Genomic DNA, 217,859 nt, shown 5'->3' with positions numbered 1-217,859 from the left:
ACAGTACGATCTGGCCATGACATGGACTCCACAGACCAAGATCCTGTTTGTGTAGCGCTACAGGCAAAGGGACAGAGAATCCACTACCAGGAGGAAGAGATCGGTTTACTCCGAAGAAGAAATGAAGGAAGCATCAAAGCGGCATGAGACAGCATATTCAGAACTTGCTGCGCAAATGAACTTCCTCATTGATCGTATTCAAAGTATGGCTGTCTTGTCTGCTGCCACCGAGGGTGCTGCAGCTCCGTCAGTTACTCTGGACGCGACTCCGTCAACTTCCGTTCCAACGATGTCACACATCCGGTTGGCCAGCTCTGAAAGATTCTCAGGTGAGTCAGGTGATTGCTGACCGTTCTTGTCACAATGTGAACTACATTTCAAGTTTCAAGTGTCGTCATTCCCCTCTGATCGAGCTAAGATAGCTTACATCATTTCCTATCTGTCTGGTCGTGCCAAGGCTTGGGCTACAGCTGAGTGGGATCGGACATCGGCCCTATGTAATTCCCTGCCCCTTTTTGTGAAGACTTTCACACAGATTTTTCAAACTGACACCTGGTCGTGAAGCGAGTTTTGCACACTAGTGGCACATAGTGGGTGGAATCAGCTTTCTGAGACTTTGAAAGATCAATTATTTCCACTGGACCTTCCCCCTGAGTTGGATACCCTGATTGCATTAGCTTCAAAGACTGCGAGACTGAGTCTCACTCTCGCAGTCACCCAGCCCTGGTGGACTTCGGTGCTGATGCTGATTTCATGGACTTTGCTCTAGCAACTGAATTGAAGCTTCCTAACTTGCCCCTCGCTCAGCCATTGACTCCCACTGCAAGCGACAGGCGCCTCCTATGTACGGTAACCCATCACACCACCCCAGTTACCTTAACCTTCTCAGATTCTCACATGGAACAGATCAGTTCACCCACTCAACATCCGCTCAGCCTGGGGTATCCATGGCTCATCAAACACAATCTTCACATTGACTGGTTTACAGGCAAGATTTTGTCCTGGGGAGTGGACTGTCAGTTCCTCAAGAAACCTTTAGAGCCTGCCTCACCAGGATCCCCTAGTGCCATGAGCACTACTAAGGACTCCCAGTATTCTGACCTTTCGTCTGTTCTGGGGTTCTGTCTAGAGTCTAAGGAGGTCTTCAACAAGGCTTAGGCAATCTTTCTCCCTACTCATTGCCCTTATGACTGTGCCACTGACCTGGGGATCAGGATGGACCCAGAAAACGTCCAGGCAGCGAAGGACTGGCCCACTCCCTCCCCTTGGAATGATGTACAACTATTCTTGGGTTATGCTAACATTTACTGAATGTTTATTATGAATTTCAGCACTATAGCTGCTCCTTTGCATGCCCTAAGCTCTTCTAAGTCGCAGTTCTCCTTGGCCTCCCATGCCAATGCCGTGTTCCAGCGGTTGAAAGACTGTATTACCTCTGCTCCAGTGTTATCACTACCAAACACCTCTCGCCAGTTTGTGGTTGAAGTGGACACCTCTGCTCTGGGGATTCGAGGTTATGTCTCAGAGGACAGTGAAAGACAATAAATTGCATCCTTCTGCCTTCTTATCTAAGAAGTTGTCTCCAACAGAGCAAATCTATGATGTGGGGGACCGGGAGCTGCTAGCCATTAAGGTCGCATTGGAGGAGTGGAGACACTGGTTGGAGGGAGCAGAACAACCTTTCCTGGTCTGGACAAATCATAAGAACTTTGAGTATCTCAAGACCGCCAAATTTTTGAATCCTTGGCAGGCCAGGTGGGCTGTTTGTCTTATCGTCCTGGATCCAAGAATCTAAAACCAGACACCCTTTTGAGACTGTTTTCTGCAGATACAGAAACTAAATCTAGTTTGCCCTTCCTGTCCAGCCCGTCTCTTGGGAGCCATCACCACAGGGAGTACAACATTACAGACTGTTTGTACCCCCTGAGCTCAGGGGACAAGTAATAACCTGGGCTCATTCTTTTCTCGTCTCTCGTCACCCCAGAATTTGCAGAACCCTTTTTAGGATTAAGGAGAGGTTTTGGTGGTCTTCGACAAGGAAGGATGTCACCGAGTACATTGCTGCCTGCACGGTTTGCTCCCAGAACAAGACCTTCTGTGTTCCTAGTTCTAGTCTCCTGCTCCTCCTGTGCCTCTGTGCCCCTGGTCCGACATCTCACTAGACTTTGTCACTGGACTGCCTTTGTCTGAAGGTAACACCACTGTTCTTACAGTGGTAGATAGATTTTCTAAAATGGTACGATTTATTCCATTGTCTAAGCTTCACTTCGTCAAAGAAATGGCAGAGGTTCTGTTGACTCACTCAAGGATGTCAAGTTGACGACTTTCCTAGGAATGTGTTCCGGCCTTGGAGCTGTGTCTCATTCTCTCCCTCTACAAGTTCAATAAGGTGTGTTTTCCTTCCCTTCTGTGCCAGATCGTCTCTACCCCATTTGAGTGCTTCAGCATTCTCTTGTGTAGTCCCTCATATTTGTATGATTTTGCCTTTTTTTGACCAGTGAGTTTTGTCTGACGATTTTGATACTTTTGCGTGTATCGTGATTCTGATTGACCACCCGTGTACTGAACTATTTTTGTATTAAAGACTTTGAACCTTTTCTCGTGTGCGGGTCTGTTTTGGGAGCCATTCGGTCTGAGCCTGACAACTGCTCTCTACAGAAGCAATATGCAGATAGGACCTTTACTTATTTGAACAAAATTTTGTCAAGAACTTACACAGATAAACACATCCGTTTTACAGTATAAAAAATTGTAAAGCCACAGAAATTTAATTTCTGTGCAAACTAATTTTAAATTTGAAGTAACTACGCTTGCTAAAAAACAGAACTAAAATTGAAGCCAAAATGCAGTAATTGCACTCTGGCTTGGAAATCTGTGATCTATAACACTCCAGTGCACTTTACTGAACTCTCTGACAGACATAAGATTAAACTAGACAACTAAATTAAGAGGGCTGAATCGAGGAAATGCTAGCTTGTGACTTGTATGAGATGGTGGAGGTTAGCATTAGCTAAAAGTAAAGCTAAAGTTACATGATGAAAAAACTAAATGAGGCGGCTCCATATGGAGAAAAACAATACAAGATACCACTAAAGCTAACTCAGTAGCTGCTATCTTAGCTTTTGTCCCACTGAATTTCATGTTATTTGGTGTGGTTAAGATAAATAACATACTTAATATATTTTATTGTCAATTGGTTATATTGATTTCAATAGAAATTGTACTTGAACAGAAAAAAACATTAAGTAACTTCAAATTACTTCAAGCTATTGACAGTAGATCAAAATAAAGTTCTTAAACAATCTACTTAAAATGGACAAGAAAGCTGAAAGAAATTATTTTTTTTGTAAGTAGTGCATTTTGTGAGGATTATTCAAAGGCATCTAATTTTTTTATATATGTGCTTTCTATGGCCCATGGCTTTGTTGGGTAAAATAATCAGCCTGAAAAACATGAAATTACATAATTACAACTTTTCTACTGGACAGTTTGCTGTCCAGTCTGAAAACAGAAGCACAGATGGCTGACAGCAGGTTTTATATTATGGAGAAATCCTAGAGTGGCCATGTCTGTATGGTCTTGGTCTCCAAAGTTTAATCAAATGCAGATTCATCATTTCCAGATGTTCTGTATCTTAGGGTGTTGAGTTCACATGGCAATGACTGTGGAAGATCATTTTTTGTGTGTGTGCCTGAAGGACTTAATGATCTTTTCAGCCTGGGTGTCTTTCTTCAAATGAATAAATCAATAAAATGGTAGATAAACCTGATAAAGTGTGCCTTATCACTGCTGCACCTTGTTTGGTCTATTAAACAAGTTGATTTTGTTGTTTGATGGTCTCATTTATTACTACCTGACCTAAGTAACGGGCTTAAATACCAACTCTGGTTATATTAGGAATTCAAATTTCCTTTTTTTTTGCATTAAAATGTGTACTTTTACCACAAGGAGAATTATGTGTATGCAAGTGAAGTGTATAAAACAAAAGATTGTAGTCGACTAGGTGAAGCTGATGTATTAGAATTGAATACCAGAAGTTAGCTAAGGTAAACTTGTTTCCAAATTTAAGTTACTATGACAAAGGAAACCCTATCTTTAGCAGTGGCCTACTATAAAAGTGTTGTTGTCGCACCATGTGTTGTAGATAAATCATCAACTTAATAATTCTTTGTGGGTGTGTGGAGGAAAGATAAACTTGTATGTGCTGTTCACTAAGGAAAAGGCATAGGTCTACTTTATAAAGGATTTGTAAGTTGTAGCTAAAGGCTTTAATAATTTATCAATAATTTGTCATTTATTGCATAAATTGCATTTATTCATGCTTCATTGATGAATTGGGCATTAATAGAGTAAAGCTTGAACTGACAGATAAAAATAAATAAAATCAATTTAGTTGGCGTGTATCATCCTCCAGCTCATGCTGTTGTTCCAGGTAGCTCCTCATATCATCATAAAGACTCATTACCTTCTGACCAGAATCTATTTATTAGCAACTTACCAGCATTTACAACTCCAGTCTTAATGGTTCATTAGAAATTCAAAAAGTTAGAGCACTGCATTAATCACTTATCAGCATTTATCACTGCAGAAATAATAGTTTATTAGATAGGAAGACATTACTAAACGGTCACATCAGGGCTGAAATTGTAAATGCTACTAAATCATTAATAGGAACGTGAGTTGGGGACATTCAATCTAACTCACAATCTTCATCAGTAGATAAAGTCCACTTACTTATCATGGAGATGTCTCAGCTGTCATTACATGAAGAGTATGTAACTTCATTCAAAGTCCAAAGTCAATAGTTTTTCCTCTACAGAATCAATATAAGTTTCAACTCACAGTATAAACCCCTATTTAAAGAACACCCTATTAATAAGTGGTGTTAAAAACTCAAAAGATACTGTTGTTAATATACAGTATAAACAATATTTTCTGTACACTAAGATAATATTCTTATAAAACAATTTTATAAAGGATTTCATAAAAGTTATTACTGATATGAATGTTTTTTATAAACCACTGCCCAAGACAAACAGGTTGTACTTAAGAACAGCTGACTACCGAATCTGCTGACATAACTGTGGTCACTGACCACTCTGGGTGTTGTCTCATATAATCCACATGTACCGTAAAATGATTAGATGCTGATTTTTTAGAGGAAACATCTGTACATGTCATCAGATAGGAAGGAAAGGAAGGATGTTCCAGTAAAAAATAAACTGGCACAGTCAGGATTTTGTATGACAAATAATGTAAGTAGCTTGGCACAGAGTGTCATGAGTTATCTTCTCTCATGTATGTGAGTTTGCAGAGTACCATGATACGAAGGCTGATCCCTGTGCAGTTACTGGAAATTTTAAGTAATTCTGATACAGAGCAGGAAAAAAAAGTTTTAGCCGAGTTGGGAAGCTTTGTCTGTTAAAACCTTTGACTTATTTGTAGTTTGAGCTAATTTCAGTGCACAGTTTCTTTCATTAAGAATAAATTCCAGGCCTCCTGCTAAACTAAATGCAGGCTCTACAGATTATCCATTACAGGATTAATAGACATTATTTTATTGACTTTATGTTGCAATCCTACATCACGATCAGAATTTATGGCCTTTCGTGTATGAGTTGGGACTACTTGAAATGTGAGACTGCTGGGAATATTAAAGAGTGTCAGGGCAAGATGTTCGTTGTAAATGTTGCTTATCTTTCACAACTGCTCTTTGAAGACAACTAACCAGAGTCTCTTTTATAATGCTGCACTTTGACCTTTTCTATTATCAAATTGTTCTTGCCTGTGCAGAAGTGATAGCTCACGTGGTCTGGTAACCACCCCCGTGGTTATAATTAAACATAAATGACACACAGAGAGAAAAGTTGAAGACGCAGTGAAATGGAAAATACTGCTACTACTGTAAGACACATAGGACATACAGACAAGACTGAGAGACCAATAATAAAAAAGGAGAGGAAAACAGTAATACCATAATAATAACCTCAAGCAAGCGAAGAGAAAAAAGCAATAACAGAAGGGACTTGAGCTTTTGACTTCATATTGTAGGTACATCTTTGATCCTTCAATATACTGCAGGTACTGCAGTGAAAAAACAAAGAGAAAAAAACACTGATCCTGTTTTGTACTAAAAAGCTGCAGTTTTAATAAGAAGAATTTGCTTCGTCCAGTGAGACATAACTCATTACAAACAACAGTAGTTCTTTGTATTCAGTTACTAACACAGGTATATCATTAATACTTGCTAAAACAAAAACTCATTGTGTTGAGAAATACATGTATTCACTTTTTTGCTGAGATTTAATTTGATACCACTATCATGACTGTATGTTACAACCAGCACCTAGTTAGTTTAGCATGTAAGACCTGAAACAGGGGAAAACAGCGGACTCTGTCCAAAGGCAACAAAATCGGCTCAATAACACCTCTAAAGCTGCAGTGATGACAGATAACTATTGGAGGCTCCAAGAGGTGACTAAGCATGACCAAGAAATGTTCTGGTATATATCCCCAGTGAGAGCATGTGGTTAAACAAATCAGACATAACATGTTAATAAGTGAACTTTTCTTCTGGCGGGTGGATTTCGTAGTCTATGGACAGAGCCAAGCAAGCTGTTTCCAGTCTTTGTGCTATGCTAGGCTAACTGGCTGAAACTGGCAAAACATACTGTTGCTCAGTTCAATACATTCAGTGGGTTTAGCAGTTACTTGCATGGAACAACCATGAAAATGGACATATTCATTTAAGTGACACAGTGAAAAAAAATTTGAATAAAAATCTTTATTATCATCTTTATAGTTTCTTTTACTTTTTTGTCAGTGTGCAGGCAGTTTTTCTATGAATGGGACTATTTATTTTTGGCCACACACATGACACAACAACACAGACTGTACGCTATTACTTGACATTTATGAATCTGATTGCTGCTGAGTTGCAGACTAAATGACCAACTTATTCCAATGTTTCCATTTCTCCTTAGGTGTTATGAAAATGTCTTTTTTGCCATGTTAATCGCTCAACCATTAACTGAGGAGGGAAGACACTTGTTGTCCTGGACGATCACAGACTGAGACCCCTTAGAGTCCTGCTCTGACCTCCTGAAACGGACATGGGGAAAGTCTACTATGTCAGTAAAAATGTGGGCCTTGGGTTGCTTGTACTGGCGGCCACCGCTTTGGCAACGATAATAGCTTTGTCCATTGCCTATGACAAGGAAAGGGCCAAGAATCAAGGCAGGCCTGGAGATGGAGGGGCAGACAGCACCAGCATGCCTGAACCTGCTACTACCGCCTCCACTCCAAAGGAGCCCTGGGATCGCTACAGACTTCCAGACTCCCTTGTTCCTGTCTCTTACAACGTGACCCTGTGGCCCCGGCTGGAGCCCAACACAGACGGCCTGTACATCTTCATTGGACATTCAGCGGTGGTCTTCAGGTGTATGAAGGAAACAGACCTCATCATCATCCACTCCAATAAGCTGAACCTCACCAATTTCCATGGGCACCATGCCAAACTGAGTGGCCTGGGTGAAGTCGGTGCACCTGCTATACAAAGGTCTTGGCTTGTGGTGAAGACAGAGTATCTGGTCCTTCAGCTGCAGCACAGACTAGCCGTGGGAGCGACCTATGTACTATACACTGAATTTCAGGGAGAGCTGGCGGACGACCTGGAGGGCTTCTACAGGAGTGAATATGTTGAGGATGGTGTGAAGAAGTAAGCAATGATATATCATAGCATAACGGTGCAGCATCCAACTGCTCTTGACAGTGAGAGTTAATTTTCATGGTTCCAGTGTTACTCTTTGTGAGACTTTCACTTGGTTGGTCTATTTTGTGTTAATGTTTAATTGCAACATTTTGCAGAGTTGTTGCTACCTCGCAGATGCAAGCAACGTTTGCCAGGAAGACCTTTCCATGCTTTGACGAGCCGGCCATGAAAGCTGTCTTCAATGTCATCATCATCCACAAACCAGGCACCGTGGCTCTGTCCAACGGCAGGGAAAAAGGTCTGTTTTAAAGATACAAAAAATAAGTCTTTTCAGAATTTTTGTTGCATCTTAATTCACTGGGGAAACTTGGCCTGCACAAAAGCAAATTATAAAATCTAATAAGGACAACAAAACAAACTGAAATTGAAATTTTATGTTTATTAACTTCAACACAAAGACCATCAGTGGTAACAGAAAAGTGATTTTCAGAGCAAATGTCAGGTACAAACATATGTTCATTAATGTGTGATGAGTCAGTTTCATTGTAAATAATTAATAACTTGGACGACATGTTACAAGAAAATCAGCAACTAGATACTGTTAATGCTAACAGAGTGTAAAGGTCTGTCTCTTCCTCTCCCCGCACAGATGTTGCAGACTCTGTTATTGATTGGATTCCTGTCAAAGTTACTACGTTTGAGCCCACAGAGAGAATGTCCACATATCTGTTGGCATTTATCGTCAGTGACTTTGTTAGCGTTCAGTCAAACCAAAACCACAACTTGTTGGTAAGAAGTTTTGTGTTTGTATATCATAGTTGTTGTGCAAGGGTCAGAGGTCACGTCATCCATAGTACTGTATATTCCTGTGATGGTAGAATTAAATTAACAGCCTTAAGACAAAAGATGTTCTGTTTTTTGATCCATTGTTGTGGATTACAAGCTTTCAAAATCTTTGCAGATTCGAATCTGGGCTCGAAAAAAAGCCATCGATGAAAGACAGGGTGACTACGCGCTCAACGTTACTGGGCCGATCCTTCAGTTCTATGAACACTACTACAATGCAACATATCCACTCTCCAAGTCAGGTAGAACAACTTAGCATCAGCATGCTGTGGCAAACATTTTTCTGTAAAGACAGAAATATCAGTCATTTCCTTTATGTCACATAACCCAACATTCAGCCTTTGTACTTAGAAAGAAAACATTGCATATAACACATGTCTAAAGCCATGCGAGTAGCTCTGTGGGGCTGTACTTACACAGGGTAAATGCTACTATGTAAATGTTAACATTTGCCATGCTAGTGTACACACAATGATATTGCTGATATGCTTATGTAGGGATAATGTTTTATATCCATTGTCTCCGTCTAGCGTGTTGGCAGCTAACAGCTGAGGCCTGTAACACACCACAAAAATCTGGCTCCCACACAGTGCAGCCTCAGCAGCAACACATTTTAGTGACTATTACAGTAGCCAGTCATAAAGTGTTACATATAACACGTTTTCATCCCTTTTGTCAACATATTTTAATTACTGTGTGACGCTTTTACTTTTGTCTTACAACAATATAGGACATTATTTGTGCCACAGTTAGGTATATATTACACCTTTGGCATAACACCCCATAAGTCGGGCCTATAAATTAGCCCCTATACTGAGAGAGGTTACTGTATTTCAATTCAGTGTTTCATGATAAGACAACTGTGTAAGATTCCATGGAATAATGTTTTGTTTGCAGAATTAAGGAGAGTTGGTTTCTAACAACTTCTCGCCTGGTCTCTTGCAACAGAAACCCTAAGCCACAATCTATAAAAATAAGTTGCTTCCGTCTTAGTATACCAAAAACACAGAAATGGGTAATTAATAATAATTTTGCAATTATTTGGTCATAAATCAAAGTATGGTGCAAATTAAAAAAAAATAACCTGATGATGGTACCATATAGAAAAATAAAGTAAAAACGTTTAAGTCAAATTGCGAAAGTTTTTACAATCCGTATCCAAGAATGTATCAAATTTCAGGACAATCCAATCCTGTCGATATTTCACTCATAACCACAAATATCAACCTCATGGTAGCACTGGAAGAAAAATCAGTGGATCAACCAAAGTCATGAGGATTCAACCTATGGGGACCGTATACAAAATTACGTTCCAAACCATCCAGTAGGTGTTGAGATATTTCAGTCTGAACCAAAGTGATGGGCAGACTGACCAACCGACCGATATATTGCACATTTCCAAGGGTATTTCTACCTCAAATTCCTTCTTTTTTCACCAACTATCTCTGTCAAGTACATCCTATAAATGTTGGACAACCAAACAAATAAAATTTTATTGAATCAAGCACCAGTTGGTGGATCTCATGTATGCTAAAAACACCAGTCTATCTGATATACAAAGTAACATTAAAGTGACTTTGGTGAGACATCCTTTTCATTCAAAAGGAAATGGATGATATCGGGGTGGTTTATGGGTTTGGTGGTGTCCATTTCTAACACACGCAATTTGTCTTTGAATTTCTGATGTCCTTGTTTTGTCTAGATCAGATAGCTCTGCCCGACTTCAATGCCGGGGCGATGGAGAACTGGGGTCTGGTCACATACAGGGAGACGGCCCTACTCTTCGACCCCATTGAATCTTCCACTGGAAACAAAGAGAGAGTTATAACGGTCATCTCCCATGAACTTGCGCACATGGTAGGCCATAATATTTCTGCCAAGTGGCTCTCATCACTTTTCAGTTTTAGTAATCAGGAGAAAAAGAAAAAAAAACATTGTAGTAAGCTGAAACAGAGGTTGCAAACTCAATCTCAGCTAGGTCACAGGAATGCTATACATAATTTAGCCAGAGTGCTAAACCTCCCTTTGCAAACAAAAAGATGACAGATCATCACCAGGGGACAAATGAACCCTGCTCACTTTTTAGATGTGTTTAAAGTCTGTCATAAAGATGGATGTGAAATTCAGTGGTTGGGAATTTTCTTAAGCCCCTGCTGATTCAGTTTTTATATTTCTTGGAGTGGAACTTTAGTGGTAATGTTGGCCAAAAGCTTCATGCACTGTCAGAAACTGTGTTTGCGAAAAGACTAGTTTCCTGAGAATGTGCTGAGACAAAAGGTTTACTGGTTACTGTGACAGAGCTCTTGATCGCTTTACTCTATAAATATATATATTTTTAGTGGTTTGGCAACCTGGTGACTGTGCGATGGTGGAATGACCTGTGGTTGAACGAGGGCTTTGCGTCATACGTGGAATACCTGGGAGCTGACTATGCTGAGCCCACCTGGAACATGGTAAGAGCTGTACTTGTCCCCTCAGCAACTGGGAGCCTTGTGACCTCTTCATAAGAGATGTGCAGTTGCATTTCACAGATCCACAACCTCTCACAGACACGGTTTGGTTTAAAAAAAAAAAAAAAAAAAAAAAAAAAGCCCCTGCTAACTCACCTCTCTGCTTGGCTGCAGAAAGACCAAATCATCCTGTATGACATGCACAAGGTGTTTGCTGTGGACGCCCTGGCCTCCTCTCACCCGCTGTCCCGCCGAGAGGAGGAGGTCAATGAGCCTGCCCAGATAAGCGAGATGTTTAACACCATCTCCTACAGCAAGGTTTGCTCCTCTGACATTAGTTTATTCAGTATCTGATGTCGACATAAAGGATTTATTACAATTTTGCCTTTTCACATTTTTCTAAAACCAATTACAGGTAATATAGATAAATTTATTTTTAGGAATAAGGAACTCCTGTGATTGAAATTCTCAAAATTAAAAAAAAACAAAAAAAACAACATTTATCACAAACATCAAAGCCATATTCTGCCATAAGGGCAACATCTTGTTTTAATATTTGCTTTTGGGTTGAATGCAAAATACTTTGCTGATATGAGAAATTCAAACCAACTAAATTCTGGTGGTTTCTGTGTTTGTTGTTTCCAGGGAGCGGCCGTCCTCAGGATGCTGTCAGAGTTTCTCACTGAGCCCGTGTTTGCCAGAGGACTCAGTGTGAGTATTAACCCTGTTATAGGGCCTCATAACTTAGTTAGCACTGCCACTGTGTGCGTGTGTTTGTGGCACTGATGATGACAGAGTTTGTGGGTATGACAAATCAAAGGAAGTCTTTTTGTTATTATGTTTGGTGTATGAGTAACCCTCACAGTTACTCAAGATGATTTCCTTTAAATTCAAGATACCTCATTTCCTGTGTGGATAAATGACTGTCTGTGCCTGACTGCTTTGTCTCCGCAGTCTTACCTAAACAAATTTGCCTTCAGTAACACAGTGTATACAGACCTGTGGGATCATCTCCAACAGGTCAGTTCTGCTAAAAAAACAAAACAAAAAAAACAACAGATGTGTTGTCCATGGGTGTGAGTGTTTCCTCTAAATTCTTGCTGCCTTCTGTTTGTTTTCAGGCTGTTGAAAACACACCAGGTATTCATATACCACACACTGTCCATGACATCATGAACCGCTGGACTCTCCAGATGGGCTTTCCAGTGGTCACTATTGACACCAGGACAGGAAGTATCACTCAGAAACACTTCCTGTTGGATCCAGACTCTGTAGTGGAGAGGCCCTCTCAGTTCAAGTAGGAATCAGTTTTACCTTATCCTGTAAGTTCATACGGATGAAAATGAACTAGTTCATGTTCATAGTTCATTTTTTTAAATTTTGAACTGAGTTCAGTTTCAAAAATGAACTAGTTCACGTTCATTTGTTCTGTTCCCCCCCCCCCGATACTCTTTTTCAACCTCCTACCTGTAACCTGATCAGGTCTTGGCTAAAACTCGAGCTAAATTTAAAAACAAACCCGACAACGCCACCCTGGGCGTTCCACCCAGGGAATACACAGTATTATTGAACACTACTTTGACCACACAAGTAAGTTCAAAGATTTAACAGAGACGTAGTTTTGAGATAGAGTTTTCTTTTACATTTAATTTCCTTCAGCGATGCAACGCTTAATACAATACAGTGGCAATAAAATAACATCAAACTGAAGATTGGTCGGTATCTAGGCTTCAGTGATCTAAGAATAGTTCAAAACTGAACTAAGAAAAGAACTATAAGAAAATCAATAGGGAAGTGGAGAGCTGGACTAAAACAGAGGGGTTGCACTTCTAGGTAGGCGTTAAAACTAGAACACAACAAACAAATCACCGTAAAATATAAAAGAGCACACAAAAAAATAAATAAACAAAATCACAAGGCCACCTTTTAAAGATAAGCACTAAACCACTTCTGTATGAATCAAATTATTTTAAAACAATACGTTATGTAAGATAAGCCTCACCACTAGACCAAAACATAAAACAAATTACAGATATACTAAAAACATAAATAGACTAAAAATCACTGAAGAAAACCTAGTACTTAAAACTCAAAAAAGGAAATTAAAGGTTTTATTGAGTTTCAACAGGTACAAAGCAGCAGTGGCAATCACAGCTGTAGAGACAGAACACAGGTTAATCAGGTTAATCTTGTCTTCAGTACATTTACTGAAACTTACAATTGATTAATACAATTACCTTGGCTGTATAATACCCAATCAATGCTTATGATGTGACAACCATGGGGGACCACAGGCAGCATTTGTTGGTTCCACAAAGTGTAATGGCACCAAACCAGGAACAGCAGCAAGAAGATCTGAATGGTTAGTGCTACCACCTGTGTTTATGTGCTGCTAATTGGGGAACTTGCTGCAGGTGTGGGACCGGAAGAAGCTGGGATGCTGCAGTGGTTACACAGCAACCCCCAGTGGCGGGGAGGACATAACCTACCGGTTACATACCCATCCATCACCAGCCCCAAATCATTGCCACTCCCAAACTAAATTAGTTATTGTATACCACTGAAAAAGACAGATACAAAAACAGACATTAGTTACATTTAAACTCTGTATATAAATATAATCCGTCTGAGTCTTCACTTGTCTGTTCATAAAACTGCTTCAAGTGCTCAGGCAAACTGGCTTCAGCAGTACTAGATGTATCTGTACCGTCTCTACCGCTAGCACCAGTCTAGCTGGGCCGTATCTATGGAGACGTCATATGGCGTGCAGTAAACTGTCGTAGAATGTGAGCTAAAACTGTTGTAAAACGAACGGCTCTCACGTTCATGTTCATCATTTGTAAACCGATTCGTCAGTTCAGTGTTCACTTAAAATAATATATATATTCAATGAACACCGTTCATTGAACGCGTTCATGCACAACACTGACCTTGGAATCATAATATTCTGAATACTTTAGGTCTCAATGTTTGTTAATGAGACTACACTTGGCAAAAGCAGAGCCTTTAGTCTTATTAACAAACATTTGTTGAGACCTACAGTATTTATGATATTATGATGCACCCAGTGCAAAGCGGCCCTCAGGAAGTCAAGCAGTTTTTGTGGCATATTGTGTGTTACACAAGATGAAACACACAAATGAGGCCCTGCAGAGAAGCGTTCTTTCTTACTACCTGGTCAATCCACCACAGTGTTTCCCATCCATCACCTAGACTAAATTTATCCCACCACAGATGCATAATGAACTTAAAATGTATTAACACTTCTCATAATATAACATAAAAGATGGCTATAATTGAGATTTGTGCTGTTGTTTCTTTGTGGAGCTATGTGCAGCTCATTGATTCGCTAAGCCCTTCCTTTCCCTTCAGGGTACACCGAGCTGTTGTGTGCGTGCGTCAGGATTGGGATCACTGGCCAGTCACAATATGTAATCAGCTCGCACTAATAGACTGTACAGAATCTGTGTGAAACACTGCGCCATTATAACAGCAATGAGCCAAGGTGCAAGCATGCCTGGCTTTTAGAGCAAATGGGAAGTGGTACTCTGATTGGTTTATTGCATGTTACGCACAAAACACTTCCATGAATAATTCAGAGTAAAACCCTTTTGAACTATGCAACTGGTGCAGCGACCGTTTTTTTTTTTTGCCGTTAAAATAGCAAAAGTAGATATGAACATTTGCACCATGCTCTTAAGACCATGCACTTTGGACGGTTGAAATAGAGTCCTAAGAGGTTACAGCCATGCTAGCAGCTTTGTAAGGCTGTACTTTGGCACAGCAGTGCGTCAAGAAAAATGCTAATGTGGGTGTGCTTACATGCGCAAAAGGACAATGTTAGAACGTTGACATTAAACTGATGTTATGTTTCACATGTTCACCATTTTAATTTAGCATGTTAGCATGTCAGTGTCAGATGATCACCAAAATCATAAGGATCCATCTTCTGGGGACGATTAATGTCTATTCATGGCAATCCATTAAATAGTCCAACAGAAAGACCAACCAATAGACTAACATTGCTATCCCTGTTGCTATGATGCTAGCATGACTAAAAAGCAACCTTTTTCCACTTTTCTCACTGTCTCACTGTCTTTGTCTATTTCTGTTCAGTTACATATGGTTTGTCCCTATTACATGGATGAAGACAGGTGTGGAGCAGCAACAGCACTGGCTCCTTCAGAAGACAGGTACGATCAGAGTTACACCCTCTGCTCTTCTACATTCAACCTGTAATGTAAAACGTCCTGCCAAGTTGATGGACTCAATCACTGGTCATAGTGTTAACTGAGTATTTTGAAGCTTTGGCTTCTCTTTATTTTATATTTTTGACTAGATACCAACAGTGTGATGCAGGTGTCAGGACAGGACTGGGTGCTGGCCAACACTAATGTATCTGGATACTTCAGGGTGAACTATGATCCTGACAACTGGAACCGTCTGCTCTCCTTGCTCAACACCAACCATCAGGTGAGTGGCATGTTCTCACACCTGTCGAATGTTTTTGATACCATGCAGCGACAGTTTTGTTTGTGCTTTATATCCACTTTTAGATAAATACAGAAAATGGTAAGATGTACAATATGCATTTTGATGGAGGTTGCATACTTGCTCACTTTATTCTGTACTTATTGTGCTTTATTGTGTAAGTTCAGGTTTAAGTTTATTTGGCCAAACAAGTAAAAGGTTGATTTGGTGCATTGTTACAGTGCAGAATGGATAACTGTAAGGCCTGTCCGAGGGCAAGGATTTTATTTACTTAACTAATTCATTTTTTGGACTATTTCCTGTTCTGCACATTTATAGTTTGAGTTTGCTCATTGCTCAGTTTTCATTTGGTCTTAAACCATAAGCCCAGGATCCAATAAATGTGTTTGAAACCACAGACACAATGACTTTATGAGGAAAGAATAAAAAAGGTTATCAAGGCTTTTGGCAGAAGTCGCACGTGTTCGGTTTGCTTCACCTCATGATTGTCTATATATGTCAATTTGAACATGCAATTTTTTGTGTGTGACATTTCTTTCAGGCTTTACCAATCATCAACAGAGCACAGATCATAGACGACGCGTTCAACCTGGCAAGGTACAGAAACATAAGTATTTAAACACTTCAGACATTGTGTGTCTGCAATGCATGTGAATGATTTGTTTCCTTGGTGCAGAGCCAAAATAATCAGTACAACATTAGCGCTGACAACTACCAAATACCTGTCCAAGGAGAGAGAATACATCCCCTGGGAGTCAGCTCTGAGAAACCTCAACTACTACACCCTCATGTTTGACCGCACTGAGGTCTATGGAGCTTTACAAGTTAGTACTGCCTCACTATCAATAGTAATACTAATAGTTATCCTGATACCAATAGGAGAAGTGTGTAGACCACTGGATATAAAAGCTACTGTTGATGTATTTTTAGAAATACCTCAAGAGACAAGTACAGCCACTTTTTGAGTACTTCAAGACAATTACAGCCAACTGGACCAAAGTACCAGCAGGACACACTGACCAGTAAGAATTCTTATAACAGCAGATACCATTTTAAAACAAACGTGTCGGGTATCGTTGTTCAATATTGCAGTTTTTCAGTTTCTCAATCATCTTAATTTTCAGGTATAATCAGGTCAATGCTATTGGGATAGCCTGCCGTATGGGTGTTGGGGGCTGCAGGGAGTTGACCAAAAGCTGGTACAAACAGTGGATGGAAAATCCAAGTCACAACCCGTGAGTACAGAGCAGTCTAAGCCAGTTCTGTCTAGTTTTAACATTTCATAATTGCACAAATTTCACTGCTGGACTGGTTCTGTCCCAATCAGCCAGTGACAAAACTGCAAATAATGCACAAACCAACTCTGTGAGAGTTGTGAACCTGTTTGTTCAGAATTTTGTATTCATTTTCTGATCTACTTTACCTTTATCTTGATGTTGACCAGGATCCATTCCAACTTGAAAAGCACAGTTTACTGTATTGCCATAGCTTTTGGTGGAGTGGAGGAGTGGGACTTTGCCTGGACAATGTTCAAGAACGCCACTCTGGCCTCTGAGGCTTCCAGGCTCAGGTCAGCCATGGCCTGCACCAAAACACCGTGGCTTTTGAACAGGTGCGTGCAGGGTTCGAATATGTGGAAAAGCCTCAATCATGGAATTTTGTGGATGAGACACTTATCTATATGTGTACCTTTCCAATGTACAACAATGAACAATTATAAAGTGGATTTTTTTTTAATCTATCCTCTAGACCCCTAGTTTCAGTTTGTTGTATCCTGGACTTTTAATGAGTCCCTGAGAAACACAGTACAACATGCTGAAGGTTCCTACCCACATCATCATCATCAAGGAATCTTTAGCATGTTCTACTGAGTTGCAAGGGGGACACAATAAATGTCTGAGAAATAATGCGGCTGTTTGTCCGGTGCTTAATCGAGCCTCCAGGTATGTTTCCAATGTACAGACAACAGAGCACCCTCTTCAGCTGTGGCAGACTCACTTGTTGACATAGAACACATCACTACAGGTGCACAGTGCGGAGAAGTTGCCACAGACACCAGATTTAAAAACACCGAACTGCAGAATACAGAGAGATTTATGACACTGATAGGCTGAATCAGCATTGTGTGAAGTTGTTTGGCAACAGCTTGATTTTAACTGTAGTTTACTATTTAAAATTGTAAGTAACCTGAACATAAAGGTAACAAATGTTTCACCCTTTTTACTTGCTATTTGAAATATTGACTGATCTTCAGCTAATATTTTTCTTCATGCATTAAATTTGTGTTTTGGAAATGACTTCTTTGTAAGGAAATGTTTTGGTTGAGCCAGGTATCTGGAGTACACCCTAGACCCGACTAAGATCCGCAAGCAAGACGCCACCTCTACCATCCAGTACATCGCATCAAATGTTGTGGGGATGCCCCTGGCCTGGAACTTCATCCGAGCAAAATGGAGTTACATTTTCCAGCAGTAAGAGCTCACTCCTCAGAGGAGGGTTTGTTGTTAAAACAGTTAGCAAGTTGAAGAAATTAATTAAAAACAGATTATTATTATTTAGTATTTAATATACAGCATTAATTTTCAACTGAGTGCTAAAGTCAAAAATAATGAGGATTTCAAGGTAGAAATGTGCAGTAATTTCTCCAAGTGCACATACTGCTATTTCTGCCCTGTTTCCTCATCCAGTTTGTGAAGCATTTCTCCAGTCCTGCCCTAGAAGAGGAGTTAGCTAATCATGAAGCAAGAAAAATAATCATGAGGCTTAGACAATGAGGCCTGAAGAAATGTTTCAACTGTTCTCGAGACTTCACACAATTTCCCAGAAAGATGTTCATCATGATCAACAGAATTATACGTATTTTCCCTCTGCTGATCGCCATGATCACATGACTACATCTTTAAAGTCAACTTTATGTCTCTTTATGTTTTAGGTATGGAAGAGGATCGTTTTCCTTCTCTAATCTCATCAATGGATTCACAAGGAGATTCTCTACAGAGTTTGAGTTGCAGGAGGTTTGCAGCCCACACAGACACAACCACACTGAAATACACACTCCATTCCCCTGAGGGTGATGGAGGAAAAGAAAGATGGCAAATGCAGATGTTCAAGTTTTTGTGTTTGTTTTTGTCTTTCTCTCTCTCTCTCTCCAGCTGAAGAAATTCAAAGAAGACAACCTTCATCTTGGTTTCGGCTCAGCCACATTGGCCCTGGAGCAAGCCATAGAAAAGACCACAGCCAACATCAAGTGGGTGACAGAGAATAAAGCCAGCGTGCTTAAGTGGTTTACTGAGGAGTCCACATGAGAACATTTTTTGCCTTTTTTTTTTTTTTTTTTATTGTCAGGGATATGTAATGTGTAACAATCATTATAATTATCAGGAGCAACAAATGACCAGCCTCTTTTCTGACAGTTTCACAAAGACAACTGGTTTGACTATACATAACTGGACATCAGCTTCAGTGTAAAGCAACAGACATAGGTTGATCAGTGGACCACGGGTTTCACTATGTATATCAGTGATGTAGTGTGAAATAAATAAGTTGAACTCTCACCTCTAGCTGTCGTTTTACTCAAATAACTTTTATTTTTACTGCCAGAAATTCATTAATTTATGTTTCTTTTCTATTTTTCCCCCATCTACTTCACTTTATAATTTGCTGCTTATTATGATGTATGCAATGAATTTATACCATGAACATGAAACGTCATACTGTATTTTAAAGAGATGGCATTATGAATAAAGTTGGATGTGTGTGGACCACATGTGTGTACCACTGCAAATGTGTGATGACAGCTTTTCTCTTTGCTTAGCAAACAGCAGAGCAGAACGTCTGTTAAATTCTTATTTCCTGAAGTTTAGTCATTCTCAACACTGGATGTTTTTTACATTGAGAATCATTTTGCTCTCAAGTGGTAGGAGAAAAAGATTATGTAAAACATTTTCTGAGAAAATTACTCAAGTACTTTTCCATATACAAAATACAATAGTACACCCCTCTGGAACATTACTGGACCTCTTCCACTTCAGGACAGAGAAGTACGATTAGCACAGAGGAGAAACTTTTCTCTTTCAGCCTGTTTGAAACAGATTTTGTGACACTGATAGTTCAAGGCGATAGCACGAGCTGACTCAAGGTTTTACTGACCTTTTATTACCTGTATAAAGTTGAAAATAACAATAAGGTGAAAGAGGCCCGCCACTGATTTTACCTACTGATTGTACCTCTGGGCCTGCTTCAGGTACACTCGCACAGGGCCCAAGTTATAATGAAAATGCTTTGATTATATTAGGGAATATCAGTAAAAAATCTTACAAAATATTTTTAAAAAGAGGGGATCACACTGATTGGATTACTTAGGGTGTGGTTGGAAAAAGAAGTGAAACAGAGCAAAATGTGGTGATTCCTTATAAGTCTATGTGGACAAGAAGTTGTTATAGTCACCGTAGTAAGAGAGTTTGCAAAAAAGGTCTGAAATCTATTTCCTCATTAATATTTTATTAATAAATTGATAATTGATACACCAAAGCATCACATTTAAATATCCAGTAAGTCTCCCTCAGAAGTATTTCCACCACTCCCTTTCCAACGCCTCACAGTGCACCAGATGTAAAAGCATTCACATGGGCAGGTGTGTGGTACACAACATATGTGGAATTGCAGTTAATAACATGTTTATTCTACCAATTCCCTCTGTTGTATGATGTTGGAGCAGTGATTACAACTAGTTTGCAAACATTTGAAAGTGCCAATAGGTCTCTCGAACCAGTGGCCCTGGGGGCTTTTTGGAGTTTGTGGCCATTGTATTTTGCATTGTAACATACCTTCATAATTTCAGTGAAAGTCTGGAATCACTTTAACATCATGGCAGGTAACTGTAGTTAAGTGCGTACATAAGAAGGGAGGACAGAACATTTTCAACAAAGTGGAGAGAACATATTTTGTTCGATTGTGACGCATGGTTTACAAGAAATACTGTAAATCTTATTGGAACCTAGTTGTATTTTGATTTTGAGAAATTCCAATATTCCAAAGCTTAACACATGATTAATCCTCAAGACGAGACACAACAGGTTTATGAAAAACAACAGACAATAATTATATATTTTCTGTTCGAGGATTGTGCAATATCCTGGTGTGTCATTTCAATAAACTGAAACTGTGTTTTCCTGGGAAGTTACACATTTTTCCTGGCCTGGTATAAATAGTATTCCCTCCTGAAGTTTGTCGACTAAGCAACAAACTGTTGTTCAGTTTCAGGAGACATGTTCTGGTGCACAACTTCGTAGGTGGCTGGTTTGGTGAGGTCATGTGTCGCTGCAGGTACCAGTGAGACAATTAAATATGATCCAGGAAGGCCAGTTTAAGTGATAGAGCCATTAAATTGAAGGTTTTTTAGATATCAAAATACTAAGTTTTATATTTGTATGAGAAAAGAATTTTACATCCACACAGCAACAATCATTTTATCCTCTTTCTCCACAATCAGCAAGCTAAACACTAGTATTAGCATGTTCAGTATTACCAAGTAATCTACCAGGAATGGGTGCTTGCATGTATTTGATTGTATTTGTCACTTGCAGTTTTTGCTGGTGTGGCTGATGGAACAAATTGAATCGATATAGCTGTCTATCCAAAGCTGTGTATGGCTCTTGTTTCACTAGCTGTTTAAGCAAATAAAAGACTTTCTTTTTTTTTGCCTTCAACTTTATTTTCTTCCATTTTACATGCTAACATAAATTGATTATACGATGGGTATATGGGGAGATGTGAGCAACCACACAGCATTACTGTGCCTGAACGCATCCTGCATAGTCTGAAACAGCACTTCTGATTTTCTGTTTCCACTACGTCACCTGTGTAGACATAACATCAGTATCTGACTCATTTAGACAACAGTGCAACAAAGTTCGCAATAAGTTACTTGACTCACTGCCTTTGTCCATGAATACATTTGACCACAAAGGGTTGTGGATTTTCTTATAAGAAGAGATGTCAGACTGTCAGATCTATAATCTTTCACTCAGCTCAGGTGAGTGCTGATACCTCTGTTTAGCTTCTTGTTATTGGGGAAGAGTTGATTGATTGTACAGTCTGTGGATTTATGTAAGTAATGCATTTTAATTTTTTCTTTTTCTGTTTGCAAATCAAAAATCAAATATGAGGATCTCAGGATTTTTTTGTTGTTGTTGAGTTTAACAGCCTATGCAGAAAATATGTGAGGGCCTCAAATTGTTTTGGTTAACCAAAGCAAATAATGTTTTTCAAAACAATTGAGAGTAGCTCATTGCATAATGCAATACTTGTACAGTATTGGATAGCCAGATCTGTATACACTTGACATTTGAACATTGTACACACACACACACACACACACACACACACACACACACACACACACACACACACACACACAGTTCTACTTTTTTCCCACTACCACACAATTTACAGCAGTGAATAAACAGAGACAACACAGGCCAACTTGTAAAGAGGGCCATTATTCAGAGTCATTCTGCAGGTATAAAGTTCACAGATGAGGCAGAGCTCGTTCTTATCTCAAGGACTTTTTACAACTCATTGTTTTGGACTTTCAGCTGTTTTCCCTGGCCAGAAGATCAACCATTAACTCTGGGCTGAATCTAACAAGGCAGGACATAAATAGGAATCAGTTCCCCTCTTCTGTCTTCTTCTTCTCTGGTGGAGACATGGGGAAAGGATTCTACATCAGCAAAGCGGTGGTGGTAACCTGTGTGGTAGTAGCCATCAGCGCCGTGGCCACCATCATAGCCCTGTCTGTGGTTTACAGTCAGGAGAAGTCCAAGAATGAAGCTACAGCTCCATCCACTATCAGCCCAAATACCGCCACCCCCAGTACCCAGCCCCCCGCCACCACACCGTCCACTCCAAAGGAGCCCTGGCAGTGCTACAGACTCCCAGACTCCCTCGCTCCTATCTCCTACAACGTGACCCTGTGGCCTCGGCTGGAGCCCAACGCAGATGACTTGTACATCTTCAGTGGAAACTCCAAAGTGGTCTTCAAATGTGTGAAGGAGACCGACCTCATCCTCATCCACTCCAACAAGCTGAACCTAACCACCTTCAAGGAACACCATGCCACGTTAACGGGCCTGGATGGAGCCACTGCACCTACAGTGAAAAAAACCTGGTTGGAGGCTCCCACCCAGTACCTGGTGGTCCAGCTCAACAGCCCACTGCAGGCCGGCAGCATATACGAGCTCTTCACTGACTTTGTTGGAGAGCTGGCCGACGACCTGGGTGGATTCTACAGGAGTGAATACATTGAAGACGGTGTAAAAAAGTATGATGTTCTTTTTAATGTTCCTTATTTTTAAATTTCATTTCATTTGTTTGAATTATTTCAGTTGAGTTTTAAGAGTGATGTCATAGTCGGGATCTGACCATGTATGTTGTAAAGCAACAACTTTACAGGCATCTCAAACCTTACATTTAATCTAGACCTTTAACTTTAAAAAAATATTATCACAATACTTTGGGAAATGTACTTTTTTGCTGAGAGTTGGATGATAAGATTGATATCACTCTTGTGTCTGTTGGTCAAATATGAATCTATAGCCAGCAGCTGGCTAGTTTAGCTTAGCACAAGGACTGGAAACAGGTGGAAACAGCCAGCTTGGCTCTATCCAAAGGTAAGAAAACCAGCCTACTAGCACCTCTAAAACTAACTCATGAATATGTAATATCTCACATTTTGCCTCTTTCCAGATAGTTTTGCGAAGCTAAGCTAACTTGCTGCTAGCCTCATATTTAACATACAGACACATTTCAGTCCAAGATACAAAACCTTACTTTACAAGATAGTAAAATGAAAAAAAGTAAAATAAGAAATAAAATAGAGAAATGTTTAAAGCTGCTATGTGTAGGATTTGAAATACTCTCACTTTGGTGACTCCTAGTGGTTGTATCACGAAAGACACCGTGGCAAATGAAAATGCATACACAGTAAACAAACAGCTGGTGATATTTTTAAACCTTTTGTTAAACATAATTTCAGCTAAAACCAAGTTCACACCCATTTTCCACAGTTTGCTGAAATTTATAGTACAACCACAAAATAACCCAGAGAACAGGGATTACATGTGAGTCTGAGAGTGTGTAAGGGTGGGATGTTGCTTTGACATTTCACATCTTAATGTGGGCATCTGATATTGTCAGAGTTGTGGCCACAACGCAAATGCAGCCAACAGATGCGAGGAAAGCCTTCCCCTGCTTCGATGAGCCAGCTATGAAAGCTGTCTTCCACATGACGCTCATTCACCCCCAGGAGACCGTAGCTCTGTCCAATTCCATGAATTATGGTAACTTCTTGTTTCAGTATTTGCTACTTCATCAATTACACACTTTTGTATATTGCAACTACAAAAAAAAAAAAAATTCAGCGTTATTGTACTATAGGAACACAATGAGCTTGTTGCTCCTCATTTCTTCATTTGTAATAAATCTGCTACTGTCTTTGTCCCCATACAGACCCTGTCAACATCACTATGCATGGCCTGAATTTAACCCAGACAAGATTTGAACCCACAGAGATTATGTCAACCTACTTGCTGGCTTTTGTTGTGTGTGAATTTACCTACATTGCGTCGAAACCAGAAGCAGATGTTTTGGTAATTATTTATTACATCTTACAGTCAGAACCACACCGATGGAAATTGGTGGAAATATGTATATTATTTATATCTACAGGTGTTTGAATTATATCTTACAATTTACAACTTTGTTGTATTTGATATTTAATAGTTATTACCACTGTAGCACTTTGAGCTGCTGAGCTGTGACCTCCCTGTAGAGTAGAACAAGAGAAAAGAGGATTTTGTGAACAATGAGCCCTAAGATTAATAATCAGCCTTGTGAACCACACTTTGCCCTAAAACTACTTCACCTACTAATACTGGATTCTTTGCTACTACTGTCTGCTATCTTATATTACTACCACACAGTACCACTGTTGCACCTACAGCTTGAATAAGGGCCAATAGTTTAAGATTTAATCCCAATAAAGCCTGAACTTTACTGTCAGAACCCAAGAACTTGAATTCTAACAGTTTTTGGCAGTACGCTGTGTTGTGTATTATTGATAGCAGGAAAGTAACTTGTTGTTAATTGTTATAATGCAATCATCATAAACTACCAACTGCCAATCTAATTTTTTTCAAATTTTGATATCTCAAACATTTCAAACAACCAGCCTGTTAATGAAATCCCTCTGTGCTGGCTCATCAGTTGTTTGCCGCTCTGCTCTGTTGGTTGGTTGGTTCTATGCTGCCCTCTGCTGGACTCTGGGGGAGGCTGGTCTGATCAGGATTCTGATCCACCACAATTTGTTCTGTTTTGTTAATAAACCACTGTTTTCGTCCAGGTCAGGATCTGGGCTCGCAGGAAAGCCATAGAGGAGGGCCAAGGAGACTATGCCCTTGAGAAGACTGGACCCATACTGGCATTCTTTGAGAAATACTACAACTCTTCCTACCCCCTGAAAAAATCAGGTAGGAACCACATAAACCCACAGACCCACACATGGACCCTGAATTAGCCTAAATTTTTGCACTACTAACAATATGGGATCATAACCACTTTATACACTACGTATTTTCGAAAATGTAGCTGTCAAAAAAATGACCAGTTTTGACCCCTGTAATCATTTTAGATCAGATCGCTCTTCCTGACTTCAGTGCTGGAGCCATGGAGAACTGGGGCCTGATCACCTACAGAGAGACCGCCCTCTTATATAATCCTGGTGTGTCGTCCAATGGAGACAAGGAGTGGGTGGCAACAGTCATCTCCCATGAGCTCGCTCACATGGTAACACACTGAACAACACCCAGTGGTGTAGTGCCCCCCAGGACCAATCAAATCTTTGATAGTGATTTTTCTTAGCTTTGAAATGTGTTCACCAGTAAAATAATGGTCTGTCCTCTTAGTGGTTTGGGAACTTGGTGACCACGAGGTGGTGGAATGACTTGTGGCTCAACGAGGGATTTGCCACCTACGTCTCTTATCTTGGAGCCAACAAAGCTGAACCAACGTGGAATATGGTGAGTTGCTGCATACTGTCCACTGAGTAGACCGAGACAACCCTGTGTGAGCCAATTCCTGACAATACAACATCTAAACATACATGTGTCTGGTCATGCAAATATACAAAATACAAACACTTCTCTGTTTATTTTTCAGAAAGATTTAATAGTTCTGAATGAAATCTTTGGTGTGATGGCTGTGGACGCTTTGGCCTCCTCCCATCCCCTTTCATCCAAAGAGGAGGACATCCTGAAGCCAGAGCACATCAGTGAACTGTTTGACTCCATCACATACAGCAAGGTAGAGTATAATTGAGGATAGCACATTACAACAACTTTAACCCGATGTATTGTTCTCCGCAAGCCCAACTAAGCAAGACTGTGACCTCAGATAAACACAGGAATAATGATTTATATTTTTGTACTTGTTGTTGTTCTTCTCTTTTATTATGGGTGACCCCGATCAAGGACTCTTGTTACTCTCTTTGAGGACTAATGAATAAAATTAATAATGAATCACATTAACAGATTGCTGTAATTCTGTCACATCTGATATGTCACTCATTAACACTGCTGATATCCGTCTCTTTTCTATTGCAGGGGGCTGCAGTCCTCAGGATGCTCTCTGAGTTTATCACTGAGTCTGTCTTTTCCAAAGGACTCCATGTAAGTACAGCTGATTAAGCTGATGACTATCATAATCTGTATGTGTGGTGAAAGTGATCCAATTAATTTTGTTCACCACAAAAGCACAGCCAGAGTATAACCAATGGTTTATTATCTGTCTGCAGACATACTTAGAGGAGTTCAAGTATAATAACACAGTCTACACAGACCTTTGGAAGCACCTGCAAATGGTAAGATAGCACCATCATCATGACTGCTCTCTTTACACAAAACATCTACTTAATCAGAAAATGCCTTCAGAACAATTTATTTACTGCAAAAACAGGAAGCTATTTGGCATGGCAACTGAATGTGTATATATTTTTAACAGGGGTGACCTGTGTAAACCCCTTACTTCTCAGTAGCACTGGTAGTTTGTGTCTCCAACTACGGTAAATGTGCTGTTTTTAGTTTATTAGTGTACTTCATCATACAGATTAATATTATAAAGCTCCACATAGAAATAGTCTATATACTCTTGTTTTGATGCTATTTATACTATTAAAGCAGTAGTGATGGATCTTTTTCCAACTTAGGGGCAGTGGAACAAGCTGTAAACACAACATTGACATATCACCAGTTGATAGGGCTAACGTGTTAGCAAACAGTTGCCAATTTAAACATCCAGGAGCAGACACAGAAACATTAGTATTTATTTGGAGTCGTGTCAGGATTTTCATTGTGAGTCCAATATTCTCTCTCTAGTAACTCCATCTTGTTCTCCATCAACTCCAGAGGGATATGTCTGGCTCTTACTACACTATGTTCACCAGCTAGTCACTAAATTAGTTTTCTCTGTTGTTTGGTTCTGGGCAGGTGACGTTATCCTTCAGTGAGTTCACTAATGTGCAATGTGAGACTTTTATGTAAAGATAATGATTGGGGAACTAATTTTGAACGTTTGAAAGAAGAAATAATACTTTCATCCGCTTAAAAATTTAAGGTGAATTCATAGAAGACAGAAATCACCCAAGTTTAGTTTTATCCACTCAGGGGTTTTGATGCTACAACCTAATGGCTAATGTTAGCTAGTGTTAGCAAGCTTCAGGTAGATGTTGCTGTGTACCTGACATTACCACTCTTTTTTCTGACTTCATAGCTCTTTTCTACTGGTTCTGCTGTACACTGCTTTTTACCATTTAACACTCCTATCTTGTAATTGCCACATTAACCAACAAAAGATATGTAGGTTTAATCTGACTTTTTGTTGTGACTCAGTGATCAACGGTGAACAGTAGAATAAGTCAGTCCTGAGATCAAGTCTTGGCACTTATTGTAAAAAAGAATATAAAAATAGAAATATTAAAATGCTGAAGAAATAGGTTCAAAAAATGAGTTGAACATGTATTGTGTTTGATAACTGCCCTTTGAACTACTTGTCAAAAAGGAAAAGAGAATGCTTTGACAGGGAGCAATGAATTATATTATTAATATTTGAATATTCCTGTTCCCAGGCAGTGGATAAAGCTGGCATATCGCTACCCAGCCCTGTGGAGGTTATCATGAACCGATGGATCCTACAGATGGGATTCCCTGTGGTCACCATTGACACCAAGACTGGAAGTATCACTCAGAAACACTTCCTGTTGGATCCAGACTCTGTAGTGGACAGACCTTCACCGTTCAAGTAGGAACCACTTTTTAACGTTTCAGTGAATATGCTGAATATACAGTATGTGGTTACATATAACTTTGTTATACTTAAATCTCCTGCTCTCTCTATATACTGTGTTCTCCAGTTACGAGTGGTATGTTCCCATTACATGGATTAAGACTGGTGTAGAAAAAGAACAGTACTGGCTTGTTGCCAAAGAAGGTAAGATTTATCTCAGGTGTATTTTCAGAGCAGATCTAAGGGTGATGAACACAATGTGAAAAAGATGCACTCATTTTTCATCTCGTTCCAAACAGCTACAAACAAGAACATGACTCTTGGTGTTGATGAGTGGTTGGTGGCCAACATAGATATGAGAGGCTTCTACAGAGTCAACTATGACTCTGACAACTGGGAGCGTCTCCTCACCCAACTGGGCTCCAAACATACGGTACCTGCAACTGGAAATTATGCTGCTGCAGTGTTCCTAAATGACTACCCATGCCTCCAAACTCAATTTTCTAAATCAGGTCTGTGTTCACTTTTCAGGATATTCCAGTGATCAACCGGGCTCAAATTATCGATGATGCTTTTAACCTTGCAAGGTGAGATCATTTACTCATATACCAACAATGCCTTTTTTTTCTTTTCTTTTCTTTTTTTTTTATTTTATACAAATAATTGTTGTCAAATATCAAATATTGAAAGAGAGAGCTGAGCAGTTATATATGATCTTTTTAGGGCAAAGATGGTGAACACAACTCTGGCCCTGAGGACTACTAAGTTCCTCCATGAAGAAGTAGAATACATGCCATGGCAGACAGCCAGGCGCAACTTGGACTACTTCTACCTCATGTTTGACCGCAGTGAAGTGTATGGACCCATGCAGGTTTGTAAAGAATACTCAACAGCATACTTGATAAATTAATTGATTCTGATGCTGATCCTGAAGAATTAACAAAGAAACAAGTGTTTAATGGCACTTGTAGTGTATTTAAATTATACTGTATAAATGTAACTCTAGTTAATTATCTCTGAATGACACATTTATCTTTTCAAGCAGAAATACAAATTAACAACTGACACTATGTTCATTCCTCAGGCTTACATAAAGAAACAGGTCACGCCTCTGTTTGACTACTTCAAAGATCTCACTGTCAACTGGACAAAGATCCCTGAAAAGCACACTGACCAGTAAGGATTTTAACATGCCTTCTTAACACACATGTATCTGTAGCAGGATTGGATTGATACATTATTGTCATAATGTTGCAATGATCATGATATATAACTAGGGATCAAATAAGAGTAAATTGCCTGAAATGGAAACAGAGTTCTGTTGCAGGACTTTATGCTGTTGGTAGATGAGGTAGGTCAGACAAACCACACTGAGGAGTGCAGATAAAGATGATGGCAGATTTATTCTGTTTTTTTTGCACCCCTGATAAATGCCAGAAAAAAGGAAAACATTAAAAAGCAGTGTAATATCCCATCAATCAAATGATGGCAAACAGAAGTGTGTTTGGCTCTGTTTCTGCACTGCAGTCATCCAGGATACATGCTGTCCTCTGGTGCTCTCTGAAATTTTACATCAAAATCAATTTGATAAATTATTGTTATTCTTTTTAAGATGGTGAGTAGGAGCGAAAATGCAGGAATTTTCTTTTATCTTTCACTTAAGTCCAAAATGTTTCTTTTAGCTCTTTGATAAATACAGGCTCTGATAAACATAATGCCTGCTAAACGTCAGCATGTTGTCATTGTCAGTGTGAGCTTATTCGTATTTAGCTTAAGTATATGTATAGCCTCAAAGAGCTGACTCTTAGTCTTATTTGGTTGGGCCTTGTTTTAATGGATGACTTCATTTGTTCGACTATTCTCTTGACCCTTGTATTCTCTCTTGTCCCTATCCAGGTACAATCAGGTGAATGCAATCTCCTTGGCCTGCAGTACTGGCGTAGAAGGCTGTAAAAATCTGACCACTGGCTGGTTCAAAGAGTGGATGGAAAACGAAGCTAACAACACGTGTGTTCACACTCCTCACTTTCTTTCTGTTCCAAATGCTCTTGATTTATTATGTGTCCCTTTTCCTCTCATCCTCATTTTCACTCGAGGTATTACTATGTCACACTTTTCTAAACTTGTCAAGTGCATTATTTTAATTCAAGTATTGTCTTTGCCTTTCATCACTTTGTGCCCAACCATTTTCCCTCATGACCTCCCTGATCCCATCTTAGCCACTGCTGACACCACCATAACTCTTTCCTGTCTTTTTCAAACCTTCCAGGATTAGTCCCAACTTGAAGTCCACAGTGTACTGCAGTGCAATCGCAGCAGGAGGAGAGGAGGAGTGGGACTTTGCCTGGTCCATGTACAAGAACGCGACGATCGCTTCAGAAGCTGATAAACTCATGTATGCTCTGTCATGCACCAAACAGCCCTGGCTGCTGAACAGGTCAGTAGCACTGACATCATGCTGGATGATGTTTCCTTTTCTTATTGTTTGCTTCTTATAGTGATGTTACACTCTGCAGCCCGCTCTAAATGAGAAGACCTTCTGTACTTAGTGGTTTTTTGTGTGTTTTTGGAGCGGTCACTGCAGCATTATGGTGGTGCGTGTTTGGCTTTTGACCTCACTGTGAATGTGTTTCAGGTATCTGAAGTATTGTCTGGACCCAAAGAAGATCCGTAAGCAGGATGCCACCTTCACCATCGTCTACATTGCTAGTAACCCCATCGGTCAACCTCTGGCTTGGGACTTTATCAGATCCAACTGGAACCACATATTCAATGAGTGAGTTTGTGCTGTGTATCTCAGCTAGAGGAGGAAAGCAGTGCCAGGGTTGACACATTGCTATGGAGGAAACACAAATAAGAACAACAAAACAGCTGGGTAACACAGTCTAAAATGATCTTATCTTTGTCTTTTCTTTTCTTCAGCTATGGTGGTGGATCATTTTCCTTTGGAAGACTAATTGATGGAGTGACCAAACGTTTCTCCACTGAATTTGAGTACAAGCAGGTACAGTTTCATCTATATTTGGTTTTATTTGCAGGACCTAATTTCTGATGGAATTAACATTGATGACATTGATTCCAATGTGTGTCAGGTACCAGTGGTGGAGGAAGTATTTTTTTAAGTAAAAGCGGCAATGTGACGCTATGAAAATACTCCATTACAAGTAGTCATACAAGTATTATTAGCAATATGTACTTAAAGTATCAAAAGAAAAAATATTCAATGCAAAAAATGCCCCCTGTCAATGTTAAGCTATTATATTATATCATAAGATAATTCTTACTGATGCATTAATGTCTAAGCAGCATTTTATTGTTGTAGTCGGCTGAGACAGGAAATGATCATGTAAATGTTAATGAAATTGTGACAAATGTCCTTCACAAGTTCCCTGAGACCAAAGTGACATCTTCAGATTACTTGCTTTGTCCAACCAATACTCGAAACCCACAAATGGTTCAGCCCACTTTAATGTAAGAAAGGGAAACAGCAAATCCTCACATTGAAGAAACTGGAACCATGTAATGTTTGGCATTTTTGCATGAAAAATGACTTAAATGTAGAACTGATGATTTTTTTATTTATTTTTATTTGTAACTTAATTTTCACACATAGAGTAAAAAATACAATATTTCTGTCCAAACTGTAGTGGAATAAAAGTATACAGTGGCATTAAATAGGAAAAGTTCAAATAGCTCAAACTCTATATCCGAGTGTTGTTATATAAGTAAATGTTCCTATGACTAAAGGTTGTGCTATAGTGTTAGATGTTCTGTACAATACTTGTTCATGTGGACACACTACACTACATTACACATGCTGTATGTCCCAGAGTTAAATCCCAATCTTTTCACCATGTTCCTCTCTAGCTGCTGCAGTTCAAAGAAGACAATGCAGGGAACTTCGGCTCGGGCACCGCGTCTCTTGAGCAGGCGCTGGAGAGAACCAAAGCCAACATGAACTGGGTGGCCATGAATGAGAAACAGGTGTTTGAATGGTTCACCAAAGAGGCCTCTTCTCCAGTTTAGTAATGCAAACAAATTTATTCTTAAATATAATGTATATTCTGAATATGATGGAGATTTACTTTTTAATGTAAAGTTTTGATAAAGCCTTTATGTGGTTTAAGATTATTTGATATCTAAATCTGGTTTTGTATGTGGAAAATTTGTTATTTGATGTATGTACTGTCCCTGACAACATTTGAAATATCACAGAATTTAGCAACACAAAAAAAGGTATATTCTGTGCTCACTGTTTTTTGTTTGTTTTTTTTTTGTTTGTTTTTTTTTTTTGCATTTTGCCAGACTGTGAAATAAAAGCCATTTTAAATTATGACATTATGTACGTTCACATTTAAACAGCACTTTGAACAATTGCCTCTGAGAACAAATAGAAGGAGAGCAAGCTGGGATTTTTTACCAGCTAGAGGTTGTAGAACAGCTGCAGTAGATATCTGGACAATATTGCACATCAGATTGTTGACATAAGAACAGTGTGAAACATCAATTCAGAAAGTGGAGCGGCCATCTCCCACTGTAGACTAACAAAGCTTATGACCATATTAAGCTGTAAGTCATGTATGAATCTAAACACAAGAGAGGTGGGACAATCAGAACTGGGAGAGAAATAAAACCTATTTGACAGCGTAATTGGTCAAGTCTCTGAACCTGGTCGAGCGCCAGTTATTTATCATGAGGTTTTTTTTCAAGGTCTCACGAACCAGACATGTTTACGACGGATAGAAGAGGTGCCAGTTAACTGGTCCTAGTTCAGCTGCCATCTCTCTCAGTAGGGGTCTTTCCTTAAAGTCTTTAGAGGGGATGTGCTCCCTGTTTAACACCTCAGTGTCCCGCTGACAGCTGCTGTGTTTGTGTAAGGAAGTGGAGTCAAGCATCAAGTCTGCATGTGTTTATATGTGTAGATTGTAGAATTTGGACTCATAAAAGGAAATACCACAATAAGTGCAAGAGTTATTATGAATAATAATATTTATTCTGTTCACACTGTGACAGCTCAATAAATATACAGTTTTATATACAAAAACACATAGAAATACATTTTGTTCAAAATAACAAAAATGAGAAGTTTTGTCCATAAATACTGATAGGGGTCATTGTTGCAATGAAAATAGCTGAGTGGACCGACAGTCATATGTCTCAGCACTGTCCAGAGAATGTGACATTTTCTAGTTGTTGCTGTGGCGACCAGTACTGTTCGCTGGTGAAGCAATCTCCACTAGAAACCTGGTAAAAGAAAACAGAGTTTGGTTAGAGACTCATTGAACTATAACCCTCCAGAGAACAACTGTAAAGCATATCCTCTACCTAAAATGTAAATGCTTGTAAGCATGACTTGAACGTACCTGATATGCGTGCTGCAGAGAGGAGAGCTGGGCTGTGCTCATGGTATTACAGCTTGATTCCTGTGGGCTGTAGCTGGCTGCTGGCTGACCCAGGAACTGGTTGAGGGTTTGGGGCTGCTCCATGAAGCCCGAGTATCTCCTCTGCTCCAGCGCCTCCTCACTGAGGCCCAGCTGGGCCGACAGGTAGGAGATGTAGCGGATGGTGAGGCGTAGCGTCTCGATCTTGGTCAGGGTCTGGCCGGCAGGCGCCACTGAGGGTGGGAGGTATGTCCTGAGGTGATGCATTGCCTTGGTCAGGTCCCTCATCCTCAGCTTCTCCCTCTCACTGGCTGTCTCGCGCTTCTTCCCCGGATACCTGGACCTTGATTTCTTTGTGGTGGAGCAGGGCAGAGTCTGTGTCTCGTGGGTAAGACGAGGCGCTTCAGAGCTGCTGAAGAGGAGACAGTCCAAGGCGTCTTGTTCATTTCCGGCAGCCTGGAGGGAGGTGGGGGAGAAGGAAAAGGAGTCCACAGACGAGGTGGGAGACAGGCTGCTGCCTGCGCTGAAGTAACCAGGGTCGGAGGCTGGATCGTAGGTCACAGGATCATAACATTTCTCCAGCAGGGACTCGCAGTCAAACAGGAAAGAGTTCTCCATGGCTGTAGGTTCTTTGAGCAGTGAGCTGTCAGTGAGTTGCTGGTGAGGCAGTCAGAAGATAGTGAGGAGGAAGAGGGAAGCTACTCCATATATGTGGTGGGAGGTGTGAGGTTGCACCTCCAAAAGCCACCTCTGGTCCTGAGAAGCTCTGGGAGCAAGGCTAACACCTTGGCCAGGGGGTCCCATGGGAAACCGGCCAGCTCCAGTGCAAGGTGTGACCTGGCAGCTCGCACGAGCATCATAAAGTAGTCTGATTCACACTATACACTCCTGCAGCCTGGGAACATGACCCCGTCATGACAGGGGTTGTACCTGGGTCTCAGGTCTGTCTGTGAACCTGAGGGATTTGTCACCAAAACATATCCAATTATGTTTTTATGAGTGTCAGATTGAATACACTAAGAAGGTTCAGTCAAACACAGGAGTCAACGCTGTGTCCTTTCAACATCCACATGTAAATGTTGTTTAGTGTGACACTGAACATAATTTAGCAGTTCTACATGTTAAAGCTGCTCTTTCTGCCGTGGTATCTGATTCCCTGTGAGCTCAGGCTGGAGAAGTGTGCCGGGGCAGCTGGGAGGTGTGAGGAGTTTACACCTCATCCTGTTTGGACAGTAGTAGGCCTCACTGGTCTGGGAACCTGGATCCTCATAGAAAGAATGTGCAGCATCAGTAACAACTGCCAAGCACATTATATATCTTAGGACTGTGTCTGTTATCTAGTCAGACTTTCAGTCAGGTCATTTGCAGAATAATCTTGTTAAATTCAATATTTCATATATAATATAATATGTTGTAATTCTATATTTATATAATAACATTTTTAATCACATATCACACTGACTGTCTATTTTATATTCTGTATTCAGTGTACAGAACCAGCACGTTTTAATGTCTTTCACTTGACTGATTGTGTTTTTATATTTTCTCAAGCCATGCTGCAAAAAAAGAGGGAAAAGAACAGAAACATAATCCTGAACTTGACATCTCACAAATGTGACTCTATAGCAGTAACTTTTACAACACATACACACAAAAAACACTTAAAAAAAACAATTAGACTAATGCCCAATGGTGTATTTTGTTTTCAGTCACACAATTCATATTCAAGCAGAGGTGGGGTTTTATTTTCCTGACCCCTGGCTTCTCTCTGGCAGGTCTGTGGATTTGAATGTCAGGTGTGGACTGTGGATCTGAGTCCTGAGCAGAGTTCCCACAAACCACCGTGTCACATTTTACTCCTGGTGAACCCCATGATTGGGACGTGTGAATCGGTCTCGCACACACAGCTCTCCACCAGCTCACTTATGCAAAAAAACCAAAAAACAACATCAGCAACAACAACAACAACAAAAAGATTTAAGCAATGATGAAGGTCTTCTGAGGACAGGATTTGTTGAACTACCAGTGAAAATGATTTTGCTGAAGCAGTGGTTTTGTTTCTCTGTTTCTTTTATCATTTTCCTCGAGCAGGAAAGTGTGTGAGGCGACACCAGACTTGACAGCTGACCCAAGGACTACTTCCTCCAGTGACCTTTGAATCCCCTCCATCTTTTTGTGACATGACATTAGATGAGTCATTGGAAAAAACAAAACTCATATATTCATATGTTATATTGTTTATAAGTTATATTAATAATTTTCTTTTCTCTTGTTACATTGTGACTGTCATTTCCCTCTTGCTCCCTCTGTTGCACTGTAACATACTGGTTACTGTCCTAAAAACACGTAAAAATAAAGTCTGTATCATCTGATGAAAGAGTGACTGATAGAACTTAATGCAACTAATCATAGCACTTAAATGTTTGGTTGATTGAAGTTTGAAACTGTAAAGATCCTTGCAGTGTTCTACAAAAAAATCTTCAAAAGGAATTCCAGATATTCATTTTTCTGCCTAAATATTTATTTTATTTATCATTTTCTTTTCTTTTCAGAAGAGAGCCTCTCTAATTCTACTTCTGTATCAAATTATAAACTGTTATCAGTTAATTATTTATTCATTAGGAATTCCCCCAGCTGTCAACTTTCTTTTCCCCTCCCAGGCTGATGATAGAGGGGATCTTCCTTCTCTTAATCCACATTAGCTCTGACGGTGTTTACTCACATGTAATGAGGGAATAATCAGCACCGAAGTGCTAACCCTTTCATCCCGCACCCTTTTAGCCAAGAGAGTTTATTAGCTTTACTGTGATGAAAGACCTAAGTGAGTATATTAGGCTTTGTGTTAGGTTTGCTGCTTGCATATCAAATGAACTGCATGTAGGTGGCAAGCTAAACACGCAGGCCTAATTCTCCAGCCTGATATGCAGATCCACACTTCTCTATGAATATTAAAGGCCCCTCCGTTGGCTTAAGCAGGTAATTAGGGCTGTAGGTGAGAGAAGGGGGCAAAGAGTAGAGAGGATCTTATATCTTAGTCTAGACTTAGCGGTGCCAGGGACCTCTCTGTGTTTGCTGAGCCACATTAACAAAGGTACACTAAATAAACTAGATAACCCATGGCAGAGGCTGATCTCTGGTGTGCTACTTCGACTACTCACATGTCACATGCTTCAGACTGTGACAGGAAATTACTACAATGGTTCTGGAAAGACCAAAGTCTCTGATAGTCTCTCATAGGATTATGTGCAGCTTCTCTGTGCCATAGTAATAATATAATATAATATAATATAATATAATATAATATAATATAATATAATATAATATAATATAATATAATATGATATGATATAATGTAATATATTTATACAAGACATTATCAAACTTATGACTTATCTGCTGCGTGTATGACTTACATACGACTTACGACCTACACTACACAATGTTACACAATAGTGTTTTATGAAAGCCCCCCTCCACACCCCTTCCTCAAAATCCAAAGTATTTATTGTTTTTACATGTTGCAATGAGTTTCATTTTCTTGTTTAGTATCATTAATATTGATTAACCGTTTTATTGTTCATGTGGGCACATGACAATTTATAATAAACAATAATTTATAGACAGACTTGAAAATGATTATTCAACCATTTTAAAGCTACTTTATGTGAAACAAAGGGGCAAAGTGAGGCTTTAACCTCCATCTGACAGTTTCTGTGACATGCAGCTGTGAGCTGAGTTGTCTTTTGTCAGTAGGAGGTATGAGCTCCAGGTACTGATAACTGCAAATGATCACTGCCTCTAATGCTTAATCTTTATCTTGTATCATAAAATAACATATCAATAATCCTTTATGTGGTCAGCATGTGCGTACGATTTGAACAAGCTTTAAATCCCATCCTCTTTTACATATCCACTTCATTTCATACTGAATATTTTGTTGTGGCAGCTACAACATGATTAAACAAAAACTGACTGGGAGGCTTAGCATTTTATTTTAATTGTGTACTTTTGTGCTTCACTGTGATCACCATCATTAAGAACACTGGTGTTTTCATCCAGATTATAAACCCCTGTTGAGGACATGCAGATCCACTGAGCCTGTGTGACCAGGAGAGGGCACTCTGTTCATTTTCCCACAAGCACCAGCCTCATCCTGCCTCATAACACTGGGTTAAAGAACAGACAATCCCCCTGGATTCTTTTTATTTATTTAATTAATTTTTTTTTTTTTTTTTAACAAACTGCTTATACGCAACCATTAGTAACAGTTATAATGAATAATGAATACCTTTCGGAATGATGAATGAGAGAAAGTGAATTGCATCATGGGAAGCAATAATGACAAGACATGATGACATTTGAATATTTTATTATAAATAGTGGTATAAAGAAATATAAAAATAGCTGTTAGACATATCAATATTTACAAGGAACATTTCATAGGACAAAATAAATAAAATGTAGAATAGCATATACAGTATATTTCAAATAAATTACTTGATTCACAGTGAGGCAGTAAAAACAGTGAAGTAGTTTGTGTCTGTTGTTGGACGATGATCACACAGTGTTGGAGTGTTTAGCCCCAATACTCTCTGGGAACCAGCGGGATGCAGAAGTCTTTGCCACACATCTGTATAAAAAAAAAACAGGAAATATCTTAGCATTTTGTACAATCTGATGCTGCATGTGTGATGTTACATAAATAATGTGTCACAGATAATGTTAATGAGTAAATGTTGACATACCTGACAGGAGGGCTGTGTTGTTGGAGCTGACTGCATGATGGTATCCATGTTGATGTCTCCCTGAGGAGCTTCACCGTACTGTTTATTGTACTGATCCACTCCAAAACTACAACTCCCAGAGTGCAGCATGGTGTTCTGGCTGTGACACTGGGCTTGGTACAGGCTTTGGTTGAGGTTGAGGTTCTGGTTCTGGAGCTGGGCCTCCTGACCTCCCATGGAGCCGTGCTGGAAGTAGCTGAGGATGTCAGGTGAGGAGGTGTCGCTTGCCGAGGTGTCTCCTTGTTCCCTTCGCTGAAACAGCACCTCCTCGCTGAGGCCCAGCTGGGCCGACAAGTAGGAGATGTAGCGGATAGTGAGGCGGAGGGTTTCAATCTTTGTCAGAGTCTGTCCGGCGGGGGCAACCGAGGGCGGGAGGTAGGACCTGAGGTGATGCAGAGCCTTGGTCAGATCCCTCATCCTCAGCTTCTCCTTCTCGCTGGCGCTCTCCCTCTGTTTGCTGCGGATCCGGTTGGCTCGGCCCGACTTCCGGCCACGTCCAGACAGGGAGAAGGTGGAGGATTTGAGGCTCTGGGAATATCCAGTTTTCGCTGCCTTAGGAGTGGACTGTGGAGGCTGCTGGTAGGAAGGAGACAGGCTGGAGTCCATAGAGTGGAAAGGGGAGAGGGTCTCTGAAGAGGAGATGCTGGACAGGTCTGAGTCCGAACACCACTGGTACTGCAGGCCGTAGTTGAGCAGAGGGACCGAAGAGGTATCCATGTTGTGTGGAGGGACTCAGTGGTCTGACTGGAGAGACTGGGAAGCTGTGACTGCTTCTCAGCTCCTTCACACTGGTTTATAAGTCCAGGCCAGGCCACAGAGGTGTTAAGTGACACCTCCGCAGATTCTCACAAACCATCAGTGTCTAAAGCAGAGGCCACTGCCCCTGAAAACACACACACACACACACACACACACACACACACACACACACTCCCTCACCGGGATCCTGTCTCTGTCTCTCTCCCTCTGCCCCTGTCTCTGCCTCTCCTCTGAGTCTGGGAAAGTTCAGCTTCAGGAGTGGAAGTGTGAATTTTGACTCCTGCTCAAAACAATAAACAGTTTTTGCTTTTTGGGTTTTTTCCCTGCAGAAACTCAGATGTATTTTGCACATGTTGCATGGATAGGGTTTGTTTTGAATGATCTTTTTTTTTTTTACACTACAGCCTAAGAACTGGTTCTCAAACTAAACAACATAACAGGAATGTGTGAAGAAGCTATACACTGCAAAAATAAACCAGTGACAAACCCATACAGAAAAGGGCTGCCTGTACACAGAGTCACTGCTCAACCAGCTTTTAACATATGACCAGGAAGATCTATTCAGTACATACAGTAATATCCTGCGAAGGTACGGGACCAAAATTAAACATTTCCATCATTTATGTCAACAATTAATCCAAAATATTTACAATATAGGAGAAGTATGTGAAACTTTATGAAGATTTTTGGATCCATTACCACCAAATACATATCAGTCTATTGTAACAATAAATAAAAATGAGGTATAATTCTGATACACTTCACTTGAATAATTAAACTTCATATCACTTGATACTTTTAGTTCACAGCATTTCAGAGGGAAAATATACTTTTTTACTTCACCTGTCATAATAACATGGCACTTATCCAGATTCAGATTTTACATAGAAACATACATATGACCAGTCTAAAATATATGATGCAAAGATGATGCAAGTTAGAATTGACTCGACATCAATCAACCGCAATATAAAAAAATGCTGCTCAAATGACGTTGTTTTATTTTATCATTGTGGTGCTACATGTACTTAAATATAGAGTCTGAGTCTTTCCTCCACCACTAATCTTTAATTACGCTATTAAAGAAGAAGTACGTATATAATTCTATTTGATAAAAAGAAAAAAAAAGATCAATAAAATGACCTTTACAGAAAAGGTCAAAAATCAAACTTTCTCATTCAGTCTATGTGAAGACACAGTGTCAAGAGTACAGTATATATAGGATGGTAAGTAGGGGTTTAGGGTTTTACACTGTGCGCTTTGTGCCTGAGAAACATTAACAAAAGGATTGTTGGATTTTTACATATATGGTATTGGGATGTGCATAAATCATATTGCTCTATTTGCCGACACTAGCTGAGTTAAAAAATGCACACCATCATGTCAGTGGCTTAGAAGTCTGGAGTTTTCTTATCATTAAGAGAGCAGACATGATCCTGTCCTAACTCCTTTCTTCTTCCTCATCACCTCACTCCAACCTTGAACCTGACAGCAGTGATTTCTACCCTTCTCTTGATCTTCTCTACTTTATATCCCACCATTTCTCACCAGCACGATCATTTTATAGTCACAGCAACTCAGGCGTCGGCTGTCATCTCTAACCCTTCACTGTCTTTATCTTGAAGCTTATCCTACTGCTGCTCCTGTTCTCTGTTGTTCTGGACAGAAAACCTATGTCCCGCATGGTGAAAATCGAAATGTAAATACGCTGAGGTTTAATGAAGCATAATGACTTGTATTATCCAGTTAAAGCAGAGGTGTGATGGTTTCACACTGATGAGAACTGATGAGTCTGGAGGCGTCACTTCACACCTAAGCTGTGAGAACCAGGAATGCTGGAAGATGCTGTTGCTGCTAACCTTCTCTGTCCCCATCGCCTCTCTCTTTTCCGCCTTTTCCTCAATCTCTTTTTTTTTTTTTAAATTTGGTCTCAACAAATTAGAGAGCAGTAGAATATTTATAATATATATGTACACAAAGCAACCAGTCTGGGTGAATGCTGAGTGTGTGTATCTATGCTTTTTGAGTTATGAGCAAATTTGTCTGTCATTTTTTGTGGAGTCTCTGTGGTTTATTAAATCATCTTAACATCAGTCCTGTCATAAAACCTAACCCTGCTCGATGCAGGGGACGATTCTGGTTGTTCTCAGCTCAGTTTCCATGAAGCATCAGCACTGTGGTTGGCTCAGTATCAAGGTATTATCCTCCCTGGTGGAGAACTGGCTTGCAGTAATGCAGATAACAAAAAAAAAAAAAACTCAATTGAACAAACAGAGGAAACACAAAACTGTCTAAAGTGCTGTTCGTCTGGCGTTTACAGATGAAGAGAACTCAAGTCCTTCCAGCTCCAGGGACCTTAGATTATGAAAAATAGGTTGAATAGAGGCGATAAAGTGCATAAGATGGATAATATTACTGAATCAGCTGAGGATAAAATACATGACATGACTTTAAACAAACTAATGTAAAAATATGTGCTGTGTCAGGGCGAGGGCAGGGTGAACTGGGGTTGAACTCGCTGTGCGACCCTGCCGGTTACCCTGACCGAGGTGAAGCTGTGGGAGCCTGGCTGCGAGTTTGGCACCTCTGGGTGGATGCCCACCCACAGCAGGCTTTGAGGCTGGGCTGCCTGCCACCTGTCTGGGCCTCCCATGTCCATCAACCTCACCACAACCTCCAGTGTGCTCCCTTCGCTTGGAATTAAATCAAATTTAAATGATTTCTGTGGGGAAATTGGGCTGATGCCACAGCAAATAGTTTCTGAATGAAAAAAAAAAGATTAGAGGAAAGGAGTGAAACAATTGACCATATAAAGTAGAAATGTATCAAGGAAAGTAAAACGATATAGGAGGTGTTCAATTTAGTCAGAATACTGAGTAGTATCAGTCTGAGTGAAAATATTAAAAGTATGAGAATATATAAAAACAAGCAACAAGCAAATCAGTATATATGCATAAAACAGTAAATGTGAGAAACAAAATGCTGTTGAAATACTTTATTTTCTTTCTTTCTCCTTTAAGACCTTCTACTAGGAACTCATTTCAGCAGAAAACCAGTTCAGTGTGGCCTGTTAGGATGTAAGTGCAGCAGTTCACTGTTGTGAATTTCCTGAGTTTAGTGGTATCCTAATTTAGGTAAACTCAAATTCTACAGACACTAATTATTTTGGACTCCAAAGTTAAGAGAGGGAAAGAAGGTTTTTTGTTCTTGAGAGCTTTACTGTTGTTTTTCTTTAAAAAAAGTGAAATAACTAACAGCTTTTACACACTGAACCATTAAGAGAGCGCAGACTTAGCATTGTACACCGATAACACTGTCGGACTCACCACGGGCAGTTACACGTAAGGATGAAAACTGATGCAGCAGAACCAGATATACCAACATTTTTATACCACACATTCTTCTTTTTTTGTCAAAGTCTAGAGACTACATTACCCACAATGCAACCCCACGTATGGTAATAGCAGCTAATGTAGGCTTGAGCCGCTCGCAGAGTCGAGGAGCAGCTACGGAGGTCTGGTGAACTCACTTCTTTCTAACTCTACACACTCTGATTTTTTTCATTTTCAAACTTGTAGTCTTTCAGGCCCAGCTGATGCTACTCTTGTGGCTGCCTCTGGAGCCAAAAAAAAGCTTAATACAACCTTTTCCACATAACCAGTAGCACTGCAAAGAGCTCTGAACAAAATTTGATGTGTAAAAAATGTGGAGTTCCCCTTTAAAATAGTTCCTGAATTTATTTCAGGGAGATTTAATGTCTGCGGAGTGTCCCTGGAGACCTGACAGTGAAAGAATCACCTTGATCTCTGACCACTAAAAGAAGTGAAACCCTCACAGAGAAGAGCTATTCTTCACTGAAACATATACTTGTGTAGAAATACACAAGTATAATCTATTAGAATATGTTGTTTTGGTTGATATTTCAGAAAGTCTGCTTCACAGTATTAGAAGGGAAGACTTGATGAAGATAGCCAACACTCATTCTTGTAACTGCATATTAATGTGGACTAATAAAGGCATGTTTAGTGGTTAAATAAGCTGTAGCCTGTGTTGAGTGGGCACTGAGGTTAGTGACAGCACTTTTCCTGTTTCCAAGACCACTGCCAGACTTAAGTCTTGGTGAGTCTTGGACCGCTTTCCAGTCGACCCAGACCATGGCAAATGAAAATAAAACCTAAGTTGTAAATGCAGCGTCACTTTTCTGAATTCTGAATTAGTCTCATTTATCTCAGATTTGTGTGGCAACATTAGCTATGTTTAAAACTTCAGTGTGGTTCTGTGTGTGTGTATCCATGTCAGCGGGAGAGGTGGCAGGTGAGAGGGATAAATTCTGCACCTTAGGTGTGAAACATAGCTGGTACTGGAGGGGTCGGCCAGAGGTGGACAGTAAATTTCATCTAATTGTAAGAGACTGACATTCGCAGAGTGACATAACAGGATTCAACAACACAACAGAATAGACTGAAATAAATTTGATTATCTCGTCAAAGCAAGAAAATAAAGAGTTGACAGCTGACTTTTTAGGAATATTGATATTATTCTATTACTGTGCTCCTCCTGAAATGGTAAAAACTGTCATCCCTCATTAATGTAAACTACAATGATTGACCAAATCTCTCTCTAACTAAAGTCAAACAAGGTGAAATTTTAAACATTAATTCCAGAGAAAACACGAATCCTCATATTCGCTGACCTCTACTGGCTGACATCCTGATAAACCTGGTGGACAGATCAGCAGAGTGTCTTTCACACCTCTGTCAGAGTAAACACATCCTCCTACTACCGGCACTTGCTCACACTTATGCTGCTATGTTTTTACAAGCCCTCCTTACTTACACCCCTCCATGCCCCCACCCTTGACACACAGCTGCCACACTGACATGGGAACAGTTATAGTGGTAAATATATGTATGTGTGTATATATATATTATTCATATTGTTATCAGCCACTCAAAGCACTTTACACTATATCTCCCATTCACACACACGCACTCACACACTAATGAAAATTATTTTTACATCACAGAACAAAACAAAAACCTTTAGGTTCCTCTGTATCTGTGATAGAAAAGACACAGAGTGCGACACAGCAATGCTAATATACCCTGTCCTCTAAATGAACATATTTTAAAACTTTGTGACATTTTCATAATAAATATGTGTGTGTGGTTTCCTTTGAAAGCTTGTTTTCATCTGTTAATCTCTCTTTAAGTGGACAGTATGAAATGTTTTGTGCTTAACCTGCTCTGACATCTTTACATGTCCTGAGGACCATCATGAAAATTCACCATCATATCTGATGGGATTCTATTTCATTCCTTACGTGTATTTAAGGTTTTCATTTTGACATTTTGGTAAATAGGCTTCTCTTATTTACTTTATTGCAGTGAGACATCTGTGTATTAAGCATGGCTAGAGCCAGCTGCTGGTTAGCTTAGCACAAAGATGGGAAATAGGGGGAAACAGCTAGCCTGGCACTGTGCAAAAGTAAAAAAGTTAAAGTAGCCACTTTTATACTTATATGACTGCTGGTCATTTGTGCTTACTCACCCCAAATGAACCACAGTTAGCTGTAAACAAAATCCTCACTCAGTCTTTGGGGGTGACCAAGTGAGGAGTGAGAGAGAGAGAGAGAGAGAGAGAGAGAGAGAGAGAGAAAGAGAGAGACTGTTAGTTTGTTTGTTGTTTGAGTAATACAATGTCTTGCTGCTCACCTTAAACCTGCATCTTATCAGTTTTTGCTTCCTGTCCTGTCAGGCCACTTTCTGTCTGCCTCTATCGCATTGTCTCTTTACACTGGAAGTGCTGTGTGTGTGTGCACATACACACACATGTGTGTGTGAAGCATCATCTTCTTTTGTTTATTATGTGGTACAGCACCACTCTTATTGTGATGAATGCTTCTCCCCTCAACCGAGTGTATTGATTAAACACAAAGTATGAGCTTGAACTCGTACTAATGGATGACAATTTTGGGGGGTTTTATATTTCCCTCTTCAGTCCATTGGGACAGTCATGTCCTCCAGTAACCCTGTGGCAACTACACGTATGGCTGTAAGCTAGCTATCAACAGATGCACAGAGCAACATGTGTTTGTGTTTACCTCAGCGTCTGACTGATCTCTGAACTCACCAGAAACTCCTGCAGCATCTTCCAGGGCTGAAAAATGAAGCCAACACAGATGTTCCAAAAACTGCAGTGCCCGAACGGCCACATGAGGCTGGCTCTGAGAGCGAATCAATCTCCATAGACTCCCATGTTAAAATGCCCAACCAACTTTACAGCAGTAATAAACATGTTTACTGCGTGGTACAAAAAATGGTTTTGGTCTCTAAAGCTAATTTCCTTCTTCATGACAACTGTGGGTGAATTTTTATATAACTCCCTCACTGGGTGAGCGTATGTTTGCCACAAGCCGGCGTGCATTGAGGTCTCGGCTCCACACGCACCCCTCCTCTTTGCCCACTTTTGGATTAGGCGGTTAGTTAGGAGGAGTCAGGCACTACCAAGATGGCGACGACGGAACGGCCCACTCTGAGCTTCAAAACTGCTCTTCAGAAACCTGTGGGTGACGTCACAGAGGCTAAGTGCATCTTTATGTATTTACAGTCCATGAACAGAACATGAGGAAGTCTAAGCTAAGCTAATAGTTCTCATTTTTTTATTTCCCGAAATGTCAAAGCTGAAACTCTCTAACATTCACAGTGTTCACACAAGTGTATAACTTGTTTCATATGTTAAGTGTACATTCTGCGACTATTATTAACCAAGAAAAACTGGATCACGAGCCCTCAGCTTTATTCAAGTCATGATGGAGCTACTATTTTACAACTAATATACACAGGTCTACAATATGTACAACAACAAATATAGTATTGGTAATCAGACTATTGTGTTTCAGTAAATTCACAGACATGTGGATAACAACCACACACACGCACACACAGCTCAGTCATGCCAAAAAAGTAACATGCTCCTTAGAAATCTTGACACATGTTGTCAGAAATGCAGCAGGTTCTGTAAAACAGTTCTTCATCAGAACGTTATAATAAGAGCATCATATCAAAACATCTAGTCTCACAGTTTTGTATCATTCTCTTTTTTAGAAAAAAGACGAAAAAATAATTCAATAAACAAATAGAACAGTTCCATACACTTTGTCATGGCAAGATGTGACAGATAAGACTCTGATTCTACGTTATCACCACCTACAGAACACAGCTCTACAGTTAAGGACAGACACGACGTCTCAGAGTTGAAGACAAGACGACAAACAGGAGGAAAATCCAGTCGGCTGCTCAGGTTGGATTTGGATCAAGTGGAAGAAATGAACAGCAGTGGATTTGGTTAAAAAAAACTCCAACATATGATAAAATGGTCAATCCAGGTTTATGTCTAGAGAGAACAAACCAAGTAATAACATGTGCACTAAAGAAGACTATAGACACCACAGGACAGTGCAGAAAATAAAGACTGGGTGAGTGAAAGAGGTGTTTTCTCTGAACAACAACACCAGCATTGATATTGCTGCTGAGCCTCAGCAGTGAATACAACAGGCTTCAAATCCAGTTCAAGTCATGACTACAACTTATATACCTCTGTCTTTCCTTTTGTCTCAGCAGGGAATGAAATCAAAGCACAACATGGTAACATGAACTACATCACCTTTCAAGTACAGACACATTTTCATCTCATATTAATCTTTCTTTTACACAAACCTCAAACAAAACAATTGTTGCTACACTGTGTGTGGATGTGTGTGCATAGGGGGTGGGGGTGGGCAGTAAATGATAAAACGGAAATGACAAACACTAATTTCATATGATGTGTCAGAAAAGCTGGGCAGCCTGAGGAGCTTACAGAGGGAACAGAAAGCAACCACAGGTCCATGTAGGCAACCAAATAGGTTTTCAACATTTCTTTAATTACACTGTATAACCATGACAGACTCATAAACACAGCTAGCACAGCGTGGCCTTTCTTCCTTGTCTTTTCATTTCAGTTTAAGCTGATAACTCTTTCAAAAAAGCTTTCCCCCCCATAGCTACACTGTGTTTGGGGCCTGGAGGCTGCAGGAGTTTGGCTTTTCAAGACAGGATTTTCTCCCGGGTTTCGGGCAGCTTGAGAGCCACCAGACCTCCGCAGACCAGGGCAGCGAAGGCCAGGAAGATGGGGATGATCTTAGTGATGCCGATGAAGGCTGCAAAGATGAAACTGGCAACGATGGCTGCAAACTTACAGATTCCATTCAGGATACCAAACGCCGTCCCTCTGTAGAGTCAGAGGAAAGACAAAGAAAGATTACATGCATAGTTTTACTCGGCCATCTGTTCAATAAACAACAAACAGTTTTCTCGTCAACAACCATAACTAGTCAAGCTCTGGATTTCTTTATATGCCAAAGTGGTGAGTGTGGGAATGTAGTAAGCGTGACACTTGGTATCTGGGGAGTTTGCACTGCATCGTGCTTATCATACTGTACTGTACACAATACTAAGGCTAACTATTCCTACCCAGCAGTATTCCTCCATTCCACGTCTTCATCATGAGGGGGAAGATGCTGACCTTTTGCTCGGGACTTACTTTAGCTTCAGTCTTTTAACATGATATCATCTATGTAGCCATCAAATGTATATTTAAGACCTTTATTTACAGGGTTCTCATTTTCTCACAACAAGTAAGCCTGAAAGGAGGCTTTCGACAAACTAACAGGACTAACAGTTCCCATTTCAGCCAACAAAACTCACTGTTGTCAGCTGGAAATGAAACCTGCTTTATCTTCTACCTCTACGTGAAATGAAGGATTCATTGTTTAACGAAATGAAGAATTTCTTGAAAATTATTTCTAATGAGCTGTCTGAAATCAGAAAAGCTTGACGGGAGTAGCAACAGTAACCAAAAGGCTTAGTGACCCGTCATTTGAATATGTTTTGACCTTTGCAAGACCCAAGAATAAGAATGGTTATGTTGTATGTTACATACAAATATACACATATATGAAAGGATAAGCGGTATGGCTAATGAATGAATGAATGAATGAATGATTATTATATATAGCAGTACCATTTGTACTGTATCTACAGTATTTGTGCAGGGGTGGAGTTGGAAAGCTGACTGTGGTGAAGGTCAAGGTTCAGTTGGATGTTTACAGTAACACAGAGGGAGAGAGTTGGACTGTACCTTTTAGAGGAGGGATAGAGTTCCACAGAAATGACCTCTAGTCCGTTCCAGGCTGCCACGCTGGTGCCATAGAAGAGACACTGCCAACATATTACAGCTCCTTGACTGAAACTTAACAGCAAGAGGAAAGTGCAGGCAGACGACGCCAGCATAGAACCACCTGCATAGAGATAGATAGATAGATAGATAGATGATAGATAGATAGATAGATGATAGATAGATAGATAGATAGATAGATAGATAGATAGATAGATAGATAGATAGATAGATAGATAGATAGATAGATAGATAGATAGATAGATAGATTTTAAATACTGAAAGAGATAGAGCAAAAACCACAGAATGACCCCACCTGTCTGAGGTTACTTATATTGTATTGACACTTTCTGCTGATCTCACCTATTATTCTGATCCTTCCTATCTTGTCCATGAATAATGCAGAGATGATGTTGCCAGGCAACACGGCCAAACTGCCCAGGAAGCTGACCATGTAGATGACAATATCGTTCTCCTCCTGGAAGTTCAGATGGCAGCCTTTCTTTGGGTGGAGGAAGGTGGTGTTCTCCATTCGACAGTCTTTGAACTTTTCCTGCCAGAGGTCTGGAGAGAACAGAGGCGTGTACGAGGAGGTGACGCTTACAGAATATTGGTTTATATTTCACATCAGACTGTAAAGAGAAGTTTTCTCATCTTAGTGCTGGAGGATAAACACACACACGCAAAGAGTTGCTGCTTTGACGAAGTTGACTGTTTTAGAGCAGTGTTAATGTTTTCATATATATTCTATATGACTAATGAGTACAGTTTCTTTGAGCCCCGGGCCTTCATGTGAGAGTGGTGTGAAAATACCATAAACATTCATTCCTAATTCTGTGAGCTACCTGTGTTGTAGAAGACAGTGTTTTTGATGGTGCAGTTCTCGAAGAAGGTGTTGGTTGACTTGACATCCTCAAAGTAGCAGTTCTCAAACAGAGAATCCTCGAACTTCACAGACTTAATCTCAATGTTTGCAAACCTGAATGAAAAGAAAAATGAAATTAAGCAGAGGTAAAAACAAATAGAGAATTGTAACTTTAAAGAGCATGACACAGAGGGGCTGCGCTGAGGGAACCTACTTGTCATGGATGTACTCTCCCTCTCGGTGGATCTGGTTGACCAGAGAGAAGTTGAAGTGGAAACGTTCGACCCGTTCCCGGTGGAACACTCGGACCTTGGACTCGTATTCCTCATACTGCATGTACTTGATCATATCAGGGAACCACACTCCCAGCCCATGGTAGCTGATACACGGAAACAAGACATGGAAAATCTGAACATAGAAAACCAAAAAAATGACCTGCATATAGGCAACATAACACTACTGGGGTAAGTGAGAAAATATGTATGTATGTTTTTTTTTTTTTTCGTTCGTGCACATCCAATTTTATCAATGAGATTCCTTCTATCTTCAGGTTAGCTCTGCCTCGGAGAAGTTTGTAAACCTCCACCGTTTTCTGAAAATGCATGATTTGAATGTAAATCTACCAGTAGCGGGATAAATGTATTCTATCAGGTTTTCAAAGCCTAAATCTGAGCGTGGCTTTCCATGTTGAATATATAATATTTTTACCTGAAGGCCAAGCAGAACCAGACAATAACCAGGAAGAGGCCTTGCAGTCTGAGCTCTGGGGCTGATAATGACATTATGTTAGCCATCACCTGAAAGATGGAGAGACACAAACATGTAATTTCTGCATGGAAAAAAAAGGGGAAGAAACTTGTGGTATTAAGTGCGAGATAAGCATCGCAAAGCTCGTCTTATGTTCTAATTGTACTTTAGTGAAGGGGGGATTTGGAGACCTGTTGCAGCATGGTCATGTGTCTGACGGTCCAGCGCTGGAAGGCGGTGCCGGTCTCACTCTGGATCTCTATGAACTCGTCCTCCTGAGTCTGTGGGGTCTTGATGTTTGTCACCTTCATAAAGAGACGGGGGTGGGAACATTTAATTAAGGCTGTCTTCTTTATTAACATTTAAGAGTGAATCCCATTCTGTTTTTTTCAAAATATCAATAAATAGCATTGTTAATAAACATTGTTATATTTCTCATTTGCCTTTGTATTTTGTTGTCTATGTAAAATTTGCACCAATATTTAAACATGTCAGTTATCTTCTTAATTATCTTTTTTCTGTTTCTTTTTATTACATAACCTTTTCTAATTTAAGCGTAAGTATTGCTTAGATAAGTTTTGTGTCTGCTAGTAGTGAGCACCTCCTTTCAGCTCAGTTGAATGAAACAACTTTTTATATGGATTAAATAAATACCATATGCACACATTATGAAGTACAATATCATATTTGTGACATAACTATAATAAACTCCTGAACTATATTGCACTGTTATGTATGAAGGGGACAAACATACAGAACGTCAATCTTTGACTTGTGAAAAGCTGCTGCCAATTTCAAATTTGAAAACCTCACAAATAGCTTTTTCGTGTTCTTCTTATTTTGTAACAGCAGACATTCATCACAGCAGGGAAAGCTGGTGGTGTAATGAATAACATTAATGACAGCTACATCCACAGTGCTGCAGTAAGCCATGACAGTGATGTAGCTTCAGTAACAGCCAACACTAGTGTCATTAATTACACTTACGGTATTGATGCTACAGCATGTCATGGTGGATGCTCATTTACTGTCATGACTTACACTTGAATAATTAATGTTATTAGTGACACCCATGTATTTCCTGCTATGATGACAGTATGAGATGTGAGGTCTTTACTGTCCATCACCACCACAATCACAGATCAGGCTGTGTAAGCTGGCATTTGAAGTTTTTCTTAAAGGTCCCATATTGATATCCATAAGAAGACATATATTTGTGGTTTTAAGAACCAAAAACCATCTCAATGTAGTTTTACATCTCCTCTCTCAGGTTTTTCTCTGGACCTCAAGTAACAACAGGTTGGTGAGCCAATCAGAAGAGAGGAGGCTCTGAGCCTCTCTTCTGATTGGCTGACTGTTTTCTGGGTGATTGAATAAAAATATAGCAGATTTCAGGTTAACACTCGAAACCAAATCCTGCAAGGTTGGATGTTGAGTCTGGGTGGGCGGGGCTGGGGGCATGGCTGAGAGCAGTGACTGCTTTGTTGTGACATCACAAAGTTATAGAAGTCCTGACAGCTCATTTTAAGGCTCAGTTTCTGAATACAGGCTGTGTGCATTTCTCTGTGGACTGAGCACTTTGATACTTTCAATACTTTATAATAAAAGAGGATGTAGAAATCTCACTTTATACAATATGGGATCTTTAAGTCTAAAGACTTACAGTGAAAACTCTCTCTGGCTCCCCTTTGGCCTTCCAGTTGGTGTCATGAACTCGTCGCAGGATCATCCAGGCCTCATCGTGTCGAGCATTCTGACAAAAAATTAAAAATAAAAGTATCATACAAACTCTCCTGTGAATGATGAATGTCAACATATGCAAAGTGTTCTGTGAAAGTAAGTTTAGTATACATTACTGTACTATACATAAGAACATGTATTTCAATCATAGATTTCAGTTTGATGACTGAAACTTTCCCACATACACTGTAGCCAGATAAGCAGCTGAGTAACAATGTTCCCATGAGGTCTGTGTCTTATCAGTGGGGGCAATGTGTGATTATTTGGGGGTGTGTGATATGAACATGTTGGAGCAGTAACATACAAATACAAGACCACATGTGGTTAAAGGTCTGACAATGTCCTGGATGAGAAACAGGGGTGGGTGGTGTTCTGGTGATGCCTTAGCAGCCCTTCGCTACCTTTGCACAGCAGTGGGATATTGCTGTGGTGACTGATGACTCAACATTTCTTACAAACAACAGCTTGATGTTTAATACTGTGCACTGGCATAATGAATATTAAGATACAGCGCTTATAGTTCATCGTAAGAGGTTCCGGTGTCTAACCTCCAGGAGGAAACGTGGGCTCTCCGGCATGAAGATGACTCCGATGAGTGCAGCGAGCGCAGGGAAGAGACACACCAGGATAAAAAGTCTCCAACTGTGGATCTGGAACTCTGTACCGATGGCAAAGCCCCAGCCTGGAAAGCCATTCAGCAGAGAACAAGTTAATATGTCAAGACTCAATCTTTCTGGCATATTTTATAATCCAAATCACAGAATTAGTATAGTGTAGCAAAACACAAAAAGAATCTTTATTGTATTTTATATATTCAAAACTTATTTTATGCACCAGTCTCTCCATTTTTGCATAAGTCATTTGCATTTGAAAGATTACATTGATTAAAAAGTTGACAGTAAACACACAGTCAACCGTGACTTTGTTTTGGAGTCCTGAATAAATAATTTTTCTAGTCCTGATGCTGCCAAGATGTTCAATTGTTTTAATGTGAATTATTCATATTTAGCAAGTAACAGCTGAGATAATTTCTTACAATGAGTCATATTAGCAATCACAAAGAGGAGCTAAGAAAATAATTTAGCCACATGCTGATGTTGATCCAGACTGAAGAAAAAAGTCCTGAATTTCAAAGTGCTCCTGCAGTTGTTTGAATTTTAATTATAAGTCAGATAAACATTACATCATCTCTGTCTTCTGAGTTTATATTCAGGATATTTGAATGTATGAGTGCCTTTGTGTGACTGTACATGCACATGTGTGTTAGTCAGTGTGTTTGTGTGTGTGTGTGTGTTACCATAGTGAGGGATGATTCCCCAGGCGGTAAAGGAGGCGTACAGGCCTCCCAGCATCCAGAACATGCAGAGCCAGCTCAGATGTTCTCCACGTTTATCCATCTGCAGGAACTCAGTGAAGTAGGTGTACACTATCGGGATGGAGCCGCCAATTCTGGAGGGGGAATCACAAGATATCTGAGTCTTCAAAAAATGATTCTTTTCTTCTTTTTTTTTATAAGGATTGTCCATCATCTTCTGAGGATTTAAAGGAATATTTATTATGATTTCTCCAATATACTCATTCATTTAACAGAAAAAATCTAATGTAATGATGACGGTTTTAAAAACATGATTTTATACTTATGCCATGAACTTATTGTGGGAACTGAATATTTAGTGGTTTGCTTCAGTGGTCAGTTTGTTCAGAGAGCTCTCAGTATGATGCCAGGACTGACCAGGCCAGAAAATGGGGATATTGACTCAGAAATTGCTCATATGAGATTAAAAGTTTAATGGCTGAATCCTGCTGACAGGGAAGTCTCAATGCAGGTGTTGGTCGAGGATAAAAGGCACAATAACAGCATCTCTCTTTCATTTTAACGCAATGTTTCACCCTTTGCGTCAGTGCCACTTCCTTTACTCAGATTGTTGGCATCTTCTGTTACTGTAATAGATTTGATATCAAGTGTAAGAGATTAAAACTGGTTTAATCACAAAGAAATGGAAAAAACATATATTGTAAATTCAGCTGAGAAATTACATTTGAATAACAGAAAAACCTTAATACCACTACAATATGTTTAACATCAAGACAATGGTTGTCATTTGAGAAGATTTCTCAATTTTTTATTATGATGATGAATCTTCTTAAATGGGAGTGTGGAGTCTGCAGGCTCCTTGTGTTTTGTGAAGCCAGCAAAACGGGCTCAGTTCTTTTGCAGATGTGAACGTTAATGACTAACATGGGGCTCATTATCACCGTGAATCAGCAACAGCTGAACGTTTTATTATGGTGACCTTGTATTCTTTTGGCTTAGCAAAAAGCTCAAACATCAATATTGCAGGTCTGGGAACACTCAGGCTGTAATCATTATCAAAAGAAATGTGTCTTTGAAAGTTGCAAAAAGCAATCTGTGCACAGCAAAATTTTCACCCCAAGGTGCTGGCGACAGCAGGATTTCAGCAATAAAACTCAAATCAAGCAAAGATCATTGTTTTCTTCTTTTAATTAGTGTAATAAAGAAATGCTCTGTTAAAGTAAATACAGAGATTTCTCCTTCTCGTTGCGCAGTGTCTTTGAGTTGGTATCAACAGAGCTTGACTGTGTGGTGGTGTGTGCCAACATGCAGCACATGGCAGCGTGGTGGTATGTAATTATTGTGCATCTATTCCGCACCAGACTGACAGCTGATGGAGCCCACGGAGCAGCATCATTTTGACTGCACAATAGAGAAAGGGCAGCAAACTTAATCTCAGTGAAGTCCAATGAGACACAAATAATGCTCTAGTTTTTGAATAGGAAAACAATTAGATTAAACTAATAACCGAATATAGTCCATTAATACAGAGGCAGCATGTAATGAAGCCCTAAGCAACATGACCAGTTAATATTACAGTTCTAGGCTACAGGCTTTAACCCTTTAGGCACTGCAAATGTAGAGCAAAAATAACCATCTTTTGCTGAACTGAATATCATGTAGTAATCAGGTGCCTGGGATCAGTGCGACTAATTTTAAGATGCCTGCAAATGCAAATGTCAGATTAAGGAGAGAAATAGATTGTGAAATGTAAATGTGTTATTTTAATGAGGAAAATAAACTAACAAGTAAGCCAACCGGTGTGTTTAAACAATGTCCTCTCTCCCTCCATGTTGTTTGTTTGTTTCAATGGAAGTGCCAGCTATTATTCATCTTGCTTAAATGTCAGGTGCCTTATTTTGGAACAAATATCAAATACAAACACAGGGATGTGCTCTGCCCTGCAAAATGCCCTGCAGAAAAACCCAGACATACTTATTTCCACTAAAAGCATTATTTATGGCAAAATGTCTGGCAGTATAAAAAAAAGCCTACTGAGTGGTCTTTTGTTAAAGGAAGGGCTGGAAATGGAAATGTGAACACAAATGTAAAAGTGTCTCACCCGAAGCCTGAGCAGAACCTGAAGAAGAGGAAGAAGCCGTATCCCTGGGCGAAGCAGGACAGGAAGGAGAACACCAGGTCGATTGTCAGCACGTAGATCAGACACTTCCTCCTTCCCATCTTGTCGCACAGACCACCCCACACCAGCGCCCCCACCATCATGGCCACGTACACCAGCAGACCTGCAAGTACACACACACACATACACACACACACACACACACACACACACACACACAGAAACAGTGACACATTTGGAGACGTTAGACTTGGTGCACTTATAATCCAGTTCTGTGTTTTACTCATGAGACACACTTGATCTCACTGAAAGCAACAGAGCAGACTCATATTATTATACACATATATATATATATTTTTTTTACAGGTCAATACTGCTGTTAGCCACAAGGGGGCTCCCTTTACACTTTTATGAGCATAGAGGAACACTATGAATCACTAAGGATCACCACTTCCTGCTGTGGTTCAGTGTGATGCATCGACTTTCAAATATTCATAATGACAGTCCAAGAAAATACACCTCCGCTGATAACACCGTTCTCAGAAATCTGACAGAGAAAGAAGGGTCATCACTTCCGCCACACTCAACTTCCATGTTGTTAAATCTGCTTTCAGCTTTGTTCAGATGTGATCGCTGTTGCTTCGATTGTCTTTGCTTTTAAAGAATTTTTCTTTTTCAACATTTTTTTTTTCGTCACTGTGATTAAATGTTTGATGACTTCAAAGCTCGTTTTCTTCCCGTAGTCTCGCACTCTGAGTCGCAGCAGTCTGGAGTGTATCCCAGCATGCAGTTGACAGGTAGTCTAGTCTTCCATTTCTTTTTGTTGTAACGCAACAGCCCGTAACAGTGACCAACTGTGCTGCCCATTACTGCACCAAGGAGACAATAAAGATTATGTACTTCCTTTTTATGTCTCTGGAGAGAGTAATACTCTCTCCCCTGCTGTTGTTGTAAGGTCTGAAACCTACAACCTCAGCCATCCTCTCCACCGTGTTGTTTAAACCTTTAGACCCATACCTCCTGCCTCCTCTGTGTTTTTACTACACACAGCCCTAATTACAGTGGGACTAAGCAGCTTAACGGCACGTGGAGCCATAGTGTGCACCTTCCCCGTGGATTACTAGACTATCCAAATGCTCTGGTGCTCCACACGGCAAGCTGCACATCCCGAACTCATTCAACAAGAGACTGCTCAGGGCACCGGGAGACTCAATCAAGAGTCGAAGCTAACACGACTGTGACAATATCATTGCTCTCCCGGAGCCAGTTGCAGCAGCTGTCAGCGAGTTCAAACTTAGCCTCATTATGTCGCATGTGTGGAAATTTTACACATCACTGAATTAAAACAGGTGGCATCGCACAAGCTAGTGTTGATATCTACAGCCAGGTACAACTATGGCATAGCGCTCTTCTGACCTGACACTTAATCAAAAATCTGTTTAATAATGTTGCAACCTGGGAATATTTTAAATGACGAAAGCTTTATGCCAATAAATTATCAAATGGTAGCAGTTACCTTAGTATAATCACATTCCAGTCATTCAAATTTGTATGAATACTACTCACTGTATGCACAAACTAAAATCATTTATAAAGCATTGGCAATAAAGTTTAATATATCACTATCACTATATCATCCTCAAGTTTTAATGGTGCAATCTGATGAAGTACATTGAGAGCAGCTGGTAGTTGCAAGGACCTTGGAGAGGCCTTTTCACACAAGCTGGATTTGCAGAAGTTGTGTATTTCACGTCATACAACAGTAACAATGTGAGTAAATAGAAAAAAATAGTTTGCATGAGCCGTGAAGTTATTATTGCCTTAACAGACCAGAAAAAAATCCCCAGAAGCGTGTCCAAAGTCAAATTCAATCAAAGGAAAAAGAGAACCTGGACATCTTTGCATGACTGAAGTGATGTCCGACAGCTGCAGTGCAGAAACACTACAAAAATAAATGCTAAGCATCGAAGATATTCTGGATCAACATTTTCATTGCAGGAGGCAGGCCACCTCATAATTTATGCATGACCATTTTAATTGCAGTTTGGATTTTATTCCAGAAATGCATTAGCTGCAGTGCACGTTTGGCAACTTCCTTGAGATAGTTGGTGAATAAATCTCTGCAAACAGATCAAGTGTGCATTTTAAAAACTGCCAGAACTTTCTCTTCTTTGTCCCCAGAATCGTGTCTCCAACTATAAACCTCTTGTATTTTCACTCTATAGATTAAACAATAAAAAATGCTTTTAAAGGTAAGTGCACCAATCATCCTCCTCTTTTTAACAATAGGTTCGGAAGTCTATCTGATGTCCAAAGACAAAGGTTAAGATAAAACACATTTCTGCTCCTGTGTGTCCGCATGAGCATGAGCATGAGCATGAGCATGAATCAAACAGCATCATTCTGCAGATCTATTTCATATTCTCAGCCAATGATCTGTGCTCCCCACCCGCTCTGCACAAACAGACGCTGTGATTTCATTTTCGCCAGGCCTTCCTCCTGTTACCACAGCCTGTCAGAGGCCTGAAGCGTATCTGACAGCTCTGCACCGGGCGCTGCATGCCGCCAGGCTCTCTGACTGCTGCAACATGCTCCATATTAGCCTGGGAACACACACTGAATACAATCACCACCGGGTTCCTCATCAATCTCTTGCAATGCTTCATCCCAGGAGCCTGTTGTTAAAATGAAATGAGCGATGTGCAATCTGCCACATCGTCTGGCTACACACGAGGCCTGGGAAATAAGGTGAGAGGCTTTAATTTGCAGTTTAGATGTCTGCACAGAAAGGGAAGAACAGACGTTTTAAAGGTACACTTCCCAGTGAGTGAGTGGTGTCTGTGCTGCATACAAATTTCAGTATGTTTTCGGCGCGTTTACGTCAGTGGTACACTATTTGGGAGCGGATGAAGCTAACAGGAAACTGGAACAAAGGGAACACTCCCCTTAATGCACAATATGTAAAAAAAAAGATAAATTTCCACCATAATTACACACTTAACATGTGGTGTGACGCCCCTCAAATCACCTTCTAGATACTTGTACCAATGCCAAGGCTCAGTGAAGCTTATCTGATGGCTGACAGTGGACCCGTACTCTATTAGGACACACAGTTGTTCTGTACTTTTGCATTTGCCTCAAGGGATCCAAACAGTGTTTTTTTCCCTAATTTATCCAAGTGGCTGCTGGGATACGTCTGCTCAAAGCAGTGGTCTGCAACCATTTGCCATCAAGAGCCAAACATATGCAGGATTTTGTTCCAGCCAATTCACAACAGCAGATCATTTCATTGATGAGTTCCTCCTCTCTGGGTAAAAAGTGGAGCTCTTCGACAGATGATAGTAATTAGCTGCTCTTGTGGGTTTCCAAAAGGCTGTATATCTGTCCTGGCTGTATATACGCGTGTGCTAAATCAGTCTCCAGCCATGCTAGCTGCAAGGCAGTGTTGGTCTATCAGTCAGTTCACTTTTGATCCAGACTGAAATATCTCATCAACTGTGCACTCTAATAACTCTGGTGAACCTCTGACTTTTCCTCCGGCACCATCAACACGTCAGAGCTTTAATTTGTCCAGTATTTTGGTTTATGATCAAATACCTGCAAAACTCATGACTCTCCCATCAGCCTCAGCTGCGTGTCCCTGGAAATTATTTTACATGGACTACATTCTTTTCAAATGATGTTTGTTTCACTTTGGAATGAAAAACAATGAAAGTTTCCACCACATGCACTCAGCAGAAACCTCTCCTCACATCAGTGACCTCAGTTTTTCCACCCCACCCACTTTTTCTGTCACTTACCCAGCAATCCTTTGTCGGCGTTGGATATGCACATGTCCTTCTCAGCGCTGGGCAGGACGAATCCCACCACGAAGCCATCCACTCCGTCAGCCATTAGCGCCAGGCCCAGCACGAAGAACAGCATCCACTGGAAGCGCCCATGGCCACAGTCCTCCATGATGGTCTCGTATTGCTCTGGCAGGTTCTCTTCCTCCTCTTCCTGCTGGGCAGCCTGACGGGCTTTCCTCCTGGCCTCCATCCTAGCTGCCCGTCGCGCCTCCTTGATCTCGTCAGGGTGGGGGATGCCCTGGTACTCCCCCTCATACATCTGTTCATCATCATCTGCCCCTTCTGTGGCATCACTAGCGGCATCCTCGTCCTGCGGAGGGTAGTCCGCCTGGTAAGGGTAGCCGTCCTGACCGCCTCCATCCTGGGTGTAGGTGTACTCTCCGCCCTCTGTCACCTGCTGGTTCACATTGTTTTGATAAGGGTCATCCATGGTTCCTGCCGCGTATTAAGGAAGCAGGACTGACTTTGCCTTGTTGCCGTTGTGTGCTGAAGAAGCTCAAGTTGTCAGCTATAATGGCATAATCCTCCCCAGGAGCTGTGAGTTACTCTCTCAGGTGTCAAAGGGGAACTGCAGGTTTTCTGTAGGAAGAGTCAAGGTCTCAGGTTTAAGGCCTCAGCAGTGGAGTTGTATTATCTTCTTTGATCTGCACAGAGCTGCATGCTGAACCTAAAACACAATTAACACCGCACATCACAGATTGTCAGCATAACAGCAAAAGAAGAACACACTTGTAGAGCAGAGACATTGCTATGCATCACTGCCCATGAGGACTGCTTGTGAGTGACCTGCCAAGTCCAGTCACACGTACAGTCTCAAAGGGCTTCAAAACATTTGTGTAAAGAACATTAAAGCCACATCATGATTTCCGACCATCAAATGAGAAGAGAAAAACTAGAAAAACTAGAGGAAATGCCTACTATATGTCATTGTCATTATAGATGGGCAAGACATTTCTTAATTGTTTTTAATTTCATTCCCACTGTTTATATTGATTGTTTCTGCCTTGCTTTTCTAACTCTGCTTTAGTTCCCTCTCCGAGAAATTGATCCTATTTTGTGTTATTTGTTACTGCTTGTAAAGCAATTTAAGTTCTAAATAAGCTCCAGAAATGATTGTAGTCAGAAGTGAAAAGTGTTATTGAGCAGGAAGAAGCAGTTCAGGACTCCCAGTCTCTCCTGCAGGCTGCTTGTCCTTCCACACAGCCAGATAATCTCATCGCCTCCCCGCTCAAATGCTCTGACGCCATTTTGATCCATCACACAGCGCTGCTGCAACGATGACACATTCAGATCTCTCTTGATTTTTTATAGTGACCAAAGGCCAGAGCCACCAATAGGAACACAATACACACAAATTGCATTGCATTAGAAGAATGTTTTGCTGGCTGTGACAGGGAGATATTCTTCCAAAATCAAGCCATGGTTAGCCTGAGGCTGGATCCTCTGTAATTTAAAGATAGCAAATGATGTTGTATTGGAGAAACGTTTTGTGTCAGACAACCAAGCTGCATAGCTGAATGCTAAACGCAGCACACAGCTCATGAGAAATTGACTTACTTCAGAGTCGCAAAAGTGTAAAATAACTCAAACCTTGATTTAACCTTCATGTGTCTCCTAGAGAAGAATCTTTAGTTTCATTAACACTGGGGGGTCTGCAGGGTAACTGTGGTCCTCAGTGCCTTGTTCAAGGGCACATTGATAGCACTAACTTTAAAACTAGCCTCGTAACTTTTACAGTTGAAAATACAGACTAATGGGGAAAGCTAAAATGTAGCTGTAACAACAGTAGCACAAGTCTCAACTGGCTCAGTAATGTCACTTATCTAACATTAGCCACCATAAGCTACTGCTCATACCAGACCAAGTAAGGCTGTAGTAGCAAAAACCTCCAGATGTTTTATGATGACCAGGGGTGTTTTTCATAAAAATCCAGGCTTTAATTTGTAACTTCTTCTTTCAAAAGAAGAGAATGTAGAAGATGCAGTGGAAAATGAATCCAGGAATCTAATACCTGATTGCTACAGTGTGTGGCATCAAACATCTATAGCTCAGCAACAACAAAAAAGCAGGGAAACTGGTTGCTTGATGACACCAAACAGGACGACTGAGCTGTTTCTCCTGAACAAGCCAGACCTAAAGCTTGTAGCATGTCTTGCATATTTGGAAATAAATGACATGTTTATGTGTAAAAAGAAATCCAACATGGATATTCTTTTCACTACAACAGCACAGAGGCAATATTCTCTTTACAACAGGGGCAGTTTTTGGGTGATGGAATCCCGTTTTTGAGAAGTGCTAGTGCTGATATTGGTAATACCGCTGTGTGAGAATTACTTTTCAATTTTCTTTTTTTTTGTGGTGGTTTTGAAATTTAAATTAGGCTCCAACCATTTGCTGGAAGCAAAGGTTTGGTTTAATCGGCCATTTAGTGGGCTATGGTATCAAATTGCTTCTGACTGAATGTCTGTATAAGTGCATTTTGCCTGAAGTTACATGATAAATTATAAGCGTTCTCTCCAAAAGTACAGTTATTTTCAAAACTGATGCAATTTTGTTTCAGATCTTTTTGTGAAGCTATTCATGAGAAATATTTCCACATCCAGATTTACCTCCAAAATCCACTTTCTTCACACGGTTATTACTTGTTACATGTGTTCCTCCGGCTCGATCCAGACACAGTTGCAATCTTATTATGTTGGTTTGGTTTGGGTTGGTCTGTTCTGGTTTGGAGCCAGGATGACGAACACTGTAATTTAATCCAGATTAAGACTGCAGATTCATTTTGCCCTTGTTGCCTCATATTATTGTTTCATCACGAAACTCATAGAGGTGGCTGATAGCGGCAGTGGATTATGGAGTCTGGACTGAAGCAGTGAAATGTACTTGCTGCTCTCGGATATGTAGTTTTGAAATCCCATCGCCAGTGTTACAACGTATGCATGAATCTGTTTTGTTGCCAGGAGTAATGAGAGGAATTGCAGTGCCAAGATGTGATGTGATTTTCTTTTCTTTTCTTTTTTTTTTCATTTGTTGATTTCCTTCAGTAACATGAATAATACATGAAGAGTTCAGGAGTGAAAGTGAGAGGATGGATGCTCGGTCTGGTTGAGGGAAGTGGTGTTGCTTTCATCATCCTACTGCAGCTCTTTTACTCACACAGCTGGCACTTACATAACAGTTAGACCGCCTGTACTCACCCTTTCCCCCCTCTGTCTCCCTCCCTCTCCATCTCTCCTCTAACTTATTGATCTTTGTATCTGTTTATGAATGTATCCACCTGACCCCCCCACCCCTACACCTCACACACACACACTAATTCAGATATCAAATCAGCATTTATGCCTGTACAGAGTTTGAATAGGTCATGATCTGCCTTCCTCTGAGAGTGTCTCGGTGTGTGAAAAGTTAAAGAGCCCCTTTGAATCATGAAAATCGATGGGAGACTGAGGTTTGACAGGAACCAGAGAGGTCACCGCATAATTTACAGAAAGCTAATTCAATCTCACTAGTGACCTTTTACTGTTCAGATCATTTATTAGTTTGACTGAGCCAAACTCTGTCATCTGCGCTTCATCAGTTTCTGGAGCTCGTTCTGCAAAGAGCAACACTCATATGGAGTTACATATTAATGCTGTGATGATGGACTTATAGCTGCACACACACACACACACACACACACACACACAGTTGATACACCAGTAAAGCTGCTCTGTGGTCAGCAGTTTAAGACTTTTCCCAGCTACAGTTCTCATATTTAATTCAAGCTGCCCAGTACAACCACAGCTCCGAGGGCCGTGTTGAATATACTGTTGAGCTGAAGGGGCTTTCAGTGCTGTTTTATCTTTGGTAAACCTGGAACCTCTGCTATATACACCAAACTTTAACACAGGAGTTTGACCCAACAGCTGATTTACTTCATCGTACAATAATGTTTGCATTGCATTGCAACACCTGAAGAGTTTTTTTTATTTGCTTGAAAATGACCAACATTGCACATGATGTCATAAGCATAACTGCATGACCAGATTCCCTCAATAGATTTTGCTTGTCCAGGTATAAAAAATGGCTGACCTCCTCTACCAGTTTTCACCGCCAGGGTTTAACTAAGTAGCAGGGTGAGGGCTTTGACTCTCACTCAGGATTTTACAAAAGCATTTACTGTTTCTTTGGATAAAAGTGACAGATTGCATCTAGTGTATGCATTATATCTGCGGGTGAAACAAGTCCACCATCAAAGCAGTGAGTTCAGTCTAATCTCGGCTCCTCTGTGACCTCGAGCGGTCAAAGAACAATCCTGTGTGATTTCTGGGGACGACCTGTCTGCTAACCTGTCAAATATATTTATTAGCAACCAGTTTCCTTTGACACCACTGCCACTGGGTCAGTTATGCAGCTAGAGTTGCCATTGTGGGGCTTATCAGATGTGTCCCTTATGATATTCTCATGCCAAAACCATATTCATATCCAGATCCTGATAACAGAGACACTGGATTCCTCCCTCATGCAGTGGAAGATATTCAGCCTGGTACGAGAGTATCTTCTTTTTACACATCAGCTTTGATCAAAAGCTGCAGAATCTGACAAATGGTAAAATGTGCAAAATATCTAAACATGTTTTTTTTATTTATTTTTTTTATAAAATAGAGGGAGTTACTTAAGATTCACCAAATCAGAGTCTATTAATGGATGGGGACTTCTCTGCATATGTTTATGGATTTTTATCTAAAGATGGTAATGTTGATGGCTGGGACTGGACTTTTGCTACATGTTGATGTTGTTGCAACAAATAGAACTTGAAAAAATAAATGATAGCTCTGCAGGTATTTTTAGGTCTAAATTCCCTCTCACTTCTTCACTAATTTGTTTGTCAAAACAACAAACTAAATAGCACAGTGCAGTAAACATAAAAAAAGTTTTCTTACCAGAGTTGGCATTCCGTTATTATAAAAATATCTTCAGAAAAAAATAAAAACAAAAACAAATAAAAAAAATGCTAAAGTCCAAGTAGCATTTTCACATATCCACAGCCTACATGTCAGTTTATCCTGAGGCCGTGCTGCAGCCAAGCCTGAGGGATTAGGATCCAACCTCCCGACCCCCCCTCCACCACACACACACCACACCACACCCCCCTCACCAGGGCTCATCCCCACAGGAAACTCCCCGGAAGTAAACACCCCCACAACTGGGACCCAATGGTACAGCCCTAAAGGTTTAAATAGCAACAGGCTGCACTGACACTGAGTGTAAACTGTGTGGATACTCTGCACGGTTTTGTAATACTCTTGAACTGTGGAAAGGGTCCTCCACTCCAGAGTCAGAGGTCAGCTGCCAGAACAGCATCCCTGGTTGAGATTGTGTGTGTGTGTGTGTGTGTGTGTGTGTGTGTGTGTGTGTGTGTGTGTGTTTGCTCAAGGACACTTCAGCAGGGCAGATGCTTGTTGTCATGGAAACCTGAATCCAAGCCTTTAGTGGTCTGCTGTCATTGGGAATAGATCTCCAAGAGTGTGCATGTTTCAGATTCCATTTAAAGACTTACACACCACATCAGGTGGTTTTAACTATTCATGTCATCCCAGTAGTGGACTGTAATGGCATATTTGGATAATGGTTGTCTATAGTTACACCGACCGGGGAGAGCGTTTTTGTCCCATAAGCAGAAGAGTACATCCCTTCAATAGCTGTGTGTCCTGTCAAAGTGTCCTTGAGTGAGACATTGACTCGCTACAGTGGCTGCTCATCCATCCAGCCAGGCGCTCTGGATAAGCATCAGCAAAAATGGCTTAAATATTCATCTTCCCTCCAAGCAGGAAGGAAGGTTCTGGTGGTTTGATTTCTTTGGGTGTGGATGGGTGCGGAGGTGATTATGGATGTGTCTGAGTGGCACCTGCTGTTGGAGATGGCTAATCATAGCTCTCCTACACCACATATCATTCCAGTGGTTTACATACAGAAAATATCCAGAATCTGAGGGAGGGAAGGACAGAGGCCACAGAGGGAAGAGCAGTCACAGCTGGATGATGTGGTGGATTGATGCCAGGCTTCTCCCAAATTATAGTACATTATGTAATATATTATATAATATAAAAAGCTATGAATCTAGAAATCTTCTACTTTATTGGAGTATTTTGAGTGTTCATTGAAAAATCATTAAGTCTTAAAATTATAAAAATACCTATATTCAAACAAAAATAAAATTGAATTAAGACAAAGAGAAAACAACAGACAAGCTGAAACTGGGGATTATGTAACATTTTGTAAAGCAAAAAAAAATTCAAATTATACATTTTCTGTTGATTACCTAATTGATAAATGTATCAAATCAAGATGTAATTACCCGACAGAACCCAGGTTGCGTATAAGATAGACATCTCATGCTTCTGCTTTCCTACTCTGGTAATCATCTTGCAACCTTTCAGATTTGTGACCCCATATGGAGGCTCTTCCCCCAGGTTGGGAACCACCCATCAACAGGACAGACCTGCTCAGTATGTGAGACAGTGAAACAAGAATGTAAATTGTTATGTAAGTCGGTATGCAGCAGCACTCATCATGAGGTCCAGCTAATTCTTACTTTCATACATGTTTACTGATGCTCCCTGTACACAACACCAAGTTTCACTATTAAACAATACAATACAATACAATACTACTACAATATTACAATACAAAGAAATCTATGTAGTAGACACATAGTGTGACTGTAGTAATGTAATCATATAAAAATAATACTGGGGCAGTATATAATGTAGGGGATAGTTCCACTATACAGCCAAATATTATTATTATATATTATTATAATATCAGCAGTATATTTGTCAGTAAATGGACAACACTATAGGATGGTACTGACTCTATACGTACACTGCATAGCAAATAGTGAAGGAGTTTGTCCCATTAAACAAATTCTTCATTCATTCCAGCAGCCAGTCTGCCGACTCACACACCCCCACCCGTGAGACATGGTATGGCCCGCTATGGGACATCATTATAGAGAGTAGATGTCTTGCATAGAGGCAAAGCTCTCTAATCCGAAGGCCAGATAATTCGAGTGCAAAGAGGATTAGCTCCACCCCAGAAGAGCCATTGGCTAAATTTAGCCCCCATACTCTCTGTCTTCACCAGTCTCCATTTGCCCCCTCCTCCGAGCCCCGCCTATGGTTCCCGTTACCCATCCACCCGGGCACGCTCTCCACCAATCACACGCCGCAGTTCATCATTACGCCGTCATGACATTGTTGGACCTCTCCAGACGAATAATCCAGTATTTAGGGCCCAACAGCCAGGCCCTGCATCCTGGCAATATAAATGATACAGAGTGAAATCACATCACTGGGACACCATCTTGAAGTGATCATGTAGATGTGAGTTTTTCCTGAGAGGGAAAGTTAAGAGCTGTGGCTGCTAGCATGCTATTCTCCCTAATGTCTCTGCCCTTCATCTGCAGAGCTCTTCGTCCTCTGGCGAACACACTGGGATTATAGTTGATGGTGCCGGCCCCCCTGCACAATCCCTGTGATGGCGAGCAAACTGCATCGCAGAGACGTCTCATGCAAACATCCAGGAAATTAATAGCTTTCAGGGGGAGGATTCTGGGAAAGAGTGATAAACCGGCTCCCTGTGTCCCTGTTGTTCCCTGGTTTAACTTGAAACCACTGTTTGCTGCTTAGCTTTATTATTTTGCTCCAGTGAATTCAATGATGAGTCCAGACTCCAGGGTCATAGGGATGTTTGTTTCTGTTTCTCTCTGATACTTGACATCCTCACTGGCAACCGCTTGTTGATGATCTGGGATTTAAAGCTTATTCCACAGAGTCAGTGAAATGCACATTATTTAGAATACAATATGGGATGTGTTGACTTGGGTTAAGGAAATTATTTACTTTTGCTTCTTTTCTTTTCCGTCTAACATGAACACTTGATAAATGTTGAGGTTGTTTGCTTTCAGTTAGATTTAGTTTTTTGAAATATTGTTTATAAGCCCTTCAGGGTTTCTGTTTCACCAGCTCTCTTTCCTTTTTAAGTGCCTCATCCTTTGGATGTCGGCAGAAAATAACTTTAAGATAACAAGGCGAGAAGAGACACAACAAACAAAAACCCTGCTGGTACAATTACTGCTACGTAGTTTTGTGCCATTTTTCCTCTGCTAACAGGACCTTAATGGAATCAGTGTCACATTTTTTTTTGGCTGGTGGTGGTAATGGGGGGGGGGGCTTGTTGTGGCTCATTTTCCCTCTCCTTGCCTGTATGTTCAGTGTGCATGGGGTGAAGCATTAAAAGTCAAATAAACAAATGGTGAAAAAATTGTCACCCTGTGATTGATAGTGTAAAACATAACCCAAATGATGGTACTTTTTAGAGTAAGTGACTGATTCTCTGACTGTGGTCTCTGTAATATATGAAGTGTATGGTTCTTCTCTCCCACACTGGATTAATATTGTTTTTTATACAGTACATTTAAAGCACCAGACTGATGTCTTTACATAGAAATATTCAGAGAGATAAAATCTGAGAGTATGTGTCAGCAACAATACATCAGGCCCTCCCTGTTTATTTCCCGGACCTTGCTTCTTTGAATTATGTGTATGGAGTCACTGTGTCTTCACTCCTCCTGCTTGCTCCTAATTAAAGAGGAGAGATCTGCCAAAGGTAATCTGCTGGGCTTTAGTGAATGGAGGTGGGATGTGGAAGTGGGTGGGAGGCAGCGTGGATCCGACCTCCCAAATCCCTCACACCGGATTGGACGCGGTAGCTTGGCTTAAGTCACCTGACCTGCTCCCTGGCATGCAGGACTGAATGTGTGGGCATCTACAGTACATGCAGGGATACATATAGACTTAGATAAAGATGCAGAGGTTGGGAAACTTTCTCCTAAAGTCAGGCACTATGAGGCGAAAACAGAAAGCTGGAGAGAGAATTCAAATTTCAATCTTAGTGCAACTACATTAAAAATCATTTGCACACTCCATTGTTAGGTTTGAAAATGCTCTGAAAATGTTATTTTACCATTCTGGAAGATTAGTGTAACACACAAACACACACACACACACACACACACACACACGCACACACACACATAGAGGTTGTGTGACATTGATTTGTATTGTGGTGTGTTTAGACTCCACAAATCCCAGCTGATGGGATCAGCTGGACTTACTGACCCAGCTCCACAGACACTGACATCTTGTGGAGACCACAGGGACTGAAATAAATGCTGCTAATTACAAAAGCGTGATTGATTTATCACGTAGAGACTTGAAGAACAATAAAAGGTCAATTGCTTTCTGTCTTTGTCTCCTCCTGTAAATGTTTTTACTTTATGTTTAAGTCATAACTGTTAACGTTATAATAAATGCCTGTTTTAGTTGACTAATTATATTAATCAAGGTTTAAAGCTGCACCATTCTTCACCTTGACACACACATTAGTGCCAACAACTTTTGGTGACAGTGATATTCTCAGCCATTCTCAGTCATTGCCGACCCTTTTCAGCTGTGGATGAATACACATCTGTTGCTCTCGGAGCGCCTCTTTGTAGTGAAGGCATCCAGGCATCAGTGCGGCTTACGGATGTGTTTTTAATAGTTTTTGAACAACTATGGATGGAAGAAGCTTCTAGGATCAATTTATTGTTGGATTTCATGGGATTTGTTGACAATAAAAAAATGAAGACTACCACCAGATTTATCCTTTAACAAGAGCACACACATTGGCTGTGGGATGGCAATATTGGATGTTACTCACTCCAAGCAGCTGAATGACAGCAGCATGACTGGTATATTGTTTTTCATGCAGTTACACCTTGTGATATCAAGATAATTCTGTGGTACATTTTGATGCTCCGAGATACTTTTACAAGCTGAGATGAAAAAAAAGAGGAACTGATGGAAAAATCACACACCCAGAGACAATTTAAAGTCGACAGTTACACAGTAACAGAATTAGAATGAAATATCCTGAGACTTGTTGTACCTGTAGGGTTACCATGCAAAAAGCTCTGCTAAAACAAATGGTGGGTGGCAGTTGAATGAACATTGTTGCCAAGAAAACAGACAGCTTCAGCCCAGAGGAGGATTTCAGAAAGACTTCTTGATCTTTACAATGTCAGAACTTTATTTGCTGAACATGTCTCAACTTTACCAAAATAACAATGAACAGAAACTTTAAAGCAAAACATGTCAGGGCATTTTGTGTTATGATCATTTTTAGATAGTACCAGTCAAATATTTAGATACACAGAGATTTTCTCTTTTTTTTTTTTGTTTCAGCCTTGATACATTTTCAAGCAAATGGCTACAGTTGACAACAAATGACTGTGTGTAATGTGAGCGGGGTCATTCATAGTGATGAACCCACAAACAATTCACATAACTGTCCCTCAGAGATGTTTAGCATCTTTTAGCTAACAGTTTTAGCTCCCACACCTTTACTGTTTAGCTTCACTCTCACTGTTCTCATCATCAGCTCGGTTCTCATTCGCTGCAGGCAGCTGTTCTCAGCAAAACAGCTTCGCTACCTGCCAAGCATTAAATAGCAGAATGACAAAGTTACGGACTAAAAAGTCAAGCATTTAGAGGCTAAATAGCCAGATATTTCCTCAGTGGGGAGCAAACAGAGATGAAAGAAGAGAGAGTATTGGACTTACGGTTGCCAGGTGGCCAGAAACATGACTCCAAATAAATGCAAATGTTACTGTGTCTGCTAGTAGTGTCAAAAAGAAATTGTTTGCTGGCATGTTGCCACAAAAACAAAAACTTATATATACAGTATATGTATATATATATATATGTATATATATATATATATGGTGTTAATATGTAAATTTAGGTTTTCATCTTGAGCTGCCCCTAAGTCACTAAAAAATAAGTAACTGCTTCTCTAGATTACGCTGGTATGAAGGAAATAAAACACATTTTGTCCCTATAGATGCTAATTGGAAACAGCAGAGTCGAGGTGGTAGACATTATTGTACTGTATATATTCTGTTTGGCCTCCAAATTCTGGGAATGTCCAAGATAGTCCAGGATGAAATTAAGAGTCACAATAATGAATTTATTTCACCGTAGTTTTTTAACTTCCCATATGAAATAAAAGTGACCCCTGCTGCTATTTACACTCATTAATACAAAGTAAGTCATCACTAATTATTATGCACCATCACTCCATTTATTTTTCTGGTGAGGTTCAAAGCTCATTCTTGACAAAACAAACTCACCTCAAGAGACCTGATGAAGATCATGTTATATGGTCAAAAGCTGCGAAACACGTGACACGTGTGACATGATCAAAAGTACAGGAACAGCAACTACATGGCCCTCGAGGTGTGAGTTCTGTAGTTCTGGTGTGTGGTATGGACACTAGCTTGAAATCATTTGAACTGAAAATAAGTTTAAGAGTGGTAAAAGTTAGCGTTATACAGTGGTGTTTAAGTGATTGCAGACTGGTCAGAGTGTTGTTTTTGTACAACTTAGCTAACATTTTATTGACAAATGTTACATAATTTGGGTATTGAAGTTCAAACAGCTTCAAGCATTTCCCTCTTCCCTCTTTTGGGACTGTAAAAGTTTCCCAGTGCAGCTTTAACTGAAGAAAAACAACAAAATCCTCACGGTCCAGACTTTGCGAGAAGAAATGTGGACAGTGCTGCAGAGTGTAAGAAGCTTTCCACTGAATTGTGAGACAGTGTATGCAGCACTCTGAAGGCACTTCAGCCAAATGATATGCCTCTCGCTCCTTTCCTCTCTCTCCCTCCTCCTTTCTCTTGCAACTAGTGTGTTTTTGTCTCTATCCAAGTGTTTACTCTGGCTGGGGGGTTTTCAGCGCTATCTCTTCCATCCAAGTCCTTCAACTTACAAAACCTCCTTTTATCGCCACACAAAGGCAGCTATGTACTTCTTTGTGTCATGCTTGTTTCCCCGTCTCGCTTATGTTCTGGCAGTCTGCAGACTGCCCTGCTTCAACATTCCCCTCACGTCCCTCCTCTCCTCCTCCAAGCTCCAATAATGTGTCTAAGGGCAGCTCAGCATAGCGGTGAATGGAGACTCTTTTCAATAACACCTGCCATTTATCTAACCCTCAGTTGGCTACAGGTGGAGGAGAGAGACAAAGCTTTGAGCTCAGATGCTTATGATGGGAAGACGGCCTGGATGCCTGTGGGGACTCTGAATCAACCTCTCTGTGGTTAAATTTCACATACAGTTGGCGTGTGTTTGTGCATGTGTTTGATGAGGTGCCAGATGCCAGCTTGTTCTGCAGAAAGTTGATCTTTAAAGACTGCAATAGAGTACATCTTTATAGCTTTAGCTGCAGTTCAAATATGTGTGTGTAATTTAGTCAACCAGTGACATAACAGCTTGTGTCCTCTTTCATTTTTGTACGCCCACAAAAATGCAGTAATACCCACTTTTCCGCAAATGTGCAGAAATTTCATTTTAGTCTAAAAATGTTCTAAGATGTATTCATGCCCCTCCATCCATCAGGCTTAAATGTAAGTCTCTATGTTCTGCCTGCTGCAGCTAAAGACACTCCATGGCAGAATACAGGGTATGTATTGTGTTTTTTCTCTTTCTGGCAACAGACATTTATTTGGAAAAGCTAGCAGACAGTGGTGTGATTCATTGGTAATGCTTTTGTCACAGTTATGATCCATAACAACAGATAAGCTATGCTGAGAGTGGAGTGCCAACAGACACAAACTCAGATTCTGAATGGAATCTGATAGGTCAGCCTGCTCTTACAGTGACAAGTCATCAATCTGGACTCCGAGTTGCCTCATAAAATGATCAAAATACAGTACTTCAAATCTTTTAGGGTGAGCGCTCTCAGACTCCCTGTCTGCTTTGTACAAGACTTTTCTACATTTTTTTATGTGATGTTTCTTTGCAAGCCTTAATGAATTTTATTGATTTTTTAAAGGAAATAATGGAAGCTATATGAACCTTAATTTGGTGTACTAAAGCTGGAGAATGAATGCTCCGTTTCAGCATTGCCCTGCTTTGCACTCATACATTCCTTTATGTTAAGAAACCTGATGAAAAGTAAGTTTTGTACTTCTGTGTATGACAAACACACAAGGTCTAGTAGAGCACATTTCATACCAGTTGGCTGCTGAGGAATAGGGGCATTTGAATGCTAAACAGTGCTTGTCAGTGCCAGGGCTAGGAAATCATTTATACTGAATGAAACCATTTCACTCAAGTACAGATATGCTATGAGTTGTTTTGTTGTGAAGTAAAACAGCACTGTGTTTGGGTCTGCTTTTTTAAGGGGTCTGTGTGATAAGTAAATATGTCAAACCACCTCCTCTCTGATTTTCATTTGCTCCTGCTTGCAGAGATCATTGCAGGAAGCCTCTTGAACCAGCAGGGGGCAGTTCAAACCACAAGAGTTTTCAGCCCTGTGGCGTAAAGGTGATGCACTGCATGCAGTCACAATGAGACAGCAATGAAACATCCCTGTAGAGCATTGCAAACACCTACCTAATGTTTGCAACGCTGGACAAGCCAAGTATCTGTGATTCATACTTTAATGACAGTTGGTTACACTTTCCACCTCTGACCACTGGCCCAAAACATGGACCAATACATAATACATCTCTGTCCTGAAAAAAGAAAGAAAGATAAAAAAGGAAAGACGCCTTACTCCTACAGATTCATATAATGTGTCTGTTATCATCAGTGACCTTTATTGTACTGTATAGCCTGCAATCACTGTGGGGTTTCATGATATTACTACAGACACAGTGTGCTGAACAGTGTCCTTAGAAGTTAATGCATTTAATCTCTGTATAGTGATACTGAAGGCTAACATTACTACAAGCATGTGATTTATAGTTGCTCTTTCAGGATGGTGTAAAGCAGCTATCAGTTACAGTGAGGGGGGAATGTGCAGAGCTGTAGGGAACTGCTCTGCCATGAGTCTGAACATCAGTGTGATTATATTGTGGTTCAAGTTTTTACTTTAGAGTTAGTTTAGCAACAACTACAACAGAACATATTGTGCAATAACATTATATTTCAACATCTGTTCCTTTTTAATACTGGAACATGATAAAAATCTCTGTTAACGGAAGTTGATGGTTGAATGTTTGTGGATTCCGGTTTTACCTTCATAATTAAAAGTACACTTAAGTTGAAACGACCGTTTAGCTACAGCTGGTATAGTACTACTACTAATACTACTACTACTACTACTACTACTACTACTACTACTATAATACTGCCTGTGTACTATGGAGTCTTGCAGTTATCAGTACGAAAAAACAAATGAACTCTGCTCCAAAACGACAGTGAAGTTGCAGACTATAGACGAAGGTTTGAGTTGATCTGGAGTAATATTCGTATTTTACGCAGCCATAAATGACACAGAAGCAAGATACATTGAAATGGAAAAAAAATATGCCTTGAATAATCAGAAGAAGTTAAGAAGTAATAAATTCAACTCATTGTAATTGTTCATACCCTCGCATCAGTGAACCTAAGGATAGTCAAATCGCATGAGGTTACTTCTTTTATTATGAAAAATAGAAACAGGAAGTTAATATAATTTTGCAAGCTTTATCATACTGTTGCAACCATGACAGTATCTCCTTATTTAGAAAAGTCACAATAATAATGCTGACGTGTATTAAAACAAAATAAAACCTTCACTAAAGTTACTTTGGCATTCCCCGATGACTGCAGCTGTACTTCCTCTAGTCTGAAACTTAACTCCTACAGAAACCCCAGTGCAGATGGGGCTTATAATAGCACCTCCTGCAGACTCCTCCCACCGAGTTGTCCTGGGAAACACTAACAACTGTAAGAAAGTGCACGCAGACCCCCTGTTACTGACCCGAGGACACTTTAGTAGGAAAACCACGCCGCTTCTCGTTCGTTTCACTGTTCAGTGCAAAACTTTTAAAAGAATTGCGGCCCAGCTTCAGACACTGCACGTCGATCCACCAGCAGGATTATTATGCGTCCAAAGGCTGCTGCTTCTTCACGCTGAGCTTCATTTGCTTAAGGTAAGAGGAGTCATTTAGCATGTAGCCCGCTGTTAAATGTAGACTATCATGAATGGACTCATACTTTGTTGCCTCCGGTAGTGTTTTACACTGAGAGGAGTTGTTTAATGGCTGTGGGAAGCTGGGTTTTAACTTGTTGCTTGGTAGCCATGACATCCTCATTCACAGCCTGTAGGGCCAATGTGGGAACTTCTCACGTTTCTGTGAACTCAGTCGTCCCATAGACATGTAAACTGATACTAAACAAAAGCAGCAAGCATGATACGCTACACAGTTAAAGAAAATGCGCCTTAGCGATTAAAGTTTGCTAACATCAGTAAAAAGACGTTAAAGCCTTTAAGGAGTATTCTGTAGGGGATTAAAAACACTTAGCATGATTACATGTGGTATGTAAAAGGTATTCAAATATAGGGGTAAGTAATTAGCCTAATATGACAGAAAAAAGGCCTTAAGATAGATAGAAATGTTATACCTGCTCTCAATGCCGTTTTGCATTAACACTGTTAAACTGATTTTTCAGCAGGATTTCACAAGTAATTCTGTGAAAAATTGCATTCAGTAAATTGCTAAGTGCTATTAATCAGTATAAAAAATGATATCATAATTAATGATGTGTGATAAAACAGCTTTCCACATCATAAGTGATGGTACTTGTACTGTCTTAACCACCTTCATAGGAGTAAATAATTACACTGACAATATCCCAAATAAAACTCTCAGCACAATAAGACCATTATAAATCCACTGTTGGGAAGTACTTCAGATCCCTATGGGGATATTTTTTGTCATGAAGGAAGACTGGTTACACAAGCTGATTTCACTTCATGCTTTATTTTTCATGCCTGTGGGAGAGTCTGCACACATGTAAGGGAAAACAGTAGCCTACTAATTCATTTACACTCGCTTGACCTCACCCACTTAACCAGGCGCATAAACATGGCAGCCCCCTGGTTTCCCATGTTGTTACACACCATAGTGTGCATTGCTCAGAAGTCACATCATCGCCCTCATCGTTTTCACTTCCTGGACCTTTTGTCACTCTGTCAGAGCCTGCAGACTGATGCAGTGAAGATGCCCAGTCAGAAACTAGAGGGGAATTTTAGTTTTGTTATATAACCCAACATGTCACATTTTTACAGTCTTTCAAAATGATCTTTTGCTTCAAAACTGACACTAATATAACAAGTGATTGCACTCACACCATAATAATCATATTATATTTGGACTAATGGTTCATGTTAAATGATTATCAATTTTATCCTCTACCCTGACAAAACTAGGAGAATGTAAAGGAGCAGCTGGAAATACAGGTTTTACATAACTTGTTATAATACCTTCTTCCTCACCTTACCTTACCTCTCCATACCTTCTTATCACTCCTCTAACATAGTGGCATGAGCTTCATAATCACTGGTATTGACTCCTCAAATGGTTTGTGACAAGCATCAGTTCCTCTTGCTGTCATTGCAGGAACTTGTTACAGGCAGTACTGCCATAGAAAAGGCTCTAGTCTCTAGTCATTGTTGCTGTCTCCGTGTGAATGCTTTTCACTGTGGCCTGTAAATCTGAGTCGCTGCCTTTTGAATGTTGGCATTCGTCATCCATACAGTATTATGTTCTAAAGGGAAGAAGGAAATACACCTGTTCTAACTTCTTAAAGGTGTGTCCGATTTACAGCATCACTTAAGTATTTAGTACTAATAATTTTTAACTTTTATGTGTCAGTGGAAATCTGCCTGAGCTTAACTGAAACACATTTAGGGACTGTCTAACTTTCCTCTGCCATATTGTGATTCACACCATGATTATATACTTGTGTGTTTGCATAATTTGACACTGTTGGGTAGGGCTGCACAATTATGGCCAAAATGGTAATCATAATTATATTGATCGCTATTTAGATCATGATTATTTATCACAATTATTCATTGATTTTTAGGGACAAAATATTCTTATTGCACTTTCACATTTAAATAAACAGAGCACTACTTCCACTTCCATGTTGTGCTACTTTCCTGCTAATGTGCAAATCTTTATATCAAAATAAGACTGACCTTTATTCACAGTGCATCTCATTGTACCAAAACTTGAACATTAACAACATTATTTTTCTTGGCCTTCATGCATTCACGGTACTGCAGTTTGTAGCATTTTTACAGGTGGTTGAACAAGTTAGTTGTGTGGCTTTACAGTGCAGATACAACGCCCTTCCAATCTGTACTTATGATTTGTTCTTGCATAACACATTACTTGCCCTAAATCCAAAATACTTCCAAACAATTGATGATCTATTTTGGGGACTAGCTGTTCGCCTTCTGCTCCAGACATTTGAGTTTTGTTTGGCCCGTCTGCTCTCTGTTGTTACATTTCCCCACAAGTGAATCCAAAACATCTCGGTGGCTGCCTGTTAGTTTTACTTAGAGTTTTCTAAGAATGGAGCACACATTTTAAACGTCATTATCGCAGACAATCATGTTCATTTAATTGTGGGAATCCAAAAACGTGATCAAGATTAATATTCAATTTATTGTGCAGGCCTACTGTGGGGTCTCAAAATGTCAACTATTTATGACTTAAAAAGTTATCTGAGTTATGGCAAGTACAGTTTTAAGTGTATTTTGAAAATGTAGGTTTCTAAGGTTTTTGGGTTTCATAGAGATGTTAATTGAATAAAATTCACCAAATTTTAGTTTAGAATTTAATTCACACCATGATTTAATTTCACATATAATTTGTAATGGGTTTATTATTAGATGCTAAATACCAAAGGAAATGCTGCTATCTTTTACAAGTAAACCATACTTTCTTAAAGGAATAGCTAAAAATTTGGGGATATACACTTATTCACATTCTATCTGAGAGTTAGATGAGAAGGTCCATAACCTTCTCATGTCTGTTCATTAACTATAAATCTACAGTCAGAAGGTAGTTAGCTTATCTTAGCAGAAAGACAAAATCAATTATATTTTGTTTTTTTAAAGGAGCTATTTTTAAGTTTTGCAATGGCTACATATCCAACATTAGCATTAACAGCTGTTTACTTACCAGTCTAGAAGAAAACCATCAAACTTCATTCCTTCACTCACTCAATGCTAATGTTAGCTCTTGTCTTTATCATGTCTTTTCTTCTACTTCTACTCGTCTCTTTCCGACAGTGACTAGCCTCCAATCTTTCCTGAGGACATAGCGCTGCTCAGAGGGTGTATTATAAACTTTTGTGTTACAAAGACAACGAACGCCATCACCATCATCTGCTCCTGCCAGGAAACATTGTTCAACAGCAGAAAAAACTTATGAGAAGCCCTTTTTAATCTACACCTCAAATGCAGAAGTGTAAAGTGTGTTTTGCGGGGTGTTATGTGCCAGATGTTTTCTTGGCTGGTAGCCGTTGCCAAGCAACCATTGGTGATTGTAGGAAGTAACTGCTCAGAGCCAAGCAATTGTCCAACATATACCTCCCAGTAAAATGGCATTTCCCCATTTCCAGTCTTTATGCTCAGATTAGGTAAGCTAAGCTTTAGCCTGATATTTAATGGACAGCCATGATAGTAGTATCAATCTTCTCTGACAGAGAGGGCATAAGCTTATTTACCAAATGTTGCAATGGGCCATCATGTTGTCAGGATAGGTATAATTTTTGTTCAAATACTGGTTATGTAAATTGTAACAACAAGCTATGCCTCTCTCTGAATGGGAGATGCTATTAACCAGAGACAGTGAGTGCAACAATAGAGCGAGCTGCAGTTGTGTTGTTAGATTGCCAACACTCCACAAACCAGTAAACATCCATCCATAGTTACATTTTTCTTCATAAGACTGAAACTGTCAGGAGAGAACGTCTGCGCTATGCTTCCACTAAACAAAAGCTTATTAGTCTGCTCTCGACAAATCTCCCTGCAAACGTTAGGCTCACTTGTGAGGCCTTCCCAGGCAGAAATATGTATTTGCCTCTAGTACAAGAGACAAATGAAAGAGGAGTTGGCCTCCCATTTAGCGTACTGTAAATTACCATGAGGATTCTGCTGGCTCCATGTTGAACCCAGCCAATTTCTCATCTTCACAAACCCCCTAATTTAATGATGATGGAGGATACGCACAGTGTCAGCCTTGTAATTACACTGTATTTACTGTTGAATTGAAGCATTAGAGGAAGTCTTACAGGTACGAGTTCATGATGTAGTGCCGTCTCAGAGATGGGGTTTTGTATGCCTGGGAGGGCGACTGCTGAATTCCCTACTGATATTTACAATAAAGCCTTGATTTAGTTTTTGTTAAGACAGGAATTGCTGGAATCCTCTCAGCATGCCAAACAGCAGCCGCACTCCCTGTTCCAAAACAGCAGCCATCTCTGCAGCTTGTCCAAGCTCGGTGTCCTGGAGTAGTGTTTCTTTTCTCCTGGAAATTATCAAACAGACTTTGTTGTTGATGTGCCTGTGGTGATACAAAGGTTTTTTTCCCCATAATATGCAAGTACTGAGCTTGTCAAAAAAATTGACAGCATTTGACATTTGACAGCAAAATGTGAAAAAACAGCAGGTGGTTTGATAATACTTACTTCTATTTGGAGGACATTTTCAGAGGCCTTTATGCTCCTGCTAAGAAAAATACACTGTAGATTTTTTAAATGATTTTTGGGGCATTTTATGCATATTTAGATAATAATAGTGGAAAATTGACAAAAATAATTGTTAATTAGAGAGAGAAATGAAACAAAGGTCCCTTGCTTAATTTGAATTTGGGATGTTGCAGTTCAGAGTCTGCATAAAAAATTGTAACTCCATTTCTTCAGCCGAAAAAAAGGAAATAAGTTATAGTAAAAGGTAATAATGTACATTTGCTTGCAGCAATTGTCATACCCAGTTTATAAGTCAGGTCAAATGTGCTCCACCTTGGGCAGCAACACCATTTAAGTACTGCTTACATTCGTCATAATGAGTACTGTGTTTTTATACTTTTAAGAATCTTAACCTGCTGGTTGAGGCTGCAGGTAATAATTGTTTTCAGTACGGATTAATCTGCTGAAGATTTTTAATCTATAAAACAGAAAAGAGTAAGTGCTCATCGTATTTTTTGAGAGTCTAAGGTGACTTCATCAAATGTCTTGTTTTGTCCGACCAAAAGTCAAAATCCCAAAAGATTAAATTTACTGGTATGTTAGACTAAGATCAGCAGCAAATTCTTACCTTCTTAATAAAACCTGGTACTAGGGCTGGGCGATATGATTTCAAATCAATATCATGTGAATTAATGAACCATTGCCTATAAGTTTCTCATGCCACGTGGCTTCATTGTGTGACCTAGAGATATGGCGTCTCACCTATTTTTCATGTGTGAATATACAGGGAAAAGTCCTGTTAGTACCTACCCAGAACTATTACTTTTTTTACATTTTAGCTTGAACAATGACCAAATAAATTGTCTGAATTCATCAATTATCAGAATTGTTGCAAATTCATTTATCGACTTATCTTCAACTAATCATTTAATTAAATTGAATAAAATTTGGAATTCAGGACTTGAACTGGCAGTGGTTATGGTTTTTATAGTGTGGTATTGGTGCTTTTACAGTGTAAATTATGTAGATTATTTGAACACCTTCTCCACCACTGGGCAGTTGGAATCAATATACACATGTTCTCTGCATGCCTGGTGCATTATCAGAATAAAACTTGAAAATGTGGCAATCATTACCAATACCCCAGAGCTTTCCCATCATTCAGTGGTTTAGGTTGAGCAGCTGTTTCATGGACTGTCCCATCAGCACCACAACATTGTTGTTGGCCTAAGGAGTTAGTGGTAGTGTGAATCTTCCAATACTCAATCTACAACACTTCTGAGAAGAACATGGTCAAAGAGCAGAGGCAGGATAGTTGGAGTTGCACCATTGCAGTTGCAGTAGACACCTGACCTGTGGCCTGTAGGCTCCGCCTCTCCCCTCTGACATCAGGGCTTTGATCTGCCTACTGTCTGTGTTAGCACAAAGCCATATTTAGCTCAGTGTAATCAGTGTGGTGAGAGCTCACATGCCCGCTGCTGAGGATACCTGCCTAGTATAAACACACCTGCTCTCTCTGATGGGCTTAAAATGAATTTAATGTGCACTTGAAGGAGTCCGCGTGCAGCCATTGCCATCAAATAGACTGCGGGTAAGGTTTTTCATTAATGCCTTCATGTGTGGTTTGTTAGCTGAGACAACTGCTGTTAAAGTTGCCCTGTAGTTTGAGGTGACAGAGTTAGAAGAACAGTTAAATAATCACAGCTTTTAGGTTGTAGGTGGTGATATTAACGAAAGAAAAGCATTATAATGTATGAAGCTACACACTGAGGTTGAATTTTTTTTCTACCTTGTTTTTGTTTTGATAATATTCCTCAGGGCAAAGTCTGACTGTGATGCAACTACTGTGCTTAGCAACGTCTGCCCCAGTGATAATGCTTAATGGATTCAATAAAAACATGTGTGACTAAAGAGTTTACTGTTAAATTAAGTTGTAATTGGGCTCTGTTTATGGGAAATTACATAGTTTATCTCTGCGTGTAACAGATGTGCTTGATACAAGATACAGGGACTTGAATGTAGGCATTTAAATATTGTTGAATTTTATGCAAAGTTAAAATCCATTCCAATGGACCATGTGATTCTAACTTTTAAAGGGCGCTTTTAGAATGAAAAAGGGCAAAATCAAAGCAGCAGAGGCTGGGAAATTCTGCAGTGCAGTCACTAGCATGGTTCAAGCACCAGCAATGTCCTACATTTCCCATAATGCAACTCAGTAGTTTCTGAATCTTCTATTCAATATATTTGTAGCTTAAGCCAGAACTTAAGTTGATGTTCTTGAACAAGTTCCAGAGGTGTACTGAATATATTTACATCACATGTATTGGTCTCAGTTATAACTCCATCCATTCATTTATTCTGTGTTTGGTACATAGATTGTCTTTGTGGGCTGAGTCCCCTGTTACACAAACAGGGAATCAGTGGGGGAAGTGAGTAATTCATGCACATCACTTTCAATTCTGTTCCCCAAACCACTGCAGTGGTTTCAGCGTCACTTGTCTCTGAAACACAACCACTTTTGAAGACTTTGATGACTGAGAGTTGATTGACTGTTATGTGTCATCTGGTTATCGTGTAACTCATTGGAAAGACCCTGGAGAGGTCACCATTGTATCACAGGGTAAACACACACAAACATGTGCATATTTGTGGGGAATTCAGAGTTTCTGATTGACCAGACCGGCATATCCCAACTTCACACAGAAGAAATGTGACTCAAATATGAGTATAATGCTCCTACTAGCCACAAAACCACTATGTGGTCACCAACAAAGCTTTGGACATACCTTTATACATACCATTATTGCTTCTGTTGTATCACTGTCATTTGATATGTTTCAGTTAAAGTTGGTTTGTTAAGTGACATGACGTAACCTAACTATACACATCAGCCCTTACTGCAGTAGGGGGTAATATTAATCTGATCAGGCCTGCTGTGAGACTGAGGTTAGCATTGCTCAGGCTAAACCTCTTACCTCCCAGATGGGACTAACAGCCACTTTCATTTTGTAAAACTTGCTTGTCTTCCTGTCTCTCTGTGTGTTTTCTTTCGTCCTGAACTATTTTGTCTTCTTTTCAATGTCAGTTTGTTATTTCCCAACACGATGGTCAAATGAGTAAGAGCAGTAAGTTGAAAGTTGAATGTTGTATTGACCAATTTGAAACAGCTTGTAACCAGTGTTCCCCTCTCCAAATAAGGTTTAATCCGCATCGGCCATCAGGATCCTGTCAGAGATAGGTTACAAAGTGCAGCTGCATTCGGACAACTGAGATTGCCCTGCTGATAAAGTAATATGTTAAACACAGGCAAAGGTATACACGGTGTATAAATTCCTCTGCAGGTTTCTGGGCCATAGTGAGTCTTTAAGCTAAACATTTCATCATATTGCCATAACACTTTTAAAACTTCACTCAAAATATCAGTCCATGCCTTTTTGAAGGGGTCACCATGCCTAAAACATGGCAGCAGCACTTGCCACGAGTTAAATTAGAACATTGATACCACTCACATGCTTAGTTTAGCATGAAGACTGGAAACAGGAGGAAACTACTAGCTTGGTGCTGTAAAGGTAGCAAAACTGCTTACCAGCACTTCTGTAGGTCACTAATCAACATACGTTACCTCATTTATTAAATCAGTACAAAAACGAAAGGGTAAAGCGAGTAAATGATTTGGCATATGCCTGGTCAAACTACAAATGGCTGTTTTTACACCTTGGTTTTTATGTGATCTAGGCTTGATTTCCCCCTATTTGTGATAGCTTAAGTTAACTGGCTGCTGGTCATAGCTTCATGTTTACTGTAAAGATGTGAGAATGGTATAGATCTTCTTATCTAATGCTCTGCAAAAAAGATGAAAATCTATTCCCTTTAAAATGACCACAGAGCACCTGATGGCCTCATGGTAGTGGAAACACAGGGGGGAGGGGGTGGCATCAAACCTGGGGAGGAGCGCTGATCAAGGCTCAGGCCCTGATTACAGGCCGGCCCCCAGTGTGCCTCACAATAAGATAATGCTATCTGGGCCCACAGGTATTTGGTTTCAGTGAAGAGGGTAATAACTGTCACCAAACACTAAGGAGACCTTTCATCCCTTGGCCTCGTGTTGTCAGCCAGCGTTTGTGTGCAGTCTCTGCACAGAGGCAGCTTTTGTGTGGCCGGGTGAGGTCGCGTCACCACGAAAGCCTCATATCTGTCCATAGAGACAATACCTCAGTTTGATTAAATCAAACAGCCGTGACTATCTAAATGGTAGTCAACATGGTGTGTCCAAGTTACTGTGGTGGCGTTGTTAAGAATGTGACGTAGCCCTGACTAATTTAGCTGTGCCCCAGAAGAGCAGAGCTGATAGTGAACCATAAAAAGATTCAGATGAGGTTTCAACACAAAGCAGACGCACTTTGTCTCTCTGGAGCTTTGTGCCGTGGGTGAGTGCAGTCGGTGTACGTCATGTTCCAGTGGTCGGCCGGTAACTAGTGGTTGACCAGGGGGAGAAAACATGAGACGTTAAGCAAATATCTCAGTTAAAGATCAAACCTCTCTCAGCCAGAAAGAGCCTCAGTCCTCCCCTAGTCTCCCACGTTTGAAGACTTTGATTGCCAATGTTATGTATTCATTGAGGAAACTCTGTACCAGGGAACTTGTCATAAGTTTGAGAGGTATGGTCATCAAGAATTTTAGAAGTCTTGCAATATGTGTGATGTTATTCCTTTTTAGAATTAAACATGTAGACATTTGCCCTAAAAATGTCTAGTTTCATTCTGTCTTTATTTCTACAGCAGTTTTAAAATAGAAACTTTTATTCAACATACAATCCTAGCTCCAGCACTTTCAGTTCTAATAAAACGTGTAAGGTTTGACAAAGACAGGTGGATAATAAAAGAATAAAGGGAGGGTAAGAGGAGCGAGGATAAAGATCAGAGAACTGTTGGACATTTCATATGAACTCTTGTCTCTCACCAGGATTTAAACCATTTAAACCAGCCGGAAAGCTCTCCCTGGCACTCTTATCTGCCATGTGGTGGTAGAGGTTTTTATCCAAAGCTCCTTACGGTGCCATGAGGTCTTACAGCTGAAGCAATAGTGCCGCAAATGGGCATTGAACCCCTTAAACGGGCCGTGTTTGTGGACAGTTCCTTCAACATACGGAAAACTAGCAGAATCCCATGTGGCGGTGATATCAAGACAAAGTGATGTTTGGCGTATGTATGTATCTGAGTGTAAAATACAAAAATAGACCAAAACAGACACAAAGACCGAGGTATCCCAGTCATGTTGTCCTATCTAGTTTATGTTAGAGGGAATGGGGAATAGGTGGGGTACAAACTTAGTTATGCTTCCCCCTGAGACTTAAGTCGTCATCATGGAGTCCTGGTATTGGATGACACCTCAGATCTATATTGGGGTCCCGTCCCTCTTTACAGATGTCTCCATGTCCTCGACTGCAGCTCCCAATGCACTGCCAAATTCAGAAAGCTTCACCGAGAAGCAGCCGAAGGTAACTGTCGTCCCCATAACACGGATCTCCATTGACATTCTTGAAGTTAATTAATGGCCAATGGGAGGTTTGTGACCTAGAAAGACTGCAGTATGAAGCTTTGAGGTGATAAAACACTGATGTTCATTACCAGTTGTGCACACTTTGTTTATATGATGTGACCTATTTTACTTCAAGTATCTGTACTGGATTCTGCACACTAGACATTTGAGCAGCTACTGTCTTCTACTTTGTGCTTTTTTGGGGGGATTATTTGTCTAGGAAAGGTTGGATAAGTCCTGTGGTCTTTTTCAGCAGCAGATGTGAAGATTAAAACCTCTGAGTTGTTAAGATAAAGCATTATTTGATCATTTTTTATACCTTATCGAGAATTGGGTGGTGTTCACTGGTGTGTGGCTCCTATAAGCTCCAGTCTGCTGACTCTCATTTGCAACACAGGCATGATACCAGAGTTGGTTGAAAATATTCATTGTTCTTTGAAGGACAAACTCATGGGCAGTTAGGAAGCGTAGTGAGCTTTAAAGACACGCCATGAAATAGATGTAGATGCAACTGTTGAAATTCAGCAACGTTGGAAGCATTTTAACGAGATGCACTGTTACATAGATTCTTAATCTCACTCAGCAAATACAATGAGACGCACTGAACATGGTCATCCTGAACTTTTTTTTCCACGGTATTGATGCTTGTCGACAAGATTAGTCAGCACATCACCAAACTAAGGTGTGATAATGACCCTGTAAATGACTAAAAGAGCAATGCTACTGTGGGAATGGTGAAAAAATCTTGGTTGTAGGGTGGAGATGGCTTAGCACCTTTTGGGTCATACATGAAACCACGATGCCTTTGTTTCCTGAAGAAATTTCCCAGTAACTGCTCGAACCTTGACCTGCAGCTAACGAGTGGGTTTGTTTTAGTAGTTTAAAGAGTTGTGGCCTTTGGATGGGAGTACTCAGATGTTCCTACAGGAAGTCTCTGAGGGAGTGGTGCTGACAGAAAAGATTATGTTGATGCCATCACATGCCTCTAGTCACCTCTGATCTACCCACTGTTCACTGTTCCTACCACCAGTTCATTAGGTTTGAATGTGATCAGATCTAATGTAAAGTAAACGATTAAAAAAAAAGTTGACCTGGTTCATTTGTCATCATTATAAATTATCATCATCTTCTATGTAGTGGAAATATAAAGAACAACTTAATATTTCCATAAATCTGGATTGTAGTTTGGTTACATTTATTTTGTTTTGCTATGGTTTCAAACATTTAAATTACTTTAAGAATTGGTTTTGCAAATATTCGAGGAAGGAAATAGATTCAGCACCTTTGTTAGTCAAGTAACACTAAATGTAAACATAACTTTTGTTGGTTTAAAGAAAACTCCACAGGGCCTTTAAATTGTGTCAGAATCCAGTCAAGTTTGCTAAAAAGGCACCCGATTCAGTGATCACAGTGAAGCTGTTCCTGTGGCTTATATTGGACCCAAACTGGTGTTTACTTGACTGTGACATTCGCCTGCGTTGGATGCACCTCTACCACAGGGAATCGCTGAATCGTGTGTGATGGCAGGCTTGTTAGTCCCACCAAGAAGATGGATCTCTTTCCCTGAGAGAAAACTTGTCACAGACAAAAGCAGCACATTTACAGACAGAGCTGTGGGAAAAGTGTTTGATATTGGTTAATAAACTGTAGTCATAGTCTGTCCTGTGCATGTGCCTGTGTTGGGGAATCCTCAGCCTCAGCTGATCATTGGGAAGGGTGTAGGAGACAGTCCGATTAATGAGTTGTGAAGCTAATCCTATTCATCCTCCCACTCACGCTGCAGTCACATGGCTATTATGGCTTATTTTGATAGCCAGGGGACCTGTGGAAGCCATAACAGGTCCATTCACATCCCTGACTCGGCGCATTACCACTCCTATCCCAGCATTGAGGGGCTTTTGTCTCTTGATTTATTGGTCCATTTGTGACGCCTGTGCACTTGAACGTGGCTGATGCCGTGATTCTTTGTGGCCCTCCTGCAGCAGAGGAAGAAAATTCTCTTTTAGTAGCAGTTCAAAGGCAGTTTCTGCCATAATGAAGACTCTAAGGAGCTCGGCTGAAGGCTGGCTGCACCCAGTGTTTTAGGTGGAGTTAATGGGTTGTGCAATCTCTATAAGCAGGTGTCGGGTAGCTGTAGGTTGAGCTTAGAGGATGTGATTTCTCAAGGTGCTTCTGTTACCAGAGAAGGAAACAGTTTGGTTAGGATAGAAGAAGATCTTTTCCTGAACCAAATGAATAATACACTGTTTTTTTCCCATCTTGTTTGAAGAATTGTAAAGATAAGAATATATGTTTGATGGTATGAGTTGGTACAGAGTTTGAGTCGATTATTGCCTGATGATAATGGGTTTAACTAAAAATATCAGTTTCGCTCCGGCTCATTCCTCTCTTAAGTAAACCAAAAGTCTAACATAATATTGCCATCTGTTTAGTTTAATCAATCTTGGACTTTGCCCAAGACAAGATTTTCATTGTAGGGTTATGTGTTTTTGTCATCACTTGAGAAAAAGTAGAAACTGTTGTACTGTGTAAGACATGTACACTGTAACTTGACCTACAATCACAAGCATTTTCCACAGCACCAAAAATATCTTGTTGCAGTAAATTGCCTGGAACTTGTTTACCTCTGAGAAAATACTGCAACCTTTTGTGATACAGGAATCAATGTATTCAGTGTAACCATTTCTGCAGTTTTCTGTATCAGGAATTGTAGATATAAATGACCTACAGATGTAGCTATTTCACAATTCCCTCTGTGTGCTTTCTAAATTATTTTTGCTGGCCAAGAGGAAGTGTATGACCAGATGAACTGTCACACCCACTCTACTGTAGGGTCATGAGGCTGACTGGAGAAAATACACTAAAGGCAGTGTGGAGAATAGATATCAAACCTGCATTAAGGGATATGTTTGATATGATATGAAAGAATGAAGTGAATTCAGGTAGTGAAAGAGTCTCTTGTGGTCATGAACATACAGAGAATTAACTCTCATCTCTGTGGATCCACACAACTCGTAGCCTCTTTTAGCTCATTGTTTTACTTTGGTTTGATTTACTGTCTGGTTGAACGCCTCCTCTCTCACTACACCCCTCATATAAATCTGTTGGCAGATGGTGACAGCAAAACATGAACCAAAATAGACTAGAGCCTGGTACAGTAAACATCTAACGTGGTACATGTGCAGTTAGTTTCTCAGGAGCCGCTGGATACCAAAGTAAAACTTAAATGTGGCTGAATATTAGACATTCATTCATCAGGTGCTGAGACACATGACTGTAGACAATTATTTACTAACACATTAGCCTTACCTGCTTGATTAGCTGATGACTGGGCTGTGTTGCTGTGAGACTGCATTGGAAACCTATCATGGAATTTGTTATTAGCCCTATAAACGTTGGGCCAGACCGATGCATTAGTAGGTCCTGCAGTTTTTGAATTGCACTATAGACAAAAAGGTAAATACTCCATCTTCTTACTTTTCTTGTTTTCCTATCCATTAATAACAGGGGTATGTTAATAATTTTGTGTTTATACGTAGTATTTTGTTAATTCTTTAAATGCATTTAGGCTATAATGGTACCTGATCAACTATATTTCAGCTTTACTTCTGGATTACACAGATCTACTGTGGTGGGAGGATGTTTGCTTCTTTAAACTGGCTAACTAGCTTAGCTTTACAGCCACACTAAAGAGGAAGTTTTGAAAGTATGTTGTAATGTTACAGCCTGCTCCCCCTATGAATCCATAGTAACCAGTGGAGCGGCTTCATCCTGTGATGATGCAGTACACTGAATCAGCTTCCTTTTATCTGTTAAAGAGCAGGGGTGGCTGAGGAGTAGGTGGTTTGTTTTGAAAAGCCTGGTGGTTGAAGCCCATGTGTTTCTTGCTGAAGTATAACCAAGCTTGACCTGCTCACTTGACCTACAATTAACTTTTTCAACAGAAATGCCTAAAATGTGAGATAAAAGTATTTTTTTGGTATTTGAAAATGGCACATGGACCCACACATTGTGCTGTTGATAGAGTAATTAAACCCTGTATTTACTGTTTAATGTACTGACTGACTGATTGATCTAAAGAATAGTCACATCCCTCCTGCTATACAACCATTAGGCCAACTGACTAGTATATATTTAGTTACAGAGCATGAAGACATCTGAAGCTGTAAATGCCATTATCCCTAAAAGATAATCTGAAACTAAAAACATCAACTGAAGATTTTTTCATGAAGAGAAAAGATTCAAAGCTTTAACATATTTTTGATCGCAGGTGCACACTCACAATGTCCTTAACAACTGCTGACGTGCTCCTGAGCTAAGAAAGCGACCGTTACAGTTGCAGACTGAGCTCTTATGTGCAGCTGCCAGGTGTGAATATGTAGATGATGTAAAGCAGGGTGGAGCTGATAAAAGGCACAAAGCGGATGAATAAATGTTATCAACTCCGTCCTCAGCAGTGAAAACTGTGAATGTAGCGATGCACTAACTTCCTACCAAATATTTTCTTATTGTGCAATGAGTTGGGTTATCTAGGGGCCAATAAGTGAAGGGTGCAAAGGTCCAACACCTGCAAGAGTCGACAGTGATGTAGATCGAAGTGCCCTTTGAGTAAGACCCCAACCCATGCATGCTCACATGCTGTGCATTGGTCATAAAGCAGCAACAGAAGGCAAACGTCCAAAATATCAACACATTAAAGAAGCAGTGAGCCAGTTGGGGACATTATGTGAGAGTCTTATCAGTCAAAGTCGTGCATGTTGTGAGGAAGCTGGTCCCTGGCCCAGTGCACTTAAGGCAAGAGGATTAGACTTCAGAGTATTATTAGAGCTACTGATTATCCCCTTACCTGATCCGCCTAATTCTAGCTCGAGCCTATTTATTTAGCAGAAAAGTGGAAAAATGTTTGGTTTTCGCTGCAGAAAGTGAATTGGCCTTGCTGCACTTCAGCGCTCTGTCGAGTCCAACATTGACTCTTTTGGTGTACTCTGCTGAACCCATTAGGTCCTGGCCTTTTGTCTCCGCCTCCTCCGCTGTGGGGTGCATGTGATTAATGCACTGCTGACCACTGAGGCCAACAGCAAGGACTTGTTTTAGTGCCAGGGAACAGCAAACAAAAGAAAATTGTCTCTCTAAATAGCTGAGGAGAATGCAGGCTCTCAAAGCCGACCAGTCCCTTGCCTCATTGATGAATGCAAGCAGGCCAATATCTCCTCAAGAAAGTTCAACAAAAAGGTTTCCAATCCATTTGTCCTCAAGTCTATAGCTGTAATGCGTTTGTTTGGATGTAATTACACACCCACTGCATCTGACCTTGTGCCCAGAAAACGGCTTTGAGGCCTGCGTCCCAGACGGGGAGTGGGGAGTCAAACGTGAACATGAGCCGGTAAATCCTGCTAACTGATCTTCCCGGCATAAACCCATGCCGAAGAAGCAAAGTAGTGTGTTTTAGTGGTTTACCTCCGTTATCATTTTTTGCTCAAGGAAGAGTTGATGGGTGATTGGAGAAAGCAGGAGCCTCGGAGCTCACAAAAAGTTTGTTATCATTGCTGCGGCATCTTTGTGTAAACATGCACAGATGGAGAACTGGCAGTTTTGGTTGGATGATGAGAGTGTGTGCTCCTGTGTGTGTGTGTGTGTGTGTGTGTGTGTGTGTGTGTGTGTGTGTGTGTGTGTGTGTGTGTGTGTGTGTGTGTGATTCAGTGTGTGTATGTTCTGTACTCAAGCACTATCAACCTCCCACAGAGTGTTGGGCTGCCAGGGTCAAGCCTAATGTCACCTTGTCGAAAACAGAGTTCTGAGTAGATGTATTGTGTTGGAAAAAGTTACCTTATGTTTTCAAGAGAAATTTGTTTGCAGGTTTAACTTTAGTAAAACACTAAAGCAGCTCATTTGACTAAGAAAAGAACAAATCTGATATTTTAGAAGTTTGACCTAACTTAATTAATATCTGATCAAAGGTCAGGTCTATGTAACTGTAAGTTAGCAGCAGTTGACCAGGATTATTCAAAATAATAGGTTGTAGTCAAAGGGTCTTACTTAATATTATAAGTACATTAAGAATAATGTCGCTTTAAAGCAGTAGTTTGACATTTTGGGAAATGTGCTCATTCACTTTCTTGGTGAGAGTTACACAAGAGGAGTGCTGCCACTAAACCAGGCTACAACTGTTAGCTTAGCTTAGCACAAAGACTGCAAACAGGATATGAGGTGTTAATTACAGAGCTTTAGAGGTGATGGTAGGTGGACTATGTTACATTTGGACATAGCCAGCCTAGCTGTTTTCCTCTTTTGGGCATTTATGCTAAGCTAAGCTCACTGGCTGCTGACTGTAGCCATATATTTAATGAAATATAAGGTACTGCTTGTTTGGCTGCATGTATACAATGTTACGCATTATTCCAAGGTGGTTAACCAGAGTCCTAACGTTGTAGTCACAACAGATAAACATCCTAAATTAGCTTCTGGTGTTGTGTTACATATTTGTAGAAGTTTGTTACCAAGTGAAACCAGATACAAACAGGGTATAGCTCCTATAAAATGAGCGGAATGTATTTTATTAGTGTTAATATTGGATTCTCTTTCGCCTGTTTGTTGACGTGTATGTATCGTCAGTGTCAGAAATTCCTGATATGTCAGTCTCTGAGTCACAAGTTGGAGGTTGACAAACAATATTGTGTGAATGTGACATTAGTGGAATAGGTATTTAGTTAAATCTCCTCCTCAAGTGGCCTTTTCATTTTTGGATGGTGCAAAATATTTTGTATTTTTTATCGATCTTCTCATTCAACTCTTGGTACCTGGGGGCACTATAATAAGTTTAAAACAGAACCCATAACATATTATCACCTCAGGAGCTTGTTATGGCTGATTTGTTAGCAAACCCTTATTAAGACAGGCACTGAACATCATTTGAAGTTGTGTTTATGGTCACCTGGTGAATTTAAGTTTGATATTCACCAGGCTTGTGCTGATTGGTGATCAGATCATCGACTGTTTTTTTCAATCAGTGATGACTGTTCACTCTGTGCTATGATTTGAAACCACGCTGTTTTCCATCTGTCAACTGCTTGAGATCTGTAATACTGACATTCTCATAATAATGTTATAGTTAAGTAATATTTACTTATCTTTTAGTCATGTGTTGGTGTACACCAACATCCAAGGTAACTGTCCTCCACTCTGTTCACAAGCTAGCAGCTAACTATACTGTCTGTCTTCCATTTGGCACTGAGCGGGCAGTATGCAGTCAGTTTACCTGAGTATTTGAAGAACGGCTCAAATTACTCTGTAATGTGAGAGGAGTCACTTGTAGTGATGAACCCACAGTGAATTATTACCAGCCACAGCAGGCAGTTGGGTTCAGTGAAAAACCTCTGATATATCCAAACTGCTGCACCTACCTGTCCAGCATCAAACAACAGTGATGACTTCAGCAGCTTCAAAGCCAGATATTTCTCTCAGGAGTTGGTGGAGAGCAAAGCAGAGCTAAAATGAGAGTGAATATTAGACTTACATTTGTCAGGAAGCCAGACACATGTCTTCAAATGTATGCTAATGTTGCTAAATAGGCTACTGTTTGTTAACATTTTAGCCATATCAACTTGCACTGCTCCACGTAGCCCAAAAGAATCTATTAATATTGCTTCAAGACATAATCCTATTTCATATGAAGAATGCAGTATATGAACATAACAATGAGCTGTAACTACTCATTCTCTCTTCTCTTCACAGTGTCCAGGGACATGAAACTCAACCCACAGCAAGCTCCATTGTATGTAAGTATAACCATTCATGCTTACACAGACAGTGTTCTCCAGTGTACACAGGTGTCTTGACTGTGTGATTAAACCTCTGCTCAGGACTATGCTAGTGTGGAGCAGAGTGTTCATTTGCTGCGGGACAACTTACACCTTCATCATTATTATTAGTATAGTTAGTATAGAGTTTGGTGACCTCATGTCATTCCTAGAATATCTCCCCCTGACTTCAAAGTAGGACTGTCACGACATCAGATTCTCACTACACAATTATCATGGCCAAAAAAAAAACCATGATAATTATTATTATTATTGCGATACTTGTAGAAGAAATGAAATGATAATAATATAAGGATAATAATGATAATGAAAAATGTCAGTCAAATTCATCTGGAACTCTTTTTATTATCTGTTTTGTCTGTTTTTTGGCAAATGACTTTGAGTGTAGGGAGGTGCAGAGAGAGTCTGTAACCACATCTGTACAAAAGTGGACAGAAAGAACAATTACACTTAATGGATAGTGAAAAGGCAACAAGATGAACTGATTATCAAAAGATCCACAAGGCCTAACATCTGCACATCTATTATTAACGCAATATTAATATTCGATTTTTTTTAGATATCACGGTTATCAGTCAATGATGTTATACTGCGACACCCCTGCTTCAAACTGGAGAAGAGGTCATATTAACTGGAATAACTAAAAACAACTGTGTAGGTGTATAGGGCCAGAGAAGAAGGAAAACACAACATGCATGCAAATCAACTGGCTGTTTAATGTTTGCTGACGAGCAAATATGCATAACAGCCTGCGCTCTTCATACTGTCCTCCACTGTGTATTTTAGTGGTCATGTTTTACATGGTATCAATTAAATTAAATAAGAACCACTTGATGGTCTGGTGATTTTACAAAAATAGATCCAGATAATTTAAGAAATGACTAACATGTGACAAAAACAAGACTACTGATATGACAGCATAAAGCATGGTGGATTCATCCATTCATATGATTTATCTCTCCCTTCAGGTTTGGGTTGAAAACAGCAAATAGCAACAGCCCGATCAAAGAGTGGTCCATTTAGGGGCCTTGTGACTTAAATAATTCTTCAGAAAAGGACTATTGAGTTATAGTTTACCAGGACCTGTGCCATTTTTCCAAATCAATAGGTGAGCAGGTAATTACAGCAAAGAGCTCGGTGCCTTGGTGCAGAGAGGATGCATGACCTCTTGATTGCTGGATGTTCTTGTTAACAGTGAGCTGAAATACTTTGATCATGCAGACCCTGTGTGTATAAAAGAACATGCTGTACTTCAAAATTAATTTTGTGTAGGTACAGTGTCTACTAGTGTATTGGATGTTTGACAGAGTAGTAAAAGGCCTTCATTGTGCAGTAACAAGGATTTTAGACAAGAGAGATGAGCAACAAGAGAAACTTTGTGGATGTGGTGGATTCATTTCTCAAGCCTCAACCAAAGTTCTAGCGTGTTATCTTTCCCCAGGTGTTGGGGATCCATTAACTCTCGGTGTTCTGCTGGGAGAGTTGTTTTTTTATTTTTTTTATTCAAGTTGTCCCCTCAGTCGATTGTGCTGGATAAGCCTTCAGAGGGAGGCACCTGGGTGGTCTGCTACCCAGTGGAGCCAGATGAGGTGGTTCATGTGTAGGAGGTGCAGCTTGTTGCTGATGCCCTCTCACATCGCTGAACTACCAACTGTGTCATGCAGAATGTGGCAACCACCCTGCAGAGGTTATCTCAGCAGCCTCAGGCTATATCCACACTAATACTAATTTCGTTTTAGAACTAATCACTTTTGCTATGTTTACGCCACGTTTTTAGCCCCTAAAACTGAGACTTCCAGTTTTTAGTTTTAGTTTGAAAACTTCAGGGGTGCGCTTCAGTCTAGACAGGCAGAAACGGAGACCTTTAGAAAACGATGGCGCAGACACCCACATTCGCTCCCTGATTGGGTCTTATCAGTCACAAAGTATCCTTCTCACAATCCATGTTTTCTGCTGCCATGACCGCCTTATACTCATGGTACTTTAAGTAAGTTTGTCATCAATCCTGGCAAAGAAATCTCTGGTCTTACTTTTCGCCATTGCTGTTCTTCCTATTTTCTGCAACTTCAACAACCAACTGCAGAGTAGGCAATCTGCTTCCTGTTTACACCGGCATGCACATGCCAAGTGTACATGAATGGTCATGTGATATGCATTTTCAGGCATGTTAGGTATGGACAGAGATGATACAGAGCTAAAACAGATGGAGATAGTTTTAAAAATGTGTAAGTGTGGATGCAGCCTCCTGCTTTGTATATACCTAAAGCTTCTTACCATAGGTGAGGGTCAACTTATGAACTGAAAGTTTATAAAATACCCTGGTTGCCATCACAGGCCATTATACAGTGCAGCTTTCTGCACCCAGTGCAACTTCACGATCCTTCTTACCCCCACTTGTGAATGAAGACCCGAGATGCCTGATTTCCTCCGTCAGAACATGACAGTTTTTTCCAGAAATAAACCATAGTGTTAGGTAGGGCTGCACAATTAATCGAAATATAATTGAAATTGCAATATGGGCAAATGTAATATCCAAATCGCAGGCGCTGCAATTTCCTTGATAAAGGTAATATGTCTCAAAAAATAAGCGTTGTGGTGCTACAGAGATATAAAAAATCATATTCTCCAGACATAAGGGAACATGCTTGTTTGGTACAAAGCCCAACAAAAATCACATCATCATCATCATTTTAAAATGTTTTTCATTGAAAATGAAATACAAAAACAATCATTCCAACTGAAACACTGACTCATATGGCAATTCCAATATCTGCCAAAATAATCACTATATATATATGTATGTATATGTATGCATATTAGTTTCTGCATATCGTTCAGCCCTAGCCTCAGGTTTGTTTTGCTTGTTTACAGCTCATTTATAGATACATACTTTCCTCAATTCTTTGAGGTTTTGAATCGGTTTTAAATACAATTCCATTTAGCATTAAAGCTATCTCGAAGATGTGTCTTTACTTTGGCTTTGAAGAACCTGCTTTCAGTGATTAATATTTACTGAGGTGTGTGTGTGCGTGCGTGTGTGTGTGTCCGTGTGTGAGTTGGGGACATTTCTGGGGTGTCTGAGTGGTCATACTGGTCCCCTATCACTAGCAGGTGAGGAAGGCACACAGGAAATGAGATAAGTCAGACACATGTGTGTTTTTGTGTGTGTATGTCTCTGAAGGCGAGACTGGCTCACACATTAATCATCCAGACAACCTTATCTGTGATTTACAGTCAGACTCTTCAGTGGAACCAGGCGGGCAGTCAGGCCTCATTAGACATCAGATTTTAGACACTTATCACAGCAGCTCACAGTGAGATAGCTCATAGGGGTTAAGTAGTTGGCCTGTAATTATATGTTTTAAAAATACACAATTTGGGAATTCTGCCACAGAGTGACTAAAGACAGTGGCCCTAGTATGTAAGTCTAAATTTCTAGTTCATTAACTTAGAAACAAGCTGTAGGAAGGAGACTGGAGGCAATGGCCTTCATGTTCTTGCAGAATTACTTTGGCTAAAGAAGGATTTCTAATGAGGAGGTGATAGGTAAAGAATGTAAGTAAAGGCTGATTCTCTTTCTGTTAATTGAGGAAGATCCTTAAAGTAAGAGTGAAACTCTGCATGATAAATATGCTGTTTAAATTAATGGCATTTAGCACACTATGTTCACCAGTGTGGCTTACAGTTAAACAAGCATTTAGGGGTTCAGTCTCCATCACAGGACATGTGACTTGGAGCGCAGCAGCAGCTGTGATGAAACCTGTGACCTCTCTGCCATTTGGTGAAATCCAACTGTTCTGCTGAAAAGATAAAGGATGCTTGGGATGTGAGCAGCCTTTGTGCATTTTCAATTGGCAATCAATCTGGCAATTTTACATGTCAGTGTTACGTGTGAACAGGAGCTGATTTAATGCGCGTCTGCCTTCCTCAACTTGCCGACATGCTGGTAAGATTTCCATAAATTGTCTTCTTAACTGTCTAGTGGAAACAGAAGCATCAATGTTTGTGGGTAATCCTTGTAAAAGGTTTTAGTATTCTGCTTCCAAGAAAAACCTTCACTCGCCAGTAAAAATCATACGGTGTGGCTCCATTTCAACTGCAGCAACTAGGAACCTTTAAAGGAACTCTGTGCATTTCCACCACAGGGACCAGGTACCCCCAAAAAGGTCCTCCCTGATTGGGGGGTAGTGCTTTCCGAAACTAAACGAACCTTTGGTCTGGGGCTTGCAGCGCTGAACATTTCTGATTGGTGGAGTACTCCAGCATTTGCAAATCTGTAGAAGAAAGCATACAACAGATAGACCAACAACAAAGTCCAGGCCCCTTTTAAAATTCATGCTGAAGAGGAGATCCAGAGGGAAATGGAAATGCGACCCACAGTGACAAAGTATGCTGCATGCAAAAATCTCCTGCAAGTTAAGCAAACTGAACATTATTCACACTGTGAAACAGTGCAGCCAGGAGAAGCTTAAGAAACTGAAACAAGACCTCAGAAAAGTCCACAATAACAGAGGTAATATGGCGTCATCGTTGTTGTGTAGTTGTCAGTAGGCTAATTAGCCTAACCTTCTTGTGTCTTTAGACCGCAGAGGAAACACAGGCAACCAGCTGTTTGAAGGAACCTTTAAGTTCTTGGGACTTAAAGTTCAGGGTACTTTTGGACATAATGTAGGGTATGTGTGAATGCCAGCAGGGATGACTCTTGCTGTTTTCACATATGACCTCTGGACTCTGGAGTTGCTCTATAACACAAGTAGCACACATCAGGAGATTGTCCATGGCGCCTGGGTAGAGTGTACAGGAGCGCCATCAACACGCCCACTCTTTCTCTGTGAATTCTATAGACAATCAATCAATCGAAAATTACACTGACTTTATACTACAGCGCTGGCAGGGTAAAGATCGTTTAATTTCCGGTCCAACTGATTTGGACATTTACATTCACATACACCTCCCCCGAGTCATGTCTAGATACGTTGGTTGCCGTCCATGTGTGTTAGCACTATCACACTGTCAGGCAAGTGTAGTCATAAACTTTTAGTTTTAGGGTCACCGTTGATATGTTGTCAATAGGCTGTTTTTCTATTGCTATTGTAGCAGTTTCTATGCAACAGAACTCAGTAAAAGGTAGAAATTTCTAATGCACTGAAATAACTGATGAGAAAAAAATGAGCGTGGCTCATGGATGTCTTGACAGGTAGTTTGGGCACTGAAATGAATCAAATCCCCACATTGTGCTACAGTAAAAAACCCAGTCAATGTGATGAATATTAATTGATATTAAGCTGCAAAATAAGGTTGAAAGTGTAAAGCAGCCATGGTGAGAATTCATGACAATACATCTGAAGAACTTAAACAAACCACTGCATTACCTGGATAGTTGAACCAGTACAGTAGCAGGATGTGTGGAAAGGGCTACACTCAAACATGCATATTCAAAAAGAGGGGGTTGGGTTCATAGCCTCCAGCTGTTCTTTTGATGTTGCTTAAAAGCTGCCTATTCTCCGCCGAAGTTCCATGATTAGCAGGTCAATACCCCAGTAGGTCACTTTGTTAAGTACTTATTACCAGCAGAGAGCATAGTCATACCGAGTGGCTGAAAGAAATTCATTAGTGCACGTCACACAGCTTCGAAACCATGGGTTTGCTTCTCCGACTTAAGGTGGACATTGTTTTGCATTTAATTTATTGTTGTTATCATAAGATTTATTGTCGGTAGCTGCAGTTTGTGCATGTGCTTGTTTGCATGCTTCGCAAAGGTCGCTGCGTGCAGCTGTGTTTCCTGCTGGCTCCAGCAGATGTTTCACATCTCTGTTTCTCTACCTCCACCCCCCCGCCACCACATGTGTCTCCACAAGGACTGACAATGATCTTATTCAGTCAGTATTTTACTTTACTCTCTCTCCTATTGAAATACATTTCAATTTACCCACGTTTCATTACTGATGAGGTAAAAAGCAATAAAAGCAGAATGAAATGTGTTATGTCGACATCACTGTGTGAATTGTAGTATTTATTTAATCTGTTTTCAGGGTTTTTTTTTCTTATGACAGTATTTGGGTGAATATTAATTTAGACAAAATAAGAGGCCACTGTGCTGCTGTCACAAATCATTTGAGCAGCTATTGTGTCAAAATGCTGCAGGTTGGTATTGTGGCTGAGGTGATTTGCCACCGGCCTTCAGTAGTGGAGAGAAAGCCATTTCTCCTTTCACTTCTCCTCTCTTTGTAGTGAGGAGGTAGAACTTATTTCATACTAATGTGTGTTCATTTTCACATGGAGTGCAAACTCACAAATCCACTGAGGTACCAATCCATTCACTAGCAACAAACCTTAATTTCCAATCTGGGCTTGGGATAAGAGATGAGTTTTTAATGGAGAGAATGTCATGCCTGCTGGCTTCCACCCATCTACAACTCATTTACGCCGGTGCCTCTGCTCTGCTTGTTAAGGCTGAGACTCGCCGTGCATAGCAAAGCCTGCATCCTTCATGCTGCATGTCAGTGTATTCAGTCCTGGCTCTCAGAGTGTTCCTGCTGGCTGTTTCTCTTCCTGTGGCCTCTGGGCTACGTGGTCGTCTTTGAACACATTTTTCCCCCTCATATTGCTCAGCAGCAGCAATGGCTTGCCAAAGACAGATCCCAAGGTTGCTGGTTAGCCTCATTGCTGTCAACTCACTGATCCTCCCTGCATGGAACAAGGCCTTGAGGCTACCACTTTATAAGAGAATGAAGAAGCACCTTTGACCCTGACTGTTAAACTCTCCTCGACACGAGCCTTCACTGGCTGCCAAGTCAGGCTGTTCATATTGGACTGGGCTTGTGAAAGGGTTGCAACATTGGTCAGATTAAGTGGGATGAAATGTCCCATTATCCCTCCTTGGTGTCAACAAGCTGTAGTCCCACAGTGGAAAACAGCTAATTTTGAACAATATCCCTATTTTTTGTTGCTTCTCCTCCTCCTCCTCAGTCTGTCCTCAGATGACACCACATCATCACCCCACAATTCCCAGCCACAACACGACCAATTGTCACTTTGGAAAAAAAAAGAAGCAGGCTGCACAATGAACTGTGCATAATTGTGTTTTCACATTGGAACATCAGCACTTTGGCAAGACATTTGATATTATCTAGTAAGAAAAATATAAGGTAGCTGAGAAAAAAGATGTAGACAGAAATTGATAGAAATTGATTTTAAGTCGAATTTGGTTCTAGAATTTGCTGAGTCCCGCCCACGTTAGCTACTGATGCTACACCTGTTTTCATTTCAGTACCAGTTTTCTGTTCTCTATGGCACACATGCAGGTTATAGTGAGAGTGGCACATTTTGAAGCAATGTTAGTGGCTTCAGATGTGGGTAGACAAAAGTATACTTCTCTTTTCGAGTCAGTCACCATTGGTTTTTGCCAGCTGAAAAGACAAATGGATCCGTACAAATGTAGCTAGATTGTGTGCAATTATAACAAAGCTAACATAAGCTTTCTGAATTGGTTGAAAAGGCTGTTTCCGGCTGACTTGTTTTTAAAAAGAGAATCCTGTAAAAAGAGTCTTAAATATGCATTTGATGGTCATGCTTAAGTTAAGCAGCCATGTTCATGTTTTCAATTGGTTTTTACTTTGCAAGAGAATGGGCTTTTAGGCTGAGGACTAACCACTGTATATCTTAGGTGACATGCTTCTCTGGGGTTTCTGCCATGCAAGGTTCCCTGAATGCAGAAAAGAGCAGGACAGAGTTGCTATAATATTTGTGTAAATCCTGAGCATCCAGGACCAACTTCCACACAGCGCGGAGATACTTAACAGTGTGTGTGGTAGTGGTGAATGAGATGTTGTTGAATGTAACTTGTGACCCTACAAACGAATGTAGTTAGCTAATGGTATTGCTAACTCTTGGCCTCTGAAGCAATGCTTGGGTACTGCTGTGGGCGGTAAGATAACTAGTAAGCCACTTAAGATAATGTTCGCACCTTAGTACATAGTACACTCAATGTAATTAGTACACTCAATAATAACCACCAGTGCAGTGTACTTCAGGTGAAGAAAGATCTGAGTATGAAGTAGGACTCTGGAAAAGAGCCTTGACCTTGATTAATGTTCCATGGATGCATGAGGGTGGAGTATTTAAAAAAAACCCACCAAAAAACAAACAAAAAAAAGCACCAATAGATTGTTGCTGTTAATCATGTCGCCTCCTCCTTCTGTAAAACGGTTTTATCATCCTCCGTCTGCTCGGCGGGCTGAAACTGACTGAGCTCGCTCATCCAGTCTTCACAAAGTCAAGCTGCTACTCCGTGTTTCATCACTGTCTGGTGCCTCCGTGTTTGTTAATGACGTGATGTGCAGCATTTTAACATCAATAAATCATTACCATATTAACTTTGAGGCATTACTTTAATTGCTGGTAAACAAGTGTGGTTGTGTGAAGACTAGAAGCCTCCACAGTATTTTTACTGGCTTGGTTTAGATCTGGTTATCCAGATATCCAGTTTATAACTAGATCCAGTTGTGAAGGATTGTAGCTCACACCTGACATCGGAATCAGACTTTATTACATCTTAAGTGACTAACTGTTAATGGACTTTACTCTCCTGATCACATTTGATTTTATCTGTGGCTAAACAGATAAACTGACACACTTGTGCTGCTAGAGAAGAAGATTGAGGTAGATTAGGTGTGGTACTTTTTGCCTCGTTTGTGGATTTCAAAACTCATATCGTCACATATGTTCAATTATACACACACTATATAGTCTAACTAGTCTTTTAATGATGTCAGGGATGCATAGATAAAAAAAAAGAGCTTTTTTTACGGAACCAGCTACAGTTTTTTGTCAAAAATGACTCCAGTTTCACTTTCCAAACTGCAGAAGTTCAGTTCAGTTCAACCAAAAGTACAACACAGACACAACTCAGATTCAAGACAACCAGTCATTTCCTCTGCTTTAATATGATGGAATAATAATTTATACAAATTCACTGTGATATCTCTCTAAATATCTGTTGCTTATTTTTCTTGCTTGCTCTCTCTCTTTGTGCTTTTCTCTATCTTATTTCCTCTGGCTGTCTGCCTGTCTCTGCAGGGGCGGTGTGTTATCACAGTGCAGCTCGCTGATGAAGAGCTGGCTGCGGATGAAAAGGGCGTGGACTACTTCCTGCTGTTTGCTGGCAGCACACAGAGGCACCTGACCAGCACCCTAAGAAGCAGTCATGACACCTTGCAGGCAGTGTGTCCCGGTAAGCCATCCCACCCACAATGCCTTGCGACTTCCTTGTCACATCTAATGGACCTGTGGGAAGGCAGCTCCACCTACAGTGTTTTAATACATGCTAAATCTATTTTTAATTCTTCCCTCCTGTTTGTCTGTGTTCAGTGATAGGACAATATATTTACATAGATTAGTGTGTGTAAATACAAACATGAAGTTAAGGCTCTCTGAAGGCAGCATCGTTGCAAACTTCAGTCAGTATCACCCCATAAATATAATCATATTTACCAAAAAGTGAAAAGTAAGATCTCCTTTAGTGGTCAATCCTCTATAGCCATCATGTGCTATAGCCAAAAATTAACATTAAGGGGTGCCAAAAGCCAAAACATCCCAGACTGTGCAAAACAATAATTGTATTTAAGAAGGGGGTGGTGTTATTCTGCCCTCGCGTCACAAGGAGAGCATTGGACAGTCAAGAGTTATTATAGCTGCGGAAGAAAGTCGAAGTAATAAATGATTAATCATCCACCACCACTGTCCTCGTTTTTAAACTAATGTTGTGTTTTGGAGAGAGAGAAATCACCTCACTTTAGGTTTTATAGAGCCCGGCTCATTTATCACTCCGCTTGGAGCACATCCCACTTACTCTACTCGCAAAACCAAACGTGTTTAGCCAGTGCTGTTTTTCCGAGATAGTTTCTCTCAGGTGAATGAGCCACAACAGGCAGCACGGAGATCAGGGGTCAAAGGTCACTGTACGCAGAAAATACTTGTGACTCTTTATTCAAAATGGATCGTAGCCATGTGTTGGGAAAGACATAAGATGTGAGGTGAAAGGACAAATTAAAAAAACATTGTTTAACTCATTGTTTTCCTCAAGGTTCGGCCTTCTCCACGGGGAAAAAAGAAGGCTGAACATGATAAACTCTGTTATCTTGTTAAGAGCTCGACTGAATTACAGCCGTCTGAAGAAGGGGGGTGGGGTGGGGGGTGAAGAGGTGTTACTCCAGATTAGCTCTGCTTCACTGCTTCCTCCATCAGGACATGCAGAGCTCCAGAGGACCGGTCCCGTGACCGACCTGAAGGTCGCAGGATAGAGTTCTCAGGTGGCCTGGGAAATCACTGCAGAGGCAATGAGTCAGTACTTCAGCTTGGACTGAGGTGCCCTTGAGCTGAACCTTTACGTTAATGAGCTGACAGAGTAAATGATAGAAAGTGTACTCAATAAATGGCTCTGATATAGTAGGAATAAGATGCAGAGGATGCTGTGGAAGTTCAGCACTAGTTGATAGAGTGACAAGGAGTCCTGCACCCAACAGCACTTTACTTGGCATTTGGTGAGGAGGCAGATTAATGGAGAAGGCTTGGTAAATTAGGAGCAGGGAGTCTGTCAGCGCTGCATCACAGTGCAGCCGTGTAGAGCCTTTATTCTGTGTTAGCTGTGTTTTGACACTGGCCACCATCCTCTTTGTTCACTCGTTTTGTTGTGAGAACTGAAAACAAATTTGCCTGAACTTTCATTTAATTGATAACATGTTGTGTTGTTAATTTGTTGGTAGGTGAAGTTTGATTTGTGATTGCTGAATCAGTGGGATGAATGCATTTCACCGAGTGAAATAATATTATGATTTATTTGTATTAATTAGGTTTGGATTTGAATCAGCAGTGCAAGTCTACACAGTGCTGCTGCTGATTATTGTTAAAGAGTGGTTCTTGTTGTACAAATTTGTGATGTCAAGTGAATAATATGTTGTTGGTTTAATGTGGGTTTTGGATTGTGATTGTATGTGATCGTTTCATCTCCTCTCCTGGATAAACCTGGCTAAAGCACAGAAGTTATGCAAACAACAGAACATCTGAGAGCCGACAGCTCACAGGCTGTGTTCACACCTGGCACTAACATTAGTCTCAGGTGATCCGATCACAAGTGGACAGCTCTAAGCACGCCAGTTCACACCTGGCATTAAAATGTGTCTCGAGTGACCACTTGTGGTCAGATCTCACCGCCGGCTCTATGCACAGAAATACATACATCGTACCAAATGTGTTGTTTGATTTTACATTGGCATTGATGCACTGATCAACCATTCCCCTCCATTCTTTCATTTTTTTTCTCCTCAAAAATCGCCTGGTTATGATTTGAATCTTCTAGTTTTCATCATACTGATCAGGAATCCGTTTTGCCTGTAGTTGTTGTCGGAGCCTTCTTCTCCTTCTTCTTCTTTTTTGGTGTTGTTGCTGCACCTAAATATGATACAGTTCGCGTGCGGATGAATACATACTTCCAAAGGGACTATATTCAGACAAACTCTGAATTTGTTCTGAGTGATTGGATCTCAAATGCATCGCCTATGCGTCTTGGGTGCGTTCACAACTGAACTTAAAGCTGTCCACTTGTGATTGGATTACCTGAGTCAGATGTTAATACCAGCTCTGAACAGGACCTTGTATGTATTTCTTCAGCTGATCTTGTTGATATGATTGAAAGTTTTCATGAAGGCAGGGATGTTAGGATATTATTGTACATTTACTATCACAGTTCTTTCTTTGCTTATTGATTTTGCTTTCACCATTTTTATACTTTCTGTGACTTGCTGTGTTGGTGATGCAGTGACTACAATGTTGCTAAAGTTGACTTGCTAGCCACAACTAGCTGGAAACAAGTAATGCTCATACAACACAGAGACATACTTATACTTAAAATTGATAAAGGCCAGACACAGACGGACTGATGATATTGACTGTAACCTTTTTATTTGTTGTTTTGTTCTGTTTCCTCCTCATTCCTTCCCCTCCCCTTCTTCCTGTCTCCCTGTCTCCTTCCTCCTTGTCTTGTCTTGTAGCTCATGACTGCTGCGAGGCGGTGCTGGTCACCTTGTGTTCACTTAGCCGAGGCATCCCTGAGGCCCCTGAGGACCTAAAACCCTGTCTGGGTCATGTGGCACCGCTGGCTGAGCATCGATTCAGCTTCGTCCAGGATTTGGCTTTTGACATGGCCCAGTTTCTGGTGAGCAACAGGACGACGTGTCATTTCCATTTCTAAATCAGCTGTAAAATGAGCACAAAAACTGAGGCTTGTCACAGAGCGGGAGGAAAGTGGTTACCAATGGTAACAAGTGATACAGCAATGTGGGCAGAGTGATAGTAAAACAAAAAGATAACCATGTCAGTGTTTCTTCCCTGACAAGGCCTGATGTCTCACAGTACATGGTATTCAATTAATTAATTTTTTTCACCACAGTTTATCATCCCATAGACGTTTTATATAGAGTTTGTTTTTCCACAGAGGAGGATGAGATAAAATGTGTCTTGAGCACTCAGACCTGAAGCTTCTAATAAAACATTTTTCACTTTTTTAATCTGAATATGATTTGTTTTTGTCAACACAGCGCAGGTCCAAATTGAGCTTAGCCCTGATACACGCGTGTGGATGTGTCTTCCTACATTTACATCTTACATTTTAGGCATTTGGTTAATGCTCTTACGCTGAGCGTCTTAAAACGAGTGCTTCCAGTAGACTAAGCCTCAGCTCCTCCTCTGTAAAACTTGACTCATCTTTGTAATCACCCTCCACACAGGTGAGCACAGCGGGCCGGGCCGACGGCCTCGATGGGGCGCTGCTGCTGGATGAGTGTCAGATTCCTCTGCAGGAGTGTGAACGTCTGGACGAGAGCCTGGCGCTCGCCCTCCACCACCTTGCGCTGCCTCCAGGATGGAGCCTACTGGGAAACAAACTAATCAACAGCACTGGTGAGACTGAGGGGCAGTTGGCTGACTGTTACATGTAATTTCCTCACACAGTAAAATGTACAAGAGTCACACAACATGTCCCGGCACTGGTGCAGAGACATATTGACAAATTATAATTGTGCAGCACATAATGACACACACGGCGCCTCTGTTCGTGTGTATGTCTGTGTGCCACATATCGTTCCCAGTGCTTACATTTAACGATGAAATTAGGAAGACCGCGCACTCTCAGCATTACGTTTTCAGAACGGTGCCACAGTTACTGGTCGAAACAACGACACATTGCTAGTGATTGCTGCGGGGCGTGGATGTAGGCGCACGACTTGCACTGTACTATCTCCATGTTCTGTGTGCATGTCTGTGTCTGCTAATTCATGGACGTGACTCCTGCTTAACTTCTAGCTTCTAGGCTCCGGTGGCTGATTTGAGTGTTGTGCTCTCAAGCACAGCCACCGTTACCACTACAGTGACGGAGTGGAACTGCAAACATTTTACACTGACAGTGGAAGCACTGATGTTTAGTTTTCCCCTCCAACACACAAAGGTAATCTGTGTGAATGCGGTTAACTTAAAGTGATTCGGTCTCAAAACACTAGTCTGTAAGCCTGGTTATGACACAGCCTTTACCCGACCTCCACAGTTTGGATGTAAACGTGCTGTGTGAAGTAAGTTAGATGACTAAGCACAGCAGGAATTACTTGCAAGCTCTCAATTTCTACATTAAAATTCTTTTTTAAAAACCTGGTGCTGTAAAAGGGGAATTTTAGCCAGATAAGGTAGTAAGACGTGTAGTCCTCTGTTAAAACTGAACTACAATTTGTTGAAAGATGTAGATTATAATCTTTATTTTAATGGCATTTGATGACTGTATTTTCAGTGTAAAACCTTGTTCTATGGGATTTCCTGAACACATTTCTTGGCAGAGTTGCTTAAAAATGAAATCCTTTACACATATCAAATTAAATTTATTGTAATACATATATATTTTGATAAAATGTATAATATAATAATCTAACAACAAAAAGTTATTAGGAGGGTTAGAACTTATAGTCGTAGGCTCAGCTGTATCTATGTGACGTGCATCACCTCAGAAATGCGACTGCAAGTCACACGTGACGGAGATGCCACATTGATACCACAATGATTGCTTTGGCTGATTGTGTTTTCTCCCACAAGTTTCTAATACCAGTGAAGATTATCTGCTCCTCTTCAATAACACGTCACACAAAACCATCTCCACTGCAAAACAACTGCTCACTGTGATCACGTTTCTCTGTATCACGCTGAATGAAAAATGTTGACAAGGCAATTGCACAGGAATAGTCTCTTATCACAAAGTAAATAAAGGATTGTAAATGCAGTATGAGGAATATAATTAAAGCACAATATGGCCTGATCACGTATGACACATCTATCCAGTGCTGCAGTGGTGATATTACCTCCGCTGTAGATTTATTGTTGAAAAACCTTCGCTGTAGTTGTCTATAGCAGCACTGCTGTTAACCCCTTGGGCAAAACAGAAACCCAGTTTTAGTTGGAGCAGTAGCCAAAAAACTACTTTTCAGGTATTGGAGAAGTAAATTACAGCATTTGTGATGCTGTAACCAGAATATAAAGCCATTTTTATTTGATAAAAGACTCTTTAATAAACTGTCTTGTAACCCTCTGTTAAGCACTGCATGACACTCACATACACATCCCCCTGCAATTACTAATAGATTGCTCATGTGCGCTCAGTGTAGCTGGTAGTTTGTATTTACAGAAGGACACGAACACGACAACATGTCTCTGCTGGACTTTGATCCGAATCTGGCATTAGTATGAACAGAGCAGGTCCCTGTGCTGCCTGCAACCCATCCAGACAGCAGTTTGGCTTGTGAGAAATGGCCGTGTCAGTCCAAACAAACATACATTTTTATTAAAATCAAAGTGCCAATTTTCTCCAGCCATTGACTCTGATGACTTTAATCAGTTAAAGGAAGCCAAATGAGCTGATGGGATGATAAACTCTGCAAGGTAATTGCTCTCTCTGAAGCAGCATAAACAAGACTTTTGGGAGTAGTTAGAGCACTGCTGCTGCCTGTGGCTATTGTTAAGATAATAGCTTATGGTTTAACTTGGACTTGGATATTAGACCAAACCAGCAGAACCAGCAGGATTTTAGTCTTGTAACAGAGAAAAAATGAGCTGAGAAAATTGAGTCAGTGTACAGTGGAGATTGAAAGTCTACACACTCCTTTAAAATGTTTTATTCAATATTATTTTGGAGCCTGGAAAGAAAACTCATCAAATCAAATTTTCAGTAATGAACTCCCTCCTGATTAGATAAGATCCTCTATGTTACTGTTGTGAAACGTGTTATGGCTTTTAAGAGATGGACACACACACCCACACACACACACACACACACACACACACTGGCTCCTTTGCACTGAAGTCTGTTGTCATGTTGTTGATGTGGAAGGCGGCTTCCAGCTGCGGTGAGTGATGTGAGCTCTAATAGGCTGTGCTCCACAATATGTCAGCGCTTCAATACAAGACGCTCAACTGCAGTGAACTGTGGGGAGGAAGAGGAGTGCAATTCTGCTCTCCATTTATCAGATCTGTCAGATGATGGATAGCAGCAGACTACAGGTGGAGGTGACGGTGGTTTATCTCAGTCATCCTTTACGCTGTGGGCACGCAGCAGTCACTGATCTCACCATAGCCAGCCATTTATTGTCCTCCGGGAAATTCACTTCTCTTGGAAGAACTGTGCATGTTATTGAAAATGGTGAACGACGCCCACGTAATTCACCAGTTCTGAACAATTAATAACATTCAGTGTCAGATTAGCTAGCCTATGGTTTGTCAATGAACACCAGTGTGGTGGGTGTTTGTGAAATAAACACTAGTGTCCATAGGCCTTTTTTGTTTCCCGCTGGAACTATTATTAGATATGTCCATCATCCATTTTAATTGTTAAAAACTTTTGATAACCTATTAATTGTTCTGGTCAGTTATCAACAAGACTAAGAGTTTGCAGCTGGCAAGCTATCTAGCTAGATCCAATACTATAGATAGATTGATACATAGACCGTTGCTTTAAATGAAAAGTATATAAACGTTCTGGGCTTGTGCTCTGATTAAAGATTAACATGCTATCATCATCATGTTTTTAGCATTTCTGTACCAACTTTCAAGGCAATCCATCCAATAGTTATTATAATTATGCAGATATACTCATCATTTCAAAAACAATTGACAGTTAAAATTGATAAATAAAATTAATGTTTCTTTTATTGCTTGTTAGAGTTGGTTTCAGTAATTTGACAAAGTAAGGAAACATTTGACCATTGTGTAGCTAGCAAAGCTAACTAGCAGCCAGCTTGTTAGGATCTCTGCCAAGCTGTTTTGGAGACTCACGGTGACCCAACATAATGTTAAGCCACTTTATGTAGGGTATTGCTGTACTGCAGCAAGTAACTGTAATTACATGTAATTCCCAGACGAGCCATCCGGATGCCATCGTACAAAAATGTCATGGGTGTTATGGCAGTCAGTTTTAAGGAACCGCCATCAAACTCAGCAGTAAAGCATTTCCTGCTGCTGTTTGGCACCTCACATTCCAGTCCAGCATAGCTCAGCTAAGTAGAGCATTAAATTTGACCAATTAGCTTGTGGTTCATCAGGGCAGGCTGGTACAGACTGGCCTGCTGTAAATGGAGTGAAACCTCTCATCAGCAGACACAACCAGCATTGTGAATGTTGCCTAATGACTATTGTGGGGCTGATCACATAAACTAAAACTGGTGCAGATATTGTTGGTGCTGTTGTTGTTTTTTTTTAATACTATTTTATAACTGATTATATCATACTGTTGAAACCTATAAAGCCACAGTTTAAAAGTCCTTGAAAAAAATCACAGAGGAGTTCCTGTGTAAGTGGAAAACCATGAATTTTCCCTGTTTTCTCAAAAAAATATCTGTTTTTTTGTATGGACACTGGAGAGAGAAATGTCCTCTGCTCGCAAGCAACGACAAATGAAACCTAAAGCGTAAAACTTAATGTTATTAATAAGGCAGAGGCACAGCAACAATTGTAGATCTTTTCTCTTCCCTGTAATTTCTGCTGTGTGAAAATAACCACAGACCAGCTGGTTTGATAAACATGAGCATTTTATGTGCAGTGACTCTGCGTTTCAACACATCTGGGTAGCTGAGCATATACAGCTGTCTAGAGTTTTAGCTTATTAAGGTTTTTATTGCTCTCTAATGATCTGTATGTTCCACTTTTCATTGGGAAATCACCATTTATTGAACTTCACTCACTCCCAATCTCTGGTACCCCCTATCTCAGGGTGCCCTTTTAAATTGACAATACATTTGCAATTGGTTGGGCAGTAAAATATGCCAATATTAACAGAAATGATTGGGCGACTCATATTAACAAAACACAGATTCAATCTGAGATGAGAATATTTCTGAAATAACCAACACCCATTCGTGTGTGTGTGTGTGTGTGTGTGTGTGTGTGTGTGTGTGTGTGTGTGTGTGTGTGTGTGTGTGTGTTTCCATGAATCTTCATTACTGTCTTTGTGGATGTGTAAAGGAAGGAATTCAGTGTTTGATGGTGTTATTAGGAGTCAGACTGATAAATGGGGCCAATAATGAGCTTTAATTAAAAATGGGAGCCTAGTGCACTTAGTGTGGCTCACCTCTGGTAAAATGAAATAGTGTAGTTTGATTTTCTTAAATGTATCATTATTGTTGTTGTTGCTATGATTTGTTTGTTTTGTTATCACATATTAGATGCTGCTTCAGATGCTTTTCCTGTCCTGAACAGTGAAACACAAAAACTTGACATATTCTATCATTTTGTGCACAAAAATGTCCAGTTTAATAATAATGTCAAGTGGTGTGTTGGCTTTAATCCAGAAATGACTGTATTGGCCTACATGCATTGGTCCATTGTTACAGACAGACAGAGACAAGCTGTGGTTTTATCAGTGTGTAAATGTGTAAAGGTCTGCTCTTTACTGGGTCACTTTAATTTAACACTGTGGTGTTGCCAAGCTGCTGCAAGTGGTGGTATGTCAGCTACTACGACACAAACTGACTGCCTGGACCGCTGCACTCAAGTGTCTTTCTCCGTTTCTTTCCTTGTTGCTCTTATGTTCTCCATCTCATGTAGTTTTATTCTCTCTGTAATACTGTACCTGTCATCCTGTGTCTCATCCTCAGACCTGAATCCTCAGGAGACTCTGCTGCACTTCTCAGCTCGGCGGGGTCTGCTTCGGGTTACGCGCTTCTTGCTGCGGCAGTCTGGAGCTAGAGAAGCCCTGCGACTGGCCAACAGACAAGGCCACACCCCAGCCGCCGTTGCTGCTTTACGGGGACACGAGCGCCTCCACGAGCTCCTCATGAAGTAAGTACCAAACCAATTTCGACATGAGGATCAAAGGCTGTTCTGTAACAATGACACAGTATAATAGTAAAACTTTTCATTGCAGTCCTTTTTCAGTTTTGACATAGCTTCAAAAACAATTAAAAATAAAACAAGTAGTATAAAACACGCAAATGAAATACTGAAATGCCTTGTAATTGTAAAAAATTGACAAACGCTGATATCTGTTATTTTGAATTCATGCTGTTTCCACTGTTGTTGATAGGATTTATCACATCGGATGCTTAGTTTCAGGTGTAAAAACTCTGCACAACACCTACCCCTAAACTGTCTAAACTGTCTCCACAGTGTTTGTCGCTCAGTTGCTCAGTTTCAGTGAACATTGCCCTTTTCTCCCCCAACAAACAGCCTCATGTCAATGTATCAGAGACTAGATGGCGTGGTTCCTCCACAGCCCTCTCAGACAACATTGTTTGTCAGTTGTCTTGATGAAACAATGGAAGTATCCAAAGAACATCACTACAAAGCCACACCACAGCTTATAGTTTAGCACTCTCGAGCTGCAGTCAGATAGTTGAGGGCAAATTGAAACGGTGTGGGCTGCCGGGATCGTTCCAAAGGAATCCAGAAGGATGGGAAACTATTCCACAACACAAAAGCCTTGGATTACGACTTCTGTGTCTCCTGACCTGCTGTAGAACCTCCCCACAATACAACATCTCACTATGTGTACTGTAAGCCAAACGTACAGCAGTATTGTCTCTGTAGAGCATAATGGCAGGGAGATGTAAGTGTTTTGTTTGCAGTTGTCAGGTATAATCCCCAGTAACGCGTTCTTTCTGAGCGACTGGTGAGGTCAAATTCTTTTATAGTGAAACATTAAACTGCAGGGGGAAAAAAAAAACAGCTTTTTGGTAAATGAACTGAGACATGGCTTAAAGAGGAAATAGAGGCCTTTTATGTCTTTTAAGCGCTCCACTTATCTGCTGAAGAATAGTTTTCACTTAACTCAAAATGAAGATGCCACAAGCTGAAAGACAACTACCACTTAGTGAGCGTGCTTATTGCCAAGCGTGCACTGGAGTTGCTTTACAACTTACAGCTCTCTCTCTTTATGTGTTGGTAATTACATTTCCCTCATGAAAAAGTGAAGTCACTCGTAGCCTGGCTATGTGACCTCAGCTGCTGGGCCTCGCAGTTAAAGCAATCCACCCAGGATTACGCAAACATTTTAGGTGTCTCCTCTTTACAGCGCTATCTTCATGAAAAAAAAAACACTGCACATACTTTTACCTTCAACACTTAGAGCAAATGCAGCAGGGGGAGTGAACATTTCTTGGAAAGCTTATCGACTAGGAGTGGTCTTTATGTAGGCTATCACAGGGTGGATTTTACCGCAGGGAAGGGAAGTAACTTTTTTTTTTTTTCTTTTGACTGTCGACAACGTCTGGAACTTTTTAACATTTACAAGCTACTTTATTACCTGACAGTATCTCTGTAGGTTGGTTGATTACCTGCTACAAGGCCTGAATAGACTAAAATAACAACCACATTATGGACTTCTGGCCTTTCCCACTCTGGAAATAAAAAAAAAAAAAAACAACCTAGCAAGCACGTGGACTATGGAAGGAAAAGTGTGAGTGTGGACCGGCTGACATCACTGTTAAAACCTTCTCTGAAAAGCAGTTCTGTGTTGTGTTAGCCAATCACGCTATAGACCAGTCGGGATGATCTAAGTGTTTATTTCACGACAGGGCTGACACAGACACAGAGACGGACGAAGGCGCTGAGAGCGTCCACCTGGTCCCTACAGATGCCCGCGTAATTTGCCACCTCCCCAGGCTGAACACGCACACCCTGACACTGAGAATCCACCCTGGGCGCGAACCTCCGACCCTTGAGAAGAGTGTGGAGCAGCTGCTGCACTTGATATGCCATCTCCATGCCAAGGTGAGTCACACCATCCTGCCCTTTTAGCACGATATCTCTACTCACGTTGGCTTCAACCAGGGCCCCTGCTGCCACTGAACATTGTTGGACATTGTTTGTCTTTTCACTGCCCTCATTTTTTTAACCTTCAAACTTAGTTTGTATAACCGGTGGAACACCTTGTGCAATCACTGAGTCGGCGATTGATAAGACGTAGAGAGCAGCTCTGTTTGTTTCTCTGAGGGAAAAGCTAACGTTTATCCTCCTCCTTTTTCTATATTCTGCAGGGAGTTTCTGAACTGGAGCTGCAGGTTGAGTGTCTGCACACAGCTGCTGAATGTTGTGATGGTGTCAAAACGGAGATAACCTGTGTGGAGCAACTACAGCAGCCGACTACAGCGTCAGATTGCTTGGATACAACAACTGAAGGCAGCTGGGTAGAAAACTGCCCAGTGGAAAGCAGTGTTGTTGACTGTGAACATAGTAAACCTGGGAATGCGGAGAAAGACTGGAGTTTGTCTGTGAGTACTCCAACATCAGAAGTACGCCCCCAGGAGCACGGCCTTGGCTCCCCAGAGGAGCGGGTGTGTCTCAGTTCAAACACTGAGAGAGATTACTGCCAGACAGAGGAGGAGGGAAGGGAGCAGCCTGTTGTTTCCACCCAGAGTTTGAGTTTGTGTGACAGGAGTGAAGAAGCACAGAGTGAGCCAGAAGGGGCAAGCCTCACTGTGGGAACATTACCACCAGCAGGCTGTGGTAAACAGGCAGAGGAAACTGATAGAGGAGAGGCTGTGATCCGGGAAGGACAGGAGGCCACAAAGGGAGTGGACAGATGTGAGCAGGAAGAAGAGGACAGCACAGCCTGGAGGAGGGAAGAGGAGGCCAGCTCTGAGTCAACAGATCTAATAACGACTAGTGGAGACACGAAAGCTTTAGTCATGGGCCAATCCCCGTCGTCAGGCGGCTCAGAGGTGTCAGACAACTCTGATTGTGAGGTGAAAGACTGCTCTCAGGAAGGAGAGACTGTCGAGGGAGAAGAGGTGAAACTGATCGAGGATCTCTCGGATGGACTCTTTTACGAGGAGGAGAAGGTAGAGAATGAAGAGTTAACAGACCCTGTATCAACCCCAGGGGACCTCCCCAACCCATCGCTGATAGACTGCGGTGGTGTAATCGAGGATCCTGAACCTGCTTTTTCACGTCTCTTGATAGAAGGCCTCCACAAGGGGGAACCTCCACCAGACATAAACAGCCTGGAACAAAACCAGGAAACAGCTGGTAGGGATTACGCCACAGAGCAGCAGCAGGGCCGGGCTCCAGAAACTTGTTGTCATTCTGGGAATTGTACTGGAACAGCTAGTTGTAAAGAGCTAGATGGTGAGGACGTAGCCGAACCTTCTGCATGCAGTATAGAAAACATTACTCTTACTATGGATGAACATGACCATACAGAGGATTGTCAGTCTGCTGGTAACTCCACGGAAGAGACACGGACTGATCAAGTCGACTGTGAGCAATCACCTGAAGTTGTGCCCAGCTCTGGTGATGGACAAGCTGATCTAGATTCATGCATGGCTCACGGCCTCTCCAGTGATGACGATGGCAGTTTCCGATCAGTTGGAAGCTCCACAACAGAAATATTCCACTCCACTCAGGACAGTGCCACTATGGAGGAGCCAGATTTGGACATAACCCAGACTAAGATAGCAGAACTTTCCTCAGCAGGATCTATGATGGAGGAATCAAATGATGTGAGCCCTGGTGAAGGCGATGAACATTCACTTACTGTGGACGCAGGGCTCCCTTCGGAGCTGGGCGCTGTCAGTGCAGAGACAGTGACAGACTGCAACCAGACTGGCACTGAGCCTGAATCGCAACTGCCACCCAGCCCTCAGACAATGGAGGCTTTGAATCCTGAGGGGGCAGGAGAGGAACTTGTCCCAGAACTTTCCAAAGAGGATCTGTTGTTAGGTCCTGTGTTGTCAGAGAGCGAGGGCTCTCCAACAGTGAATGTTGATGCAAGTGAAACTGGAGAGTCCAACAGCTCTGACCTGAATGCAGAGACTGAGCATCCGGCATCAGAGGTTACCAGTGGGGGGTCATTTGAACGCGGGCACTCAGTTGCAGAAGAGACTGAAGTGACCAGCCCAGTTGGAGGTGATCATCAGTGCCCAGAGACTAGTGATAGATCTGTGGTGGCCTCAGGAGAGGAGAGTGGACCTGTGCAATCTGTGCTACAGCAAGAGAAACAGGATAATTTAGAGATGACAGCAGATGAAAGGTCACCTGACGAGGGATTAAGACACTCAGAGAATCAGATCGATGCTTCTCCATCTCAGAGTATCCCTCTGCTTTCAGACAGTGCTGAAGTAGAGCTGTCATGTCCAAACAATGAGGCATCCAATGAACCTCCTGTTGAGAATGAGATGACTGAAAGTCCAAAGACTCTTGATACAGTGGATGGAGCCTCAGAAAGTCACAACAGTGAAATCCAAGGTGGGGGAAACGCTGAAGTTCTGCTTTATTCTAGTGCCACACACTCACATACATCACAGGGCAATATGTTTGTCACAGTCTTATTCCTAAAAAAATATGCTAAATCAGATTCGGTCTTCCTCTAGTGATTAATGGCAATAGCTCCACGAAGCTAAATGCAACCTAGACCATCATAATTGCGCTCACAGATATTTTGGGCTTTTGTGTGACATCCTGTCTTGATATATTGCTGGTGCGAAGACACGTTCAGGTTAGTCATTCTGCTGTTTTTGTTCTAATTGTCTTTCTAATGAGGATTTAGCTTTTAGTCATTCTTAAGGATTATTTGAGGTTATTTTAAAACACTTTTCCTAAAATGTCACAGTAGCACATTAAATTTGCCGGATCATCGTGCTGGGACACTGAGATGCATGGTGACATATTACGTAACAGGCAATACTGAGCCGGGTTACACTTCGGTACCTAAGGCCATGCATAGTCTGACAACACTTCCCTTTATATTCATATGTTCTCTGTTAGGCTCTGTCTCATGCACACTTGCATAAACTGTGCTACAGTATACGTCAGCAGGCACAGTCACATTACCAGTGCATGTGACCGAGTCTTAGACGCACAGCCAGAAGGCTGGGTCCTCCAGAACAAACATACTCGAGCCAGCTGATGTGAGTATGGAGCAGGAAGTGAGAGCTGCAGAGTCTCTCTCTTCTCCAGCACTCTGTCTGCAATTTTCACTCATCAGGAATAATTGTACTGGACCCAAGTCCAATAAAGAGAGGTCAAGGGCAAGGTCGGTGCTGTGCGTCACACAGAGAGTGGGGGTGTCATAATGAACGAGGGGATACGTTTACAGCCTGATAGTGGACTAGCATCAGGTAACATCATGAGGACATCAGAGACAACATTTCTGTTGTTTCATTGTTTGTGTATGAAGACGTGAACATGCACTTTGATTCTAGTGGAGGCTTAAAAACAAAACAAAGTCAAAAGTTATGTTCACTCCCAAAAGCAAACCAAGACAGATTCCTTTAGCCCATCCTCAGATAATTATATAATAGACTGGACCATTTGCTTTCTGTTTTTCTAATCAGAGAATGATAAATTAATTTATATTCAAATGGTTATTTTCCCCCATGGCAACTTTTCCTTTCAGGAAAGTTTCAATAGTAAATAAAAACTATATACACTAGCTGCTGCATCATTATTGTACACCATCTCAACTCATCAGTGGATCTGCGGTGAGGATAGACAAGTCTCAGTTCCTTTCACACGGAAACACTTGTTATTGATTCCTGTATTTGGAGGATTTGCCTTTGGACTGATTGCATTGTGTTGTGTGTATTTCTCCAGAGGTAGATGTCATTAAGTCTGAAGACACTGTAATTGCTGCAGGGGAGGAAGAAAATGACACAGCGGAGGAAACTGACTTCTCCACGGTAAGCTCCTACTGTGGTTGAGAGCTATCACGCTCTGCTTTGTTGTTGATTAACACGAGTCTAAGATGAGTCATTGTTTGCCAATGTCTTGAAACACCCTAAGTAACCTTTGATATGAAGATGTGAACGCGGAGGTAACCGGTTTCCTGCTGCTGCTATATGACCTGGGGTAAAATGTGGCGTTGATCCAAAGTTTTTACACAGCAGATATTTTGACTTGTCAAACACAGGTATATTTAATAACATCACTAATTGCTGCATGGCACTGTCATTAGGAGTCAACGTTAATGTAATCAGTTCCACCTGCTATGACAAGAAGTGCTGTGAAAAACTATTGATTCATTTATGGAAGTACAAAGCAACAAGTGTGCTCTGATGCTAACAGGGCGATGAAGAAAACAAAATAAAACAGAACGTGCAGTTGAAGACGAACAGACTTCCGTCAGGAGAGAAAAGATAAACAGGTGATGCTCATCAAGCAAACATGTCAGTCAAATCCAAAATAGGAAGAAGAGCATGAAAACCTTCAGTCTTTCGTGTTTGTAAAAAGCCTGGCAGTTAAGGCAACACTAAAGTTAGAACATTTTAAACATTTTTGAGCACCCATTACCCAGTCCACCAACACCATATATCACCATAAATCAACAAATAATATAAGCAGTAATAATGAATAGTGGTGACACACGGATAAGCAGATTATAAAAGATTATAAAAATGTGTTAGGTGAATCTCTATAGTAGACTTTACTATGAATTAGAATAATAATTTGCATACATTGACAGTGGGATTTATCAGACAGGCACAGTGAGTCTACATGTTGAGTGTGATATAAGGCACGTTCAGAGTCACCATCTGTTGTTAACTTGGTCCAAGGATGGTTTTCAGGTTTTAGCATCCTTAGAGACTGAATACCTCTCATTTATAACTTGCAGTGCTGGACACAAGTTCTGTCCAGTGTTCAAATCATGAGTGTGTCGCCGATTTATTTAATTATTCTGCATCCGGTTTCCATGGCCAGTTGGCACCATAGTTTATTAAAGCCATGCAGCTGTAGATTTAAGACAAAGTTAAACTTGCACCTCTCATGTGCACAACAGAAGAGAACAGAGAACTATGCGTAAGAAGAGGAATGCGATTCATGTCCAGTAAAATTCAGCTGGTGTCCTTCGCTACTATGTTTTGGCGAGTAGAAACTTAAGTTTATTCTGTTTTTGACTTTCCAGAGTGTCACTTTACTATGTTAAATGTTATGTTAAGAGTATGCACAGGTCATTATTGCGGAAGAACTGTATTTCAAAGTTTTTTTCCCTTGCATAAACAGTGACACCATTTAGCATCTTATTAAAAATTTAACTCTTTATTTAAATTTGGCATGAATAGCCAAAGTAAAGAAAGAAAGAAAGAAAGAAAGAAAACTATATCAAAAATTTGGGGGGAGAGGGGAAGACAGGATTTGCTTACGAGAGGCTTGATGTGCCAACTCGAGATTTGCAGGAAGTTCAGGAAGAAAGCTGTCTGGAACATTTTTCCCTCTGAGTAAAAGCTCTCAATTTGAGACTTGCAGCTTACTCAGCTCTTTTTTTGTACTTTCGGTGAGTACAGTCATTAGACAAAGAATATATTACCTGCTAGTGTGTAGAGTGTCCTTAACTATGACCTCTACGTTTGCTTTACCGTTAAATCCAACAGGATCTCTGCCTCATCCTATGGGATTGGTGTTGTGAAGTTAATTTTCTCTCTCAGCCACTGAGCACATGGATGCGATCTTCAGTAGACGGGACTTTACTCTGAAATGTTGCTGACTGACAGATTCCTCAGCAGCCATAGACTGGAGTGGCTCTGCTTATTCCTGGGTTGTGGTCTGGGTCAGTGGCTTGCTCTGAATGCCAGATGTTTGACTGCAGGAGGACATACACACACACACACACACACACACACACACACACACACACACACAGTGAGCAGGGTGGTGGGGTCGCCAGCAGAGGGCGACGTAGCATCAGAGGCATCGCTGCAGCTTCTCCTCTTGGACAGAGTCAGGATTTAATGACCTGCATTTTGATGCTTTTGAAATTTCCTGCATCTTCTATGATGAGCATGTGACTTGGAGGCGTTGTTGTTCCTAATAATGCTAATAATAGGGATACTAATAAGCATTAGAACAGATCAATCACAATTTAATCATAATATGTGAAACAGTTTGTAACATGACATAAAATAAACCTTAGAAAACAGTGTATGTAGTGGATTATAAAAAAAAAAAAGGGGGGGAATAAAACAGACTGGATAACAGAATCTAAATGACAGTAACTGCCAGCCACCTGAAATGAGATGCAAGGTTAATGAAGTAATTAAAATCACAAAGAGTGTGTCGATGTTTTGACAAGATGTTAGCTATTTAGACAGCAGATAATTTAGTCCAGGATGATTCAGCAGGCGTAACATCTGCATTTCATATCTCAGAGTACTGGAACTTGTAGTTAGTGAGTCCACACAGCATCAAGCTCTTCAAAGTTCTCTAAATCACACATCAGAGCGGAATAACATGGTTTTCATCCACAGCTGTGAGTCCTGTCAAAGTGCCAGAGAGAGTTAGACACTCAAGACATGAGCATGAGATAAATTTAGATTATTCTGAGATTTGTTTTGCAAATGAGATTCATATAAACGTCTGCAGGGAAGTCAAAGCAAAGTTCCAGTACTGTAAGAGAAGAAGGTAATAGTGAAGTTAAATGTGCTCTCTGTCGAGGCATGTTCAGTTAACACATTTGGCCACTGATGTTTGCTTTTATTTATGTGGGGAGTGGCTGCGTTCACAATGTGATAACAAGGATGTGGGCAGGAGCAGCTTTTGAGATGCTAGTTACATTTTAGCTGCCATTTTGCTACTTAGTTAAACGGCCCTTCAAATGAGTGAACTTCACAGCCAAGGGGCAGATGAGGAAGCACTAACAATATTCCTCCAACAAGATGAACAGTGTGAAATACCTCTATCAAACCAGACTGGCCAGGTTTAACTGATCAGTTATATAGACAAGCTGCAGCAGCTTTTTTACTGATATGAATATGTCACTGTGCCTCACATCAACATGAATGATCTCATTTCTCCCATGTCTATCCAGCCTCTCTTTATTTGTGTTCATTAGTTCTTTAGCTCCTCCCAGTCAGAACAAATATGATATGAATGTGGAGGAATTACATTTGATTGATTGATTGATTGATGGATGATTTGGTGACAACTGAATCTCTGGCCACTGACGACATGAAGATATGGAGAACTGTTCTCACTGAGAGAGTGTTAAAAAGATTATTGTACAGTCACTGGTTAAGGCTAAGAGATTGAGCAGTGTTTTTCTTTTAATATGTTTTAATATGAATCCTTACGTGTGTGTGTGTGTGTGCGTGCGTGCGTGCGTGAGTGAATGTGTGCTTATAGGCTCTTACCCATCTTCATAATGTGAAAAGTCGAGTAATACAGGCTGGGAGGTTGTTTGAACACTCATAGGACTCCATGTAATATTCCGGCTGTACACTATGATCTATAGCTTTTGCTGAACTGTGAGACACCTGGTAGTGTGTGAAGGTCAGAGTTTTGATTAGAGCAGGGTTTGATTTGTTTGTGGCCGCTGGGATTCACGCTTTTGTGATATTGGCCAGCTAAGGCCGGGACCTGAGGGGATGTCAGATTCTCATGTCAAGGCCAACCACACGTTTACATGGATCTAAATATCATCCGGGAGGAGCTCAACCACAGGTGTGCAGGCTGCCTCTTAAACCCACTTTGATTTGGGAGGTGGTTGCTTCACAAATGTATCATTGACTTTTGTAATTTATCTTGTTTGTTTTGTTTGTCATAATTTATCATAGATGTGACTACAATTGATGCCATGATATAAAGTAGCATACAAGAGATCTGATGGATGAGAGCAACCAGGGGAAAGAATATTCATAGATGATTTTGTACACTCTTGACCAGCTGCTGTCCTGCAGAGTGGCAGAGAGAGGCACATTTCCTGCTCGCTAAGTAGCATTTTTTCATCCTGGAGCGACACGGGAAGCCACCATAGTGACAATATAATGTTCTTTCGTTTCTTTTCTTTCTGAAACCAAAGTTATACTTTTCACGTCTGTTTCACAGTGAGGGTCCGCATTAATTTCACTCTCTGTGCGCACACACACACACACACACACACACACACACACACACACACACAGAGACAGAGCCGTCTGTCAATCCACTGTTTGTGTCCATGTCCATTTTTGGGTGTATCAGGGCTCTCAGTGCTGCCTGTATGGAAGTGGAAAAAGTTTTGCCTTTGAGCTGGTTTGGAGAGCAGACAACAGATTCATTAGTAACTTTTAGTATACAGTAAGAAATAATGACGACAGGGTGATTCAGTTTCTATATGTACAGCATAATCTTATCAAAATGATATTATCTCACATTTGACCAAATTACAGGAGTTTTTTTCAGTTACAATGTACAATGATGTAACACTTTTTTGCCATATTGTGATACACACACACACACACACACACATATACATTGAATTTCAGAAATATTATTAATATAATTTTCTTAAATGCAAAAAATCCCTGTGTGTGTGTGTGTGTGTGTGTGTGTGTGTGTGTGTGTGTGTGTGTGTGTGTGTGTGTGTGTGTGTGCAAAATTCTGAAGTGCGATCTGCACTGCTAAGTAACCACTAGTGGATGAATATGCATGTGAGACCATTTTTTTGCACCACTCCCAACTTTTTTTCAACACACCCACTTAGAGGGACATCATCTGAGAGAGGTGCAATCACAACCAGAAGCCACCTCTCTGGTGGCCTCCTCCAGCAGGGGGTGTTCAATCTCAGCAACATAAATTCTGAGTAATAATGGCCTTCTGTCTTACTGTAACTATCTGGTACTTTGGAGGGCTGTTTCACAGGATGAGAGAGCAACATTCACAGCTTCTTAGAGAGAGAGAGGGTGAGATAAAATACAGAGAGAGGCAGGAAAGGCATGAGTCAGGCAGAGTCTGGAGAGAAGTTGAGAGGCGACAGAGGAAAGGAAAAGAGAGGGAGGGAGGGAGGGAAGAAGAGAAGGAGGGAGGGAGCAGAGCTGGAGTCTGGTATAGGAGGCTGCTTCTGCGGCCAGATGTGAAGCTTAGCAGGCAGCTTCAGCTCTCCTCAAGAGTGTTTCTCCTGGATTTTAACCTTCTGTTCAGTAAATCTGCTTCGGATATTTAAAGGAAAATGTATGAACGCCACAAGCGGAGGTACAGTCTCTGTGCCAAAGGAGAGAGAGCTGTAGACGTGGTTTTGATAAAGGTAGGTTACCTATCCGTACAGCAAAGTTGTTTGGTATTGTAACGCTGCTACTGCTACAGTAATAACAGTCATTTGAACAGAGACTTTGAAAACACAGTTGTTCAGTGCTTCAAACAAATAAAAAGTAATGGCAACAGCAATAAAAGCGAGGTAAGAAATGTATAAAGGTTAAAACATAAAAGTAAAACAGTAAAAGAGACGTCAAAGAGAATTAATGAGATTATTACGTTAAATCCATTAAAGAGAATTTCACCAAGTGATTTAGCAGCTTAAGCTCCTGCGGTTGTTTTTAAAGGCCAGATCAGACTTATTCTGAAAAGCTGTCCAGGAAAAAGTTCTTTCTCAAGTTAAACATAATCATAACCGTCACAAAGTGCTTCAGTGTGCTACGGCAAACCTGTAGTCGTCTGCCAGGCATGTTGTGAGGGGTTTTGCTGTGTTGCACCCTGGGAGATGATTGCATGGTTGTTGATAGTGGCCCTCCAGACGCAGAGTGCTGATTATTTTGGGGTGGAGTGTGGTTTTTCTGGATGTACACTGCATGGGTATGCTGTAAGCGACACCAAGACAGATGCCTGCACTCTGTCCATCTCTGTGGAGCAGCTGTGTATGAAACTTAATGAGGCTCAGACAGTTTAAAGTCTTTCTGGGGTTATTTGGTCAGGACTGAGAGTAGTTGCCTGACAAGCTATGAAGCTGAAATAGAATAGAAGTCTGCCGATGTGCTTACGGTGACTTGTTACACTGGAAAAATTAGTTCCTTTCTGTTTCTCAAAGGTCCCGTTACTGTATCATAAAGGTTCAATGTCAAACCATTTGAACTGGGGGTTCAATGGAATCTTTCTAAATGGGATCTTTTATAGCTCCCAAATGTTGTGCTATTTAAAGCCCACATGTCAGTTTCCCTGCACTACATATACAGAGCCCTTTACCACATTTTTTTTTCTAGGGAGTTTCCTTTCTTGATTGTTGGTATTTAATTATTAATCATAAAAAGTTTCAGTCAGTGAACCGACTCCAAGCCAGATTTTCACTTTTCACATTTCATGTTCAAAAATATGAACTATAAAGGAGACAAGAATCTAGACTAAACTTAGTATTAGCCAACAGCCATCAACTAAACCAGACAGATTAAACTAAGCTAATGACTCAAAATGGAAATATTCCCTAGTGCTTGATGACCACTATAATCTAAAGTAATAAACACATACTGTTCATTACAATGCATAAACTAAACTATGAACTGCACCGCAGTAGATGTTTGACATGTCGACTGTCTGCTGAATGTGACATCCACAGGCAGGGCAGAGCGGAGGGGGAGGTGAAGAGAGGAAAATATTTATGAAGTGGATCGCTCTGGTATATGTAACACCTCTCTTTAGTCTATTGTCACTTTCTAAACTTGTTCCTGATGTCAGCCTCCTCTTTCACCCAAGGGGTGAAATAGCAAGGATGAGAGAGTGTCTGTGTGTGTGAGAGAGAGAAAGAGCGAGAGAAAGAGAGGAAGAGGGAAAGTGAGAGAGATATGACGGTGTGGGAAAAAGGCAGCGCCGGGCTAACGGTTTCCTCTGGCTTCAGATGGAAACAGGCATTTGGCCAAATGACTTCATTCCAGCCAGCGTTTCACATCCCAGCATCTCTCCTGGCCTTGAGTCACAAAACACATCATCACTCCACTTACCAAGTTCAGTAATTGTGGATAGGCCTTTGCACAATCTAGCATAGTGCTATAGTATATACAAGCACATGTGGGTTCAGTAGACAGATGGCAAACTGGCAGAAAATAACACATCTCCTGATCTCCTTGTCCTTTTTTGGGCACTTATTTCCCAGTATAGTCAAAGTGCTACAACCTCCGACTCTTCAGCCCTTTGCTGGAAATGTTGGTGATCCAAGATGTGAAGGTTATTCTACCACTGATCCCAAAGGAAATCATGCTGCGTGAAACCAAGTGTTCTGGTGTTTAAAACACCAGAGGACCTAGATTCAATTCTGCACCATGCTGAAATTTTCTACAGCAAAAACTGTGTCCTTCAGTTCCACTTGTGCACCTTTCTGTAGTTGTCTTTGACCTCCGACCTCAACAGAATTTTCAATAGACTTTTAATAGAACAGAGCACCTCATAAGTGTTCTCAAAATCTAAAACAAGATCCACGATAAATCCTGTACCACAGTGGGGTCATTGTCTGAAAGGTGATATGTGTGCTTTTATCCAATTGAAGTGTTTTGGAAGTTGAATTCAGTGCACTTCCAAAGTGCAACAGAGAATAGCTTTGCCCTCAGGTCTGCCACCAGCCACCCTCAGGGATCAAATGGTGTATAAATACCTGGCTGGAAACAGTCATTCAGTCAGCCATGGCATCCTTCAATGCTGCGGAACCTCTCTGGCTGCCTGCCTGTTCAGAAACGAGGCAGTGGTCCAAGTCTTGCCTGCCCCGGCGTACACACGCTAGCCCGCCTTTTTATTTTTAAACCAGATGTGTTTTTACTGGGTACAGTTTAGATTCCCCCGACACTACAAATATGCACTGGGCTGTTCTGAATCCAGGGTACCAGCTTTCAGATGGGGGGGTGGGGGGGTCAGTTCCTCGCTCCCTGGCTGACTGACCAACTTTGGCTGACTGGTTGAATAAGTGGCTGCCAAACTGGCTGACACCTTGTGCCTCTTGGTTTGTATTGGACAAAACACATTTACCACCTCATTGATCTTACTACATTTCAAACCTTAATTTTTCCTTTTTTCCATGGTGCTTCTGTCAGGAAAAAAAAAAGAAGAAGCTTTGTCTGTTTTCAATGTGCACAGACCTTTTACCTCCTGTGACCGAACCCAACCCGGACATCATCTCTTATTCTTCTAACTTCTTTTTGTCTGAGCCTTGTATCCATGCTTTAGTAGCAATAGCAAAACTTGTACAGCTCCTTTAAGTAAATCACTGATTTTGTAGCAGCTTCAGCGTTTCTCTGTAACTGGCATCACTGAACTGAGTTATGATTTGAAATAAGTTGATGCTGTGATTGAAATTGTAGAGGCTGCTGGTTTGTATAGAGTGAGCTGTATTCTTTCATTCTTCATTCATGTGACCACCATTCCCATTCATCCTTTCACCAAATCATTGGAACTGCAGCACACTGCCAAAATAAAGGGTTAATAGCATGTACTTCCACATATGTACATCCACTCCGAGGGACAAGTATCCACTTCATATCCCATTATGCTAAGGGTTCAGCCCATTTTATAATCATTGCCAAAACACACAAAGGCAGTTCTGGTGGTTCACAGTGGGTAAACAGTCTATTAAAATACTTAAAGCTGCTGTTTCCTTTACTTTGGCTTTAGTCTTTGTTTTACTCAGAATCCTTTGTTTCTGTTTGAAGCTGTGCTGTCACTTCTCTCCTCTGAGGTCAAGCCTAGTAGCCTTTTATAATTTGTTGCAATCACTGGCAATCATTTCACTTTTGCTTAGAACCTGTGCATGCATTTATGTGTGTGTGTTCATCTGTGTTTGTGTGTTGTGTCTGTGTACTAGCGCCCTCTGTGACCAGCTAATCTTTCCTCGTCAGCGTGTTTGTTCTCTCTCAGCGGGCTCTGTTTGATATCTGAACACAGCTGTGAGAAAAGAAAAAGCCTGTGTGTGCTGTCTGTGGATGCAACTGTGTGTGTGGGATTTTGTTGTGTGCACGTGAGGCTTGATGAGTGAAAAAAAAGGAGCATAAGTGAGCGTTTGTGATGTCTGTGCACGCATGCACCACTGTCGGCTGATGGAGGTGCAGTTGGTATGTAGCTGTCAGTGCATTTGTAGGAATGTGAAAGTGTGTGATCACAGTGGGTGCTTTGACACACACACACACACACACATACACATACACACACCCACGCACCACTCCCAGGCTGGGACAACAGAGCTCAGTGTTTCTGTGGGTCTCAGCAGGCCTGTCAATAATATGCACTGGGACAGTTGAGGGTTAGTTGTTTAGAAACTGTGCTCAGCCCCCACACTCCTCACACCCAAAGCATTCTGGGAGGGTCAGTCTTGCTCATTGGTTGGGACTCACTCATCTGTCTTTCCTCTTTCTGACTTACCTCCTTTTATTTCTGTTTGTGTTCTTCCTTTTTTCAGTAACTGCAGTGTATGTGGGCCAATTTAGTTTTGACATCTTTCTTCTTTTTGTTTGTCGCAGTCTCTGTTTTTGTGGCATTGTCTTAAAGTGAATAGGTCAGTAATTTGCTACTTTTCTTTGTTTTTAAATCATTGAAAATTGAATATATTTGGATCTTGGACTCTTGGCCTTAAAAAGGCAATTTGAACTACCTGAGCTCTGGGAAACTGTGAAGGGCTTTTTCACTTTTTCTTTTTGACATTGTATAGACCATGCAATTGATTGATCAGTCAAAAAAGTAATTTGCGGACTCTCCACTTGTTGCCTGGCAACCTTGTGGTGATGGCAATACTGCTTAAAGATGAAGTTCTTGTTCTTTACCAAGAAATAGTCTGTCATACTGTACAACCCCACGTAAAGCCACCAATTTTCATGTTTACACTCTGGTTTTTGTCAAACAAACAAGATATAACATGTTAATTATTGAGCTTTATATGTGCTGGTAGGTGGCCTTCACCTGTTTCTCCTTGTTCCTAGTCGTGTGCTAAGCTAAGCTACTGTCTCCTGTTTCATATTTAACAGACAGGTATCAAACTTCTAGTCAAACTCTCTAGTGAAATCAAATAAGTGTATTTCCCAAAATATTTTATACTGAATTTCTCATCAGTTAGAAAGCTGAACATTGACTTACATTTCAGTGAATTAGAAATGATAATATTCATATGAGAACCTCTCAGCATAACAGAAACAAGGTAAATTGTATTGTATTGAACTGTCATGAACCAGAGAATTGTTTGCATCTGATAAATGCAACAGGAACCAGTGTCTGAAACTCAACATCCGAGTTGGTGGCCTGTGGTGGAGCTGCATCTTCGTTTGTTCCTCTGATTCCTCTTTCAGATGAAAGGTTCTGGCCTTTACATTAGCGAGCTGTTTATACTGTGTCATGAGGTTCCTTTGTACAAGTCTCACACAGCCGAGTTTAAAGGGCCACGCTAAAGCCTGCTGATCTGAGCCGGGCTTAACCCAGGTTTACTGGGGTTGCGAGTTAAATGGGAAGAATTAAGGAGGGGAGGAAACAAGCTACGGTAAGAAAGGAAGGAACAAACTGTTTATACAGGACAGACTATAAACACCTGAAAGGAAGTAGCATCCATCCTCCATTACAGAAGGTTTAGCTGTAGTTCAGAAATCACTTGTAGCCCCTGAAAAACAAAGCCATGTCTTCAACCAACAAGGCTTTTGAAATAGGGGTCTCTGGTGAGGAGCTTGGTTTTGCTAATCTGTCTTTGTTAATAGGTTGTTAATCTGTCTTTAGCTCTCTCAGTTTGTATGAGAGACACATTCAAAGTCAAAGCTCATCATCTTTATCTGCGTCTCATTGATGGAGTTCATCAAAACACAATGAGTTTCTCCGAGTCTCTGTTAGCTTCACATTCAGAGCTGTCAGTCAAGTCTGCGCAGCTTTGGCCAAACTGTTAAAGCTTTTGTGTTGCCTGTGAAGGGGGGGGGGGGGTGCCTGTGGCTTTTGTAGCTCTCTCTCTCTCTAGTGCACACACACACACACACACACACACACACACAGCTGTTTTATAGACATTCAGACCACAGAGGAAGCAGAGCCCCAGCGTTGTGTGTTTACAGCCAACCACAGGCAGGCAGAGTGGGCGTGTGTGTGTGTGTGTGTGTGTGTGTGTGTGTGTGTGTGTGTGTCTGTGTGTGTCAGTCAGTGTGTTTGAGTTGGTGTCAGCGTGACTGTTAGTTGCGAAGGCTGAAAACAGACCAAAGTTAGATCTTTGCAAGCAGTTCCTTGAGGAGATGGAGCCGGAGTGCAGCTACTAAATCCTATGAATACACTTAAGCCTGCTTTTATAAAGAGTGACTTATCGTTGCCTCCCATCCTGTGTACCGAGCAACACTTCCTAAACAGACACGCTGGTCTGCATCATTATTTCTTTGTGGGTGACAATCACATGTTGCTGAGGCTGATTCAGTGTCTTCCTGTTTCTCCATAGATCCACCGAGACAGAGAGGCGTCGTTTCATCAGCCCTGCGACACTCAACACTCAGGTAAGAGTCATCGCGAGCCACCAAAAATCCAGACTTGCTTCCCAGAATGTTTCTTTTTTTCTTTTTTTTCTTTCTTTTTTTTAATTAAATAAGATTTATGTTTATTGCTATAAGCCGCGCTGCAAAGTTACTTTGCTTTCAGTGACAAATTCGCTGCACTGGGTCATTTATGTGTTACTGTTTATGCTGGGATATTTTGTATCCTTTGTTTCATGAAACCTATTTGTTTGAAGTGAAAGCAAATGGATGTCTGTCCTGGTGACTTTTCAAACAGTCTGGTTGAAGTGTCACTGACTCAAAGCACAGACACTTGTATTGTTTGAGCCTCACCGTTTTAACAACAGACCTTTTTGTTGGATTCAATGCAGCAGCTTAACAGCCTCTGTTTGCCAGTTGTATTTCTACTCTAAAGATAAAATGGAGACTCTCAGATATCATGTAGCTGGTCTTACTTTGACCCACATGAGATCTTGTTGTCAGATATTGGTATTTTCCGAGGCCTGTAGTCTCTGATTGTGCTTTTCTGCTGATATTAAATATCTTTGTTCAGCCAGTCTCGTGCCAAAGAATTTCAAGTATTCACCCAACTTTACAGAGGCGACAACTATGATCAGCTGTGGTTGTGTCTGTATAACTTTCAGGTCTTTTGTCAGCCAGCAGTTGAGTTGTGGGTTGGATCGTAAATCTGCTGCGAAAGGTGTCAGCCATGGCACATGGCTCGGAGAGGCTTTGGGTGCAGACATAGGTTTTATTTCGTTTTGTTTGTTTGAAAGTAGTTGTACGTTAGCACATACGGACACAGTTGAGTGAGCAGACTCGGGCCAGTGCTGTACCACTTAAGATATTGTGATGGCAGAACGTAGAGAGAAGGAGGATTATATCAATAAGACCTTACACAGTGTTAGTTAGAGTTGTCTGTGGAACATTTGACCATTATTTGGGCTATAAAGCAAAGTGTTGCTGAGCTGGACTCTGTCTGTCTGTCCCTTTGTTTGTATCTCATGCTCAGACAGCATGCACACAATGGATGCACGCCACAAGCATGGCAATGATGTGATACATATTTTTGCCAACTGCACAGGGTGGTAACAGTTGGTGGGATTCCAGTTGACCCTTTTTGTACTCCATTTGACCCTCCAGAGATTTTGGAAGTGGCCCAGTATGTGTAACAGAGCTTATTAATGTTAGTGCCAGTGGTGTCACAGAGAAACAGCAGGATGGGCAGTAGAAACCCTGTGGTAAGAGGTGTGGTGTTAGCTCAGCAGTTTAGATAACAGTAGGTTCCTCAAAGTCAAACTTTGTCTTGGCTTTTTATGCATGTTGTCTTCACTCCAGTTTAATTTAAGTTTTAGTTCATTCTTCTCTGTTTTGTCTCAGTTTCTCCTTTGCTTTTATAAATAACTTAACAAGACTAAGAATCTACAAGCAAGTTAGTGGCTCTTTGAGGCTGTAAATCTCAAATGTCAACACACTGGTGTTTGTTTACTATGGTCACCATGTTAGTTTAGCATGTTAGCATAACACTTGCTACAAGTAGCACAAAATACAGTAGTAGAGTAGAGCCTAGACTGATGGACAATTGGGTATTCAGTTATAAACTCAAGTTTGACCTCATGGTGGTGCTAGGTGAGCAGCAGGGGATCAGCACTGTCATGAGGATTTATCCTCTGGGGACCATGGATGTGTGAACCACAGTTCATGTTTAATTGTCAAGACCTTTCACACTGGACCAAAGTAATGGACCAACTGACCAATTGACGGATGTTGCCATTCCTCGAATCTCACTTCTTTTGCGGCTAAAAAACAACATGAGCTTTCTTGTCATTCAAGCGAACAGCTCATCGGTGCCTCTGCAGCTGTGAATATATTTCAGAATGAAAGTAGGAGAAACCTTAAACTGAATATTAGGTGTTGACACATATACAGTACGTCTATGTCTGGGCAGCAGCCAGAGCGAGATTAAAGAAAAAAGGATTCTTTGACCTCCATAAGATGAGACTGTCGGCAGAGACCAGTCTCAATAAAAAAAGACCAACAGATCAATGAACTGGATCAGCCTGAAAACAAACTGCCTTTTATTTGTGTGGAAAACAGATGAAACATCACTCTGTTAGATGGAGAGGAAGAGAAAAAAGAGGTTGGAATCAATGAAATGAAGAAATACTAGGGAAACACAGGAAACACAAAGGTGGAAAGAGAAAGATAAAGACTGAAAAAAACAGGAGTGTCAAATGGAAGTAAAATGAATGCGTGTTTGAAGGAGGGATTTCCCGTGCAGCAGCTGCAACAAGTCAACATCACTTCCTTTTTGGTGGAAATATACGTCTCTCTTCCTCACTGAACCCACCCAACTCCTTCAGCCCCTTTCTCTATCTCATTATTTATTGAGGATGGCAACAGAAGGTAGTAACAGCAGCCACAGCAGGAAACTGACTGACTGCTGGTAAATCTCTAGTCCCATTCCCTCATAGCAGCAGAATACAAAGTACAGTAAACATTACATTTCTAAATTTGTGCCTGAAATCAGCCCTTGATCTATTTAATTTACTTTCAGTTTACAACTGTACATGACAAGTGTTTCAATTCACTGTTCACAATCAAGCATCCTGGTGAGTTTTTAGCCATGCGAGCAGCGCAGTTCTGTGGATGACATTGTCGGTCTGTCAGTCACTTTGGTTCAGGGTGAAATATCTCAGCAGTTACTGGATGGATCTTCTTGAAATTGTGGACATTCGTGGTCCTCTGAGGGATAATCCTGAGGACTAACTTTTCCTACAGCACCAAGCAGGTCAAAAATTCCACTTATTCTGTGAAATATCTCAACATCGACTGGGAAAGATTGGCATTACATTTTTCTCCAGCACCACCATGAGATTGATATTTGTGATTTTCTATCCAGTGGATTGCCATGAACTTTGGCACACACTTTCATGTCCCTCTCAGGACGACTTGTTATAATGTTCGTGACCCCTAAACTTTTCATCTAGCACCATCATCACATCAGTTTTTAGTTTGTCCAGTACTTGTTGTTTGGTTTATGAACAAAAATCAGCAAAACTAATGACATTCCCATCAGCCTCTGTTCTGCTTTGTGTTTTGTGTTAATTAACAAACATTAGCCTGTGGACATGCCTAACTAAGAAGGTGATCATGGTAAATATAATACCTCACTGAGCTGCTAGCATGGTTGTAGACTCTGTGTTGTTATTACCTAAGGAATAGTGTATCAGTGAATGGGGGACTAGTTTCAGACTTGGCTCAAAACTCAAAAGAGTCCAAATGATACTGATAGAAAACTATTAACTAAATCATATGAGTAAAGTAGGAATTTGACCATTTGTCAAAACTCAATGTAAATTGTCTCAGGAAAAGTGACTTGCAAAATCTCCCAGGTCAAGGTCAGGCCAGAGACCTCAGTGATGCTCTGCTTGAGGGTTACCGGTCAGTGTTTAACCATATTGTTCAGCCAGTTATTTCTTGAATGTTTTCTGTGTTTGTTAATATCAAATGCTACAGTAAGTCATACTGTATAAATGACTAAGCACACCAAGTTGTGATATGCAAAGCGCAGGCACAGGAGCAAAGACAACACAGCAGGAACTCAAGAGCACTTGATCTTTATTTACAAGTTTGTGCAAAACCTCAGTTTGCTGATTGAATACAGAAATTTAATTTGACAAGCTAACAAAAAAAAAAAACAAAAACAAAAAAAACAAAGGAAAAAAAAACACTGGCTTGTTCATGTTTGTACAGAACATAGTTGGTGGTTTAGTATGGACCCGGACCACCATTACATAATATAGCTGAGTCATGCTGCTGCTTGACACTGCTGTTTGTTATGTTGCATATTACATTTATCATGGGTGAAGCCGTACCCTGTTTTTGCTCAACTCGGTTCAGTAACCCTTATTTATACAGGAGGAGACACGCTGGGTGTGCCATGGTCTCAAGGCAAAAATAATACAGTGAGGAACAAAGATATAGGAGTAAATCAAAGTGAAGGTTTAAATTATAGTTTAGTTAAGTGCACGCTCTAAAATGTGAGCAAGGAAGACAGCAGAGGACAGATTTTTATTTCAGGAAAAAATGAGAGGCTATGTGTCAGCAGCCTCTTAACAAAGTCGTGAGGACTTTTCATCAGGCATTTCAAAAAAATTTTTTATTGTGATTGTTTTGTTTTTCGATTGTGTGTTGCTCAAATTAACACACTGAACAGCACATGGTACCGTGACAGCTGATGATGAGCTCATTCAGTGCACTTACAGTGCAGTCGGAAATTACTCAGACCCCTTCTGGAAGTTTCTCCAATCTCCACACAGGATCTCTGGAGCTCAGCCACAGTGACAATCAGGTTCTTAGTCACCTTTCTTACCAAGGCCCTTCTCCCCCGATTGCTCATTTTTATTGCGCAGCCAGCTCTAGGTAAAGTCCTGCTTGTTCCAAACTTTCCCTTTGAAAAATGACGAAGGCCACTGTGCTCTTGGAAACCTTCAATGCATTTTCTGTGTCCTTCCACAGGCAGTAAAATCTCTTTTTGCTTTTTGCAAAGACTGCAACATAACAAAATTAGCAAAAATTGAAGGGGTCTGAATACTTTCTGAATGCACTGTACTACAGGACATGCTCTACTTCTTCAAGCTATAACAAAAAAAAGACATTGGTGTGGGACAACTTCAGATCTCAAAGTGTATCCCGTGTGATCAGCCCCTAGTGGTTTCTCAGCTTTGTCTCCTTGGACCTGCAAAACGTCAGCCCAGTTCCACAAAGAATGTTGTGCAAATTTAACAAGGAAATAAAAATAAATAAAAATAAAAGAAAATGTTTTATCAGTAAGTGCTGATATTATCTGCAGGGGAAAACACTTAAGGTAGCCTCGGTGGCGACTTATCTCGACTAATAGTATGAAAATGTGCAGAGGAGAGGTGTGAGAGAAAGGGAGGCCTGATAGATACTTTTTGATCATATCTACTTTGCAATTTTTCCTCTTCGGCAGTCATCTAACAACACACACGTCTCCTCCTGAATTCTGCTCGGCTTCCTTTTTCTTTTCCAAACATTTCAACCACAGTGAAATTGCCAGCGACAGTTACTGTTTGGATTGAGAGCAGAATTTTATGGACCCGAGTAGATGCAGCGTAAGCATGGCAACGTCTGAGCTGTGAGCAGTGTCTATAGCATGACAGTATAGTGATATGGTTCTCCTCTATCTAGATCAGCCATTTTTTGCCATTGGTTGCTTGCACCTGTGATGAGAAAGGACTCGACGCCTTTTCTGCTGTAGATCCCGTTTGGTTTCTCTAAATATAAGTCAAATAAATGGTTAAAAAATATGTTGCACATTGGTTAATGTAATGTCTACAGTTGTGTGAACTGATTCACATTAACCAACAGCCTCAACCACCCACTGACTCATCAGAGGGCTTTACACCTGTTCTCTTTGCCTTTTCTCTGTGTGTGTGTGTGTGTGTGTGTGTGTGTGTGTGTGTGTGTGTGTGTGTGTGTGTGTGTGTGGGTCTGTTTGAAAGAGAGGGAGGGAGACAGCTGTCAAAGCTCACAGTCTCCTGCTAGTTTTGGTGGACAGGTGTGAGGGGGTGGAGTCCGAGAAAAGACTCCCATCATCCACTCTGGTCACCACTACTTTTCACTTCTCCCCAAACACACACACACACACACACACACACACACACACACACACACACACACACACACACAGGCACGTGTCAGCTTTATATTTTGGACATTCCACAGAGGAACGAAGAACAAATGAAGAACAAAGGGTGAGATGTTTTTGCATGAACTTCCACACCCTCTTTGGTGAAGGTTAAGCTCCGCTGCAGCACCTTAGTCAAAGGTCTTTGTAGTTTTCATGTTTGGCCTGTGATCTTATCCACCACACTGTAAAAGCAACCTGCCTCTAATGAATTTGTGAGGTGACACTCTATATAATACATACAGCCCTGTTTGTGCAGTGTTCAGTGATCATTTGACGAAATTAAATTTCTGACCTTTGTGCTGCATAAAATTTTATACACTTTTCCTAAGAGAGGAAAACATTAATAGTCCTCTGCCTGTCATATTGTGGCCAATAGAGTCATAGAGCTCAACATTAATACTAATTTCCTGAATAAGATTTAAACTGACACCTCTGAAAATTGAGATACAGAATTGAATGTTATGTCATTTCTTAGCACTTTTGAGCTCTGTAATTGCAAATGATGGATATTGTATAGCATCACTTCTCAAATATGTGCACCACTGTGCAATTGAGATACAAAATTTAATTCCAGTCAGATATTAAAACAGTTGATTAGTTTGCCCTCTCAGGTTAAGAATGTGTTAATTAGTGAAATCAATCTGGGAATATAATATATGGAAATCTACAGTTAGTTTGATGCAGGAAGTCTCTTGATCGTGCAGCGTGATTTAGTTGCTTATTCATGCAGTGTAACAGTTTACTGTAATGTCTGGCCGAGTGACGGACCACTCCCACTGCAAGGCCCCCTTCCCACCTCCCGACCCCCTGATGGCCCCCTCCTCAGAACAGCTGACTTGAGCTGAATTCTGTAGCCTCATGTTCCTACCAGCCTCAGGATTCCCTGAGCAGCTCTTTGCTGGATATTGAGCTCATTCAGTTCACCTGCTGTAGGACCCATTCTGCCATTCAGGCTTCAACAAAGGCACAGCCCTTGAAGTGTATCCCGTGTGGTCGGCCCCTAGTGGTTTCTCAGCTCTGTAGAACGACAAACTGGCTGCTGTCAAACACACACTCCTGTCTGCAAAAAGTCAGCCCAGTTGCACAAAGAATTTTGTACAAATTTAACACACAATGTTCTCAAAAATAAAAGGGTAAAAGGAAAAAATAAAAAATGTTTTATCAGTAAGTGCTGATATTATCTGCTGGGGAAAACACTTAAGGTAGCCTCAGTGGCGACTTATCTCGACTAACAGTATGAAAATGTGCAGAGGAGAGGTGTTTTGAGACAGGGAGGCCTGATGGATACTTTATCTTGTCTGTTATTTTTTTTTTATCATATTCATTGCTACAGACTGGATGATTTTTTTTTTTTTTTTTTGATCATATCTACTTTGCAATTTTTCCTCTTCGTCAGTCATCTAACAACACACACCTCTCCTCCTGAATTCTGCTCGGCTTCCTTTTTCTTTTCCAAACATTTCAACCACATTGAAAACACCAGCGACAGTTACTGTTTGGATTGAGAGCAACATTTGATCGACCTGAGTAGATGCAGCGTAAGCCCCTGCTGCAACAACAATGGAAGCTTTAATGCCTCATTCTACCTAATTAGCCACACAGAATTCAGGTTATTGAGTGATGAGCATTCAGCCTGGATGCGCGCACACACACACGCACACACAAGCGCAACTTCCTCTTGCTCACATGAGTGCAGGGAATGTAAAATGTTCCTGAGGGATAAAGAACAACTTCCGCTTTTCAGGCAGAAATAGACATGAGAAATGATGCAAAATAACAAACTGGGTGAATGATCTCACCCAGTTGTTCTTGGCAGCTGGCTAAAGTAAGCCGACTGGTATACGTTTATGGCTGGGTACAATCTTCCTCTTTTAGTTTGCTCGGGGATATTATCTGTACATGTCCTTACATGTACAAAAAATTACAGCTGCAAGACTTTGTTACATAAGAAATGTTACACTGTGTTCAGACATCAGGGTGGATTGCTTGTTATTCAGTGAAAGGGGGCCTGAAAAAGCATCTGAAATAGTGTGTGCAAACTCAAAAACAGCTCATGGTGGGCTGCTGTTGTTCGGTGGTTAAGACGCGCTGGGGCTTGATGAGAAGCACTGACCTGGGATTTCAGGCCGACGGTTTAACAGCGAGAGAAGCTTCTTGAGTGTATTAAATGTGATACATCACCGGCTTTGATTCACTTAGGAAAGTGACTTACTGAAGTGCACATCACTGCGGCTGATGTTTGCTTGAAACTGTCTGCATGATATCTCTAATTGCCGCTCACCGAAGAACTGTTAACTGGAGTGAAAATGACTTGTAACTTTAAAGCTGATACAAAACACACTGCAGAAGGTCCTTTTTAAACACCAGCGTTCTCTTGGCCCCAGGGTCACTAATGGTATATGTGATGCTCCTCTGCCACTCTGCACTCACCGCAGCACCGTTAGCGTTTTCAGTTGTCATTGTCTATAAGTGAGATTTTCATTTCAGTTATGCCCTCTGACCCTTTTTAAAAACACACAAACAGTAATTGTTTGCCTTTACAGTTCGGCGCAGGACTGTCGGCCATTGATTCGCCAGGCTTTTCACACCTTCTCAGATTCCCAGAAGTCTTTTTACTGATGTCTAACAGACGTGCTTGTGTTTTAGAGCCGGGAACAAAAATATATTATTTTGGAAACATGGTGTTTTTTTTCAGTTAAACAGCTGAGTACTCTCAATTAAAGAAGTGAATATGACGTTAATCACACAAACAGAAACGTCAACAATTCTTCTGTTATCTTTATATATTTTTTTCAGATAGTTCAAGTGAAACAGTTTTCCACTTGATATTGCTCTTCCTCTCTGTGTTTAATTGTTAACGAACTATTGTTGTGTCTTTCAGGATCCTCACAGTCTTCAGCGTTTCCCAGTTTGCCCAGTCGGACTAGCAGTACGACCAGTTGTCCCTCCGCAGCTCACAGAGATTCTGGCAGCGACATAGAAAGCTTCCTGAACGCCGAGCCGGGATATGACAGCGTCTTCAGAAAGGTCTGACCCACTGCCGGTGGATTTTCTCTTTGTAGCTGGGGTTGCGTGGGAAAGCGTCTCCTCCAGGACACGCAAACTGCACTGGTTTGCGAATTACACCGTCCTTACCACACAATCCACTCCCTGAAAGTCAGTGTTCAGGTGTCCTTGAACAATTACCTTAAATTATAAGTGTCTTCATGCGAGGTGAGCAGATTTGTGGTTAAAAAAAAACAAGAAAAAATAGTACTTTATGTGAGTACATGCAGTTCAGTTTGAAGCAGCTTGCTACAGAACTCAATGAATAAATGTAAAAAAAATAAGAGAAAGTATATTAACTTTGATTCAGCTCTCCTGGCTGCAGTCCAAAATTGCAGCACACTCATGTTTAACAGCAAGAAAATATTTTGTGTTTGCCCCTGCAACTAGTCCTGTAGGGATTATATACTATAAATGAAGTAGCTGTTTTGTCAGTCTGTGCTTGGCTTTTTTATTTATCAGCACCCAAGGCTGAGATGCCAAACATCTACTAAGCATCTTTTTAAGCCAGTAGCTGTGCACTGCTGCTGGGGAAGTGCGAGCCGTGGTCCCTGCTGTCACTCTGCCTCTGTTGAAAGTCTGTTTGAAGCCAGGCGCCCTTTGGTTAAAGTTGAAATACTTGTATTTCTCACTTTTTGCTGTGTTGAGCACTTGAAACATGCTCATGGTAATGTGAACTGTATGTCCTTTTTGTTGTAAAGAACAATGGAAGAAGTAGGTGCAGAGAATCTCGGCTGCCTGGGAGTAAACAGTATGATGCTGAGGGTTAGGACGCTGTAGATAGAACAGTGATGGGCAAAATGTGCCATGAAGTCCATAAGCTTTGATTCCAAATAAAGACCAGAGTTAGTTAGTTAGAGAGGATTAATGTCTTCACTGCTCTCTGTGGGGAAAATGCACGATGCAGTGCTGTACATTTTTATATAACCCTAAGGAAGGTCATAGCATTGATAACATGTCAGTTGAGTGTGCCCATGTGCCCTTCAGAGGACATTGCAAATTTAAATGCTCACTAATTATATTGCGCTGGGACGGGAGCATCATCTAAAATATAAAAACAAGTTTAAAACCCAGCTGAATCCTCCTCCTAGCTCTAAAGCTAAAGTCACGTGACTCACAAACATACACTGCAGTCACATGCACTCTGAATGTACTCACACACACACACGCACACACACACACACACACACACAAACTCATGCATTCTCTCACTCCCAGAGGAAGTTGTGTGCGCAGCATAAAGCAGATCTTTCATTCCCAGCTCTTTCAACAGAGGCAGCTCTATGCCCGACTCTCACGCCGCAGCTGGCTGCACAATAGGCCCAGTTAAAGCTCACACCTACAAATTAGCTCTAAATGGACTATCCCAAACCTGTGTGTGTGTGTGTGTGTGTGTGTGTGTGTGTGTGTGTGTGTGTGTGTGTGTGTGTGCGTGTGTGTGCATGTGTGTGTGCGTGTGTGTGTGCGTGTGTGTGTGTGCATGCAGGAGCTCTTTCCCACCAGACCCAGGCCATAACACATTTACCAGTACTATTTGTTTTCAGAGTTTTATTCATTGCTTATATTACAGAGCTGTCAGACCAGTCAAGGACAATGAAAGCAGTCCTAGCAAATTTGGCCTTCACCATCATAAATTAAGCATTTTCTCATTTGCAAAGATCTTTATTATCTGACAAATATATCAGCTAAGTTCTGCAGCAGTGATGTATAAACCTAGACTATATATACATTAACTTAAAAACATTTTCCTGGGAAAGGTTTGTTTTCACAAGGTAGCCATCATTTAATGGAGCTTGTTTTAATGTCAGTGTTGCTATAAAGTGGCTCTGGCTCATTATCCCTAAGCTTTGCCATTTGGTCCTCATTATATCCCATTCCTGTGGGTTAAATAGCTCCTCCAGCATTCTTTAAATTCATCTCCTGCTCCAGTTAAGAAATGCTGATGGATATACTATATAACACGATATGCTTGGTAATTAACAGGAATTTTAAGGACATATGTTCTGTTCTGTTCTTTGCATCTGATATAATAGTGAAACTGGCTTTATGGAGGAACATAGCTGTTTTCCTGTCCAGGGTTAAAGGTGCCACTTCTCTAACACTGCCTGTTATAGTTCACTATGGTTATAGTTCCCTCTCCACAAGAGCACTCATTGATTAACTGTAGCGTGGAAGTGAAGACTTAAAAAAAAAAAGACACATCTGGTCCCTGAAATAATAAATCAATCAGAGTTTGGCATTGAGTTCAGTCATTTTTGAATTAATGAAGCCTGATGTTTTTGAGGCTCATGATAAACTATCACTTTGACAGTTCCCTGTAGGTACACGGTGCTGGGAAGTGTTTTTTTTCTTAAATAATTATAGAATATGTATTTTTTATTTTTTCTAATGTCTGCAGAACGATGAACCAGTGACAGGAGGAGACAGCACCAGCGAGGTCTCTGTCTCCTGCTCCTCCACAGACGACACCGCTAGCGTCGGCCCGTCCAGCTCCAGTCCCGAGGGCAGCCAGGGCCTGGGCTGCAGCTGGAGCCCAGAGGAGGGCGTCCAGACAGGGGCTGCCACCTCTGCAGGACTGGATGGTGGAGGAGGAGGAGGAGCAGCAGGAGACGCTGAAGAAGAGGCCAAGGACAGAGTGACTGAGGTGCCGCGACGCTCTTGTCTCCTCCGGAACAGCCTCCGCTCCCTGTCGCCTCTACGCCGCCACAGCTGGGGTCCTGGAAAGAACAACGGAGGAGACACAGAGATGAACCAGAGGAGGTGAGACTGCGAAGGCGTCTAGATTATTCCATTCTTTAAGATGAAGAATTTCTAATTATAAAGTGGATGAAGTCGAATAGATTTTGAAAAAGCAATGCTACTGCTGCTGCTGTTAGTAAATGTCAGTAGACCTTATTTGTGCAGATGTCAGGATTATTAGAGCTTGTTGATGTCACTCCCTCTGTGCCATGTTGAGTTTTTCCTCTTCCTGCTGTGACCAGCTGTGCTGCCACTTGTCTGCTGTTGGTAGGGAGCTACCAAAACTGTACACACACAGATGCATACACACAAAGACACGGAGATACATACCTCGACTTAAACACATGCACACACAATCTTGAAACCACACACTCACAGCATCATGTGCAGTGGTCATCAGTTAACACATACTACTTCACACCTGTGTTGACACACCAACAATGCTAATAGAGACAAGACAATGCACACAGACACTGTAAGACCTTGACATCCATTTCGTGTTCTGTGCTTGAACAGCAGCCTGTCACAGAATATCTGCAGTTTAGCTGCCTGTGCCATGATGTTGGAGAAACAACAGATAAACAACAGCTTTAGGCTCTTAGTGTTATGACATTCAGGTTTGGGAGAAACAGCCATAACCACAGAGCTTCCATATGTACAGTAGTATTTCTTTAGTATTCGTATATCTGCTCTAAAAGTAAGGAAACACTCAGACAGTCAGAATCTCCACGAGCTGAGGAACCTTTACTGACCGAGCAAGATTACCGCGTCTGTGGGTAAACAATGTCATATTGGTTTGCAGAGTGTGGCTATCGTTAGCAGTGGTAGCACCAACAGCCTTCTTCCTGTCCAGTGGTTATATGCCAGTTTACTCTGACACAGCCCACATACAACCCTTTTTTCAGTTTTAGGATCAAAATTCTGCCAAATGGCGCTGCTTTAATGAGAAGTTATCCTTCCCACTTTCCAGCTTGGTTGTTTACAACATCCGGGCATTAGCACAGGGAGATGTCTCATCTTAGATGCAACAGTTACCCGGCGTTGTATTTAATAAAATAATAATAATTAGTTCAACCGACTAATATGTCTGACTAGTGGCACTATCGTTTAGTCGAATAATGTAGCACATCCCTAACAGACAGACCAGTCTATTTTTGACATGAGATGACCTTTATAGATAAACATGATCTGAAGATGAGAAGCTTGCCAAGTGGTGGGAGACAAAACATTTGGGAAAAAGTTCCTCCTGCTGCTGAATGTGCATGCTGTGTAAAGTATAAGTTAGTTAGTTTCTGTGACATAGAGCTATAATGCACATACAAGAGTTAATCAGTGAGACAAACACATGGCATCTCCACTACCTGCTTGATTTGTCCCCTTTTACTGTTCAGTATCATTTTAAAGGAATAATATGACATTTTGGGAAATATGCTTTTTTGCTTTCTTGCCAAGATTGAGATGAGAAGGTCATGTCTGTACAATAAATCTGAAGCTGCAGCCAGCAGCCAATTACCTTAGCTTAGCATTAAGAGTGTAAACAGAGGGAGACAGCCAGCCCGGCTCTGTCCAAGGACAGCAAAGTCCCTCTATTAGCACCAGTAAAGCTCACTAACATTTTGTCTTGTTTCTTAAATCCATACAAAAATGACAATTCGTGGTTTTATGGAGGGTTATGCACGGGACGTTTTTCTTCACTGCTCTCGGCACATAATCCCCCTGTAAAATAACTACATGTCATTTTTATGCTTTTTTGCTTTTCTTTTAACGAGTGCTTGTAGGTGGATTTTGTTGCCCACAAACGAGCGGTTTCCAGATGTTTTGGTGTTTATGCTAGACTAAGCTAACTGTTTCCTGGCTCAGCTTCATATTTAATGGACAGACATGAGAGTTATATCAGTTTTCTCATCTAACTCTTGATAAGGAAGCAAACAAGTGTGTTTCCCAAAATGTCTTTTCCTTTAACATCACTACTCTGAACAAATGTCATTGTTATCACTCCAACATGGTGGCGTGTGCTATAGAGCTTTATTCACAGACTATAGTGCTATGGATATCCAGCCCCCTAAAAAGATTATGGACACCTCATAGTGTATTCATTCATTGATCATGCTCTTATTGACCTGCCATCCCCTCATATCCCAACTCATCTCACCCATCATATAACACTTCCTGTCTGTGTCTCATCCATCACCTCCAGTTCCATCCGTAGCCCTGGTGAGGGGAAGCCGACCTTTCACAGGAGAAGGTACTAATAAATCACATTCATCAGTTCATGTATTGTAAAGACTGACCTGTTGCTAGGTGATGTGCAATGAGAACATTAATTTAAGTGTAGCCTTTGTGGTTTCCCCCCTATCTTTAATGTATGCTTGCTGAACTGCTGCTGCATTGTGCTCCATCCCCGCAGGCTACTGCACTGAAAAATGTCGCTCTTGTTTCACCCCTTGGAATGTGCAAGAAATACTGTGGCAAATAGATGGTTGAGACACACTGGTGTTTTGTATTGCAGTGGTAATAACAAGCAGCCACACAGAAAGAGGGAAGAGGGGAGTTTAGCTCTGCAGGCTCAGAGGACTGTGTTGGCCAGAGATTTGGAACAGGGTTTTGTTGTTTTGTTTTTGTTTTTTTATTTTTTTTTTTTGGTGTAATAAGTTCCTGTTGGGAGGGAATTTTTAAAGACAGTAAAGACATCAGAGGATTTTTGAATTCAGTCCTGGAGGAGATGGTGTGCCACAGCAGTGAAAACAGGATGGAAGTTGCAAGAATGGCTATTGACTGTATGAAAAACTGCACTGGCAGCAATGAAGAAAGGGTCAGTCTCATCCACGATCAAGTGATCTTGATGCTATGACCCAGAGTGAGGTTGTTTAGAATGAGCCAAACCCTGTGAGGATGATCTTGCGGCTGTAATTGGCCAAAGCCTCTGTAGAGCGGGCTGATGATAGCGGTCATAAGTGTATTAATCTGTCACTTCCACTCTATATGAGTGGATTCCATTGGTACTTGAATGAGCCAATGAGAGACAGCGTCGGTCAGTTTTTTAGGTCAGACATGCCAGTCAGCGATTTCTCAAATTGAATTTAATCTTGTTCTTCTGTAATATTTCGATGTCAATCTGATTCCTATTCAGAGATTCTTGGTACTGGTTATTCTCTACAGTTAGCTATATTTGCATCACAGCTAAAACCAGACCAATACTGGAATAATGCCGATAGATTGTTGATATTTGAGCTGTGAAAGACATTTATTGACCAGGTTCTTCCTTATTTGAGATTATTTTATTTATTCCTTTAGTTTTCACTTATACAAAATTTGGTTAGTAAAGAATTTAGATCAAGACCCTGTGGTGGGCAACAACCTAAAAACATATTGTATCCTAAACATATGTGTAGTGATACAGATATAACTGTGAAGAGCTAATAATGAGCACTTATATCAGCTGCCTCTCTATCTGCCAGATTATAACTAAGTCATGGCTCTTATGGTTAGAGACGGCTGCTCTAACTGGGCCACATCAGTTACCACAGTGCAGTGTTACAGTACCTATGCTATTTTAACAGTTCTGCATTTCTGGGAAACAACTTGAGTTCAAGTTAATTTCCTGTCTGCTATTGATGTTATGATAACACTGCAGCAGGAAATAAACTGGAACACAATTGCATTATTTATGTTTGACTGTGTGAAATGATCAGCTGTAGACAGTAGACTGTACTATATACAGCAGTAGTTCTGTTGTGGCAGAACATTGTCACTCTTCTCAGACATCCCTGTAACCCCTGTCCTTCTCAGATCCTCCTGTCTACATCACTAGTCCTCTGCCATATGTGCTTGTCCATCTTCCCATCACTCCTCTTTATCTCCACCTCCATTCTTCTCCTGACTAACCCCTCCACCTCAAACTCTGTTAGCATCAGCTGGTGCCCTCCCGATGCTCCCCACAGCCATGGTGTGGAAGTAGTTAGTTCCTTCAGGTACTGTGTGTGTGTTTGGTGTGTGTGCGCGTGCCCGTATGTGCGTACATGCGTACGTGCATGCGTGCGTGTGTGTGTGCTGTTTCATTTTCTTTGTCTTGCAAAGAGCACATGACGTACTTTGAATTAGGTGTATTTAAATGCTGCTTGATTTGCATTTGCCGTTGTTATGGGCGTACATACCTGTGTGCATGCATGGATGCCCTGCCCAGTCAGTGAGTCAGTAACTTCCTGCAGCGGAGAGCTGCTGGTGTTATTCATGTTTCAGTGATGAGGACCTTCTGCTCTATAGGAAAGTATGTAATAATACTGGCAGGAAAGCGGCTTTAATATGACAAATATAGTCATCTACATTCACAGCCCTGAGGATAGGTGAGTGCTGCTCCATCACTGGTCACTGATAATTACCAAGTCATGGTTCTTTTGGTCCAGTTTAGGTTAGTGATGTTTGAATGTGTTGGACTGATGATTTACTGGATAATGGAGTGCCATATAGACCCAAGGGCTGGAGATAAGAGAGATTTACTGCTGGAGCTTTAACTATCACAGAGTCTGTCCTGAAGCGAATAGAGCTGCAGCCGCGCAGCATAGCTCATCCTGAAATGTAGCTGTAGTTTTCTTCTCCATAATCATTGTATTGGATTTTTCAAGGCCTCTTATTTCCAGTCATAGATCGATGTAATAGGGTTTGTAAATCACAGCTGCAGAGCTCTCTATGCTGATGCTGATGTTGAAAATCATTTGCTGCTGCTTCAGCTGTAAATCTGCTCCGAAGCCCAGTGATAACTCAGCTGGCTAAACACTGTGCAGGACCAGCTGTGTGGTGTGCATGTCTGTCAACAGGTGCATGTGTGCATGTCTCTGTGTTTGTTTGATGCAGCACTAGTTGTGTGTAACAAGAAAACTGTAACGAGTGGAGTGCACAGGGCAGTCGGTTCCTCCTTCACTGAGGTCACCTCTTGCTTTCTGTTTGCCCAAACAGCTACAGCCTGGAGGGGCTCAGTGGGGGGCCAGAAGAGCTGAGGGGCCCCACCACCCAGGGGCCCCGAATCCTAGAGCCCTTAAGGATGCCCCGACAGGACAGCGATGACAGGGGCTCACTGGTTTCCCTGACAGAGGAGCAGGAGGAGCTGGGGGATCATGGCAGACTTCATGACCCGGTCAGCTGACACACACACACACACACACACACACACACACACACACACGCACACACACACACACACACACACACACACACACACACACACGGTCTCATCAAGTTTGTCCTTTAGATGTCATATCTTCATACGTTCACACATTGGGCCCAGAGGGATCCTCATCCTCAGAAACATCCTCCGACTAATTCACACGAGAGGATAGATGGATTTGAAAAGCTCGTACATAAACAACAGTCGGGGGAAATTTGAAACTTTCCAGTTTGGGGATTAGTAAGATTTAATAACATGACTTTCCTCAGGCGGCTTGACTCCACTCTCATTGAATTTAAAAACAAATTGTGAACACAACATCACAAATCATTTGTCAAGTTTCTCCTTTTAGGTTTTTGTTCCTGTTTCCTTTTTTCCTTTTTAGTGACTGGTGATGTTTTGTTCCACGTTACATCTGCCTTCGTTACTTCTTCTTTTTTTTTTTTTCTTTTACAATGACATTCAACCTCAGACTGAACCTTGCGTCTTCTCCTGCAGAAATCGCGGCGGTATCGGCCTCTGCGAAACAGCTGTCCTCCCATGTCCCTGCCCCTCACCAAGTCTGTATCCATGCTCGCCATCAGCCAGAGAGACATCGATGGTGGGTGTCAAGCTGAGAAGCTGCTTTTCTTTCAGTGATTCACTATCTAGATCATGGCCAATACTTCAATACTTCAGCGTCTTTGATCTCTTCATCAATATATTCCTCTCTATTATCCTGCTTTGATGTGATAAGATGGTAAAAACTGCAAGTAGCACACATTAAATAAGTCAATAAGTGGTAAATTTCTAACATGCAGGATTTCAAATTTGCTTCTAAGTGAACTTCACATGCTCATATTACTGTATTATTATCCAGTATGAGTCATTTTTAAAATGTAGAATTCATTATCTTGTCCCAGTATTAACCCCAAGAACGATGGAGAAAGCTGGATGCGTAAATGGAAAGATATCGTGTTGGTAAAAATAGAAAATAAAAATGTTCCCTTTTACAGAGTTGCTAACCATTTCAGCTGTTAGGTATTACAGTTTTTTCTTTATCTTGACATTTCTACCTCCCATCCCTCGTCCTCACTACTTTTATGAAGTCACTTAAATGATCTGTTCTTGCTCTGGCTCTTTCCTCACTGCCGCCGCCCGTCCCCCTCAGCAGTGGGTCGCCTGAGACGTAAGAGGCGAATCTCCTTCTCTTTCAACCTTTCCCCAATCCTCACCAAATCTAAGTCTCAGTTCGTTTACGGGGATTCTTCGTCTAGCGATGATGAGGATAACTTAAGTGAGTACTGTAAACGTAGCTGCAGTAGGAAATAGCTGTGATGTCAGAACCCGAACGCTACCTGCTCCTGTTAGAGGTGTCATTACTACTCACTGTGTGAATATGAAAGTAATGATGGCTTATGCTGCTGAAAAGGGTCCAAGGTTGTGTTTTGATCAAGGCACACAGTTACACACTTAAAACCTTCATAGACAAGTAGTTAGCTGAGTGCCCAGATTTATGTCCACACGTGACTGGAAGTAGTGTCTGTATGCACACCTCTCTGGAAGTGTCAAAAGGATTTCTAGAGCCGCTCAGACAGACGAAAACAAAGTTGGCTGAAGGAAAACTGGCTGCACTGAAAAAAAAATTATAATTTTCAATCGCAAAATACACATAACGGATTGTACTGAATATTATGTGTAGTGTAAACTTTGGTACGACCTTTCAGTTTTTACAGTTTTGAACTGGGTGAGGGCTCGCTGTAGGATTTATGCTGTTGCAGCTGAGCCTGAACAAAACTAGATACTGAAGGCAGATGAAGCCCAAAAGTTCAGATGCAACAAACTTTTCATAAGGAAACCACTAATTACTGCTGATATTAAGCTGCTTGCAGTGTGGATGTGCAATTAGGCTCAGCTTGTAGCAGAATCACTGGTGTAGAAACCCACCTTTCACCTAGGCTGCAGACTTTGTGTTAATAATTCCAGCTGACAGCATTAAATAAGACCTTGGCTTCTCTCGTCCTCCAGCCAGCCCAATATTTAGCTGACCTTTACTTAAATCAGACTTTGGTTTGTCTATTTGCAAAAAAACAAAACAAAAGAAAAGAAATGCAATCAGTAGAGAAATAGGAAAAGAGTGATCATAAACAGTGCAGGTGAACTGAAGGAGCCCTTTCTTCCCTCCAGATAATGTGAGCCTGTCACCTTTAGTCAAAGACACGGAGCCATTCTCTCCCTTTTTTTTTTTTTAATCTGTGAGATATTTCCATTAGTGTTCTGTTTTCTCCACTGTGTTTTTGGCAACACAGGGAGGCCAAGACTTTGTCCTCATTATCCTGTTTTTGGGTTTTGACTTTCTGATGCAGAGCAGCCGAGTCAGGCTTTGCATATTTCTGTGTTTTGGTAGAAATGATTGTTTACAGGGAGGCAGAGTAGTTCCTCAGCAAAGATGCATGCCTACGTTCAACTAATGCCAAATCAGTAGACCGCGGTGATTTTTTTTTTTTGGTAAATACTTAACTGCATGCATATGTGTAATCAGATTAAACTACAACTAGGTCAGAGATTTATTGAGTAATATCAACATTTTGACAGTTAACTGAGGCCAGGAAATCTGAATTAGCATAATAGGGAGTTTGGGTTGAAAAAGCTAGCAACAACCATTGTAGCTTTGTGTGATTGGCTGAATAGCCAAGACACAGAAGAAATTAAATGTAGTTATGTATTGAGATCATCATTTTTTGCGTGGGGGAGAAAAAACTGACTCTGTATTTGGAGAGTTCATGAGGTTGGGTGTCTGTGCAGCCAGAGATATTTTGGCGCCAGTATCCAGCAGCCATTAATGGCACTGGATCTAAAGGCAGAGCTGGCGTCAGCTTTTGGCCTTTTTTGCCTGCCGCCCTCATCGGTGCCAGAGTCATTTTGTTGTCAGCCTGCACACACCTCCACGAGGGTAACTAGAGGTTAAGTACTTTGCTTAAGGGCATTATTCTGTTCTCTGTCCGGTCCCTGTAGCCAGGACATGAACTGACAGCCTTCTGGTCTAAAAAAAAGGTTTTATTAACCATCAGGTCAGTAGGGTCACTCAGTTACTTCAGGGAAACCAGGACGACACAGTGGCAAGTTTTCTCTACCTTAAATAGAGGCAGGAAGGACAATTTCCACCTTGGACAACAAAAATAGCAAAGAAAAAACACCCTTGTCCTATTTATACCACTGTCCTACTGCTCACATCCTCTCTCATTTCTTTCCAGGTATGAGGTCGTTTTCCAGCACCTCTGGGTCACTAGCATACAGGTCAGTCCAGCTCTGTACCTACACATTACCAGAAAACACAGCTTTAGGTTTCAGACCTTTATGGTCCTTTAAAGAAACTGTGTAGAGAGAGTCTTGAAGCAGAGCCATTCTCAGAATGTGTGAACAGGTAAGTGCCTTGTGAATGCAGCTGTTTATGGATAAAATTATACATGTGTGTGCACGTTTGTGTTCCAGTATATCAGAGGAGGAGCCTGGGCCTCTGCGGAGCGACACTGAGGGAAAGGGTGCGACGAAAGTCAGCCGGACCTTCAGCTACCTCAAAAACAAGATGTACAAAAAGACCAGGGTGAGCGAACATGACGTTTTTTCTTTTTCTTTAATAAAGCTGTGTTATACTCTGTTTACTACACTTCACTATATACTATTTACTGCACTGTTTCTCATAGCAGTGCCTTCATGTGTGCAGTGTGCTTTGGCAAAATTCTGTCTTTTTTCATAGCCCTCTCCTCCTTAAACATTTATTCCTTCAAGCTAGGATGACTGAACAGCAGGCTGCTTTTCAGCCTCACACTGCTCCACATTCACATGTCTGCACACATCTATACTGGAAGCTGCCCTGTGCATCTTCTCCTATCGGTCTCTGTGCAGCTCCAGTCGGACAGCTGGAGGGTTATGTATCTTGCTTTAGGGCAAGTCAGTGTTTCTTGTAACTTCCCCCATTTCCCCAGTAGGTTTGGTTTTGAGCCCACAACATTTTCTGGTCACAGACCTGAATCTCGGGTGTGTGATGTGGTCAAAGTCACCTTTATTTTACATCCAGTACAAAGCCATGTGAGGTGATTGGCCTAAAATGTCATTTTCTATGAGAATATACGAGTTATTTCTAACTGCATTGTGAGCAATGATAATCCTGAATCCCTCGCACTGATAACAGAGTGTCTGCAGGTCTTTAAAACCCTAAAAAATAATTGAATACAGTTTCCTCAGAAGGCCCTAGAAGGTATCAAAAAGTCTTAAATTTAATTTACAAAGGTCTTAAATACTTCCCCTTGCCTGCCATAGGCTGTAATGTTAGTTATAAAATGTTTTTGTATCCAGCTGCAGGCTGTCAGCAGACATACGGCTATAAAGTAAAAGTGGGGTTGTTGCAACAGTAGACTGTGCACAGTGAAGGCAGCACCATCAGATCTATAGCAAGTACTGTCACCCAACACACAAATGTAATATATGTACATAGATTGAATTTCCATGTATGAAATACATATACAAAAATAAAAACATATATGTAAAAATTATATATAAAATCTATAAGGAATTGAAACATTTTCATATATTGACATATATGTCCAGCCCATACAAATATGTATTTTTATATATGTATGCTTATATTGAAGACATATGTAAAATACATAAATATCTATCCCAAAGCCTGTCAATATATGTTAATATTATATACACAGGGTTTCAAAAGTCTGAGACCACCTTCCTAGAATGGGAAGATAGACATGTTTAAAATGAATGAGAGATTAATAAGAAAAATGTATATGAGCATATAGAATTTTTATATGTATGATGTTTTAATACATTTGCATATATTAATTAAATGTGCATATAGAGATTGTACTATGGCTATTTCATATACGACTGAACGAATTTGTCATTTTTAAATTTCTAATCCATCTGTCTATGTTATGTTGCTAACAAATAAATAATTCAAGGCGATTATGTTAATTATCTTTGTCTATTATGGAAAAAAAAATGTGGTGAACCCTGTAAGTGGGTGTGCACAGCTTTCTGTAAATGTGCCGCCCTTGAAAAGAGACACTGAGGGGTGAACAGGAAGTAAAGCAGGAAGGCGGAGTGAGTTTTTGTTCTATAATCTCTTTTCTAATCTCAGTCGTTGCTTCGCTTTTAAAGTGACAGAGCTCTGAAGCCTGTGGCTGCTTGCTGCCTGTCAAAGATCAAAATTATTGATCAGCATGTTATAGAATCCAAAACAATTAGCAAAGCTTTGATGTTCAGATTGGACTCATTTTGGCTGTGACAGTCCTCGCCAGACTTGTTGGATTGCCTCCATAATTGACAAAATGTATTCAGTGACAATTAATGCAGTTACTAACCAAATTAAAACATTTCTTTATTGAATTAATGTGAACAAGAAATAAAGAATGAAAAGCGTTCAAATGTCTAAATCATTTCTCACTGCTGATCTGGTTTTGGATGTACTGTAGAGATCCAGGTTTGGCACAGTATCAGAAGTCTGAGACATACTGTAGTTTGTGAGGTGTTGTCATAACGTCTGCACCAGAGTGAAGGATCGTTGCAGAAATAGCACCTCCTGCAGCGATCCAGCCACTTCCTCATTGCAGCTTTTCTGATGCAGCCTCATTGCTGCTAGCAGATTCAGCCACTCAGCCACAGTCAGGGATGTTATACAGGAGATTCACAGGGAGCCATGGATTCTCACTGAGATGGAAGGGCTGGCTGGAGGTAGGCTAACAGAGAGCTCTGCTTTCCCAGTCAAATTGTAGAGAAAGAGACTGTCACAATATCATGTTAGAAGTGACTGGTGCTCCCTTCTGGGCTGATGTCTTTTTCAAGTGAAGTCATTGCCTGTTATGTTATTTTTCACTCGAATGTCTTCTTGTTTAAATCTCTGGTTTAGATGTCACAAGTGATTACTTCCTCTGTTGTGTTTGCTTGTAGCCATAAGAAATGTGCTGAGAATCTTTGCTCTTTGTGTTCTTCCAATAAGTTGAACTGTTTGAACTTTTTTAGATATGAACAGGCCTAATATCTCAAAAATGATTCTTACTGCAGAGAAGAATACTTTTATGGGGCTTCTAGTTCATAGAGGCTTTTCAGTGCGTTTCACCACTGGTGAGGCAGCTGTTGTTGCAGGAAGTGAGAACGAATGCCGAGCGTTGAAATGGCTGTGAAACATGCAGGCTCACTGTGGTCCAGTCAACCTTATGGTATCTTGAATTGTATGAACCGAATGAGCTCTTGTATGTCAGAGTTCTGTGGTCCCCTCAAACCAAGAGGCCCAGGGCTGCCCATTAAAACAAGCTGGAAACTCCATTTTCCCATTTCCTCTGGGTTTGGGTGGAGGCTCTGTGATGTAAATCCAAGAGAATAAGAGCTCTGTTCTTCTCTGCATCACTTTTATGGGATTGTGATTCAACGCAGCGTAAAGAGATGATCAACAGCTGAGGATGACCTCGTCCATTAATGCAGAGGCAGCAGAAAGACCGCCCTGTTATTGAAAGGTCAAAGATTTGATTCCCAGACAGTGTGTCTCCATCAGTAGTCACTCATCCTGCAGGAGCGTCTCCCCCTGCTCATTCATTAGAGGATGGTATGAATAGAAGCTTTTGCAATAGCTGAGAAAACAACATATGTAATATGAAGATTTGCTATAAATGGCTACTGTTTGTGCTGCTTTACCCTCATCTCTGAGATTATAGCAACATCTACAAGTGACATCTACCAACTGATCAAATTATCTTAGTCTTAGAAAGAAAAGCTGCCTGAAACAAAAACGCACTACATTTAAAACAGTAACAGTAATGAGACACTTTGTTGTCAGCGTAAATAATGCATCACTTAATATGCAAAGCCCCCTGCTGTGTAGTACATCAGGATAATAATGTCGCTCTGCTGGATTCAGACTGGAATTTAACATAATCAGCCGGACAAATGCACAGATATTTTGTCGATGTCTGCTACATTAGTCCAAACTAAGCACAAGTCTAATTTCTTCCTAAACATCTAATTGGCTGAGATAATAGTTTAAGTAGTTGTTGAAGTAGTCGGTTTGTGTCCTTAACCACGATAACTCCGTCTGTGCAGGAGAAGGAGCGAGACAAAAGGGAGAAAGACAAGGAGGGGAAAGAGAAGGACAAGAAGACTGTGAATGGTCATGTGTTCACGCCAGTCGGTTCGGCCCAGGCAGCCCAGTGTTCCCAGTGCAATAAGGCTTTCAACAGCAAAGAGGCTTTCCACTGCGCACGTACGTATCTTTGTTCATGTCTTTTTCCTTCTTTTTTTTTTTTTTTTTTTTTTTTGCATTGTTCTTTCACCCCAGGTTTTGTTCTTTTCATTTGTGACTGATAAGTGCTCCTGTTGCTTTAAGTCTAATCAAAGCTCATTAAGTTCTGCGATCCTTTATTAAAACAATTAATTCAACATAAATTCATGTCTGTTACTGAAAATGAACTAAGTTGCACTTACACCCTGTCCTGTCGGAATCATACAGTGAGTGAGTAGAAAAAAGAAACCACAGTGGAAAAAGAAAGGGTCCTCAGTGGACATACATCATCAGACATGAATCATGCTATTCAACTTCCTGCAAAGGCTTAGTCAGTACAATTAACACTTATATTAAAATGTGTGATTAAAAAGTTAAGCCTCATTACTTTGTTTCGCCATTGATCATAATTGGAAAGGCCTGTTAATTCCTTAAAACACTAATAACTTGCATGCATGTTGCACAGTTACCGGGTCAAACCTTGTATGCATCGTCTACTGTACATGGGCAGTTAGCGGTAAGCGGTCCACACTTGTCTGAAAGACGTCTCATGATCTGTATGAAGTAGTGAAACTTCATAAAGAGGTACTTCTAATGTCTCAGTTTCAGCACAGACAAACAAAACCGTTTTTTTTTTTTTTTTGCATTGCTTTCCACTGATGCAGCAGCAGTAGCTCTAAAGAGGATGTAGTTTATTGCACAAGCCTTTTGGCGTAAACCCAGGAAGAACCTAAAAAGGAGAAACCAGTTCTGCAAGAGATCGCAGCAACACAGTGACCCTCTCAGTGGTTACAATCTGCCTCAGATACTCAGAGACTCAGAGAAAAAGAAAAACAGCTCTGGTTGTGTTCAGTCGTTCTGGTTGGGATTATTGGAGCCACAGACGGTTCTGAGGCTGTTTTTTGGAGGATTGTACTCGCAGATGTCTGGCTGGTGTCCATTCAGCAGACAAATAACAGTGATCCTTTGTCTCAGATTAGCTGGAATTAGTTGGACATCCACAAAACACAGCCAAATACCCGATAAGACCATTTAAGAGGAAAAAAATCACTGCAAGAATTTAAGATGGTTTTACTGTGCTGGTTATAGTTTGATATATCACACAATAAACTTATTTTTTTTACTATTATACAAGCACATATTTTCAGGTTATAGGTGGAAATGAAAATGGAACTCTGTTACTGCCCTGTTATATTTGCTGGATGATTTTGTCACCCTGACTGTGACTGTAAATGTGTTGATGTAATCCCAGGAGCGGAAATGTCATGCGCCTTTTAGCATGGATGACTAGGTCAGATAGTGTGTTTGGATTTCACTTGTGCAACACGACAGTTTAAAGCTTTTCTTGTCTTTGAAAATTAGTGGAAACTCGGTGAAGATTGTTCCTCTTGCTGCCACTTCCTGGTCGACAACTTCAGTTTTTCACTTGTATGACAGGTCTCTGCTCTTATAAAATGACCGAGGGTGTAAAATATAAACACTGTATGTTAGTTTCTAAAGGAAAACAGAAGAAATGAGTCTTTGATAGACTGAACGGGATCAGATTACAGAGCAGATCTTATTTTAGCACTCTCACATGATGACCCTTGTTCCAAAATGGTGATTTGGGAATGTTTACATAAATGAAATTTTCCCATGTAATTCAGTTTTTATGCCTGTGTGTCATTCCTCCGCCTATCTCTTTTTTTTTTTTTTTCTTTTCCCTTCATCGTCTATGAGAAGAAGTATTACATCTCGATTGCATCACATGCTTTGCTCCAGTCTGGCTTTCATTAGTGGGCTGGTGGAGTTTCTTGGCCGGCTATGAAAACCAGTCAGAATTTCTAGCCCCCACCTTTCCTCCCCACCTCCATCACCAAGCTCATAGTATTCACTGAGTGTACTGTTGCTTTTCTTTCCAGACTGCAATGCTTCCGTCCACAAGGGCTGCAGGGACAGCTTGCCTCTCTGTGCCAAGGTGAAGATGAAGGTAAAAGTTCCCTCACAGTTACTCCACCACTGATTCTGTAGTTTCCTGTTGTCTTGAAGCCAATATCGATTTGAGCTCGTCATTTATGCTTTTATTCTCTGTTCCTCTGGATAGTTACCCAAGCAGCAGTTTGCAGTACCAGATTCAAGCCCTTTTCCTGGAGTCACTATGAGGAACAAATGTGAGTGTCAAGCCAAACTGGGATTCCTAACGTAATCATTACGCCCCGTGATCATTTGCAGAACAATTATTTGCACTACATGTAGCAAAACGTAGAGCTTGTCTACCTACTGAAAACAAGTTGTTCCTTTTGGGATGGTTTTGTGATCCAGGGATTTGGTGTGTCTGTCTCTTGTGATAATAATTCAAAGTAAAAGAGAAAATATTTAAGTGCAGGATTTCCTACACCAGTATCTCCAATTTGAGCAATTTCCATGTTTTTAAATCAGTTAAAAGGTTATAAGACCCTTCCTCACCTAGATTCATAAACCTTTTCAAAACCCATCGGATCATTTCAAAACTGATTTGTCAAGAAGCTAAACAAAAGGTGTTGTTGTTTATTTGTTGAAAGGTTTTTTTGTTGGGATTGAACTCTGTGATTAAAAGAAACTGTAGCAATAGAAAACAACTGAGGCAGATTGAAGAGGTTCCTCAAGTGACATTGCCGATTGGAGGGTTTAGAGGCTACTGCTAACTGCACTGCATGTATGTCTCTGGTTCAGCTGGTGGGACGAGGGAACGCCCCTGGTCGGCCATCTTGTCCCCTGAAGACCATTCTTCTTTGATGATCCCATCGTCACGGAGACACACCAGCATAATGCCTTTCCATGGCAACAACCTGTCCAAGAGTCTGTCCATAAGCAACATCGCTGGGTGAGCGCTGTGTGTGTGTGTGTGTGTGTGTGTGTGTTTACTGTGTATTAAGTGGTATTTAGCCTCAGCTATTCATATTATTTAAGTGAAATTAAATGTTTATGTTGCTTTGTATTGAAATAATTCTTGATTATTTAGTTTTGTACGTTAGTTTGTATCTGTAGTTGTGACATGTTATGAAACAACATTGTTAATGAAACTTTTGTTGTTATTATTATTCCTCCATTCAGTCCGGTGTTTGATGACATTCCCATTAAAGGCCTGCGGTATCTGTCTCAGTCTACGGACTCCCTCAACAGAACAAACCAGGTCACAGAGTCCATGGAATCGCTCACTGATGAAGGTCATTACACACACACACACACACACACACACACACACACACACACACACACACACACACACATGCACCTTCATCCTCAGAGAGTGAACTTCTCTAGTTCAGTGTGAGAATAATGACTAAATCTGTAATATAAAAAAATAATAGTAGAAATATAGAAAACAGCAAACTAAATATTTTATGCTTCAGACTGGGCTCTGGCATAACAATCCACTAGTATAAATGAAAGGTGATGTTATGAAAATCAATGTGTCAAGTGCAAACTGTGTTATTGCTTCAGGGACGGAGATGATGGACGGGCAGTTGATGGGGGAGTTTGAGGCGGAGGCCAAAGAGCTGGAAGCTGATTCGTGGAGTTTAGGTGTGGAGCAGCAATACCTGCAGCAGCTGGACAAAGAGCTGGTGAAGAGACAAGATGTCATCTACGGTACAGCTAATCACCACACACGATTGATTGAACAAAACCTGCTTTTAATTGAAAATTAAGAAAAATATATTATGGTCATTAGGTAAAGCTGCCCAGTTGTTTTTTTCCAAATTTTTGGGAAACTACAAAGAAAATAATTAAAATAATTTGTGATAACTTAAAGCAGAGAAATGGGTTAATGCCTTTTAGCTCAACGTCAGTAGTATAAAAAACACTGTTATTCTGTGACCTGTCATAGGATCTGAATTGTCCTCTCTCAGGTGACTGAAATATGTTGTGATTTGGGGCTTTGGTAGACTCACGTTCCCTCATCAGACTATTGTGACTTTCGCTTCGCTCTGTTTCAGTTGCATCTAAGTCTCAATGGTCTACTGAAGCTACAGATTCACCTCATTTAAATATACACTGACATACATCCTGTGTGCTTTGAAAGTCCCAGAGGTGTCTCTAGCTTTTGATTTGAATCTACTTGCAAATAAATTTAAATGAAATGATTCTGAAAGGCTCATTCATGTCTATATAAAATGTGCAGTCAGATGCAACATCATGTCATGAATTCAGTGAAAGGTTTTGTCGCCCTCTGAGACTGACTGAGCTGTATAAAACTGCTGCTTATGTCATTCTGTGGTATCACTTCCTGTCTTTCAGAGCTGATGCAGACGGAGATGCATCACATCCGGACATTACGCATCATGTCAGAAGTGTACAGTAAAGGCCTGCAGAAGGAGGTGCAGCTTGAAATCCAGACAGTGGAGAAGCTGTTCCCCGTCCTAGATGAGCTCTTGGATCTGCACACGCAGCACCTCCTGCGCCTCCTGGAGAGGAAGAGGGAGTGCCAGCTGGAGGGGGGATGCTTGGACGGAGGATTCATCATTAACAGGATAGGAGACATCCTGGTCAGCCAGGTTAGAGAAGGGATGAACGTGTGTGTGTGTGTGTGTGGGTGTAAGAAAAAGTGTCAGAACAGCTGTAAAAGATAGCATTCCTTAGCTCTGGGGAAAATAACATCAACAAATGCTAATGTCTTAATGTGCTGCATACATGTACATGTATTACTGTTTTAGGACCTGATACTACCAAAAGACACTTCACACACACAAACTAATCAACTGAGTTCAAATTAGAAAATAGAAATCTGAGCCCTGCTACATGAAGTGTTAGCCTTCTAGCTTCTGCACTTGTGTTTATTTTGTGTATTAACATCACTCAAACTCTTGCTCCAGTTCTCAGGATTCAACGGTGAAAGTATGAGGAGGATTTACGGAAGATTCTGCAGCCGCCACAATGAAGCTGTCAACTTCTACAAGGACCTGCTGACCAAAGACAAACGCTTTAAAGCCTTCATCAAAGTAAGGCCTTCATCTCAGCCTGTATCTATGTATCTGTCATACATCTACCCTACAGCAGTGTGGCTGTTTGAAGAAGTCTCTTCTCATGCTTGTTTGTTCTGTTGAACGTATATTTTTCTTGTTTTTGTTCCTTTTTTTTTTTTCTGTTGTATAAAGTACTGACATTGTGTCAACCAGGGAGCTGGTTCTTGCTTTGTCTTGCTCTTGTTTTTATTTTTTTGCATGTAACCTTCATCGGTGCATGTATTGGAAACATTTGTATAAAAGTCAAATTACCCTTCAACAGTATTTATTTTGATTATAGAGGCTTTAGTGCTTCTGAGCCTGTGCATGTGTCATATCCATAATCACAGTAAACACCTTCTCAAGTATTATTACAGCATAGTTCTACAACAAATGAGTTCTATGGGTTCCTATTGGTTATGTGAAACCTTGTCTTGATTGCGCCACCTGTTGTATGGGCACGTTTTACTAAAGCGCCTTTTGATGACTCTTTCAGAAAAAGATGAGCAGCAGCATTGTGCGGAGGCTTGGCATCCCAGAATGCATCTTGCTGGTGACCCAGAGGATAACAAAGTACCCGGTGTTGATTCAGAGAATGCTACAACACACTAAAGGTTAGCTTCATCATCCATGCTTTTACTGTGTTTGGACATTGATTTGATTGGGGGAAACTAGAAAGAGAAAGTTAGTTTTAATTGGAAAGGTCCTGGATAACCACAGATTATGACAGCAGGCTAACAAAGCAGCTAACTCTATTGATAGTTTTAGGTATAGTCAGTGCAGTAGTTGTTGGTGTTTAACCTGTAGTTTTATTACAAAACATCTTTAACCCAACTTACTGAGAAATAATTAAGCAGAAAAGTAGATGAGTGAAATGCTGCTGTATTACACTCTTTCTACCTGTCAATGAAGAGTTAAAGAGCAAATTTAAAGTCATAGATTTGAAGGCAGTAAAGAAAATTATCATATTCTGTCAAAAGTGTTTTTTAAATTGAAACTCTCAGCTGGTGGGCTACATTAATTATACTCTCATCTAAAGGATTTTTGCATAAACAAGTGACAGACAACATGACAGAATAAGGCTAATCAGTGCATTCGGGTCTAGAGAATGTTGCTGGCTCATAGATCATTAGAGAAACAAGTTGATTTGCAGTTCATTTTCAGTTGTTATACTGCGACACACACCAAAGTGCTGTTTGTTTCAGGAAACCTAAATTCCCTTTCATATATTTTGAGAAAAATAAGACATATGTCACATGGGTGTTTTTAGGATAATGGAACAAGCGCACTTTGAGGAACTGAAATATTTCACACCATATTTATATCTGATTTAAAGCAGCTCTCGTCAGCTGGCCTCCCACTGTGTACATTCTCTCTAATCCTTCCCCAAAGCCTGTTTATAGTTCCATGTGGGATGGGGGAGCTCCGACTTAATCCCCAAGGTGCTATAAGAAGACTCTCCTGCCAACTCTGATATATACTGAGTGGAAATAACACAGTACACTACCAGTTAAAGATGGTATTTTGGTGCTTAGGAGCACTGGAGTAGAACAGCCACATGGGGAAAATATTGCAGTTTGGGGGGAAATTATATGTTTTGGGTCTAAAACTCAGGTGCGTAATATACAGGAGAAAAGTGTGAGATGCACATTGACTCTGGAGTCAAAAACTTTTACGTGTTGTTTGTCTTCAATGAGGCGCATGCTGTAGTTAGCATGAGCAGCGATAGCCAAAGTTGCTCAACACGCTGAGAGAAGAGCACCTGCATGTACAAGACATAACAAAGGAATGGGTCCACATTTTGGAAAATACACTTATTGGCTTTCTTGTAAAGACTTAGATATGACATAAAATGTTAATGAGCTTCAGATAAAGCCAATAAAGGTATTTTCCAAAATGTGATTTATTTGTCTAAAGATCCTGGAATCCATTTTCTGTTCATCTACTCCGACAATGGAAAAAAACACCAGAAGCTGCAGTTAGTAAAACAGGAAATAAGGTGCATTCTTAAGCACATTATAGTCCTAAAATGTCATTAAGGTGTATTGAATGGGCCTTTTTAGGTTAAAGGGGAACTCGCTTTTGAACAGTTGTGGAAAGAAGATGTATTCAGAATATCTATTGTAATTAACCTAAACAGCAGAAACTGTTGGGTCAGACAGTGCAGCCAGCGATGCATACAAATGACTTTGATTCGCATGTTGGATAAATGAGCAGAAAAAGAGATACAATAATCTTTTCAAAGGAAACTGTCTGTTTCACATGAAGGAGGAATGTGTACATATATGCAAAATTTGGTGATTATAATGGTGGGAGAAACAAAATGAAAGAGGCAAATCTCAGTCAACATGAAAGTAGTTTAATTGACTTTATAGAGTTTTTGTTTGTATAAATAGGCTTTCATTACAGTCTCCGAGCAAGTGGAGATGCAGCCACACTTAAATGCCAAAACAGGTACCAAAATTTCACGTCACCTTCTGCGGTGCATAAACTCCTCCTCAGCTGTACCACTCTTAATCATCTGGTTCTAGTGTGTTAGTCTGGAGCCAGTAAACTACCAAATGGACTAACATTAATGGCTTTTACCTTCATTTCTACCTCTGCTGGTTTTGCACCTGCGTAAAGATAATCTTTACAATCTTAACTTTTCACATAAAACAAGTGAAGAACATTCATAGTCGGCTTTGGTTTCTACTCCGCTGATAATTAGGTCTGAGGTTAAATGTTTTACTGTCTGGTTACAATCTAACCTGAGACTGTGGTTACCGCCGGACTGCTCCACCGCTGCCTTTCTAACCTCTCTCTCTTCACATGTGCAACGCAGAGAGCGAGGAAGACTATGACGACCTGACGGAGTCTGTCCGGCTGGTGAAGGAGGTGATCGCAGCGGTCGACAGCAAGGTGAACGAGCACGAGAAGAGACGCCGTCTGAAGGAATTCCACAGCCGCATGGACAGCAAGTCCATCATGATGATGAAGAGCGGCCAAATTTTCGCCAGGGAGGATCTGCTGAGGAGGAGGCTGATCCACGAAGGAGCGCTGCAGCTGAAGAACAGCCAGGGAAGACTAAAGGGTTAGGATGCTAACTAATGTTTTTCCACGATTCTCTTCATAAGTATGTAAAATGTGGAAATATGTTTATATATTTTAACTTTCCTCTCATCCAACCACAACTGCTTTTCTCCTGTTGACCCTCCAGACATCCACGCTCTGCTCCTGTCAGACGTCTTTGTCTTCCTCCAAGAGAAAGACCAGAGATATGTCTTCGCCATGCTGGTAGGATCCTGCTGTCATATCTCTCTCTCTCTCTCTCTCTCTCTCTCTCTCTCTCTCTTCCCCCCCCTCTCTCTTTCCATCTCCTTATGTCTCTTTTCCCTCTCTCTCTCCTCTCTCCTCCCTCCATCATTTCCCCCCATGTTCCCTCCCTCCCTCCGTCCCTTCAGTAATAAAGATCTTATGAGCGCTGCCAGAGATGTTGCTGTCATATTTTCCTATCCTACTGTTGTTGCTGTTAGCATTAGCTGCCCTGCTTAGCATTCCCATTGTGTAACACTGCCTGCCTCTGGCTAGCTCGCTAGCTGCACCTAATAAAGCTGATCTGGCCCTGGGCATCTAACCCAACTGTGATAAATCATATAGGTTTGAGTCATATTTTCCATGTTTACAGGACTCACAGTTTGATAGCATGGCACACAAACTCTCTCTCACACATACACACACACACACACACACACACACACACACACACACACACCCATCAGAGGGAATAAAAACAGAAGCAGGCCTGTGGCATCGTAATCACATCCATCATTAAAATAAAGCTTGGCATTTTTGAGTTAAGGCTGTTTTGTAAAGAGGAATAACATGTGCTTCTAAATGGATGACAGCCATGTGACCCAGGCTGAGTTTTGGAGAGAGTCAGCTTCTGGTCTGAGGCTCATCAACAGTACAATGAGCCAGTAGCAACAAGGACAGAGAGGCCACAGCACCTGGACGGCTGTGGCTAAGATGATGCGGAGTCTGAGTTAGTCAAATGAGATGAGCATCATCCACAGTTATAGTCTTTTTTTAATACAGATTCCATCTTGTATCTTTGCTGACCTACAGTGGAAAGACAACAAAACAAAAAAGGGAATTCTGAAAGAAGAAATGCTCTTGATCTTTGAATTTAAGAATGCATCTCTGCACAGAATAAGGACTGTGGATTTTACTCCTGTTTTTTTCAGCACAGTCACAGTAGGAAGGGGAGAGCCAGCTGGAGGGGGGAAGGAAAAATAAATAAAAACCTTTTCTTTCTTTCTTTCTTTAAACCTAAGACAAGAGATTGCATCAAAAAACTCTGGGATGTGGTTACATTGTGTGAGCGTTGCTGGACAGAGCAGAAATGAAACGGCGGTTTGCGGTGTTACCATACTAAAACGTGCTTCACTGTGTTTGCAGCGTTAAGGATGTAAGCACTGCTGGTGCGCCACAAGTCAGCTGACACTAATGTGGATGATAACCAGAATCTCATTTTGTCTTTTTGTTCTTTCCCTCTTTGTTCCAAATCTTTTTCATTCTTCTATAATCATCCATTTCTCTGACTGACCTTCCTTCTATCTGTCCCTTTGTCTTCGCTGCACTTGTTTCTGTCCTGCTTTCCTTTTCTCCTCCCATAATTATCCTTCTCTTCCTCTCCCCCTCCTTCTCTCTTGTGCTCCAACCCACCCTTCATCCTGCCTCTACCATCCTCTTCCCCCTTCCTCACCATTTTCTCCCCTCCTCCCCTTCTCTTCCCTCGACCCTCCCACTGTCATCTTCCTTTTTCTTTTCATTTTTTCCTCCCTCGCCGCCTCCATCAATCCCTCCGTTCCTTCCCCACCCTCCTCTCCTTGTAGGACCAGCGCTCCACGGTCATCTCCCTCCAGAAGTTGATCGTCAGGGAGGTCGCTAACGAAGAGCGCGGCCTCTTCCTCATCACGGCAGGCATCGAGAAGCCGGAGATGATGGAGGTCCTGGCCAGCTCGAAGGACGAACGCAACACCTGGATGCATCTGATCCAAGAAGCCATGCAGTCCATGTAAGTGGGGTTTCTTAATGTGTTTGTTGAGGTGTTTTTACTCAGAAACATTTGGGACTTAAATATGCAAATACTGAAATGCCTTAAGGCTTTTTTTTGCCAGAAAAATATTTTTTACTCAAAGTTTTACTTGAGGATGAATGTCCCACCTAACCCAACCCATTTCCTCTAACTCATAAACCTCAATTACAAAACAAACTCCACCTTCATAGTGCTTTACATTCAGTGCTGGCCTCTTAGAGTTCACCCACAGTTCGTTTGTGTTGTAACCCAGGAGTTAGACCTAGCCCAGGTCTCTGGAAAGTAATATACGGTAAGCTGCGACAGAGCACTGTGCTGTCAGGAGGATTAGCACTACTCTACCTGGGGATGGGATGTACTCAGGGACAGTCTAATGCTGGATTGGCTTCAAGGGCAGCTCACTATAAGCAGAGGATTATTCGACTACAGCCAGCGGGAGGGAGAGAGATTTAATACTCTGTTTCTCTCTCTCTCTGTCTGACTTCCATCAAAATACAAAACTGAGATCAAGCTATTGGCAGAAATGGAAGAGAATCAACAAAAAGTTTTCCACTGATACTCTGATAGTCTTCTACCAAAACACTGTGTGTATATATATATATATATATATATATATATGTATATATATATATATATATATATATATATGTATATATATATATATTTTTTTTTTTAAATGATAGTCCGGTGATATCAGTGTTGTATCCACCGTTTGTTTGTAGACGAGGCTCAAGCTAATGATTATGTTCATTACTCCTGTTTTTAAAGAATTCTCCAGTCTGTTAAATGTAAATAATGAATGGTGCATTTCTGCCTGAAAAATAACTGAAATGGTTAATTAATGATTGAATGTGCAATGAATGTTTTTGTTTGTAATTTTTAATATTGTAAATAAAATGTTGGCTGTTTGATTTGAGCATTAGTTATTGATGTTGTCATAGACGTAGACATAAATATTGTGAATATTGCCAATTTTGTTCCAGTATTATTTAAGGCTCTAGATGTAATATATCATGTTTGCTTTCCTTCTCTTGGTTGGACAGGGAGAAGGATGAGGATGAAGGTATTCCCAGTGAGACCGAAGATGACAAGAGACAACTGGAGACTAAAGCCAAGGAGATGAGAGGTGAGAGACTGAAAACTGGGGCAAATCTGCTCCTAGTATCACAAAATGTTTTCCTCACCGTCCTCATCTCTCTCTCCCTGTCTATCTGTCTGTCCGTGTCTGCTGGTCAGACTTGTTGAGGCAGAAAGACACAGAGATCATGTCTCTGCTGGAGGAGAAGGTGCGGCTCTTCAGGGGGATGTGGGAGGGCCTGAATCCAGGCGAGGAGGCCTGCCAGCAGGTCGAACCCTTCTTCAGGTCAGCCTGCAGCTTGGAGCCACCCAGGGGGGCGTCCATCATGAAGGATGCCCTGCTGGAAGGTAAGACAGAGAAAGGGAGTATTTATAATATATGTCCTAGGGATGCATCGTTCATCGAGCATTCGCAGCAGTGAGGCAGAATGAAGTGAGCTGAACAGAGAGAAAGAGCAGAGGTGCCTTTTCTCAGTTTCCATCCACATATTTTCTAGTGAATTATTAGAGCTGGTGGTCGTACGTCACATGAACACATGAGGTTTTCATCAACTATAACAAATACACGATGCTGTAAAAAAAACACATGTGGTACCACCCATGTTGCGTATTAAGTGACACGTTGTTGGCACATGGGAGTATTACCTGATGTAATTTTGCTTTCATACCCACATGGAAGTGTGAAATCTACCAGCAGAATGTTAACAGTAACAGTGTGCTAGACAACACTAAGGCTCGTTGCTTTCACTATTACCTATGACCAGGGGTTTGTAAATCAATACAAAACACTATGGGCTGAGCTTCAGACACAATCGTCTCTCCCTCGCCACATGTTTTGAAAACCTTTGCCCTACACAAAAAGAATAGCTTTTCTCCCTACTGCCTAACCTTATCTGCCATCACTTGGGTGGTGGTCCCTGAGAAAGGAGCTTGAAGGGCTACAGGGGAGGTAACAGTAACTTTGCAGCAGACTTAAAACCAGTCTTGTTACCACCGGTAGCATTTCTGTTAAGAGTGGGCATATCAGTTTTCATAACATGCTTGTCAAGGATCAGTTACATAACCCATCACGAGTGCACTAAAATAAAACAGCAGATTTAGCATTTCTTTTGCCTAATAGACCTTTTTCACACGAGACATGTTTGACTTGTCATGGTAGGAAACGCACTGAATTGCTACTAATAACATTAACAACGGCTCTGTTCCATATGAAGTGTCCCACTAAGCTAAGCCAGTGAGCCAATATGCACAAAAGCAAGACCCCATCATTGAAACAGCTGTGCTGAACAGAGCTGTAGGTTATATTATTACTTTCTTTTGTGTTTTCCATGTTATTACAAGTCAGATTGTCTGCTATGAAAATGTTTTATTTGTTACAGCTATCTCCAGCCACAGATCACAATGCAATTCAAATTTCTTCTACTGTTTGTTTTTGAGTCTGCATGTGGAAATTTGGACAATTATCTAAAGGGCTAGATGGCTACTAGCTAAACTAGACCACTATGTTAAGAAAACCTGGATATTAACTATCAGAAAACATCTGATAATTCACCTTTTCTGACATACTTGGAAAGTAATTGGCTCAGTAGTTGGATCTCAACAGAGGTTGAGTTTTGGGATGATTTAAAGAGAATGTATAGAAAACATTAAAGGAGTCAAAGTGTTTTTTGGGTTTTTTTTTTTTCCTCCAGCTCTGTTTGTCAAATGTGTATGAGAAGAAAGCAGCATGAGCTGAGAGGTGAACTGAGAGAGATACTGTTGATTGTGACAGAGAGAGAATGTGAAGACAGAGCAGCACAGTGCATTCTCTGCACGTGAAACTGACTTCAAATTTAAATAAGCAGGTCTGAAAAAATACCATATAACAAGTGTGTCAGAAAGTATTCTTAAAGCATTTCATCTTGTTGAATCATAAAACCTAATTTCACTTGTTTTCAGGCAGTTTGACAAAAATAAGATTTTTATTCAGAAGATTGACTTTTTTTTAAAAATTCTCATCATTGTAGAAAAATTATTATTGACTGAAAGAGACACAGAAAAAATAGTGTTGTGATTGATTGTCATTTGCAGTACCGTACAGTGTAATCATACAGCATTAAATAATACATACTCACTAAATTTAAAAAAAACAATTAATGTGCTTCTTGGTGAAAGAGCAGAGAGACTGGATCAGTCAGAGCTGTGAGTTATGCAGACTGAGGAAGTGTGCACAGATGCAGCTACCTCTTATAACTGATTTCTAATTACTGCTGCAGGAAAAGGGTGTTCCATGAAAAGATGTAGTTGCTTAAAAAATACCAGATCTGTTTAAAGTGTGGGGGTTTTGTAACTGTTTGACATTTAAAGATGAATCGTCTGCAGCTCTAATGCAGGGAAGATGTATGTAATGGTTTGGAAAGGTTTAGCTGCACTATTACAGAATGTATTTGTCGTCTCCTCCTTCTAAAGCCTGGGGCTGTGATCTTACTTATTTGATATGTGAATTGGCAGCAATAAAGTCATTTATTCTGCCTCTTCTGATTATTGTGTTTTACTGAGAATCCACAATCATCAGCGACGGCTTTGTTTCTCCTTATTTTCACCGGGAAGGTCACAGAACTGCATGCTCTATCTACATGTGGATACAGTGCTGTATATATGTGTCCAGAGTTTATATAATCTCAGATGGAACAGATATTTAAACTTTTTGTAAAAGAGCTCTGTGGTTCAAACAGATTGTCAATAGTTGCTAAGCAACTGGAGCCTGTACCAGGTTGAGTGCCTGGTAGGATTCATGAGTGCAGAGCCGAATTGTAACACAGTTAGCCGGGATAATTCATTTACTGACCTGCACATTGATGTTTTCCTCTCTGTGTGTCTGTCTGTGTGTCTGTCTGTGTGTCTGTCTGTGTGTGTCTGTGTCTGTATGTGTGTGTGTGTGTGTGTGTGTGTGTGTGTGTGTGTGTGTGTGTGTGTGTGTGTGTGTGTGTGTGACAGTGGAGACGTTACAGGCGCTGGTGAACGGCAGCCTGGGCGGGGCCATGGCCAGCGTCCAGGAGGGAGGAGGCGTGGGGCCGGTGTGTTTGCCCCGTCGGGCTGAGACGTTCGGAGGCTTCGACAGTCACCAGATGCACAGCAACAAGAGTAGGTGTAGGTTGATGTTGCTTTTTTTTCACAGAGAGCACAGTCGGGTCGAGTGGTCAGCCAGGCTACATGTTTGAAGCCTGTCACAGTCAAACACAGTGAACCCACCTGCTGGTCCAGATAACTGCATCCCCTCAATGACTGGACTGCAGATGTGTGCTGTGCTGAAACTGCTGAAAGCCTAGCACAGCAGGAAAAGTAAAATATTTCACTTTCATCCTAAAACCTGATTTTTAGCGGTCACATAACAGCAGGAACCACACCCGGCACTTCCCACAATTCCCCTGCTCAGTGCAGTTAGATAAAACATTTTAGACAGGGGCTTGGACAGTAGAGCTGAAGTTTCCTAGGGGAGACACGGCCTGGGGCGATACCTCTGAACTGGTTGCTTGCTCATAGTGGGACTCTACTGACAGCGTGGCAGATACTGAGCCATGAGAGATCCACACTTCCACACCAGTACAACTGGTGTGAAACAACAAAAGTGCATGTGCATTTTTATCACTGTGATGCTTTTAAAGCTACATTTTACCCATTATTTTGTTCAAGAAGCAGACAGAGTAACTGATGTAGACACTGGAGACAATTGAGGTATTATGAAAATGAGATGATATATATGGATTTTGAGTTGTATAAGAATCAACTAAACTACATTGTTGTTTCAGATCAAAGGACGGCTTAGTGAAGTGAAGAGATTTGATGAGTGGGGTGGGAAGGAAAAGCAAAAGCAAAGGAAAACAAAATGCAAATAATAGTATTATGATAATTAAATGAATACAAAAACAGGTTAAGCATCACTTGCAGATGAGGTATCATATGTAACATCAGCACAAACAGTACAAAAATGTAGGGCAGCACTTTTTCATGTGTGTTAGTAACTCAAAAAGTCTTCACAGATGACAGGTTAGATCCACTTATTTTACTAGCACAGCGATGAACAAGCAGGTCACGACCTTCAAAAATCAGTGGGTTAGTGGTCACACCACGTGTTGTTGCAGACATCAAAACTGTGACTTTACAGGTTATATAAATATATCTCAATAGCTTGATCATCTTAGCTGTAAGTCTGATGTGTTGTATGAACATAAACAGGATAATTTTAAACTACCAAATGTTTTTGATATGAGAAGAAGTCACCTTTATATTATCTGTACCACGTCTGTTTTTGATTCACAATCACCAGCTTCCCCAAGATGTGCACTGTTACACATAAAACTTTTAAAAAGCATATCGGTTTTGTTTTTTTTATTTTACTTAACGCTGCTCGTTGTTCCCTTGTGTTGACCCATGTTTGTTGATCTGTTGCCTCTGATATGTAACTATTTTGCCTGTGAATTTTGAAGTTGTGTGTATGGACTGGGTAAACTGCACAGGACGGAAATCTTAATCTGAAGAAATGTCTCTGAAATTTCAGCTGTGATTTTGAGTTTTACCTGAAAACATGATTATTATTTCTTCTTGTGGGTGGTTGTAGAGCTGGGAGTGACCACCTTGAAGCCGCAGTTCATTTGCCTCTTTATCAGTCACTACGCCACTTGTTAATATTCACAGGCAAAATAGTTACTTACCCAAAAATAAGTTTCACATCAAATGAACTACTAGCATTAATATCCACCTTAACTCTACCAGCCTGGCATGTTCTTTTAGCCTCTCATATAGAAACTGTTTTATCACTTTGGATATTGAACAGTGTTCATTATGCATCTGGGCTGGTAATTGTACTGGACACCTGTCGACAGATTCTCAGCTGTGTATGATAAAGTGGAGGAAAGAAAACCAATTGTTATTACGTCATCTTTAAAATGTGATTGCCTTCATCACATGTTCATGTGGCATATTGATTTGATCCTAAAGACCTGGTTTTCAGTTTGTACATTTACTGCGGCCCTGCTCTCTCTGTTTGTGAACGTGGATCCTCTGCTGCCTGGCTCATCATCTCTCCTGTGGTCTCCCTTTATGTCAGGTGGAGACAGAGACGAGGGCGAGGATACGGTGGGAGATCTGCGCAGGACGGAGTCTGACAGTGTTTTAAAGAAGGTCAGTATCCCAGCAGCCAATTATTCTTGAATCTGAAAGCGCTACGCCCCCTCGCCTCAATGAGAACTTGAGGCCATGTATGGGGGTGTATTTGTCCTCCAAAATTAACAATACCATTAAGATGAATTTAGCCACTTCTCTCCCTCCAGTGAATTAGCCTCTTGACTTGTCCTGCCAGGTCCCGTTGCTAATGGCGACTATCAGTTGTGTAAGAATTCAATAGTGGATGGAAATGAATGGGCCGCCTTAGGTGTTGCTATTGGAGTCCTGCACTGGAGGCTCGCCTTTGCAGTCGTTTATCCTGCATGTATCTAGCACATAATTGTTTCTTGAATGTTTTAGTAGAGCGAGCTGCTGTAGTCTGCAGTCCTGTCTCTGAACATAGACACCAGGCTGTTAAGTATAAACTGTTACTATCCTGGGCATGGAGCAAAAGTTCAAAGAGAGTTCAGCGTTTAAGAAGGGAGTATGAGCAGAAGTGAGAATCATCATTAAAAATACAACACAGAGCTAATTCAAGCATTTTCTGTTCCATTCACATTAGTCTATGTTTTTTTTTTTGTATATGGAAAAAACATTTTTCGAGATGTTTAGCTCCTTGTAATGCAACAGCTGCAGGATTGCTGTATTACTGCACCAGTTGTGCACAATCACAGCCTGATACAATTAGAATTTTGCAGCACACCCACATGCACAGCTATAATCGCATTCATATTCATACTGTACTCTGTTCACTCTCTCGTGCACTGACTGTACACACACATGATGCAACCCACCAGCAGATGTGTGTATATGAGCTCTGGCTGTACTCAGTGTGTGTTTGTGTTTATGTGCAGGGAGGAAACGCCAACCTGCTGCTGCTGCTGAAGAGGAACAGTGAGGTAACACTGACTTCCTGTCCCTAATTAAATTAGAGCTGCTGTTTACATGGAAACAGTCAAAACTCTGTGTCAACATCATTGTTATCTGCATCAATAAATGTATTAGCTCAGACAGTAGTAGTTCATGTACTGTAGATGTTTGTGTTAGTAGTATTAGATGTTAGTATTATTCGAAGCACACAAGAAGAAACAAAAATTCAATCAAACTGATAGCAAACGCACGTGGGAAGCAAACTGTAAAGGAAGGAGTCATTTAATAAAAGAGTGTCCATAAGAGTGAGCTTTAAGAAGAGTTTTAATGAAAAATAAGATGGAAATGAATTATGCATGAGAACAGAGCAAGCTTCCTAAGCAGTGCAAGTAAGATAGCAGTAGAACTCAGCAAGATGAAAAAGTAAGGCAGACAAACCACATTAATGCATCAAAATTCTTCTGAAAGGTCATCCATAACACCTACAGTTAATATATAAAATATATGGTTTAAGTCTTATTCTAACACGGTAAAGTTGAAAAATTGTTAATGTGAAATGCGTCCACTCCCAGTTGTCAACATTTAATTTCACACAGTACACAACAGTGTTACCAGTGGTACCAGTGTTTGATAACAGTTTCAGTAAATCAAATTTCACAAAAATCGATGAAAAGATGCTGAACACACAGTAATTCTGGTACTTTTGGCTTCAATGTGAAGCAATAATAAAATACAAGATGTAAGTATAAAATATTAACCTACAGAAGATACTGGAATTGCACAATCTGATTATTTATTTCCCTTTGTTGTACAGACCTCAGTGTTGTGTTTCTGTATGATAACACAACACCACCTGCAGATCTGCTGTTTTATAAATGCTATTTTGTGCAGTTCACGGTGAACGTTAATTGGAACATTTTGTGTCTTAGTAAACACTGGTGACAGCTGAAAGCTCCATGGCCTTGTCTCTTTCTCAGTGTTTAATGGAGAAAAGGTCACATCACGGTAAACTGTGAAGTTGTAGTGTTTCACGCTGGCTTAGTCCTGCAGTGGTAGATTCATATCACATGAAATCCACTGCGAGCGCTGATTAAAATGATGCACAACTATTACTCATTTCATATTTTAACAAGCAATGACTCAAGTGCAGCAATAAGCCGAGGCAACATCCGACAGACAATTTTCTCCTGCAGGATTTTTCATCTCATCTAAACAACAAGAACAGAGATGATGTTTTGAGGTTAAATGATACTCAGTGGTTTCTCTTTTCCCAACAGCAGGTCCTTCACAGTGTCTCCAATCTGCATCTCCTGCTCAGCACTCTGCAGGTAACATTCTTTGCGTACGATATGCCCATGCGCTCCAGATCAGACTTAACATGATGCAACACTATGAAGCTTTTTGCTGTCAGTGTGAATTTGAAAACCTCGCTTCTTGTGTGAAAGGAAGAAGGAAAAAAAAACATTAGACTTTAGACGCTCTGTGGTGCAGTATGAGCATAGCAATATAGACAGAGAAAATAATAATAATAATGTCTTGAAAAATGTAGCCAAATACCACACAATAGCAGGAGGGATGTGTCTGACCTAATCTCCATGGGATGTGAATCCGGTCTTGTCTAATCTAGGCGGTGGTGGTCCAGCAGGACAGTTTCATAGAGGACCAGCGGCAGGCCCTGAGCGAGCGCTCCTCCTCCTGCACGTCTTTATCTCGGCCATCTTCGCGGCCCAACTCCCTGATTGAGCAGGAGAAGCAGCGCAGCCTGGAGAAGCAGCGGCAGGAGCTGGCATCCCTGCAGAGACAACAGGCAGCTCACGCTGAGGAGAAGAGGAGGAGGGAGAGGCAGTGGGAGCTCAGGGAACAGCAGCTGACTGAAAGGGAGATGCTCGTGCACGTGCAGGTAACTATGCATCATTTTCTACTTGCTCTGTGCATTGTTCTATGTTTCTATGCAGTTGTAAGTCTTAGTAGTCAGGTTTTTGCAATAATTCACCTTGCACTGTATATTATGATAAATAACATTGTAGACTTGTGCCAGGTGCTCAGGGTTTCCTGTAGTGCTCTGTAGTGATAGCAGGGGGCCTTCAAAAATATCCCTCTAACTAAAAAACCCTAAACACAATCCTCAACTGTAAGTGTAGTTGCACTAAGATCAAAGCTGCACGATCAAATTTAAACTGAGGAGCAAAGACGTTGCATCTTTCTCAGTTTAGTGCAATATCTAACGATAAGCTTAGAGCTAGCATGACTATCTCAGGTTCTTGGCTTCAGAAGATGCCGATAACTTGTGATTGGCTGAAAAACAAGGTAGTATGGTCTTCCTGTGAATAACCGCAGTGTCATTTTGAAGCCGCCCTCATTGCACAAGCATTCTGCTGTATTTACATTTGTCTTGGCTCAGTTTACGCGTCAGATTCTCAGTTTGCTGCAAAGAGCTAAACTCACTTGCTAAATTCTGACCTGTAAACACAAAATGATGAAGTGCGAAGAAAAAGCAGCGAGAAGAAAAGCACTCTCTATCATTTCTGTAACTTTCAAAATGTTAACAATAATCAAAGATGTACTGAGTGTCAGTTACAGTAGAGTAAACTAACACAGGCCTCCCAGCCTCACAGCGTCACTGTAGCTTATCATAGATGATTCAATTTACAAGTGAATGAAATAAAGATTGTCAACGTTTGTGGTTGTTGCAGAACCGAAAATGTAGAACAATCATAGTATATTGTGCTTTGTATAAATGTGGGGTTGACTGTAGTGTAAAGCCCATATTACACAGAGGAGTAAAGTCTTTTTAGATTTTGTCAAAATTTACAGTAATACAGAACATATAGTAACATAATGAAAGTTCTTTTACTCTAATTTGATTAGAATTAATTACTGCATGAGAATGATCATTTTATTTTGAAATGCAACAGTGATTCGGAGACCTACAGACTTGTCCCATCAATGTAATGTACAATGATGAAGGAACTTCCTTTTCAGTATCTGAGACCATGCCATGTCTTTGTCCTGAATCATTTCAATAAATCCATCAATGCACCTCTCAACCACTGCAGGAGGAGGATGTGCTGAAGCAGCACAAGGAGCTGGAGGTGGAGAAGCAGGAGCTGCAGAGTAAGAAGGAAGAGTACCAGAAAGACCTGGAGAGGCTGAGAGACGCCCAGAGGAAGTTGGAGAGGGACAGGGAGGCCGTGCAGCGGCAGCTCGAAAAGATGGAGGAGCTCCGTCTGGCTGAGGTGAGCCGGGACATTTTTAAAATCATAACAATAATAATAACATCATCTGTTGCTCCCTGCGCTGCAGGGGAACACTCACCGAGCTGGGAGGGGCTCAGTGTTTCACTCAATGACACTTCAGCAGGGTTGATGTTTATGGATACTTATATAGGAGGCTTGAACCCAGGTCCTCTTGAAAGTGAATTCAAAAGTGCTCTTGACATTCAATTACTGAGCAAACCAACTATCCAAACAGCAGGGTTATGTTTCCAGGTTTTTATGCCTTGAAAAAAGAATATCCCGCACACCGCTACTGCTCAGCTTCACAGTTCACGTTTTGGTCTCTTTCAGACTTTCCTTTTCCACCATTAAACCATTTTTTGTAAACATTTATGCTCATGTTTTATTCAGGATCAACTTAGAAAAACATAAAAATCTGAACCTTTTCCCACATATTCATTCACAAATGTAGACAACAGCTGTTCACCAGTCTTAACCGACCGCCTTTACTTCCAGAGGACTCCCTCGACGACATCTGATGAATCCCAGTTCCCCGGCAGCTCCCAGTCTCTGGAGCTGGACCCACTGGAGTTCTCCTCCTCCTCCTCCTCCTCCCTGCCCAGGCTGCAGCACCAGCAGTCCAAGCCCAAAGGAAAAGGCCTCAATCCCTTTACCTCATCCTCCACTAATGCCAACCTCAAGGGCAGCGAAGCCAACAACCAGATCTCAAAGAGCCTGCTGCAGCTGGCCAAGAGCAAGAACAAGGAGGGGAAGGAAAAGAAGAAGAAGAAGGGCAAAGGAGGGAGTGCACAGACAGCAGGTAAAGAATGAAGGGGGGGGGTTACATTTAGTTTAATTATGCAGTGTCTTATATTGAGTCAGCAGGGTGGAGCGCAGTGTTTTTGTCAAGGACACATGATGTTTGATTATCAGAGAAAGAGGAAATAGGCAGCCAAAAAATGGGTGATGGCTTTGACTTCAGTGACTGGCAACAAGCCCTAAATTCTATAAGTAATTTGACTGTGTTGTTATGAAAATATTGTCTATAAAAGTTTATGTTTGATCTGGTTCTTTTATCCCATTTTTCTTTTTGGCAATAGTAGATAATACTGTATATTCAATCATAAAGCTCATCAAAGCTCATATGAAAGCATTATGCAAACACAGTGGCTCATTCACATACAGTACCCCTATGTTTTACATAGGGATTCACATATAAGCACAGATGTTTCCAGATGTTTTATTTGTGCTAAAGACAGAAACCATAAAATCAGAGTTACATTTTCAATAAACCATGTGTATATGTAGCCTTTAAAAGATAAGTGTTGCTGAGTGACACTGTGTCCCCTATGTTCAACAGTGTAGTAATAATAACATCATCGTCTGTTCAGCCTGTCACTGTCGTACAGGCCGGTGATGCATTTTAAAGAAACGTGGCTTCTGAGTGTCAGCTTGCATCACACTTGCTGCTTTATCTTTTCTGTCTCCTTTATCTCGGAGTGACTGTAACCACAGTCCACTCAGCTGCACGCTCACCTGGGCCCTGTGATGTTTCAGTTATCCAGCTATCTTTGGGCTTTAGTCAGGTTTGCTGGGGTCACGAAGGTGGCTCACTTTTAACCGGGGCAGAGGATCAGATTAGAACCCGTCAACAGCCCAACTACTGACCAGTCAGATCGCTGGAAAAAACTGAGTCATTCTACAGGATCCCAACAAGGACAAAAGAGTTTACAAATTAGGTGAAAAGGAGAGATTTTTGCTGTTCCAGGTTTTCCATCTGTCCAATCTGGTTTGAAAACAGAGCTTCTAACAAACAGAGGGAGAGTTTACAACTTAATAACTGCATGATGATTATAGCCGAATTTTCATTTAGCTTTAAGATTCTTTTATTTCCGATGTTTTTTCCTGATGCTTTTACTCTCTAATGCCACCGCTGGAGCTCAGGATAACATGAAGAGACTTCGAAATGATAACGGAAAATAAAAACTAAACTCTACGTTGTCCTTTTGTTAGAATAATAATCCCCACACTGTTACAACCTGCCAGTCAGATTGATGCATGTCTAGATGTGAAATGATGGCTCCGGTGTGAGCAGCGAGTACAGCACATTGAGCTGCTCACTGAGGCAGATTTAGTCAATTCTTTAATGGATCTCAATGGCAGCACCGTGCACTGTGGTAAGAGCTTGATCAATATGAAGCAAGTTGATGCTGCTCACTAAACATCCCTGGAGAATAAATGTTACAACAAATCAGCAATCACACTCGTCATACAGTAACAGTGACGGTGACACTGACTCTTTCTCCTCTCTTCCTTCCAGACCCCCAGCACCGCCCTGAGCCTCCTCTGGACGGAGAGATCTTCTTCTGCTGAGGGAAGTGGCTCTCCTCCTCCTCCTCCTCCTCCTCCTCCTCATCATCATCAACCCATCAACCCATCAGGCCAGCCCGACATGCAGAGGAACGTGTTATTGCTGAGTGGTAACATGCATTACTGCAGCTTGTTACCAGGCTTTTTTGGCACCTTTGAAAGCATCTTAGTTCACTTCATAACGTAGAGCAATTTAACATTGCGTGCAAGAAAAAGAGAAAATGTGTGCTTTCTTGCATGTTTAAATCAAACACCACTTCTTGTAGTTTTCTGGAGAGCAGAATATTTTAGAGATTCTGATATCGTGTGCACGTAGGAATACACACACTTGCAGTACTTTAAAATAGGGAACATGGATTAGCTGTGCGCTTTTGGGTATTCTGCGCAAAAAAACCCCATTTCCTTTTCCAAAGAAGTCATTATGAAGCATTTTGGAGTAAAATATACATTTGTGAAAGCTCTGTATTACAATGAAAACATTTCACAGTGGATTGTCACTGTGAAAGTTCTACCAATTATCTTATGGGCCTGACTGCCTTCCTGTTTTCATGTCTCTTATGGCCACAACCAGCCCCCCCCCCTTTTCTTTTTACAACTGTCCGTCCTGGCATTAAGTCCCACACCAACACGCTGTTATATTAATTTACAAAATGAAGCAGGGCTGCTTCCATGTGGCTTTAACCACACATAAAAAGATACACACACACACATCTAAATGCCACTTGGAAACAGATATGAATGTCAACAAGCTCGCTGTGGCACTGGAAACGCCTCACTCCTCCTCATCTTCATTGATAATAGACTGAAACCACGGAGGGAAAATCCGCCTAAACTCTGTGTCCTTTGTGCATTTCTTAATCAATGTTTTCAGTGTTTTCTTTCCAAAATGTTTCCGTATAAATCCACGCTGACAGAAAACTGGAACCCTGACATTCCTTTACTCGCGATTTGAAAAGCAGATGTGATTACATGTTCGAATTTTGTCTCCGGTTTGTAAGCAAAGTGGAATTGGCACATGATAACTTCAGTTAACTCCAGCGATCCTCTGTAATGATTTTATGCCATCAATCATGTTCCTTGCTGAGGTTTTAATTTATTTGAATTATGGATATCTCCATTTTGGAGTGAAACTCTTCAGATGTGCGTGTCTATTTTTCCAGACTCAACAGTAATGAAAGGAATGAGACATATCTCCCTGTGTATAATGGCTCAATTCATATCCTTTAGTGTGTTTTAGAGCCTTGGATGGATATTAGCTTGATCCTCACTTATCTGCCTGTCAATGGGCTTTTATGCAGCCATCATCTTTCATCTGAGCGCCAACGAGCAGGGCTTTCCTTCGTTTTTTTTTTTTTAATTGCATATGACTCCGCAGGTAGCATACTAATGGCCTCTGTCTGATAAATAGTTTAGCTTTCTCTTTCAACCTCCCTCTTTTACCTCTGATTATAGACTCAGTGGACGCACACAGCTGATGGTTTTAGGAAATGGAGGCTGTTAATTTAGGGACAAAGCAGCTGGTTAGAGAAGATGAGAAAGGACATTAACTAAAAACAGATGATGTTATGTTTTCCTGTTTAATGACGAAACCTGTCTAACCCAGTCTCTGATCATTTCAAATTAATCAACACACATCAGTGTTGTTAAGCACTTTGGTCCTAATATGTTGATGCATTTTTTTTTTTCAATGTGTGAGTGTGAGCGTGTGTGTGTGAGTGTGTGTGAGAGTGTGTGAGAGTGTGTGAGTGTGTGTGGGTGTGAGTGTGTGTGTATTATCAGTATGGAAGATCAAACGAGGAGATCTTTGTATTATGTGGGTTTTTATAATTTGATGCTGATGAAAAGCAACAATGATCCAAAGCCAGATAATTGGTTAAAGTACATAAAAGATGCTGCGGCTCCATTTTGTTAGTGTGTAAAATTAAAACGGGGCGGGTAGCTTTTATGTAATGTTTCCAAGGTAACCGGTAAGCCTATGTTTCAGCCCCACTAACCCCATAGTGGGCCACACAGCTACCTGCTGGACAGGTAGGAAATAAAAGCAGAAGACAAATTAAAAAAAAAAAAAAAAAAAGTCCTTGCTTTTCCAGTGAATAACAGAGCAGCGTCACTGATCCGCTTCCTTTTTGCCTCTTTTGTCTAACGTTTAAGTGCTTGATTGTTAACTCGCCGTCTGTGTTGAGGATTTGACTTCCTGTCCAGGCCGGTTTATCATAGTAAGTCTTCTAAGAGGCTTTAAGGACCGGCCCATTAGTTTCTTCATGTCTTTTGTTTATGGTGTTGGTGTAATCCTGTCAAAGAAACAGAGGAATGGGCTTATTTTTTCTCAGTTGCTTCAGGTGTGTTTTGACCACTAGGGAGCACTGCACCTATGACTAAATGAGTTCCGTCCTTTACACATCAACAACAACCAAAAGTATGAAACTGATTTGTTTTTTATTTTCATCTTCATATATGTATATTCTCCCCACTGTGCAAAATTAACATATTTTTCTCAGCAGGTCATTGCCATACAGAGATAATGTGATGAGCGTGGGCTCTCATACTCTGACAGTTTCCCCACGGTATTTGTAATTGACTGCAGAAACAAATAAGTTGTCAGAGATTGTAATTGGTTATTCAATGAAACCAGTCAGCAGCAGCTTTAATATGAAAAAAAGAAGGTGTAACGGTTGGAGCGAGCGACCGGGCAGAACCACAAACCTCTCTTTGTAAGGGACAATCAGCTGACGTGAGTCAGGAAAATGAACTCCTTTCCCCCGATGATGATAGGCCTGTCCATGAGACGAGTGTGTCCATCAGGTGAACCCTGCGTAGCCTTAAATCTTAATGATAAAATGCACTAGAGTAGAACCTAGCATCTTCTCAGGAGATAGAGGAGAGCTTTTATACCTCTGCTTTGAAACGAAGGAAATGTTTGTACTATACAAATGGTACACAACTGTTGTATTCTACACAATGTACAAAAAGGGCAAATGTGTAAATATAATTTCTGTATAAAAAAAACCAACAAATGTAAAAAATGAATTGTTTCATTTGTGATTCAATGCAACATTTTGTAATAATGTTTTATTTATGTTTTATTTTCACCCTCAGGGTGATAAACAATGTAAAGTCACATTTCTCTCATAATAAAAAGAAAAAAAAATAATGGACATTGAAAGTGTTGGTTGTGTGTTCATGGCTGTCATTTGTCTCCAACAATAATTAAAAAAAAAAACATGTAGTATGTATGTATTCATAATAGTTACATGCTCCATGTGTACTTGATCTGCTGATATATTGTATATACACTGTGTTACCAGTATATTCTAATGACACACAAGCTTCTCTTCACAGAGGAAGCCTATCACTGGTCAAAACATTGTCAAGCATTGTCAGTCCTTATGAAACACAGTAAGAGAGAAATTACAGGATGCACATGATTTATTTCTACTTTTTTTAAAGTGCTTCCATAATTGTTGCCCAGCACTTGCAGAGTGCTTATGGGTGATTTTGTGAAACGAGATAGCTGAAAACATTTGGTGAATAAAGCGGGTGCTTTCATTTTCATGTTCAGGTGCCTTTTGGAAACGGTGTCTGATGCAATCATGTAGTTACAATGTTCCATATGACTCCAAATGATCAGCATTTGTCTTCTCTGTGCTCAGAGCTCCTCTCTTACATGCCTTTTTCTGTGGTGATTTCTAATTCAACACAAACTACAGAGCCTGCATGAAGTATTTACACCCCTTTGGACATTTTCAAGTTTTTGGAACTGAAATGAAAATTAAAAGTGGACAGAAAGAAAATCTTCAACTACTTTGCTAAGTCATGCCTCATAACTCATGGGTAACACCCTTATTCCTTTATTTCTATCTAACTATCTATCTTGCTTGTTTTACAGCATTTAATTGGATTTAATGCAACTTTTTTCAAACTGAAAAAACCCTTTCATATCAATTAAAAAACATATCTCTACAAAGTGATGTCGGTTAATTCCAAATATAGTATTCAACCAGTGCCAAAGGTGCATTTAGTAGATAAACCCATTTTCTCCTTTACAGAACAGCTCGAGCTCCATCACGTTCAGGTTGCACGGAGATCAAGTGAGTCAAGTGCAGCCACAAATTCTTGATTGCTTTGAGACCACTGGAGGAATAATACATCCCATATAATACCAGACAATATCCACTGACATGATCAAGATCTTAAAATCACTGTTAGACACACGGCATCTCAAGGCCGTGGTCTGGGTTGGTAATCAAACCTTCGATAAGTGTAATTTTTCTTTGTGTTTCTGTTCTGATCTGTATTCCAGTCCTAACTGAGCACCTTTTTTTTTTGTACTTGTTTTGTTTTCGACACCTTATTACAGTGAAAACAATTCTTCTCATTAATCCACCTTTTTGTTCCAGAGGCAATTAAATTGCTATCACTAAATTCTGTTAATGGTTTGATTTTCTGTTCCCATTAGTGGCTGTATTGCTGTTTGAGCACCAGCGCCAGAGGAAAAAGTTGACAACAATCTTGATGGATTGACAGCAGTGCAGGCGCACAGCAGCACACGTACTTGCTGATAAATAAAGAACCAGCTGCTTTAATCTCTGCGCTCTCTATGCTGCTGCAGAGAGTGTTCTGCCTGCTCAACCCTGCAGTGTTTTGCCTCTGGAAACCTCGACTGTGGAGTTTTTCTCAACATATTTTTTTTCTTAACTGTAGGATCTTGTACGCCACACCAGGTTCATCAAAATCCCATCTCTCCTCATTGCTGCCCAGCTCCAACTTATCATCTGAACCATGGGATTTAGTTTCATCCCCTTCAAAAATATTTCTCCACTCTGCTCATTCAGCATATAAACCCCAGAGACAAAACATCACCTGATAAGACCAAACAGGGAATCAGTAGCTTGATAGGCTGCAGTGTAAATTTTGTTTGCTGGACCACAACACTGTAAAAGTTGTCTTATCTCTTTTTAGAGTATTCCCACCAAATAAAAGTCGTATAGCGGCAATTTTGTGAGAGTGAGATGCAATGGCAGAAAGCTAGATAGCCTCATCTGCTTCTGGTTGTCATGGCGATGGGGGATACTGAGACACAGCGGGCAAGCTAAACGATGAAAGGAGAGACAGAGTGGGAAGGAGGGGTAGAGGAAATAAAATCATGACTGTATAATTACTGCAAATTAAAAAATTCCAACACGTCCTAGAATAAGGAAAGAAAGTGCGTGCTACACTTGATAAGTTTGTAATGCTCTTGTGAAGAATGACAAACAGTAGTGAGTAGCATGATATATTCTCAGTGCTACAGCGGTCCGTCTTATCAAAGCATCAGCACTTTCCTGTACACTGTTCTATCACAGAATAAGCTCCAATTTCACTTAAGCGATGGTCTCTCTGCAGCTCTTTGCGCTCACAGGGCTCAGAGCTTAGCAGGTTGAGGTCATTCAGTAGATATGAAGGCTATTAGGACCATCAGTAGTTAAGAACACTCTTCTTCTACACATAAGAAGTCCGCTGTGTCCCGAAGAAGCCCTCACATTTCTTAGATACTTAGGTAACACTGGAAATGCTGCAATGAAAAAACACAATACCAGACACATGATCACCTTTGAAGCTGATGTGAGATGATTTGGCACAATTTCTATTATGTCATCAGGGAGCGTTTACAGCGGATGCTCGACAAGTTTTCAACCACCGTATTTTCCCCAAAAACTGTAAAAGTAACAGGCCTTTATTTGAGTCAGGCTTGTATTAGAGGCAGGCCTTTAGTTCTAACTCCCTCTGTTTGATATGTAGAATTTGTCACATCGCTATTTTTGTACAAAGCCTCGCTTTGATCCGCTCCCGTTTGCCCTGTTAAAGGTACTGCATCAAGCATGAATACATATGTAGAAAAATGGACTTTGTGGTTGCTAGGTTATCCAAAGATCCTGTGCACTGGAACACCAATTAAAGCATGAGGACCACAGGACAGACTTACAACACTTTATTCTCCTTTCCAAAGGATTTCCACTTAGTCGGGCAGTTGACCGTTATAGGTGATTTAATGGCTTAAAGGCAAATGAAAGCAATAATCAGTAAATGGCGGTAATAAATCTAATCAAGACACTTTTTACTCAATCTAAACAAAGAAGCTGCAATAACCCTAACCTTAACCCAATAACCAATAACCAAATCTCATTCATTTACTCAAATAATGCATCTGATGCACAGTCAACTTCGGGAAACAACCTCAGGCACTATCACGCTCAGTTCAACATGCGGCAGCAAACAAAAGGAGAGACTGAGCAAGGTCTGATCCAGGACTTTTATCAGTTCAGGTGTGACCTAATAGGTTGAGGAGCTAAGTCCCGCCTTTCTGGGACTGGCAGGAGGCAGGTTTTCAACAACACAACATTTCCAAATGAGAAGTCCTCTGTGTCCTCTGTTGTTTACATGCTATTCTAATGTGCTAGTATCTTTAGTAGTTACCTAGGACTTCTTTCTCTTCCTCCCTCTCTCCCGCTTTCTCTAACTTGCTGTGTCTAATGTTTAGTTTGTTTAGTTTAGTTCCTCTGCCCCCTTTAGAGATAATGGTACATGTTTTAAATGAAGTTTACTTGCCTTAATAGAGGCGAGACTCTACAGCTCCACATCAGGGTGACTAACAAGAGGCCTAGCTCTACGCCCACGGTTCATGCCCCCGCTGTGCCAACAAAATGTTGGAAATAATGTGAATAAATTGTTGAATTTATCAAATTAGTTTATTAGAGTTTATTCTATGGTTTATATATCCCTGCCTCTGCTGAATTATGTTTATCCCTGGTGTGGACAAAATTTACATATGTGAGCACAGCTCCAGAACACTGATGCAGCACGCTCTCAGCGGATGAATGACAGGCACACGGAGAGGGCCGGTGTCGTGGAACAATGGGATCATGTTAGTGGGGATAAACATGTGCACGTGACCAGAACAATCACAGATTTACCTGACTTCCTACCAGCTGTGACTCCTGATTTGACAAGCGGGGAAGACAAAGCGCGTATTCTGCAAGCACCGTATCTAATAATGTTTAACACGGGCTTTTCATTATTCCACTAATTGAGCAGGATACCAGGAAGGCACCACAACAGTTTGAAGAAGGCAAAGACCAGGACCAGAAAAAGGTGCTGGAAATCATACTGTAACACACGTCCAGCTTCCACCCAAAGGTACAAGCAAGGAGCGGTTTCATATTAAAAGTAGGTGAAAACTTCATCATGAAGGGTAAGAAACTCCTTTTATGCCTGAGACTCATGATTAGTTTGATATAGAGATATAGAGAGATTATTTGTTTAAAGATTTTCGTTATCACCAGATAATTCACTACATCTCTCTGAGGAACAGAGAACACAGTAGCCATCTTAGTGGTTGTGGAAAAAACTCGTAGTGCTATAATTAGCTCTTTTTACTGGCCTGGCACAGAACAGAAAGTGGGTAGGTTGTTTTTCTTCATCAGGATTAGTGTTGTCCTTAATCTCTGTCAGTTCCCTATGTAGGTTTTTATAACATCAGATTTTCCTTATCAGGCCACGCTGCATATTTATGATTAGTACATGTTTTTACTTTCTTAGATAGCTCAGTGTCATCCATGTCAGGCCAAGAGGGTGCAACAACAGAGGAAAGACATACAATCCTATATCTACATCAATATATCTACGGTCATGGTGGACTACAAAGCAGCCAGACGTATACCTGCTGAAGAAGTGACTCAATGTGTTCTGGACTTTTTCTATAAGTTTGGTGACCTGGTGTGTGTGTGTGTGTGTGTGTGTGTGTGTGTGTCTGTCTGTCTTTCTGTCTGTCTGTTCTAACCTCTTCCATCCACATTATTTGGGTTGCGGACCAACGAACAAGTTCTCTCCGTGTTTTCTCCTTACATGAATCTAAAATCACTGGGCTAGCTGCAGGATCAAAATGACACTGAATGTGCTTTAGCCTTAGTTTGAGAAAATAATTTGATTAACATAGTGACATTAACAGATGTGCTTCAGCCATCTGTTATAATAAAGCATATTTAATGTACATAAAAGCAAAGCAAGCACGCAGACCAAAAAAATATGTCACTCTCCCAAGTTAACATGGGAACTCATGTATACATCCCACTCTCACAAGTTTTATTATTATTTAATTTTTGGGTGAAATGAGGGGAGGAATTGAAATTTAGCAAAATGGTCCAGGAATCAAACCATGGACTTACTGCTCAGGACTCACTCCTTCTTTAAGCAGAATGAAACTGAAGCTGAAGTGACTTTACTCGGATTTATCAAACCTGAATCCCACTTGTTGATGCTTGTGCCTTCAATTTTAGGCAATTACGCTGTTTCCTTGTTTTGAGTGCAAAATGGTTAGAAACTGCAAATTGCTGCTTGAGTCTATATTTGTCTTGTTCTAGGTGAACTCTGGTATCCTGGGGCATTTTGTATTCACCTGAGGTCAAAGAGCACATATAAAAACCCGACCATCTTCTGTGATAGCTGCTCTGGGCTGTGACTGTGCTGCTCCACCCCCTGTCCCCTGTTTGGGACCCAGATATAAAAACCTATAAAAACACTCTGCTGATCTTATGAAATGTCACCTTTTTTATTGCTGGAGAAAAGGGAATTCTCTATTTCTTTTTTGTTATTGTTGTGTGGTACAAGTGAAAAAAGTGGTGGAGAAATGGTAGAAGAAGAACTTTATCATATTATATTACTACAAGCTTGGGTCTCTATGAAAAATATGGAGGTAATTTTTCTATATTACACTGGACAAACTATCTTAATATCCTGAATAAGAACTAACATGAAACATTTAGAATACAAATCCATGCTGCCTCAAAGTCTAAGACTTTTACATGCGGAAGTGTGACACGAATACAGAACATGAATAATGAATAATAGTAGCTGAGTAAGCTCCTTCACCTCACATATCGCTTCCTTTTGAGGAGACTTAAGATGAAAAGTTCAGGAACGAGGAGCAGAAGCTGAGCATCAGCAGCAGACCTCGCACACGGTGACTGTGGCACAGCTGCAATGAACTACAGTACATTCTCCCAGTGGATATTTACAGAATGCTGAGCAGATATTATTCCAGTCCTCCCGGAGGTTTGAGGGGAAATCACGGCTGCGAGCAGTATCTGCACCACAGTGGGGAGATCGGTTATGGCTGCACCGGGGATGGAGGGCGGGGAAAGGCAGTGCCAGGTCCTCCATCTTGCTCAGAGATGTGAGGATGATTTAGGAGGCCTGTCTTTGCCAGGGTGTCGAGAGAGGGAGCGGGGTCGAGCAATCCTATTACTCCTCAATGACCCTGCCTTAATGCGCGCACACACAAACACACACACACACACACACACACACACACACACACACACACACACACACACTTTCCCAATACCTAGAAGGCTCTCACTGCGGTCAGACAGCCACCACCACACTTAAAGATCACACTGTATTCAAAAACCAGCAAAGTATTTGCAAACCAGAACAGAAGGACTCACAAAAACATTTGTGCTTTACACAATGTTCACCATTACGCTTGTCATTTGTTAAACTGCATCAGTGTTTTAGTGAATGAAATGGGTCTGTATTGATGATCCTTACCTTTTCATTCCAGAACCTTCACTGCATAAACATTTGTCCAGCACTTTGGTTTATGACCTGCAAAGCTATTGACGTTCCCATCAGCCTCATTGTGATTACGTCTAATTAGCAAATGTAAGCATGCTTACATGTTTAACTAAGATGGTGAATATGATAAAGTTATACCTGCCATTATCTTTGTCACTGTTGTGTTAGCATGGCTGGATCTACTACTACTGCCTTGACTTGAATGGTGCACAGGAGCTTTCTACCCTTTCCAGTAATGCCAACTCTTTTTTTTATTTTTTCAAAAAGCATCTAGAGACAAATTTAGCAACTTTTTGGACAAACTACAGCCACTGTGCATTGAGGAGAGTCGCCCCACAAGAGGAACCCCTCTCTGTGCATCTACTCTACTGGGTGAGTGCCAGATAATGTCATGGTTACAAAATCAGGATTTTAGCAGCAGAGCAGCAGCTGAATAGCTCAGACATGACATGGTTAACATGATGTCTTAATGGGCTGTGTTTCAGTCACTATTTCATATTCACCCCGATGTCTGTATTGTGAATTGAGCTGTATTAAAATACTGTATATGTGAGCACAGAGAGTAGGACAAGCAAACAGATAAAGTGCTGAGAGCAGCTGACACTAGGCAAAATGCAAATATAATGTGATGAAGTTTAAAACTTCCCATCAGAACCAACCACTCACCAGGACATAAGTGCCTATATAAATATAGAAGTTGATTAAAACTTTTGCATTTAACCACCTTAATCTCCAGCGAACACACCCCCGGGGCCTGTTCCACAAAGATAAATAACTTTCTTTTGGTTGTTTTCCAGCTTGCTTTGGGCTTAAGTCAGGTTTGGTGGTATCGTGGAGCTGGCTAACTTTTAACCAGAGTACAGATTACCATTGTAACCTATGCTGCATGGCCAACGTGCTCTGGAGCGGGTTAACTTCGGAGGATCTGACGAAAACAGTCTGACCACTGACCAATCAGATCGCTGGAAATATTGAGTCATCATTCCTACCGGATCCAGACATGGAGGACAACAGAGGTTTAAACCAGAGCAGAGGGAGAGGGTTTAACACTAAATAGCTACATAATGAGGATTATATCTTCATTTACTTAAGAATCCTGACAGTGTCGAAGCTTTTAGACTCTCGCACCATCACTGCAGCTCAGAATAACATGAGGAGACTTTGTGATAATGATTGAAAATAAAAACTAAACCCTCTGTTTTTTTTAATAAGAAAAATAATCCACACACTGTAAAATATTTCCCATTGATTATAAATACAAAATGCCAGTCAGATTAACTGATCAGGTATGCAGGACTTTTCTCCTCTCTCCTTTCCTCTCTGACAGTCTGACATTACTTGTAACTTATTCATGTGCAACACATAGTCATAATAGTTTTTTCATCACCAGTCAAAAAAGGAAAAAAAAATCCTCACTCTATTGAATGACCCTTAAAATAACTTCAGTATGTCCTTAGCCTTACTTTAATATGTGGAAATGATTTCTCGCCTCTCATTATAGTTTAGTTCTGTGATCAAACTATTTACATTTCAAAAAATCATTTTCTGCTGTCTCTGCAACTGAACTGAATTGCTGTTTGATCTAACTTCATATAAAGTTTTTAATTCCTGGTTCTGACAATCTCACTTGTAATTGACATCTCTGTCTCTTTCACATGTAGCTGTAAACCAGCAGTTGACAGAACAGAAGTATTCTTTATTTTGGCTTCATTATTTTCAGATTTGTGCACAAAATTTGCAGTTACTGGTAACAGGTTTATTATAAAGACAAACAGTTGCATACTACTTACATCGCCCATAACATGACATTACAACAGCCTGATGGATGAGCTTATGGAGTAATGTTCATCTTTACTTTTCTGTGACACAACAAGGCGTCAGTTGAATTTAATAATAAGGCTGAAGAACATTTTTTTTCCAGTTTTCCCCATTTCCTTGATTTTTCATGACAGGAGAAAGATAGAAATTAAATGCCACTTGAAAAGAGCTCAGTTTGCATGACGGTTGGAAGATTAAGTCACCATTACAATAAATCCCTTTATGTGTCCAAGTAGCTTTTACCTTGTGCAAACAGGACTCCAATATCTCTTCACCAGCTCTGGTAAATGCACAAAGTAAGTTCCTTCACTAACTTACACAGATTCACTTAAGGACATTCTATTATGGAGTCCCATTATGAATAATACTTTGACTTTGACTTGGTTCATTTTCAGAGGATAATACGCAGTTTAACACATACCTATGAGCGTTGTGGACTTTTCCTGGTGATCCTGTGATCTTAAAGTCATCTCCTGCACAGTATTTCCTGTCACTTTCTACAAAAAAAAAAATAGAAAACTACCCATGATTCACCAGTTGGAGGTTTGAAATTATGAAATATAGCCCTGTCACTGTCTCAAGGGGGCTGCTCCCCACCCCAGACATTTCACAGACACACACTCGCAAAGCCACTCTACAATATGAACACAATTCTCAGAGCCACACATCTAATCATGAAAATGCACACACAAAGACGCGTACACACTCATATTGTCTGGGGATCTCATGTTTGCTCGTTAATGTAGCCTGTTGCCCTGGTAACGGTCAGCCTGTGTCATTTAAAGAAGCTCTTGATGACCTCAGGGCTGCTTATTGAGCTGTGATCAACATGTTTGCCTCTGTCACCTTGACTCCCCGCAGGTTTCAGCAGACAGTGGAGTCAGGGATAGAGGCTGGAAATAAACCTTTATTGCTCTTTTTTTTTTTACCAAGACATGCAGCTCTATGGTTTACTTTGATATCATCTGAATGTGAAATATGTGGTCTGAATATTCAGCAGTCAATTTTGACTTGTGCAATATATATATTTAAATATATATACATTTTCAGGGTTCACAATGTCTGACTGATTCAGGAGGCCAGTATTCAAAAGCTACATTTAAATGATTCAGTGAGCTCAGTTCAGATTTACGTCTGATCCAAGTCGAGTCAATAAATCTGGCTTTTCAAAAAATTCAGATATCCATCCATGGCATGGAATTTAAATCTGAACTCCCAGGACACCAAGGTAAGCCACTGAGCCTAAGTGGAATCAGTCATGTTTTTCAAAGTAACTACATTTCATAGATTGGTATTCAGTGGCTTGCAAGATTCAAAACCTAATGGCCTTCACACAGCTGCACCATTTTATCCTACATTTACATTAAGTCTAGGAGCTGCCCATCACAGTCAGTGTTATAGCATCCACTGCGAAATGACAATGGAGCAACTAGTGTTTACATTCCTTGCTCAAGGACACATCGACAGCAGTTACTAAGGGAGGAGAGAGATAAGGTCTATGAATAGTAGATACTACATATTTTTTAAAATGTCCACTGTACAAAAGAGCTGTATGAAGTGATTTCCCTTCTATAAAGTTCACCCATGGTACTTAGTGAAGACAAACTGCCTGATCAAACTTTTCAAAACAGCATCCAGTTGACAGTTGCATTCTGCTACTAAAGCTAAACTACTAAACTAAAACTAAAGCTGACAAAAGCGCAGATGCCTCCACCCCAGGACAGGATTTGTGCTGATGTGATTGGCGAGATGGAGGAAATGTCAGCCAGCCTCTCAAAGGTCAACGGTGAGTTCTCGTCCTTAAATCTTCATCATATTCTCAACTATTTCCAACTTTGTCTCCCTTTTAACAACAGGAGTAGATAGTAATAGGTATATAGACTAAGGATCCTTAAAATGCCATGATACAGAAAAGCTATCACATAAACTATGAGCTTGTGACTCATAATGTATTTTTCTCTTATAGAAATGAAAGTATACTCTACAGCACCGGCCAAAGTTTCCTGTTAAGGCATTGGGCTTTTTAATTAAATCATCAGGATAACACAAACAAACTCAATGCTTCCAACATCATTATTTTCCTATGGCATAGTGTGCCTGGAATAAATTCATCTCTTGTAATGTAGTTCACATTTTCTTGGCACTCCTTTAGAAATGCATGTAAGTTAAAACAAACTTTTCGGCCCAAGGCACAACACTCAACACTGTCACAGTCGAACCAGAAACAGGTGCAGCACAATCTTCTACTCTATGACTATATTATGCATTTATAGAAAGAAAATAACTCAGTCTGCATCCAACCTATGAAAAGTTGAATTCATAAGTAAGAATACACTACCTTGCTCAGTTCAATACACTGTGGGATTTTGCTGCTACAGCCTTACTTGGTCTGGTATGACCAGTAGCTTATAGTGGCTAATGTTAGCTAATGTTAGCAAACCTTAGGTATGGTGGTGGGTAACAGTTTCCTGATTTTATCGTGTGTTGTGCTGCTGTTACACTGTGTTTTTGGTCATTCAGATCATTGAATTATGAACAACTGACTTAAGAGAATCTTGGGAAATGCAGTGTGTCATTATGCTTTGCAGCAACTTGAACCCACTTTAACTGCCGTTCATTTAAATTTATATAATTTGCTTAATATTTACAGTATAAATAAGAGTTACGAAAACAAAAGGTTGAGCTTAGTCTTTTTAATGATCACATGAATAGTTTTGGAACTTGCTGATTGTTGGGAATGAAAAATTTTGCTACAGTATCGTGATCTGATTTGAGCATTTAATAAAACATTGTAGGATGCAGGGGAAATGCAAAACATGGGACTTAAGTACATAATCAGTACTTAATAATTAGTATTGCATTAAAATGCACCAGGACAAGTTCCTTCAGGTCCTTGAGTAATAAAAGTACAAGTTAATGATTAGGTAGTCAAGGGTCAGAGGTCATGCTGTTTAGACAGTCAGTGTAGAAAAAAAAACATAGAAATAAGGATCGATAATTGATGCACAAATGATGCCAGATGCATAGCAATTCAATGCAATAGCTGTATGGAAATGTCTTTCTGTGACTGCCAAGACAAACTGGCTCCATGCGCTAACAAGTGTACAAATGTTTAGCCTTCCCAAACCTGTGTCCCCTCAGTAATTAGTGTGATAACTTTTTACATTCACTACCTAATACAACAGTGTAGCCTGGACTCAAAGCTCCCAGTGCCAGAGCAGGACTTAAAAGTTGGCTCATTTTGCCATTAAATGGAGCTAACAAGGTCCGCTGGGATCAAGCCGGCACAGCAATTGATGTCAGTTTAGAATAGTTAAGGAGCGCTGATAATGCTCGCAGGAATGTCCCAGTGGCTCAGTGCTCTTGTTTTTCCACACTGGAGCTGATAGAAGCAGAACTGGACTCCATACGCCCATGAGCTTTCTCTTAGACTCTTAAAAAGAAAATGGCTTTTAATGGACCTGTGTCCTAAAATCGTTACCACTTCATCTGCTAATAGATTCTCTTTGAAGCCTGTGACTTAGTCTTCAAGGAGACATTCTGATGGTGCAACTTATTGTCTTGGCAATCAGTACGCATGCTAAGTGTTTGATTTAACCAAATGATTTATGTAGTCATTAGCCTGTATTTTTGACTGGAGTCTGTAATAGCATATTGTAGAAAAACAAAGGGATGTTAACACTGAAATTATATTTTCCCCTGTCCTTTTGAGCTTGTAGCACGCTAGAAATTTGCATGTGATTATGCTTACCTCAGAGTTTTGATCTCAGAGTGTTCCTTGAAGCCACAGTCCTCTGGGCACATGCAGGCATGAACTTGCATTTGTCAGATACTTCCCTGAGCTCATTGCTAGGGAAATGGGTCAGCAGCTGAGTTTAACTGAGTTCAGTACATAGAAGCTGGTGCTGCCTGGCAGGAGGTGGATGAAATATATATATATTTATATTTATAATTATATATATATATATATACTTTTTTTATTTTTTCAAAAAGGCCCTTTGAAACTTCTTTGCACACTGTCCGACACAGTTAAATATTCCAGTGATATGGTCTTGAGTTAACATGCAGCATATTCTAGGCAGAACAGAGCAATATAGAACAGTGTCAGATGTAATGCCACTGATGAACTGTCTGACTTCGAAGGCACCTGTCACTGATTTTAAACTGGACGTTATTTAACAAAGCTAATTTTATAAAAGTGGACAGTATTTCCATACAGTTGAACTGTAAAGGTTTGGTTCAGTTTGCACACATACTAACCTGCCACTTAGAGTGAAAAAGGTGAATATTTTAACCATTTTAGCTCTATTTCCACCATTTATGCATCAGGCATACTTTAGCTCTTTATTTCAACCATACATCCATTACTATAGCCTTACCACAGTTTCTTTTTCAATTTATTTCAACTGCTTATGCATTACATTTAGCTTTTCACACTTTTACCCAGTAAACCTACCTTAACTTTTAGCAAAATGTTTACGTATTACATTTTGCTGGCTGTTCAGACTTCTAGTGCTTGCTCCCTTAATTCTTTTGACCCACTCTCAATCGCAACACTTGGTGTCCAGGTGTTTTTTTTTTTTTTTTCAAATCAAATAGTAATTTCTTTTTTTTCAAATTAGGTGAGCTATTCTACAACTTTAAGTACCTCATGGCAACTGCAGAAGTAAGCCCTGGGGTACCAGTACCTCTGGTTAGCAATCGTTGCTGCAGAGATTAGAGAAGCACATTTGTGACTTTGTAACTGGTGCAAATCCCAGATAAATTAGAGAAACCTTTTAAGCTTAGGAAGTAAACACCCAGCTCATATAAGCAAGGCTCATGAGCTCCTGTTTCTCCAGTAAGGCTTGCTCTGTGGCTGACAGGTGCAGCCCGTGGTCGCACTGGATATCTAGCCAGCGTGACTGTGTGGAAGTGTGTGAGCGTAAAGCAGGGCGATGCTGACAAACAGCGTGGAGCTCAGCTGACTCTCCCTGAATAATTACAGGCCGCTCTATAGAACAATCTGAGAGCAAGACTGCTGCAGTGGCTTATCTGTGTCTCTCTGTGTCGCCTCTGCTCTTAAGTGCACCATCTGTTTTTGCATTGAGTCTGGCTGAACTGTGACACTGAGTCTGAATAAACTTGTGTGCTTCTGCTCCCACTCAGCAGGTCATGACGCTGCAAGCAGATGCCTTTCTTCAGCCTCTTGTATCTTACACTATAGCGACTCTTAGGATTTTAAACCCATACAAGGCACCACTGTCTTTTTAAAATATTAATATTCATTGCTGCTTGTTATTGCCACGAGACCCATTAAACTTCAATTACATGTCATTTGAATCCCCATGGGGCCCTGTGTGGGTGTTTTTTAACAAAATGAAAATCACTTCCTATTTAGATTACATTGAGAAAAATCTTTGTTTTGTCACTGGGTGAAGTTAATTGCTGTGGTGTAAAGGAAATGGCAACAGATTACTGCAGAGACCTTCTGTTCCCCTGCAGACTGCAGGGAAGTTGGAAGGCGTCCATGTGAACCTGCTGACTAGAACAAATATACAGAGGAGAAGCAGAGCTCCTCTTTCAGCCAGGGAGGAGGAGGTGAAGGAGAATAGAGGAGTCATCTGTTCGAAGCTGGTCGCTTTGTTGGTTTCACAAGAACAAGTACAGTTGTCAGGAAACTGATCCAGTTTAAAGAGCCATTGTGCAATACAATGTGCAGAGGAATCCACTCTGACTTTTTCTTTAGGCCTTTTTCCAGTTTGTTTTCAGTGCTTTAGTTTTACTGGTTTATTTTTACAGTTATTGTCAAAAACACTGAGACCATAAACCTCACTGATTTAACATGTTAATGATAAATACAACAGTAGTAACATGTATGGCAAAATTGAACAGAGATGTTCACTTGGAGTGTTTGAAGTTGTACAACAATTCAGCCCAGCTCATTTCTCTGAGTCTCTAAAGGCTTTCTATCCAGGGTCCATTTTTATAGGGGTGTAATATTATTTTAATTGTTTTTTTTGGAAATAGAATTTTTTCAGCTTTTATTTAAGTTCATCAAAGGTGTCTTTGACTTCTGGTGTTCCCCAGGGTCCACGACTTGAGCCTTTACTCTTTTCTAAATACTGCCACATTACAATCATGACACAACACTGACTTTCATTGTATTGTGGAATACACACAGGTGCATTCTTCCCTCCTCTATAAATCAATATAAATGTTTAAACACTATTGCCGGGGACTCAGACGCTGAAGTTTAAAGTTCTACACCAGTGGTTTAGTCTGAACCTGGATGCTGGAGGTCAGTGTATCTGAGGTTTAAGGTCAATCAATTCAGTACAGATCTATAAAGCTCAGATCATTTTGCATATTTATAACCTTTCAAGTCTTATACCATATATGTTCTTTTGAAGGCAACACTATAATCAAGTGCTAAATTTACATAAATGTGTAATTTCAATTAAAGGTGCCACTTGTTTGTTGAAATTTTATATGACAAAAACAGGGTGACTGATTATCAGACAAACATAACAAGTTAATATTCCAGTGCCTACAAGCAGGACATGTGGTCAGTTTGCCAGAAATGCACAAGTCACACAAACAAATAATATTGTCAAATCAGTTTCAGCTGTAGTTAAGTGTAAGATTATTCTGTATAATTTGAATTTAGTTATACAGCAGTTGACAGGAAACACAGATTGAAATGTGCTATTATATAATGTACATTTGATTGGAATATTCAGACCAATACAATACCATTACATAATAGTAGTGTGAGCAACTACCACAAGTGCAAGTAGAAATGATTGGAACAAAACGTAGTGGGGAGACAGTTTCCCACTGGTGCAACTAAATTCATTTTAAGTGTTGCATTGAATCATGAGATCGATGTCAAGAGAATCGCAATAATTGTGCACACAGCAGTGGAAACACTGCAGAACACAACGCACTGTAGATCACAACATCAGTAACAGCACAGCAACACAGATGAAACGATGATAATGATAATTCCATTGCCGCAGTGCACCCTGTAATGCGCTGTACACCTGTCTAGGCAAACAAGGGCTGTAGGCTATATACTTAATTTAGTACAAAATTTTGCAGCCAGATTTCTCACTTAAAAGATGGAATATGTTGGACCAGTCTTACACTGTGTTTTAGAGGGATAAAGCATGCTGTGCCTTGACTCAGGCAGGACCACTCCTGTGCTCCCGAGGGGTAAACTCAGCATTAAGAGACAAAAACTGCAGTTGTGGAATAAACTGCCTGAGGATATTGTGTTAGCCAGATCACTATCTGATTTCAAATCTCTTTTCAAGAAGTGAATTCATCAGTTTTCACATTTTATCTTCCATATCAGATGTATTAAGAGGACAGAGACCGGCACCATAGAAAATAACACAATGCAAGCAGAAGTCATGACAAAGTGTAGACATGTGTGTCTCCCTCAATAATACCTGATTGGGAAGGTAACCAAGAGAGGGAAAATAATTTTGGAATTCCTTCACTTTAGTGATGGGGAAAATTTCAAAGACTTCATGGGTACAGCCACAGACTGAGTAGGGATAGAGTGTCAACATCTCAGCCATATGCTTATTTTTTATTTTTCTTGAACTGAAAAAAGAAAAAATCTATATCAACAGCATACAGCACAGAAATAGACACGGAGTATTTGCAGAAACAAGTCAGTATGAAGGGGCATATATGCCCACATGTCAGTGCCACCCAGACACATGCACTCAGATGCACACAGGCACGCGCACACACACACACACACACACACACACACACACACACACACACACACACACACACACACACACACATGCATACTGCCACTGCTTCATGCCTTCATCCGGCAGCTTATAACACAGAAATGGAGCTCATAGAAAAGGTGATACCTTTCAACAACAAGGAAAGTCGAAATGCTTTACATAAGACATAAAAGGGCAGAAGATATAAAACAAACACAAGGCAATACAAATATCCACATATGATGGGATTTTAAAAGAATACAATGAAGTAGAATACACGACAAAGAGAATTCCTACATCAATAGACTGGTTTTTATTCCATTTTACATTTTAGATGTTTAGCTCATGTAATTCACAGAGAGTTTTATGTTTGTAGCATTTCTACTATCCAGTATTGTCACTCCAAAGGCTGTTATTCCAATGCACACTCTTTACACTTGGGAGTAGTCTGAAAGAAGCAAGGAGCAGACTCTTCGCCCGGGGATGTTGGCCTGGGTCTGTCATGTTTGTAGAGATAGACTCAAGCATGAATACTGGGAACATATGCTCAGCCCAGTTTAACCATATGCCCATTCTGCTGCTGCTGTTTCCCAACAAACTGCATTGTGCTTTAGCACAACAAGTCTGAGCCTTGCATGCCTGTTTGGAGGAGTATTAATGTGGACAGTCGCTGTGTTAGATACAGTGGCTGGGAGGCAGAGGTTAAAGGAGAAATCACCTTAAATCAGAATTAACATTGTGCAGCTGTAATGACTCTAGACAGTGAAGTGCTGGAGATCAGAGCATAAAGACATTCATTTAACTGCTGAGCTTATATTCTGTAATTGACACTGAACTTCTAACAGACTTCTAATCAAGTTTTTGTTTGAGTCCGATCAGACCATGTTTTATACAATAGTAGCTTCCAGCTGTGACTCACAAAATGTCCCGATATTGCAGTAAAATCTCACCACAGCTGCTAACACACACAGTCCTAACGGTTGTTCCATTATTCAGTGTCTATGGAGCAGCTTCAGCTCTTGTCTCCAGACGGCTATGTCAGCAGAGTCTCTCTGTGCTGCTCAGCTTTAGGACGGGGAATAATGTATAAATCCTGTTTTAAGGCAGGATTTTATCACTAACATACGATAATCTGCGGTTGTCAAAGTATTTTTTCGATAAAGTTCAGATACAGAGAAAGTAGAAATATGTAAATTTAAATATGTGGATTCAGTCAGAAAAATACTTAATAGAATACCTATACCCATATCAGTCTATGCATTGTAAAGCTCTGAACCTCTGTGGTGCCAACAAAGATACACTCTCACTCGTTCTGAGCCTCCTCCTGGCAGCCTACAAATGCTTTACATGGGAGGCTGAATATTTTCCATCTCAATTGTACATATTCACATCCCACTATCATGTAAAGCTGTTTTCTATCAAATGCAACCCTGAAATTGAGTATGCATGAGCGCTGCATGGACTGCCAAACACTTGGCAGGAAATCCTTTTCTTATTCTGAGGAGATGCCATTCTTCAAGTGTCCCATGGCTGTGTGCACAAATGCCTACCCCTTGCCTTTTTTGCTGCTGGATGATGTACCAAGTGTAATGCTCTCTCAGGGTGTTGGTGCTGTGTTGGCCATTAGGGGGCACTGTGACTATGTGGCAGCCCCACGCCTGTTGATTTCCTCCTGAAGTCGCTGAGTGGATGGTGGCCTCGGCTACATTATATCTGTCTTCTCTCAGGAGCTTTCACGGCGGGGAGAAAATCACTGTGTTTGCTGATGATAATGCAATTAATTAAAGAGCCAATCATTTTAGCCCGGCACGTCTAAATTTGAATGGAACTTGTGACATATTGCTGTATGTTGTACGTGCTGTTGCTGGGCTGTGTCTCTGCTCATCATCAACAAACTTATTTTGTTTTTTCAGTGACTGACCACCACAATGCAAATCATGTTTTCTTATTAATTTTGATATTCAAGTGCTGCATAACAAGGAAGGAGGAGAAACAAACAAAGGCACTAAAAAACCCTCCCCTGTTGTCTTTCTGCAAGCTACTTTTAAATTGAATTCTATTTCCCTTCCTTTCTGAGTGTATTGGTGAGGCTTAATGTATGTGTCTGTGTGTACTGTAGCCGGGGGGCAGCTCTGTAGATGAAATCCTGTTCCCCTGCGTGATAAAGGCCTCTGCTGCCATTAGTGTTGTGGTGGAGTTAGGAGGTTACTCACTCAGTGCACTGGCTTGCCAGAGAGGGAGACAGACGGGGAAAAGACTGGAAGGCAGGGATTCTAACCAGCGTCTGGGGCTTGACCGCCAGGCTGAGGGAATGAAGGCAGTATGGATCCAGATCTCCTGTAATGCCCGCTCTATCGCACTTTGTGTGCTCCTCGGGAAAAAGGGAGCTGGAGTAAAGTATGTGTACACATCACAAGGAGTATGTGTGGTTAAGTGTGAGTCAGCGTGTGTGTTGACAGCGTGTTTTAGAGTGATGAGGGCACTGGCGTGAGATCCACTGAGTGAACATTATTGCATGGCTTTCTGGTGAATCTGCAATGAGACAGAGAAATAATGGTAATAGAGAGGGAGATCGAGAGATAATCAGACAGCTAGAGAGAGAGGGAGAGAGAGGGAGAGAGAGAGAGAGGAGAGGGGAGTAGTAATGCCGTCAGCAGGAAATGCTATTGGGTGTTTTCTATTTTTCTTGCCTTGTAGCCACTGGAAAGGAAAAAAAAATCATGTAAGGTACTCTTGCACAGCGTATAATATGAACTTGGTGTGTGCGTGATTTTTCTTTCACTCTGTCCACAGGGATCTGATTCACTCTCCACTGAAGCAAAGTGCAGGCTGTTTGTAAACCACGCACAGTCAAATCTCCAGACGGACTCTGCTACAGTGTAAAACTGTATAATGTATCTGATTGACTGATTATCTACGAGCTAAAAATACACACTGTTGCTCACTGTATTTACTCGGAGAAATTACCATTTGCTCCAAAAACAAAACGTAATTTGAATGCTCGGATGTGCAGAAACTGTAGGCAGATTAGTGGAGGATCATGGATTCTTTGCGGGCGAGTATGAAGCACCAGCTACTTCCTGATGTTTGGATTGCGATTGTGGTTTGTCAATCAGGGCTCATGGTGCTTGTTGCCCTGGCAACGTTATCGTTAGCTCATTTGTACCAAGTCTGTGAAAAGAGGCACTTACCATTAGCTGTGAATATTGACAGCTTGAACAAAAATAGGCTTTGAGAGAAAACATGCAGGACCCTGTTGCAAAATACATACATAAAACAAACAAAAAAAAATGTTGTCTTGTCATAGATGTCAGAGCTGATGGAACAGGCTGACTAAACCTGGGACCATCTTACCCAGAGTGATTTCTGTGGACCTTTCCCCAAGCTCCCCTGCCTTCTGTCTGCCATGCTTTCTGTCCTCGCACTACACGTATATGCAGTTTACAATGATAAAAGTGGCAGATTTAACACTCAAAATTCTGAATAATTTTTGAAACAATGTACCCTTGATTTCAGACAGGGACAAACAAAAGCAGTTTCTCATTTCTAACTAGATAAAGTTCCTGGCTGAAGTGAAAATTGTTGCTAACAGATTTGATCAGATATAATGCTAGCTAGCTACCTAATTAAGCTAACGATAGCTTCATGAGTCAAAGGAAATTTTCAAGACTTTTTAATGCATCCCGTAAATGATCCACGAAGACGACATACAAATAAAGAGTATTGGCCTTGTATTGCAGCGTAGAGAGATTGTATCCTCATATTAAAAGTATGGTTAAAGCCTAAATCCTGTGACCCCATGAATATAAGAGCTGGGCATGCTGGGAAAAGATATGACATGATAATTACAAGATTAACTAGAGCGATATAATGATTTTTTTTTCACCATTAATTGAATTTCTTATTGTAAATGTGTTCCTTCTGTGATTTGCTGTAGCACTTGCAGGAAATTTCAGCTCTAGTTCCACATAAGTCCTGCTCCGATCTGCAACAGCAATGATAATATATCATAAAAGCAATACTTTTTTGCTTTCCGATTACAGTTATTTTTGTTTAAGAAGGAAATAAGGCAGAATTATACGTTGACGTTCATTTCCTATTTCCTCTGGCAGTGTTGGTAATTTGCTTGCTGCCTTGGCGCACCGCTCCTCATTGAGTTCAGGGGGGAAAAATGTGCTGGTGATTATTGTGGTAGAGAAAACTAATGGAAAATCTTAAGTTTCAAGGCTCAATGTGTGTATCACTATACAAATAATAATATGGTGTATGCAACAACAAAAGTATGTTATTGGGAATAAGTATTACAATGTACAGATGTTTGTAATTGTCATATTCACACTGTGATTTTGCAAAACTGCATTTTTGCTCCATTCTAGTGAGAAATGGTTTGAAGAACAATTGTTTAGCTCTGCTTTCTCAGATCAACCAGTTGTTTATGAATAGTAAAACACAGCTTTGTAAGATTCAAGACGTATTTGTGAGAATTGCCTGGAACATAAAGGCTCAAAGGGGGACGACAATGGCTACTGCTCCATAATGATACACAATGGACTCTGTGAAAAGAAGACAATGCAACAATTCTCCAACTGAATTAAGCTCAGCAGTAAACACGACTGTAGCACACAGTAACATGTCTTTTTAAACTGATGTAAGAGATGTGTTCTGTTGTGGGAATTTAAACTGTGAACACTAAAATGCCTTCAGTGCTCTCTGTCTAGCTGCATGCCTGTGCTGCCACACAGGCCGGCAAACAGTAGATTCCCTCCTCTCCTGCCTTAATGCAGTACAACCAAAACCCTCAACCAAACAAAAGTCTTGTATCTCTGAGCCACTGCCACATTGCTTAATAGAGGTGAGCTTGGTAGTGCAGCGCAGCGCAAAAAAATACTGTAAAAACCTTGAACAGTGAGTGACACTGTGTGTCTAAACCACTTCAGCAGTGTTGAGTTGTTTCCATTTAACGTTCATGCCAATAAAGTAATTGAGTTTGAAAAAAATAAAAAAATAAATTATAGCCAAGATTCAGGTATGGCCAAGGACATGATTAACATTCAGCTTGTTTTGACTGAGCCCCGTGTCCCTCGGGGCAGAATCTTTTATATTTACAATTCTCTTGTATTGTCAATAGGTGACCTTCACCTATTTCTCCCCTTTTCCAGTGCCCCGTGCAGCCAGCAGCCTCTGGGCTGTGCTTGTTTGCACTCATCACTCGCGTCTGTTGTAAGCTCACAAATAGTTAACGCATCAAGCATGCACAAATATGTGTTCCGCTCTTGATTAAATTGTGCTCATTTCTCGCATTTGTTGACACTTCTCTGTAACTCTAACAGAAGGTGCTCTGCACCAAGATTTTCACTATTCTAACAGCCTGCACAACTGATTTTTCAGCAGAGGTAATAATGTCCAATAACTGACAGAGAACAACAGCTCCTTTTACTGTATATCTGGGAAGTAAGCAGTGCTGTCCCTGTGCTTTATTATCAACAAGGCAACACTGAACAAGTGGCTTTGTCTCTGGTTTTACGTTCATATAAAATCATATCAAACAACATCATGCCTTTTAGTTAGGAGTCATTCTTAGTAAAACTTGTAAATGTACTCTAGGTCTCATGAGAGTTTAAGACCTCAGTATGTTTATAATGAAGAATCCCTGTTTGGGATTGTCTCATTCACTGCATGGAAGACAGACCCAATCAGATCTCATTTATCGAAAAGCTTAGGCAAGTGGCAGTGCGTTGCTCTTTATATGAGATGGGCAAGTTTACCAGGTGTGCAACCAAAAACTAGAGTTTGAAAACACTCCCAGCAAAGTATAAATCTCACCTTTGTGTCTCTTGTCCAACTAAGTTTTCTAGTGCTATGTCGTCTTTACCTCACTCAGCAATATTAAACTCATTGCTGAGGTCACAGGGTGGAAACACCCACTGATACTTGATGGTTAGGGAGAACCACGGTGTAATGGGTGTTTTTCCCAGAATGACCACGAGGGGCGACAATGAGCTACTTCCACACTCACAAACGTTATCAAGCGCAGCTGGATATAACAAAAGTGCCAATTCACGTCTTTGGAAGACAAACTACTACTTTGATGTAACCATATGTCTGGACATGTGTGGCTATAATGCAGTGTGATCCCCGCTGAAAATCTCAGCAGGATTTATTAACTTAGTGCGAGTGCAGTTGCTTTACTTTTCCACACCTCACAAATTGCTGCTGAAGTGCTCAACTTGGCAGCACCAGCTTGTATCTTTTACCTTTGCAAAGCCAGTGGCAGAAATGGCATGCAATTTTCCCCATGGAGATAGCTGGAGTGACTACAAGAGTTCTTTGGACAAAACAATTTTCTATAATGAATAAAATTGGGCACCTTGCTAATCTAGTACCTCTTCAAAAAGACTGCGCTGGTGGGAAGGTGTGATGCCTTACGTAGACCCCTCTAAATGACTTAAGTGGCTCCATTATAGATCTATATGTCAATGCAACCCCAGCTCAGCCTTTGACAAACACAAATTGGTAAGCCATTTGGCGGACCCTTTTCCCTCATTACATATGTATTTATTTCAGCAGCTTCTCTTTTCATGCTGTCTGCTCCTGTCAGAGACTGTGCATTGGTGTGCATCAATAACAGGAACATTTCAGACTTGGTGCTGATAGCAATACAGCAAGCAGAAGGAGAATGAGACAGACAGAGAGAAAAAGAGACGGAGACAGAGATGAAAGAAGCGAGGTAGAGACAAACAGAGAGAGAGATAGGCTCAGACACTGACACAGACAGAAGGACATGAATGAAGAGAAGTGCTAATAATTCAATTTAGCTTCATACAGCAGTTCTTTTAGAGCAACTTTTAAATATTAGCACATTTGGAACTGAGCTTTAAAATCAAACTTGCTACGGGGAAGACCTGGCTAGTATCCTAAATATCACACACACTATACAGCTAACTCTGCATGACATCTCACTCATATCGTCGAGTACACCGTGAGAAAGCAATACCAATGTTTGCCCATGTTTCTGAATGGATTAGCATGTTTATAGCTTCGCTGCTCTGTAGCCATGCCCTCGTTCTAATCATGACTGAAAAGCCAATTTCAGGGGTTCAGACATGAACGTGCACTCGGAGACACAGCCGCATAATATAAATGAAAATAACAATATTCGCAGGGTTCTCCGTAAGTATTTCATCAGAAACTCGTTTTGTTGTGTCAATGCTATCCTTAGAAATTTTACTTATTACCGTCATTTCCAGATTAAAGTGCAGACTCTCAGCTATAATTCGAGGGTGTTCACACCCACATGGGGTAAACAGTTTAGGAATTACAGCCCTGATGTTATTGTGTTGAAAAATGGGAGGGTTGCATAAAAAAACAGCAGCTAATATTATGTGCATGTGATCAGAGATTTGTTTTCATTTGCTCTCTTTGAAGACTTGCATAGGCATTTGGTGAGGTGATGGATGTGTTTTACCAGCCGGCTATAGGCTGCGAGCGGCAGCGCTTTCAAAGTTACAAATAGCCACGATCTTGGAGAGAGGTTGGTCCAGCGAATCAGGTGTTTGCATGTAAGGTAATGAAGCGGTAAGACTTTCCCGGCAACACTGGTGTTTCATCTCTGTGACTAAGTGAATAAGAAGCAGCTTTAATTAGCTCATAGACGGCTGACTAATACGCTGAAGCACAATGTGTTTGTGTGTATGTGTGTGTATGTGTGTGTGTGTGTGTGTGTGGCTTATTAGGCTGATACTTAAATCAACCAAAATAGTCCAGATTTCTACTGTGAGTTTTGCATTTATACTAAATCGACTTACAACATAGAGGATGCTTCAATCAGCAATCATTTATATAATGTTTGGTTTTTCCATGTCAAATTAAATGACTGACTTTTATGTGAATGGTTAAACTTATCAACTACTCACATCGTTCTGGGTTTGGCTTTCAGCTATAAGTACGTACAATACAGTAAAGGCCTGTTGTATTGAGTCGGATTTCAACTCTTAATTTGCTGCAAGATTTTCTCCATCCCTCCCACCAGTTAAGTGTTTATGACTGCAGCATTGTCTTTAAAAAATTCCCTTCTGTTCTATTCTATGTTGACATACTGATAAATCTTAGTTTTAGAATCGCAGTTTATGCAGCAGAGAGAGGACAGAGATTTCACTGAAACTTTAAAGTGATGAAGTGTCCCACTTAATGTGTGAAAATTGTTGCTGGACAAACTTTTTAAATGTTTTCCGCCGGCTAATTTTGTTGCTTTTTACTAATATGAAACAGATAATACACAGTATTTACTGACCTATCACAGGAAAATGGAGTGGAGGAAGGCATGAAGCTACTAATGCAAAATGTGAACGGATGCTTTTATGTTGCAATAGATGAGGACCATCAAAATGCAGGTTGTGCTAATAGTGTGTTTAATTTCTGTAAAAAGCAAGTAAAACAAGCATTTTTCAAGTGGGATTTCAGCAAAAAAAAAAAAAAAGTCATAATTGCAATAAAAGACTCTATGAGAACAACTGCTGTAATTCCCCCATACAAAATCACACTTCAGTTGTATCAGTACATAACTGCCAAACATGTTTATATTTAAACCAGCTGAATAAATACATGAGTTTTGTTTGTGGTCATTGTTTTTCCTGGTTGCAGATCAGTGGTAATTGTGGCTTTGTGAGTTTTTGAATGATGCCATCCCTTTATCTTCATTCCTGTACAACTCCCTTAGAATACTGTGGCTTTCAGCCACATATCAAAGAAAAAGCTTTTCCCTAAGTAATCACTTGCAAGACAAATGGTTGGCATTGAGACATCTTACATCCCTGTCTAATTAATGTCTCCCTTCTTTCCCCTCTGTAATAATTCAGGATGAGAGACAATAAATAAATGGGGCTGCTACGGTGCAGGTTTTTGTCTAGAGAAGGAGGAAGGATTCAGTTCACTGTAAGGCTTTGAGCCCATATTTACTTCTACTTCAATACTTCATTCATATTGTTTCTTAAAGCTGAGGTGTTTGTTTTCAGACAAAATGTTCCTGCTGTACTCTAAGAAAAACTGTGCTCTGTTTAAAATTTTAACTTTTTTCCAAATGACAAAAAAATAAATAAATTGAGCGACAACGTGGAGAAATGAGAACTCTCTTAAGTTAAACAGAAAACCCTAAGAGGCTGGTAAACCTGCCCCAAATGAAATAAAATTAATATTTCAAACAAAAATGGGAAAAAGAAACCAAAAGATATTAAAAGTCAACACAAAGCAGAGCAGTACAAAAACTAAATCTGGACACAGAACAAGGAAAAGGAAACTAAACAAATGAAGCGAGTGTAACGGGCAGATGTGTTTACTCAGTTTGTGTGTGTGGGTTTGTGTTCAGCAAGAGAAAGGAAAGGTTGGAGGGACAGGTGTGGTGCTTTGTTGCTATTTGACTTATGAATAAATATTTATGCCTGAAAGTCCAAAGGGAATCAAAACACTGATACTCAATGAATATCAATGAAATTGGAACCGTGGCAGAAAAATAAAATAAAATAACTGTGGTTGAATAAGATGCTGTCAGCTTTTCTCACAATATCATTAACCCACAGTACATTAACTCTTATTATTGTGTTCTTGGAGTATATTTCTGTAGGTTAGTAGGCCTATATGCCCTGGCACAGGAGGAGACGCAGAGGCATGTGACACTGAAATATCTGCAGCAGCCAGATGAATGAAGAGTGGGAACTGCTTGAAAAACAAAATTTCATTAAATGTGACCTCTCATATTCACGGACGAGGCGTCCTACCTCAAGCGCGCCCACCGAGCTGATGAGGAATGTCGCTTGCTTTTTTCTTCCTTGCCGTGTTCAAAGTGCTTTCCCAACCTCACCTCTCACCTTCTCGGAAGCTTCAGCCAATTAGGACAGAAAACAAGGTTAATATTTCATATCTTATTCGCTGAGAAGAATCCTAACCATGTCCGGATGCCCAGCAATGTGTTCCCTCTTGGATTCCTTCGCGGTCACGTGCCGCCTTTAGGAGATGACATTCATGGAGGTGATTTGGCTTCAAACACACGTGAGCTGTTTGTGCGGAGGCTCAAACTCTGTCGCAAGGGCAAAACACAAACATGCAAACAAAAGTTCTGAATATCAGATAACAAAATGAGACAAACCCAGGCCCTGTATAAACAACAACACCAGGAAAGAAAATCATAATAATAAGTAAGTACAGTATGAGGCAGTCCGCTGGTCACACAATCTTGCCATGGAAAATGTGTAAAGGTGTTGAGACAGAACACAATACTAATTTCAGCAGCAGACGACATCATACAAGGTCAATTAGAAGTGTGAGTGGGTGCAATTAGACACAAACTCTCTGGGTTAACCAGCTGGTTAACTAGCTTACAGCTAATGTCTGCACAATCTGTCCATTGGTTGTTTAGGGCGAATAAACAAATTTGTGCTTAAAATGTGAAGCAAAAATGTGCTTTGCTTTGTCTCTGCACCACCTTAAGACATTCCCTTTGTAAGTACAGCTGAAGAGCTTCTGAGCTTCTGAGCTAGTGGATACAGAGATATAGAAGAGTGGGATTATGAGAAACAGCATGTGCATTAAACCCTCTGAAAACTTGGCTTCAGGCGTTAGTCAATACATTAAATATTAATGCATCAATAAGCAACATGTTAAGAAAAAAACTTCCCATGGTATTTTCATTATCAGTCTCATATAGTATAAATGACTTGTTTGATTATGAAGCGGGTCTAGGTTCTATATTAATACTGTGAAAGTATCAAAGAGCTCAGTCCACAGAGAAATGCACATGGTCGGAAATTGTGCCTTAAATAAAAAATTTGCAATGTCACAACAAAGCAGTCACCGCCCTCAGCCATGCCCTAAGCCCCGCCCACCCTGGACCCACCATCCAGCCTTGCAGGATTTGGTGTATTTGGAGTATTTACCTGAAGTGTGCTGTATTTTTAATCGATCACTCAGAAAACAGTCAGCCAATATATCTTTATATGGACATCAAAACTTCAAATAAAACCCTGGAAACGTGTAAAATGTGGGACCTTTAAGAGTTCATTATTAAAAAACTAAATTAATGTGGCTGTGGTTTGATCAGATATGATTGGCAGCGACCAAGCAACCCACCACGTTGCCATCAGATTCTGATTCTGGTGAGATGTAGTCTGTGACATCACATCTTTTTTAAAAAAATCCTCTCACGTGAAAAAAACAAAGCTATTCTAATGTCATCAGAGTTAGTGTAGGATCCCATCATTTATAGAAAGAAGCTGATTGAGTTTTCAAGGCCAAACATTCCCTGGTTGAATAAATGCAGAAAGTCAACTGTGACAACATAAAAAAAAGGGTGGAAAGATTTGCAATATACAAATAGCCCGGCATACAGTGATCATCACCATTGGCTGTTCCTAATACTTTCTATCTAGAACACCTACCACCTCTAATCATATTCCGTTAAAGCTGCGGTATCTCCACACCAACAACACACACAAATCACAGCAGACCATCTGTCTGTCATCATATTGCACCCCGAGGCTCATGCTGCGTCCTCCCGTTAAAAGCCACCTTCCCAAAGCAAACATTTCCAATGGTAAGACAGCGGGGAGCTTTTCTAAAAGCCTATGGAACACATCCAAAAACTCTGTCCTACTGTCCTGCATCCCTTTCAGTCCGTCTGAAAGAAACAAAACGAGGAGTTATCTGAATCCATTTTGATGCTTTGCTGTCAGCTCTAGACTGAAGCACAGGCCAGAGCACTGAGCCATGAGTCTCATGTGGCTTTAGGACAGCTACTGTAAATTAAACAAAACAGAAAACACAACGAGGGACTTTAAATGTAATTTTCTGTTAAATTTCAATCATTTTGAAACGAAGCCTCTCACACTCTGCTCCAATAAAACAGTTGTTCTGCGTTTCTCTTTCATCCGTATGGAGGCTGCGCAGCTGCTTTATAGCTACCCTGCTTATTCATGGGCGGCCTCTGGAGTACTGCATGTATACTGATACTCAGACATAACAAGACGACAACATTGTTGTGACAAATGACAACACTGATGCTATGAGACTAGCTTAAACACACCCATAATACAATATCAAGCTGGTAACATATTAAACCAGCGTTTACAGTAACACATGAATACTGAGTCACAGATATCAGGAATTTCTGATAGAAATGATACATCCCAGTTTGTGAAAAGAGCTAGCCTCAATTGCTGCCAGTCACGTCGAAATAAAACACAATATCAACTCTAATTCAAATGATTCAGCTAATTTATTTTTTTGTATTTTGTTCCACCACAAAAGTAACTCATTTAGGCCGTTTAATGATGTGGCTACAAGGCAGGGAGTCGGGGAACCTTCTTTGATTAATGCATGAACACTCCCAGGTCAGAATAGCAAGAGGTTTTCCTGTTCCTCTCATTCTGCATGAATGCAACATTACCCCTGTTGCTAAATTAGCTGTTTATATTGTGTTACATATTTATACCTGTAAAGTTTGGAGTGTTTCCAGTTGTATTGTAGCTGTGAGAAATGCCTCGGTCTCAGAATACCCTCTATCCTCTGACTTAGAATTACGAATAGGACATATATGTCTGAACATTTTCCCAACCCACCTGTTTGTAATTATGGTCAGTACAATAGTGCTCCAGGCCATGAGTTATTAATTTCCAACATGGCTGCCAAAGGCCATTGTGTTGATAGAGTACTATAGCAGTAGCTAATCATCATGCAGCTCTCTAGTTAAATAATGTACCTGTGGACAAGCCAACTTGCTGTGCTAATATGTGCTTAGGTATAAATAAACATCATGTGGTTATCACAACACTGCTTTTATGCTACGATATGATACATTTTTCATTCATCTTTTTCCTCCATATTTACTGATTCTATTCTTATCGCCTGATATTATGTCTGAGTCATCTCTGCTCAATCCATAGCTGAGCTTCTTCATGGTTTATACCGCTCGCTTATGGCTGTCTCGTGATCTTCATCTCCATCTCTCCTTCATGACTGAAGTGGATTTAACAGGTAAATCAATCTGGGATCAGAGCTTTCACCTGGATTCACCTGAGCAGGCTGATTGATGGAGACAGTGGCTGCTCCTGATATCCTCATATTTTGTCCACTCCGTAGATTCGCCCTGCTGGGCCTCACCGCTGCTCTGGCTGCGGAGTGTATTTGGGCTGAGGGGTGATGGATGTTAGAGGCTTTAAAATGGAAGAAGAAAAGGCGATGAGGAGAGATGAGAGAAGGGGAGAGGAGGAGGAGACAAGGATCAAAGGAGGCACAGAGGATGGAAGAAGGTGAGGAAGGAGAACAGGAGAGTGCTGAAGCAGCTCTTTTCACACATGTAGAAGTTGTGTGTGTGTGTGTCTATGTTTGTGTGCGTGTAATGAAATGTTGGCTGCAGCTAGTACCCCCTCTCCCATCCCAACACCACCACTGCCACTACCACCACCCTCCACCTCCCCCATCAGGCTGATTAATAGTGAGAAGAGCCAGCTGCATTCCTCTCCCCACAGAGAGGTCGGGCATATGGCAGAGTGGAGAGCCGAGCTGCAGAATTATCATATCAAACCTGGTTTCCCTTGAACACTCGGGGGAACGAGCGTTGTAGCCGTTGATTCTGAAAAAAAGGCAAGTATTATGAAGATCAAGGTGCTCAAGCCGTCTCTGACAACTACTGTTAGCTTTGAGATTATGATTTTTTTTTTTTTTTTCTCGATCAGCCGGACCTTTTCGTTTTCCTCACTGTATCTGTCCTCACTGGTCCTGATGGATAAATTATGCATGGAGTAGCAAGGCCAATTTCCCAAAAGTTTAAGCCTGTAACCTCCGAGGCATTGCCTGACCTCCGCCTTACATGGAAACCCAGCAGCTGGTGTTGATCTGCAAGACTGGGGGTTTGTAGAAAAGCGTTCCAACATGGCGGCATGATGGCCTGGTGATAAGGTAGCCTCCTAGTGATGCACGGATCGCGGTTATATCCACAGGCACTACGGTTAATCTGGGGATTCATAAAAATTAACATTCTGATTAACAGTTGATGGGTTGTGGATGGGTGAAATAATATATTATGTATGAGCAAAATATTGATCACATTCTCTGAAATATGAACATGTCCTATTTGAATCTTCATTTTTCGTTAGGCATGAATTGGATTTTGTGTTTGGACTGCAGAACTCATTATGATTTATTATTTATTTTGGGCAGCGGCCAAATGTTATTATGAGTTCTTAAATTGTTTGTGTTCAGGAAATAGCAGTGACATTCAGAACTGTACTTTGAATGGATTAAAAATATCAGCCTGTGTTCAGGCTATTGTGTGTTTTACCAAAAAAGGAGAACTTTAAATAAATATTTGTTCATTTTAAACCAGCCTGTGATATGTTACCATATCAATAATATCCCACTGAGTGTGATTGCGTGCGGGTCTTGAATTGTGAATAAATAATTTGCTCAGGTGGCTGACAGGTAAATTATTTATGCATACATGCAGATTCAGATGACGTCATCATGGCATCACCACAGGTAGGACCATTAAAGGAAGTGGAACCCTTTTGACCCTTGTAGCAGCTCGTCTTGTAAAGGTTTTTCTCTGCACAATAAGTCCTCATACCTGAAGCCGAAAATAGTTTGCTTGTCAGTGTCTTCAAAATAAGTCTGCATATGACGCTATCAAAAACAATTCATATGGGCACATTTAAGTTTAGGCAAGTAAAAGAGTTTATGTCATGGTCAGGGGCATAAAGCTGCTCTAATTCACTTAACAATTTATGTGTGAAAGTTGTTGCTCCGAATGAACTCCAGCTGTGTGTTGTGTTTTTGCTTCTTTAGGATTTTTTTTTCTTGGCCCACAAACTCTATTTTCAGCAAAACAAAACCCACCGTCAGTTCGTGCTTCCTAGCACCAAACATTAGACTGACAAATTTAGCAACTAGCTAGTAATTTAGTGGAGCTGCAAAAGAGCCAGATCTCAGGAGATGGGGGAGACCAAAAGAGAGTTATAATGGACAGGGAATGGTGGACTTATCTGGTTGGATAAACAGTGTGATGTTGTTGTACAAAACACACCGGGAGAAAGCACACAGATGAAAATATATCCTTTCTGTTTGTTGCTTGTTGAACAGGTGGTTTGATAATGTTCTTATATTGGCCTTTTACATTTTATTGCACTTACTGTAAAGTTCAGTAATAGTTGGGTGTGTGCGCGGGTGAATTGAGTGTAGCCCCCCCTAGTCCACAGAGCAGAGGACAGAGAAGCAACCATAAATGATAAATAGAAATTAATTTGTTTTTCATAATTGTAATCGATGCAGTTTTCTGATTAGTTTTCATAGTTAAAAGGAACCAGTGTTAGCTGTTATGGTAAGTGGACTGAACTTACACAGCACTTTTCTACCTTGGAGCACTAAACAATTTACCTCTCATTCACCCATCCACACACGTATGCTCAGTGGGATCAATTTGGGCTTCAGTGTCTTGCTCAAGGACACTTTGACATGTGGACAGGACGAGCCGGGGCTCAAATCACCAACTGTACAACTAACGGACGCCCCGCCCGACGCCCTGCCTAACCCCCTGAGCCACAGATGCAACAACGCAGGTGCATCTTCTTTCATCCATCCGGCTTTGCTGCTTAGAGAGGACTATCACAACCGCAGGAGGCTGCTTTCAGGAGAGCACGTATTTTAGCTTGTTGATAGGAATGGAGTTCACGCTGGTATATACTGCCTCCAGGAAATAGCCTACTCACCAAACTAACTGCCAGTCATATAAATGAAAGCCTCAAATAGTGTTACAAACGCATTTGAGTATAGTGTGACAAAGTTTAGCTTTAAGCAGTGCAGGTAGTGACTGACTGATACATGTTGGCCTTCACTGCTGAGACTGTTCAGGACTACTAACCTGTACAAACCTGTATACCTCACTGGACTCTGATGATTCCAGCCCTCGCTCAGACTCTCTGTCCTCAGCACTTCCTGTACTTGCTGACCTGCAGCCCCTGCACCGAGGCCTGGAGAAGAGACCGCCGAGAAGCTTCGATGCTCGTCAGATTTGTTAATCCAACTCTGACAGAAGACTCAGCGCTTCTTTGTGAGCCTGTGGATATTATTCCTAATTCTTGATGCCGGCAGACTTTGGTGAGACTGGTTGCTTCACTTTCATTAAGTTACAAAACATTTAGTGCATATTCATGTTAATAATTCTTTAACATTTGGATTCAAACACTTTTATAGTCTCCAGGTAATTTTTTTTATTTTCGCCATTGTCTTTATACTATATGTAGAGTTTTGTTTATTTACTGAAAAAATAGCTTAACTAATTTAACTATCTTAGTATGTTAAGTGAAACACTTATTTCATAATATTTCAGATTTACGTAGCCTGCTGCTTCACTTCCACTTCATATCATGTTAGTGTGTCCTGCACTCTGAAGGCTGCAAAACACTCACATCTAGAAAACTCAAAACACTATTTAGAGGTCTGCACCCTGTGTATCCCAAGGGAATATAACACTCAAACATCCAGGCATTGAACTGCAGTTCTGTAAAACTAAAGAAAAAAAAATCGACAGATTAAGTTTAGTTCCATAGGTTATATATAATTTATCAGTGTTAGATTATAAAACTCATGAGTGTGCCTTGTTAGTTTATTCTGTCTTTGAAGGTCCTTTGCGTTGCAGAGGCTCCTTCTCACTCTCATCACTACATCTCATTCAAATTGCATGCTGTCCAGAATCTCTTGTGATTAGCATAGCAAAGATACTTAGCAATGTTCTGCACAAATTCTAACAAGTAACTTTTGGACATCATTAATATATTCATTACAACTGCAAGTCTCCTCTTTAATATATAAGCCCTTTATTGGGGCAAAAATTCACACATAATTAGAAACAGGATCCTGCAATTTGTAGCAGCTAATTACACCTTTTTGCCTGAGTGGGGATGGTTAGATAGCAGGGCTGCCGGCTCCCTCTGTGCTCAGTGGCAGCGAGGAAAGCTCACTTCTCTCTTAGTGTCGGCTGCAGAATGACAGACAGCCGATTGGAGAGTCTGCCGTTGTTGCTGGACCTCCAGAGCTGTGGGAGCCTGCTGCTGCTTTTGCCTGACAAGACAGGACTGTGTTTTAAGGAGTTAGGGGGAAAAAAAAGAAAAAAGAAGCAGGTTACAGGGGGACAAAAAAATGTACCAAAAACATTTCCAGGACAAGATAAGAGAGAACCGAGCTGGAGACGAGGTAGTCCAATCGTAGCAGCACTTCAGGGGGAATCTTCCTTGTCGCTCCTTGTCGGGAGAAACACACTTAATGTTTCAGCTTGTTTGGGCGTTTTATTCCCTGGAGGTCTAATTTAGAACGAAGTGATCTGATTAGCCCAGCTCCCCGGGTGCCTCTCTCATGGGAGCCACCGCCGAGGGCATCACTTGAATCGCAATCATAAGACGCAGAGACAAATTATGCTTCTTAAAAAAAGGAGATGTTTTTCTAATCTTTTTCCTCCAAACCCAGATCAGTGGTGATCCTCTTCTCTTTGGCCCGCTGCTGTTCAAAGGGACATTTCCTCTCAATGCTTCCTGTTTCTCTTAGTATATTATGAGCACCGCAGTCAGAGCCAACACAGTGTTCATACACCGTGGACATTAGATTTTTACCTCTGCTAAGGTTATGTCTCCCAAGCATGTGTGTTTGTTTATTTATTTGTTTGTTTATTTGTCGGCAAGATTATGCAAAAAATGCTGAATCAATTTGCACTGAACTTGATGGAGTTATGGGACATGGGTCAGGGAGGAAGTGATTACACTTTGTTGAAGATCTCCAGCATTTACTATGAATTTCCCTGAAGTCTGGTGTATGCTGTTTGACATTGGCCTTGGCAGAGGTCTGCGCTCTCTGAGTGCCTTTTGAGTTGATAATGTGAACAGACAGTAATGCAAATATCCAGGTTCTTTTATGTACATATTTTCTATATCTGTAAAGTGGCATTTTTTACAATACATGTCTGCATATCTGCACTCATAACTTTTTGCAGACCTTCAAACATGTTTCTCAATATGCATACAGTATAGTATGATACAACTTTTCCTCTAAAGTAAAACTTTCATACAGCATATTTTAATATTCAGTGATATCACAGTCTTCTATTGCTCCATTCTTAATATTTTAATTTTCTGCGATGCAAATCATCTCGCTGTTTCACTTCAGTCCAGAATATAAGAACAAAAGGATGTGTCTGCTGAAATAGCAGCGACAATTTTTTCAAGTGCAGTTACGAGTATTTTAATACACTGTTTATGGTTTTCAAAATGGCAGTTATTTTCCAACCATTGCGGTAAAATTGTTTTAAAGTATAGTATAAACAAGGTCATTATCGCGAACCTACATTGAGCACTCCTGCGTCCCAGCAGGGCCCTAGAGCTCACAAAGGTATTACAGCCGAGTAGTTGAGTCAATGCAAATGTGTTTTCATGTTCTGCCTCGTGGGAGTGTTTGTGTGTTGTTGTCAAGTGATCTTAATGTCACCGTGCGAGGCTGAAGAGATTGTTTTCTACAGCACCATAGAACAGAGCCCACCAAGAATTTATGTCTATTTATGAGCAACAAGATGACAAGGACATGATTGAACACGCTGTATGTGTGTATAAGTGTGTGCTTGCGTACGTTCGTGTGTGCGTGTGCATCTGCAGTATTGTACATCACAGCCGCATTATGCTTTACACAAAGACAGGACAGGTGAAGAGCGAGCCGTGGCTGGATACACTGGGATGAAACACGAAACGTGTACTGTGGCTGCCGTGACTGCACGTGTGTGCGCAGCATGCAGTTTGTGATGCATGGTGGAGATGTCAAGTAGCAGAGTGGCAATCGATCAATAGCCATGATTAATATGATCATGCCATTTTTTTGGAGCTAAACAGCCTGTGGGACTGTGTTAATCTAGCTGTCAGTTTGTGTTGGTTCTCCCCCGGCTACGGTGCAGACTGTCGGTTTGATATTTGTTTTGTTTTTCTGTTTATTCTGTTACTGCTGAATCATTTAACTGAGTAACAACTGTATCGCCACCGTGAATTCTTGTTCCGGGCTCAGTGTGGTTAGTTATGCTCTCATGCGTTCTATCCCCTCACTCTCCCTCTCTCCCTATGTCTCTCCCCCAGTCGCACACACTCGCACACACACCGCCGTACACACAAGCCCTTCCACTTTTCCACCAGGTAGGGGAATATAAATGATCAATTTCCCAAGCTGAAGTAGAAATGCTCATAGAGGAAAATTAAATCCCATGCCTGGGGCTGATGGGATATTTATCTCTCCCATTTTATCTACTGCTCTCTTCCTTCAGCAGTTGGCACATTTTCCATCAGTGGCATTCTCCTTCAATCAGTTGCACTGTGTGTGTGTACACCAAGACACATTGCTCCTCTCTCATAGCAAGTCATGGCTTCTTTTTTTTTTATTTAATAGGTGCACCTTGGAACCTAGATGAATTTAAAGGGAGGTGTGACGCTGCAATCCTACACCCTCAACGTGGCACATGAAGGGAAAGAAAAGAAAAATGAAGATGTTTTCTAAAATTTCTCAAAAACAGCTGTGCTAATTGTTTGGAGGTTTAACAACTCAGTCCTAATTGGTCGAGTCAGTTTAAGTCACGTACACAGTTGCTCATCTTGTTAAGTGATGCACTCCTCTACTGTTAGTCTGCAAAGATCAGTGGTGATCAATTCCTGATTCGACCACCATCATTGGCCAATCACCTGCGATTACTTACACCTCATGGATAATGGAAAACAAGACTGACGTCTTCGTGGCCTGTTGTCTGTTGTTTTCACTGTAGTCTGTTATTATTATTTTTATTTCTTTTTTGTCATTTTGATTTTATCTTTGAAGAAGCTGACAGCTGTCAGTACCAGCAGGTAGTTCAGGTGATGAAAACCCATTCCCCTCTCCTCAGTGTCCTATCGATAGAAAGCGGTATTGACTGGTGCGCTGATGTGGAGGGAATTGAACTGCGGGAGGCTGAAGGAGTCGGCAGATGTCCATGGCCCTCTGGATTCATCAGCCTGCCTGACTGTCAGAAACCTAGTGATTCTAGTGGCAATCAATGAGCCCTTTAAGTAATGCATGGTACCGCAGAGACGCTTGCAGATGACATGTTTAAGACAGGGTCACAACTGGGTTTCTAATGAGAGCTGTGGATGACTCCCATAGGCCTGAAAACCACTTACTGACACCTGGGAAATGGAGAAAAAAGGTGATGTCTCACATAATGGAAGCATTTGTAAGACATCACATATTTCATTAGTTTCCTGCCAGTGCGAGGGGAAAAATCCATCACTGCTCTCATGCACCACACGCCCACTCCAGATGAGAGCTGGTTGAATTTTGCATTTTTTAAATCATTATTTTCATTACCTCAAGAGATAAATTTGAACGAGGACCACATATTTTCATATAACTGAAAAAACAATACCCTTCCACCTTTTGGTGAGGGTGTAATCCCTTGCAGATCCATGTGCAGCAAATGATGGACATGTTGAGAAATTCTCATCATGTAACATTTGATAATGAGACCACGCTGAGTGAAGGCAGCACTGATTGGCTTTGAGTTCGAACTAGTATTCACACACACTCTGGAAATGGTGCTTCTGATTCGCCCATCAGTCCTGGAAGTTTTTTCATCATTAGCTTAGCTGTGGTGCTAGCTTCGTCCTAGCTGTAGGGGGGAAGAGAATAAAGATAGCAAACTGCTTCAACACAATTCACAGTTGTGTTTGAAAACATCAGCAGTGAGCTGTGAGACACTTTTGGGACACAAAGTGCTATTTGATGCTAATCAGGGAGTGTAGCTCTCTGAGTACACACCACACAGATGATGACGTCCCAGGGATGCACTGGCTATCAATCCATGTTACTATCATTACATGTGTGTTCAAATGTTGCCACTGATCACTTGTTGAAGTTACAGTCATACAGTGGAACTCATTCCATTTCAAAAGATACTGTAATTATGCCCCAGAAACTATTCAGAAAAATAAGCGATCATACACATAGTGTATATACTGACCATTTTGTATGGATAAGTTTAAACTGCCTGAGAAAAATATGATGTTGTGAAGCTTTTTCTTGAACCGTCAGCTCACAGAATAGCTGCAAATGCCTCAACTTTTTTCCTTAACTAAGGAAATCTTTTAAGTGATTCTGTGCAACACCCTAAAGAAACTCCCTCAGCTAAGGAGATATGAAACCCTAACAGTCATACTTAAGGTGTTTTGTGCAACCAGCCCCTGAGTTCTACCACTGTTCCTGAATGCTCCTGATTTGTTTTGTTTCAAATGTCATGAGAAACGACATGTTCTGCACCGCTAACTTTATATATTATTTATACACACACAAATGATAAAAATTCTGACATGAGTGCATGCTAAAATAAGTGCAACTGCATTAATGAATTAATGGCACAAAATCAAGAAATTAAAATTGCCCTGACGCAGATATTGACTGTGTAATTATGATGAGCGTGCGTCCGTGTGCTCAGTGAGGAGCTTTCATTTGAGTGTGTTTTTATTTTTCCGACTCACAGGTGTGTTTCTCTGCCTCCTCACACACACAGCTCCCTGCGTGGAAATATTTAAATCCCATGAAGAGATGTCATCAACATGCAATTACTCTATACGCTCTAAGAGGTAATGCTTACATTAAAGAACAAACCGATACTAATTCCCAACCTCATTTATATGCAAATTCTGTTTAGATGTCCGTTGCCACGATCACAATCAGACTTGGGTGAGGATATGTTTTCTGACTGCAGTGTTTTTCAGGATATGAGGAGCCACAGGGATTCGTCTGAAGGTGTGTGTTTGGTTTCATGTTCATGATGATTGATGCTGCAGTCACTCCACCCGGCCCTGTGTTTTTAGCATAGGAACAAGTCTCACCAAGAACACTTAGCTGAATTTTAGCTGAACCTATTTTATTATTAACATGAGCTAATGGTTGTTGTTGTTGGTTTTACCATTTGGTCTTCCTATTTCCTGAATATTAAGAATCTTATTATGATTATAAACTGTTGTAATCCTGCCTGCGAAGGACTCTCTTAATCCCCCAAACAAGCCAGCTTGTGCTGAGCTTTGTTAAACAAACAATAGACAAAGAGAAGAGCAAGCCACTTTAAACTTTGCACATCATTTTCTCGAAGTTGAAAATAATGACGGCTTTAGTTTCACCTCCTGACCTCTGCCTTGTAATGGTTCCCCTCAGCTTTGTCTCTTCACAGTCTGTTCAGTCAGGGAACTTGATGATTCTGCGTCTCTCATACTGCCACAAATTTTGCTACATCAGAGTCAGTGAGCGCAGGCAAGGTGAACGGAGAGCGGCTGCTGCTGCAGCGGCAGGAGATGCTGTGCAGTGCCTGGCTCCTCTATAGGCAGTGCAGGGAGAAAAGTTCAACTTTTATTTTTTAATAGGAGGCCACATGACCTGGACTAACTAAGAAAAATAAGCAGAGAAAAAGCCAAGTGATTCAATGCTACAACATATAATTAATCCAATGTACAGGCTGAGCACTGATTAAATTAAAAAGAGCTATGCACTACAAAGAAACATTACATTTAACAATTGAAGAGTGAAAGCAATTCAGTATGCCAAATTGGGCTCAGAGGATTCATATAAATTGCATTTGCTTAATCAAGAGAAACAATTAAAAAAATGCGAGCACTTAGAATGATTTCAGTTTTACTCTGTAGGAGAAGTGCAAGGTGCTGATAGATATAGTCACCTGGTCAACCATGATCACATTCAGGCTTCCTCAGTGAAACCGCATCAATATACAGGGGGTGGACACAATTACAAAATTAGAGACCATCTTGCGAAGGGATCACACCAGCTGAGAGGTCTGTCTGACTCCTGAGTGCTGAACTCTTCCTTCGTTTTGATTTGAACTACACACCTGTGAAGTTCTGTGTCTGCATCGTACGCGGTTTTCACGCTATATTCCGCCGACAAAATTTGTCCACAGACACGCTGTGTCACAAATTGTGTACTCCCCATACTCACACTTGCTATTTTAAGTATATAAGTGTGTTCGCATCGACAAGTATGGCAACATGCAGAGCACTTCAAGTACATGGATGGTGCACTGAAAACGGTCAGAAAATTGAGTGAGGAATGCTGGACACTCCTTGGCTGCGTGGCGGGAGAGGAGGGACCACCGACGTATTACCAAACTTGTGATAACAGCGACGGAGGAAGGAGGACGTGTCGGTGGTCATGGCGGCCTAATTTCCATGTCGCATGACACAGGGGAGCACAGGATGACGCAGGATCTCTGGAGCTCAGATAGATTAACCAATCGGTTCTAGCTCACCTCTCCTCAAGGCCCTTCTCCCCTGGTTGCTCAGTTTGGCCAGGTGGCCAACTCAAGGAAGAGTCCTGGTTGTTCCCAACTTCTTCCATTTAAGAATTATGGAGACCACTGTGCTCTTGGGAACCTTTTGTAGTCTTCCTCAGATCTGTGTTTCAACACAACCGTGTCTCTGAGTTCCTTCCTGCTCATGGCTTGGTACATTACCAGCTGTGAGACCTATAGACAGCTGCGTGCCTTTCCAAATCATGTCCAGTCAGTTGAATTTACCACAGTTGGACAACAATCAAGGTGTAGAAACATCACATCATCAACATAAAGAGTCAGAATGCTTTTTTTAACTTTTACTTTTAAATAAATTAGCAAAAAAAAATCTAAAATTCTGTTTTCACTATGTCAAAAACGTTTTTTTTAACAAAAGCCTGCAACATAACAAAATGTGAAAAATTTGAAGTGATCTGAACACTTTCCTGCACTGTAAAAAAACAAGATGTAACGTGATGGGGATGTGGGGAGACAGAGTTTGGCCATGCTAACAATAGCTTCATATTTATCGCTCAGTTAATCTTCTTATCTAACTCTCATCTAATTGCTGCGTGGCCTTTGTTAACTGTCAGTGGTTTTTCCAATGCGTGACATCTTTACAGTTCACCGTCGGCCTTTGTGTGACTTTGTGTTGAACTGAAAATACAGTATCCACCTTCTCAGCTCTTATTCCAGTGTCCAGAATTAATTTTCCTTCCAGCAATTTGACTAATTTAAGAAAGGAAATTGGGAGGTTTTGAAAAACAGGTTCAAAGATTTTCCTCAGACTTAAAGCCTCAGGAAGCAACCAGCTCCCAACTGTGATGTGCTGCTGAAGTCTGTCTCTCTCTCATTAAAGTTCTTTTTACATGACGTTTGCTGTCGTCTCCTTCTCTCTCTCTCTCTCTCTCTCTCTCTCTCTCTCTCTCTCTCTCTCTCTTACTCATTCTGTCTCCCCTCCTTTCTATCCTTTATTCATTGTATGCCACCCTGGATAATAGTGTCAGATCAATGCCCAAACTGTGACTGTCTTTCTCCCCTCCATGCCTGTGCATTCCTCCTCAAAGCATCGCATTAGAGCTGGCCTTCTGGACAGATTCCACATCTTAACCACATACAACAAGATCTCTGTATCCAATCTCTTCTGTAATTGAATTCTATTAATATCCTTTTGGCAGCTGTCTGTGAAGTGATAATCTGGTTCATTTTTCATTCTTGTTGGGTGGATGAGGTTCCATGGGTATGATAACTGAGTGCTGTTGTGGTTACATGTAGCTGCTGAAGGCATTTGACTGATGCAGTGGTTTGTGTGGCTGCAGGCCTGACCGTCTCGCAGGGACTCGGCTGTTTGCATCATGGCTCCTCTGGCGTGATGTCTTGTTGCGTTTTTTTTTTTTTTTTCTCCAGTGGGGATTTTGTCACAGTTATTCACAGGCAAGCTTTACGATGGCAACACGAAATAACATGCAATCGTGCTGTGGG

General features: G+C 40.8%; 6 protein-coding genes across 12 annotated transcripts in view; 3 read left to right on the top strand and 3 right to left on the bottom strand.

Moving 5' to 3' along the window:
• The window catches only part of LOC111672350 (aminopeptidase N-like), a 21,288-nt gene extending 2,006 nt beyond the window's left edge, over positions 1-19,282 (top strand). The window contains exons 2-21 of the mRNA XM_023429765.2: positions 6,984-7,717; positions 7,867-8,009; positions 8,361-8,500; positions 8,673-8,799; positions 10,260-10,414; positions 10,897-11,010; positions 11,182-11,325; positions 11,653-11,718; positions 11,962-12,027; positions 12,129-12,304; positions 15,124-15,200; positions 15,347-15,480; positions 16,040-16,095; positions 16,175-16,322; positions 16,429-16,520; positions 16,623-16,733; positions 16,943-17,110; positions 17,829-17,969; positions 18,431-18,512; positions 18,651-19,282. Of these exons, the coding sequence (XP_023285533.1) occupies positions 7,113-7,717; positions 7,867-8,009; positions 8,361-8,500; positions 8,673-8,799; positions 10,260-10,414; positions 10,897-11,010; positions 11,182-11,325; positions 11,653-11,718; positions 11,962-12,027; positions 12,129-12,304; positions 15,124-15,200; positions 15,347-15,480; positions 16,040-16,095; positions 16,175-16,322; positions 16,429-16,520; positions 16,623-16,733; positions 16,943-17,110; positions 17,829-17,969; positions 18,431-18,512; positions 18,651-18,803 (2,898 nt within the window). The 5' untranslated portion in view covers positions 6,984-7,112 and the 3' untranslated portion in view covers positions 18,804-19,282. The remainder of the gene's footprint in view (positions 1-6,983; positions 7,718-7,866; positions 8,010-8,360; positions 8,501-8,672; positions 8,800-10,259; positions 10,415-10,896; positions 11,011-11,181; positions 11,326-11,652; positions 11,719-11,961; positions 12,028-12,128; positions 12,305-15,123; positions 15,201-15,346; positions 15,481-16,039; positions 16,096-16,174; positions 16,323-16,428; positions 16,521-16,622; positions 16,734-16,942; positions 17,111-17,828; positions 17,970-18,430; positions 18,513-18,650) is intronic.
• Positions 19,283-22,190: 2,908 nt separating this feature from the next.
• Positions 22,191-32,170, top strand: LOC111672299 (aminopeptidase Ey-like). Its single transcript, XM_023429699.1, has 20 exons — positions 22,191-22,819; positions 23,695-23,837; positions 24,007-24,146; positions 24,899-25,025; positions 25,187-25,341; positions 25,461-25,574; positions 25,714-25,857; positions 26,157-26,222; positions 26,348-26,413; positions 27,677-27,849; positions 27,962-28,038; positions 28,134-28,267; positions 28,366-28,421; positions 28,558-28,705; positions 28,919-29,010; positions 29,731-29,841; positions 30,104-30,271; positions 30,470-30,610; positions 30,757-30,838; positions 31,702-32,170. Exons 1-20 carry the CDS (start codon positions 22,206-22,208, stop codon positions 31,858-31,860), a joined length of 2,910 nt encoding a protein of 969 aa, XP_023285467.1. The 5' UTR covers positions 22,191-22,205; the 3' UTR covers positions 31,861-32,170.
• Positions 32,171-32,991: 821 nt separating this feature from the next.
• mespaa (mesoderm posterior aa) lies at positions 32,992-33,833 on the bottom strand. The gene is made up of 2 exons (XM_023429773.1): positions 33,198-33,833; positions 32,992-33,078 (listed from the first exon to the last, which is right to left on the bottom strand). Exons 1-2 carry the CDS (start codon positions 33,831-33,833, stop codon positions 32,992-32,994), a joined length of 723 nt encoding a protein of 240 aa, XP_023285541.1.
• A 3,954-nt stretch (positions 33,834-37,787) lies between these two features.
• LOC111672356 (uncharacterized) lies at positions 37,788-38,716 on the bottom strand. The gene is made up of 2 exons (XM_023429772.2): positions 37,961-38,716; positions 37,788-37,845 (listed from the first exon to the last, which is right to left on the bottom strand). The coding sequence occupies exons 1-2, from the start codon at positions 38,714-38,716 to the stop codon at positions 37,792-37,794; spliced, it is 810 nt and encodes a 269-aa protein (XP_023285540.1). The 3' UTR covers positions 37,788-37,791.
• A 6,823-nt stretch (positions 38,717-45,539) lies between these two features.
• sv2ba (synaptic vesicle glycoprotein 2Ba) lies at positions 45,540-63,686 on the bottom strand. The gene is made up of 13 exons (XM_023429758.1): positions 63,531-63,686; positions 58,561-59,275; positions 54,743-54,923; positions 52,624-52,775; positions 51,875-52,008; positions 51,250-51,339; positions 49,778-49,891; positions 49,548-49,636; positions 49,054-49,218; positions 48,820-48,953; positions 48,338-48,538; positions 47,939-48,098; positions 45,540-47,029 (listed from the first exon to the last, which is right to left on the bottom strand). Exons 2-13 carry the CDS (start codon positions 59,036-59,038, stop codon positions 46,846-46,848), a joined length of 2,082 nt encoding a protein of 693 aa, XP_023285526.1. The 5' UTR covers positions 59,039-59,275; positions 63,531-63,686; the 3' UTR covers positions 45,540-46,845.
• Positions 63,687-73,415: 9,729 nt separating this feature from the next.
• On the top strand, positions 73,416-176,998 carry akap13a (A-kinase anchoring protein 13a). 7 transcript variants are annotated; one of them, XM_087180221.1, is made up of 40 exons: positions 73,416-73,612; positions 91,437-91,480; positions 100,601-100,754; positions 103,570-103,733; positions 104,305-104,476; positions 109,699-109,882; positions 111,616-111,811; positions 112,078-114,286; positions 115,634-115,719; positions 127,149-127,203; positions 135,798-135,943; positions 138,360-138,721; positions 140,898-140,945; positions 142,609-142,671; positions 143,654-143,831; positions 144,360-144,462; positions 147,095-147,137; positions 147,333-147,444; positions 150,951-151,110; positions 153,030-153,097; positions 153,212-153,278; positions 153,820-153,970; positions 154,201-154,313; positions 154,591-154,737; positions 155,386-155,642; positions 155,961-156,086; positions 156,586-156,703; positions 158,914-159,162; positions 159,289-159,365; positions 160,967-161,148; positions 162,213-162,295; positions 162,406-162,594; positions 165,223-165,369; positions 167,333-167,406; positions 168,243-168,287; positions 169,536-169,586; positions 169,886-170,158; positions 171,312-171,494; positions 171,990-172,293; positions 173,794-176,998. In XM_087180221.1, the coding sequence occupies exons 2-40, from the start codon at positions 91,448-91,450 to the stop codon at positions 173,844-173,846; spliced, it is 7,425 nt and encodes a 2,474-aa protein (XP_087036347.1). In that variant the 5' UTR covers positions 73,416-73,612; positions 91,437-91,447; the 3' UTR covers positions 173,847-176,998. The 7 variants fall into 7 exon arrangements, with proteins under 7 accessions (XP_087036347.1, XP_087036349.1, XP_087036348.1 ...); XM_087180223.1 differs by lacking the exon at positions 73,416-73,612 and adding an exon at positions 79,606-79,758 and having other exon boundaries at positions 169,539-169,586; XM_087180222.1 differs by lacking the exon at positions 73,416-73,612 and adding an exon at positions 79,606-79,758 and having other exon boundaries at positions 171,315-171,494.
• Positions 176,999-217,859: the final 40,861 nt, after the last annotated feature.

Source organism: Seriola lalandi, unplaced genomic scaffold (assembly GCF_002814215.2).
Source record: "Seriola lalandi dorsalis isolate HSWRI2012SDOR001 ecotype SW California unplaced genomic scaffold, Sedor1 jcf7180002054898, whole genome shotgun sequence".
In the NCBI taxonomy this organism is placed as follows: domain Eukaryota; kingdom Metazoa; phylum Chordata; class Actinopteri; order Carangiformes; family Carangidae; genus Seriola; species Seriola lalandi.
Note: the sequence above shows the minus strand (reverse complement) of the source record. Positions and strands in the feature narration are given on the sequence as shown.

Coding starts and splice junctions, on each gene's coding strand:
- LOC111672299 (XM_023429699.1), top strand. CDS start 22,206: ATGGGGAAAGGATTCTACATCAGCAAAGCGGTGGTGGTAACCTGTGTG. Junction 22,820..23,694: donor ATTGAAGACGGTGTAAAAAA/GTATGATGTTCT, acceptor TGATATTGTCAG/AGTTGTGGCCACAACGCAAA. Junction 24,147..24,898: donor AACCAGAAGCAGATGTTTTG/GTAATTATTTAT, acceptor GTTTTCGTCCAG/GTCAGGATCTGGGCTCGCAG.
- mespaa (XM_023429773.1), bottom strand. CDS start 33,833: ATGGAGAACTCTTTCCTGTTTGACTGCGAGTCCCTGCTGGAGAAATGT. Junction 33,079..33,197: donor CTCTGCAGCACGCATATCAG/GTACGTTCAAGT, acceptor TTCTTTTACCAG/GTTTCTAGTGGAGATTGCTT.
- LOC111672356 (XM_023429772.2), bottom strand. CDS start 38,716: ATGGATACCTCTTCGGTCCCTCTGCTCAACTACGGCCTGCAGTACCAG. Junction 37,846..37,960: donor CAACACAGCCCTCCTGTCAG/GTATGTCAACAT, acceptor TTTTTTATACAG/ATGTGTGGCAAAGACTTCTG.
- sv2ba (XM_023429758.1), bottom strand. CDS start 59,038: ATGGATGACCCTTATCAAAACAATGTGAACCAGCAGGTGACAGAGGGC. Junction 49,637..49,777: donor ACATGACCATGCTGCAACAG/GTCTCCAAATCC, acceptor TCCATCTTTCAG/GTGATGGCTAACATAATGTC. Junction 48,954..49,053: donor GGAGAGTACATCCATGACAA/GTAGGTTCCCTC, acceptor CTTTTCATTCAG/GTTTGCAAACATTGAGATTA.
- akap13a (XM_087180221.1), top strand. CDS start 91,448: ATGAAACTCAACCCACAGCAAGCTCCATTGTAT. Junction 91,481..100,600: donor CACAGCAAGCTCCATTGTAT/GTAAGTATAACC, acceptor CTGTCTCTGCAG/GGGCGGTGTGTTATCACAGT. Junction 111,812..112,077: donor TATGCCATCTCCATGCCAAG/GTGAGTCACACC, acceptor TATATTCTGCAG/GGAGTTTCTGAACTGGAGCT.